This window comes from Nasonia vitripennis (genome assembly GCF_009193385.2).
Source record: "Nasonia vitripennis strain AsymCx chromosome 2 unlocalized genomic scaffold, Nvit_psr_1.1 chr2_random0007, whole genome shotgun sequence".
Classification (NCBI taxonomy): domain Eukaryota; kingdom Metazoa; phylum Arthropoda; class Insecta; order Hymenoptera; family Pteromalidae; genus Nasonia; species Nasonia vitripennis.
The window spans coordinates 1-212,515 of NW_022279614.1; the positions used below are offsets into that span (position 1 = coordinate 1).

General features: G+C 37.1%; 6 protein-coding genes across 12 annotated transcripts; 3 read left to right on the forward strand and 3 right to left on the reverse strand.

Moving 5' to 3' along the window:
• Positions 1-4,255: 4,255 nt before the first annotated feature.
• LOC116416480 lies at positions 4,256-10,238 on the reverse strand. 2 transcript variants are annotated; one of them, XM_031925206.2, is made up of 3 exons: positions 9,945-10,238; positions 7,094-7,180; positions 4,256-6,601 (listed from the first exon to the last, which is right to left on the reverse strand). In XM_031925206.2, exons 2-3 carry the CDS (start codon positions 7,148-7,150, stop codon positions 5,465-5,467), a joined length of 1,194 nt encoding a protein of 397 aa, XP_031781066.1. In that variant the 5' UTR covers positions 7,151-7,180; positions 9,945-10,238; the 3' UTR covers positions 4,256-5,464. The 2 variants fall into 2 exon arrangements, with proteins under 2 accessions (XP_031781066.1, XP_031781065.1); XM_031925205.2 differs by having other exon boundaries at positions 7,094-7,177; positions 9,945-10,229.
• An 11,509-nt stretch (positions 10,239-21,747) lies between these two features.
• On the reverse strand, positions 21,748-23,278 carry LOC100113718 (tail-anchored protein insertion receptor WRB). Of its 5 annotated transcripts, none has more exons than XM_031925196.2 (4): positions 22,799-23,278; positions 22,295-22,460; positions 22,149-22,216; positions 21,748-22,027 (listed from the first exon to the last, which is right to left on the reverse strand). In XM_031925196.2, exons 1-4 carry the CDS (start codon positions 22,901-22,903, stop codon positions 21,980-21,982), a joined length of 387 nt encoding a protein of 128 aa, XP_031781056.1. In that variant the 5' UTR covers positions 22,904-23,278; the 3' UTR covers positions 21,748-21,979. The 5 variants fall into 5 exon arrangements, with proteins under 5 accessions (XP_031781056.1, XP_016842909.1, XP_016842908.1 ...); XM_016987420.3 differs by having other exon boundaries at positions 21,748-21,999; positions 22,799-23,002; XM_016987419.1 differs by having other exon boundaries at positions 21,748-22,062; positions 22,799-22,918.
• A 22,416-nt stretch (positions 23,279-45,694) lies between these two features.
• Positions 45,695-46,609, forward strand: LOC103315709. The gene has a single exon (XM_008205927.1). It carries the CDS (start codon positions 45,695-45,697, stop codon positions 46,607-46,609), a length of 915 nt encoding a protein of 304 aa, XP_008204149.1.
• Positions 46,610-52,461: 5,852 nt separating this feature from the next.
• LOC107982089 lies at positions 52,462-54,082 on the forward strand. Its single transcript, XM_031925195.1, has 2 exons — positions 52,462-53,937; positions 54,015-54,082. Exons 1-2 carry the CDS (start codon positions 53,087-53,089, stop codon positions 54,055-54,057), a joined length of 894 nt encoding a protein of 297 aa, XP_031781055.1. The 5' UTR covers positions 52,462-53,086; the 3' UTR covers positions 54,058-54,082.
• Positions 54,083-70,269: 16,187 nt separating this feature from the next.
• Positions 70,270-189,920, reverse strand: LOC100114150 (coiled-coil domain-containing protein 6). Its single transcript, XM_031925194.2, has 6 exons — positions 188,980-189,920; positions 186,922-187,462; positions 112,505-112,640; positions 112,296-112,423; positions 70,879-70,973; positions 70,270-70,788 (listed from the first exon to the last, which is right to left on the reverse strand). The coding sequence occupies exons 1-6, from the start codon at positions 189,199-189,201 to the stop codon at positions 70,636-70,638; spliced, it is 1,275 nt and encodes a 424-aa protein (XP_031781054.1). The 5' UTR covers positions 189,202-189,920; the 3' UTR covers positions 70,270-70,635.
• Positions 189,921-192,640: 2,720 nt separating this feature from the next.
• Positions 192,641-198,013, forward strand: LOC103316813. Of its 2 annotated transcripts, XM_031925252.2 has the most exons (6): positions 192,641-192,904; positions 194,303-194,384; positions 195,031-195,940; positions 196,018-196,264; positions 196,338-196,554; positions 196,633-198,013. In XM_031925252.2, exons 2-4 carry the CDS (start codon positions 194,364-194,366, stop codon positions 196,230-196,232), a joined length of 1,146 nt encoding a protein of 381 aa, XP_031781112.1. In that variant the 5' UTR covers positions 192,641-192,904; positions 194,303-194,363; the 3' UTR covers positions 196,233-196,264; positions 196,338-196,554; positions 196,633-198,013. The 2 variants fall into 2 exon arrangements, with proteins under 2 accessions (XP_031781112.1, XP_031781113.1); XM_031925253.2 differs by lacking the exons at positions 192,641-192,904; positions 194,303-194,384 and having other exon boundaries at positions 195,908-195,940.
• Positions 198,014-212,515: the final 14,502 nt, after the last annotated feature.

The following is a 212,515-nucleotide window of genomic DNA, read 5'->3' on the forward strand; positions in this document are numbered from 1 at the left end:
TTTTTTTCATCACTGTTTTGTCTACGTTTTTTTTTCAACGGTGAAGCCACATGTAGCTTGCTGTGTTTCGGTTAATCGATAAAATTCATCCTCAGCGTGTGGTTCATTATCATCATCTCGACCTTCTGAATCAAATCTGGTTCTTTTAACAAAACTGTTACAGATTTTTTTGGGTTGATCAACTGTAATTTCTGCTCCAGAAGTAGATGCTACTTGATTGTCACAATACGGTATATGGTTATCTGCCACTACAACTTCAGTAGGTTTTAGGACGATCAATTTAGTTATTTTTTATGAATTTGTTCCTTATGATTCATAGATTCATTAATGTAGCCCTCAGCTACTGTAGACGATTTCCAACCGCCATGTCTTTTTAAGTCAGTAAGATTACCTCCTCCATCGACTAGCAAAGTTGCTGAAGTTCTTCGAACTATGACCAGTGTATAATTGAGGATTTGGTAATTTTAACCAATCAGCTATTTGCTTTGGCATTTGACCTATTGTATTGAGACCAATCGGCTGTCGTGTGCATTTTCCGTCTATATAATGTATGAAGAATCTTTTGTGTTTATCCATTTCAGTTGGTCTAAGATTCATGTAATTTTTACATATTTGAAGAATTCTCCACGAACTGCAAAAGAACGAGGGACATTATTCTTCGTTACTGGAATTTTTATTAATAATCTCGTCGAATCATCTTCAATGTCATCGGTTGTTATATTAGTTAATTCTCCTCTTCTCAAGGCACCGAGAATTCCAAAAATAAGAACAACCTACAACGAAATCAATTCTCGTAAATTGTTGAAAATGAAATACAATTTAAAATTTTTTATAAATAAATTACTTTTTTTCACTAAATATGCTTCGTCCGGAGCATCATTACAAAATCTACTAACGTTTTCCGCAGTGAAAGTCTTGGATTTTTTTTCGAATATTTAGCATTTTTTGTTGATGTAAGCTAAAAGTTGATGAGATTGGCTTATATCATCAATATGATCAAAAGTTTTTATGGTAGTCTTCAACATTGAATAACGGTTCCATAGTGTCGGAGGAGAAAGTGTCATTGTCAATTCTTTGAAATAAGCTAAAAATATCTCTTCAACGAACATTGTGGTTTTTTTTTGTTGAACGCCAAGACTTAAAATTGTTGTAACATATAGACGTTTTGATTTGTCCGGCAATAAATCTAAAGTTACTTCTTTAGCTGCTGCAGCGATTTCGGGTGGAATTTCATTTCCATAATCGGATATATCGTCTGTATCACAAGAACTGTTATCACTCATGTTTACTTTTCGGTTAGGTACCAATAGGTTATAAACAAGACGTCAAGCACTAATGATACAGAATTTCGAATCATACATATGTAAAACAAATGACAGCGACAGGATAGGTTTTCCCACGCACGCTTCAAATGTTCCCGCGTACGCTGTGAGAGAGCGTGCCTAAGTCGATGACTTTAGCGCCAAAACAAATGACTCTAAAGTCGAGCTCCGCGCACGCTGTTATGAAAAATATATATTTGTTGATGCTAATCCAAACAAATTGACCGAAAATAGTGAACAAAAACTTTGCCCTAACCGTGACTTGAACCCTGGTCCTCAACTTCACAATCTATTATCTTACTCACTGAGTCATTTTTACTTGTCTTAATAATGATAACTTGCAGATCATATATGACTCTTAGTAATATATCATTTACGTGTATAGACTATCTGCTGTTATTTGATAAAATAAAGAAAACAATTTTATTAGATAATAAAAAAAAATTTATTTATCAAGTACCCTGCTAATATTCAAAGATCAAAAACGATTTCAAAAAACCGTAATCGCTTTTGATAGTCGTTTGTGTACCGTAATTTTGGCTTTATTAGGTATTAGAATGTATTGTATCAGTTCAGCATACAAATATATTATAAATATATATTTTGTATTACAATAACGATTAAAATGGTATAAAAACGATTAATATATTATCATAAAATGTTTTAAAAATCCGTTATATATATCGGCCTCGCGATTCGTAATCAGTGGGTCAAAAAACATAAGAAAAGATATAGTGCTGGCCTGGAACTTGCTGTTTTACCTCTCTGGGAAGCCAAGATATGGGGGCAGATAGTGGTGGGGGGCCTTTTTGCACTAAATTTGCAATATTTTAAGTTCTAATAATGATTTTTTGACTTTTCAAGAAGGAGCCGTATCGCGTAAACAACTTGGAATTCAAATACCATCAATCGTTTCCATTTATAGCGATTTAAACAATTAAATTGTTTATAACTTTTAAAGGGACCATTTTCAAGCTTATCACCTTCGAAAATCGTAATCAGCGGGTCAAAATACATAAGAAAAAGTTCGGTGAATTAGAGGACCTCAATCGGCCACGGGGACCTCCTATGGCGCCTAGACTAAGCAGTAGTACTAAAAAAAATCAAATAAACGTCAAAGCGCCGTAGAAATAAGTAGTATGATTATTAATTTTTATGAAAACTTACGGTTTATCATACGAGAATCATATGAAAATCATATGCGAGAATTCGGTCGAAGTATCATATGATTCTCATATGAGTGCTTATATGATTCTTATATGATTATTTTCAGCTGGGAATAAAATTCGATTAAAACCGATTAAACTTTATAATTGGTCTTAATAGGACTTAATCGATTATATTAGTTTTAATGCGTTAATACTCGATTAGAAAACCAGATTAAAACCAATCACATGCTAAATTGGTTTAAATTGATTTCAATAGGACATTTTTAGCAGGAAATTTCCTCCCCCTATTGACAAATCTCAGGTGAGATCTCAGGTGAGATCTCACGTGAGATCTCACGTGAGATCTCATGACAAAATCTCATCTGACCTAGTGCGTCAATTAACTAAGTCCGTCACTCAAAAAAATTCTAAGTTCATCTCGGAAAAAATTAATTTAAAGACCATTTTTGTACGTGTTTCAGACGATTTTGAATCGTTCTAGATAGCTGCCAAATGTATGTTCCAAATTATTTTTTTTATAAAGATTTGCAAAATCCGACCAAGTCCTTAACCGAAAAAAGTTCTAAGTTCATGGGGGAAAAAATAACTTTTAGAACCATGTTTTTATGCGTTTCAGACGATTTTGAATCGTTCTAGATAGTTGCCAAATGTATGTTCAAAATATTTTTATTTTAGAAAGATTTGCAAAATCCGACCAAGTCCCTCAACCGAAAAAGTTCTAAGTTCATGGGGGAAAAAATAACTTTTAGAACCATGTTTTGTATGCATTTCAGACGATTTTGAATCGTTCTAGATAGCTGCCAAATGTATGTTCAAAATATTTTTTTTAGAAAGATTTGCAAAATCCGACCAAGTCCCTCAACCGAAAAAAGTTCTAAGTTCATGGGGGAAAAAATAACTTTTAGAACCATGTTTTTTATGCGTTTCAGACGATTTTGAATCGTTCTAGATAGCTGCCAAATGTATGTTCAAAATATTTTTTTTTAGAAAGATTTGCAAAATCCGACCAAGTCCCTCAACCCGAAAAAGTTCTAAGTTCATGGGGGAAAAAATAACTTTTAGAACCATGTTTTTTATGCGTTTCAGACGATTTTGAATCGTTCTAGATAGCTGCCAAATGTATGTTCAAAATATTTTTTTTTTTAGAAAGATTTGCAAAATCCGACCAGTCCCTCAACCGAAAAAAGTTCTAATTCATGGGGGAAAAAATAACTTTTAGAACCATGTTTTTTATGCGTTTCAGACGATTTTGAATCGTTCTAGATAGCTGCCAAATGTATGTTCAAAATATTTTTTTTTAGAAAGATTTGCAAAATCCGACCAAGTCCTCAACCGAAAAAAGTTCTAAGTTCATGGGGGAAAAAATAACTTTTAGAACCATGTTTTTTATGCGTTTCAGACGATTTTGAATCGTTCTAGATAGCTGCCAAATGTATGTTCAAAATATTTTTTTTTTAGAAAGATTTGCAAAATCCGACCAAGTCCCTCACCGAAAAAAGTTCTAAGTTCATGGGAGAAACAATTGCTTTTAGACCATGATTTTTATGCGTTTCAGATGATGTTGAATCGTTCTAGATAGCTGCCAAATGTAGAAAATATTAACGCAGCTGTTATAGTTTTATGAATGTAAATCTCGGTTGATTATTGCGTGAACAAAAGAAATTATAATTAATGATTTTTATTAGTCATACTTACTTTGAACGAATGTTGGTTGTGTCCCATACAACAATATAATAAATTTTGAAAACATAATTACTCTAAGAATTACTTTAATGAATCTTTATTATAACAATATGCATAGTAGTGTATCAAAATATTTAGAATATTACATATTTATTCAGTAATGTAATAAGTTTGGCATAGGACATAAGTACATCTTGTCTACATTCATATAAACTACTATTTTCTCGATGCTACTAGTGGGTATAGCTATATTTTCCTCGTGAATTCTTTCTATTACTTGACATGCTTTGTAGGCCCTTGTAAAACAGTTTTTAGTCTGTACATAATTGCATACTGTTAATTCAATACCATCAGAGATATCATCTATAAAGGCAACAATACGTATAAATTGCCCGTCCTTCAGCAATGCAAATGAGTTGTTTGAACGAGTTTTTGATATCAGATGTGATTCATACAGACAATGATTTTTAACCATTTTATAGAAGAATTCAGTAGAATGTGTAGATAAGTGTAATAAATGCAACAGTTTATCATCTGCTTTATATCGATTAAAATATAATATGTTACTATTAGATAAATGAACATTTTGGACATTTCTTAATAGAATATCATTACAATATTTTACAACATCATCGTCAGCTTGATGAATAACTTTTTCTTCTACTACGGAACAACTGTGGCAGACGTTTATGAACCTTGCAACTTGATGCGATACACCTTTAGCACACTTAATAGCTTTTAAGAGGTGCTGATTAGCCGATTCGAAGCTAAACGTGGAATTCGTCCACAGAGGTCCCCAATTCAATACACTTTTGCTTGCATGTAACAAAATATGTACATTATATGTCATGGCTTTCACATTGTATATTTCTTGGACTTCACCTACAAATTGATGTAACATTTCGTCAGCTTTATTTAATTCGTCAATATGAATATTATCTTTCAATAATATATATAAGGCTTCAACAAATAGTAACCAGTGCTGCATAGCTTTTCTGCTCAAGATAGATGGAAAAATAACAATACTATAGTACAAGACGAAATTTTCCCATTCCCGGGCCTTCCAATCTTTTCGACAACTTAATCTTCTACAATAACGAGAAGCTTGCTGAGGAATAGTTATCATGTTCATTTTGTTATCAAGAGCTTTAATAACATCGTCGCTCAAAACGTCCAAATGATAAGAAGTTAATTGCTTTGCAACACCTTCTAATGCCATATGCATATAATCGGGAGTAAATCCTTCAATGATGTCGAATTTCGGTAGGTTAATAAGAGGTGAAGGGTTCTTTACTCCGAAGACCGGGGGTTCCCCGGAACCGCTTCTAACATGAGAGACACAGTATCATTGTGATTTCGAAGTTCTATTGGTGCATTCATTAATGGATATTTCATAATTCCATGATATTCTCCGGGATGTAAGCACCAATTACATCCATATTTACCATTGTACTGAGTTAAGCCTTGAACGGGAGCTCGGGCAACAGCATCAACACAACATGTCTGTACATAAATTTTCAGAGTTCGTTGTTCATTTTTTATTTTAATAGGAACTCGACATTTATTAACAAGATCTACAAATTTATCTAAAAATACTGTCATGTTTGGTTTTTTATTAGTAAACAGTAATCCGCATACTACTAGTTTATTTGTTCTAATTTCTTTCGGTAGTTCGTTGATCATCAGATACAGTGGCCAAATAGAATACTGAGAGCACTTAAATTTCGGGGCTCCGTCAGTATTAAATACTGCAGTAACATAATTATCTTTCTCTTCATTTGGTAACGATTTAACGAACTCAGTATATTTTTTACCATCATAAACATCACTAATATGCCCTTGCTTATGCACTCTTTGATTCGTTACATAATAAAAATAATCCTCATGATTACTTATAAGATCCGAAATTTGTTGTGCCGGGTTTATTAAGGTAAAAAAGGTTGAATCGGTATTATTCTTAAGATTAATTGTAGAATTGCAGACATTACAAATACTACTAGATGGTATATCTCCAATTTTTCCTAAATATACTGAACATTCCTGACAAACAACGTGATATTCCACACCCTCTTTCGGATTGACAAGTTTATCAATAATATGTCGCGAATCTGGTAATATAGGAGTCTCAAACATACTATTAATGAGCTTGAATAAATTTATCAAGCCAGAGAAAGATAACTCATTAGAAATACTAAATTTCAAAATCATTAAAAAAATTTCTCCTCTACTTTTGTTCATTGTTGTTGAAATTTTTTCAAAAAAAGCTTTATGCTCAATAAACTCCTTCAAATTACCGATCTTGCCATATATATTATTCAATTCATTGTTCAGAATTATTTTAGATAGTTCGATTCTCCAATTCCATTCAGTTGTGCCGTACGTTGTATCTTCTACGTCTCCATCATAGATATTTTCTACATTAATATCCTAAAGAATATGACGTGTTAAAAATTTATTAGAACGATAAGTATATAGCAAACTGCATTTTACAAAATTCGTTTTCTACTTCGTACAAATTGCCCTACTGAAAAAAATCACGTGATAAACACGTGACTTATCACGTGATAAATGACGCGATATTAGTAATCAATTGATCATATGGTTAATCACGTGATTATATAATTGAGAATTATTCACGAGATCAGTCACTTGATTAATGATGCAGCCAATCACGCAATTAATCACGCAATTAATCACGCAATTAATCGCGCGACTATTCACGTGATTTACTTACAATAATTTTTGTATTATACAAAATTTTTAAAAACGAAAAATTTAGAAGTAGGATGCCTAATTTATGTATGATTAGTTGCGTGATTAATCGCGTGACTAAACTTTTTTGACAATTTTAATGATCTGAATTCAATTTGTAAATGTTTTTAAAAAACAGTTTGCTCTAGAACATAAACAAATACTAACCTCTATAACTGTAGACTGAGCATCAGTATTGATAAAAGTATCCTGCTCTATATCCATTAAATCATTTTCTTCTGTCTCTACCTGCTACTTTCAATACATAATTGATTAATTTTGTTAGTAATAAAAAAAATTAATAAGTATACATTATTGCAACTCTTCATAATTCAAGGTACTTATTATCGTGACTGAGTGAGTGAGCATTAAAAGTGTAAAGCATATTTATTGCCATTTTATTTTGTATGATAACCCTGCTAAAAATAGTCAATAGGGATCGATTAAATTTTTAATCGAATTTTAAGCTGAATCTTAATCACACTTTTTGTATTAGAACTCGATTAAAATCGATAGAATTGATAGGAGTCGATAAAATTTAATACGAAAAGCAACAATTAAAGTCGATAGTTAATACCAACGATTCGCGTTTATTAACTTTAATAGTCATTTTTCGTATAGAGTTTTATTGATTCCTATCGATTCTATCGATTTTAATAGAGTTCTAATACAAAATGTGATTAAGATTCAGCTTCAAATTCGATTAAAAATTTAATCGACCCCTATTGACTATTTTTAGCAGGGAAGGGAAAAATTGTAAACATGAATTTTGCGACGAATAATTTTTTTAGTAATTCACGTGAGTAGTTACGTGAGTACTCACATGGGTGCTCCTGTGATTACTCACGTGGATACTCACATGAGTACTCCAGTGATTACTCGCGTGAGTAGCCACATGATTATATACTTACGTAAATACTCACGTGAGTACTCAAGTGAGTATTCACGTGAGTAATTTATCGATACAATCACGTGATTTCTTACTACTTTTGTATAAGTTTTAACTTTAACTTTATTTCAGAATACATTTTAAAAATCATGTCTGTTCCCTTCCTGCTGGAAAAAGCCGATTGAAATCGATAGAAATCGATAAGATTCACCATTCAAGTCGATAAGATTTTTTATCGACTTGAATAGTGAATCTTAATGCCATTTTTTGCATTAGGGCTTGATAAAATGCGATATAAGTCGATATAGGCCGATATAGATCGATACAGGCCGATGAAAACTCTATGCGAAAAATTACAATTGAAATCAATAGACTCAAGATCATCTTGAATATTATCGATATCAATTGTAATTTTTTACAATATCTATATACAATACAATATTTACCTATATCGGCCTATATTGACTTATATCGCATTTTATCAAGCCCTAATGCAAAAATTATCATTAAGATTCACTTTTCAAGTCGATAAGACATCTTATCGACTTCTATTAACTTTTTCCAACAGGGCTATTATCAAAAAATTTGGATCCTCTTTTTTTTATTTGAAGTTCTTTATAAAATAATTAAAATCCCTAAAATTGACATAATGAGGACCTATTTAGGTGTTACTATCCGTATGATAACACCAAAACTCTGACTGTGAGCTTAAAATTTTTTATTTTACAAAATTAAAAAAATTTTTGTTTAAATAAAATTATGGATATTAAGCTAATTATCACCTGATTATCAGCTGCCGTTTTGGCACATTATCAGCTAATTATGAGCTCATAATCAGCTGAATATAAGATATGTACTATCTTATAGAGGTAGAGGCAGGCTAATTTGAGGTTAGGAGGTTAGGATGGCACACACATATTGATTTGCTTACAACTCGATAAACTACATTTAATCATAATGCCAGTTAATAAATTAATTCAATTTCATAAATAATCTAATTTGCTTTATTCAAAACAGCCCTACTTCTCAATCTTCACAAAGTTTTTGTGATCGCGTACACTGAACTTCATTCCACTTAACTAAAGCAATTAAGTCATCAAAATTTATTTCATGTTATTTGGTTAAACAAATTAATAGATATTATTTAAATTAGCATGATAATAGTGCAAAATATTATATCTTGTTTAACAAAACTTAAATTACAATGAAACCATTAGAATTCATTCATCGTGACTTGTCGAGCACACTAGATACAAATTTTAAATCTTGCTTGGTATAGATATAGATCAGATGCTATTAGAAAATTCTTATCTTTTAAAATTAAAAAGTACGACCCAATGGTTAAGATTCTTTTGAATTTTTCCAATAGCTTCTGAACTATAAAATAAAAAGTTATTGATCTGTACTCTTTTCGGAAATGCCAAAAGCTAAAAAATAAGTTAAAATAAAATTTATCATGTAATCATTTTCATTAGCTGATTTCAGATTTTGACCAAACACCGATGCCAAGCAAATTTTGAAATCTAATGTACTCGATAAATCACAATGAATGTCCTAGTAGGTTCATATTAGGTTTAGTTAAATGTTAAACAAGACATTTCGACTATAATGATGGTGATATGAATAATGTCTATTAATTTTATTAATCAGTTGTAAATACCACACAGTTTAATATGACGCACCGAACAAAGACAGATAGGTAGATGGACACTACACTTTATATTTAAATAAATATAAGTTTTTATAGAAATAAAAGCAAATATAACATACAAAATTATACTACAGTACATTGTCTGATTTTAAATAATAATTATCATCAAATTAATAAATTGTGTACATACATTATTCTGAAATGATCAAGTCTGTACACAAAAATTGAGAAACGTGCGTTCAATATTGTAATATTAGTATTCAACTGCAATAATATTATTAATAACAAACAATGAATTTTTCAATGTATAGTATAAATATAAATTAAATGTTTAATTTTGTAATTAGATAAATCCATAAATTTTGTCAATAAGTTTTAAAAAAAAATAAATAGGCCTTCTTAATATCATTATTTTTAAAAGTTGCAAAATTATGTATACTATTAAAACATTACTTTTAAGAATATATAATTTTGTTTACCACTTCAGTATCTGATGTATTCAGATCAAGATTATGGCGTTCAGCTGTACGCGGTATAATAGCTGGATCTCCATCAAATAAATATTGCTTATACCTCTTCATTATGCACTATTTATCACTATTTAAAATAATCTATTTATTTCAATTATTATCTAAGTAAATAATATGCATACATATAGATTACATGCGTGTTGACACCTTAGAGCATATACTACATGGAGGAAGGACGCTTACGGCGACAGTGTATTCGACTCACAGAGAGAGAAAGTTAAACTTTTCACTTTTGTATATATACATCAACATGTATAGATCTACAGTCCGTTCCGTTCCCTTGTTAGTTGTCTCGTTTCGCGTCTTCTCGTTGCTTAAAATAGAAAAGAGGTATCCCCTCTATTGTTTATAGTCTATGGTCTATATAATCTTTCTGCTTTGATCGACGATGTATATATATATATATATATATACATGTGTGCGTTATCACTTATCTTTTGTGATGTGCAAACTATACGAAGTAGTATTTTATATAAATTATTATATATTTTTACTGTTTTAAAAAAACTACGTAATAATAGTTTAGTGATGGCTAAAATAAAATACGCATGTATTATCACAAAAGATGATCCAAACAAAAGGTATTGTAAACCAGTTGATGTTATCTACAAATCTAAAAAGGAAAAAGAACATATATCTCCATCTAATGCACAAGATTTTGATGAGAGTCACGTCTATCAAGTTTATTGGAGGTCGTGTGGAAGCAACTGTAACATTGAAGATAAATGTTGCTCATTTTACAAAGCTCATATTATCAGTCTAGGAGGTTAGTATATTTTAAGATATGTGTCATTTGCAAAAAAATGGATACTTCTGAGTCAAATTATGGCTCCAAAAAAATCTTATTTTTTTGCAAATGACCCATATACATATTCCTTATTGCAACTACTTATATATTTAATTCTATTTTAATTTCTTATATATCTACTTATCTTCTTACAGAATCTGAAGATAAGACATTAGAAGCAGCTAATAAAAGGCAAAAAAGATTTCGATTAAAGAAAAAAATTGATACAAGCTGTGAATCAACTGAAAGTACGGTCGAGGAGGAAGTACAAATATCCGTAAGTCTTTATTATTGTTATTATTTTATAATCCTCTATTATATAAAAGGGCTTAACGTACCCATGGGCCGTGAAGCCTCTCGGTTTCCACATCTTTTCTCAATTACTTAACATTTAGTAGTCATCTTGATACATAAACATCGTCTACAGGAAAATTTTTTAATTCGTATCTCTTTTAAATCTTCTTTTTAAAACCTTGTGTTTAACAACAGCATTGACAAGGGTAACAATTTCAGACCCGTCTCACAGAACACGAAAGTGAACAGTGCCCCTCAATTAAAACACATAAAGTCAACATAGGCACAAGTTTTTATCACAAAAAGTTAAAATTTTTTAGTTACTTATACATACAGTTGACGTTATTTTGTCTATATCGCATCTAATTTGATTTTAATTAAAATTTTTTAGTTACTTATACATACAGTTGACGTTATTTTGTCTATATCGCATCTAATTTGAAGTAAAACCAATTTTTCACACTATTTATACATATTGTTACGCATGCTCAGATTTTATTGATAAACAAGAGCAAAATATTTAAATAAATATAACCGGCACAGCCTTCCGAACGTTTAGTCTGCTCTGATACTAAAATATATTTCTAATGAAAAACTATATTAAAACATTCTAGAAAATTTTAACATACAAAATTAGTAATATTTGTAATATTTGTAATGTTAGTAGTATTTTAACGTACAAAGTTGCTGGCACGTGCTGCTATCTGTGTACTATTATCACATTGTGATATTAACATACACAGAAAAAAAAAACTCGCCTAACCTTTTATATCTTTGTAGTTATTATTATAATATAATTTTTTTCAAATTTTCCTTAAAGCTATAAATATTTATACCTTACATAAATGGAGTGACGTTAGGAGCGGCTGACCCTGCTAGTTATATTATTACTTTTTATTATGTTTAAACACATGCGTATATTGGTGGTTCTCTGTAGGATAGATTATTGCTAATCGAGTTACATAGGTCCAAGCTTGTCAATTTTGAAGTTTTTGTATTCTTCTCATGTTTTTATTAATGGGTAATTGTAACGATAATGTTAAGTTGACACTGAACATACTGTACACAAAAATACCCTACAAAAATTTATTCTCCTACACGGAAAAATTATACATAGATATTTTCTACATAAGAATTCCCTACACACGTTTATGGTTATTTTTATTGCCTTGCAAAACTCTACAGAAGCGTATAACCTATTATTGTAACAATGGTATAACAATAGGTTATACGCTTGTGTAGAATTTTGCAGTGGAGTAAAAATAACCAAAAATGTGTGTAGGGAATTCTTATATAGAAAATATCTTTGTAGAATTATTCCGTGTACGAAAATAAGTTCATGTAGGGTATTTTTGTGTACAGTATGTTCGGCGTCGTTAAGTTCATGTTTGAAATTTGAACTATAAGATGTATGTATTTATGTTAATGTTATTTATGGCTATAATAACCAAAAAAAACAAGTACATATATTTATTATCTATGATCTAAAATACGTTTGGTGCTAATAGGAAAAGTCGATATTTTAAAAATTAATCACTGAAAATTGCTGTACGACATAGATAACCCAACCAATTTTTTTTTTTGATTTTCGGTTTTTATTATTCTTTACTGTCATGATTTTTTTCAAAACCTTGGACTATTTATTTTTGAAAATGTGATTCTATTTAAAATTAGCACCTTTTTTATCATAACAATTCAATGAAATGGTCAATCTTGAAAATCTTGCGGGAGAAAATAGAAAATTATAAGCTGTTGTAGAACCATTATTAACATATTTATTAAATAAATTATATATTTAAAAAAAATGAAAAAATATTTTTTTTTTTAAATCAAAAAATGGCCATTAAATCGGCTTTAATTGTCAAAATTAGAAAAAAAATTTCCCGAATTTTACTAATATAACTATATTTTTTAATAATAATTTCATATATATGTGTGTGTGTGTGTGTGTGTGTGTGGGCCTTTGCTGCGTGTTTTTATCGCTATCAAACTATTGTCGCTGTCAATTTCCTACATTTACACCCCCCCCCCCCCCACACACACCCCGTCACTCACGTGATTACTCACGCGTTTACTCACGCGATATCTCACTTTGCGATATACTAATATTACGATACGAGTGCGCAAAGTGGATCGTTCCCGCACAAGCAAAGTAGTGTGGTAGAGTAGTTTCACCCTCGTGGGGACAATATCGCCCGAGCGAAGCGAGTATCGTACGATATTTTATGAAATAACGTGAATAAACCGAGATTTATTGAGTGCATTTTTGCACGTGCGTGACCTAAATCGAGGTTTAGGCCACGGCGTGTCATAAACTATTATAACCAAAATGTCCATTTTTAAAAAAAAATATAAAAAACGCTTGCTTGTACAGGTAAAAAAAATGAAAAAGGCCTGCTGCTGAGGTTAGCGCCCAAGCGATTTTACGTGATATATTACATAAAATATTTATGCTATGAAAGGCAATATATAATATTGTAGTTATTTTGTATAAAATGATTGTTTAAATAAACTGTATATTATATTTATAGCAATCGAGTAAACTTGCTACAAGTAAAGGAAATATTATTAACTCCAGTAATGTTATCCAAAAGTACAAAAAGAGCATTTTATTACAAACAAGAAAGCAGCTTTGTCTCGATGATGCAAATGATGATGATAAATCTACCGATGAAGGTGTAATAAAAAAAAGGCGCATATCAGAAATGTGTGAAAACCTTAGTTTAGGGTAATCAAAATTTCTATTCAAAGGCTTATAATTATTTTAAAAACTTCTTAACGTCTGTAAATGTAAATAAACATGAGAATTTATACAATTGAATGTTAGCATGTTTAATAATGTTATTACTTTTAGACAGAAATTAATGGTTTTTAAATCGAATTTTAAATTAAAGAATTTCCTTAGTATAAATGTGTACCCTGCTAACAAAGTTAATAGAAGTTGATAGAAATCAATAAGATTTTTTATCGACTTGAGACTAACTTTTAATACCATTTTTCGCATTAGTACTTTATAAAAGGCGATAACATCGATATAAGTCGATAAAATTCTATATGAAAAAATTCAATAGAAATAGATGGAAGTTTAAGAAGATTGAGTCTATAGCTTTTAAGTGTGATTTTTCGTATAGAATTTTATCGACTTAAATCGATGTTATCACATTTTATCAAGTTCTAATGCAAAAAATGGTCTTAAAAGTTAGTCTCAAAGTCGAGAAAAAATCTTATTGATTTCTATCAACTTCTATTAACTTTTTTTAGCAGCGTACATACGTATATTTTTATATTTTTTTAATTATTTTTAATGCAAATGAAATAGTTTTAAAAATAATACAAATTATTTATTCTGGGTTGTAGTGCAATTGGTGATTCCACGAAATTACTAAACAATAAGGAGCCACGCATCGTTTTACAAAAGATACCATTAAATACAATGCCTACTCGAAACGATTCAATGTCATCTGGGTTTTCTACACTTCCATTAAAACTGTCGAGACAGAAGTCCCTTCAACTCGAACCTTTTTCTAAAATCAACTGCTCCTCACCTTCCTTACTTGCAATAAAACCTAAAGCGAAGTTACAGTCTTGCTTGTCACAAAATGTTACGCCAAAGTCACGATCGAATTCGAAAATAAAGTCACGGTCTAGGTTTAAGTCACGGTTTAGGTCTAAGTCACGGTCGAGGTCTAAGTCACGGTCTAGGTATAAGTCACGGTCGAGGTCTAAGACACGGTGTAGGACTAAGTCACGGTCTAGGTCACGGTCGAGGTCTAAGTCACGGTCGAGGTCTAAGACACGGTGTAGGACTAAGTCACGGTCTAGGTCTACGTTGCGATCTAGGTCTAAGTCACGGTCTAAATCTAACTCACAGTCATTGTCTAAGTCACTGTCAAGATTACAGTCACCGTCTAGAATGAAATCACGATCAAGATCACAGTCGCCGCCAGGAACGGAGTCGCTGTCAAGATTACGGGCACTTTCAAAGTCACAATCAAGATCACAGTCGCCGTCTGGATCGAAGTTACAATCTAACACTAAGTCACGCTCTAGGTCTAAGTCACGTTCTAGATCTAAGTCACGTTCAAGGTCAATTTCAAGTATCGTTGGTGGTGTGTCTTTCGACCTCTCAAGATTTTCGTCAAAATCAAGGTCTAAGTCACGTTCTAGGTCTAAGTCAAAGACAAGGTCAAAGTCAAAGTCACGTTCTAGGTCTAAGTCAAAGACAAGGTCAAAGTCAAAGTCAAGATCTGAGTCAAAGTCAACGTCTAAGTCACGTTCTAGATCTAAGTCAAAGTCAAGGTCAAAGTCACGTTCTATATCGAAGTCAAAGTCAAGGTCTAAGTCACGGTCTAGCTCAAAGTCACGGTCTAGGTCAAAGTCGAGGTCTAGGTCAAAGTCACGGTCTAGGTCTAATTCACGGTCAAGGTCAAAATCACGGTCTAGGACAAAATCACGGTCTAGCTCTAAGTCACGGTCCAGGTGTAATTCACGCTCTAGGTCTAAGTCACGATCTAGATCTAAGTCACGTTCAAGGTCAATTTCAAGTATCGTTGGTGGTGTGTCTTTCGACCTCTCAAGATTTTCGTCAAAATCAAGGTCTAAGTCACGTTCTAGGTCTAAGTCAAAGACAAGGTCAAAGTCAAAGTCACGTTCTAGGTCTAAGTCAAAGACAAGGTCAAAGTCAAAGTCAAGATCTGAGTCAAAGTCAACGTCTAAGTCACGTTCTAGATCTAAGTCAAAGTCAAGGTCAAAGTCACGTTCTATATCGAAGTCAAAGTCAAGGTCTAAGTCACGGTCTAGCTCAAAGTCGAGGTCTAGGTCAAAGTCACGGTCTAGGTCTAATTCACGGTCAAGGTCAAAATCACGGTCTAGCTCTAAGTCACGGTCTAGGACAAAATCACGGTCTAGCTCTAAGTCACGGTCCAGGTGTAATTCACGCTCTAGGTCTAAGTCACGATCTACGTCTAAGTCACGGTCTACGCCTAAGTCACGGTCTACGTCTAAGTCACGGTCTAGGTCAAAGTCACGGTCTAGGTCAAAATCACTGTGTACGTCAAAGTCACGGTCTCGTTCAAGCTCGCGGTCACGGGTAGGGTCACGAAATAATCCGCCATCCCGTTCTCCTTCTCTCTCTCCCCACCGTTCTAATGCTGGCGATGCCCTTGAGGATGGAAATCGATCTGGATCACAATCGCCTGTAAGACAGCAGCATGCACAAGTACAAGTGGAGGATGAAAATGATGATGGTAATAAAATTTTGTTGTTTATATGTGTATATACAAATACCGTGACAAAAAGTGGTTCTATTTCAAATTTAGTAAGCCAAAAATAAAAAATAAAATTTACAAATCTAAAATTTTTAAAATTTGGATTGATGCTTGCTCATTACATTCCAGTTTGCGGTTATTACTTAGTCTTTCAAAATCTAGAACATTATAAATATTTAGATTTATACCTAGATACACATAGTTTAAAATACTAATCCAAAACTACCGTAGATTTGGATGACGATGAAGTGGGCGAAGAAGATGCAAACTTTCCTGTGTTACAAAGATATAAGCCGAAACTATACAAACGATACAAGAAATATAATCTACTTACACCTGCAGGTACCAATTATTTTATAACACATGCATAAAAAAGACATTTTGCAGTATTTATTAAGTTTAGTTAAAATACAGTTTATCGAGCGACAGAAGAAAAGGAAGCAAAAGTGCTTTTTTTGTTCTGCCCTCACCGGAAGTACGCTATTATTTAATTAATTTGTTTTTTTCTTACAGCGACACCTGAACGATTTGATCGCTATGCCATAGTTGAAAATAATAAAGTAATAACTTTTCTTAAATCATGTGTATTTTACTTCAATATTATTCAGTAAATAATTATATTATTAATATGTAGGTGTACTTAGGACTAGGGTGCACCGCTGGAAAATATAGTTGGAAATTAAGCAAAAAAAAAGGCTTGTTGGTCTTTACCAGGGAGATGGCTAAATATTTGTGGAAAAATAAAGTTGAAAATATTTGCTTGGACATAACAAAAGTAAAAAATTCCATTCCTGGTCGAAGTCCTGTAAAATTGTGCTCACCAAGAAAATTGGAATTATATTTAAGTAAGCAAAATTAATTTTTCATTTTTTGCAACAATATAAAAAGTGTTATCTTTTTGTGAAATTTTCTGTGCGACAGAGTAAATATAAAAAGTTTCTTTCTGTTTACAGGCTTAGTTAAAGACTACATCAATACAGATGATCGTTACAAAAATTTGGAGGACGAAGTAAAGAGAGTAATGATAAGAGACAGTACACGAAGATTAAGTATTAACATAAGAGACAACAGGAGAAAAAGAATTCTTTTGAATGAACAACGTTAGATGAAAATAATACATTACACAATTATACGTTATGAAATAAAAGTTGTTTAATATTTCTGCATATGAAACTTTTTTCTTATTATGATTCTTTTTTTGTCTAGAACGATACAAGATCATCTGAAACGCGGGAAAAACATGGTTCTAAAAGTAATTTTTCCCCCCTGCACTTTGAATTTTTTCGGCTCAAGAAATTAGTCTGATTTTGCGATTCTTTATAAAAATAAAAATTGGGAACATACATTTGGCAGCTATCTAGAACGATTCAAAATCGTCTGAAACGCATAATAAACATGGTTCTAAAAGTAATTTTTCCCCCATGAACTTAGAATTTTTTCGGTTGAGGGACTTGGTCGGATTTTGCAAATCTTTCTAAAAAAAAATATTTTGAACATACATTTGGCAGCTATCTAGAACGATTCAAAATCGTCTGAAACGCATAAAAAACATGGTTCTAAAAGTTATTTTTTCCCCCATGAACTTAGAACTTTTTTCGGTTGAGGGACTTGGTCGGATTTTGCAAATCTTTCTAAAAAAAAAATATTTTGAACATACATTTGGCAGCTATCTAGAACGATTCAAAATCGTCTGAAACGCATAAAAAACATGGTTCTAAAAGTTATTTTTTCCCCCATGAACTTAGAACTTTTTTCGGTTAAGGACTTGGTCGGATTTTGCAAATCTTTCTAAAAAAAAAATATTTTGAACATACATTTGGCAGCTATCTAGAACGATTCAAAATCGTCTGAAACACGTACAAAAATGGTCTTTAAATTAATTTTTTCCGAGATGAACTTAGAATTTTTTTGAGTGACGGACTTAGTTAATTGACGCACTAGGTCAGATGAGATTTTGTCATGAGATCTCACGTGAGATCTCACGTGAGATCTCACCTGAGATCTCACCTGAGATTTGTCAATAGGGCCCTTATTACACAATATACTATTTCCTTCCTGTGTAGAAAGATTTAGACGTTATGGGGTATACTGATAGATTTGTTATTCTTGCCTGAGTGTAAAGAATTTTAGCTCTATTTTTCTTTTAATATATATGTAACCCTGTTAAAAAAAGGATCGAAACGAATCAAAGTTGATTGTAACTAATTACAACGGTTTGCTTCTTTCAATCCGTATCAAACCATATAACAGTAAATCAAAATACACAGTATACGATATTTATCAATATATGTATTCATAGAGCATTATTTCAATATAGTACACAATCTCTTTCAATATTAATTATATGAGCACGAATTGATACGGATTGGTATCAAGGGTCGCGACAGCGCCGCGCTGGCAAGAAAAAGTATGAAGTACGATATGTCGACGGCGCAACTCTATATACTTTGAAATTGGGTTTTCTTAACCTTAAAAAAAATCTCGAGAACATTTAAATCATTACTATTGCGTGTATGCGCAATCTGTTGGTATCTACTTGAATATATTAACCTAATTTTTCATGATTAAAAAGATACATCCAAAAATATTAAGTTATTAACTTAATATTGCAAGTTGAAAATTTGCTCGGTATATTTCTTTTCGTTCAGAGTTTCCACCCTCTCCCGATTTTTTCGTCTCCTCCGGTCACGTGACTTTCGATGAGTATTATATTCGGTTTTATACACCAGTGGTTAAAGTCGTTCATCTACTTTACCGACATTCGTCTTCTACTCGGCGACACACGCGATTATATGCATATAATAATGCTATACGATTATATGCGCGATGCCATCAATGTCTAAAGCAATAGTAGCATATTGTCTATCGAATAGATTAAGATTTCATGAAGTGCAATAGCAAGGAGGATATGCTTTGTAAAAGATGTGGAATCTCCCAAAAAAACTATTTTCAAAAGTGAAAACCTTGGCAAGAAAAAGACTAATAAACGTAGTGAAATCTCTAAATATTAAAATGTCAAGTAAATGTTTTTTGCTATACGCATTAAGATATAAAATTAAAGTTAAAATTAGTTTTCCCAAAAAATTATATCTTAATGCGTATTGCAAAAAACATTTACTTGACATTTTAATATTTAGATTTTTATTTCTTTAGACTTTTTATTACATGTTTTATTCATCATTAAAATATATTTATGCACATTAATCCCTGTTTGTAAATATCCAGACAACTAATTCATTTGAGTCTTATGATACGGATTTGTCATATTCAAAATGGATTCCACACCAAAGTTTCATATAGGTAATTGATATAGATTGCAATGTATTGAAACAGATTTCACACTATAATTTCATATAATTGATATAGATGCAGTATTGAAACAGATTTCACACTATATTTCATATAATTGTTATTGATTGTAATGTATTCAAACAGATTCATTCCCTAGTGGAAAAAAAATGTAATAAATTGTAATAAATTGTAATAAAACGTAGAACAATGTAAGAAAATGTAAGAAACTGTACTTTTTTGTTGGATTTCGGACCTTTTTTCTCATACGTTTTTGTACACTTTCTTACATTTTCAGATTTGTTAACTTTTTTTTACATTTTATTACATTTCATTACATTTTATTACATATGTTATTTTACCGCCTAATATAGTCAATATATTTTTTTAATTATTAATTTTAACAAAATGTAACAATGCATAAGAAATTGTATGAAAAAGTAAAAGGATGTAAGCAGAAGTAAGAAAATAAAAAAGTCGCTATTTTCTTATATAATATTACGCTTACAGACAATTTTTTACATTTTGTTATACTTTTTTACGTATGGTTACATTTGTCGTTTCAAAGATGAGACCCCCATGAAATCCTGGATCAATGGATTTGTAATAAATTGTAATAAAACGTAACAAAATGTAATAAAATGTAGCAAACTGTAATAAAACGTAAAAAATGTCCGAAATCCAACAAAAACGTACAAAATGGTATGATTTGTTACATTTTCTTATATTTTATATTACACTTTATTACATTTTTTATTTCCACTAGGGTTACTATATTTTTATTTACTGTTATGGTTTGAAACGTATTTAAACTAGCAAAACGCTCAAATCCATTACAATGCATTTGAATATGCTCCGATCCTTTTTTTAAACAAGGGATCACAATGAAATGTACCTGCTCATTTTTCCCGAGGTTCAATCCGTTCCAATCCTTTCTTTTAATGAGGGATACATGAAAGAAAGTATGAAAAACATAAGAAATTGTAATTTAGTGTTTTGGTTATTATTGGTATTTAAGGCGATGTGGGAGTTAAAAACGCTGTTTTTCTGATCAAGAAAGAAATCATCAATTGGACTCATATTTTTACAAAAAGTTTCAAAAACAAATGGTTGTTCATGTAATTTCAGCGTTAACCTTAAAACTAAGTAGTACTTTAATTTTACCCAAAAATTTTTTATTATTTTAATTTTCATCAATATAAACATCGAAGCTCCATTATATTTAGTTTAATAAATCATTTTACTGAAAGAAAAAGTTAGATCGACATTTCATTCAATAGAATGCAAAGCAAAAGCCCTGACATCTTAATAAATTTTTATTACATTTTTTTACATATAAATTTAAGCATAATCAACAAAGTATAATGAAATAAGATGCAAGAAAATATTAACAATACAGCATAATAAACTTGGAAAAACAGTAGTATCATTAAAACTTCAACCATTCTTATCAATAATATTATTAAAATACATGCAAAATTAAAATTACTTTACTTCCTGCCAGTATAAGATATTTTTTTAAATCTGCGACTTTACACTTATTTTATTATTAAAAACTTGTAACAGTTATTGGTGTGCAGGTATATACACAAACATATATATATATATATATATATATATACGCACACACACACATTTAGCAAAATTATTGGTATGAGTGTGTGCGTGTGTAGATTTATATCAATAATTTATTATACAAAGTACTTAATAATTTGTATTTTTATATAATCACACATTATTACCATAGAATTGTTTAAATGTTTTAAAAAGATATTACTAATACATTAACATTTTAGTACTAACAATAGCGCTACAAAATCTTTTATTAAACAAAATTGTATGGTAGCATATCAGTGTTTTGAAATAACCCTTAGCCATTATTAGTAAAAAGATAAACAATCTTTTATTACCATAAGAAAAACAGTAATTTTAATACCAATAAATTATTTTTTTGCAATGAAATTTTATTGAAACTAGAATAGAATCAGAAATGGATTAGCAAAACAATATTTTAATTAACTTTATCTATTTCTATACTTTATTTACAACAAATTAGTATATTTATAATATTATTTTATGTGCTAACCTATATTTTTTAACACTTTTCGAAGACAGATTTATCAGTTTTAATTGATTTATTATTTTAAATCACAAATGTCACATTAAATTATTAAGTAAATTGTAATATTCACCTCAACATTGTTTTATTACATTGTTATATAGAAACTTAACATAATGATCAAAGTATAATCATCCTATAATTCGATGATATAGTTAATTTCACCAGAACTATCCATGCAGGTAAAGATATACCTCCAGCAACTTGGGTTGGCCAACTGAGTATTGGTTCAAGGGGCCAAAGATAACCTGTAGGAAATATAAGAACAGGATCTTTCCTAAAAAAAAGAAGAAGGACTGATGCAAAAATACCCTGAAACGGTTTAAAAAAAATTTAAAGAAATATTCCCGGTTTTTAATCACAATTTGCTTTATATTCTTATATACATGCATACACACATTTATGATCCAAGCGCCATAAGTTAAAAATAGTTCTAGTTTGAATTTTGATGTTGAACGAGCATTTACTGCAACAAAATAAATATACATTTATATATATATATCTATACATATTTTTTAAATACTAACACTGCATATTAAAATACTTTGCTGTTTAGCTATAGCCTGTAATTTAATATACTTTCTTTGTAATTTTGCGTATTTTGAAAATTCATCAACTATGGATATACTATTCATTTCTTTCTTTGTATTAATTAAATCTTTCCTCAAAATTTGTTCTTCGTTTGATTCTAAGAAAAACCAACTTATTACCTATAAATCATTTACAATATAATTAACAAATCAACAATTAATATCACAATTATTTTAAAACATATATCATGTGCATACTATTTTAACTATACATGCAACAAAAATATCTAAAACGCAACTTGAAGTTGCCAAAATTAATAAAGACATTTTTTAAATAACATATGATTGATATTCGAATCGTTCACTTGTTCTGATAAATATAACATATAAAGTTTCTTTTCTATTAATATCTATTAATTCTATTAATCTATTAATAAAATTAATAAAATTATAATGAATGCATGGATGAGATGAAGATTTAAATACAAGAGCAAGGAAACGACAGAGAACGAACGCACGAAGTTGAAGACTAGATAGTAGATACAGAAGAACGAACGGAAACAGTTAACGACATATAGTGAAAACGGCTGCCAGGCTGCTGTCGGCTGTCGCATACCGCCCATACCGGCCTGAGAGAGTCGAAAAACCTTGTGCTTACGCCACTAGGGGTGCTACTAGAAACAGGCGGGCGAATTTATGCATCATTTCCACTACATTTCTAATTTGTAAACAGAAAAAGTGCAAGCATTTTAAAATCCAGCGAGACGCTAAGGGCTATCACACTTTAAAGGAATAAAGGCACAGCGAGCAATACGCTGGAACAGCAGCGTCTCTGTTCCTTTATATGTGCCTGAACCTTTCTACAATGCGTTCCGTTCTGTCTGTTCTGTTCTGTGCGAAGGGAGGCAAGCGAGAGCAATGTTAGCCTCTAAATGAAAGCTCTTAAACTTACCTACCCCACACGCCGCGAATTTTTATGGGGGAATATTCATTTAGTAAATACTCCAGCACATCGGAGGATGGCATGCGAAGGCGAGAACGCTATCTTGATTTAAAACACACCTACACCTCGAGCCACGAGTTCTATACAAAAAATATACTGTTTTAAATAGAAAGAACATCGAAGAGAGCCGGACGAGAGCAAGCCGTCGCTTAAAACAAAAGTTTCCGCACCCGCCTACTCCACTAGCCGCATATGTTGAAGGCAAAAATATATTACTTAACGAAATACGCCAGCATATCAAAGGGAGGCAAAACGACAACAATGATAGTATTTTAAAAATAACTGAAATAGGATACCCTACGCTTCGCGAGTTCTCTGCAAGAAAATATTTCTATTTGAAAAATATGCCGTATATCGAAGGGTGGCGAGTGAAATTGAAGGTGGCGTTTGAAACGAGCGCTCTTAAACTCACCTATACCATGCGCCGCAAAATACTCCATACGTCACCGTCACTATACGATCTAACATTTAAATATACTTTGGCAAAATTAAAAAAAAATTCCGCACGCGTCGCAATTTGTTTTCGAGTGGGATAATAGTGTAAATGAAAAATGTTATTTTCCTACCGTTACTCAAGTATATACTCGCGATAATACGTGAACGTGATAAATTTTCATGGATGTAACAATATTAAGAGCATTATTTACTCGTTTATTGGCAGCTCTTACGGGACGTATAAACCCTCACCCGCTAGTTTCATAAGGAGCGCAGTTTCACTATATCTGTAGTCTATACATCTAAGACTAATGTGTTACTCAAAGCTCCCAGAATTTCATAATTTATTCAAGCTATATCTCTGTACATCGAAGTAAGGAAACATTTGATGTGCCGAGGTGTAGTTTTTAGTATATTACGATACGTGTGACCTAAGTATAACCCGATTATTGCACGGCGTGTATTAACGCCCGAGCGCAGCAAGAGTAATAAAACACCGTGCACTAATGGGCTGATTAGTACACAAGTATCGTATACAATTTTATAGTACAGCTGCTTAAATCCGCTAAGTCACGCCTATCCGTAATCTAAGTAGTCCATTATTCTACCGTGAGATTAGCGCACGAGCGTAGCGAGTGCGATATAAACGGTGCAATAATGGACTACTTAGGTCACGGATAGGCGTGACTTAAACGCGGATTAAAGCTACACTGTGCTATTAAATAAATTATTAAACTTGGAGTGTATGGGGTAAGTGGGTTTAAGCGTTTTGGGTTTAGGTTCATTTCTCGCTTTGCTTACCTTCCTTCGATGTACCAACGTGTAGCTTAAATAAATTATTAAACTTGGAGAGCATAGGGTAATTGGGTTTAGATTTATTCCTTGCTTTTTCGCCTTCCTTTGATGTGCGAGGTGTAGTTTAAATAAATTATTACACTCGGAGAGCGTGGGGTAATTGGGTTGAAGCGTTTTGGATTTTGATTTATTCCTCGCTTCACTCGTCTTCCTTCGATGTGCCGACGTGTTTTTAAAATAAATTATTGTATTCGGGAAGCGTGGGGTAATTGGATTTACACATTTAGGTTTTAGATTCATTCCTCGCTTCACTCGTCTTCCTTCGATGTTCCGACGTGTTTTTAAAATAAATTATTGTATTCGGGGAGCGTGGGGTAATTGGGTTTACACATTTAGGTTTTAGATTCATTCCTCGCTTAGCTCGCCTTCCTTCGATGTGCTGTGTTTTTAAAAAATTTTTGTTTACTCGGGGAGCGTGGGGTAATTGGGTTTACACATTTAGGTTTTAGATTTATTCTTCGCTAAGCTCGCCTTCTTTCGATGTGCCGACGTGTTTTTAAAATAAATTTTTTCACTCGGCGAGCGTGGGGTACTTTGGTTTTAGTATTTTGGGTTTAGATTTATTCCTCGCTTTGCTTGCCTTCCCCCGATGTGCCAACGTAGTCTTTTGGTGAATGTTTTTTTAAAAAAAGGTCGTGTGGAGAACGTTAGTTGAACAATTTTGGCCTTACATTTTATCCTCGCCTCTCTCCGATGTGCCAATACTGAAAAAAAACACAGCCGTTTCTACTGTAAAACATGGTAGTTTTAGCGAGTGCGCCACAGTAGCGACTTTTCAGTAAAAACAACGAGTGTTCACTGGTAGTTTTGGCAGGTCTCGGCGAGCTGTCTCTATCTCGAGGATATTTAGGTTATGTATCACCTTTTAAAACACCAAAAATCTTAAGAAAATAATTTTTTTAATGAGTATTATGATAAAATATAAAGTAATGACCATTATGGGACTGATAAATAACAACATTCAAAATGTTCACGTAACTTATTTGCTAATAGTCACTCTGCATGCAATAAGAAAACTATTTTCTTAAGATTTTTTGTTGTTTAAAAGGTGATACATAACCTAAATATCCTCGAGATAGAGACAGCTCGCCGAGACCTGCCAAAACTATCAGTGGCCACTCGCTGTTTTTACTGAAAAGTCGCTACTGTGGTGACACTCGCTGCCGTGTTCTACGCAGAAACGGCTGTTTTTTCAGTGAATACAGTTTTAAAATAAAAAATTTATCAATATGAATCAATTAATATTTTTTTTGCCACAAAAACGGAATTATGATATCAGATTCGTGCTTAGCAACCCCAAAAACGGTATATAGTTGATTCTCTTCGTGCATTTTGCAAATCTGATATCAGATTCGTGATCAGCGTCCTTCGAAACCACAAGAATAACACTAGTGTTCGTTAAATCCTCAATTTTGCAATAATTTGCATAAACAATATTGTTTAAACAAATTAATTTTGCGAATCAGTTATTAGATTCGTGTTCAGCGACTCCAAAAACGGTATATATTTGACCTTTTTCGTGAATCATATGAAAAGAAGGTGAATTTTGCCATAATTTAGTTAAAAACAATTGTTTAAACAAATCATTTTGTAAAAATAGTAACAGATTTGTCATCAGAGACATTAACACCCCTAGAATAACACAAGTGTTTATTAAATCCTCAATTTTGCAATAATTTGCATAAACAGTATTGTTTAAATAAATAATTTTGCAAATCTGATATCAGATTCGTGTTCAGCGACCCTAAAAACCATAGGACTGATGTGCTCTGTCGTTTATTTCTGCGTACTTTCCCATTAATAAAAACACGACAAGAAACAAATTTTCAGAGCCATATAGTACAAAAACACATGCAGTGGTCAGCCATTTTGAATTTTTATTGTCAAATTTTGGTTTAGCGATGGCAAAAATAAGAAAAAACAAATTTTCAGAGCCATATAGTACAAAAACGCATGCCGTGGTCGGTCATTTTGGATCGGCTATTTTCAATTTTTATTTGTGTAGATTATAAATTTTAACAATCGATGCTTTTACTTATGCATTATCAATATTTATCCTGTTAAACCTGTAATTTACGTTTAATATTCGTTCCCTGGCGAGAAAAATCACGTGATTTATCACACGATCAATCACGTGATCAGTCACTTTAGTTCTCATATGATTTATCACGTGATTATTTGGCGTGATATCTCACATGAGAAATTTTATTTTTACTAAACAATTATGTAAAATAGATTTGTTAATAATCAAAATAAATTGACCGCAAAAAAATTAAAAAAAAACGTTTTCCTAACCGAAGATCGAACCCCGATCCTCAACTTCCCAATCTGTTATCTTACTGCCTGAGCTATTTGTGTAGTGTACTGTTTTTACCTAAAAATATGTTTGGAAATTCTAACGATTTTGGCAAACGAGTAGAATTAAGCATGTAACTATCAGCACGTTACCATCCGTCCTCGAATGGAGCGGCGGAAAATTCCGTAAAGTCGTTTAAAGCCGGATTGGAGAAGACATTATTAGATCCGCGTAATTGCGATGTAAGTTTAGATACTATTATTACTAGATACTTATTTTCTTATAAAATCACACCGTGCAGTACAACAGGCACAGCGCCTTGTAAGTTAATGTTTAATAGAAGTCTCAGAACTCAATTTGATGCTTTAAAGAATAGCCCAGTAGATAAATACTCGGAGAGGCAAATTAAAAACTTTCCTGCGAATAGAAAAATTGGTTTTAGCTTAGAAAAGCTTGTGTGGGTGAGAGACTATAGAAACCCTAATAAAGTAAGTTGGGTAAAGGCTGTGGATTTGAAGCAGCTAGGTAGCCGGAATCACATTTGTCGAACATTAGACGAAAGTTTAAAGTGGAAAAGGCACTGACCAAATTAGGAAAGCTATAGCAATGATTACGCAGAAATTGAAAAATTAAAGTTAGGACAGTCAAAAACATCGGGAAATTTGAAAATGTCATACGAGCCTATTATACAAAAAGATCGGGTTGTTCACATTACAGAAAGTATTATTTTGCCAAAGGAAGAGACTAAGGATAATGTAATTTTGAAGGGAAGAGAAAAATTTACTAGAGGAGAATTTGGGGAAAGCGAGGAAGTAGGGATTAGTTTGTCGAAAGAAAATGGTAACTCAAAAACCAGTGCGACGGTACGTTGTCCGTCGCAAGGCCGCCTCTTCCGAATACATAATGATTGCGTTCGCAATTATTAATGCGTGTGTGTGTTTTATTTTTGTGCGAGCGGACATCGGCAGAGGCATCGAGGAGAGAAAAGTAATTCGAGGGAACGGCAGAGCTACAAGGAGCAACGGCGACTTCCAGGAAAAGACAGCGAAGGAGAGTTTTCCGGGAACGCATGTCGCGTGCGCGATCTTGTATTTCTGCTGCGACAGAGAAAGCGTATGTTGTTCGTGAGTGTTAATAAGAGAGAGTAAAGAGAAGGGGCGAGCCCGCAGAAACAGCAAGTTTTTAGACTTGCAGCAATCTGCAAGGCTCGTTGGCCGACGTCGCGAGCCAATGGGGGAGCGCGCTGATTGGTCGCAAGCGGCGAGCGGGTCTGAGCGCGCGAGTCGCGGCGCACGGCCCGCCAGTGAGCCTCGGGCCGACCGCAAGGAAGGACGTGTGTGGAGAGAGAGAGAGAGAGAGAGAGAGAGAGAGAGAGAGAGAGAGAGAGAGAGAGAGAGAGAGAGAGAGAGAGAGAGTGAAAGTGCGAGGAGAGTTAGAGTAAGTGTTGGAGAGTCGGGGAGGCGCATTGTTGCGTGGAGAGCGAGATTTTTGACAATTTGTGTGAAGAATAAATAGAGAGAGTTAATAGAAGTGTTTTCATTTCAATTATCCTTGATTAACCCGACTCTAGAAGATCTAGCGGGACCTCCTCCGAGATCGTAATGAGATTCGGAAACGTTCTTATAAATTATAATGTCGCGGATTCGGGGCCGTGAAGCGAAAGACGAAAATTCGATTTGCGGATTTTGCCACGTCACACCAGAGACGTAGTCAAAGAGCCTTCGATTTCAAATGCGAGTCCGATTGAGAATGTAAGACAAAGCATGTCCGCAGATAAAATTAAAAAAAAATTTAGCTTGAATATTAATGAGCGTCCGAAGAGAATTGTCAAACCGCCCGATCGATTAAATTTATAATGTGCGTTCGCACTTGAGACGGAGAAGTGTAATATATAGGAGTATAGCTAGATAGCGCTCTAAACTATACGAGCTGAGGACAAGGTCTTGTTTTCTCAGACTCGTTTGTACTCTCAAGATGTTCAGACGTTATAAAGAAAGTTATATTAAAAACTCAAGATGGGTTAGTTTGGCGCGCTTGGAAGCGTCAGATGCAGTAGATGAGGTGATTGCAATTTGCAGTGTTTTTTGAGTAGAATCGAGTTAAAAGATGAGGAGGAGTAATACGAAGGAGAGAAAGGAAAAGGCGGGAAAACAACAGATAATAAAGTAAAGCTAAGGTGCGAAAAGGAACTAGCGCGCCACACGAGGCCTTACGGCCATGGTGGTTTGCCGCCTTGCATCGCGCTGCGATGCAAAGCGCGCAAAACGCTTCGCGTTTTGCTTGTAAGGCACGACCGCTAACGCTCGCGCTACGCGCTCGGCCGATCCACCGATCCACCGACGCTCGCGGTTTATTTTTAAATATATAGAAAGTACCCAACTAAAACAAACTTTTACGCGCGGAGAGCGAGAAAGTCAAAGCACTGCTGAGACATGGCAACGCTTCAGCCACGCTTCGAATTTTGTCACTATGAGTTTTTTCGGGTTACATATTTTCTACCTAGAAATCGGCAGTGGAGGGTTAGGCTTCGGCCGCGCAGTATAGTAAGTCCGTCTGTCCGTGCTCTGACACGAAATGCAGCGTTGCCATATCTTTATGCCCTCACGTGGCAAGTTGTGTGCAATGTACAAATCATACCTTTTCTACGTTTGCAGGAAGAGTGGGATTGCGCCAAGAAATAAGACCGCTTAACACTCATTGTGCTGTACTCTTAAAGAGTATTGTAACGACACAACCCCCTCCCTTTTAAAAACAAGCATAGTTGAAATACATGCTAAATTTCAGCATACATCCATGCATATATTTTTTTTTAAACGGAATTTTATTTTTAGGCTCAGAAACATCGAAAACATCAAAATCTTTAATGCGGAAATTCGCATCGTTATAAAGCTTTCTCTTTGAGAAAGTGCAAGAAAATATCAAAGTATCAAAAAGTATCAAGAGTATCGAAAAAAAGTATCAAAAAATGTAAAAAAGTATCAAGAGTATCGAAAAAAAGTATCAACAAAGTATTAACAAATGTCAAAAAGTATATCCTGAAATTTATCTAGTAGAAAAAGTTTTAAAGAAAAGTGTCAAATGTGTATATGTTAAGTGGTTAGGATTTAGTGATGAGCATAATAATTGGATAAATAAAAATGAGATTCTTTAACATAAGTGTATTAACATTTTTTTTTACATGGATAAAAACGATTAGGTTGTATTTATGTATTATTGTTCTGTACACGATGATAAAAAATATATCTTTGTAAAAGATAATTTGTGTATTATTCTTTCTTATTGAGTTGAAGATTTGAATTTAAAAGAAGATCCACCCTGATATGTAAAAAATAAACAGAGCTTATTTGCAAGTGCTGCAGAGTGTATTAAAAAACGCTTCATCTTTTAGAATTGCGGATGAAATTTTCTCTGGCATGAAGACTTGAAAGCTGTCTTCGAATTCAGCAACAATCTTCGTTCCGAACCTTGTCTTGACCTCTTTCAGTGCTGTCATCATATACTCATGATTTATTTCCAAGTCTGTCACTTTTTTTCTTGGCAAGAACTCTCGCTCAGCAATCTTGTTAAGTACAGATAAATCCATTCTGAAAAAAAAAAAATAAAAGTTCGTGTTAGAGAAAATGTTTCAATGACATGTATTAAGGGAGAACCAAGAAATAAAACTTACTTGTAGAGTTAGGTGAGTCTTGGTATCTTTGTGCAAGGTTGATTGTTCTCGTTCGCTTCGATTTCTCGAATGTGCTCTTCGCTCAGATCCGTCCGTTCATATACCCTATGTCCCACCGCAATTTCTGCCCCGTCCATTGCTTCTAGTAATATATCCCTTCTTTTTTCTTGTTCAGATCTTATCTAAAGATGGATCCCATTCGTGCACGAACTTGTCTGGAATATCATACTCAATCCTGATTAGTTCGCCTCCATTGCCATAGAGTGTTATCTCCTCTCGCAATGCACTGCTATTGCCTACTTCATTCTCCCTCTCACTTTCTCCCACTCTTTTCCTTCTGCAGCATTGTCATTAGCTGCGTTGTATCCCCCTCTAGGTGCATTGCAGCTTGCGCCATCTGTTCTTCCATAATATCTCCCTCTCATTTTTCTTCTACAGCATCCACCTCTACTTACATTGCATCTTGCACCATCTGTTTTTCCATAATTTTGTAATGTCCCCAGGGCAAAGTGTCTGTACTATGAGGCAGTAAGAATCTTTTATCATCGTGAGGACTTGACAAGAGCAATTTTTTCTTGTTTCTCAGTATGCACGATGTGTAATTTAGAACGAATATTACACTGCTCATGTTTTATAATAATAAGATCTTGAAGGCATCTTCGATAATCTTCAAACGTGATTGATTTTTTTACTACATTGGATTTTATACCTTTAGCTTTTTTCACTGTCTCGCCCCCATCAATCAGATTACTATACATTTTGCTTCTTAAACCTACAAATTCTGTCATAATCTTGCCACAGCATTCGTCTTTCTTCAATCCAGGAACTTTTTTATTAACACGTGGAATTCCAAACTGATTATTTTCATCATAGTCAGAAGTATCAAATATGTGTATATCATCTTTCATTATTTAATACATGTCTATATCTGCAACTTCATGTATTAAACTATCTGTACCTGTATAAAGAAGTTTACATTTTTCTCCAACGCTGTTTCATGCATGAGCAATGAAAATCATATACTAATGTTTTTGACAAATCGAGAATACAGAGGCCATTATATATTGGTTTCTTGATTGTTATACTCGTCCTCTTTAGCTGAATAGCGACCAAATTTTCATCGAAGATTGCGCAGCTATGAAAATTTGGTTGAGCTATACCTGCTTCTGCTCCATATCGATCAGCAAATTTATTTACTAAACGCACGTCAACGCGAGATTGCTTCCTCTCAATGCACTTTCCATAGACAGCATTGATTAATAATTTATAAAAAAGTTTTTCAAACTCATTTTTGGACTGTTTTCTCTTCTCTGTATTTAGATCAACATATGGTTTGAGCCAGCCCTTCCTGTACACCTAGACACCGCCCTCGAATGATTTATTTACCTTGACACCAAAAACCACGAAGTCCGCCGCCTAGACCTCGTCATCGGTCACCCTGTACATCTAGCACTTATAATCCGCGCCACTTGATATGATAGAAGTGTGTGGGAAAACAATATCCAACTACATTATTGGGACCTGATGTAACATACCGAATAGGGCGCCACCATTAAAACCACGGCTAACTCGCGACTCTCACAGTAGGCGCGACGCGCGAATTTCAAACGCACATTATAAAAACGTTGAAACTCGAAAACTCGGGAAGCCCTAGAAAACCGTAGAATGCGGGATTATCACTCATCGCTCGAAGTGCTATAGAACATAAACCGGGCGAGCCATAAAACGCCACAAAAACCAAGACCCGAGACGACGGTCAACGAGGGCCTGGGAATGCCCAGACGCCATCTGGCAGGATTAAGACGAGGCCTTTTTTCCCCGGTCTTGCCGCTTCCCATCACCACGGACGTCAGCATCCCTCTCCAGCACCCGGATCTACCAGGAGGAGGGAACGGAGGCTACGTGCGGCAGAGAAGAGCACCCCAGAGACAGATTGGTTCGAGCCGCGCTCCAGAGCGCTTCGCAGTTTTTCTGTACCTTTTGAGACTAAATAAACGCAAACTTAGTGCTTGTTCTAAGTTGTGCCCACAGTTGAAATCCAAGCTAGGCTATTTTCTTCTAACTAAAACCTGCTAAGAGCTGCTCCTGTCCCAACATCTCCCGGGAGCAACGCCGATTCAAAAGGCGCGCGCTCCACGCTACCACCTTTCACCAACCCAACACACCGGGCTATTACACTGACACACTTGCCCCGACCTCTCGCGGTGAGCAGCAGAGCTAGACGATCCCAGGTGAAAGCATTGCTTAGCATAGCAATTTAAGCTAAATTTGTCATATTTATTAATAATATAAGTGCAATGGACGTCAGAAAGTTCACACAATGTTAAAAAAATACTAATTATCACTGTTAACAATTCTTGTGCGGTGGGAAATTGTAGGAGCAGAGAAAACAAGAATTGAAATCTCAGTTTTCATCGTTTCTCTGTGTAAACAAGCAGAAGTAGTATTTGGCAATCCCGAAAAAAATCTGTCATTAATGCACAGAAAATTGCTTTAAACATTAGCAACAAGAAATTAATAATAAATGCCCTCGTAGAATATTGAGGCTAATATTCAACTCCACGCTCAACACTCACACCGACATGTACACCTTTTATATGGGTTTGGATATTAGAAACATCAAGTAAAATTTGTGTGTTCAAGATTATCAATGATGAAGTGTAAATGTGATGATCTTGATAGATATTCCTAACTCAGTATTCGAGCCAGTCGCAGGCAGTATTTATCAGTATAATGCCTTATATGCATTGTATTCATGCAAAATGTTTGATTTGTGGTGTAAATACTTATTTTATTATGTAGAAACAGGCTAGCGTAACAATTTTTACTTGACTGTCATTGCTAGCTGATCCACATCTAACCCCATAGCTCTGAGGGCAAAATTTATAGATGAGTGTTTATATGAAAATTTCAACTATAGCACTCAAGATAAAGACAAGAGGACATATCATTTTAACAACTTGAAACAAATCACCATGCAAAATTTCAGCCCTCTAAGTATGATAGTTTTTATTGAGAGCAAAATCAAATTCACAATGATTGTACGATTACTTTTTTCAATTTTTCTTTTTGCTCTCAATCGGGAACAGACATGATTTATAAAACCTTCTTTAAAATGAAGTTAAGAATAAATCTTACTGTCGGAATTTGATTGTCTACTCAAGCCTCAATCAGCTTACTGACTCACTACGGCGCACAGTGTCGGAAATTGGACAAAATTCGCTCAACTGCTGGTTTCGCAAGGTATCCCCCTAAAACCACTTGAAAAGGGTTCCCTGATACTCCTAAAAACAGGTGTCACTGCGATAATTTTGATATTTTCATTCCCGCATTTGTAGGCAACGATAGACCAATGACACCTCATTTCACCATTTTCTCGAATTTGTCATAATCGTGTAAAGTTGTATATATGTATATATAACTTCATATATACCCATATATATACCATTATACTATATATATATATATATATATATATATATATATATATATATATATATATATATATATATATATATATATATATATATATATATATATATATATATATATATATATATATATATATATATATATATATATATATATATATATATATATATATATATTATTTATACGAATAAATGGATGGTTCTCTGTGAAATCGAGAACTAAAAAATTAATATAGCCATAAGTTTGAGAATATGTTCTATAGATATCCAAATAGTCTTATGAATTTTTTCAGACTTTTTTCATCGATACTCTTCGAGTTATAGGGGGTCAAAAGCAGGTGCTAAGCATTTTCTGCGTTTTTTGCCTATTTTGAATGATTGATAACTGCTCAGGGAAGCATTTTTCACTATAGACATAGGAATACTTTTTTTTGTAAAATTTTCTCACCTTTTCAATAAAAATATCCTTAAAGTTATATATATATATATATATATATTTAGGCTACCTTATTTGCAATTTAAACCTTTAAATCCGAAATTCTGCTGGTTCGATCCCGTGGATCTAGACCAAAAAATTCATGGAGATGCCTTTTTAAAGTAAAAAAATATCTATTAAGTTTTAGAGTGGGTCTGACCTTCTACTAGAAGTTATACATCAAACAAACATAATATATTATGATGATTAACTATAATTATATATCTAAGTACTGTACATCGATTGTGTATCTTCTATCCATCTCCAACTTCACCTCTATCGATATTCCTATTTTCTATATTTCTTATGTCTATTTCTACCTCGTTCTACATTCAGCCCTTTAATCCAGTTTTAGTTATATCTCTATCTCTATTTTCAGCCCATGGTTTCTTTATTTTTCCACGCAATCTGCATTTTCTTTCTTTTATTATTTTTCGAGTATTCGTTTTCTCGATTTCTAATCTGAATCTTGTTTGTATCTTTAGTTCATTATTTTTTATCTTTTTTTTTCTTTTCTTAGGTATTACATTTTTTCTGCCTAACCTAAATATCTACTTTACTCGATTATCATAGATTTATAATTATCTGATAGACCTAGATTTAGTTTAAACGTATTTTGGTTAGAGTAAAAGATTTATAAGTTTATCAATTTGGCATATCCAATCACACGGCTGAATTTTATCATGATGTTTTGATAGTTATAAGCTGTAATATAGAATTGACTCCATTTAGTTATCGTTTCTTTCATAGTACGATTTAAGCCCCTTTACCACGACAAGGTAGAAGTCCTAAAAAGGGGATTTTTCTTTTTTTTTGGTTTTGTATTTTTATATTTTTTAATTTTTTATTGCATTTCATTCTTTTTTGTATTATGTTTGTCGTAATTTCATTTTCACTGTGATTCGTATATTTATATACGTTTAATTTGTTATTTCTTTTATAGTTTATCGCTATAATATTTAGTTATTCCATTTCCTCAGATGTGATTATAAATTTTGTAGCTTCAGAGGTTAATTGTTGTTCAATTTGTTTTGAACGTTTTCGACAACTGCTTATGACTGGGTCTGATGAAACCATAAAATAATGTATTATATCTTCATTCGTTTGAGACCTTTGGAACATCCTGCTATGTTCAGCACGAGCTTTCCGAAATATTTTGTTGGAAGCTTCCTGCGCTTCTTCAGAATAATATCCTATAGGTTTTGGAAATTCAATCATAATATCACATCCGTGTATAAGGATTTTATGTACAGATGGTGGCATTTTCTACCAGGGGTACATTTCTACACATCTTTTAGCCGTCTCTAAGCAGTAATCTTTGAATAATACTAAGTTAACTATTTTTTTACATGATATTATTTGCAGAATTACGTACAATCTAGAACTTTGAACTTTGATCAGTATTTTGGTAATATTTGTGTAGTTTTTGTTTGTAATATTATCGTTTTCTTTAGTAAATATGAAATTTATTGGACGACAATAAAACGTAGACGAAGGTTTTTCATTAATCCACAAAATTTCTTCATCAATAGTTTTGAGTTCAAGAGGTACAAAAGTTGTAATGAACACAGATGCATCTGTAAAATCTTGTGGATCATTAATTTCTGTATCACTGTCACTTGAATTCAAAATCATAGTATTATTTGTAAAAGACTGCCTTGTTGTTTGCTGTCCTGAGCTCCCATCCATACCCCACTTTCCTGAAAAAATAACATTTTGATTTAAAGCTTGTAATGCATCTATGTTTAATGTCATCAAAATTCTCTTTAAGGTATGATCAAGCAAAGATATTATATGAACTTTGGCTCCAGAATCAGAAAAATCTATGTGTTCGGGGTAACAAGCCTTCTTGGCATCGTTAATCGACGAATAAGTTGGGTATAACGTGCCTCCATGCATATCACTGGTATAATCTTGCAATTTTGTATACTTGCGTATTGATAAATCTAAATCTAGGTACATGGCTAAGGCTTTATTAATATATTGACTATCAAAGGGAGCTTCGTGTTTAATTTTAAGTGCTGTAACTAGCTCTTCTTTTGTATGTTCTTCAGCCAAGTCAATTGCTCATCTACGTTTTGTTTTTGAAGATCCTTCTTCATAAGACAAAAGTGGTCTTCCTACTTTTTTAAATTTATTTTCGATTCAGATAGATTAATATTACTAACTGATGTATCCAAATTTAAAGAATCGGCATCTTCGCATTCTAAAGTAAAAGTTTTCTCAAGAAATTCTTTATATTTTGACAGAAAGATATCTTTTTTACGGGTAACCATTGCCCATTTACGTTTATATTGAATCATAAAGTTTGTCTTTAAGAATTCAAGCAATTTTTTTTCCTCATTTTCTGAAATTTTATATTTTAATTTGAGATCTTTCAAAATAAATTCAGCAGAAGACTCTGAGGGATTTTTATTATCCCATATCAAATTACAAAAATATGAATATGTTAAATGGATCGACATTTCTTGTAATATTTAGCAATTTAAAACTTTTTTTTTAATATTCAGCTTTTAAAACGTTACATAAACATTTCCAACTTTGTTAATGGCTCAGTATTAGTATATTTAAAACAAATCAATAATAGTATATATTATCTGCAAATAACGATTATAATGAGACTTCTATTTTTAACAATTATTTACTGAAGCACTGTATATCGCCACTTTCAGAATTAATTGTCCTCTAAAATAGTAGTAAAAAATAATTATATAAAATCTTCGTTTATATTGTATAACGGTGATCTGGATGCAGTTGCTCAGTTTCCAGTTCCGCTATAATCAAGGTCCGTAGACCTCGTTACTCTCGAGAAAGAGAGTCGTCGGGATAGCACCTAGTGCTGAATAGGTTCCGGCCAGGCCAGTTATGCTGCGATCTCGTACGTATGCGAGGCGCAAGCCCGCGGAGGCGGCTGGGTCGGTGATGGAGCGAGGTACAAGTGTACGCGTAGGAACACGCAAAATAACGACTGTCGAGATTGTTGAGGGACTGTCACAGCGTTTATTGACAAACCATATACAGGGCCTGCATGCGAGCAAGCGAGGTCGCAGGTACGAGGGAGGATAAGGAGAGCCCTGGCGAGTGTAGCGTGAGAGAGAGAGCTGGCACTTACAGTTAGCCGATATCGCCCTGATGTTCGCTGTCAGCAGTCGGAACCCCGTCGGTGCAGTTCCGGATGCGGTAGCGAGACGCAATGTCGTATACGCACGCACACTCACACACTTCAACTTTCACTCTCTTAACAGCTATCTCCCGAAAGTACTGAGCGCCTCGCGAGGAGTCAGTTCAAAGGTCGGATCGTATCTGGCGGCACGCGTCTCAGTCGCGTGTCGCCGAATTTTCTCTCTCTCTCCCTCTCTCTCCGCCTCTCTCGCGTCGTCCAGCGGCTCTCCCCGCCTTGCCAGCGCTGGTACCTGTAACAGTGTGAATTTAGTACAAGTCTTTCTTCTCGCGGCATGCTGAGCTTATGACGTGCTAATATCGCCCGTCATAATTGCTTTACAAGTTTATTTTTAAATTCGTATTATTAACAGAGAAATAGAAATGTAAATTCATCTTTTTATAGAAAAGAAACTGTAGCTGTGAATAAGATGTATACTTCTATTACATCTTATTTATATTATTTTTAGTTATATTTATATTTTATTTCTATGATTTATATGAATTAACATGGTATTAATACACAATGACACTTAAATTTTCAGATAATGATTTTATTAATATTATTAAACTTCAAAACAACTTATTATGTTGAAGCTTGATACTTTTAGTTTTCTTACTACTAGTAACAGTTTTAGTCTGCTGCGATTTCAAATACGAATAATGTAGCTCTTATTATAATTTTTATAAAAATTATATTTAAAAATATAATACTTTAAGATACTTTAAGAACAACAGCATGTACCTATAATTGTAAAACCATATATGTTTCAAGTGCTATAACTTGTGTATTCACAAAGTTCGATATAATGGTAAAAATGGTTTGAACATTGGAAAATAGAGATATAATTATTATTATCATACAAGACATAAATCATCGCTCTTGTATGTAATTTATTCTATAAATAAGTACATTATCAGTCAATCGAAGTGCATATAGTTAATACTTTTATTTTTTTCTTATTTTTATTGCAATAGAAATAAAAAAAACCGCTGCCAATTCATTGGCACGTAGCTTCCTCCAACTTAATTTATAGTTCCAATAAAGAAAATATTGTTTAATACATAGTAGTATGTTAATGCTTTTTTAAATATTTTTAAATAAATTTTCCATATGCAAACTTAAAAAAATACGTAGCCTAATCATTAAATTTATGTTATATTCAAATATTATATTTGTTACAAACAAAAAAACAAATATTATTTATAACAAATATCTGTGAAATCAAGAGCCAAAAAAATTAATATAGCAATAAGTTTGAGAATATGTTCTATAGATATCCAAATGGTCTTATGAAAATCTCACGTGATTTTCACGTGGTAATACGGGATTTTTTCAGTAGACATTAATTAATTACGTGATTACTCACGTGATTATAAAGCAATGTATCTCGCGATTAATCATAGGATTAATCACGTGACTACTTACGCAATTAATTACAGAACTAATCATTTTTGCGTAACCATAATTAATTAATTTATATTTTTATTTTTTGCAAATAATGCATGTCCTCTGTTACTTCGGGAATTGTGTGAATTTGATTGTGGTATGATAAAAGAAGCAAATCTTATAGGAATGTGTATAAAAGTTAAATATTTATTTTCATAACTTTTTGATCATTATATTATGATATATTGATTGTTAACTGTTGATAGGAGTCTAGACCAATTCTGGAATTTATGTACATATTCTTATACTACTTTAACCTAGCTGTATAACTTATTTCGTAACGATAGTCTTGAAATATCCTACGTTATAAGTGTCAAATTTGCATATTAACTACTTATTAACCATCATATTATGTTTGTTTGATGTATAACTTCTAGTAGAAGGTCAGACCCACTCTAAAACTTAATAGATATTTTTTTACTTTAAAAAGGCATCTCCATGAATTTTTTGGTCTAGATCCACGGGATCGAACCAGCAGAATTTCGGATTTAAAGGTTTAAATTGCAAATAAGGTAGCCTAAACATATATATATATATATATATATATATATATATATATATATATATATATATATATGACTTTAAGGATATTTTTATTGAAAAGGTGAGAAAATTTTACAAAAAAAAGTATTCCTATGTCTATAGTGAAAAATGCTTCCCTGAGCAGTTATCAATCATTCAAAATAGGCAAAAAACGCAGAAAATGCTTAGCACCTGCTTTTGACCCCCTATAACTCGAAGAGTATCGATGAAAAAAGTCTGAAAAAATTCATAAGACTATTTGGATATCTATAGAACATATTCTCAAACTTATGGCTATATTAATTTTTTAGTTCTCGATTTCACAGAGAACCATCCATTTATTCGTATAAATAATATACAGGGTGTCCCATTTTAATTTACCACCCCCTAGAACTGGTTAATAATTTGCTCTGAGAAAAAAATGTTTCAAATAAAATTTGTTGGGTTCGAAGGGGGACATCTTTTGGCTATTTTAGCTGTGACCTTGAACATGACCTTCAAGGTCATTTGAAAGTCAAGACCAAATTTTCATATGAAATGTGCATATTTTTATGGCGGATTCGGATTCTACTAAAAAAGAGAAACACTTTTTGTCCGAATCATTTTTTGAAAAAATCCCAAATTTTTGTTGTAAACGGCTTTAAAAAAGTTGAAAAAATCACTAGATATCTCTTATTGCCCCACCCTTTAAAAGAAGTTAAAAATTTTACATTTTATCCGAGGAATTAGAAACGTACACAATTTTACAAATTTAAGTCCAAGTATGACCTTAGCCATGAACTTGTCCTTAACCAACAAGGTCATTCGAAGGTCAGTCAATTTATTTAACGGTAATCCTCGATTTTTATTCCGGCAATTGAAGCTTGGCTATGACCTTGACCTCGAACCTTAAATTCATTTTAAGAAAGAACCATCACTTTAATGGAAAATACTCTCTTTTTCAAAGAAATGAAATTACCAAAAAATTTATTAACAGAACCAAAGTTCATTAGAACGCTAATCTGATTCATTTTTTATCACATGGGGGAAGTTTGCAATCTTCGGGGTGTGTTTGACATTCTCTGGGGCAAGTTTGCAATCTTCGGGGTATGTTTGACATTCTCTGGGGCAAGTTTTACGTCATCTGCGGAAAATTTGACATCATCTGGGGCAAGTTTACGGTCACAACTGGGACAAGTTTGACATCATCTGGGGCAAGTTTGAGCAGTAAGGGGCATGTTTTCAACTGAGAATCAAAATCAAGCTTAGTTTTTTTAATGAAAATTGTACATATTTTAAATCATATTCAGATTCTCTGATAAAGTACGCATCTTTTTAAGAAATATTTTTCTCGTAAATGCTTTATTTCTCGCTAAAAGACATTTTTTTGCTTCGTTATCGTTCTATTGGTAAAGCTTGTAAATTCTTACAGCTCCTCAAAGCTTCTCATCATTAGGTTTTCATTGACTTTCTGAATTTCAGAGCAGAAAAATACTTATAATAAATTATTTCTAGTAAGATTAAATATTCCCTAAAAAATCTACCTACAACAGATAATGGCTGACTACACGCCAGTAGAGATAGTCAACATGATCAAGATTCTGGGAGAATGTCACGACAATTACAAGGCTGCAGCGAGGCTGTACGCTGAAAGGTATCCGGACGCTCGTCATCCTACTAGGAGGAATATTAAACTTCTAACGATAAGAGCTCAAGGAGGTAACTTAAGAAGGAAGAGGCGACGGACGGGCCCAAGAGAGCATATTGCACTTGGGGTTCGTGCTGTAATTGCCGAGGATCCTCATATTTCGACGCGACAAATTCAGCGAATGCATGGAGTACCCAGATCAACAGTTTCCCGTTTATTGCGTCATTTTAGATTTCATCCATATCACTTGCACCTTACACATGCCATTGAGCCTGGTGATCCTGCCAGGCGACTTAGATTCTGTCAATGGGCGGAAACACGAATGCGCATAGATCCATTTTTCTTTGATCGGACTCTCTTTACAGACGAGGCAAAGTTCGACAATATGGGAGGAGTTAATCTTCATAACGCGCATTATTATGCAGAAGAAAATCCACATTGGCAGCGAGATCACCGTACACAAAGACGGTGGTCAATTAATGTTTGGGCGGGCATATTTGGGGAATACGTTGTGGGTCCAATTTTTTATGACCGTAATTTAAACGGCGAGCTTTATTTAGATATTCTCGAGAACCAAATTCCACCTCTTCTAGAAAACATTCCGCTAGAAATAAGGCGAGACATGTGGTTCCAGCAAGATGGTGCTCCCGCTCATCGTAGACTACTTGTCAGGAGATTTCTGAACGCGACATACCCAAATAGTTGGATTGGAATTGGTAGTCCAATCTGTGAATTCCCTGCGCGATCGCCAGATTTGACCCCATTGGACTTCTTTCTGTGGGGGGCCGTGAAGCAGAGAGTTTACGCGGAAGCCCCGACGACGGCACAAAATATGATGGAGGGAATTGTTGCAGCATTCCAGGCGTTCACCCCACAAACATTAATAGAAGTCCAAAGAAGTTTTCGGCAGAGAATACAAATGTGCATTCAACAAAATGGGCAATTGATAGAGCACTTGAGGCGTTGAAATTTCCGTGACTAGCTGAACGAAGGGGTCTTGCCTCAAGTGGCTGGACGTGAAGGTCTTGCCTTAAGTGGTTGGACGTGAAGGTCTTGCCTTAAGTGGCTGGATAGGGTCTTGCCTTAAGTGGTTGGACGGGGTCTTGCCTTAAGTGGCTGGACGTGAAGGTCTTGCCTTAAGTGATCAAAAGGATACCTCTGTCTTTGTTTGAAGCTAATAACATTCATCTAAAACAGCTTATTTCTAGGACAAATTCTCTTTTCAGTTAAAGGGAGAGCTACCTATTGATGATCAAAAAATGGTTAAGACAAAAAGTGTTACTTTTTTGGTAGAACCCGAATCTGTGATAAATCTTATTCAAATGACCTTGAAGGTCATGTTCAAGGTCACAGCTGGAATAGCCAAAAGATGCCCCCCTTCTAACCCAACAAATTTTATTTGAAACATTTTTTTCTCAGAGCAAATTTTTAACTTCTTTTAAAGGGTGGGCAATAAGAGATATTAGTGATTTTTTCAACTTTTTTAAAGCCATTTACAACAAAAATTTGGGGATTTTTAAAAAAATGATTCAGACAAAAAGTGTTTCTCTTTTTTAGTAGAATCCGAATCCGCCATAAAAATATGCACATTTCATATGAAAATTTGGTCTTGACTTTCAAATGACCTTGAAGGTCATGTTCAAGGTCGCAGCTAAAATAGCCAAAAGATGCCCCCCTTCGAACCCAACAAATTTTATTTGAAACATTTTTTTCTCAGAGCAAATTATTAACCTGTTTTAGGTGGTGGTAAATTAAAATGGGACACCCTGTATATATATATATATATATATATATATATATATTTATTTATGTATATATATACACACAATGGTATATATATATAGTATAATGGTATATATATGGGTATATATATATATATATATATATATATATATATATACATATATACAACTTGTCCAAGTGTCCAGCCTTTTTCATTAGCCCAGATTGAAAGAGGTCATGGTCCTTCGAGCCGGATAGGATCCTGAAGATTCGGAGTACATCCCAAGGATATTGACTTTATTGAACGGTAAGCTGTGAGTGCGTGCCTTCCGTGAGTGCATCGTTCAGTCCGCGACATAAAGATTGGACTCCGGGCGATTAAACATGGCGGTGAAAGCTCCCGTGATCGGGTCTGCGAGGCCCATAGCGAAGTGCAGCCATTTGTTGGGCTTTTTGTCGGGCTCTGGGTTCAAGGGGGGTCCACGTGCAGCCCCTTATTACGTGGTGTAGTCGGCACATGTTGACGTCTCGAAAAGTCGCCGCGTGGTCGCGAGCCGAACGGATGTTACATTCCTCGAGTGCATCGCAGACAATCGCCACGTGGCGTGTGGTCGCATGCAGAGCAACCGCCATATCCGTCAAGGACGAATCGAAACGATGCCACGTGGTCGCGAGTCAGACGCGATATTCTTCAAATACGTTGTGAAGGGCCGCCTCGTGTTTGTACGCCGAGCGAGCGCCATCTTTCTCACACGCGTTCAGAGAGTCGCCACGTGCTCGCGCGTTGACCAAGCGCCATGCTTTTTTGAGCTCTTCTCTGCATCTTTATCACTGGAAGGACGCCATATCTGCTCCGGTGTGTCTCTGTCTTTTCGCGAGTAGAAATGCCGTGTCATGGTATGTGGCGTGGGTAACTGTAACGATCATTTCGATTTGGGCACTCGCTCTCTCTCTCGCGCGCCAGAGTCGGTCATGAAGAAGATCGAGGCGGTCATATCAACGCGGATGTGGGTTGATACCCAAAAGGCGTGACGCAGTACATCTCAGGCGCACCTATGCTCGCGCAGGCGATATGAGACAGGAACAAGGCGAAGTTCTAGTTCGTCCTCTCGCCACGTGGCTACCGGGGCTTGGCCACTGTGGTTCGAGATCGAGAACGCATGACCTTTCAGGCTCGAGTATCACTCGCCACGCGACATATGGTTGCCACTGGTGGTTTGACGCATGCGAATCGATGCATATTGCGTAGCCATCTCCTCGTTGCTCGCCGTTGATCGCACTATAGATCAGGGCTCGAGAGCTGATTGTGAATGATCCGGGTTCGACTGGACTCCACTCGCAATGAGTGTCTAGCTGACTTTGATTATGATTTGCAGAGACAATGGCTGAGCCATTTGCGACGCAACAAGCCCTGGTGTCTGTGATCAAGGCATTCATCAGCACGATAGCCTCCACCCCTACTGACATCTGGACGATGGGCTTGGTCCGGGTCTGAATGGAGGTGCTGCAGAACTACTGGACGGACTTCAAGACAAATCATCTTGGGTTGATCGCATCAGCAGTCCCTGACGCCGACTACGACCGAGCTCGGGTGTACGCAGACATAGAAGGAGCCTACATATCTGCACAGTCGAAACTCTACGATGTTCAGCGCCGGCTGGAGGGTCCCGTGCCGCCTGGCACCGGTCTGGATGACACAGGACGATCAGATGCGACGGGTGCAGAGACTCACCTGAGATTCGAGCGGCTACAACAGATCAACGTTCCTCCTTTCTCAGGCCGTCGAGAAGAGTGGGAGTCATTTAGAGACCTTTTCCGGGCGATAATCCACTGCGATCCGCGCCTCAGCGACGTAGCTAAATTATACTACCTTAAGACGCTCGTTCAGGGAGAAGCTAGAGCCGCTTTAGAGACCTTAAAATTGACCGATGATAATTATTCTGGCTTGGCGTCTCCTTCAATCCCGATATGAGCATCGGAGGCTGCTGGTGCAAGACCAACTGAATGCTTTACGAGTTGCTGACGCTACAGCGTCCCGTCGAGTCCTGGGACGACTGGTTCATTTCGATCACCACGTCATGCATGGACCCCGCTACTCGCCGGGATTGGGAAGATGAGCCTGGAGAAGCTCAACCCCAGCTCTTTTGATGTGACGGCACCGGTGGCAGACTCCAGCCACCTCGAGGAGCCGTGGCCACTTATGCCAAGTTGTCAGAGTTCATCCAACGGAGATGCAACACGATTAGCTGCATCGAGGCCGGTGTCCCAACTCCTCAGCCACGACGATCCGCCAGTGGCCAATCAAGCAGCCGAGGTCCACGTAGCCTAGCCACTCGGGCCACGGCCAGCCAGTGCGTTCAATGCCAAGGCGATCACTACATCGGGCACTGCGATCGTTTCTTGAACATGCCACCTGAGACGAGGAGAGACGTCGTGACCCGGGAGAGACTCTGCTTCAAGTGTCTTCGGCCTGGACACGCAGCGCGGTCGTGTCTGTCCAAATCGGTCTGCCAGCACTGTCAAGCTCTTCACCACTCGCTGCTACACAACAGTCAACGAAAACGAGCCGCCACCGATGAGAACGTCGTCCCGCCGAAACAGGCGAAACCGTCGACCACGAGTGCAGAGACTGCTGACTCCTCGAGCATCACCGCCACGTCGTCCTGACTAATCATCTTACCCACGGCCGTTCTCAGGATTGGTGATGGTCATTCTCGAACTCTCACTGTGAGAGCATTGCTCGATTCCTGTTCCGAAGCATCCATCATATCGATGAAGTTATCGAATCGATTATGCATCATACCCGAACGAAGTGAGGTCATCATCAGCGGAGTGAGGGGCCAGATTCTCGAACGCGTCTCCATGAAGGCTCAGCTCACCCTTCACCTGCCAGATCATCATGCTCCGCTCGCTTTCGAAGCGCTTTGCGTTCGGAACCTCGGCATCTCCACCCCGGCATCGCCTGTGGACGGTCAAGCTACGCTGCCCTGGCAAGGATTAAAGCTGGCTGACCCACAGTTCGGCACACCTGGGGACATTGAACTGCTCATGGGTGCCGATGTACTCCCGGATATCCTGAGAGCTGGGCTTTTCCGGCGGTCTGACCTCACAGCACAGCGCACAGCGGTTGGATGGACGATCTCCGGGCGTGCCCCAATGGTCCACGCTGCCACCCAGACTTCTGCCTGTTTAGTCTTGCGAAGTGAAATCGAAACCCCATGGCACCAACAATTGATGGGCGCATTACAACGCTTTTGGGAGGTGGAAGAGATGCCTCGCTCCATCCGTCAATCACCAGAAGATGAAGCCTGCGAGCGCATTTTTCTCGAACATCGGCGAGAGACCGATGGCAGATACGTCGTGAGATTACCCGTTCAGCCAGGCGCCTTGGCACTTCTGGAGGACGGACTGGCGGGGGCCCGAGTTGCTCTTCGATCTCTCCAGCGTCGCATGAGTCAGGATTCTGTGCTGGCAGCAGAGTACACCCGCTTCATGCAAGATTATTTGCGGCTCGGCCACATGAGAGCGGTCCCACCTGACATGCTGCAGTTGTCCGCTGCGACGATACACTACATCGCCCACCATCCCATCTGGCAGCGGGGGGATCTAATGCGCGAATTGAGAGTGGTTTTCAACGCATCGAGAAGACCCAAAAGGAAGACTCACGAACGTGGGTCCAACTTGTAGCCGATGGGCCGGTCACCGAATTAGGAATCGGCTAGAATCCGACCGATGACACTTTTCGACTCGCCCCCCCCCCCCCCGTTTCGAGGAGCATCAACGAACCAAGCGAAAGATTCTCGCTGCGATGGCTGCCATCTTCGATCCCTGTGGATGGCTCGCGCCAGCTGTGCTAGTGGCCAAGCATTTGATGCAGGATTTGTGGAGAGCTCGGCTCGACTGGGACGAAAAACTGCCAGCATCGTTCGCTAGGAGATGGGTAACCATTCGGCAGGGATGTCAGGCTCTCCCTGACGTCGTCATCCCGCGTTGGATCCACACCAGCCAGAGCCAGGACACTCAGCTCTATGCGTTCTCAGATGCGAGTCGCAGAGCCATGGCAGCAGTCGTTTACTTCAGAGTGCCGACTGGCAACGCATCAGCTGTTGTCAACATCCTGGCCTCCAAAACAAAGCTGGCCCCGCTCCGAAGTCTGAAACCGACATCGACGCCAACTCCGAGGATGACTATCCCGTGCCTCGAATTGCGGGTCGCCGTGATTGCAGCAAAGCTGCTGCGAATGCTCGCCGATGAGCTGAATATCCCCTTAGAGCGCTGTCATGCGTGGAGTGACTCTCAGATCGTCTTGGCATGGATCTGATCACCTGAATCCGTCGGAAACGATATCGTCGACAACTACGTCAGTCACATGCAGGAAGTGCTGCCGACCAACGCTTGGCACTATGTGCCAACCAGCTCCAATCCAGCGATCCCAGCTCTGGCACCGATGGAGCCGCGAGTATCTCAACGTGCTCCAACAGCGCTGTAAATGGACTCAGAGCCGCGCGAATCTTCGCGTGGGAGACCTAGTTGTGGTGTTGGACCCCACCCTCATCTGCTCCGATGGCAAATGGCCTTTGGGGCGCGTTGTTCACATCCACCCGGGATCGGATGGCCTCGTCAGGGCGGCGACTGTTAAGACTGCCAAAGGGGAGTACCTTCGGCCTCTCACCAAGCTCTCCAGACTCCCCATGTAGCAAACCGACGTTGCAGACCCCTCGGCATTGGAGCAGAGTGCCGAAACATTGGCGGGCGACATCGAAGATCTATCGTTCGAGGAACGAGGCGGGTGGGATGTCGGAATTTGATTGTCTACTCAAGCCTCAATCAGCTTCAGCCTCGAAAAGTTCGGCGCACCGCCGAGAGATGGCGCCTGGAGCGCGCTCTCGACTCGCTGCGGCGGGCAGCCGGTGCGAGGCGCGAGCGCTCGATGCAGAAGCCTTTCAGCCAGCGAAGCGAGCGGACGCCAGCGAGTTCACTACAGCCACACATTTCGACGCTAAGCACACACACACTTCACGACATTCTTACCACGCACATCATTTTTCATTATTTTCGTGTACAGCCATCCTTTTTTTGGAATAAACCACCGCTGCAAATCAGCCAAGTGTCCAGCCTTTTTCATTAGCCCAGATTGAAAGAGTTCACTTACACAAAAGTACAAGAGCTACGATTTTTACTGCAATATTTGTTAAGTAATATTGTTTTGAATATTCAGTTTCCTAATAATACGTTTAAACGATTGAGAGCTCACGTGATCAATATGGCGGCGCGAAGGATGAAAATATTTAGAGAGTTGAGTTGGTTTGGATCTCTATCTTCTACGCTCCCTAATAGGAGATAAGGTAGGGAAAGGCGAACGGACCATGTTCCGGATAGAATCGCGCGAAGTAGATCGAAGATACCGAGAGCGGTGAATTAAAGTAGCGGGCGTTCCTCCGCGGCTGAGTCGGCATTGCATGGATCGGCAGTGCGATCCATGGCTGTCAGGCTATCCAGTTGGGGGTGGTCTGACCACCCTCAGACTGTCACCGCCCTCACCAGGAGCTTGCTCCGCATTACTGAAGGTCACCTCTGCGCGGGAGACCGACGGCGTCGACCCGTGGCTGCAGGCCACGCTGACAAAGCCGTGGGAGGCGCCTTGGGTACGCACACGCGTACATTTAAAAGTAAATGCCATAATTAGTATAGTGCGAGTTCACGTGCTCGGTCATCTTCGGGCTCCTTCGGCGCTCGCCGGCGAGCGCACGTTTGGCGTTGCGATTTAGCGATAAGCGCGCGATCGAGCGAGAGAATGATCGACATGAGGCAGTCATCTCGTGCCCCTTGACCGAGATCCATTGTCGCGACTAATAAGCATTCGACGTTGTAACCTTCCGTTGATTCAATATAATCATTTTAAACCATTTACTCTATTTTACTCATTTGTTGCACAAAACCTCGCCTTTATACAGAACAGACCAGGTACAAAGAATAAAGACAATGCTGAGAGCTGATTGTGACTAGATTGTAATTATTTATGTACAAGATGTTTAGGTCTGTTCGACCCGGCGGCCTGGCCGTAACTGATTAACGAAAGTGACAAAACTTCTAAGCTCCCCTCGCGCTCGCCACGTCGTGGTGCTCCGCTAGGCGGCGCGTCGGGACGCATGTGGTGGTAGGAGGGGACCGCCACAAATATATATAGATGTATAAACGTATGTAAATTTTAATACATAAAATAACCTCATTGTTCTCTCCGAAATCATAATAGAAATAAGAGATAATGCTTCAAAATCAAAATAGATTATTGATGACTGAATTTATGCTCTCAAATGCCTTACGTTAGGTTAGGTCTTTATCCTTTGAGTCGCCATATTGGAGAGATGCCGTTTTAAAAACTACTTAAACATATGAATTTTTAATTAATCACATTAGGGTCTAGAGGTACTAAATCAGCAACAAATTGATACATAACGTATTCTTATGAATTTTTCTACTGTATATAAGTATTTATATGTATATAGTAAAACCTTGTCTGTTCCCTATTAAAACAATATATCCACTTGTCTTTATCTCAAGTGCTGTAGTTTAAATTTTCATATAAACACCGATCTATAAATTTTCCCCTTGGAGCCATGGAGTTCGATGTGGATCAGCTAGCAAAGACAGTCAAGTAAAAATTGTTACGCTAGCCTGTTTCTCCGGTTCTCCGATTTATTATAAATTAAAAACAAAAATTATTGTTTAAAACTTTTTCTATTAAGCATTTACTTTGTGGAATTTATTTTATTGTTGCAGGTTCTTCAATGTTTATAATGTTTGTAGCAGATGAATTTTTCTATCAGCCTCTTGACTAGTAATAGTATATTGTACAACTAGGGGGGGGGGGGGGAACGGGCTATTTCTAACGAGGGTGAGATTTGAGCACGAGTTGGAGTCGAGTGCGCCGTAGGCGCCCGAGACGAAGACGAGTGCTCAAATCTCACACGAGGTAGAAACTGTCCTCCCCCCTTGTTGCACACTCTACTTTATTTGATAAGTGCTTGTAAAGACCCGTTTTTATGCATGTAGAGTGAATGGGTAGTTTTTCATTTTGAGTCGTGTGAAACTTTCAAAATTCATTTACAATACGGTGAGATATTAAAAAAAAATGAAATAAACGAAGGGAAATTATAGGATAATGAGTGGTACATTGACAACAAAAATATGGAATAATTAATAAATAAAAAACCTTTATTTTAATTTATCTCGTTAAAAAAATAAAATAATAACATTTGTATGTTTAATTTGATGTACATACAATTAATCATAAGTATATGTTTTTTAATATTTAATATATAATATACTAAATTATAAACAAAATAATTCATTTTTATATCAATTATTATAAACAAGGATATAAAATAACTAAATTTTAAATTTGATTTGGTTTTGAATAGAATGTATAAGAATACTTGTTATGTTCAATATTTATCTATGTTTACAGTGCAATTTGTTATGTAGATCACTTTTTTTGGTGATGATGAAGAATGATCAGCTTTAAATCGTTTTAAAGGCGATAATGAACAGTTTCCTTCAATTTAGTTACTATTTTCATCGTCGTCAACCATTGGACTCGATTCTTTACTCTCTTCTTCAATCACTTTTTTAATTGTTGATTCAGTAATTTTAGTTGAGGTTACCAGACTCGAAATTCTTGTTTTGTTTAACAAGGAGTTTTCCACATATCCCTGGGCTACTTTGTCAGATTGCAATCCTCCCAAATGATTCAAGTCCATCATGGTACCACCTGCATTTGATAGCAGAGATGCTGAAGTGCGTCTAAGCGTATGTCCTATGTATGAATCAACATTCTCTAATTTTGACCAAGAAGCTATTTCTCTTGGAATTGCAGCAATTTTGTTTTTGCCTATAGGTTGTTTTGTACATTTTTGATTTTGGTAATTTAAGAAGTAGCAAGTCGTTTGGACCCGTTGAGGACATAGATTGGTATATTTCTTTACAATCTTGCTCATAAGAGAATCAATTGTGAATTGTCGTGGCTTGTTAGTCTTGGTTTCATGTATATTTACAACAAGTAATTCACTTTTCATCAGTATTTCGAAAAAAAGCACAAACTGTCAGTTCCGTAACGCTAGTAAACTACTACTTAGCAACACTGTATTTAAACGTATAGCGCGTTTTTCTCGAGTAAATGTAAGTATTTTCGAATATATGTGCAAAGAATTGTTTATAATAATAACGCTAGGCTATGCGAGCTGATAAACGCCTAAATGTCAGTTCCGTAACCGTCAGTTCCGTAACACATAATACAGTAAGTATCATTAATACATTAATAATATCTTAATCATTGCTTTTTTAGTATTTAAATGGCTCCAGTTACAAGGAAACGTCTAATAAGACATGTTGAAGAAAAAAACAAAGAAGTCCAAAGTAAAAAAACTCCGATTACAAGAAAAAAGAAGGTTTGAATTACTTTAAATTTTCATATAAGTTTTAAAATTTCAAGCGCGTGTATATTTCTTCAAAATTCTGTATTCTATATGTATATGCACATATGTGTGTGTGTGTGTGTCTATATATATATATATATATATATATATATATATATAGTCGTAATCTATCAACGTATCTACAGGTGGTAACTACAGCGATCCGGCAAGAGAGATTAGAACGTCGGCGATTGCAGCAATGAGCCAGACGACAAAACATAAAAAAAGATCCTATTGCGTATCAAGAATACTGTAGTAATGAGAGGGAGAGAAAGCGCAAGCACCTGGTAAAGAGCGTCGGTGAATTATCGGAGAGAGATCAAAGAGCAAGGAGGAAGAAGAACAGAGAGTATCAAAGAGCGTCACGACTCCGGAAACGTGTCGCCAAAAATTCGCCGATAAATGACGAAGAAAATTTGCTCTCATCAATGTCACAATTATCAATCGATGCTGAATCTGCTCCTAACGCTACTATTGATAATAGTTTGAAAAAGTTTCCAAGCGCAAGATCTAAAGCAGCTAAAAAGAGCTCCAAAACCGTCTGCTCCGTACAAAAAAAAAATCAAAAGCTGATACAATCAAACATTTTGTTAAAAAGGAAGGTCAAAACTCTTCAAAGAAGGAATGATCGTTTAAAAAAGCAGTCTGAAAAAATAAGCTTTTCGCCAAAGTCGAGTGTGAGAAGATTTCTTAATAGTAAACAAACTACTCGAGATGATATTCAACAAAAACTGGTAGGTGTAGGCTATGTTTTTTGTCCATGCGATGATTGTAATGATAAATATATTAATTCATAATTGTAGGTATTTAGTGAGGCACTGCGACTTCAACTTCAAGCATCTTATGCAACAACCAAGAAAGAAAGAGACAAAAGATTTCTACGTTTTACATTGGCTGGTAAAGTGTTAAAAAAATATAAGTGCCTTGCACAAACTAGGCGGATTATACCTCAAGTAAAGAAAAACACCACTGACGATCAAGGATCATTACAAAAAAATAGATATATAAAATATTTTAGTGATATGGTATTGCACATAAAAGAGTACTTCAAGGAAAATAGCACCATTGACCCCGGCAAGAGAAATTTCAAAAAAGTAAATGGAGAACAATGTCAAGTACAGTACTTGAATGCGAGCATGAAAGATTTGTATTCAAAATTTTCTGCAGAGAAGTCATTCATAGTAAGTTATTCAACTTTTTGTAAGTATCGTCCAGTAAACTGCATTGCTCCAAAAGTGAATGAGCGAGATACCTGTGCTTGTATCACCCATGTCAACTTTGAATTTATTCAAAAAGTTCTACATGCAAAGAAGATAATTCAAGAAAATTCAACCTATAAATTAGTAGAGAGTTTAGTGTGTAATAACAGAAGTACCGATTGCTTTTCAAGAACATGTGATAAATGCAAGAGTAAGGAAATTGTATTTTGTATCATATTGATCTGGCTCAAGAGTTAAATTACTCAAAATGGGTAAACAAAAAAGAGACTCGTGTGAGTGCCAAGACTAAGAAGAATATACTAGTCAACATAACTCGTACAGAAACTTTCACTAGTAGTATTAATGACATTATAAAGTTATTCAAAAGTGAATTAATTTTATTTTTGTCTCATGAACAACGAGTTTTCCATCAAGGAAATTATTTTAATCAATTGACTGAATCATTAAATAAAGAAGAATGTGTTGTACTAATGGATTTCAGTGAAAACTATATGTGCAAATATAGTACTGAAGTACACTCTGTGCACTTTGGTGCCAGCAGACAGCAAGTAACACTTCATACCGGAATGTTCTACAGTGAATCATTTTCAAATGGATTTGCTACGGCATCAGAAAGTTTAAGGCATGACGCTGTTGCTGTTTTGGCTCATGTGTTCGATATTTTGGATCACTTCTTGTCTGACTTGCCATTTATAAACACAGTTAACTTCAAGAGTGATGGTCCTACAAACCAATACAAAAACAAGACATTATTTTTTCTTATCACTCAAGTTTTACCCCAACGGTATGCACAGATAAGAAAAATAACCTACAACTATAGTGAGTCTGGTCATGGTAAAGGGCCTGCTGATGGCATTGGTGGAGCTTTAAAACGTCTAGCTGATGACCAAGTTAAATATGGAAGAGATGTTTCTAATTTTGATGCTTTTCTTTCTATAATTAAAGAGAAGTCAAAAAAGATTTATATTTCTTCGATAACTGAAGTAGACATTTCAAAAGTAGAAAATCAAGTGTCGAATGAAATCAAATGTTATAATGGTACCCGACAAATGTACCAATTTACTTGGAGAGTAGAAAATTCTACTAAAATTTATTTTAACAAACTCAGCTGCTTGATTTGCCTACCAGGTGAAAAATGTCGACATTTTTTCCTTGGAACTATGGAGTACATGGAAAATGCTGCGGTGCCAGTCAAAGAAAAACCCAAAGTTCAGGAGAAAAAAATAAAAAAAGATGCTATATACACCAAAGAAACAACTCTGAACGAATCTACTGTGGCAACGACTGCATCATTATCTATAAGTTCCAGAAGAAGTTCAAGGTAAATTGTACACAATTGTAATTTTTGAAAAATTATTCCTACAATAATAAAAATAATTAAGTAATTTTAATTTTCAGGGTGCCGGTAGCAAAATCAGATGATCAATATCATTTTTATTAAATCAAAATTAAAATAAAATAACATGTGCTATTAGTTAAATTAAAATTTAATGGAGTTTTAGTAGCGAATTACAAAAATGTCAGTTCCGTAACCTAGTCAAATATGGATTCTTAACATAACTTTTTATAAGTAATATGCTGTGGTTTAGCTTTAGGGACTTGTTTTGTATGTAATTACAAGTAGAATAACCGTCCGGCAGGTTAAAAATAGTCGATTTTAGCATAGAACATTTGTGTGCCCGTTTTGAGCCAGTTACGGCAGAATCACCCATATAAGTGTTTAGTGGATGCAAGAGTATAATAAAAGGTTCACCAATTTAAGATTTTAAATTTACATAATACTTAAAATCTTAAATTGGTGAACCTTTTATTATATTCTTGCGTCCACTAAACACTTATGTATGTATGGATATGTATAACATACTTATACAACTACCGCATAGAAACACAAAGTCTAAAATGATAAAACTTTAATCTTGCTTGCATTGAACGTAACACTATGCCTCATAATTATAAAAAATACAAATGTAAATCATTAACTAAATGATATATGATTACTGCATCACAGAATCGACTTCTCAAACAAATATCGATCAAGGTACTTTTACTAAATTTACTATATTATACATGGTGATGAAAGCAATATAAGTGACTTGCTGCTGTCAGCCACAGGCAGCGTAGCACAAGTTTTGTGGACGACAAAAAAATAAATATATAAACTATAATATACTATGAGTTCAAGCGTTTAGTTTCAAAAGTTTAGTTTAGGCATAGTGTAAAATATAGTATATTTAATATATATATATATAGTGAATTTGGCTGAAAAAAGTTGGTTTGAGCAATTATGATGTGTAATATAAGGTCACTTCTCATGAACATCAGGTCCTGCGCACGGTCGGAAAGTTATTTTTGGTGAATGAGGCTTCACTACTAGAAAGACTTTTTTCAATTGGGTACTTAGAATTTTTAAATACTGTGAATTTATTCAAAATTTAATTTTCTAAAAAATTGCCAGAGTACTTTTATGAAAAACCCTTTTTGTAAAAAATGGCTAAGAAAGATAGAGACTAGAAGCGAAAAGACCAACAAAATTGTATTTTAGAAGGGGGAGGATACGGAGAGGATTTGATCAAAGAAGACTGAGGTTAACAGGAAGGGAAACATAAGAATGGAGCAGTAAATGACAATAGAGAAGAGGAGAGCTAGATAACTACTGATGAGAGAAAAGAGGAGAAGAAGAGGTGAATGCAGAAGGAGCACTAGTAGTATCGGACAAAATTATTGTGCAAGCGGAAGGAACGCGATATACATAGGACTAATTGAGAGAGAAAACGGCGGAGGTAGGGAGGAGACCAGAGCTGGAGGGGTAAAGAGGTAGCAATAGACAGAGGGCGGAGCAATTAGGCTCAGAGGAATGAGGGAGAGAAGAAGAAAAAGAGATTTAAATTAGATTATAACTGATTTATTAACGCCCAGATCCAAGGGCCTAAATACATAAAAACTTGCGATATTTACATGCAAATTACAAAAATATGAGTTGCTAAACACACGCTTGAAGTACCAGGATTTTTTGCTGAGTATAAGTGCCGTACTAATATTCGGCAATTTTCAGAGTAAGATTTGCAAAAGAAGAATTTGCTTACATTGAGCGCTGTACTCGAGTTGCAATCTTGTCGCTATAATTATGAATTAAGTAAATATGTCGTCGCTCCCTACGAAGAGTAGCACTGTTCAAATTTCCCGTCATAAGTAGCACAATTCATTTGACGCACGCTAGACTAGTACAACTCAAAATTTTCCGCTAAAACTAGCACAACTCGCGCATTTGCCGCGAAAACTAGCACAACTTAAACTTTCAACAGCGATTTTCTATAAAAATTTCCCGATTTTTGCAAAACTGTCCCAAATGAACATTTTTAAATATTCACAATTTACAACTTTTTACCGAATTTAAAATTGTTTTCACAAATACAATAATTTTTTACAAGCATTTATTTAAATTGTTCCTTTTATTTTAGAAATTCTCGAAACTGTTTAAAACTCTGAGGTCTGTCTTTGTCCAAGGTTTTCATGAACTTAAATAACCCAATAATCCAATAAAAACGTAAAATACTCACATTTTAAGTAATAAGAGTCGCGAGTTGTGCTGGTCTTCGTGGGAAATACGTGAGTTGTGCTAGTTTTTGTTTGAAAATTTGAGCTGTGCTAGTCTTTGTACGGAGCGACGATGTAAACATAGCTAAGACTAGAGACGCGATTAAATTACATATTTCTGCTCTTGAGTTAGTAAGTAGTTAAGTGACCTGTCCTTGAAGATATTGGACGTAGGGCTGAGCCGTATTTTTCCGGCATCAAGTCTCAAATATGCGTCCTTTTGATTAAGAATGTACGGCGCACAGTGTACCAATATTTAATTTTTGTGGCCAGAATTCGTTCGGCAAGCCCAATTGCAAACATTGTTAATGAAAAAAATTGCAAAATGCTCGTGTAATTATTTTTGTTCGTGTAAAAACCTATATATAATAAGAGGTTACGCAACCTAAAGGAAAACACACTAATCTCTGAAATGTCAAAATCCTGATTTTTACTAAAATCGCTTAAACAGTAAAAAAAGATGGAAAGAGTATATTTTGGATTTTCGATCTGTAGGCTCTGAAAACATGAAATATCAATTCTAAATTCATATTTTATAAACCGTCAATACTAAATCGGTGTTTTAGAAGCATTAATAATATTGCAAAAATAATTGAAATTGACTCAATAGTAATACTTTATTTAGATTATTGTTTTTATGTATATTTTGCCTGCTCGGCTACACGTGTACACTATCACGAAATTGTCTGCGCAATCAATGTTGTTTTTTTTTGTAGGTTGGTAGCGGAGGTAAGATCCGCTACGCGGCTTGACTTGCGTCAATTCGCCGACCCGACTGCTGTTTAGTGGTGGCAGGGAAATACGCCCTGTGGTCCTTGAGTGGTTCTTTGGAGTAGTTTACTTTGTTGCTCCTTATCGCTGTGGCCTCTTGTAGTGTTTGTCGTTGTGTTCAGTGCAGGCCTTTTAACCTCTCACCTCCACCCGCGTAAAAGCGAGCTCATCGAGCACGCGAGAGAAGTGACAGGTGATCTTCTATAGGTGATTACATTCTAATGCCTGTTTTTATGTAGAATTCGCATAATGATTGTATGGACAGTGCGTCCATAGAGGCCAGGATAGAGCTGGCGTCAAAGGTAATAGTATTGTATTGAATTCTTAGGGTTTCTTTGAATTCGTCTCTAAGAATAATAAGTATTGATTACACTCCCATGTTAAGTGTTGCAGGTCGCAGTATTCGTGTCCACAGATGCACGTGGGGCTGTCAAGGAGGTTTATTTTAAATAGTTTTTCTGGAGTGCAGCGAGAGGCTGTGAGGATTCTGAGGTAAATACTAATCTGTTCTTTGTTGAGGTTATTAAGGATTTTTTTATGTTGTTTGGATGAGTGAATGCTAGTTTTTTGAGGTAATCCTTTCCTTTTTTTGTCAAGCTGCTCTGAGTGAAAGTTATGCCACTTAGCATCGAGTAGGTGGATTTGAGAGATAAACAATTGATACTAGTTGGTTTTAAATGTTAATGTATCGTTCAGTTCTATGGCATTTTTTGCCTCCCTATCTGCTGTGGTGTTGCCTGTACTATCTCTGTGGCCAGGTATCCAGACTAGACTAACTTTGTTTTTATTTTTTTGGATGAACTGGATGTTCAGTTTGCATTCCAAGATAAGGGCTGAGGTGGTGGCATTGCAGGTTGTATTTTTGATAAGGTGAATTGCGGTTTTCGAGTCGGAAAAGATAGTTGAGTCCTTAAGGTTTCTATTTTTAATGTATCGGAGTGCCATTAATATTGCGTAAGTCTCAGATTCTGTACTAGTGGAAGAGTTTTTGATTTTATATTTTAATTCATTGTTTTAATTTTCATGGTATACGGCCAGTCCTTGACTGCCAGCCCATGCCTGAGAGGATGGGCTGCATCAACAAAGATTCTATCGCACGCTGGAAAATTCCGCAGAACTAGCTGGTTCAAACTAATACCAACTTTGCTTGCCGAATCCTAGGCGATATTCTTAACGTCGATGTCTGTGTCTTGGCATTCAAGTGGAAATTCGTATGGGACAGGTAGTTCTGTTTGGAATATAACAGGTAATGTGTCTTTTATTTCTTTATAGTACTTTATTGTGGTTTTCATGATAAATTTGGATTTGTTTTTAGTGTTTTTTTCTACTGATTCTATTATTGATTTAATATAATTTATGAGGGTTTTTTTAATGCTTGCTGATTTCATAATGTATTTCTTTATTAGGATTTCCCTGCGGTGTTCGAGTGTGGTTTCTCCAGCTGCATTGAGAGCAAGGATGTTGGATGAGAATCTCGGGATGCCCAGGCATATTTTCAATCCTGTGTTGTGGACCGATTCGAGCTTTTTAAGGTGGCAGTTAGCTGTGTTTGAGAAGCATGAGCATCCCCATTCCAGGATGGACCTAGTGACGGCTTTGTATGTATTTAAATGTAAGGGAGGTTTAACTCCGAACTTTTTATTTGAGAAGGCTTTGAGAATGTTTAAGTTACTCATTGCTCTATTTTTAATGTCTTTGATGTGGGGTAACCATCTCAATTTAGAGTCGAAAATTACACTTAAGAATTTTACTTGGTCTGCAGGGAAAATGTCTGTTTTATCTATTTGTATTTTTATGTGTTTTAGGGATTCTCTTCTGTTGTTTATCAGAATAAACTGAGACTTGTTTGGGACAATCTTTAGGCCTCTTTGTTTAAGCCAATGCCTAAGCTGGTTAGCACCTTCCTCGATGGCCTCAGCTGCCCTTAGTGGATTGGAGTGTGTGAAGGTAATTGCACAGTCATCAGTAAACTGGAAGTTGCTACATTGCCCCATGTTGCAGACAATTTTTCTAACGTAGATATTGAAGAGAATAGGGCTTAGAACCGAGCCTTGTGGGAGTCCTTTTGTGGTGGATTTGTCTTCAATATATTTCTTGTTGAGGTAGAAGGATATGTTTCTAAAAGTTACTATTTTCTGGATGAAGGCAGTGGTTTTGCTACCAATCTTCAGTTCAATGAGGTCTTGTATAAGAGTGTTAGGGTCCACATTGTCAAAGGCTCCTTCGATATCAAGCATAAGGACAGCGAAGACTTGTTTTTTAGATAGGGAGAGGTAAGCCTTACTGGCTAGGAGGGTTGTACTATCTTGGGTAGATTTTTGTTTGCGAAAGCCAAATTTTGAGGGAGGAATTATATAATCATTTTTCACGTACCAGTCTAACCTTTTTTTACGATTTTTTCCAGAAGTTTTAGGAGGTTGGAGGCCAAGGCAATGGGTCTGTACCCTTTGTTGCCCGGTTTGGGGATAAGTATCGTAATATATTCGGACCATTGTGGGGGAAAAGCATTTTGTTCCAGTATAGAATTCAAGGTTTTTCTGATATTTTCTTTGACTGATTTCGGTAGTTTTTTTATAATTTCATTTGATATTAAATCTCTGCTCGGAGAGGATTTTTCTTTTAGGGAACCTATAGCCGCACAAAATTCACTTTGGGATATTGGTTGATCAAGGTGGTGATTGTAAATGTCAGGTGGGATAGGGATCGGGTTTGAGTGAGTACTGGAGCAGATCTTTTGGATGGTGTTTTTAATGTTTGGATCTTCGTTATCGAGATTATCTATGCTATTTGGCGTTGCTAGATCTTTTTAGACCTTTGATGGATTCCCAAATAGTTTTAGTTTTGGACGTCGGGCTCAATGATTGCAAGTATTTTTTTGTGTACTCTTGTTTGGTTTTTTTAGCTATGAGCTTAAATTGTTCATTTGTCTGTACGTATTTTGTGTACGTATTTGAGATGCGGTTTTTACGGTATTCCGCAGTGGCATTTTTTCTGTTTTCGACTGCCGAGTCCAGTTCCGAAGACCACCGTATAGATTTGGGGTTCTTTATTATTCGTTCACCTTTGGATATTTTCGCTCCCGCCTTCTTAATGCATACTATTATACAATTGGTAATTTTTTCGTAAGCCTCTGTGGGATTCGTGAGGTTGAGATCTTCGTTTCCGACTCTATATTCTACCTCAGATTGACATTTGGTCCAATTAACTTTATTGGTGTTTAATTTGGTTCTGTTAGTTGCAGGTTTGTCTATTAGGGATGCGATTTTGATGGCGACTGGAAGATGGTCACTACCTTTACCGCCCTCCAGTACCTGCCATTGGGTTTTGTGAATCAGGTTTATAGATATGATGGAAATGTCTGGGGATCCTGGTCTATTGCCTAGCTTGGGGATGAGCATAGACTGAGGGGGTTCGTTTAAAACTACTAGATTGGAATTAATTAATTTAATTAACTAACTGTTTTCCCACTTTTTCTGTTTTTCCGGTGCTCCACATATCGTGATGTGCGTTGAAATCTCCGCAGATTATAACATTTTTAAATTGATCAATGCAATTATTTACGTAGCTAGAATTTCGAAGCCGTTAAATTCTCGGTTCAGTGAAATAGTTTTGTAGCTGAGATTATCTCTTATCGCGGATAATAGTCCGCCCCCGTTCGTGTCGGTTATCCCGTCTTTCCTAATACAGTTAATCCTTTAAGTCGCATAATTTCCTGGTCTTTAAGCCACGTTTTCTTTAAACAGGCTACAGAGAAACCATTAAGGAGCATTTCCAGTTCGTAGTTCTTGCCCCTCAGGCTACGACAATTCCATTGCAGAATATCAAATTGTGTTTGTTGGGCCATTTTGATTCCTTTGAATACGGAGGGTTTTGCAAGGGCTGGTTACTTGGTGTTGGTGCTGTATAATTCCACAGAGGCTCACGCGTTTTGATACCAATCTGAGAGAGTATTGATGCCACAGGTGTGCGTCATTACGATATTTAAAGGACCTATTTTGATTAGTGGATTTATTCATGAACTTGTTTGGTTTCTTGTTGATAGGTCTATTTACACAGAGCACGCAGTCGTTTTTAAAATTAAATTCGAGGGATGTATAAAACTTATCTTTAATAAAACCATGATCGCGAGTAAAATAAATATTAGGACTATTGTTAAAACTAGAGTTAAGAAGGAAGATATTTAATCTTTCCTTTTTTCTTTGGTGATGGTTAAGGTAAAAATCGCTTTGCACAAATTGTTGTTCTGTTGGATGGACGCGTTCATAATCGCGCACATGCTCTCACATGAGGCCGAAGTTGAAGTGGACAGGGGAAACTTTCTGCTGTACTGTATCATGGCATACATTCGCTCGACAAGGCCAAGCTCCCGCAGTCGCTCCAGATTTTCACGAATGGTGAGTAAAAGCTTCCAGTGCACTGACCCTGCGGAGGAATATGTTCTTTATGTCAAAGGTAGCTGGCTACTGTGGTTATTTGAAAAATTTTCAATTTCGTTGAGCGCGTACTTTTTCTATTTTTGAAACTTCTCGAAAGCTCTCGATAAATCAGAATTAACGGTTCAAACCTGTTGCGTTTCACGTTCGAAGTCAATGAAAAGTCGACAACGTCGTTTCCGTATGGCTTAAAAAAAGCACGACTAAACTAGCTTCGCACCAGCCTCATTATTCAAACTTGTCGCGGGAGAGCATCAAGGGACAATGGACAATCTACGCTCTCGATACTCGAATTTCGCTCGAGTCAGCGGAGAGGAATACATGTATATACATACACAGTCACGCGGTGCCCGGATTTCGGTGTACCGCGAGAGGCCCAGGACAAGAGCAGCAACTTGTCTCTTAGTATATAGCATGGGGAAGTCTGAGCTCCGGAGACCGCACCTTCTTGCGGCTCAGCGACGACTTGGACGGACTTCTCCTGCTGCGTCTTCGAGTGGAAATATTTATTGCGTTGCAGCGGGATATGTCGCTGCCAGGGTTTTCTGCGAAATATTTAAGGGCCGAAGTTTTTTTGCTGATCTGCTTTGTTTTATATTTGGACTCTATAACATTGGTGTTTATATTGGGGTATGTTTGTATAGCGCTAGGTAAGGTTATTGTGTTTTGATTCGTTTGGCCACTTGCCTCTATCTCATCGTCCATTTGGACTATAGGAGAGTCCGGCCTTCTACGTTTCGGTGTGATTGGTAAACAGTTGTAGCTTGGGTTTACTAATTGAGTGTTATTAATTGCTTGAGAGTATGGTCTTGTTGATTTTGGATTTCCGTAGTGGTGTAGACACCCAGAGTTATATACATTTTTTGCATGTGATAAGGGTATATTTTTTGTAGCCATGGCATATTTAATCTCCGATTGTTCTATAAGTCTAGAGCACGTTTTGTCTAGGGCTGAGTGGTCGCCTTTGCAATTTATGCAACGTTTAGAGAGCATTCATTTTCCGCTTTTGCTGTTCGTATGTTCGGTTGAGCATTCGAGGCAAATGGGTTTCCTACCGCAGTTTGCAGCCGCGTGTCCAAATCGGTAACAGGTTTTACATTGTAAAACGTTGAAAATGTATGGGTAAACTTTTACTCAAACTCCGAAGAATTTGACTTTCTCCGGTAGACTTGGTGATTTAAAAAAAAGTTTTAATGGAGTTAGTAGGGATAAGCGTGTCGTTTTCTTTCTTAAAAATTCTTTCGATTTTCGCGTCTTTATACTTGTCCTCTATCGCTAGTTTTAGCTTTCCTACAGAATATACCGGGTCCAATTCGTGCACTTGGCCTATTTTCAGTACTTTAAAGTTAGGGATGTATGGGATCCAATGTTCGGGGAGATTCAAGTTTTTTTCAACTATTTGATTCGCTTCCTCAAGCGTAGGGAATACGATCTCTATTTTTCGTGGGCCTATTTTCCTCACGTTTTCGAAATTGGCTTGCGCTTTCAATAAGATTTCCCCTAGTCTGAGTGGGTCAATATTCCCGATATTAGTCTTCTCCTCGTCTCCAGATTCAATGTGCATGACGAAGGGTGCTTGGGAAGGGGAGTTCTATTGGTTGGATGTGAAATCAAGGATTCGGGAATCTTGGGTGTTAGGTGGATCCATGGTCACGATACTGCGATTCGGGTTTTATATTGGGAAAGAGTTTTTATAATGAACCTTTTGAGTTGCTCTATTCTGGCCTATATGATTAATCAGCTTATAGCTTATAAGGATTTAGCGACATGCAAGCAAAAAAAAAAAGAAAACAAGCATCAAAATTCAGTCCCAACAGAGCACATACCTTAACAATAAGTTTAATAACGTATTTTAATCCCTCTGTTACAGGTTGAATTGGCGTCAGTGAGAGGCTTTGGTGGCACGGCTGTTGGCACCTGTCGACAAGCGGTCTCGGCCTATTCGTCTGCTGTGGAGCTGTGTATTCGGGAGGTGTTGTCGCTGCGGCAGTCGGAGTCGGAATCTCATCAATGTTGTTCCCTGCTACAATATATCGTGCAGCCGAGGAGCAATCACATTGATTGTCGTCGCGCCGAGGAAAATAACCTCACCTGCCAGCCTCGTGGAGCAGCGGTGGCTCACCTGCGGGCTTGGCAGGCGACTATGTCCTTCACGGTAGCGCCGCCGCAGTCCGTCAGGGGTTGTCGGGTACCGCTGTACCGACGCAGCCAGCACGCACCTGCTCCTGTACCCACTAGGAGTCGCGTTGCGACACGAGTAAGCGGATTCGGGATGGGCAAAGTGCGCGGCACGAGGCAGACTGACGAGTGCGCATCACGGCCGCGCATCTGTGAGCGTACCGCGGTAGCTTGGTGGGGGCGATCGAGAGAGAGAGAGAGAGAGAGAGAGAGAGAGAGAGGGAGAGAGAGAGAGAGAGAGAGAGCGAGCGCGCGCGCGAAGAGAGGGCCCCGTGCGCGAAACCGAGTATCATCGCGGAGTCGGTGAGACTAGTGGGGGGAGCGCGCATACACCACTAGCGCGCACCACTAAACGAGCCATGCTACCGCACTGGCGCGGCCCACGACTGCACGATGACTTGAATATAATTTTAGCGCTAGATGCCGCGTCAGGACGATATGACATGTTCGCGCTGTCTCTTTCTCGCTCGTTAGACGCGGACGGAAGGGAGCGTTCGGGCGGTTGACGCCGGCGGTGTCGCGCCGCCGTTAATTAATATAGGGGGCGCGGATTCGGGTTTTCCGGGAACGCGCAGGACTATGAGAATGAATGAGACTTCCTTCTCGTACACAATATCCTCGACTGCTGAACCGACCGGACCTACTTGCTACCGCCAACCATATTCCAAGTGGATCGAGAGATTTAGATTTAGATTTTAGATTTATTAGATTTATTTGGCGTACAATATGTTGTACGATAAATTGTATACAGCAGGAATAGTAGTACAGCAAAAATGTGTATTGTGATAGTATGATAATGTGAAGATGGGTCAAGCGAGAGTGTGTGAGTGTGTGCGTTTGCGTGAATGTGTACAAGCGTGTGTGTGTGTGCGTTTGAGTGAATGTGTACAAGCGATTCAAGTGTTTGTGTTTTCAAGCTCAAGAAAGTGCTTTTTAGCTAGTCTCTTGAAACCTGAGACAGATGTAGTGTTACGAATGTGAGATGGTAGGTTGTTCCGTAGGTATGAGGCGCTGATATGAAACGAGTTCCTCAGCGTCTCCGTCGCGAATGTCGGAATATCCAGAGGTATCACCTCCCCCCTAACAGGCCGAAGTGTCACGCGGAAGTCAAAGTATGCCAGTACGTATGATGGTACGGCTGTGTTAAACATTTTTCTTAGGAAACAAACAGTGAAATACTTCCTGCGTCCGGCAGTGGTTAGCCACTGCAACTCCCGCCTGTATGGGGAGATGTGCTCATCTCTTCTTACACCATAGATGTACCGAATTCCTATATTCACGAGCCTCTGAAGTTTTAGGTCGAGTTCCTGCGTCAGGGCACAGTATACGAGGGAACAATATTCTATAAGAGGAAACAGGAGGGCCTGCAATAAGTGCTTGCGCAACCTGAGATTGGTGCTTTTCCTGAAAAAGTAAAGCCTGTACATTAGTGTGTGAGCACGCTTACACACTTGTGTAATATGCTCCCTCCACGTAAGCTTAGAGTCGAGCACCAATCCCAGATTACGCACGGAAGATTCAAAGCTGACCTGGGCACCCCCTATGTTAATGAAAGTGTTAGCTGTTGAGGGTAATGCGTTTATGTAGTAGGGAGAGCCCAGGACAATTGCTTTAGTTTTAGCAACATTAAGTTTTAGCTTATTCTGTGCAGCCCAACCAGTAATCCTCTCAGCATTGGCACTCATCTTGTTTGATAAAGAATCGAGCTCTTCGAGGTGGCATTGACTGTAAATTTGCAAGTCATCCGCGTAGATGAGATGGAAAACATCGGTATCAAGGCAGAAACCGATGTCATTGATGTACAATGCAAACAGCAGTGGACCCAGAACGGACCCCTGCGGGACGCCGATGTTGAGACGCCGAGGAGAAGCACGTTCGTTATTGTCACCAACGACGGCCTGCTCTCTACCAGAGAGGTAGGAGGCAAACCAGCGGATGACTTGCTTTGAGAAGCCGAGAGAGAGAGAGAGAGAGAGAGAGAGAGAGAGAGAGAGAGAGAGAGAGAGAGAGAGAGAGAGTGGAAGTCGCCGGATAGTAGAAGGAAGTTGGAGTCGAAGAAGAAGATTAAGTAAGTTGTTGCATATTCGGCACGATGGCCACTAATTATTGGTCGTGGATGTATTGGTTGGGGTACGCAACGCGGAACGAAATTACGTGTGTCGAGAACGAGAGAATACTCGTTTCGGGGCGTTGAGACGCGGTCGATCTAACTGGATCCCGCCATTTTAATAAATCTGTTGAGCCGCTGTCGATTGCTCAGCAATCCAGCAACGTACTCGGAGAATTGTCAATCTTCTGTTGATCGTTAAGCGATCCAGAAATCGTCGACTAATTGGGTAGCGCCGCTGTTGATCGCCAAGCGATCTAGCTTCGAACAAGGGCAACATCACAATTTTTATGTTAAATTGACTAAATAACATCGATCTTAAATGCTTCTTCTCTATTATTTTAACTTCGTTTAATACTGTAGACGCGTTTCATGCGAAACAACTATTGCTTGCATGTTTCACATCTACCAGGCGTCATAGACAGCTCATTTTTTTTTACTTAAAATGATTTGGCTTGTCGAGCGAATTTTGACCACAAAAAGTGATTTTTGGTACACTGTGCGGCGATACATTTCGATAGTGGCCTTAAGAATAGTAAAGAATGAAGGGCTTGCTCCGGTTGATCGTTATAATTCTTCTTTTAGGGTGGAAAGAGATCTTGCTGAGTAATACTGCTTGAGTACAGCGTTCCTCCTTGATTTAAAGATGTACCGTATCGCTGTATTGCATAGTCTTTGAAGTTTTGAGGCTAAATAGCCGTAAAGGTCTAAAAATAGACAGGCGTAGTCAAAGTGCGGTAGCACAAGGCAATTTACCAACTGCGCTTTTTAACTACTTGGTAAGAAGTATACCTTGTATCTAAGACAGTAAAAAACGTAGTGCGCCCTTAAGAAACCCGTAAGATGTGGCTGTTCTACGTAAGAGTTTTGGAGAATGTTAATCCATGATTTTTTACATTATTAACAAGAGGGATTACAGAGCCGTCATGCAAAATGGGAGCCATTAAACTCGGATAAATTCGTATGTGATTCTGATCGGTACCAATGAGCATCGTCTTTGTTTTGGCAATATTTAAAGATAAGCCGTTTTTCTTGGCCCAGCATCTTCATTTAGTTTAGCAACACTGAAATTTGAAGGTCATCGGCAAATAACATTCTGCAATGTTTTAATATTGAAATTATTGAGTTGATATAAATCAGGACGATTACTGGACCAAGAGACAATCTTTGGAGAACGTCAGATGTGTTAAAAATCTAGAGATGTTTCCGTCTAAGTCTGAAACCAAGATATTGTAGTTTTCTTAGTAGAGTCTTATAATCAATAGAGTCGAATGCGCGTTTTAAGTAGAATAGCAGTAATAAGGTTAGTAGTAAGCCGTTCTTAGGTCCATGCTAAGTGTCCTTCTCAATTTTTAAGAGCGCTTTTTCAGTAGTATGATTCCTTTTAAAATCAGATTGAAAAGATGAAATGAGAGAATTCATTAATTTGTCTTTGGTGAAAAATACAGGGAAAATTTGGATTTTCCACGTATTAGGCCAACCCTGCGTAAGAGGCTCCAACACTTAGACAGGTCAAGGCAATGTCTTGTTAGATACTCGTTTGAAGCTTTCTTGATATCGGCTATGACTTGTCGTCTTGCTAGGCGATACTCCTGGTACAAAAGTAAGTTTTTCATTCGCTTCGCACGCTCGTACAAACCGTCGGTTTCTACGAAGAGTAGTAGATTTCAGAACTCTCGTCGAAGACTAGTACGTTTCGTTGTTTGTCGCAAAGACTAGCACTTTTCACTTTTCGCCGCGAAAAGCAGCACGTTTCATGGCTCAAACTAATGCTCTTTGTAGTACGAGAAAAACTTATTTATGAACGCCAAAGTGGTAAATAGTAACATTCACATACTAGTCATCTAGTACAAAAATTATTAAACTATTATAAGTTTCATAAATATTTTAACCTTAAAGCCCCGAAACCGCTGAGTGTTTTCGTGAAAAGTGCTAGTCTTCGCGGCAAAGACGTGAAATGAGCTAGTCTTTGCGGCAAAGTTGTGAAAAGTGCTAGTCTTCGTGGCAAAAGCTTGACCTGTGCTACTTTTCGCGGCGAAAAATGAAAGGAACTACTTATCTAGAGGGATTTGAAACGTGGTAGTCTTCGTAGGGAGCGACGAAACGATCTCGATCTTTGCATTTTGCTCAGTTCAGGCGTAAACCAGGAGGCTGGGCGCTGCTGGTGCTTGCGCATGGTAAACGGTGCGCGTGATTTAAGTAAGTTGATTGCGATACGTTAAAAACTTTCAAGTTTTATTTTTTAAACAGCCATGTGATTGAGACTGCTTTAATTACTCTGGACTGAGAATAGGAGCGTCTGCGAAGGAAGTGGAATGAAAACTGCGGAAATCGCAGGAAGCAAGCTCTATGTTCTCTTTAGAGAGAGTATTGAATAAAAAATCGATTATTCTGAATTAATGACCGTTAATAAATATCAAGTAGTAGCCTCTGAGAACACTCGACGTTGATCATGAAGAATTCTGTATCGTTAATGGAGGCTATTTGAAAAGCCTCGAACAAAGGAAAGTTTGTATAATGTGCAGGGAAATTGAGCGGTTTGTTCTTCAGCGCGTATACAAACATTCCTTTTCGTTTGGCCCACGTATGTAACACTGTGTGACACTATTTCGAACACCAAACGCACTATAATCACACATTCAATTTTGATAATTTTGACATAAAAGATAAAGAGCCGAATCTAAACAAAAGATTGATTTTCGAAATAATACATATACACCTACAAACTAATAGCATTAATAAGAAGGAAGATAGCATTAATAATACACAAACCTAATACACTGATTAAAATGTAAACAAAACAAAAGCGATTGACGTCAGAATTGTGACGTCGGTATAGAAATTGTCAACAAACCGCTCGATTTCCCTGCAAATTATATAAGCGCGTGAAAATCGAAAAACGAACGAATTTGGAACTGAACAGCTGAGAGAGCAACACCTCTATCACCTCTCCCCCCGCCGTCCGATGGGGACGAGACATATCCCGCAATATCCGAATGTAAATACCGGCGATCGACCACAAATTCTGTAAGTGTATTCTTAATTACTCGCTATTGTTTTTAATACCGTGATTTCATGTACATAGTATTAATATGAAATAAGCAGTTTCCTGATGAGGGTGGCATTGTCCACCGAAACGTCGAAGGAAGAATAAAGAAGAACCCTGGTTTTCTTCTCTCCTTCCTTACGTACAAATTGCCTCGGGTATACCGATAGAGCCAAGATCATTCTATTTTGAATAACCACCGAGGGATCGAGTCAACGTAGAAGAATTACTACTCTCTCTTCAAATAATTGAAGCCTTTTATATTGAACGTGGTGGACGTCATATAAGGGTGTTAGACAGATTTCCGAGATTGTTAGGATATTGACATGCTTGTCAAAAAGAAAGATTTTAATTTAATTTGAATGCCCTTTAATTGAGTTTGCATTGATTTAAGCTATACGTAATAGACCATGCTTGCGTATGTAACACTCATTTTCATTTACGGGTTGACTTAAATCACTAGCGCTTATAGAGCGAGTCGCTGTTTGTCAGGACATAAGCTCGAGATCGCCGCTAGTAATTGTATTGATGACTTCCGACGTATCGTTCTTGCGTACAAAGACATTTGCTTCGCGAGTCCATACATATTTATATCATATTACACAAGCACCAGTTTAACCGCTAGACATAAGTTATAAACATGAAGCGACAACATTACGTAGAATTTGATGGGTAATTCGCCTTCATTCATATAGATATCGCAAAACTTCAACATACTATACGCGAGAGAGCGTGAGAGAGAGAGAGAGAGAGAGAGAGAGAGAGAGAGAGAGAGAGAGAGAGAGAGAGAGAGAGAGAGAGAGATACTCACGCAACACACATGGCATCTACACATATACACACAAAAGTACACACACATTAATAAACTTAACACAAGTAAACAGAAATAAATAAGGTAAGATAAAAAACCAGGTACAAAATACTGTGAATCTGTTCAGAAAAGCAATAGAGTTTATTATTATGTAAATAAACGAAAATTCCAGGGGCAAGTTAAACTCTCTTAAGCTATTTCGTTATCTTCCTGTACAATATAAATCACTAAATGCAGCAATACAGATGCTTTTCATTAATTTAAACACACACACACACACACACACACACACACACATATATATATATATATATATATATATATATATATATATAAAATTTACTTGTTTATTTGTATTACATCAATCAAACAAAGGTAATTTTTAAGGAATTCTCGAAAGTTCTGTTTTCCAGGATATTCATGAATAAAATATTACAACAGTTTTCTGTAGCTCTAAGCTGTAATACATTGATTTTAATCATTCTCAAAATTATTACATTGAAAAGAATCTCATGAAAGAATAATGAGACACATGGATAAACATTTATAACATTTGTATTAAAATCTTTAGACATTCTTCCAAGAAATAACACTGATAGATGGTCTAAAATATCATATTAAGCTATTATACCTAGCTCAAACTGAATTCCTTCCATGCTAGCATGCCCCCATCTATCATCTCTTTTAGAAATAAGTATTTTAAATATACAGTATTGCATATTAATCCATTTATATATTAAATACGAAATGTAACGCAAATCAAAGAATTGTGAGTCTGTAACAGTGTACGCGCTCGTGTGCGTGTATGTATGTTGTGCACATTTGAATTCTTCAAATTTATTTATTCCTGTTTACAAATTCTACCTCGATTTTCTACCTTTTAATAAATAAAATTAGTTTTTCACAAATTCGGAAAATATATGGAAAAATCGTGTACTTTAATAGGTAAGCAAAAATTGTGAGATACTGGAATGGATTTTTAATTTTAAATTCACTGAAAAAAGTATATTTTTAATAATCGTAGTTTACAAATATAAAATACGTTGTATATTTTGACAAAATAGATATTTGTAATCACTTTATGTTTTTGCAATGTCCATTGGACATGAGCCAGAAGGATTAGATTGTGTATTTCCTATCGGTGGACCACTAGGACTCACAATGGTTGGTGGAATTGCAGGCTTGATAAATCTATCCGAAGCTCGTCTACTTGATGGCGCTAAAATATGGCTCTAAAATTGTTTTTTAATAATTAATGCAAATGTTTCGTAATTAATTTAATGTTCAGTGACACATTAACAATAAAAATTTGATGGACTCACTCCTGATGGTGGTGAAGTACTCGCAAATGACAGTGTTGTAGGTTGTCCACAAGCATAACAACGATTAGCATTCAAGTTTTCTCGAGATGAAGAACCTTTAAATGTAAAAATATTTTTTAGAAATATTAACTTATTAAATAGAACGCTTACACACACACGTACACACGCACATATACACACACAGAGCAAAGATCCGCGCAGGGATATCCCGTATGTGATGCATCTCCTAGGTGGTGGATAGGGGAATGCTCATTGGCGCATTGAGGTCTCATCAACCGGCCAGAGGGTAGAGCAGAAATAAAATATGCTTCGCGGACCAAACAGGCTAGAAGAAGAAACCCCGAAAATAAATCAAACATGAATAGTGAGTTAATAACATTACTACTCCAAGCAGGTTAAGCCACAGAGGCCAGTCCCACCACCGATTCCAATCGGGTGAAAAACTCGATCGTCAGCGTTGACCCCACGGAGTTTCAGAGGGGGGAGGCGAACTCAGTTAGATGCCGCAGAGTTTAGTCACTTGACCCATGCTGCATGTAGAGACGCAGGTGATATGGAATTGGAGGTGGATGCAGCCAGCGACAAAAGAGCTGCTTGCGTATCGCACAAGAATGCGCGCTTGGACCATCTTGGCAACAAAATCGAGGAATTAATCGACTATGTCAAGAACAGGAACAATGTGCACAAACAGATTAAGGATCTTGCCCAAAGCATAAGGGCAAGCTATAGAAATCTCTGCACGGCAGATGATAACTTACAGCAAAGCTAACGCACGGGAACTCAGGGGAGGGAAACCCAGACAACCCCGAGTCTTAGATTTCGAAAGGCGGGTACAACAAAAGAAGCCCTAACTACTCCGCAGGGTAGGAATAAAGGGAATAAAGCAGAGGGTGATAAACCTAAAAAGGCAGCGTGACAGGAAGTCGTCATAAGAAAGTCAAAGAAAAAGGAGAAAAGGGCAAGCAAAGAGGATAAAAGTGTCCTTGGCGTTACAAAATAGATTAGGACCAGCAAAGACAGACCGAAGCAGGCAAGACCCCCGAAACCGGATGCTCTAATCATTAAGGGTGCAGAAGGTAAGAGCTATGCAGACATTTTGTTAAAAATAAAAGCGGCTCCTTCACCTAACAAACTGGGAGATAGCGTAAACAGTATGCAGAACAGTAGCAGAAGACCTTCTTACAGAGCTTAAACGCACGAGAAAGCAAAACCTCGGACTTTCAAATAGCGGTTAAAGCAGTACTAGTGAAAGGAGATACAATAAAAGCACTACAGCAAGAAGAGACCATTAAATTAAGAGATCTGGACATGTTTACCTCAAAAGAGTGACACTGGAGTAATTGATGGCAGCTATGTTGACGTTAGAGAATGGTTGGTACGCAGTAAACAACTACCAACTACGTAAGGACCATTTTTAAGAAGGTTAGAAATGACGAAGAGAAAAGAAGGGAAAGACAAGGCGAAACGGCCGAGTTAAATGTTGCTAGACGAAGGCCACTAAATCGTAAATACGAAACGCTTTTTGCGCTGATGCAGAGGAACAAAGGTCACAGAGTCAAGCTTTTACTCCTCTACCCGATGCAAAGAAACGTAGGAGCTTGGGTCGAGAAGCACTAAGCGCTCCTCGGACTAATGCAGAAGAACGTAGAAGCTTGGGTCGAGAAGCTCTAAGCGCTCCTCGGACCGTTGCAGAGGAACGTAGGTCACAGAGTTGAGCTCTCACTCTCCTGCCCGATGCAGAGGAATGTAAGAGCTAGGTTTTTGTACCTCTAAATGGTCCTTAGACTAATGCTGAGAAACGTAGGTAAACTGAGTTAAGCCCAGACTCCCTCACCCGATGCAAAGGAACATAGGCGTCATGGTTGAGTCTGTCCAGAGGATGACCGGACGATGCTGTACGGAGTAGATGACTGATGATGCCACAGGAAGCAGACGGTCGGAAGATGCAGAATGAAAAAGACGTTTTAGATCCTGAACCCCTGATCACCTTGGTTGATGGGGGATCTATGGAAATATCAAACATCAAAGGAGAAGCCAACTAGGCTAATTAACGGACCCCACAGAAGTATTGTTTAACGATCCACGAAATTAGGTAGCAGAACAAATCCTTACATACTACAAATAAAAGAAAAGTACCATAAATTCAACACATCTGAATCCGATGACATATCTATAAAATTCTTCTTGATCAGCTCACAAATCGTTATCCGAGGAAATGAGGACATTGATCACTTTGCAAAAAGCGCTACTGCTTACAAAGCTTTTATTAATCTATTACTTCCTTACAAAGATCTATACGAATCATTTAAAGAAAAAAAAACTAGCACTGCGCAAAGCATACAAGAATCAGGACAGACAAAAAGTCAATTCTATTTTTTATAACACGTGCATAAAAAAGATCATTTTCGGCGCCTATAAGGTGGATTGAAAATAGGGTTTTCCGAGCGTCACACAAAATGCAGAGCAATAGTCCCTGGTCATAATACTTGTATAAATTAATCCATTTTCGCTCCCTATAAGGTAGAACAAGCCTACAATAATTTGAGACTCGGAAATCAAGAAGAGCATTAATGGTGGTTTTCGCCCCTAGGGGAGATTTTCGCTCCTCTTGATTTTTTTTCATCTCCTTACTAAAGCTTTAAATCGTTAAAAACTTTTGAAACAATTTCCAAAATTTTCCAAAATTTTGAAAATGTTGATTTATATATATATATATATATATATATATATATATATATATATATATATATATATATGCATCTATACACGCACACCGTAGTGGACGACTCGAAAAACTCTATTCCTCATACACTTGTTATAAAAAGCACGGTGAACAACGAGAGATATTTCTTACAAAGCAAATAAATACCCAAGGTGCACTCATTGTTACGGTCAACAGAATGAGAGCAGGGCACTATAACCTTGCAGCCTCCCTCGCTCGTGTTGATATCACTAATTCCTCTGCTTGCAAATGTAATCAACAAAAGGAAGATCTTAATCATATCTTAAGGCAATGTACTTTATACAAACAACCTCGAAACATATTAATAGACAGTCTAATTAAGCCAAAACTATAACTCCCGCTCAACGTGAAAATATTAATAGCAGAACCTAATATCAAAGCCTGTCAGCGCATTGTATCCTTCCTACATTAATGTTACTGATGTATATAATGTAAAACGAGCTAATGTAAAATATGTACATGTAAATCTATAATGCAAAAATGTATACTCGCTATTGTAGTTATATAAGCCTCTTATGAGATTTTAATAAAGCTAAAATAAAAAATTAAAAAAAAAAACGAGGGAGAGATGTATATCGAACGTTATTTTTCGATACAGGAGGCGAAAAATGTGCTTAAGCGCACGCAGAGCGTGCGTAAAAGTCCATTTTATTACGCACACTATATCGAAATAGTATATTGTGTAACAAGGATGTAAAGTGGGCTTTTTTAGGCTGATTGTGGAGTTTGCAGTACGAGCCGCAGACGAGTACTGCAACCACACGAGACCAAAAAGCCCGCTTAGCCCTTAATGTGCACACCATATTTTTTGTAACGCATGTACTGAATTTCTCGTTTACACACACGCACATACATATATGTACATAATCATACACACACACACATATACGTATATTTGATCTGAACTATTAAGCATTTTCTTTCAAATATTTTAGCGGGCATTTAATTTTTTTTTTTGCCCGCAAATACGGCATATGTGGGCAAAAAAAATATTAAAAACGCACGCTAAAATATTTGAAAGAAAATGGTAAATAGTACTCGTCTGCGGCTCGGGCTAACTTGCATTGACTCGTATTGCAAACTCCACAATCAAAAAAGCCCACTTTACGCCCTTAGTACATAATATACTATTAAATACTGACTTATTTAATAATTAAGATCTACATAATATTAATTAGCTTTTACTTTACAAAACGTCATTTCCCGTTCAATTTATTCAAATTCCTCCAATTCTAATTAAAATTTTTTCAAATGTCAGATATTCCTACAGTTTTATTTTGTTTTATTTAGTGCACCAATACAATATTTTAATGTAAAGATGGGATATCGCACTTTCCGGATTTTTCAGGGAATTTTTCTGGACTTTTTGGTCTTCCTGAAATTTTAACGCTGATAATATACTTATGATTATAAACGAGGTTTCTTGGTTGTTAAACTTGATGTAATTTTAAAGGTAGCACCATATATCATTTACCATAAGTATAATGGGTTAACCTCAGGATCATCCTAACACCTTGACATCATCTACAAGAAGTAAAATTTTTTTTGGTACATTTGTTGTATACTTAGTGCGTGTTGAGAATATTCGCGTGTTTTCATACGTATGTAAATAGGGACACAGTCACCGCGTGTGTACACACTCTATGGTCTCACGCATCGAGCGTATTTGTGTGAGAGTGCTTCATAGCGTTACTTATAGCGATTTTCATCGCGTCAGTCCTGATCGAGTCGTGGTACCGATCAGAAGCCTAAATCAACTTATCCTCAGTCGTAGCATTGGTTGTCTTACATAATCTTGTATAGTCCAGGGAACGGGAGCAGTGTCGATAGATGTTATACAATTATTCGCGACTTATTCGTAAGAAAACTAAGTGTCCACAAAGAACATCTCCACTGTGTAATTAATTCCCAAGGTCCAATAGGTTATGGACCCAGAGTACGCAAAGTCGCATGTGCTCCCTTTCAAGCCCAACACCGAGCGACGTGAGTGGGAAATTTTTCCACAGCGATGTCTGCGGACCGATGCCGGTGGACTCTCTGGGAAGCGCTAGGTATTTTGTATCGTTCAAAGACGATTTTTCTGGCTATAGATACGTGTATTTTTTAAAACATAAGTCCGATGTGTACGATAGATTTAAAGAATTTGAACGTTTGATTTATAACAAATTTGGTCATTCCATGAAGGTCCTTCACACAGATAATGGCGGGGAATACTGCAACGCTCTCATGAAAAATCTTTTGGAGGAGAAAGGTATCAAGCTGGAGACTACAGCACCATACACACCCCAGCAAAATGGAAGAAGCAAAGGGGATAACCGAACGATCGTTGAGAGTGTCTCCACAATGCTCCTTCGCAGCCAAGCACCGCAGTATCTCTGGGCCGAGGCAGTCAGTACGGCAGTTTACGTATTAATCATGACAGTTACAAAAAGAAAACCAGACACCACACCATGGGAGTGTTGGACTAAGAGGAAACCAGATTATACACACTTAAAAATTTTTGGCTGTCTTGCTTTTGAACATGTACCCAAGGCTCTTAGAAAGAAATTTGCAAAGAAAGCAAATAAGGTTATATTCGTAGGATACGAGAAAGAGTCTAGAAATTATCGCCTTTATAATTATAACACAGGAAAAATGTCAGTTAGTAGAAATTTAACGTTCGACGAGAGTTGGTTTATTGAAGCCATAAAACCAGCTGAAATCGTCATTTTTCATGCGCCAATACCAGATAATGGGCCATCGGAAGAAAATTTTAAAGCTACTGACAATATAGGCGGGACTGAGGCTTCGGAATCAATTCACGAAGCAGCTAATGAACAGGAAAAATCACCTTCCAAGCAGCCTCAACAACAAGCCCGCACTCAACGACCAGCGAGTGGAAATACAAATAAAAAAATTGACTTGTGCAAAGTCCAGAAGCCGGATTGTATGCCAGAGCTCAGTTCGTGTCGCCAACTTAGAATTCGTGAGAACATCAAAAGATCAGCTAAGTACGAAGCTAATTTTATTAAAATTCATGAGCCTGATTCTTATCAGGGAGCAATGGCCGGTCCCAATGCTGCACACTGGAAAGTAGCAATTCATGAAGAATTATTGACTCACGACAAAAATAAGACGTGGACTCTGGTAGCAAGACCCAACATCTGTACAGTCATCGACTCGAAGTGGTTTTTCAGGGTGCAGGAGGCTAAGGCTGGAAAAGAAAATCGGCTCAAAGCTCGACTCTGTGCCAGAGGTTTCCGGCAGAAATACGGAATTAACTACCAAGAAACATTCGCACCTGTGGTAAGATATGATGCCCTACGCGTCATGCTTGCCATTGCAGCCCATCGCGACCTTGAAATTATTCAATTCGACGTCAAGACGGCATTTCTTCATGGTCAGCTGGAAGAGGATGTTATGGAAATTCCCGAAGGATTAAGTGATTTTTATAACATTAGTGATAAGAATTTAGTATGTAAGCTTAATAAATCGCTTTATGGCTTAAGCAAGCGTCAAGGTGTTGGCACACTACCTTTAAAGCATTTGTATCTGAATACGGTTTTGACTGTTGTAACGCGGAGAGTGCAATTTTTGTTGGACGTATAAGTGATGTTGTAGTGTACATAACATTATTTGTAGATGATGGTCTAATTTTAACAAAAGATTGTAATGTAATTGACAAAGTTGTAAAGATTTTAAAAAATAGGTTTGAAATTATGGTGTGTGAGTTAGATATTTTTGTTGGTATGAGAGTTGTGCGTGATAGAGTGAGAAAAACCATATTCCTTCATCAAACCGAGTATGCTTACAAAGTCCTAAAGCGTTTTGACATGTTGGACGCCAAAACCTCATGTACCCCAGTTGAAAAGGGTGTTGATCTCGTTTTCATGAAGGAACATGAGTCAAATCATGAAAAATTGCCATATAGGGAACTAATAGGTTCTTTAATGTTTCTTTTTACCGTGTCGCGTCCCGATATCGCGTATGACGTGAACCTTATGAGTAGATATTTAGACAATTTTAATAGAAATCATTGGGAAGCGGCGAAAAGAATTTTAAGATATGTAAAAGGCACTTTAAATTACGGAATTTTGTACAAAAGCAGTGGGAGCATGTTAAAATTAGAAGCTTATTGCGACTCGGACTACGCAGGCGACCAGGATGGAAGGAGGTCAACCTCTGGTTTCATTTTTAAATATTGTAATGGTCCAGTCTCGTGGTGTGCTCAGAGACAGCGTACCGTGTCCTTGAGTAGTACAGAAGCGGAGTATATATCCGCATCTAGCGAGACAAGAGAAGCCATGTGGCTGAGACAGTTGCAGTACGATGTTGGATCTCCATGTGCTGGCGCAACCACATTATATATTGATAACCAAAGTACCATCCAATTGATGAAAAATCCTGTATTTCACAGGCGCACAAAACATATAGAGGTCCATCATCATTATGTTCGACAAAAATACGAGGCGGGCGTTATAAAAGTAAAGTATATACCGAGTGAATTGCAACTCGCTGACATTTTCACGAAAGCGCTAACGCGAGAACATCATGAGCGAATGTATGAGGGCATAGGACTTTGTAGTATCTTTGTATGAAAATGCTTAAATAGCGGGAGTGTTGAGAATATTCACGTATTTTCATACGTATGTAAATAGGGACACAGTCACCGCGTGTGTACACACTCTATGGTCTCACGCATCGAGCGTATTTGTGTGAGTGTGTGAGAGTGCTTCATAGCGTTACTTACAGCGATTTTCATCGCTTCAGTCCTGATCGAGTCGTGGCACCGATCAGAAGCCCAAATCCACTTATCCTCAGTCGTAGCATTGGTTGTCTTACATAATTTTGTGTAGTCCAGGGAACGGGAGCAGTGTCGATAGATGTTATATAATTATTCGCGACTTATTCGTAATAAAACTAAGTGTCCACAAAGAACATCTCCACTGTGTAATTAATTTCAAAGGTTCAATAGTGCGTTGTATCATAGATCATGTCTCGCAATCCGGTAGGTGATTTTGACACCTGGATATCGTCTACAGGACGTTATTAATGCATTTACTTAAGAATTAATCTATGTAAAGATATTTATTAAATGAAAACACCAAGATGATTAAAAGTGAAAAGAATAAGTTTTAGTATATTAGAGCACACACAAAATAGATGTTGGCTAGTCAAGCCCTCGTTTCACACTGAGTTTTCACCACACACCTTCTTTCTTCGTGCGTTACGTCGAGTCTTAGAAACTAGGGAAGGGATCCTCTCTTAAAAAAATGATGGCCTTTGTTGTGAAGCATTTAATACATGATTCTGATTGGTTGCCAACGTGATCAGAACCGCGCTTTAAATTCATAACCCTCAAAACAGTCATAACTCATAACCCTGGTAGAAATGTTTGAGGTGTTTAAAATGAAATGTGGAAACCTTGATAACAGATAAAATATATGTAATATAACTAGCAAGAAATTTTAGTAAAAATTAATCATTACCAAGAGTGTGTAGTATTACACATGTGTATTGAAAAGTGGCACCCTAACCCTATTTGAAGTAGTAATAAAGTGTGTGAATATTATTTAGTTTTTTTTGAAATGTGAGTGAGAAGTTCAATTAAAAGAATAAAGAGTTTGAAGATATATTGTGTCTCTGTGCCCAAAGTCGCCCTCGGTGAGGTTTGAGAGGTGAATGAAAAGAAAAGTTTTCGTTCATATTTTCACATCCAGGCTCATGCGAATTTTTTAATTGAGCAGGTCAAATTTTACTTATAGCCAGTTACACAGAAACTACTATCTATAGCACATAGTATTTCTGGTTTCTATCATATTTTTACATGGAGAAAGTGATAAATGTTTTGGCTTTTTTGTCAAGGTATTAGGTAATTAGAATTTTGACTTTTAATAGTTGTGAGAGATTTTGAGACCGATACCTGTTTTTCCATTTTTGCATTTATTCTCATTCAAAAACTAATAGGTCTAGAGAGCTCCTATTTTGCATATAGTGATTGTGAAAATATATTTAAAGTTGAATCGACCTTAACTGAAAAACTTCTGATTTCGACTCCGACACTGATGTGAATGCAAACTCATGCTATACGACTAAATAATGTCGAACACAAAAGTATTTCAGTTAACGTTAATTCAACTTTAAATATCTTATCAGAATCACAAAAGAAATCTATATGCAAAATATGAGCTTTCTAGACCTGTTAGTTTTCGAATGAGAAAAAATGCAAAAATGGAGAAACAGGTATCGGTCTCAAAATCTCTCACAACTGTTAAAAGTCAAAATTCTAATTAATGCCTTGACAAAAAAGCTAAAATACTTATCACTTTCTTCATGTAAAAATACATTGGAAACCAGAAATACAATGTGCTAGAGATGGTCGTTTCTGTGTAACTGTCTACAAGGAAAATTTGATACGCTAAATTAAAAAATTCATATGGACCTCGGTGTGAAAATATAAATGAAAACAGTTAAATCATTATCATGAAGGTTACATGTTTTCTCGGTAACATAGTAAGTATCTGTGTAAAATTTCAGTTGTATAGCTTTTTTATAATGCAAATAAATGGCATTTTAATGATAGACAAACCCACTGACTCTTATACTAAACTTTTCTTCAAATTCACTATTCAAACCAATGATGACCACATTGGGCATTATTAATATATTTATTAAAAAATAGTTTTGAGGGATTTAGTAACATGTTACATGCTTATAAAATATTAGCAGACGTTAGTGTGCCGCCCAACACTTATGGTAGATTTTCTACCATAGTGTTATTAGACAGAGATAGAATCAAGAGCGCGCGAAGCGTTCATTCCTAGTACTATAAACATAAAGGTACTTAAGAGTTTGACATCATACATATACTATACATAAAACACAACCACACATATATCGACTATTTCTTATAATGAACTCATATACCTAGTTATATAAAGATGAAAGATATTATATTTGCATTGAAACTATTTCAACAATAATAAAACTTTGATACTGAACAGACTCCCCCATTGAGAGAGTTAACGAACAAAACTTATTTTATTTATCGTTATCTATAGTAGGTAAAATGGCAATTTTTTTGACAGGTCTCTTAAGTATACGGTTATGAGTTTTTAAAGTTACACTACGAACTACGCCATTATTTCCAGGATGAATTTGATGATTTCTGGCTTAAGGCTATTGCATACGAGGAAGATTGTCTTCTTGTATAATAACTAACATTCCTTCTTTTGGCTTAGAGGTATCTTTATTCCATTTTTGCCGAAAATTTAATTCATTTAAAAATTCAGAGCTCCATCTTTTCCAAAAATCTTGTCTAATTTTAGTAATTAATTCCCAAGAGCTTAATCTGTTTGATGATAACGGTAAAAAATCGGGTTCTGGTAAACTTATTTGTAACGGTTTAACTTTTCCAGGATCTGGATCGGGGAAAGGGGCAAGAAAAGAGTCTGTTTTTATATTTTTAATAATAACAAAATATATTTCTTAAGTAAAGAATAGCAATTTGGAATCAGTTGTTAAATCCTGGCTGAAACAGAAATCAATGTTGCGTCTTGTTAAAAATATTTCGCCTTTACAAATAGAATTGTTTAAACTAACGCGGTTGACAATTTACAAGAATATCTACGCGATTTCGTTACAAGAATGGTGTTTCGGTACGGTGGCGGTATGACGGATCGGTGGCGGATTTTGAGGTTATCCCTCGGATTTGTGGAGTCGTGTGCGCACAGAGATAAAGCGAGTCGTGAGATGTCGGCGTAAAGCTGGCTTACGCCGAAATCGTCGGTGTTGTAATTGTTACTCCCTTAACACTGTGGGTTCGCAGTGGCAGAGGGTGGTAGCAATGTGTTGGGATGTGGGTTAGGATTTTTACGGTGGCGCCGGGTATCGTCACGTGTGCTCACGTAGACGAGACACGATGTCGCTCGGGTGTTCCGGGTTGCCTCGTGTGCTCATGACGGCAATTCAGAGTTTCGGATTTTGGTTCGTCTACCAAATCGTCACGTGGGCTCACGAGACGATTTCGTCGGCGCAGGTCTATCTCTCGCTGTTCCTTGTAGTAACGTGTGCGCACGATACTACCTGGAGTGGAGTTCGAGTAGAACTGCTCATCGTGCCGCGATCGTACGGACTCGCCTTGCGAATGTTGCGCGCGCGCGCTCATTCCGCGTCGTGCGGATTCGCCTTTCGTTCGTTGCGCGCGCGCGCTCGCTGCGCCTGCCGTGTTTATTGCGGTCGCCTTTACACGTATTTACATGCGCGAGACTCGTGTCTCGTAACATATTAATGAATCGCCTATCAGAAAGTGTCCTGATGTCAATGCCTTAATATCGTTTACATCAGTGGATATCGGAGTTAAAGGTCATATATATATATATATATATCCACTATTTCTTATAATGACTTCATATACCTAGTTATATAAAGATGAAGGTTATTATATTTACATTCAAACTATTTCAACAATAATAGAACTTTGATACTGAACAAGTCTTATTGCCTCGAAGATAAAAAGCTTGGTTTAGAGGGCTGTCATGTACGTTGAAACTGTCTTTATTAATTATCTTCAATATTTTACTTTGTAATTTTTGTACCAGATCTCGGTTATTTTGATACACTTCGCCCCACGCTAAGATTCTATAGCTTATCATGGTATGAAAAAAAGCATAATATATCATTCGTAGTGTTACCGTCGACATGATGGTTGCTAACTTATAAAAATATATACTAAGTACTTGGTTTTTTTAATTATATATTGAATATGTTTATCCCATTTTAAATTATAGTAAAAAATAATTCCAAGATATTTACAGCTCTCCATTCTAGTCAACATCCTATCCTGGATTTTTACTTCTATGTGTGCCGGTACACTATTACAATAGCTTCCGAAAGTCATGTAAACTGTTTTATCTACATTCAATGATAATGTATTTATCGCCAGCCAGTTATCTATAACCAATAGGAATTTATTCATGTTACTTTGCGCCTCTAACCAAGTCTCTCCAGTGGCTATTATGGCAGTATCGTCAGCATAAGACAGAATAGAGTCCAGGAGGATCTCCTTCAAGTCATCATTAATATATATTATAAATAGTAGTTGCCCCAGGATAGTACCCTGAGGGACACCTGTGTTTATTAACAAATTATCACTTATACTTTCTCCAATTTTAACTGTCTGGTATCTATTATCAAGATAGCTTGAAAGAAGATCCAAAGCCTGACCCCTAATGCCTATACAGTAAAGTTTCTTAAGTAATAATTTATGATCGACCGTATCGAAAGCCTTGACCAGATCAAGGAAAGCAACAATTGTTGGTATATTCCTATCCAAATTATTATACAATACTTCCGTAATATCCTTATAAAGCATCCTTTGAGCCAATATTTTTTCTAAATCCAAATTGATGTTTAGATAAAATATTATTTTTATGGACAAATTCATACAGTCTATTGGATATAATTCTTTCAAAAATGTTCGCAATGTTAGATATGAGTGAAATTGGCCTGTAATTATTAATGTTATGCTTCTCACCTGCTTCATATACTGGTACGATTTCAGCCTTTTTAATACATCCGACCAAATCGCATTTTCAATACACATATTGAAAATATGTGTTAATGGTACCGAGATACAACTTCCAAGAATTTTTAAAGTCTTACTATTCATCTTATCAACACCACCGCTTTTTAGCTTCAGGTTGTTGATTATATTTATTACCTCAGTGATACTTGTAGGTTCAAGAAATATTAAATTTGGATTTGTATCTGGTTGTTGAAATTCGGCATTATTTGGTTTTATATCATCACACAATTTGCGGCCAATATCACAAAAAATTTGTTTATTATCTTTACTATTTCTACTTTATCCGTAATCATATTATCATTAACCTTTATATAACTTATGGTATTACTATATTTCTGTTTTCTCATTTTGTTGTTTATTATACTCCAAAGTTTTTTCGGATTGTTTACATTATTTTGAACTAGCTTTGCATCATATTCAATTTTAGTATCTTCGATAACCTTATCTAATGTTTTAGCATAGTTTTTGTAATTCAGTTTGAGTTGGTTATTAGTAATATCCATCTGTTATAAGTTATATGAAAGTTCTTTGGTTTTACATGATTTAATTATTCCATCAGTAATCCAATTCTACTTACCCTGCTGTTTATTTTTACTTTTTTTCGATTTAGCTTGTTCTACACACAGCTTAATCTTATCTATTAAATTATCCATAGCTATATTTGGATCTAGCATTGATAATATTTCAGAGCAGTTGATGGTAGCCGCGATATGTTTTACTTTGCAGTAGTTTAAAAATTCTATAGGTTTAATTTTTTCTGTTTCATTTTGTTGACAGCCATAAAAATAGGGTAGTGGTCTGTTATTGTAGATTTGAGTTTATAGGTAAATGTGTCAATGTTATTAGTTTTTATAAATATACTGTCAATGCAAGATCCTTTGTTTGTTGTTGGCTTTTGTAATCGCATTCTAAAAGATCTACATTAAAATCGCCAATTACAAGATGATTTTTGATATTTTTCTTTTTAATTAAGTATTTATTCAGATCCATTATAAATTGAGTTAAAGATATTCCGTGAGATCTGTATATGAGCGATATTTCAATATTACTATTATTATTTAACTTAATTCTAGTATTTACAATCCTTATCCGACAATATTCAACTACTTCGGTATTTTGTGCTAAATTATTATTAACAAAAACTATAACTCCTTCGTTTTTATCTATCCTACTATCGTTTTAATAGCAGTCATATTTCCCATTAGATCCTATCAGTTCATATTCGAACAAGCTAATCATATATACTACGATTAGCTTGTTCGAATGTTTCAGTACCTATTACAACGGATGGTTTGATACTTAGACTCTGAAATAAAATTTAAGCCTAATCGAAATTTGTATTTATACTTCTAACATTTAGGTGCATAATTAAATCATTTTTATTACTATTCCATTTGTTAAAATTATCAATACTATTACAAGTTCTTTCTTTCTGAATTGAATCTTAACTTATAGTGTCTAAATATTCGAAAGTAGCCATTTTATCTATTTAAATTTCTACCGCTTTTAAGTCTTGATCCTTTCTGATTTGATTGAATTTGCGTAGAGAACGGCGGTTATCTCGTTGCAGAATTCCGTCAACCTTGTTGTTGAGTTGTTCCAGCTTTGATTCGATCTTGATTTTTCTTGTTTATTTTGATTTCCGTTGGACCTTGATCCTGTTGAGGTTGTTGATAATTTACCATCCTTGTATGATAAATTTGGATCACAGATGGTGAGGTAGGTTTCGTTGGATAGTCGATTCTTTCAATGTATAAGTTTATTTTCTTCTTGAAAATGTTGCATAGGTTGTGATCACTAGCAACATGTTTAATGTCGAATGTGGTGTTATAGTTACTATTTGAATATTCACAATTTAAGCACTTTATTACATTGTTTGTGCAGGCACTGGTCTTATGACTATCTGCACAATTTAGACAAACTGTATTACTTTTGCATTTGTTTCCACTATGACCATATTTACCACAGTTGAAACATGGTCTTATACTTAAATAGTTGTAGACTTTGCAGCTTTGGTGTCCTACGAAGATTTTGCCGTTATTCTCCTTGATGAACTTGTATATATCAGAAGGAACCTGCATTAACACTGTCGTTGTATCACTACGTTTGCTTTTGTACATATGCAGGGCTAGGCCTTTGTTTGAAAAACTGCTGAATTTCCTCGAGTTTATATCACTCTCTATTTCAGCTGGACGCCAGTTCATGTAGTTGTCGAAACCAACTATTTTTATTTTAGGATTTATAAGTTCTTCTTTCCCAACATCACAAACTTCCTTTAAGTTTTCTTTTAAGACAGCTTAAGTTAGTTTAACACTATCACTATTTACACAATTAATGACTAGATCTTCTTTTTATTATAATACATATTTTTAGTTTGGATCTTTTTATGACGCGTTAAGCACTCTATAAACTTCTTTTTCATATCTATAGACTCATTTCCCATGTTATTTACTGTTTTTTTGACACTTTTTTACGGAGCGGTTTTGGCTGGTTTATCATCTCAGTATAAGATACCCTAGGTGGTACACTATCATACTATTTAGTTTCAAGTTTTTCCTTTAATAAATTGTTTTTTTTCCAGTTCTTCGACTAACTGGTTCAATAGTAGATTTTCAGCTTTCAGTATCTTATACTTCTCAGTAATATCACAATGTAGTAAATCTTGTGCTGAACTTGTTACTTCCGTTAAGAGTTTTTTCCTTGCTTCTTCGGATTTCTTAAACTTTATTTGCACAATTAACACTTTTGCTGACTCACTTATGCTGTCGCCGTCAATTTTTGAGGTTATGTCCTTGTAGCTACATTCTGAGCAGACCATTAGGTTGTTACTCACTTGTCAGTAACTTTTTTCTTTCTGCGCTAAGCAGCTCGGGTGATACGCTGCATTGTAGATAATACAAACGATTGTTGATGCTTTTGTTTGTTTATGACAATTGAAATAGTTGAGACACTTGTCGGGAGGCAACCACACACTTGCCATGTTGGAATCCATCTTAGAATCAGTATATTTGTGGTATAATTAGTGCGTTGTATCATATACCAAGTCTCGTCATTCGGTAGGTGATTTTGACACCTAGACATCATCTACTGAAATTGAATTTTTTTTTATATATTTAGTGCGTTTTATCATAGACCATGTCTCGCCATCCGGGAGGTGATTTTGATACCTGGACATCGTCTACTGGAAGTGAATTTTTTTTTTATAGTAGATGTATCTTTAGAGCATTGTATGGTAGACCATGTTTTGTCATTCACGATGCGATTTCGCAATATTTTTATGTAAAGATAAAATTTTGCAATTTTTAGGGACTTTGAACTAGGGACTTTGACTTTTGAAGGTAGAATTATATATCGTTTACCAGAACTATAATAATTAATCTCAGAATCATTTTGACACCTAGACTTAGTTTACTAAAGATGAAAATTTCTCTCTAGTACATTTATTATATAGTTAGTGCTTTGTATCATTGACTATTTCTCGCCATTCGGGAGAGTGCATTGTATCATAGATTCTGTTTCGCTATTCGCTATAAGAATAAGTGTCGAATGTATCAGTAAAAAATGTGTAACCTAAATTAGAAGTTAATTTTACCCAGTTTTCATCGGGTAAAATACACGAAGAGAATTTATTATTGTTCAACAACCTTAAAAACTAGATAAGTAAAAATTTTACCACTGATTTTCGTCTGAGGTATAAAATACACCACTTTAATTAGGACTAAATATATATTAAATAATGAAAAACAATTAATGATATTTTAAAAAAAGGAAATATATTAAAAATAAAATATATATACACACACACACACACATATATATATATATATATATATATATATATATATATATATATATATATACACACACACTTATATTTAATCAATAGCTAACACAACCATTAAATTAAAATAATTAATATTATAAATAGTATCATAACGTGCGCAATTGACCCTGTCGGCTGCCATGCTAACAAGAGCCCCACGAAATATGGCTCATATTTACTACATTAATATACTTTTTCATTTAATATTTTTTAACTTATGAATTTAAAATTATCTAATTATTATATATATATATATATATATATATATATATATATATATATATATATATATATATATATATATATATATATATATATATATATATATAATATATATATATATATATATATATATATATATATATATATATATATATATATATATATATATATATATATATATATATATATATATAGGTCTTCGCAAAGTTTCAAAAAAATTTTTGTTAGATTATTCAGATATACTTGAAACAGCTATGATTTGTTCATCTTGTAGAAAGTCGTACTCTTCTGTAAATTTTAATTTATCGAATAACTTTCTAAATGAGCCAAGTGAGGAAGAAAATGAAAAACCACAAAATAAGATAATTCGTCTATCGAGAGAAGCTCAACAAGAACAAATGTTAGATGGTCTGAAAAGTAAGTTATCTTCTTTACCTCCAAATGATCCATTGATAGTTTCTATTTTGACAATAGCACCTGAATGCTGGACATTACGCGATATTGAATCAGAGTTTAATGTCTCTCTAAGAATTGCAAAAAAGGCGAGAGATTTGAAAGATAAATTCGGTATCTTAGAGATTCCTGATCCGAAAAAGGGTAAAGTTTACCTGAAATTACAATTAAAGAGGTAAACAAATTTTATGAATCTGATATTAACAGTCGAGTTATGCCGAATAAGAAAGATGTAGTTAAAATTAACGAAAATGGTGAAGCTCAGTATGTTCCAAAAAGATTGCTACTATGTGATATTAAAGCATTGTATCGAACTTTTAAAGAAGAATGTCCACAATTTCCTATCAGCTTTAGTAAATTCGCCGAACTTCGTCCAAAATGGTGTGTTTTGGCTGGTGAAAGAGGCACGCATAGCGTGTGTGTATGTGTAATACACCAAAATTTCAAGGCAATGCTTGAAGCATTTAAATTGATGATTCTCACGAAGGGATCTGGTGATTCAATAAATGGTTATATCGATTGCTTTTCGTTCATCTTATGCAGAAATCAGAATCCTGCTTGTTTTTTAGGAAGTTGTCAAAAATGTGGTAATTTTTTAATATTTGAAGTACATGTATCTTCTGTATTATACGAAAATAAGATTGAACAATTAATTTTTAGTGTCTGGCAGTCAACAAATAAATGTACTTTAAAAAGATAATGTCTTTCGGTGGATGATTTTACGTCTGAATTGTCTTTGAGTTTAAAAAAACTTATATCACATCATTTCATCGCAAAAAATCAATCTAAATATATAAAAGATACAGAAGAACAATTTACAAGAGAATGAAGGGCTTCTGGAGATGGATTATTCTGAAAATTTTGCTTACGTGGTTCAGGATGCTGCTCAGCAATTTCATTTTAACAATGATCAGTATACAATAAATGTTGCAGTACTATATTACAGAGAAGATAATGAAACAAGGCATTGGAGTTTTATAACACTTTCTGAATGTACTACTCATAATACGGCCGCAATTTATATTTTACAAGAAAAGATTATTTCTGAAATAAAGAAAAGATTCCCAAAAATGAATAAGATTATATATGTCACAGATGGTGCAAAGCAGCACTATAAAAATAGATATCAAATGATGAACTTGGTTAATCATGAGTCAGATTTCCAAATAATGGCGGATTGGCATTTCCATGCTACTGGTCATGGAAAGGGTTCATGTGACGGAGGAGGAGCCCTGTTAAAAAGAGAAGCTACTCGTACCAGTTTGCAGGCCAAAGCTACGGAAGCGATTTTAAATTCAAAACAACTTTATGACTGGCCGAGACAAAAGTTCCAAACAATAACATTCTTTCACTATTCCAAAAAAGATTACGAAAAAACTTCAAGATCACTAAAGAAAAGATTCTCTGCTGCACCGTCTCTTACAAAAATTTCAGAAAAACATGCGTTTTTAGTTTCTCCCGACAAAAAAATTACTGTGTTTAGATACTCTAATGCATCAAGTCCATTATCAATAGTACAATATTAATAATTGAATTTAAAATATGTTCAACAAAATAATAAAAATATACAAAAATAAAAGTAATGATTAAAAAACATAAAAAAATAAAAAAAAAAAGAAAGTAATGCGGGCTTTGTAATAAAGACAGTCTCAACCCTGTAAAACGCAGAGCTTTCATAGGAATCAATAAAAAAATTGCACAGTATAAACCATATTATCAGTAATCAGTTACATTATTTAAGTGCACTGAAGTAAAAGTAAAAAAATAAAATTTAGCTTCGTGATCAAATTCAGTGGCTCAAAATTCATAAAAATACCCTTCGTCAATAATTTTCCTCTCGACGTAAATTTCTTAACCGCGTAAAACAGACATTTTGGGTGGTTTTTTGAGGTTAGGAACGAGCACTTGAGGTATCGGTAAAAAAGACGGCCGGTTTCGTGTTCAGCAGCACAAAATACATAAAAATACTCTCTGTCAATAATTTTCCTCCCGTCGCACTATGGGGGATTTCAAGAAAAGTATTGTCAAAATCAAATTGCGCCTCTCAGGAAAGTACTAGGGACCTAATTTTTTTTAAAATGAAGGTTGTACTTCTCAGATATAGGGAAAAATATCAGAATCTTGTTTTCTCACGATGTCGAGCCGGGGCACCTATGAAAAGTACGAAATTTTAGTTACTTTTTAATGCATTAATATGCCATCAAAATGCATTTTAAAATAATTGGGAATTTTTGAGACAATCATATACTATTTTTTTAATTAATGAATTATTTTTTTTACCTACATAACCTAAAAATTCATCTATTTCGACCTATTGTACTAAGAAAAGTGAATCCGGGACTTAAAATTATCATAAATCACGGACATCTAATTTGATTAGCTTGGAATATTATATTCTAATAATACGGTACTATATAAACAAGAAAACATGTTATTTTAAAGTATTCTAACCTACAAGAATTTTAAATCTGAGAAGTTTTATTCTGTAGCATGAACGATTTCAAAGTTAACACACATAAAATTGTTGATAGAATAAAATATTATTATTCTCACCACATATAACGTACATAAATTGTTATATATATATATATATATATATATATATATATATATACATATATAATTATGTAACATAGACTATTACATTACATGTTAACGCCATAGTATTTACACGTTATATAGTAACAATTAGCAATGAAATAATAACTATGTGATATGAGTACCACTTACCATTACTTTATATAGATAATATCAGATAATAGGAAATATTAGGATATAACAAAAAATACTAATAGTCAAAATTATATAAATTTTTCTGTCATTATTTGCAATTATTTGTTTTTTTTTTATATTTTCTAAAAGAATTTGTTTTTGTTTAATTTCTTAATTATTATTTATTATTATTAATTTATATTTAATTTTTATTTGGAAATGGACATAGTGATAAGTAATCTTGTTTGTTATTATTTTTAATTATTTGTCATTATTTTTTCAAATGTTATCGTAGTGTACAGAGTATATGGAGTTCATGCTCAATTTTCTAAAATGATTTTTCTCTTTGTAATATTTAATATTGTCATGTTTTGATCATTTAAATATTATGAATGTACATAAAAATATATTATATAATATTTATATTATTTTTATATGTATTCATAATAATTTCATATTTATCGAAAATTGACATTATTTAAATATTACAAATAGAAAAATCATTTTAAAAAATTGCGCATAAAATCTGTATACTCTATGCACTACTTTAGCAGAAGGCGTTGTTTCCCATAACTAATTAAAGAATATATATTTATGTAAATCCTAGTTTTGAAAAGCAAGCAAATGTTATTTTCCGCAAGGTGTTGTATTTTACAAAGTATTATTATTTACAAAGTGTAATTTTTAAAAAGCAAGTGTTATTTCAGTTACGAAATTGTTCAAACGGTAAGTTTTAAAATATTGAAAAATTAGAATCTGTCGCCAAAGATAATAAAATAAAATGATTCTGTGGCTCATAACCAAAATGCCGACTACATATTACAAAAAAAAATTAAATTTGCTAATATAAACTACAAAAAATTAATTAAAGTCGTTTTGCCGTAAATTCACAGAATTAGGCTAAGTTTTTGATAAAACTCATTATTGTGGAATTTTTTCGATAAATTTCTGTGGCATACGATAAATACTTACTTAAAATAATTAAATAAAATAAGACCACAGTTTTATCACAGAATAAATTCCGACAAATTAATGCACATCTTTCCAAAAATATATTGTTGTTTTTTTTAATTAAAATTAGGTGCAAAAATTATGAGAATAAATCGTGAGTGATATCATATAATTACTTTTACAAAAAAAAAGACAAAAACAAAGAAATGCCAAAATTTCTATTTAAAAAAAGATACGCAAATTTAAAAATTCGTCTTAAAAATGTTTCCTTGCAGAAGGCTAGAATCATTTTTTTTTCGGCATACCCCCTGTATATCTTAAATCTATTGAAGATCATACACGCTATTCACAAAATCATATATCGTTATAATTCATAAGATGGGCGGACGAAAAAAAATAAGCATAATAGAGGACGACCAAGAAAAGTCAGAAGAGGTTCCAATGGTGGAAGATATACCATAATATCAGATTACTCTATACCTACTAAATATAGACGAGCAAGAGAGGTATGTGGCTTCGCCCAAAATGATGTTGAAATTTTAGAAATAGCGTTAAGTCTTACTAAGAAATTCACCGTAGATGATACTGATTTATCCAATGGAACGCAAAATGAGAATAATCAACAGTGTGAATCAAATATATTGAAACATACAGCATATTCAGCTGCAGCATTTTATTTAGAGCTAAATTTGAATAAAAATTCTTACATAAGTTTATCTAAAGATTGTAAAATGAGAAATGCTCCCATTTATCCCTGCTATTCAGGAATTTCCAAAGCTTTGTCCGAATGTCTACCAAATGGTGACTATATTTCCGAGGTACAGATTGTGGTATCCATGCAGGAGATGTTAAATAAATCTAGTGAGCGACTTTGCAATGAAGTTGCTTTGGATTGGAGTGTCAACGACTTGATTGATTTAACGCTTTCTGTAACTGTAGGGTTCGATAGTTCTTCAGGCCATAAAAATGTACATCAAAAATGTAAGGATGCTGTAAATGAAAGCGAAGCTTCCGAGCAGTCCCTCTTCATTACAATCTTCATTATCATTAAAATAAGCTCTAATAAGTCTGATAGAGAATCATGGATCAATCCAATTCCTCAAAGTGTAAGGCTTTGTCGACCATTAAGGATTGCATTCGAAAAAGAAACAGATGATTCGACCATACGTGAATACAATCGATTAGAAAATGAAATAAAGAATCTCAGTTCTTATAAATTTAGTCTGTCTAGTAGAAAAAACATTTGCGTTTCTTATGAAGTTACACAAACTCTTTTTGATGGCAAATGTTTAAATGTAATAGTGGGAAATAGAGCAACCAGTAGATGTCCAATTTGTGAGATAACGTCTCATCAGTTTGGAGAATTTTTATAATATTTCTCAATTATAATAGTTCAGGTCCGGGATACCAGATAGTGGAGGTTTATTGCAATAAATAGATTTTTGTTCTTTACAACAAAAATAAATATATTCAAATAAATAAATAATAGAATATTGCGTATATCTTGCATATATTCTAAGTATCACAAAAATTAAATGGGTAAACCCGCTTTGATTTTTACAAAAAAAAAAAAAATAAACAGATAGGCGTTTAAGTTGCGTAATCTGATTTGAATCGTATTGTTACAAGAAGAGATTTTATGCAAATACGCTTAAATTTGCGTTATCTGATCTTATTCGAAATTTTACAAGTTTAAATTATGTAACGAAATTTTTCTAAGTTATTTTGACAAGAATTAGAATTTTCCTAAGTCTAGGACTGATACGCTTTATTATGCAATATCGTGCCTGACTCGAAATTTTTATAAGTGTAGAAATATTTGAAAATATTCTAAGTTTTTTACCTGCTCAAGGCATAAGTTGCTCAAGAGCAGGGACTAGGCGCTTTAGTTGCCCTGGCGCTTAAGTTGCGCTTCAGCTAGTGAGCTCATAGTGGCCGTGCGGGTCCTTTTATGAGCCTCGGAGCGAGCGGAATCGTGCCGCCGAAAATACTTTCACATTCACACTTTCACACAGACATTCACACCTATGTACAAAACCCATTCATACAAATAATTTATAATATGCGCGTGCTGCGCTGCCGCCGCCGTTTTTCCTTCTCTTGCGCCGCTTCTATATACATATATATATGTTGTGTTGCGCGCTCTCCCTCTTCTTTCGGTTTTGCTGCTACCGCCGCTCGCTGGCTCGTGGCGCTGCTCAAGTTGCGCTGTCAGCTATAGCGCTGGCTTATCCTAGTTGAAAATAGGGGAGCACGATACTCGCGTAAAATCTAAAAATGTATTCAATAAATTTTAGTTTTTATTCTGTATAGTTTTTTGCGGAGCTTGTACGGAGCGTTACAGGATGTCAAATTGCCGGGCAATTTCCTATGTATTTAGCATACTATGCCGAAGATGCTAATGAGTCTTGGCATAAGTTTTATCACAGAAATATGACAGAACACACCAGACAGACAAGTAGATTATCACGAATTACGGATGTATTTAACAGAGCAGTGCATATGAGTGCCCCAAAACTATCTTTGATGTTCATAGGCAATCGAATAAAATTAACTAAGAAGCACATATTCTTTCAAAATGCACAGGTATTGAAGTATATAAAAGAAACGTAAGTTTATTTACGAATTTAATTTTGTCATGAGCTCAAAATTATGATTTCACCCTCAATCTATTTTCTAGGCATATTATGAACGAAGAAGAGTGGGAAGAAGAAAATCAGAACACAAGTGATAATGAAAGTAATATGACTTATGATAATTCTGATGAAGAATCTATAATGTAATTATTATGAAATAATAGAAGGTTATCATATTAAATGAAAATGGAATACTTATATCACAGGGTTATTATTTCGTTGCTAATTGTTACTATATAACGTGTAAATACTATAGCGTTAACATGTAATGTAATAGTCTATGTTACATAATTATATATAACGTACATAAATTGTTATATATATATATATATATATATATATATATATATATATAACAATTTATGTACGTTATATGTGGTGAGAATAATAATATTTTATTCTATCAACAATTTTATGTGTGTTAACATTGAAATCTTTCATGCTACTGAATGAAACTTCTCAGATTTAAAATTCTTGTAGGTTAGAATACTTTAAAATAACATGTTTTCTTGTTTATATAGTACCGTATTATTAGAATATAATATTCGAAGCTAATCAAATTAGATGTCCGTGATTTATGATAATTTTAAGTCCCGGATTCACTTTTCTTACTACAATAGGTCGAAATAGATGAATTTTTAGGTTATGTAGGTAAAAAAAATCATTCATTAATCAAAAAAATAGTATATGATAGTCTCAAAAATTCCCAATTATTTTAAAATGCATTTTTATGGCATATTAATGCATTAACAAGTAGCTAAAATATCGTTTTCTTAAAATTTCGTACTTTTCATAGGTGCCCCGGCTCGACATCGTCAGAAAACAATATTCTGATATTTTTCCCTATATCTGAGAAATACAACCTTCATTAAAAAAAAATTAGGTACCTAGTACTTTCCTGAGAGGCGCAATTTGATTTTGACAATACTTTTCCTGAAATCGCCCATAGTGCGTCGATCACAGGATAAACCTCTCAACTGCGTGAAAAAGCAATTTTGGGGGGTGTTTTTTGAGGTTAGGGACGAGCGCTGATATATATATATATATATATATATATATATATATATATATATATCAAAGGTGAATCAATGTTTAAATATAACGAGCGAGCGTTAGCGAGTGGGATTTTAGCTAGTAAGTATTAAATAAAATGATAATGAAATTAATTTATCTTTATGTAAGGATATAAAATATGATTTTATATAAAACTACATAATTTTTTATACTTATATTGATCCTTAATGGAAAAAAATTTTGCACACAAGTTTATATCCAAAGATATCAGACTAAAACAGAAGATAACCGAACAAAACAGAAATTTTCAGCAGGAGAATGTCGGAATTGAGACAAAGACAGCAGTTATTTCCAGGTATAATAGTGTTTTTTTCGTTTTTTTTTTCAGTTTACTGCAGACGGTACTAGATTTTAACAGTTTTCAACAGTTACGTTAATTTGATTCTATTCTGTTATTAAAGGCGCGTTTTTACAAAGTTAAGATAAATCAGTAGAAATCCGAAGATAACTGTTTTGATTGGGTAAAAACTAGTAAATGTAGAAGACAACAATTATAAAATGGAGGAAACTGTTTTAAACTATGAAAAAACCGTTGTCTTCACTTATCAATAGTTATTGTCTGTGGGTTGGGGAAAAAGTAATTTCGGTTTTTTAAAATATTTTTCAAGGTATATTTTTTAATATAAATTTTGAACACTAATCAATATATATGTGATGTTCTGAACGATGAACTTTTGACACTTTTCTGGCAAAACTATATTTCCGTCACTGTAGAACTTCTGAGGTTTCTGGAGGAAAAACTTAACTAAGTGATTTTCACAAGCTTCTTTTTAATCCAGATTTACACCATTAAGAAAGTTTTGCAGAGACCGGAACAAATGATAGTTCAATGGGGCAAGGTCCGGGCTATTCGGTGGATGCATCAAAACTTCCCAGCCAAACTTACTCAATTTTTGACGAGTCATTAAAGATATGTGTGGTCTAGCGTTGTTGTGATGGAAGACAACCCCTTTCTTATTGATCAATTCTGGCCGTTTTTTTCAATCGCCTGCTGCAATCGCATTAGTTGTTGACAGTAGACAGTCAAATTAATGGTTTGTGGAGGTTAGAGCAGCTCATGATAAACAATACCCTATCAATCCTACCAAAAACTCAGCATTACCTTCCTTCGCATAAATACGGGCTTCGCAACTGTTTGTGAAGCTTCTCCGAGCTTCAACCACGATCTCTTTCACACATTATTGTCGTACGTGATCCATTTTTCATCGACCGTACTTATTTGTTTCAAAAATGGCTCAATTTTGTTTCGTTTCAGCAGGGATTCACAAATGGAAATTTGGTCCATTAAATTTTTTAACGATTAATTATGTGGAACCCAAAAACCGAGCTTCTTGTTGTATCCAGTCTTATGTAAATGGTTTAAAACTATTTTATGGTCGATGTTTAGTTCCATAGCGATGTCGCGGAATGAGATATGTCGGTCTATTTCGATTTTTTAAGAATTTCATCGACTTTTTCAACGGTTGACCAGGGCGAGGTTCATCTTTAAGATTGAAGTTCCCGGAACGAAATCGAGCAAACCAATTCTGACACTGGCGTTTACTCAGGCACTCATCACCATAAACACTGCACAATTTTAGTTTTCCCTTTTCGGAAATAGAAAAGCAAAATGTGACGAAAGTAGCCTTCTAGAATCTCTATTGTCAAAGCGCAATAATTTTTAAATCAGTAAACGGATGATGCTTCTTTGTACTGTAGAATATTCTATAGACTTTAAACTTCTAAACATGCTATAGTGTGGCTTCATTAAATAAGCATTACTATAGATGTACAACTTAAACACCATCGCCACTATCTACTTGTGGTGCGCCGTCATCATCTACATATACAACCGCAATTTCAATACATGTAGCAAAATCTGATTTATTTTTAGTACAAACATCACGAGTTCATATTTTCTTCTATTTCCACGTTTTACATCATTTTGTAAGCCTCAGCACAAGGATTATTATTAGATATTAATTTTTTAAAAATAGTTTTACAACTTAAATCAATTTTGATAGTATTACACTAATTTATCCTATGTTTATTTGCTATTTCACACACACACACACACACACACACGCACGCACACACGCGCGCGCACACACACACCTTTATTATATAGTTATTTTGGCTGTACTCCCCCTCAGCCCCCCTACACAGAAATAACACGAATTTAGTATGATTAACTTACTCAAAATGTACTGTTAGTTAATTTTCAGTAAAATCTTCTGTAAAACTATTTTTGTATTTATTCCATATATCATTACCTTGAATATTTTCTGAAAGTAAAAACCATGCAAAAAACTGTCTTAACTGAATTGGTAAAATAACAGTGCTTGATTCTTCGAAAATATCCATAATTTTAGAATCAAGTTCGAATAAACTACATTTAATTTACCAATTGCAATATTTTTCTTTACATTTTTTCTTTTTTGCCATATTTTTTGTTGTCTAATTGAATATATAATGTTTTAGAATATTTACGTAATTTAAATATTTTGCAAAATCATCGATTATATTTAATTCAAAGCATGCTGTTAATGGTGTTTTCCAACTGTTTAATTTTACTCATTTCAAATAATAAATCTTATAATTTTTGTATTTTTTATGTACAGACATATTTTCAACTCTATGACTTCTAATACAAATCAGACATTTTTTAATTGCCAAACTTCTACCATTTGATTAAGATATCTACTCATGAATGCAATAAGAAATCGTTTATTGCATCCATGCTTGGAATTCTTAAGACACGGACTTGCTCCATCGTGAGGTCCATGAAGCATATGTTTAATAATTAATTTCTCAAGTTTTTCATTATTTGAAATTATTTCAGCGGATATAAATTTATTAATTTGTTCTGAAGTTATTAATTTGTTGTCAGGATGTAATGTTATTAAAATATGTGTATGTGGTAAACCTCTTTTTAGGCTCGACCGCGACACGGAAGTGCCTTATAGTTTTATCATCGAAAAATGTGTGAGACGCGATATCACGCAATTTTTGACCGATCGGTCGGAAATTTTGGGAGGAGTCTCATCTCGCACAAACCTAAAATAGTATATTGTGTACCAAAGGCGTAAAGTGGGCTTTTTTAGGCCGAGTGTGGATTTTGCAGTACGAGCCGCAGACGAGTATTATGTAAAGGGTTTTAATGAAAAAAATAAGAAATTTCGACAATGTTAATTTATATTTAGTTATAAATTATATATTGTTCAAGAACATAACAGCTTGCACATTTTTTATTAAATAATAAATAATGCAAATTGATCAAAATCAACTTTTTTTTAAATTACAAAAAAAAATTTTGCGGGCAATAAAGACTTTTTAGCGGGCAATAAAGGCCATTATTGCCCACTGTTTGAATATGCGGGCAATAAAGGTTTTTATTGCCCGTTAAAATAACTTTTTTGCCCGCCGGTCAAAAAAGAGTCACTTTAGTCCCTATTAATAGGTACGAAAAACGCGAAAATCGTTCGCGTGTTACATAAACTAATTTTTTTGTATCCCGATCATTTACATTTTTTTGAAATGCGGGCACAATTTGTTCAATTTTTGCGTGTTTTTTTGAATAAAAATTTTGGTGTTACACTTTTATCAATCGGGTTTATCAAGTATGTTCATAGTAGTGTAGAATACCGCCAGTAAATTAACAATGACGTTAGGAAAACAATGAAATTATAAATCGTATTAAAGAATAATTTGATAAATTTATTCCAAATACGTAATTGCCATTTAACTATTTGATTTCATATATTTTTTTACCATAGTTTGTCCTTATATAAATAATTATTTCAATGAATTATATAATCATCAAATAGAAAATTAATAGTAAATTAAGACCAGTTTACACTTGCCTACCTTTTACCTTTTGAAGAAGGTTTTATTTTAAAGATTTCACGAATTTTTAAGGGTAATCAGTAATTATAATAAAAACTACCCTCTCGATAGATATATTACATTATACCTCACTAACTTAAAAGAGAATCATGAAACTGTTGTTAAAATAGTGAGTATTAGTGTCTCCACAGCAATAGCTACAACCAGTATCCACACATAATTCATAAACTACGGAGTGATAAGTGACCCCCGAAACCCTTGAGTAACGAGTTTCGAATAATTATGCTACGAATTCTCCTGAAACTCTTGAAGACGACGTTCATACTGTCTAGACTGAGCACCAGGTACCTTGGAGGCCGTTGCCGTCGCGATATTCGTGTTCAGCGACCCCAAAAACCCCCGAGTAACGAGTTTCGACTAATTATGCTACGAATTCCACTGAAACTCTTGAAGACGACGTTGATACTGTCCACCCTGGGCACCAAGTGCCTCGGAGGCTGTTTATTAACCCCCAAAACCCCTGAAAATTTCGTCCGTTTTTCACGAAAAGCCTCCCTTTACGAGATATCGTCCAAAAATGCATTTTTATATGAGGGCCCTGAATCTTTTATACATGTAAATGAACCTAAATTTGTATATTTTTGTAAGGGCATTTAAGCCCGTTAATATAATGAATAAATAAATAAATAAAATTAATTTCAATTCTTTCCATTATGGATTGCACGTTACGGTTATGAATAAATCTAGTCTTCCACATTTTCTCAGTATAGCCATTGCATCCTGATAATGTTGTTACATATAACTAGGACTGACGATGTATGTTGATGGTAGTATATAGAAATTTCCAATTTTTTTTCTCCAAAATTATTAGAAATATTTGAACCACTATTGACGACTGCATCTAATAAACCTTGATAATATTCTATACCTAATTGTTTTTGGTTATTTCTTAAATTGTGATTATTTTCTATCATTGCATAACTGTGTATGTAAAATTGTTACAACAATGACCTGCATACAACAAAGGACAAACATTTTTTTCATTTGGTCTATAGACAAGTGTATATGAATAATATTGCAAAAGTGTCAGATTTAATTTAACACGTGCATGATGATTTTTAAAGTAATTAGTAATTCATCCCAAATCACCTAGCGAAAACATTATTGGAAAAACCATTGGATTGACGAATCGCGATAATTTATTCAAATATGTATTTTGTGGATGATTTTCTGGTAATTCTTTAGGGTATATACAAAGATCGTAATTTTCTGACAAACCTGAATCTGAATCAATAATTGCACCACAGTCAGCGGTCACTGGTTTGTTATACACTGTAACGGAGTGTAAATCTAATCAACGATTAATGCGCTGAACGACTGGATTGCGCTTTCTTGTTGCGGCGGAGAACTCCTCGACGCCCGCGAATCACCTACGTTGCATGTCGCTATCCAAGCTGCTTCTTGTTGCTGGGTCTACACACCGGTGGTGCGTACACGGCTGCTCAGCTGCGTCAAATAATTATAAATAACGCCCGCGGAGGCGGCGGTATTCGCAGGAAGGAACAGGGATCGGAATCAAAGAGCGAGGACAATCAATAACACAGAAATGACGTAAAATAATAAGACTAAGTTATATTGATAAGTCGCGAATGAACGTGCTTCTACAAAACAGAAAATAATAGTATACGAGTCGCTAACAACTTTGCGACTCGCCGCAACGCCGAAACATTCGTATTCGTGAACGCGTATATCGCGTGAAGGTCGCGCACGCCGGATCACCCTCGCGTGGGTGATATACACTCTCTCTCGCACAACCTCATCCACTGCGTCACACAAACCTTTTCTCTTTCCTTGGCGACGCTCCTTATCTCGAACAAAAGCCACGATCACCCGCTGGACCGCTTGGCAGGAGTATCAGGAGACCCGGATTCCGCGTCACACTCACACACACTATATCCGCTGAGCAGAGCACGTCAGGTTGTCGAACTCGTCGAGCAACGTCGCGTGTTTATCCTTTCGGAGCCGAGAGCTATCTGAGCGCGTACCTAAAGGATTAGCCCGCGCGCTCGCTCTCTCTAACTCTCTCTCTCTCTCTCTCTCTCTCTCTCTCTCTCTCTCTCTCTCTCTCTCTCTCTCTCACGTAAGTACAACAGTTCTATTCCGCTTGGCTTATTTTTCATAGCACTCTTACTGCCGCACGCTGCCCTCGGGCCTATTGTTTTGTAGATCGTTGCATGCGCTTTTCTACAACCTTTAACATGAGATAATAATCACTAGAGGCTGCAACTTTTTCTGCTTTAACATCTTTCGCTGTAACCTAACCTGCAAACTCGCACGGCTTTTCTCCTCGCTGCATGGCGTCTCTTTTTTCTCAAAGTGATCCACGTGGAGCCACCTGTTGGATGGACGGAACACTACCAGCAACGTCTCCATCATCAATCGCCGGTCCGTCAAGTCTCACCTCTCTCAATTAGCACTCCATCTGGCTTCGAGAGTATCAAGTCTTTAGCTCAGTCGATAGCTTACCACCTGCTACTATCTTGCAACATTCTCTACGTTATCGACTGCCAGTAAGTTGTCGACAGAGACACAATATCATCGAAAATGAGTGGAATTGGTAGGAAGAACGCCGAGTCGCTCGTCATGTGTGCGCACTGCAATAAAACAGCTAGAGGAAAAAAGAAGACCTGAGAAATGTGTAACCAGCAATTTCGCACCACATGTGTCGCCTTTAGGTCCATAATGGTGAGGGATGCTGCCACACTCGCCTGTGCTGCTTGTGCGAAGGAGTACGTTACCGGCACGCCCAAACCACGCAGACGAGGGCAAAATCAGCGGCAGCAGCAGCGGTAAATACATCTGCCAAGGGCAGGTCTGCAATGGGTGTGCCCAAAAAGAACAAATCGGCACCCGCATCTCTTGCAGGCTCCAGGACTCAATCGCCTGCGAGAACACAGGCGACGTCCATCAATACGTCCCTTAAGGGCATTTTCGCGGTGCTGGATGACATCCGTAAGATCCAGAATGAGGCCCTTCAGGTGCAAAACACCGTGTCTGAAAGGGTCTCTCGAATTGAGAAAAGACTTGGCCCTCTCGAAAGCCGCCTCAAAGCCCTTGACGACATGCCTGCGCATAAGATTCGACTAAACAATGTTCCATCTCTGAGCTGCAGGCACAATATCAAGAGCTGTCGTCAAGGAGCCCCGCAAAGCAGCAGAACATCAGCATTGCTCCTGCCTCCGAGGAGATCAACAACCTCCGCAGCGAGCTGTCTGAGGTTAAGAGAAGGCAGGATCGTTCAGCGAATAATGTAGTGGTGATCTCTGGCCTGTCCTATACCCAGGAGACATCACTGCAACTCCTGGCTTTTACCGTCCAGGCTGCACTGGATCCCACGGTCCTAAAGCGGGATGTGGCATCCGCCAGGACCATGGGGAGACTTGACGCAATCAACACCAACGCGCAAGGTGACAGCAGATTCCCACCTCTAGCTGTCACTCTCTCTTCCAGTGCGCTGGCCCGCTCCATCATCGTGGCCAAAGCCAGGAAACGCAAGCTTTATACTAGTGAACTGGATGCTGCCCTACTAGAGGAAATGAGAGCTCTATGTCAAGACCACCAGGCTTGTCGAGCTGCTTCCTCCAGACATCCACAAGCTGCGCGTCAAGGCCAGGCTGGAGGCAAAGAAGAGAAGGGGATGCCGCGTGAGAGACGGGAGGATCTACATCCGCTCTGGTAAGGACAGCGAACGGGCCACCATCATCTCTACCGATGCTGAATTTGAGGCTTTTTAAGTCCGTACGCCGCCAACAGCCAACACGGACATGACACATTAAGACACACTCCTATCATCCTACCAAAACCACCATTTAAATCGTCTAACTCATCCATATCTGCCTCTAAAGTTGCCTTGACTTTGAATTCAATGGTCAAGGTCATTGGTCATGCCGATAACAGTACAACTGGTTAGCTGAACTCGAATGCATTCAAGGAGAAAATGTTACCCACAAAAGTTTTCACTTTTCTCCCCGGCTGACGAATGGTCATCTTGACCCTGTCGTTAAACAGGATCTTCAAGGGCATTTCAAGGTCAAGTTGATTTTTTGAAATGGAAACCCCTACTTTTAGCCCCATAAATGAAAAGAGAGTGACATGCGTTCAATATTTCCAGAAATTTTCAATATTTCCAGAAATTTTCAATATTTTCTAAAATTTTCGTAATTTTTTCAGTTTTCAAAAATTTTCAAAGTCAATCCATTATTTTGTATTAGTGTAAATTTTTGAGAGTGAACTACTCTTAACAGTTATGTAGATAGCAAATTAGTGCAGAAAAGCTTAATCGTGTTTTTTACTTCTTGTAAATCGATAATTCTTATTGAAAAAAATCTGTTTCCCTGTTTACTGGTCTGTAACAAATTATTTTGATTTTGATCATGGCTGATTATGGTCCCAACGAAATCGTTGATATGATCATAATTTTGGGAGAAAGTCGAAATAATTATGTAGCAGCTGCCAGACTTTATGCTGAACGCTATCCCAATAGGAGACACCCAAGTAATGTTACTATTCAAACCTTAACTCAGAGAGCTCCAAATGGAGCTTTTGTTCGTCAACGCCGTCATCATGAATACGACGAAAACGATCCTCGTGTTATTATCATTCTAGCGATTATTCATCTTGATCCTCACATTAGTACTCGACAAATAGAAAGAGAAATAGGTATACCTCAATCAACAGCATCTCGAATATTGAGAGCGAGAAGATATCATCCTTATCACATAACATTAACACAACAGTTAACTCCAAATGATATGATTTTGCGAGTACGTTTTTGTCGATGGGCAATACGAATGATTCAACAAGATCAAGACTTTTAGGCACGTTCTTTTTTCAAATGAATCAACATTCAGAAACACTGGAGAATTGAATAGACATAATTGCCATTATTGGTCAGATGAAAATCCTCATTGGTTCAGGCCCATAGACAATCAACACCGCTGGAGTGTTATGGTCTGGTGTGGAATCATCAATGGCTATTTGATTGGTCCTTATTTCTTTGAAGAGAACGTGAATGGGGTAAACTTTTTGAGATTACTTCGAGACATTTTACCTGAATTACTAGAAAATGTAGACCTAGCCACAAGGCTAAGAATGTGGATCCAATTAGATGGAGCACCACCACATTATGCACGCATTGTTCGTGATTATTTAAACACCGGCTACAATGGCAGGTGGATTGGGCGAGGTGGCCCAGTTTCCTGGCCCCCTCGTTCACCTGATTTAACCCCTCCCGATTTTTACTTATGGGGATATCTTAAGAATGTTGTTTATGCTCAACGGCCAACAACGCGAGATAATATGATCGAACGCATTCGTACAGCTTGTGCAGCAATCCCTCGAGATGTTCTACTTAAAACCATAAGACAATTCAGAGCTCGACTTGATCTTTGCATCCAACAAAACGGCGGTAATTTCGAACAATTAATCAATGGTTAACTCCAGTTAACATTCCATAAAAATACCAAAAAAATAACAAAAAGGGAAAAAAAAAAAACAAATAAAAAAAATACAACAAAAAATAAAACAAAAAATGGGATGCTAAATCCTTTTGACAACCTCCTCGATGGTGCATCCTGGGTTCGGCTGATGTCAAAGGTAATTTCCGCACAAAAGATGATTTGTTTCCAAAATCACATGTTCGAACGTAAAATTTCCCGCTCTTTCCATTTCTGGTGCCAAAAGTAGGGGTTTCTATTTGAAAAAATCGACTTGACCTTCAAATGACCTTGAAGGTCATGCTCAATGACATTGTCAAGGTCATCATCAGATATCCAGGGAAAAATCCTAAAACTTTTACTCGAAACTTTTTTCGCTGGCATGCTTTGCCAACGAGATAATTGAGATTAAAGATTAAAATGACTCACCCTGTATATATATTTGTGAAAAAAAATTGACGGCAGCGTTCGTATACTCCTATTCTAAAAAAGAGAGGAATTATCATTCTATTCGTTCTTTGATTGGTCGTCGATTGGCCAATAAGATTACGAGATAGATGGCGGAACGCGCGTGATAGTTTGTTTCTAACCTATAAAAATGTTTAATATAAAGCAGAGCGCTCGGAGCTGATATAACATTGACTATGTTTTGGAGTATTGATATTATCTAATTTCAAAGTACTTGGAGTTGCATGACTATCAATGATAGCATTACAATAATTGGAAAAAAGCATATTCGTGATCAAATATATTTACCAAAAAATCACACAGAAACTAAAATGTAGGGTTGGCGAGTGAATCGAGCAGGGTGGCGAAGCCCCACTAGTTTATTGTAACGGGGTTTCCTAATGCGTCAGACGCGATAGCCGACGTGTCACCAAGAGTGCAACCCACACTCTTTCTCCGCGGTCAATTTAGAGAATCTCGTCGAGCTCACCTCGCTTTTTGCGTTCGGACCCTCACGGACACGGATCGGATCCGTCCCACTAGCGGGCTTCTCGTGGTTCTGGAGATGAGCTCCTCTCTCGCGCGCTGAAAGCGAAAGTCTGCCGATTCTATTATTCGACGCGCTCGAGTTCCCTCTCGACCTCTCTCTCCTCGGTCTTCCGTCGGTACAGCCATCTGACGGCGTCGTCTGCCGGTCCAACCTAACTTCTCGCGACAAACGAGCGCGCGAGAATATAATATCTCGCCACTTGTTGCAATATATATGTGGGTGTGTTCGTGCACGCGCGCGCGCGTGTGTGCGGACGTAAGTGTGTTTATAAAATCTCATAATCCGTGAAACCACAGACCTCAAGCTGATGATAATTGTCAAATTATGCATTGTTTGTTATAATTAGTAATTATTTTTCCATTTTTTTAAAATTAAAACATATATTTTAAATTTATCATAAGCCATGTCCATATATTTATATATCTTCATGTGTTATAATCATACATATTTTTTATTACCGTTTCAGACATTTCAATTATTTTTTACACATCATCTCCAATTGTATATATATAAATAACGATTAAACAAAATTATGTAAAAGTAAACTGAACCACTAAAATAAATGACTTGATAATAAAAAACAAAATAATAAAAAATAAATATTTGATAATGGTATATATTGAAAATAAATTTTTTCATATAATCTCATTATAGACTGCATCAAAATGATGAAACATTATATTGACATCTTTTATAGTAACAAATAGTACATAAAAAACCAACAATAATTTTAAATTATAAATAATTAATAAATAGTGATGAAACTGGAATTAAATTATCAAAATGCGCGATCCTCATTTGGCCACAGATAAATTGTTGTATGGAATTAAACAATATATAGAGTTATCCAAAATTAATCAAAGAAGGTTTAAACAAGTGGGGGGGAACAATTGGATCACTTGTGCGATAATCAAATCGTGCGACACCAAAGCATTTTTGTATAACTTATGGAAATTGGATATGAAATACAATAACGTAGATAAGACTATACCAACAATTGTAACTTTTCTCGACTTCGCTGAAGCGTTTGATACAGTCGACTATAAATTATTACTAGATAAACTGTATTGTATTGATATTGGAGGGCAGAATCGATGAATGAGTTTCTTACTATGATATACAAATGGTTGGCGGTAAATGGTTTAGAGATAACTTATTACTTATCTTTAAACGTGGATAAAACAGTTTGTATGAAATTTGGAATCTATTGCGACAGTGTACCGAAGCATATAGACGTACAAATTTAGAATAGAGAAATAGCTAGAGCTGAGAAGTACAAATGCTTGGGAATTGTCTTCGACTTCAATCTAAAATGGGATAAGCACATCCAATACATCAGAAATACTACGAATGATCTAATATGCATTTTTTTTTTCCATATAGTTTGAATGTGTTAATTTTGTTAAATTTTAAGAAAATAAGATAATGTTGAAATGTTTTAAAAATGTAATTATCTTAGTCTTTAATTACTAGTTTTAAGTCTTAGTATTAAGTTCTCTACGTTCTTTTTTTTGTAATACCAAGCTTGTAGACAGTAAGTTTACCTCTACAAGGTTTACAAGTATGCGTATTTCTTTAATGCATACTATGTAAGCTATTTTCTTGGTTTAATGAATAAATAAAAAAAAAAATACTTACTAATAAATATTATTTTCGACTATTTTTTTCTTTCGAAACATACTCTACAACAAAATATAATAACTAACATACGTTAACCGCGAGCGGAGCAAGCGTTTTTTGCTAGAGCTAATATAAAACAAAATATTAAATCCTGAACACATCACTTACTTAACTCATGACCATATGAAATTCATTATGCAAACGGCGCATTTACCGATGATTCGAACATAGATGCTCTCAATGCCTAACCTTAAGGGACACCACCGATGTTTTTTATCGGAATGCCCCTTGAAATTAGCCATTGGGAGACGATAAAAATAATCGTGACCCTACCATGGTTCTCAGAAAACATTAGACGCGTTCAATGCGGAAGATTGCTCCTCGTTATATAACCGAGAATGCTATCTCGTTTCTCGCAATATGCGAGACAAAGCGCACTCACAGATCATTGCTGCAGCAGCTAGCGTAAGTGCATCGGAAAGCATAATGCGTGTAATTACGCTCGATTTTAGCAAAATCTGACTTTAGAAAAGAGTCACAACTTCGTAACAAAGCCTAGGGGCTAAACGAAACTTTAGAGTGTTTTTCTACGATATTTGAGCTAGCTTTCAGGCCTAGTTAGGTTAAGATTGATACATGTAGAAACGGGCTATAGATGTGCCAACTTAGCGATTTTTGAAAAATAGGCTACCTTTCAAGTCCTACAACTCTACATCTAATTTACAGCTTTCAACTATCGAGATGTAATCTTGAAGATCTGTCCAAAACGAACATTTTGAGAGGCAGTAGATCTAAATCGTCTAAAAACTGACAAAATTGCGACTGATTTACTGATGACTAGAAAAGCATTGATTTTGATATTTATTGCTGTTCGAGCCAATTCCGCGGTTAGAATATATATGTCACAAAAGTATTTCTTACCTTAATTTAACATTACCTATAGGTTTACGAAAAATATATATTTTTTTTCTAATATAATGCATAGCCCAGGGACTTTTTTAAACTTGCCACTTTTTAGCGATTTCTGAAAGTTCATATAATTCTACAGGGGCACAGTTGACACCTAGAGGGCCGAAAATTTAGGAACAGCCTGCTTTTCCAATGTACTTTCATAGAAAAAATCGTCAGTAACATTGACAAACCCGCTGCGCAGCGTTTCTTAAAACTTGGCTGGACACACACACACACACACCGCGAGGATGCCGATACCTCGTATGTGGCGCGTCTCCTGGGTGGCGGATAGGGGAATGCTCATCAGCGCGTTGACATCTCCTCAACCGGCCGAAGGGTAGAGCAGAAATAAAATATGCTTCGCGGACCAAACAGGCTAGGACAAGAAACTCCGATAATAAACCAAACATAAATAGTGAGTTTAAAACAACACTACCCCAAGCGGGTAAGGCGACAAAGCCAAGTTTCGCCGCCGGTTCCGATCGAATGAAAGCCCTGGTGTCCGTCGCTGGCTCCATGGTATTTGAGGGGGGGGGGGGGGGGGGCTGTCAAACTCATTCAGATGTCGCAGAGGCTAGTCACCTAACCCCTGCTGTACAAAAAGACGCATGCGGTATAGAATTAGAGGTAGACGAAGGCAGCAAAATCAATGAATTAATCGACTATGTCAAGAACAGAAACAATGTGCACAAACAGATTAAGGTTCTTACCCGAAGCATAAGGGCAAGCTATAGGAATCTTTGCCTAAAATACAGCAATGTCAGCGTACGGAAACCCGGGGAAAGAAAACCCAGACAACCACGAGTCTTAGAACTCGGAAGGCAGATATAACAAGAGAAGTCCTAACTACTCCGCAGGGTAGGAATAGAGGGAATAAAGCAGAAAACGATCAACCTAAAAAGGCAACGTGGCAGAAAGTTGTCACAAGAAAGTCAAAGAAAAAGGAGAAAAAGGCAAGTAAGGAGGATAAAAGTGTCCCTGGCGTGACCAACCAGAATAGGACCAGCAAGTACGGACCGAAGAGGGCAAGACCCTCTAGACCAGATGCTCTAATCATCAAGGCTGCAGAAGGAACAAGCTATGCAGATATTTTAAGGACGGCGAAACGCAGATTGCAGTGATATAGGTACCAGCTCAGATAGCGGCTAAGATCACTAAGCTACAGAAGATCAGAATAGGATGGGTCAACTATAGGATCCGAATGCTTAGCAGTAAAAATGAGCCGCTTAGGTGTTATAAATAGGTTTTGGCCACATTGCCAATAAGTGCACAGAAACGCGAGACCGTGGCAACTGCTGCTATAGATGCGGTAACATAGGTCACAAGGCGAATAGCTGTCGCAATGAACCGCAATGCATACTGTGTAAGGAAAAAGGCGACAGTTGGGCCCATTCTACCAAGCAGCGGTTAAAACGAACAAAAAACCGAAATGAGAATAGTCCAGCTAACTCTCAACTATTGTGAAACTGCGCAAGATTTTTTTTTGACAATTTGTACGGGGATTCGAGGTCGATGTCGCTTTTGTTAGTGAGCAGTACATGGATTTGAACAAGTCATCCTGGGAATCCAACGCCGCATGTAAAACAGCAATCTGAGCATGCATAGATTTTGCCTTTCAAGGCAGAATAATGACCAAGAAAAATGACTAATATAAGTGAGAGCAAAGATTAATGGCATACATCTATACAGTTGCTATGCCCCGTCTAGCGCTTCAATAGAGTAGTTTCAGCAGTTATTAGATCGGCTGGTACAAGACGCTAGGAATAAAAAACCAGCTATAATATAGCCGGAGATTTTTGCGCATGGGCGACTGAGTGGGGTAGTTACAAAACCAATAGAAGGGGACGGGTGCTACTGAAGGCATTCGCGCTACTGGACTTGGTGTTGCTAAACCAAAGTGACACGCCCACGTTTAGAAGTGGAGATGCAAAGTCCTTTATAAACTTACCTATCTGTCAATAATAGCCTCATAAGGCGGACAGAGAAATGGATCGTAAGTGATCAATACACGAATAGTGATGACCATGTTCTAATAATGGAGCTAAAGATTCCAGAGAAGATATCATGTGCAAAAGCCAGTAGTACAAGAATCGAATGAAAAATGAAAGACTATAACAAGGAGTTATTTTTGACGGTGTTTGAAAATATTCAATTGACGGGATCAGCAGACGACAAGGCTACACAAACGACAAGCCAGCTCACCAAAACCTACGATGCGGTAATGCCAAGAAAAGTGTTTGGCTAAAGATGGCTGCCAGCACATTGGAGGAATGATAAAATCAAACAAGCGCGTAGCACTTGTCATCGAGCAAGAAGGTTGGAACAACGGACAAGGAATAAATTCTATACCGAACCGGTAGAGGAGAGGATGCGGTGACGAGCTGCGAAGAAAAAAAGTAGGAAGCTAAACGCAACCTAAAGAGGTGCGTGAAAGAAAATAAACAAAGATGCCTAAGGGAGCTGCAAAATGAGGTCAATGAGGACCCTTGCGGACGACCTTATAAAATCGTCATGAAGAAGATCAAAAGAAGTTACATTCCTCGACTAGAGAAGAAATAGATGTAGAGGATATACCTATAGTTACGAAGGAGGAGCTACTCTCAGCTTGTCGGAGGTTCAGAAACAACAAGGCTCTAGGCCTTGATGGCACACCCAATATCGCATTGAAACATGCCATCCAGGCCTACCCATCAGAGGTTGTAGACTTGTACAACACTTGTCTGAAAGAAGGGACGTTTCCACTAAACTGGAAACAGCAGAGACTTGTGGGGCACAATGAACTATAAGGTTACAGGGGGAGCTCCCCAAGAATCAGCACTTGGCTAATAGTTATAGAACACCATGTACGATGGCATACTCAGGCAATAATCGTAGGATTCGCAGACGACATAGCCTTAGTAGTAGTAGCAAAAGAGAAGGATAAAGTAGCTGAAATTGCTAGTGAAGCCAGCCTTAAAATACAGAAGTGGTTAAATAATGCGAATCTAGAGCTTGCAGGCCATAAAACTGAGGTTATTCTTATATTCGGTACAAAGAAGATGGAGACAATTACCTTGACAATCGGCGGTCATTAAATTACTTCTAAAACGACTATTGAATATTCAGGAATTAGCAGGAGAGAAAGCCGCAAAAACTACTGCAGTACTGGCACGGCTGGTGCCAAATGTAGGTGACACTACTGGCAAGCTTTAGTGCACCTATCATCTTGTACGGAGCCCCGATATAAGCTGACGCTATGCTGATTAAGGCATTTAGAAGAAAATAATCCTCAGTGCACAGGAGAAATGCACTTAAGGTCGCGTCTGCCTACCGTACGGTATCGGACGAGGCAGTCTGCGTTATAGCAGGGCTCCTCCCAATAGACCTATTAGTGGAGGAAAGGGAAATGATCTACGAAGAAAAAGGACGTAACAGTGGTAAAACGCAGATAAAAATTCAGCTGTTAGGAAAGAGATGATGATGGAGTGTCAAAAGAGATGGGAATCTAGCAGCAAAGAGCGGTGGACGCATCGCCTTATACCAAGTATAGAAAACTGGACTAAACGAAGACATGGTGAAGTGAACTTCTACGTAACGCAGTTCTTGAGTGGACATCGGTGCTATCAGGCGTAAATGCACCGATTCAATTTGGAAGATTGCCCGGATTGCCCGATGTGTTCAAATGCAATCAAGGACGCCAAGCATGTATTCAGTAAATGCCCGCGCTATCAACCAGAGCGAGAGAAACTTGAGTGCTATCTACAGACAAGAGTAATTTTTGAGTCTATCATGGTATCTATGATGACTTCAGTCGACGGATGGAGCACAATAAACAATTTTGCTGCGGACATCTTTCAAAAGGTCTGAAAAGACGAAGAAGGAAGAAGAAGAAGACGTAAGATAATGCAAGAAACAGACGACCGGACGAAACGTTAAGATGTAGACGGCAGACGACAAAGAAATAAATGACGATAGACTGTCCAAGTGAAGCAAATGGAAGAGATGACGACCACATCAACAGACGAGGGCGGTGGCCCGAAAGTTTCCTCGCGAAGTAATACTCAACGGTGTTACCGAGGGGAGGATATACAGGAGAAAGAGCTAGGTCCTATTTACTTAGGGTCGGTAAGGAGGACGGAGAGGATTCTGCTGCCGTTGGAAGTTAAAAGCTAACTGTAGCGAAGGTTTTAGTGGAAGAGAGTCCCACACAGGTGGTACCAGCTAAGTGCCATATCATCCATAATGGATTTACCTTTAACCTCTCTCTCTCTCTCTCTATAAGGAAAAAACACATACACACAATGTATGTGCATATCATAAATACACACATACATTGTAACTACACTTTATAGTTTTCCCACTTTAACTTACCAGGACTGAGTGGTCTAGAGCAACTTGGTGATGGATTATAGGGAACAGGACTTGTAACTGTACGACCTCTAATATTAACTCCAGACATTACTGTTTCGTTATAATGACGTTCTTCCTCCATTTCCAAACTAAAAAATTTCATTTATATTCAAATTGTTATTATATGCAACTATAAAGAAAACAGATATACTAAAATTCTTTAAACTTACCTAGATTCTGATTCTGATAAATGTCTACAAAGAGCTTCCCGTCTCTCAACTTCAAGTTGCAATTTTCTCTGAAGCCTAAGATTTTCTTCACGAATATGCTTTTCTTCATTTACATATCTTTGCATCTTTTCAGTATCTATAAAAAAACATTGATATTAAGAAAATTAATAAATAAAACAAATGTTACATTTTGTATAAATGTATCCTAATCTCTCTTAAAAACATTAGGGCCTGTGTTGTGAAGTATTTATTATCTGATTCTGATTCGTTGCTGGTTGGTTACCTAGGTTACAAGATCAAAACCGTGCTTTGAATTCATAACCTTTACAAATAATATATGTAATCTTACTGCCAAAAAAATTTGGTATACTAGTCATTGCCAAGACTATAGGATTAAAACATGTGTATGTTATTTAGATTTTTTGAAATTGTCAGTAAAAAATGAAATGTCATAGGTAAGGTTAGCTGAGAAGTGAATTTGAAAAAAAGTTTTCACTAGCATTTCAAGCATATCGATGACTGAGTTGAATAACAACGTATCTAATAAGAACATCGTATCCCGGCGGCGGCTTCAAAAAAGTCATATCCCAGACGTGACTTTTGCTTCCTCCTAGTCCAGGAAGCTTTGTGATAGTAAAATTTTGAGATTTGTCAAAACTTGTAGAATACACAACTAGGAGCGAGAATGATGATTGAGCACGAGTGGGAGTCGAGGGCGCAGCAGGCTCCAACATCACCTGAGTCTGAAAAAGCCACTCCCCTCTTGTTGCACACCGTACTTGTGATAAGTGCACGAATAGGCCACTTATCATGCATATACAAGGAATAAGTAATTCGAGGATTTTTCAAAGTGACACAATAGTATATTGAAAATTTCAAATATTTTGAAAATTTTGAAATTACTGACACACATCCATCGGATAGGCTAGAGTGAGGAAAAAATTACTCCCTTGGGAGGAAAAGACTTTTTCCTCCCAAGGAAGTAACTTTTCCAGAAATATTTACTCCCTTGGGAGGAAAAAGTTTTTTCCACCCAAGGGAGTAGTTTTTTCCCGCTGCTAAGAAAAACTCAATTTTCCATTCATTTTACATGCATGGAAAGCGGCATTTTTCGTGCACGTATCATAAAAAATACTTTTCGGTTCGAAGTGTTTGTAGAAAATGTCTGTATGGATGTGTGCGTGCGTGCGTGCGTGTGAGTTATGTATACCGTAATATTTCTGGAACTACTCCGTCAATATCAATAAAATTTGACATGCATATTTATTTTTGGATTCTGAATTTGGGAAGAACAGTTATTTTTTATTTTCATAACTATTTTTTTATGGACATTTTTAAAATTTTATTTTCATAACTATTTTGCGTTTTTTTCAATCATATCATGGTTGCAAACAATTCAGCTATAATGCATTTGAAAGAGAATAAAATTACCTACTTTCCCTCGTTGATCTTCGGTATTGACCGCTTTGTTCGGCAGATAAAATGTAAAACGTGATTTTTTTTTAATTCATATCTCTGAAACTATGTCGATGGGTCACGTGTCAAACTATATCCCATTAAAATTTAGTGATTTGACGACTTATTTTTTCAGTAATAAATCCAAAACTGGAAAAAATGAGTTTTTTTTATGCCTCGATTACAAAAGTTCTTATTGCACTTGAGATTTTGGGAAAAAGTAGATATTTTGTGTTTTGGCTAAGTTCATTGCAGTTTTCAAACCCCCTATGGTTCTTAAGATATTAAGGTTTCAATTTTTTTTTTAATTTTTATTCCTTATATCTCTAAAACACTGTAGTCAAATGCTTCAAATTTTCATTTGGTGATTTACCATAAAAAAAGCTACCTGCTGCTAAAATTTTAAACGACTTCGTCGAGCGGTTCTCAAGTAAACAGCTAAAATGTAAAAACCATTTTTTTTCAAAACTTTTGCTTCCTCTTAGAGGGGTGTCGTTGCACGTCGTTAAAGTCCCTTTCTTGCGAATTTTTTCCCACTTACCCGCTCATGTAGATAAACTTCTTCTATACCTCTCGTTTTGGTAACTACCATAGTGTTTGATAAAAAAATTGCTCCTTCAGCAAAATAATTAAAATTAATCGTATCAATTGGTAAAATTTTTAATTCTTTTTTTTTTAGTTCATTATTATAAAAAATAGATCAGATCCAATATTATAAAAAATAACATTTTTTAACACACCCCAGCATAAAGTTAGTATTTTATCCCCGGCGAGTTGGGAATAAAGAGCTACATGTATGTATATAGAAACGGCGAATTATTCCTCTAGAATCTACGACGAATTTAATATCGACTACTATATCTATAGCTATGGGGAGCACTGAGCTTATTCCTCGCTGTTATAATATATGCGACAGCAGAGTATACGATTGCTCTTGTGCGTTTCGACTTGGATTCTAGCGTTTTTGCGTGTGTGGATTATTTATTTGGAAATAATAATAAAAGCATTAACATACTGTACATTCAAACAATATTTTATTTATTGGAACTACGAATTTATTTGGAGGAAGCTACGTGCCAATGAATTGGCAGCGTTTATTTCCATTATATTTGTAGTGGCAGCACTGCGCGATTTTTGAATATGACTTTACAATGCGCGTAAAAAATTCTAAAAATTAAAATAACTTATTTTTTATTGCCTTTGCTTATATTATGAAAACTTATACCATTAACCAAATAGGATTCAACTTAATAGACGAATTGAATCATTATTTTGATGTATATACATGAACCCCAAGCACATGAAGATCAGTCCCCGTCCTAAGTTTCAGACTTCACGGAAAAAGTTTTTCAGCGATTTTTTGCTTCCATGTCAAGCGTGGAATCTGTTTTACGGATGCACGCCACGACGTTTTCGGACACATGCCCCACTCTCCAAAGTCACGACGCGTGGACTAATCAGCGCGCGTGTTTACTGTTTCTGTCTTTGTCTCTGTTCTCCCCACTCTTCCTAGTCTACCGCCTGAACCAAAAAACGGATTCCAGCACAGCTTAGTAGTTTAGCTTCTCTAAACTATTTGCCAACTAAGAGTTACAAGCCGATAACTAGTTACCAAAAAATAGCCTTTATTACGCTCCGCGTAATTTATTACTAATTTTGATCTATGATTCTACGATACTGTTCAGAATATATAATTTAATGTTCTATTGGAATATATTGTAATATTTATTAATGCAAGTGGTGTTTATTAATTGTGGGCTTTTAGTGTACTAAGTAACTATGAATTTGTTGTGCAGTTCAAGTTGTATAACTTCTATTTATTAACGATAGATGTCTTCAGATATTTCAACTTTGGGTTAAGAGAATTTTTTTTAGCTATCAAATGTATGAGTGAAACATTTAAGTGCAATGTAAGTAGATGATGATGACAATAATAAATGTTAGTAAGGTTGTTTTTTCTTACGTATACTACTTATGTTTTTGACATATAATTTTAATTTCAATAGCATATGTTGTATTTAATATTTAATTTAGTTGCTTAGATTAGTTTATTATTATGTAAAAAGGGATGATTAACAATACATAATAACTGCAAAAACAGAATTCATTAGCATGCTTCCAGTTAATTGTTCTTTTTATATTAGTGTTTGTAATAATATGGTTATCATTGAATTTCATAACCCTTTATAAATGCAAACCATACTGCATGTCAAAATTATATTGTTTGAGCATGGTATGGCAAATAAGATTGATTGCATGTCTAAATTAAGTTCTATTATTGAGGTTATGAACGCACTATAACATAAGTATTAAATTACAAAACGTATTCTTTTCAGTATCTCCTAACTATAAATATTGAAAGATAAATTTTTAAAATTCATATTCCTTTTTAACAAACATACAAGTAAACGCTGCCTTGTAATCGCAATCTGTATTAGCAACATTGTCAAGAATAACAAATAAGTTTGCAAAACTTAACTTAAATGGTTGCATATGTGCGATAATTATGATTTCAATGGTACTATCTAACCCAAAAAAGGAGTAATATATTTAGACTCTCATATTGCATGGAGTTCTAACAAAAATAATTAACAAACATGATTTATAAACTACATCAATCAAATGTTGCACTTCCAATTATCTAACAAACTTGTATGCATGATATAATCACTGTTGCATGACATTTTTTGAATTACGTTGCATGTATAGAAACAAAACAATATTTATAATAGAAAATTAAAAAAAAAAAATTTAATGAATTGCCTCTAAGACTCGAAGGGTTTGAACTGGGTTAATATTTGTAAAAAAAAGTAAAATAATTATATAGCAAAAAAACTGATCTGTCAGTGCAGCTCGACGAAAAATTTTTCTGAATTAAATGGATGATATGTCTTTCTTACTAATGAAAATGAAATATGTCAAATACCATTTTGCCATATAAGTTAACTACTTTCACCTCTTTAGGCGTTTTACTGGACCTATGGAAGGTATTCGCAACATAATATTGTTTTAATGATGTTATGTATAATTCAACGAACTTGGTAACCAAACTTCGGAAAACATCAATCATTTGTTAAATATATAAACTATATGATGTGACGTGGCCAATCTGGGGTGAGAATTCGCGTCTCAACCCTGTCCCGAAGCCTCGACACTATTATTTCTTGAGTAGATCTCGGAGGAAGTTCGGGTTACAGCGGTGTGTAAGGGTCGGAAAATCAGAACACTTTGATTTCTAGTTACGACTCTTTTATTATTTAACTCGGCTAATACACTACGGCCGTCGGCTTAGCGGCCGACTCGACTTGCCGCTCGCACACACACACTCACGCGCACTCTCACACTCTCTCGAGGCTTGCTGCCTCCGCACACCTCTCCGTCGTCGCGGCTCGGTCGCGCTCGTGTCGCGCACGCTCCCGCGCTCACTCACACACACTCTCTCTCTCTTTCTCTCCCTCACACGATTTGCTCTCGCGGCCTGCTTGTCGGTACGCCGATAAGGCAGAGCTCCGCTGCGTCCGCGGAGCCACTCCGACCGCACGGCGACTTTCCCTTCCCTCGGCTCAACGCTCGCGCGCGATTCCTCGAATCGAGCAAACGCGGTTCTTTGTCGTTGGCAAACCGGCCGCGTTTCCCGATCTCTTGCGAACTACGTCTTCTCAACAATGCTGTTCACTCTCTCTCTCTCTCTCTCTCTCTCTCTCTCTCTCTCTCTCTCTCTCTCTTCTCACTCACACTTGAATTCAATTTTTACATCTATATTTTAGATTTAAGAAATTGAAAACCTTTCGCGAGAAAATTATTTTCCACTAACGGGTATTAGCAGCATATTGTATATGAGTCAAATTACCTAGCAAAATCTCTACTAGAAACGATGCAAGAGATGCAGCGTTGAATTCCTATAGCGCCATCTCTGTGAGTGGTTAGGTACTGAGTGGCAGTCAAGCGATCAGCTGACGCTTACCAGAGCACGTGTATTTCAAGACTTTTGCAAAAACGAAGGGTTTATGCTTACGGGTAATGGGCTAAAATAGTATCTAGTGACTATAGCAATTGCGCTCTTGTCTTACATTTCGAAACTGTCTATTTTTTCTAATATTAATACTATTTAATTTGGAAATATGAATTTGCCAACTTAACACCAGCGCCACCGGCGCGTTTCGGAAACTTTTGCTCCGACGCCCCCTTAAATAGGATAAAATTCGTCGAAATTGCCTGAAAAGCCAAAATTTTCAATATTTTGTCGAGTTTTCTCATTTTAGACGATTTAAAATATTCCCTATCAAAAGATATGAGCAATTTAAAATAGAATAAAAATCGTCTAAAATAAGAAAATCCGACAAAATACTAAAAACTCTTGTTTTGGAGGCATTTTCGACGAATTTTACCCTATTTCAAATTCTGAACTGCACTACTTTTCGCTACAAGAATATAAACTGCACTACTTTTTGCCACTAAAATCTGAACTGCAACACTCTTTGCTACAAATATCTGAACTGTGCTACTCTTTGCCGCAGAAATCTGAACTGCACTACTCATTGCCGGAAAATCTGAACAGCACTACTTTTCGTAGAAAATCTGAACCGTACTACTCTTTGTAGGGACCGACAATATGATCTTTTATCCGGAGCTATCTGTTGTGAATATAAAATGACGGATGCTGTATGTGTTTATGCACATTACAAGATGTAATTTGCAGGTTTAGTCCAGAAAAGTTCCCTTCATGTTATGATAAAAAGGCGATTTAAAAAAAAAAATGTAATACCTCCAAAACTAAGTTGGCAAACGTTTTGAAAAAATGTATGACAATGAGAAACGATAATATCTATTTGCTGTAAAAATTATAAGCCATTTTAGCGACTAGTTTTTGAGCTAAGAATCGAAAACCAAAAAAATGGGTTTTTCATGTCGTACGATTACGGGAGTAAAAAGACTTTGATTAAGTTAAAATTTTGAAAAAAAGATAGATCATTTGCTTACCTCAGCTAAGTTCTTTTTGCAGCTTATGGAACCGATTCGTTTAAAAGGTATTAAGATTTAAATTCTTTGTCTCTCACCCTGAGAAAAAATCATATTTGGTCTATTTTGTAAAAACGCCCTAAAACTTGTAAAAACAAACAAATTAAATCTATTTTACGGTAGAAATGTTCTTTGAACGTAAATCATTTAGGTTACAGAAAAAAAGTCAAATGTATCAAATTTCAATTAGTTTTTAGCAGTGAAAGAACTTAAAAAATGTCCGTCCGTCAGTCCGGATTTTTTTTGCATTTATTCCACAAAACATGATGTATTTTATAAACAAAAACTATTTATTAGTATAGATAGGTACATATGATAATAATATACATTCATACCAAAAAACATTTTCAAGATTTGGTCCAGGTAGATTGGAAGCTGTGAAAACATAAAAAAAAATTATATTTGGTTTATTTTGTAAAAAAACTCTAGAAAACTCTTAAAAAAAAAAACAAATTAAATCTATTTTACGGTAGAAATGTTCTTCAAATGTAAATCATTTAGGTTACTGAAATTTTAGTACAGAATATAAATGTTATGATTGCTATAATCTCACAATTTACATTATTTTATGAATGTAATAAAAAAATTTTGATTAATATTATTTTTTTGTTAGATTTTGTTAATATAATTAATACTGTCATCAAATAATTACAAAGAGTTTAAAAAATTTTTTAATATCCAAAATTTATTTCTATTTTATTCTATAATTTAAAGCCGGTCCTGTGTACTAGTAGCTATAACTACTTTTATAGAATGTTGGCTGTATTGAATATATTCATTTATACTTGACGGTAATTAATTCTTATGAAACATTTCCGAAGTTGTGCTTTTGATTGGTTAGAATTTATCAATCTGGCACTCTTATTGGAGCATTTAAAAAATGTTCCAGAAGACTTAACTACCATCGAGTGTACATCTAATATTTAACAGTATATTTAATAATGACACGTCAAATAATTAAGGGGATGTCGGCGCAAAAGCTTCGCAAATCCATCACGGAGTATTTTGTATTTCCAAGATTTTAGAAAAACAAAAAGTCTGATCGAAATTTTCTTTCGATAGACCGATCCATTAAACTCAACACTACGGCGCTACAGACTTGGTTTTTCATTAGCAAACTTTATTTAAAAAGTTTTATGTAATAAAAAAACAGTGTTTTTTGGGACGACATCATCACAATTAATTTGTAAATCGCGAGCGAAGCAAGCGTTTTTTGCTTGTATTTAATTATGCGACTAGGTTATATAAATGTGAATTACTAAACTCGTATATAATAATATAAATATATTCTAAAGCTAAATGTATATTTTTATCTTTTAATATTTTACTACAAGTGTCTGGCTGTAGCAGTTATATTACCTCCGACACTAATGGAATGCTGTATGCAATACCGCCCCCAGTATGGAAATTTGTAGTAAGGTGGACACTTGTACGCCTCCTCTAAATTGATATCTTCTGGTGTGGTAATCTTATTTAGCAGTTTCGCCTTGTACCCCCTCGTACATAAATTTTATTTGCTAGTTTTGTAAAAATTTTTTCAGCAAAACATTCCCATCATACCAATCCAGACCATGATGATGCAGCGTCAGCCAATTATTCTCTATTAAAATAATATCTTTCTTTAAGAATCTTATATAACAAGTAGGCGCGATAATCTAATGTGCTGTAGCATCAAAATCAAATACTGCTAAACCCACTTCTTTTGGTACAACTCGACCCTTGTTATCCTTGAAAAACTGAAAATCGATAACTAGATCCATTTCTCCGTTTGTCTTCATAGCTCAAGAAAGACGTATCGATTGATACGAGACCTGTATTGGTAGGCGGTTTTTTTCGATTTTTCAAGGAGCACTATCTAACTTCAACCGCTGTAATCCACTAAAACTTGTGACGAGTCAATCTCCAACAGATTGTCGTATTCAGCATAAATTATACAATTTACAACAGTATCTAATGCGTCATCAAATCTCACATCAATTCTCACACTGTCTCTTCTGATTAAATTCCAATGGGTGCCATTGTTGGCCGATAAATCGGGTATCAAATCGATTGCAAAAAGACAGTAGCTATTTGGGTATGCATCGCGTGTTATCAAATTACCAGCATTTGAAAAATGGACACTCGAACCCGAGAAGAGTGTGCGATACAAAACCGAATTTTGTTAAATAAAATTTTAGATTTTACGCGAGTATATCGCTCTCCTCCACTCTGCATTTAATCGCTTTGTGTCAGATGAGCTCACAGCAGCAGCATAACACCAGCAGCGCTACGAGCCAGCCAGCGGCAGCAACAGGCAGCAGCGAGAAAGCGGGAAGAGTGCGCAACACATGCGTATATCTGTATATAGAGAGCGGCGAGCACAGCAGCGCGAGAGAAGGAGTAGCGACGCAGCGGCGGCGCGGCACGCGCAGTAGAATATGCTTGTGTGAATAATTTTTGTATATAGGTGTGAATGTACATGTGCAAGTATGAATATGATGGTTTTTTCGTCGGCGCGATACCCGCTCTCTCCGCTGCCTTTATAAGGATTTGTACGGGCTATCTGAGCTCACTAGCCGAAGCGCAATTTAAGCGCCTAGTCCCTGCTCTTGAGCAACTTATGCCTTGAGCAGACTTATATTATTTTCGAACATTTCTCAAACTTGTAAAATTTTCATATTTTCAAAAGACTTATACATTTCACGTGTTAACGTAAACGCCTTCTCCCACTCCTGTTCGTCCGGCACCATCATTTTATTCAGTACTTGTTCAGCTTTGCGTTAAAGATTACCCCTACCCTTGTTCACCACATCATCCATGATCTTTGCACGAGCAGCTTCCCTGCCGACAGACTTAGCGCCACGTCTCCCAATAGGTAAAGCACCGCGAAATAAGCCTTTCAAATAACTCCCAATACCCGCGTCAGTTTATTCCAGGCAATGCTATCAGACCGACGTAAACTATTGATTAAATTTTGCGCATTTCCACGAAGGCTTAGCGGCACACTATTGATAATATGTAGATCAGATATTACATCGCCATCACTAATTCCAGTAATCGAGTGTGGTGACTGTGATGGTGCTGTTGTGACGTCCTGCGACGTATTGCATTTAAGCAATATCAGCGGAGTCGTTACAAAGCCGAAAACTAACGACTCAGATTAATAAGTAGATCAGCGAGGTTAATGAGTATCCCCCGTATACGCTGAGCTACCAGTTGTAATTATACACTCGATCTGGACTCTTGTACGACGCTTCTATCCGTCGACAAGAGTTTTCCGGACTTAAGTCGCGATTCCGATACCTATAAAACTTTATCTTGAATAAATCGTGAAAGTCAATTAACTGCAAGTGTTTTTTCATTTGAATGAATCCATCCTGTATAAGCCTGACCACAGCACAGCAGCAGAGTTTCCAGCCCAAGCAGTTAAACCCAAGTAAGTAAAATTCAATAAATAATTATAGATCGGAATTGTAACTTAACATTGGTTCCGATACGAATCAAATTATAGAGACTTAAAAGAAAAGTTACATATAAAAAAAGGGAAAAATTATAACAAATTAATCAAATTACTGTTGAATTTGTAAATTGAAACAAATATAAATTACATATATAAATATCCATACCACAAAAGTAAGTCAAAGTGTTTAAAAAAACCGCTGCCAAGTCATTGGCACTTAGCTTCCTCCTATTCTGCTAATGGATGATAATTACATGGGACAATCACCTCATCCTTTATTGATTTAAATATTCGCATTCTTCTTCTTAGAAAAATGTTCAATTACGTAATAGTATATTACTTATTGCTTTGCTCGACCGGGAGCGATCTACTTTATGCACTCGTATCGTACACTTTTCTATAAAATTTTGCAAACTTCGTGCACACCAATTTTTGTGCAATGTGCTATTAAAAAAAATATAGTTGGTGAAATGAAAAATAACTTCTTTTCCCCACTTCAGAATTCAAAAATGGATAAACATGCCAAATTTTGTAGACATTCATATTCTCTATTCGAAAATATTGCGGTATACACACACACACACACACACACACACACATCCATACGGACATTTTTTAAAAACACGTTATTTGAACTGTACAAACCTCAGAATGTATTTCTAACCTATTTTAGAGAGACTCGAAAATTTTACTATTACAAAGCTTCCTCTAGGAGGAAGCAAAAGTAGGTGCTAGAATTTTGTGCAAAAACCGATCCTAAAGACGCTGAAAAGCGACTTATCCTTTGATCGCTTAAATATCGATTACTCTTTTCCATAAATCAATATCCTAACGAAAACCATATAACTCGGGAAATTCAGTTAGTCAACTATAAAATTATATCTGAATAATCAGATAGAAAAAAAATATAAAATTTGCAAATAAAACTGTAGTTAGATTGGAAAATAAATCACTAAAACAGAAATATAAAATCGCGAGTTAAAAGAAAGATTGGGTGAGTGACCTGCTTGCGCTCATCTGCGATCGCGCTCACCTTACGTTGCAGTGTCAGCAAGGCGATTGAACGAAGCGCTTCAAATTGGTAGCGCTTGTGTCTAAGCGCTACCAATCAAGAATATTTAAAACATATGTAATGAAATTAATTTTGCGCATGTCCAATCTGCTGTGTGTAATTAGTGGTTCATTAATCGATATAAAAGCGCGTTATTTTATTATATTACGCGTTATATTTACAACAGCGCGGGCCTCAGCTAAAAACTGTCCCCAAACAAGTAATAAACAGCAGTTTTAATGATTCAAATAGTAAATATCAAAATTTTAATAACTCTATAACTTTAGAAAATATAGCAACTATAACAATCAAAATACTAATTTTCAAAATACAAATAATAGCCAAATAAAGTGTGATTATTGCGAAATGCGTGGGCATCCTGTGTATAAGTGTAGAAAATTGAAAAATTTAGAAAATATTTCTAGAAGAGAGGAAAACTGCACATATTGTAATAAAAGCGGTCATAACATAAAAAGTTGTATCGAAGTAAAATCATTGGAAATACGCGCGAGTAAATTTTGCAGTCTCTGCAAAAATACAAATCATATGACAGAAGAATGTTTCCGATTACAAAACCAGCAGAGCGTGGAGTCGGGAAACGAATAAAGCCTTCTCGGACCAAGTGGCCAAGAAGTTACAACACAAATCCACTCAACAATATAGAAAACACGGTTAAAACAAATGTCATAATAGCGTCTCAAAATTAGAACAGGGCAAATTATGAAGATCACGATCAGCAGGAGGTTCGATCGCTCGAGGAAAAAGAAATCAAACTAGAAATATATCATTTAAAATTGGATGATTTATTGGAATATGTTGAAATAGTAAATCCCTATTCGAAAAATTTATGTAATTTACTTGTCGATAGTGGAGCACAAATAAATATAATAAAACAAAATCAAATTCCTATAGGAATACAACTGCTAGATAAAAAAATATTGTTATCCGGCATCTCAAATAATGCTATAAAAACATTAGGTATAGTAGAACTACCGATAAATGGAAAATATTTTGATTTTCACGTAGCACCTAATGATTTTGTGATTCCATATGATGGAATGCTGGGAATTAAATTTTTAAGAGGAAGTAAACTACGTTTAGATGAAGGGTACTTTGAAACGGTCACGACTTATCTCGGTCCTGTAGTAATTAAATTTATGTAAGAATACAAAATCTATTGATTTTACTATCCGAAAAGTCGCGAACATTTACTAATCTGCGTCGTGATTCTTTTTTACTTAAATGGTTCTTTTTTACACGGCGCAGTTTGCCTTGCTGCGCTCGGGTGCTAACTGCGCCGTGTAAAACTGAACCATTTAAGTCAAGAGTATCGTATAAAATTTTATAGCACAGACTGCTAAAATCCGCAAGTCTCGCCTATTCGTGACTTAACAGCGGATTTTAGCCACACTGTTTTATAAAATATTTAAGGTGGCTCTCTGGTCAAAATATATTTTTTTTTTATTTATCTGTTAAATGTACTAAAACTTTAGAGGCATATTCCTAGTTGTTTTGCTAAGTTCCAAATAAATTTGCAAGTATTTTTATGGATTTTATTCAGAGATATGCACGATTTTTCATTTATTTTTAATAAAAATCAGTTATATTGTAAATGGTCCATGCGCAAGCCATCATAATGTCCACCTTTCAAATTTATTGTGAGCGTACTAAAAATAGAATTAGCAAATCTGCTTTTCCACTTTTTTGATTATCCGTTACCAATTTTTTTAACACATTAAGATTTTTATTTGCCTAAAAACAATTTAAATAACCTTATATATTAATGTATTAACAAACATAATAAATTGGAAAGGTGGATATTATGATGGCTTGCGCATGGACCATTTTATAGGTTGAATAATTAAATTGTGAGAAAACAAGCTTTTAATAAAAAAAGTATTTATTCTATAAACTTACTGATAACTCTTCTATATAAGTATATATTCAATTTTACGAAAATTATTTTTTTTCCAATCAGAATGAGGTACTTTCTTTGTTATTAAAAGTTGTATACATTACAATGTATAACCTCAAAACAGGCGCTGTTATCGGTCTATTGCCAAAAATTCGGATATTATTTAAAAAATGTTAGCTATGACAAAGCTAAAACTTTTAGGTTTAGGAATTTTTTAGCATCATGTCAATAGTTTATGTAGTTTAAAAAATACTTAAACTATACTTTCAAGCAATAAAAAAATGTTCGGTTTTTGGTCGAAATTTGACCGGAGAGCCTCCTTAAAAATTATATTTATGGAAAAAAGTTGTAATTGTAACTGTCCATAGATCACTATTATGGTTGACATCTGCAGATGATAACGAAAGAGTTCAGAGATGAAGATTAAAACTAGCAGATCATGATTATGAAATTGTGTATAAAGCTGGAAAACAAAATACAAAAAAATGCAGTTTTATCGAGGAATCCTATAGCAAAATTGGATATATGCGTAGTAACAAGAGCCCAGATAATCGGTCCAAGCGCGAAGCAGTGTCACATACTGGCAGCAGAGATGCAAGAGTTTCTCAGCCGAGGAGTAGAAATGCCGCGCGTACTGGTCCAATACATAAGCAAGTCGCTGCACGGAGAAAAAAAACGTTGAATTTACTGTAGCGACTTAAGTAAACCTACAGAGGGCGCCCCTTCAGTCAATGCTACTGCAGATTTCAGTAAAATCTACCGAACTGTCAGTGTCGGGTGACATGACCATCGGTTAAGTTAAAACTACTCGTCGCGCTTTAGTATAGATTATTGTTTAGAATAAAGAAGCAGCTGTGTTTGGGAATTGCCACAATCCTAGACAATTTTATATTTCAATGAATACCCAAAGTTTCAAAGTTCATATGATATTCATGCAGTATACTTCATTTTACTTAACCGTACCAAGTCATCAATTTTTATTCAATTATGTCATACTATCTGATTAAAAAAATTAATAGACACTGTGCATATTAGCATGATAATAGTGCAAAATGCCTTGTTCAACAAAACTGAACTAAAAATGAACCCATCGGAACATTCATTGTGGCTTCGAGTACATTAGATAAGAATTTCATATTTTTCTTGGCATCGGTTTTTTGGTCCAAAATCTCAAATCAGTCAATTAAAGTAATAACAAAGATTGCTTGAACTTTTTAATCACCTCTTCGCATTTCCAAAAAGAGTACATATCAATACTTTTTGATTTACAGTTTAAAAGCTATTCAAAAAATTCAAAAGAATTTTAAGCTTTGGGCCAGGGTTTTCAATTTTAAAAGATAAGAATTTTCTAATAACTTATGTACTGCCGTCCTAGAGGCGGCATGCCGTTTCACCAGGTCGTCAACTACATTTCCCAATTTGGAGGTGACCCCGACGAACTTAACCAATTTTGCAATTCGTTTAGAAAGGTCCTATATTCCTTCAGCAGGGCATACGAGGACTATCTGCTCATGTACATTGCCAATAAACTAAAAGGGAAAGCCGCCGACGGTTACCGTGCGCGCACTACAAGCTACTGGTCAGTCGAACAGCTGCTGAACGATTTAACTCTGCAATACGGTAACGTCGGCATTGCGGGCGAGTTACAGGCACAACTTAAAGTCTTGAAACAGAAACCGGGCGAGGCCGTCAGAGACTGCGGTTTACGCACGCAGAAACTGCATAACAGGCTGCTAACTATAATCGAATCAGTCTCAGACCTATCCTCGTTCGACAGAAAAGCAAGAAGGCGTTATGCCGACGACAACGCTCTGCAACAATTCACATTCGGTTCCGTAGCGTCCCTCGACAATCAGGTTCGAAGCGAGCGCCCACGCACTCTCAACGAAGCGATAAAAATAGCGCTAGAATTCGAGGGCAAGCAGAGCGCGCGACGAATAATGTACGGTGAAATTGAAGTTTCGTTTCCAGCAACGCTCGTTCTGCCCACCCTGGTGCAAGTACACAGGGTTGTAGCGGAAAAAGCGGCACCGCCGGACAATCAAGCGGCTGATCCGAATGCTAATAAACAACAAAAAGTTTACTGCCATTATTGTAACGTGAATAACCACGCTCTTAAAGATTGTATCGTCTTAATCAAGCACGTGATACAAAACGTCCTAACAGAAGTAACGACAATGACAATAGCAATAATTCTGGTAATAATGCTAGCTATAACAGCGCGAATAATGGTAACAATAACGGGTCCGGAGGACAACGCAATTATCGCAAAAATAATAATCAAATTGACAATAATAACAATAACAATAACAATAGTAGTAATAACAATACTAACAATAATTGCTGCAACAATAACAACAATAATAGCAGCAACTCAAACGATAACCGCGGCGCGGACAATAACGCAAACCGCGCAGCAAACAACGATAAATCGCGAAATTTAAACTAGAAGGGCGCTCGTCGCGTTCCTGAAGCGCCAGGAGTCGACACGTACAACGAGATAGCGAACAGAAAACTGAGTCAGCAAACATAAGATTCCTTACTGCTGGCCGGCAACCTCTAATCGTAAATATTGATTGCCCAAAATTAATAAACAAAAAAGGGAAATTTTATGCAGAATCCGGAGCAGACATTTCCCTTGTAAAAATCAGGCAGTTAATACCCGAGCATCCTATAGACACGCACAAAATATTAAAAGTGCAAGGAGTAACCTCCGGCACTGCGCACACGCTCGGGCAAGCAGTGTTACAACTGCAAGGGCTAGAATGCGACGTCCAAGTCGTACCGAATGAAAAACGCGAGAATAATCGGCTGGGACACGATCGACAAGCATCAAGGATGCCTGAACGTTGCGCGATTCGAACGCCAAGAATCGCGCATAGCGACCCTTAGCAACGAGATCAACGACGTCGCGGATGTTATTGTTTATAGTCAGTCTGATCGTGACAGCTGATGAGCTGAATCGTGTTGATTACAACAAAGAGAGTTCAAGTTTGAGTTACGTTTTTATAAATAACGTGTTATTATTTACGTTAACCCGTACCCGGTCATAACAATATATATCAGTATGACATAAATTCATAAGGAGGGACTTTAACGACTTGCAACGAAACCCCTATAAGAGTAAGAAAAATGGTTTTTACATTTTAGCTCTTTACTTGAAAACCGCTCGACGAAATATTTTAAAATTTTAGCAGCAGACCTTTTTATATGGCGAATCACCAAATAAAATTTTGAACGTGACCCATCGACATAATTTTTTTTGCGAGGTTGTGATGTTTAGTTTCAGATATGAATTTTTAAAAAATCACCTTTTTCATTTTATCTGCCAAACAAAGCAGTCGATCTCGAGGACTAAACGAGGAAAAGTAGGTGATTTTATTCTCTTTCAAATGCATTTTAGCTGATAAATATCTAGATTCCTCCCCATATTGTACAAACAATCAGAAAAATCAAACGGAGGGTAACCCTGAAACCATTGATATTGACAGAGTAGTTGTAGAAATATTACGGTATACACACACACCCACGCGCACGCACTCACGCATTCACACACACACACACGCATGCACGCACGCACTCACACACACAGACACATCCATACGGACATTTTCTAAAAACACTTGATTTGAAGTTCTAACACACCAAAAAGTATTTTCTAGAAGTTTTGACGGAACTCAAAATTTTACTATTACAAAGTTTCCTCTAGGACGAAGCAAAAGAAAAATACAAAGAAGTTAGCGCGTTAAATGAAAAAATGCGCACAGACGACAAGGCCAGTCTCGAGCGAGTAGAACAAATTTTACAGTTAGCCGATCTAGAGGGTTGCAACGCGGAAGAGGTCAAGTACATTCGCGAAATAATCGACGAATACTCGGGAGTGTTCGGTCTCGAGGTAGAACCTCTACCGGCAACGCACCTCTTACAACACAAAATCAAACTAAAATCAAACAGACCAGTAAAATGCCATTGCTTCAGATTTCTGCCTGCACTCAAAGAACACATGATTCGCAAATTGCAAAAGCTTCGCGAACAAAATATTGTCGTAGCGTCGAATTCGGATTACTCGTGAATGCCATGGATTGTCCCGAAAAAACCAGACGCAAACTGGTAACCGACTTCCGGGCGTCAAATGAGATAACGGAAGCGAGTTGCCACCTCTTACCGTTCACAAACGATACTCTCGAACATCTCGCGTCCGCCAACTACATGACGGTAATGGACCTGCTACCACCAGGTAGAGTTGCACTCCGTATCCGCGCACTTAATCGCGTTTTACGCGCCGGACAGAAAGCATGGCAACCAATTATTGCAATTCAATAGAATGGCTACGGCACTTAAAGCCACCACAACGTTTACACGGGCAATGTCCTTAGCGATGGCCGGTCTCCAGGGCGACGAAATCGAAATCTACCTTGACGATCTGATGGTCTTCAGCGAGACCCTTGACGTGCACAGGGTGCGACTTCGCCGGGTATTAAAAAGACTGCTCGATGATAATGTGACCGTAGAACCAAAGAAATGCCAATTCCTAAAAAAGGAAGCGCATGTACTCGGGCATATCGTAGGCGGCGGGTTTATTAAAACAGATCCCAGGAAAATAAGGGCGATGGCAGAATACGCGGTCTCAACAAATGCTAAGAAGCTCAAACAAGCGTTAGATCTCTTTAGTTATTATAGGAGATTCATAGAGAATTTTTCAAAAGTCGCGTACACGTTGTTTAAACTCCTGAAGAAAGGCGCGAAATTTATATGGGTATCAGAGAAGCAAGTCGCATTCGACAAATTAAAAGCATTAATGTGTAAAGAACCACTCTTAAAAGCACCAGACATGGAACAGCCTTTTATTGTGACTACCGACGCCAGCGATTTCGCTCTCGGAGCCATTCTACGTCAGCGAAAGCTGGGAAGAGACCAGCCGTGTGCCTACAACTCGGCCGAAATCGAGAGAATATTAAGATCTAAAAACGAATACGGTACGGTTGACTGCGCGTATCTATTCGCGCAGAAATTTAAGGTTAATGTGTGTATTCATTACGATGTATCGAGCAAGCGTCGCGTCAAGCAAGCAGACGAATTAGTGCACTTGAATTTGACAGGCCTACATTTCACGCCCTACCTCCGTGTAAGTATCTCGCCACCAACGGCCAAAAACACGCACCAACGCTGCGATCCTTCGTCTTCGAGTGATGAAAGCCAAGCAGGCGCGGAATTCCCAATACTCGGAATAAGCGGACTTCTCGGAAAAAATATATACATTCTATAATTTTTCTCTTTTGAGAGTATTTTTTTATATTCAATACATTCAGCTGATTAGGAAGCGCATTATAAATATTAATTGCTTTAATATAGCTATTTTTATTGCTAATTCTCTTATTAGTCTTAGGTCCTATAATACTTCTATTTCTAGTAATACTATCTGATGCTAGGTATTTCTCTTTTAGATCATAATAATGCAGATTCAGAGATTAGTCTTAGGTCCAATAATACTTCTATTTCTAGTAATACTATCTGATGCTAGGTATTTCTCTTTTAGATCATAATAATGCAGATTCAGAGATTTAAGAGCGAAAAGTTGTACTATATTTAAAGGATTGTCATGTGATGGAAAATTATTTTTATTTATGATTTTTATAATTTTATTTTGTAGCTTTTGAACTTGGTCTCGACTATTTCTATATGCTCCGCCCCAAGCAACGATACCATAGGTAATGATATTATGGAAAAAGCATAATAGATCATTCTGAGAGAATTCCTAGATATTTAAAATTTTCTACCCTAATTATATTTTTGTCAAAAATTTAGATGTTTACTTGAGCTAATACACTTCGGATACTGCTCCCAAAAGTCATACAAACGTCATCTTGGGCTTCTATCCAATTTTTACCAGTGGCTATAATAGCAGTATCATCTGCATACGAAATTATAGCCTCGGGGGGAGGGGGGTTGGATCTCCTTCAAGACATCATTCATGTACAGGATAAAAAGTAGCGGTCCTAAGATCGTTCCTTATGGAACGCCTGTGTTAACCGCAGAGCTATTGCTTTGAATACCGTCTATAGCTGGAAAGGAGATCCAACGCTTCGCCCCTAATTCCAATGCAATAAAGTTTTGCCATTAGTATGCTATGGTCAACAGTATCGAAAGCTTTCGCCAGGTCAAGGAAAGTTATAATTGTGGGCTTACGCTTATCAACATGCATTGGTTATGTACTTTAGAGCAACTTTCGTACCAATCTTCCTCATGAAACCAAATTGTTGCTTCAAGATTATATTGCTCTGTTCTACAAAATCATGAATTCTATTATATACAATACGCTCAAAAATCTTTGCAACATTGGATATGAGAGAGATAGGTCGATAATTCGTGATTTTATGTTTCTCTCCTGATTTATAGACTGGCACTACTTCGGCCCTTTTTAAAGAATCTGGGCATATCGATTTCTTAATACACTTATTGGAAATATGGGTTAAAGGACCTGCAATGTGTTTACATAGCAGTTTCAATGTCTTTGCATTTATCTTGTCAACTCCTCCATTTTTCAATTTCAGTGTATTGATTATACTCATCATTTCTGCTGTACTAGTTGGCTTTGAAAAAATAGAAATAGGATTCATGGCAGGCAGCGTAAGTTCAGTATTTAATAGTTTTACGATATAAGCACTTAGATTTCTACCTATATCACATAAAAAGTATTCATATTTTGCGCTATCTGGAATTTATCAGTAATTTTTTGATTATTTATTTTTATGTAATTTATGGCATCATTGCATTTTTTAACTTTCCCGATTTTCATATGTATTATTTACAAAAGTTTTTTGGGTTATTGGAATTGTTTTGAATAAGATTTGATTCATATTTTATTTTAGCGTCGGTAATTACCTTATCTAAAATTTTTGCATAAGTTTTATATTGCGTTTTTAGTTTATCGCTCTGCACATCTAGTTGCCATAAATTATATAAAAATTCTTTAGTTTTACACGACCTCACTATTGCATCAGTTATCCAGTTTTTTCTACTAGTGTGTTTTTTAGCCTTTTTTTGTTTTTGACAATTCTACGCATAGCTTTATCTCATTCAACAATTTTTCTACAGCTAAATTTGGATTATTTATCGACATAATTTCATCCCAGTTTCAAGAAATTGTATAATTTGTTAATTTTTTGTAATTTAAGAAAATATATGGTTTTTTAGTTACTTCCTTTAGCTTATTTACAGCAATAATGATCGTGTAATGGTTTGTTATATCATGAATATATCCCTTGTCAAGAAAATTGCATAAAAAATCTTGACTATAGTGATCACAGTCTAGCAGGTCAATATTAAAATCATCCATCACTAAGTGATTTTTTACATTTCTCTTTTTAGCTAAGTACGTATTAAGGTCTAGTATAAACTCAGTCTTTGGTATCCCATGCGATCTGTACAAAGCCCATATTTCAAGACTACTTCAACAACTTCGGTATGGTGGACTAGATTGTTATTGACAAATACAATGACTCCATCATTCCTATTTATCCTACCGTCGTTATAGTTAATTATATAATCATAATCTGAGCCAATTAGTTGGTATAAATTATAATTAAATTTGCATTTATACTTTGAATATTTACATGCAGGATAATATCTACATTGTTGTTTATAACTTTATTAAAATTTTCAATATTACTGCATGTCCTTTCTTTTTGCATTGATTTATTTCGAAACCTATCTAAATAATCAAAAGTATCCATGTTACCTATTTCTTAATCTTGTTTTTATCGCTTTTGTTGACTGGTGTTGTTGCAGAGGAGTGCAGCTTTGGTTGGTTCAATAGTACTTGTTGATCACGTCTTGTACGTGGTCTTGAGTTATTTTAAGGTTCTTTTTTCGATTTATTGCGCGAAGTGTTATTTTCAAGTTGCTGAATTTCCTTATCCGCGGCATTATTGACATCTACAGGTACTTCAAGCCTGTTTGCTGATTCTATGTTGCGATAGATTGTTTCAGTTGCCGGTAAGGTGGGTTTAATGGGATAATCGACGAGGTCGATATATCTATCAATTTTTTTTTCTTTTCAAGATGCTGCACTGACTGGAGTCATAGGTGAAATGTTTTGTGTCTAGCTTTAATTTATATCTCCTATTACTATAGTGACAGTTTATGCACTTTGCACTGTCCTGATCACAATCACTTGTTTTGTGGGTTTCAGAGCATGTTAAACACAAGGTATTATTTCTGCATTTTTTAGCATTGTGTCCGAATCTACCGCACTTGAAACAAACTTGTTTACTAAATCATAGACTTTACAATGTTGATACCTAACAAAAATGTTGTTGCTATTTTTTCTTATGTGCTTGTAGATCTCAGCTAGCACTTCTACCAGAATAGTGATCAAGTTGTTGTGCTTGTTCTTGTACATATGCAGGACTTCTCCGTTTTTTTCAAAGTTACTGAAATTTCTTTCATTAATGTTCTTCTCGATTTCCTTGGTTTGCATGTTCATATAATTGTCGATACCCACTATTTTGAACTTCGGATTATTCAATTTATTCTGTGTTATGTTACATTCGTCCACTAGTTTTTCTTATAGTACTGTCTCCGTTAATTCAGCACTGTTATCATTCAGGCAGCTTATAATAACTTCATCATTTATGTTAACGTATGTTTTTTGTTTGAATGTTTTTTACGGCTGTGAGACATTTAATTACCGATTTCATGACATCAATATTGCTGTTATTGCTTTTCTTGACATATATTTTAGGAACTTTTTTCTGAGTTGCTCTTGAGTACTTAATGGTATCTGAGTACGTGCGGAACTTAACATCAGTCCCACTCTTGATTTTTGCAATTTGTCTTTAAGAAGGTCATTTTTCTTAGCTAGTTCGCTCACTAACCTTTTCAACAGCATGTTTTCAGTTCTTTAAAATTCAATATCACTTTCTTCAATAGATTCAGCCTCTTGTAAATCTTGAGTTTTAGACATAATCTTGACATAATAATAGACATCACACACTAAGATACACTTTTATCATCCCACCAAAACCACCATCTAAATCATCTAACTCAGCCATATCTGCCTCTAAAGTGTCTCTGTCTGAGGGTCTGAGAGTCTGTCATTTCAATGTGAATTCCCTTACGCGTCACATTGAGATGGTCAGGCTCTTGTCCACTCGTTCCCCTTTCACGTAATAGCTGTAACTGAGACCTGGCTAAGCGACAAGATGGCATCCATTCCTTCACTGGATTATTACATTATGTACAGACGGGACAGAAAGAGGAACGATGGAGGTGTGGCCTTCTACATTCATCATTCATTGACAGGCAGCGTTATCTCGTCATCTCACGGCGACTGGTCGGGTAAGCCGGAGTATCTTTTCTGTGAGATCTCAGCTAAGGAAGTATTGCCCTCCTCACTCACCCTTTATCCAGGGATCTAACTTCATTAAGCAATTAACAACGCATATGCACAACTACTCCACGAAGGTCATCATGGGTGACTTTAATGCCGACCAACTTTCCTCATCTGAGGACGCCAATTTCATCAGGGCCTTCATCGATAACAACTCTCTAACCTCTGTGCCATATCGTGCAACCCATCATAGACAAGACTCTGACACCTGGCTTGACCTATGCTTAATCGATGAGCAGGATCACCTGCTCTCACACTGGAAGACGGACACTCCTTTCATCAACGGACATGACCTTATCCCAGCCACACTCGACGTACAGATTCCACGCCATGTACCTGCTACATACTCTTACAGAAACTACAAAGGAATCTGTGCTGAGAAGTTAAGGGACTTCCTTAGCGCATGTGACTGGTCATCCTTTACCACGCCATCACTTGACGAATGCATTACCATTCTTAACGCTAACCTAACGAACGCCATAAACTATCTCGCCTTATTAAAGATCGTGACACCAGGACGTAAATGTCACCCGTAGTTCACTGCGGCTCTTCGTGACCTTTTGACTGAAAGGAACAGACCCTACAGGCGCTTTCGCAGAAGTCGATTACCTTGGGATCTATACTTTTATAGAATCGCAAGGGACGACGCGACGGTCACAAACAGCTTGAGGAGGTTAGGCTGAATTACTACTATTCACACATGTCTACCTTGACCGACGTTGCAAAGATCTGGAGAGAGCTTGAAAATCTTGGTGTTACTACCTCTAAATTTCCTTCACCTGTTCAAAATGCGCAACTTACCATTCACTCTATATGCATGAAAACAGGTAATTACAGGCATTTGACAAAAAAGTTCAGTGTGTAACAAGGGGGGGGGGGGGGGATTGCTACCTCGGGTGAGATTTGAGGACTCGCCTCCGTCTCAACAAACACATCAGTTCCATCTCTAATGATCCTCAAGCTCCAACTGTCGAGGAGTATCTGCGAACCCTGGAGAGTCTGGACCTCCCTGAACACTTCAGGGCTATCACAGAGTCGGATGTGTCGGCTGCTGTATCACACTTTAACACCCAGTAGTCCAAAAGCCGGCTACCTAAAAACGGTCGTGATAAGGTTTAAGCCTGTTCTTCTTTGATATCGATCCGATATGTATCGAAGAGTCGATAGCCCGCTCGGCAGAAGTCATAGTTGGGTATGCATGCGTGGGCGTGCAATCAAATAGGCAAATTTTACGAACCACGGTCGTGATCTAGTACAAGCTTGAAAATGTAAATAAACATTCCTTGAAACAAGAGAAACTCGGAAAAAAATTGGCAGAAGTGTAGGTTGGGGCCAAAATGGCGGCAGAAGTGCCCTAAGTTGCAAAATATTTATGCAAAGTGACGTCATAAGGTTTAATTCTGCCATTTTGGCTATGAATTCCTTACATCATTATTAAGCTGTAAAAAAATGGCAGAAGTCTAGGTTGGGGACAAGTATCGAAAAAATTAACTTAAAGTTGTTGAATTTCGCGAATAAGCCGACTGGTATCGTCTGCATTTCTTCTTATTTTTTATCGATTTCTAGTCCACCTCAATTTAATGCACTATGCAATTTTATAAAAGCATAGTTTGTAATTATATGAATTTGAAAAAATTATTGAAAAACCGTAGGCGAAAAACAAAATGGCCGCGGACGCGCTGAATAATTTTGCAAAAGTGCGCATACGACGTCGTGGTGTAATATAAACATCTGGTGCTATTGTATTTATCATTTGTATTGATAATAGCATAACAACAACAACAACAATAATGATTGTTATTATTATTATTATTATTAATCAATTATAATAACAATAATATTGGTAATAATGTATAATCGTTGTGGTAGCTGTATCTACTGCACGTATAGTTTGTCTAACATAAATATGCGTATATAAATTTCACAATTATGCAAATAAATAAAATATAAAATAATTTCAACTATTTAAAAAATATATTAATTACGAAACATGCTTCTACGCATGAGTACAGGACCGTGCATAAGTAATATTAGATTATAAAATATTAAATTAAATGGCATCTTATCCATTCGTTTGTTTGTTTACTTACTTAAATTTGGACGTTGCAATTTGTACATAGGTATAAAAAGTAAGTATTTATAAACATTAAATATTATTTGATTGTTTATTATGTGAGTTTGTCTTCCAAGCAACATAATTGTATATTTATTTATCTATTTATTATATAAAATATTATATTAAAAAATGCGCTCGTGCGAAAATCACCTATTTCGTGCACTAGCATCGTAATATACTATTGGTTTACTCAGTTATTTTTTCTTGATTATATTCTAATTCTTCGTCACTTTCGTAATGAATATTTTCGTTTTCCTCTGTAAAATAAATATGTTTATTGAGATGAATACACTTCGTTTTATAGTTTAATATAATTTTATTAAAATTTTTTTTAACCTTCAGAATTTTCTTTGTCCAATATTAATCTCTAACAGTATTCGGTAACTGGTCTCCTTTAAACCATGAGAATTCATATTTTGTTTCGGTTAGGATCCATCCATAATTTTCTGCGTCAAGTTCGGTAGACACTTTAACAGAGGCATTTCTCCAAATATTAGATATATAACGAGCCCTTAAAAGTTGCTCTCTTAATTCTGTTTTGCATGGTGGTAAATTAGATGCGTCAAAATTTTTTAATTTATTCTTCTGAAATGGCTCGTTGACATTTTTTATCATATAATTCTGGGAAAACACCTGAAAACGAGCATTGTTTACTGTTTCTGTTTTTACACCATATAGTTTGCAAATAAAAGCTTCTAAAACTAAAAAATGTTTTCTTCCTCACATACATCATTACTCAATTCTTCAAATGCTACCATTTTGATTTAAAATTTTAAAAGGATTTTTTCCCTCTTTTATAAATTGCTGGATTACAATCGCATCCAGTTAAGCGTGAAATCCTGGTAACGCTGTGCACAATATTTTTCCTAATGATGTGTATAATTCATTAATATACATAATTTGTTGTTTTTCTGAAGTTCCATATTCAAACCAAATTTTTTATTTATATTTCACGTGATGCATATTGGCCAACATAATTATTAAAATGTCGGTATCAGAACAGTTTATTACAATATTCGCGTTTTTATCAGTGTTGCACGCATGATAAACAATTTTTTTATCAGCTTCTTCATGTGCAGGACAAGAGAATCTTGAGTTGACAGTTTTAATAACATTATGTTCTTCATCAAGTACATATTTATAACAGTATTTAAAATTTAACATAATTATTTTAGTTCCAATATAAATAGCCATTTCATTATTTTCCCAATAAGAAATAAAAAATTCAACCAAAGCTTCGTTGAACCGACTATTCTGTAATTCTTTATAGAAGTCACTCGGCCTTATTTGCTCAGGCCCTGATATAACGTAATCTCTCATAGATCGCTCATAATATTTAATAGATGGTGAAAAATATTGATAAAAAATAATATGAATTTCAGAAGCGTTGTTATTAGTTATCATTTGTAATATTTTCTTTGATATATTTTTGAATGTTTGAGGAATATCTCTCATGCAATGCAATAAAAAAAACATCTAATATTCGAATATCGACAAGGTGGTGGAGTATTTTCGGCTTTAAAACACTTCATCAATGCTGATTTTTTTGTTTCACATATAGTGCCGTCCAAATGGCACAATGCCATAGGCAATGGAGTTAATGGAAAAGACTTTTTCTACATTAGTATTTTCATTTAATGAAATGCCAAGCATACGTCAAAATAAATCTCTTTGCAACCTTACTTCTTGCACTTTATTATTAATTTTTAGTTTCTTTACTGCATTGCAGGAAGCAAAGTTTAATATTTTATTTTTTTTATAGGCTCCTCAAATCTCTTATTAGAAGTGGAACATTCTTCAATAAATGTTTCACGCAACCGATTACCATTTTTCTCCACATCTAAGAGAAAGTTAGCTACTTCCTTTGATGCACTTTGGCTTGTACTAATGTTATATAATAAGTCATCATCTAATTTATCGTGGTCAAAAGGATTAATATTTTTTTCGATTTCTTCAATAAATTTATTAAGTTGCAATGAGTCCTTGCTTAATTGATGTTTTTCTAAATCAGAAGTCACATTCTGTACTTTTTTAAATCTACTTTCTTCATAAACGTGTGATATAATAGTACTTCTTAAACTATGGCTTTTTTCCCATCTTTGGCGCGCTGATATTGAATTAGTAAAATTGACTATTCCCGTCAATTTATTTGCTGCATCAGCATTAATTGTTTGTTCTAGTATTAAATCTACCGGAATTCTTGAAAATGGCTTATCAGTTCTTTTTATACCAAAGAATCCCTTTTTGAATTCAGCTGCAAGTTCTGGATGAGTCTCATCAACTTTTAATAAGTTATCATGATATTTTAGTAACCAACGAGAATAATTTACTTGGTTAAAAATGAAAAATATATTACACAGTTTCGGTAACATGAACTTGAAAAGCTGAAAATTTCCGATTCGAATGCTTCGAATAAACATTAGATAATAATTGATTAAATCGATATACATCATGTAAAATTGTGCCGTTTTTCCATATTTACCGTGTAATGTGTCATTTTTATATACCAAATATTTTGAAGTTATTTGTATCAATTCTGCATCGTCAAAGAAGTTACCTGTAATTTTTTGGGTTTGACAAATTTTGATCATCTCTACTAATCTGTTTTCAATATATATATCATATATTTTAAGAAATTTTCTAACATATAGTACTTGTAAACCTACAGCAACAAGAGGGTGTAAGCGTTTGCACCTATTAAAGTGTTCCCACTAATAAAAACATTGATTGAACCTGAAGCTAGGAGTCCAGACTGAATCATTATATGTGTCAAACCACAGTCTTCTATAAATTTACCGATTGCTTTACAATAAGCCATCATAATATGAAATGATCCCATATGAATAAAAATATTATAAAAGTTAGGTCTTTTTGTCGATTAAATTTGAAAAGCAACCTTTGCAATAGCTAAATCGTATGATACCTGCATATAATCTTGCTGACATTCTTCGGCTGCTTTTTGAGTTAGCCTCATAATTTCGTATACTACGGATACATTTGTAGGAGAAACATTTATAGATGTAAGATAAGATATCTTTTGTTTAACACGGTTATCTTCAACTATCTTACTATTATAACCAACCCACATTGGTGTTTTTATTTTAAAAAAATGCGATATTACCCAAATAAGATCTAGTAATTTAAAAAAATCAAAATTAATTACAGTAATATTTCTTAATTCACTGTTTAGAGGCAACAAACATTCATTGATTTTTGGTTTTTTGAGATAAGTCTGTAATTCGGGAACAATTGCATCAAAAGTTCTTCGTCTTCTCTTTAACGATGGAGTTAAATCGGTATCGTTATCATTGCTGTGGGAATTTAGAGGACCTTCATTTACATCATTTTGATATAAAATCCCCAGTGTCATGTAAGGTATCTTTCCCGGTGCATGTTTCTACATATCTGTCAAAGTTATCAAATGCTACACCTGTACAGTAATTTGGTAATAATAATGTGTCTTCTGGACAAATAGTTATTTTAGAACTAGAAGCATATGTTTCTTCTGTCTCTATTTCTTCTAAAACATTGTAACTGCAACAGTGCCCATATTTCTTTAAAAGATTTATTACTTTTCTATTACTTGTAATACTTTTTAATGCCATTCCGAGAGTAATATGCTTGGGTGGTTTTATACGACCTCTACTTACACTATAAATAAGGTCTTGAGCCACAGAGTTTACTTTTCTAGTATTTTCAGAATTATCATTATTTGGATTCATACCAAACATTACAATTTTTAAAAAATCATATAAACTCTCAGAAATAGTATATTCTCCTACAATAAGATCATTTGATTTTATATTATTCGGCAATCTAACTGTTTTAATATCTAAAATTCCGTTTCTTATAATAACAGCTGCTTTCTGCAGTAGTTCTTGCTCTCCCATTGCATACAATGATTCTTTAGTTACCAAATTTCCGCATTTAGGACAAATAACTCATCTGAGTTCATTGTGATTACGTGAATTTCGTTTATGAATGTTTTCTATAATTTATCTAACAGATGTTTATTTTTAAAAGTGACATCAAAACTTTCGAAAGTTTCTAGAAAATAATTATGTAATATATCAGTATACATTTCTGTTAGATATGTTAATAAATAACATTTTTTTGTATCTATTATTTGTTCTTGCACAAAACAACAAACTTGTGTATAAGAAATTTCATGGAAATCTCTCACTGTATGCCATTTGGTATTCTTTTTTGTTGGTCCTTGTTCTTTTTTTAAAATTTATTCTGCATGTATTATGGTAAAAAATTAGTTTATCACCAGCTTTTGATTTTATTTCATTGATTTTATCGTTATTCTTTACGACTTCTAATTTTTCCAAAGAATTAATAAAACTTTGTGCATTGCAACTGTGCAGTGGCGCTAATCGTTATATACACGCATACACACACACACACACACACACACAGAGGGTATACATGTTAACATTCCAAATAGCATTGCAATTACGTTAAATCGTTTTGAGATAATACTTGTATAAATTAATATCAAAAAGTAATTACCCTTGCTAGTTGTAGATTCAGTAGAAAAATGTAATGCGGTTGCGTTGCTGGGGCCTTTGTTCAATTTTTTTTTGTATTTTTCAATTAATGTTGCTTTTATTGCTAAAAAATTTTTAGAACAATTTGGATGATAACCGTGTACACTGGATAATGTATCAGGAAACGTAACATCACAATATTTTAATTGTAACGCTTTACGGATCTGTAATACTTTTAGTTTGTCTTTTGTGAATAAAATAATACGTTTTTCTTTATCGTTACACCCAAAAACGCAGAATAGTTCCTGAGACATTGTTAAAAATACGTTTATTCTAACGTATACACAAGAATACACAATTTAATATTTAATTTTTTATTCAAAACTTTCACTAGTTATACTGCATATATCTCTACTATACTCTACTATACTCTACTCTACTATAAAACTGCATACTCACTCGAAGTCTGCAAAGCTTATGACAGCTTTGGTGACCATCCTCGCTTGCAGTTCGAGTATGTTTATACGTGCCTCATCTTACTTATAAACAACGCGCCTTCTAAGAACTGAATATTTTAACATTTTATTTACCTAACAGGAAATGTAAAAAATATAATTATTATATTTGTAATAATTTAATGTTATTTTTCATGTATGCTTTCTTATGTATTTATTTTTTAATATATAAGATAAGGGCGGTCGATTTTTACATAAATCATTCATAAAATTTTTAAATAGTTTTATACATAAGTTTATATTTACTAAATAATGTTAATATTATTTTAGAAGTTATAATTTTGTCGCGTCTTTTCGTTCATAAATGAATATGTTCTACTTTAATTAAAATTATTATTGTAATTGAACTATTAAAATTAATTTTGTGGGAATTTAAAATTTAATCTTTACCTTTGAGTGTATACAATCATATCGTAAACTTTTAAATCAATATAAGCTTAAATGAATTACACAAATTGTGTGCAAAATATAGTTTTACACAACTTTGTATTAAATGTGGAATGCGTTTACGATAGTGTTAAGCATAAATAAAGACAGTAAAATTTCCGAAAATTTGTATTTGCTTACTTGAAATTAATATTGAAAATCGTTGAATAATTGTAACAAGTTTACATCTACTATAAACTATTACGTGATTTTGATAATCAACATTTATTGATCCAAAACAGAAAAATAATTTTATAATTCCATTGCATAAAAACATCTCTGCAGTGCAGTGCAAAAGACTCCCTGTCTTATCGCGATTGTGTCCGGGTTTTGTCTTTCATCGACGTATATGTGTATACATACCATGGAGCCTGACTGAGACCTCTTGAACCTCTAGCTGCTCAGTTGCAGTGCTGCATGCAATGAAGAACAGTATCTCTACATACTCATCTTAATAATTTAACGTATTATAGTAATAATTGGACTTACGTTTGCAAAATACAATTTTAAAAGATAAGACCGTCACATTTATTTGTCTATTTTAAATTTTTTCCTTGTCATACTTTTCTAAATAAATATATAGATAAGAAATTTTTGTATGTATATTGTTAAAAAGGTAGAAGTAATTTAAATGTATAGTTTTTTTTTTAAATTTTAAATAATTTTGATCCATCATTTTTCTGAAACTGTATATAATATTAACTTTATGACGGTAGCTCGGCCGTCATTATTATTTTAAGTTGTTTGTTGTTTATGCTACTATTCCGTCGGCTGTGCAAAAGGCACTAGCTTCTACCGACTATAATCTATCCGCGTACGGACGTAAAGACGTATGAACACGCGGCGGTGATAGTAGTACTCAGGACGTAGATTCAAAAGGAGGAAAAGTCAATGAACACTCGCGGATTATTGTAAAACTTAGACTAACTGTTTATTGGTGCTTGGCTTACACAAGCGCGCCAGACGGGCGCATGCCAGCTACCAGCATGTAGTCGAGGTGAGAGAGAGAGGAGGCTTAAAGTCGCCCGAGTAAGCGAGAGTTGATAAGAACTAGTACTTACAGATGTGCGTGGCCGGCATGGCCGTTCTAACCCACGCGAAGACGGTCTCGGACGGATTGTCCTCGGTTCGGTTGACTTCGCAACCCTCGCACACAATAATCGCAATCGCAGAGTGTCTATTCGCGAAACGGAGCGGAGTGAAGACAGACTCGGAATGGCTCGCTAGCGCGAGCACAGATTTACCTATGTCCTCTGACACACTGTTGTCAACTCTTGACAGCAGTGTACGAGCAGGTGGCAACATTGTACGTTGCTGAATTTAAATCTCTGTCGATGCTTATTCTCTCTCTGTCTCTCTTACTCTCTCACATGCTGCGCCTTTAGTAGCTGTAACAACAGAAGTATTATACAGAATGTTGATTCTGTCCCGGAGAGACGTTGTAACGTGCTCAACGTGCGTTAATTGTACTAGCAACCGTTACAACACCCCCCCCCCCCCCCAAGATGCTGGGTAGCCGGTCAGGTGTACCAGCTCTTATCCACTACGTCTATCCGGGCGATCCAGGACAATTCTATTTTTATTTAATCAAAAAGAAATAAAGATGATAAAAAAAGAAAAGAATATGGAATCAAACAATCAAGTTAGAGGTTTTAGTATATCAAGTTAGAGGGGTTACCTCCTTTGTCTCTCTGGGTTCCTATAGCTTGTTACAACGTCATTCACGGCCGTTACCGAATTTTTACACGGACTAATTTCGGCAGACTTATGCCTAACGTCGAACGCAAAACGAAAAGGAACGGAGAGATTAACTTCTGGAACAAATAACCCGTTTTACATTTGTCAAAGCAAGTTTCTTATTATTCAGTCGGTGGATGACTAACTCGATCGAATACATATGGACGGTTTTTGTCACTTTTCAACCGGACGTACATGCATCATCCTAAACGGTCTAACATAAATTTCATATCATGAAAAGAATTGCGACAATATCTGCCATTTGTTGTGTCCGACGGTTAGATTAACTCACGAGAAGCTTCGAACGGTTTTATAAAACGATGAGAATAATAAATGCCTTTCGTATCTCGACAACCATGTGCATTTGATGTACGAAACTGGTCGTAACCCTCCTCATAGTTCGCGGACGTATTGATAATAATTACGGACGCTAGCGGTTCGAGTGGAGTCCCTTAAAATTTACTTTCGTGTCCCACTGTCGAGAACACTGCTTAGAAGCATTTTCCTCGGTACAATGTACTGATGCCTATCTGGTATCACCAGCGAGTTTAAGTACAGCGATTTTAATTTTTGGGTTACTCTAACCTGCCGTATTATTCCAGGTCGTTTGCAGACTACTAACCTGAGTACCATTAGTTCGCACGCATCATGCTACGGTCGCTCGAATACTATTGCTATTCTAAAAATAGTCCTACAACTAATTTTTCAAACGTCTCGCGCTCGAGAGCTATATGATCGCTACAGTGGAATAAACGCATTTTCCTTGATCTTCTCTCTTCAGTTGTGGAGTGGTTGGCACGGCCGGCTATCCACTTCCTAAAAGCGGATGGGTGGCTTGCCTAGATGTTGGACTGAGTTTTAACAGATGTGAATCTTCCTCGGACGTAAATTCTGCCATCTCGGATCGGATTATCTGTACAGTATAACCAATTTCGTTATCAGAGGATCTTTCCTCCTCCAGCTGTTCCAATTCCGTGAACAAGCGATAACAATCTAAGCGCAATAACATGCGACTATCATCCGCTGGATGAAATTGGTTGCAAATAACTTTTTGTCTAATAACTTTAGACTCGCACGAAAATCGTGCTAGCAGAAAGAACATTTTCTGCTGCGACATCATTCGTCTCCGCTGTTGCTCTAGAGTCGAGCGTATCAGCTGATGTCTGGGTTTTGGCTTTGAATTCAAAGTATTCTTTACAGCCTCGGTGCTGTGGTGTTTATGCTTGTTGCTTCGTGGGTGAATTAGGTCTACAGGTCCTGAATTCAGAGCTCGAAGACTCACAAACGGACATCGATGAATAAAACTCCCCGTGCTGCAGACACCTTGGGCAGTTCGTCCGCTTATATCCCGCCAGCTTGCATTTATGGCATTTGAGGATATGCGGCTCCGGACAAACGCGAGCGCGATGCCCTACGCCATCACTGTTCCAACAGCTCCCTTTGAAAGGTTGAGAAGTCGGTGCTTTCCGAATCCCTAGATTCGCACGTTCATTCTCCACACGCGCATTACGAAACGATCGATTTGGCGTGTATTTTTCTCGTTCACACGTCTGTGAGCAAGATTTTCGACTGGTGTCATCGCTACCGGTATCAGAGACACTTGATGCGGGTCTCACCTTGTGATCCAGCTTACTTCCGGGTGAAGGATTTCTGCGAAGAGTTGCAGAAGTGCAGCCGTTGTGATCTTGTTGACTAGCATGCTGTTTGTCTCGATCGAGACTAACTTTCGGTCGACGTTTATTGTCATACTTGTTGCTAGAACTAGCCTGCTGCTGGTGAACATTGTGACTAATTTTCTTCCGTTTGGCCGAACGGGAAGTTGCACTCGTGCTGTTAATCTTAGCAACGACGCGCGATTCGTTGTCACAATTATTCCGACGACGCTTTTTAGCACGCTTGGACCTCGTGCAGTTACTCTTGTCGTCCCGGGACTTACAGATTAAACACCCGCCCGAATTTATGAGTGACTTCACTAAATCCGTGAGTAACTCAATCTTCTGTGTGAGCACCGCAAGCGTTGCACTGCTCTCACATGGCGTACCAGAACACGATATTTTTCCGGCTGCTTGGCAACTACATTGTAGCGTGGATTGCCCTTGCAATAGCCTGTGTTCTGAAAGTGATGAATCGTCTGCCAAGTTAGACTGATTCATTTCAGAAGTTGACTTCTTTGAACCGTCGGACGCTGTCACTGATTCTTGATCGTCCATAATTGAGCCATAGTTCAAGTTAAACAAGCTCTCTATGGAAGTACACTTCTTCGTAAGGTCGGACGTATTCACAGATTGTTGTTCGTCCCAATGACAGTTGAGCCTGTTGTGCGAGTTTGCCACTGTTGTATTTTCACAAAATGAATTATGATGGTTGGGGGTGCAAGGATTATCCAACTCTTCCTTCGACCCTTGTGTAGAAAAATTCAGTAATGGTTTCGTTGGTACTCTAGCATGACTTGCTGATGACTTCCTCTGCTTCCCAACCTTAGCTTCCACGGGTTCCTCCAAGCGTGGTAATTCTTGTGCACGACTAAGACTCGGTATACAGGAATCGGATGTGTTTCTTGTATTAATTCTCTGTCGATCGCTGATTCTCTGAATCATCGGAGCGATACCGTTCAAGTACGTCGTACGACGTGCTTGACGAAATTTCCCTTCGTCGTAAGAATGGTCCACCATAGTTACAGCTCTGAAGTCCATTGGCCTATAATCGCCTGCGAGGTAATAAACTGCTCGCTGGACTTTCTCCTCTCTGGAACCTGTTGTTTTTAAATTAAGGTAGTCGAGAGATTTTGACAGTGTCGTCTCGTCCTGAGTTGAGATTAACTCCCTCAGAGCATCCGACCGAGTTCTGTAGGCTGTCAGATGTGTTTTACTATCGGACGATGCAAATAAGTCGGAGGATCCCCCCTCGCCTAAAACACATCTATCCGGTGAAACGGACGTCGAATCTTCAGACATCATCTCCGTTGATGGTACGCTGTCTGTATCAGTCCAGTCTTCTTCCCTATCTCGTTATAATGTTACACCTGTTTGTGACGACCTACTAGATTTTAAACTCATTTTCCGTAATTACTTAGTTAATACGCGAAGGTGAAGAATATAATAATGTAGAAAGAATAGAGTTTCCAATTACCAGTTTTTCAGTGAGCTGTCAATTTGACTGAATTTGGCGAACCAGAAAAAAACTACTCTTTCGGTTATTTTATTTCGATTCAATTTTTATCAATTTAAATCATCTGAATCACGAAAAAAAAATTTTTCTCTGCGTTTGTGTAAGATAATTTAGATAAAATTTCACTGCCTGGCTAAATAAACAAAAATACTCTAAGGTACGTGTCCTCAAATTATTTAATTATTGAGTAATCAGCTGTGCTGATCAGATATGACAATGTGATCTTGTTAAAAAAAAACAACAAAGATTATTTTGAAATTATCATTGCAATTATGATTTAGACTTACTAACACGACCGAATTCCGAAAAAGTACTTTCCAAATTAAAATCTGTTTATTTAAGTCTTATATCCGAACGGATGTGTACACAAAAAATTTGGCAACAACGCAAAAACTAAATTTTCAATGATTCGATGAATAGTAGTCTGTTGATAGCAAGAAACTTCAGATTTTGCTGACTATTGTTTACCGCTAGATCGCATTAGATAGAGCTATATCGGACTATTCTGTTATTGTATACGGCTGTCTATCAAATTCGCCGCTTCACACGATTGTGTTGATAATATTTACAATTGGAATACTCTAATCTATTCACTTCGTTACAATAATAACACCTAATTTACTAAGTATTTAAGATCCGTGTTTACCGCAACCGCGGATGTTAACGAGCAACTCAATAAAATTATCACAACAGTACTTGAATCTCGAATTTATATACAAGATTTATTCAGACGCAAAAATGTTCGATCGCTTGTATTTCGCCAAAGAAATTATTTTCGCTGCCGACTAGCTATTTATGTCCTACAGAAAATCGTCCAAAAATTGCATATCATCACGAATATTCGTAAAAGCAAAAGAAAACTAGTAAGCAGCTTAGGAGACGTACTAAGCTTAGTTGAGACTACAACTACGCTTACTTAGCTATGCGTGATTTATTATAGTACTAGCTATACGTTCGATCGAACGTTTAATTAGACGGCTAAAACGAAAATAACACTCACAGCACGACCGAAAATTTTCGGTCCGAAAATTTCATTACTGTATAAGTGTGAATTTTCGTGGCATTAGACATAAAATTTATGTGTAACAATCATCTCGAAAATACAAGCTTTAACGATCAAATCTTTGAGCGTATGTAATCGCAAAAATCATGCGCAGATAATTTTAAGTTGCTAAACACTAAATTTAAACATTTACGATCTCAAATTACGGACGGTCGTGTGCGATCCTTAATTAACCGTATACGCTCAAAAAAAAAGCACAGTTCAATTCTGATGAAAACGGACATATACATCAAGTTTTCTGCGGTCCGTCTCATTCGCACACATACCACTATGATTCACGAGTCTTATATAGTTGCTTGCCGCGCGCGGATGTAAACAATACCGCGCGATCGGCCGTCTTCGCTCTATACATAAGTATACCGCCCGGCCGTTTGGCTTTTCGCTGCTCTGCGTGATAAACTCACGTGAGTATTTGAATTTTCGCCGCACGGATTTATTTTACAATTCGTAATTTGTATAATTCGCGTACTTTTTACTTCAATTGCCACTGTAGTTGGGCGCCATTTATGACGGTAGCTCGGCCGTCATTATTATTTTAAGTTGTTTGTTGTTTATGCTACTATTCACCGTTTCCGTCGGCTGTGCAGAAGGCACTAGATTCGACCGACTATAATCTATCCCCGCACGGACGTAAAGACGTATGAACACGCGGCGGTGATAGTAGTACTCAGGACGTGGATTCAAAAGGAGGAAAAGTCAATGAACACTCGCGGATTATTGTAAAACTTAGACTAACTGTTTATTGGTGCTTGGCTTACACAAGCGCGCCAGACGGGCGCATGCCAGCTACCAGCATGTAGTCGAGGTGAGAGAGAGAGGAGGCTTAAAGTCGCCCGAGTAAGCGAGAATTGATAAGAACTAGTACTTACAGATGTACGTGGCCGGCATGGCCGTTCTAACCCACGCGAAGATGGTCTCGGACGGATTGTCCTCGGTTCGGTTGACTTCGCAACCCTCGCACACAATAATCGCAATCGCAGAGTGTCTATTCGCGAAACGGAGCGGAGTGAAGACAGACTCGGAATGGCTCGCTAGCGCGAGCACAGATTTACCTATGTCCTCTGACACACTGTTGTCAACTCTTGACAGCAGTGTGCGAGCAGATGGCAACATTGTACGTTGCTGAATTTAAATCTCTGTCGATGCTTATTCTCTCTCTGTCTCTCTTACTCTCTCACATGCTGCGCCTTTAGTAGCTGTAACAACAGAAGTATTATACAGAATGTTGATTCTGTCCCGTGCGTTAATTGCACTGGCAACCGTTACAACTTTACCTAATTATAATGCCAGTACACTAATCTATGTTTAAAACTTTTTTAATTTTATACTTACTTTTCTATGTGTTTAGGTGCACAACAATAGAAGAGGTGACTTTGTTTATGTCTGCGGCAAATATTCTGAAGACGAAAAATTTTAATCAGATAGACAAAAAAAGCAATGGTAATGTTTCGTCTAATCGCGGGGAAATCGAGCCTCAGTAAGAAGGCCAAAATACAAGGTAGATATTTTTTCATTTCACTGTTACGTATTCATTCCGTATTTTACAAAAAATATGTAAAATTTCACTTTTTGTATGTTACACAAAATTTTTATTATTATTATATATATATATATATATATATATATATATATATATATATATATATACTTACACTATATTTGTGCAAAAAAATTACACTATATTTGTGCAAAAAAATTACACAATATTTGTGCAAACAAAATTACACAATATTTAGTAAACTTCAAAACTACAGAGCGGATTTTTAATTTATGTAAAATTTTCAACAGTACACTTGACGTACAAAACATTGAGAAAAATAATTTAAAAATTTGCAAGCGTAATACAGCCTTTACGTAAGTTAGGTTAGTCTGCCGTACTCATTGCATAGGCGTAACTTTTGGCAGCCTAACACAACTCGTGAAAAGTTCGTATTACAAATTTTCAAATAGTTCTTTTAAGACACTTTGTACGTTGATTAAAATCTTTAAAAATAATATTTTGATTTGTAAATTATGAATGTCTAATATAAAAACGCAAATGTGCAGATAAATAATTATCGAAAAAATCAAAAGAATAAACGTCAAATTTTGAAAATTGAAAACGAAAAGAATTATATGATTATGTACTTGTATAACGCCTTTACAGTTATATACATAGTTTATATTAGCAAATAACAATAATTTTTTTTTTATTTTAGTTAAAATGCTGCTATTAATGGTCATCGAGAGTCTCTTGTATATCACTTGCGTGAATGCACTTACTAGGTACGATTGCGGACGGACATCACCGAATGTGACAACCTTCTCAATGCGTGGGGTCGCTCCTTGCAAAATTAGCGAAGATGAGCCAAATGTCACTAATATTAATATACAACTGCTGCAAAGTGTATAACACGATCCAGTATACATTCAACAATGCAGAGTCCTAGTTAAACGCACCATCCGCCGCTGTGGTTGGCTGTCCCACAGCGCAGACGTTTTTGAGGGAACAGCAACTTTCTATCTTGCAATAATACGTGACACGTGTAAAGACCTGCATCGTCATAGGTAGTTTGAATATGAAAAAAACATTGTAAGAAACCCAATTGTTAATACTACAAATTTTCGGTCCGTCATTATAAGCGGAGACAAAAATAAAGATGGCACTTGTGAAGGCTCAACATTTAAAATGAATGATTCGGTTTACAAAAAGGTAGTTGTTACCGATTAGTTAGAAATCAATTTTGCTGATCGCATAATTTCTGCCAATAGAATTAAAAAAGAAATTATCTTACCTTCTGGAACCCGTTGTCAATTGCCAGATACAAAATGCATAGACGCTGATCAAAATAGGATATATTGGGAATATCGTCCGACACCTGTGTGTGATTAGGAACAATTTGTAATTTTATTTGAAGGAAAAGGCGTTAGGGTAGGCGACAACACAAGTTATAATCCAGATGTATATTTTGCTAACTCAACTAAATAGGTACAGTTTAGCTTTACTAAGAGTGGTGAAATATCCTTATGCGGGTATACAATTTACCGTACTGAATATCCCAAATTATATATCACCGAGTATGCATCAGGTCAGGGTCCACCTGCACGTAAAGATATTGCCGTAGAAGACATTGAAATAGCAGCATATTTTAACACAAAAATATCTTACTTAGCCCGGCATGTCAAAATGCAGTTTAAGTCATAGTATAAAGACATCATGATGCATCGATGTCGCCTAGAGAGAGGAATCATCCAGAAATTTCTTATGAACATTCAAAATAAACCTGATCTTGTCTCAATGACTATTATGAAAAAGCCTGGCTATATGGCAGTTGTACTGGGCGAATGGGCTCATATGATACCTTGTGAACCATCGGTATGTGTCGTACGCCAAGTCGATGAGTGTTATCAGGAACTGCCGGTTACTTGCCGAAATGAAAGCATCTTTCTAAAACCATATTCGCTTATTATGACTAGAACTGTCGCCTGTCGACTGCAATAACATTCTGCCTGCAGGTTTTAACATTGATGGTACTTGGTATCAATTTACTCCTAGAATCAGCATAGCACATGAACCGCAAGAACTTAAGCCCATGACTACCCCAACGTGGACGTACCATGACATACATGGTCTTATGGAGAGTGGTATTTATCGTCCAATTGATCTGGAGAAGTTTAGAGACCACGTTCTCTTCCCAGCCGAGAGACCAGCTTTGCTAGAGGAAATGGCAAGAAGGGTGTCCGACCATCCAGGATCTTCATCATCGCGCTTTGAAAGATTAATCGATCGTTCCACCATAGAAACCATCGCAGAGTCTAAGATTACAAAAATATGGGATGGTTTCACACAATTTGGAACCTATGCCGCAGGTATAATGGGTATTATAACTATTATACAACTTATAAAATTAGTGGTTGACACGTTGATATACTCTTCAATCAGTATATGGATGAAGTATTCATATATTAGGAGCCATCTGGGCCTCTCTTACTCAAATGCTTCTTACCTTAACCAATGAAACCTCAGCCAAATCATCAAAACAGACTTCTGCAGAGGTTCCTCAAGTCGAAGTGCAACCATCTTCCTCATCTAACGACAGAGAAGATCAATTAGCTGCCAGTTTAGAAGAGCAGCTTGAAAACTACTTATCAAGAATACGTGCCTAGTAGATCCAGCCATTTATATTCACTTACATTCACATACCTATGGATTAATTATGTTTATTATTATTTTCTTCATTTAATATTTTTTTGTCCTGTAATATTGTTTAACATTATAACTTATAATACACTTTTTTCTGATTAAACACACAAATACTTTACACACACACATACACACACACACCCATATATATATATATATATATATATATATATATAATACTTACAATTTCTATAACTATATTTACTACTTTTTATAAATCATTTCAATAAATAAACAAACAAACGAATGAGTAAGATGCCATTTAATTTAATATTTTATAATCTTTGTAGAGGGCTTCTAGCCCGTTTCATTACTTAATAAATAAATAAATAAATAAATCTAATATTAGTTATGCACAGTCCATTTCAACCAGCCAGGACTTAAATTAAAGCTCATTTATTATACTTTTAATTTTAAACTTTGTATTGAGTCCCTATTTGATTGCACGCCCACGCATGCATACCCAACTAGGACTTCTGCCGAGCGGGCTATCGACTCTTCGATACATATCGAATAGATATCAAAGGAGAACAGGCTTAAACCTTATCACGGCCGTTTTTAGATGGCCGGTTCTTGGACTACAGGCCGAAGGAAGCGATGGCATCCCACAGGTTGTAATCTCTAAAGCACTGTCAATACTTGCTTCTCTACTATGTCAAATATTCAACCTGTCTTTGAGCGAGGCACGCTTTCCCTCCGCCTAGAAGTCGTCGCTCGTAAGAGCACTAAACAAAGTCAACTCTCCAACAGCTTTGACTGACTACCGTCCGATCTCTCTACTCTGTTCCAGGGCGCTGGAGTGGCTAGTGCACAAGCAAATCTCTGAGTATTTTGAAATAAGATTTTACCTTGACAATTTCTGATGATGTCAGGCTTGGGATAGACAGGAAGAAAGTCATTCTGCTACTTCTTTTTGATTTTAGAAAGGCGTTTGATACTGTGTGTCACGTCAGGCTACTCGGAAAGCTATCCTCTTTCGGCTTTTCTAAGCAGGTTATCCGCTGGCTTGCATCTTACCTCTCGGGAAGACAACAGGCCGTCATTGGTGACAACAACAAACTCTTCACCTTTCTACCATTAAACACCTGTGTCCCACAGGGGTCAGTTTTAGGCCCCCTGTTGTTCGCGTTGTACATCCATGATATTGGCTTCTGCCTAGATTCAGATGTGTCCTATCTAATCTACGCGGATGACCTGCAGATTTACAGCCAATGCCACCTCGAGGAACTCGATTCCTGTTCTGTCAGAATGAGTGCCAACGCCGAGAGGATAATGGGCTGGGCTGCACTAAATAGACTTAAACTTAATGCCCTTAAGACTAAGGCAATCGACCTGGGTTCCCTCTACTATACATATAAATGCACTACCTTCTACTGCCAGACCTTTATAAATATAGGGGGAGCCCAGGTCGACTATGAATCATCTGTGCGCAATCTGGGGTTGGTGCTAGACTCCAAACTTACGTGGAAAGAGCACGTTTACATAATTATGTAAACGTGCTCACTCTTTAATGTACTTGCTCTATTTCTTTCGGAAGAGCACTAACCTCAGATTGCGCTAACACCTAGTGCAAGCACTCCTGTTTCTTATCATCGAGTATTGTGCACTGGGTTACTGCGACCTGACACAAGAACTTGACTTGAAACTACAGAGGCTTATTAACACGGGGATCCCTTATATCTCCGGTGTATGGAGGGACAAGCACATTTTCCCTTACAGGCGTGAGTTGCAATGGCTTACCACCGCCGGGCGTAGGAAATACTTCATGGCCTGTTTGCTAAGAAAAATCTTCAACACTTCAGTGCCTACCTACATATTAGCCTATTTAGATTTTCACGTTGCGCTCAGACCTGTGAGGGGTGAGGTGACACCCCCCTGGATACCCCGTCCTTCAAGACGGAGATGCTGAAGAATTCATTTTTCATCAGTGCTTCCTACCTCTGGAACAGCCTTCCATGTTACCTTCGCGATACACTATCTATATCACACTTTAAACAAGCAACTAAAACATATTTCTTTGAACTGGAAAACACGCAATCATGACGTTAACATACACACTCTTTCATCTCATTTCACTTCATTCCATTTCACACTATCACACTTACACAACTTTAATTTTAATCTGCTTTCTCTTAAGTCGATATGTACAACATAATGTACAACAATAAAGAACATATAAATCTAAAAAATCTCTCTCTTACTTTTTCATCTTAGAAGTAGCTACCTTCATGACATGCATGTTCTCCTAATACAATCTCGCCGTTTTCACTTAATTTTCGGTAAATTAGTTGTTGACGCGTGTGTAAAAGTTATTTTTTGATGAAAGTAGATCTTTCTGGAATACCCACTTTGCACGCTAAATTAATGGCGAACTACTGATATGTGAATAAGTTGAAACGTATGTGGATGATGTTTAACACTTAAATTTATTCTAACAAATTCTATACTATGTACAAAGTGTCGCGGAGACCGAGAGGTCTTGTGTGTTCAGAGGTTACAATATTTCTGTTCTGGATCTGTCGGGTAGATGCTGCTGAGGACTAGCGATGCTGTAGTTGGAATAGGTAAAAGAGGGGAGGGTGGCGGAGAAACGTGCCTTTTTCGTCAGCGAGAGAATTAGACCAGGTATGGAGTTTTTTGAGAGTATGAACCGTAGAGGGGTTCAAGTAGGCGGAGTAGTTCGGAGTGGTTATTGGGTACAAAATCCCCGTACTGCTATGGATAATGGCGCTGATCTTTTTATTAGGGTCGGAAAAACCCCAGCGACGGAGATATTTTATGATACCTAGAAATGACGGTTGGGAAAACCCAAATGGCGGTTAAACTTTATGCTACCTAGCCCGGTATACTATAAAGTGCGTCATAATGAGCGTCTGCGTGAGATTAAATCGTAGCGTTTTACATGTAGGGACACAACATTAGTAGTATATTGTGCAACTAGGGGGGGAGGGGGAGGCTATTTTTAACGAGGGTGAGATTTGAGCACGTTAAAGTCAAGGGCGCCGCAGACGAAGACGAGTCCTCAAATCTCACCCGAGGTAGAAATTTTCCTCCCCCCCCCCCCTTGTTACACACTGAACTTTTTTTATCAAGTCCCTATAATGACCTGTTTTCATGCATATAGAGTGAATGATAAGTTGCGCATTTTGAGTCGTAAGCCACTCTCTCTTAAAAATTTTCAAAAATTTGATTCATTTACAGTGTTTTTGAGTAGTGGGAGAGAATAGCCATTCTTCTGCATGCTCGAAATGAACAGCTTGCCATTCACTTTAGATGCATGGGAATGGGTCTTTTTCAAGCACGTGTTAAGAAAAATATATTATCTGTTGTTGATTCTTTGTACTTTGTATGAGAGAGAGAGAGAGAGAGAGAGAGAGAGAGAGAGAGAGAGAGAGAGAGAGAGAGAGAGAGAAATGCATATGCTGACAGTACTTCTCCAGAATTCATACATTTTGCCTAAAAAAGTGCATCTGAGTATCGCGGGCAAAAAATACCGTTCTCACGTAAACCTGAGATGAACTTGGTCATCTGCGTATTCTAGAGACCAAGTTTCTATATATTTAAAGCTTTTTTCATACATCTGAGATGAACTAAGCCGAAATATAAGATATGAAGACGATAACTGGCAACTTCTGTCTCACGGTTTTGACAAAAAGTGTTAATGCAGAGCTTTTTAAAACTAGAAAATGGTGGAAAAAGTATGTGGCGGGAGGCAAAAATCAGCACAGCTTCTTCACTCCTTGGCCAGCTCTCTCAGAGTAATCAAGTATTAATTTTTGTCGTTAAACATGCGAATTTTAAGTGTAGCCGAGATAAATATGCGCGCAGCTTACCAGTATCGTATTGCTTCGCCACCACTGCGAGACCATATGCTACCGCAATACCTCGAACATGCGGTGTTCATCGAGAAAATTGCCGCTACCATGACGAGTAGCCCTATTAACGTGGCACCGCTCATTTTATATAGCGAAGATACTTTGCCGCAGCTACTGTACCCGAATTTTGAACTGGGGATCGACGACGCCGACGACGGCGACTAAATTAACCAGACATGTCAGGACCGAGAAGAAGAGGAGGAGGCCGCAGGGGTTTTTTGCCAGACAGGCCGAGGCTCAGGCCGAAGATGAGGCGGAAGAGGAAGACGCTGTGAGAATTCAACTATTACGCGATGCCGAAGAATATAATGAGAAGGAAATGAAGGAAAAACACAGAATTACTGAGAAAGAAGAGGATCAAATGGACGACTCTGGCTTAGAGTCAATTGACAGCGATGCTAAGAGCATACAAAATATTTCTGCCAGTGATAGTAGTAGTAGTAGTGATAATGATAGTGAAAGGGACAACAATGACTATCCGTAAGATGCGGCAAAAGACCGCGAAAAAGACTTTCCGGTATTCAAGATCATTTGTATCGGGTAAAGCAAAAAATATAACGCCTGAAACGAAAAGAGGCCATTTTAAAACTTAAAAATAAAATAAGTCGTGTGCGCAATCGTCGAGTGCAAAGCTATATAGGTCAAAATAAGCTACAAGAAATATGCAAAAAATGTATCTATGTGTTTTTACCTAAAACGCTTCTATTTTGTGTTACTAGGAATGAAGGCGCTCCTGATCATACCCCTGTCTAATAACACTGGTAGAAAATCCACCACAAGTGTTGAGCGGCACACTAACTTCTGCTAATATTTTATAAGCATGTAACATGTTACCATATCCCTCAAAACTATATTTAAATAAACATATTTATATTACCCAATGTCGTCGTCATCAAGGATTGAGTAGTAAATTTGAAGGAAAGTCCAGTATAAAAGTCAGTGGATTTGTCTATTATTACAATGCCATCTATTTTCATTATGAAAAAGCTATACAACTGAAATTTTACACAGATACTTGCTATACTACCTAGAAACATGTAACCTACATCATTATGATTCAACTGTTTTCATTCATATTTTCACATCGAGACCCATATGGATTTTTTAATTTAGCGTATCAAATTTTGCTTATAGACAGTTACACAGAAAATATCATCTCTAGCACATTGTATTTCTGGTTCCCAGTGTCTTTTTACATGGAAAAAGTGATAAGTATTTTAGCTTTTTTGTCAAAGCATTAATTAGAATTTTGACTTTTAATAGTTGTAAGAGATTTTGAGACCGATACCTGTTTTTCCATTTTTGCATTTATTCTCATTCGAAAACTAACAGGTCTACAGAGCTCATATTTTGCATATAAATTTCTTTTGTGATTGTGGAAAGATATAAGTTGAATCGACCTTAACTAAAAAACTTCTGATTCTGACTTTGTGATGATGATGTGAATGCGAACTCATGATATACGACTAAATAATTATCATGGATGTTGTAGACGAACGCAATAGTATTTTAGTTTACGTTGATTCAACTTATATCTTTCTACAATCACAAAAGAAATTTATATGCAAAATATGAGCTCTCTAGATCTGTTAGTTTTCGAATGAGAATAGATGCAAAAATGGAAAAACAGGTATCGGTCTCAAAATCTCTCACAACTATTAAAAGTCAAAATTCTAATTAATATCTTGACAAAAAAGCCAAAATATTCATCACTTTTTCCATGTAAAAATACGCTGGAAACCAGAAATACAATGTACTAGAGATAGTAGTTTCTGCGTAACTGGCTATAAGTAAAATTTGACCTGCCCGATTGGAAAATTCACATAAGGCTTGATGTGAAAATATGAACGAAAACAGTTAAATCAGAACCATCTAGGTTACATATTTCTAGGTAACATAGGAAGTGGCAGTGTCATATTTTAGTTGTCTAGTAGCCTTTTTACAATTCAAAGGGCATTGTATAATGATAGACTTAAACTTACTGACTCGGATACTGAACTTTTCTTTAAATTCACCTCTCAAACCTCACCGAGGGCTACTTTGGGCACAAAGACACAGTATATCTTCAAACTTTTTAATTTTTAAACTGTACTTCTCACTGACATTAAAAAAAAAACTAAATAACATTCACACACTTTATTACTACTTCAAATAGGGTTAGAGTGCCACTTTACAATACACATGTTTTAATACTACACACTCTTGGTTTACTAAGGTTTCTTGCTGGTTATATTACATATATTATCAAGGTTCTCACATTTCATTTTAAACACCTCAAACATTTCTACCAGGGTTATGAATTTAAAGCGCGGTTCTGATCTCGTTGCCTAGGCAACCAACCAGCAACCAATCAGAATCACGTATTAAATGCTTCACAACAAAGGCCATCATTTTTTAAAGAGAGGATAGCCATTTTACTTGTCAGAAAGAGTTGAGACGAGAGATCGTAAATATATTATATCTCTTACAAAAATTAACTTAATTATCCACTGACTTTGAAAAATTATGATCGAGTGTATGATTTATATTATAATTTTTTGCAAGAGGCATAATATATTTACGATTCCTCGACTTCGGTAGGAATATTTGTAACAATAAAATTAAGTTCTATGATTTTTTTGGCGATGATCCAAGTGACGCAATTTATTTCTATAAGCAAACATGTATTTAAATAATTTATCACTAAGCTTTTAATTTATAGTCAATGATGGACATTAAGGAACAGTTTTCTCCTACGGTGACTTTCTTTATTTTGATGTTTTCTACCTCTGTGAGTTTTTTAGGAATGATTCAAGCAATTCATAAGCTTTGCCAATATATATATATATATATATATATATATATATTCTCCACATGCCCTTTTTTTAAAAAAACATTCACCAAGAGACTACGTTGGCACATCGGAGGAAGGCAAGCAAAGCGAGGAATAAATCTAAACCCAAAATACTTAAACCAAAGTACCCCACGCTCGCCAAATAAAAAAATTAATTTTAAAAACACGTCGGCACATCGAAGAAAGGCGAGCGAAGCGAGGAATAAATCTAAAACCTAAATGTATAAAACCAATTACCCCACGCTCCCCGAGTACAATAATTTATTTTAAAAACACGTCGGTACATCAAAGTAAGGCAAACTGACCGAGGTATAAATCCAAAACCAAAATGCGTAATCCAAACTACCCAACGTTTCCTAATTAAAATAATTTATTTAAACTACACCTTGGCACATCGAAGGAAGGCGAGCGAAGCGAGGAACAAATCTAAACCTAAAACGCTTAAACCCATTTACCCCACGCTCCCCAAATAAAATAATTCTTTTTTAAAAACACGTCGGCACATCGAAGGAAAGTGAGCAAAGCGAGGAATAGATTAGAACCCAGAATACTTGAACCCAAGTACCCCACGCTCCCCGAGTGTAATAATATATTTAAGCTAAACCTTGGCACATCGAAGGAAAGTGAGCCAAGCGAGGAATAAATCTAAAACCTGAAAGCGTAAACCCACTTACTCCATACTCTTTAAGTTTATTAATTTATTTAAGTTACTCCTCGGCACATCGAAGGAAGTCGAGCAAAGCGAGAAATAAATCTAAACCCAAAGTGCATAAACCCAATTACCCCACGCCCCTCGAGTGTAATAATTTATTTTGAAAACACGTCGGTACATCAAAGAAAGGCGAGCTGAGCGAGGAATACATCCAAAACCAAAATGCGTAAACCAAACTACCTCACTTTTCCCGATCTAAAACTAGAGCCCTTAAACCTACCTACCCCGGGTCCCGTAATTGTTTATGTAAGAATAGTAATTTAATAAAAGCTCTTAAAATTACCTACCCCATGCGCCGCGAATTTTTATGGGAGAATACTCATTTAGTAAATACTCCAGCATATCGGAGGATGGCATGCGAAGACAAGAACGTTATCTTGATTTAAAACCCACTTACACCTCGAGCTACGAGTTATATACAAAAAATAAACTGTTTTAAATAGAAAAAACATTGAAGAGAGGCGGGCGAGAGCAAGCCGTCGCTTAAAACAAAAGTTTTCGCACCTGCCTACTCCACTCGCCGCAAATGTTCAAGGCAAAAATATATTACTTAATGAAATACGCTGGCATATCAAAGGGTGGCAAACGACAACAGTAGTAAGAAGGGCTGTTGGAGTGGTGGAATAAATAATAACACTGTGAGGTTAATTAATAATATATTGTAATAATAGTTAGGCTTGAGAGCCCTGTAGTCGGCACGTCCGATCACATAGGAGTCTTACAGGCAAAAGAGAGTGTAGAGTACAGTACAGCATAGTCTGGCTCTACACACGAAGTATGGTATAGTACGTAATAGGCGCTTAGAGTATAGCGTGAGGCATGCGCGGTGCGGTCGCTCTCGCGTGATCTCGTCTGACTGCACGAAATCGTCGTCAACCAATAGATGGCGCGACGTGTACTGTTTTGGTACTTATGATCAAGATTATAATACTTACTATATTACAACAAGGGCCATATAGCGAGACAGGCGTTATTGATTTTCTCCCTCCCCTCGGCTTCGGGGCCTAGGCCGTTATAGCGTACACCCCCCTCTATCTCGTTATCTCTCTCTCGGCCTAGGGGGCTGTTATGGCGTAGGTCATTATTGATTTTTCGGGGGCTGATAAGGAGTACCTGTTGCTGAGTGGACTTTGGATAATGCAACAGATATGTCCTTATTTGAGACTGACATGGTGTAGAAGCGCTACATTTGCTTTCCACTTTCATGTGTGTATATGAATCTGTTGTACATACTCAGCGTCTCGTTTCTTTTATTCAAATGTTAGTTGTTCTATACGTATGGATGTTTTTGTTTCGATGGTTTCTATTAACGCTAATTTTCCAGAGAATACGTCCATCTTGCTTATTGGCTGATGGCCGTAGAAGGAGGTTTAATAAATGTTGCGGTATAAATGAAGGAAAGGTGTTATGGTAAATAATAATAATAAAATGTATTTTTTTATAAATTTATTAAAAGTTTATTCAGGAAAAAAACATAGTATACGCGAGAGGTTAAATTTTTAGGCAACTTTAAAATAATTTTGCACATTTTTTGCGATAAACGGTAAACCGTTTTTATTTATTAAAAAAAAAAAAAAAACAACTTACATATAATGGCTGTATGTGATACATTGTAGATCATAATATTGATAATTATTCTTTGTCTTCTTTCGGTGGATAGACAAAACGTCTATCCGCCAAATTTTTCACCTCAACGGGTGTGAAGATTCTCTCCATATCTTCACGCGTGATCAGGCCGTCGAAAACGTGGTCGCTGAACGGCACCGTCCACAGCCTACTGGTCACGGTTGTCTCCCAGCCATCGCTCTCGTAGCGCGCTGATTTGCGTCGCCATGCCACATGCATAACGTTTTCCTGCGCCGCTTTCCGTAACTACGAGCCAGAATATCTTGCACAGCTGTAACATAAAACAAATATTTTTTTTATTAAATTATGTATAAAGAAAAAATATTTTAAAAAGTTATGCGTACTATGCGGTACAGCATACTTGTAGCATACAGAGGTCGTGCAACTATCTGTACGCCTCTATTCTCGTCACACGTGGTAGGTTTTTTTTATCAATACATCCGTCTGTTACGATGCGGATGCTATTGATAAATCTTGATGACGAAAGCGTCATCAAGGGTGGAGTGCAGATAGCAGCATTTTCATCTAATATTTTTCGCGCTAAGGCGATCATAAACATGTGACCTTTTCGTAAGCACGAGTCCGTTACTGCGGTGTTAATACACGCTACACTCCTGTTGATTGTCCGCTGGAGCGTTTGCACAAGTTCTAGTTTCTTGAAGGGCTCCAAGAATTCTAAACTGGACGTGTAAAACGCTTGTGTGCGATGGACACGGTCGGTGCGATATGTTTGATCTGCGCCCGAAGATAGTCGCTCGTGATGGCGGCGCATTTTCTTGTGTACACGCAGACTATCAGTGTGCTGATTATGCATCAAACCTTCATCTATGCGCAGAATATCTTGAAATATCTGCAATTTCTGGGGCTGCTCCTGCTGTTGTTGCTTCGGCTGCTGCTGCTGCTGTTTCTCCTGCTGTTGCGCCTGCTGCTGCTGCTGTTTCTCCTGCTGTTGCGCCTGCTGCTGCTCTGCTTCACAATCAGTCGGTGGAATCAGGGCGAGTATTTCGGCAGTCATGAGGCCAAACATTTCTTCGTCATACGCTGCGAGATTGACGTCGGTACTATCACAGTTTACTTCGTTGATGACGGTACTGACAGGTATCGCGGGCACGGTTTCACGACACTCGTTAGCAGGTGACGATATATCCATGGACTCACCCTCGGCTGGCACTTCGAATAATTCTTGGAACAAATTATCGCCAATTTGCTCAGACCATACATTAGACACGGCACTAGTGGGCTCATTGCCGAACGCTGAACTGTCGCTGTCGGTCACTTCACTCTCGTCGTTACTCGGAGAATTTTTCACTTCTTCGCACTGATCGCCTATCGCTTCGGTCAACACCCGTATCATATCCGGGTCGAAATACGCAGCACATATTTCACGCTCTGGCACATCACTAGTCGTAATAGTCGCAGCAGGCTCTGTTGCAGTTCTGGACTGCAATTCGTGCAGAATGGTGTCCAACTCTTCAGGGTCGCACTGGGCGTCCGTCATAGCGCACACCTGATCGATTAAACTGTTGTCGAAAGATGCCATTTCTACTTTTTTTTTCTAAGCTTTGAACGTGGAACTATGTGTCGAACTATACGGTTCGGAGAAAAGTTTTTGACTGAATTTCGTCCTTTAAGACACCGTAGCAGAATAACTTTTTATCTCCGAGAAGCTGTGTTCTTTGGAAAAAAACGGTGGGTCTAAATAATATCGTCGTTATCCTGGCGAAGGGACATCTGTATATTTTTGTATACTCAAGGTGTGCGGCTGTTGAGGTGGTAATATGCTGTTTAAGCCCACGCTAGGAGTTCGTGTTTTCCGAAACATCTTTCACGGAATGTATACAAATGTCTTAACGAATGATTATCTATAGGGACCGGCATATGTACGTTACAACCGCATATCGATGGCGGACGACGTCCGTCGTGTATGAGTATACAAGGGTGTAGTGGCGCAATGGCGCTAGCATTGCAGCTGAATGAGTTCTGTATACGCGTGGCGATTTCGGCGGGGGTGTTACAGAAATCCGTTTTTATTTTAATCATTTTCACTATTAGACAAAAGGCGAAGCACAACGAGAAGTGTGTGTCACTTTTCATGAGTGTTGTGCACGGAAAAGACCTCTTTCATTTACCGTTCATAATGGAAAACTCTACTGAAAATAAGTTTCGCGGTATTATTATACGTATAGTGGATTTGTTGCGATTAAGCGCAAATCATACTGCTATCTGGAGAGTGTGCGACTTTGAGTGGCGTCGTCGCTTGAGATGCATGAGTTGCGTACATCTGAAAAGAATGTTTCGTTGGATTCTTAGCTGCTGTACTATTCGTGAAATTGCTCGCCTGTATCGCTTGATATTCCGTGGAAATAATTTGGCTGTAAGCACAGCGGCCGAATTAATTTTACTACGTGATCTACATCAGATGGTTCCTTTGCAGTGTTTAATGACTGAATACGACGAATATGTTGGTAAGTACTTAACTTTGTAATATTATTTTTTTAAATCAACACATTTCTTATAAAATATGTTTTACAGCGCGCGAAAATCTTCTAAGGGAAACGAGCGATGACAACGATCATGGCGATGAAGAAGATAGGCAAATTTATACCGTTTTGTCCTCGAGTGATGACAGCGACGGCGACACTATACGTCGATGGGTACCATTGCGATCTGCAAAACGTAGATTGTCTTACGTTTTGGACGATTTTTTTCGTCTCCAGATGTCGAAGCTTCTAATCGGGCTTTTATCGGACGATCATATCCGAGAATTGATTTGGTACGTGTGATTCATCGTAATTATGCTGTGCCGAACGAGGCTGTGCGGTGTGCTATCGATGCACGATCAGTATCTGAAAGCAGTGACGAAGATGATGAACCTGCCAATAGCACAACTACAGCAGCAGCAGCGGCAGTCTCTAGAAACAATGCTCAGCGCGCAGCAATACAAAACTTTTACTCGTGGCCCGTCCCAGAGGCCGAGCGTTCTTATCATCAGATCGTCGATCGCGCCCGAATGACGTATCATCGGTACGACGAAAGAGATGCTTTTGACAATAGGATAAATGAGCGTAAGTTTAATCTTTATTTCTGATATTTTATAGTTTGAGTAAATTTTTAATTTACATTTTTTTTCATTTTTTTTTTTTAAGAAAAGTTATAAGAAGAGTCGAAAATGGCACCGATTCCATAGAGCGGTTCAACGCGTCAAATTTAGATGTTTATATTGATCGTATATACAAAGTGCGTAGAGCCCAAGAGTTGCGATGGTTGTATACCCAGGCCGAAGACGAAAATTCTCCTCTGTATACGGCGCAGGACATCGTAGATTTACTGGGCTGTGTTTATGAAAGTTTTAATGGACCGCCAGAAGAATTAATTCAAAAGAAAACATTTATTACTTCGCGTATGTGTATTTGTACAAATAAATAAAAATAATGGCTATATAAAATTATAGACTTGTTTTTTTTTGTAAAACTATTATTGCAGCAGCCTGTACTGCCTCGATATCGCCGGAGTTTCAAATGCAGAACCGTGTCGACGATTTCGACTCATCCGAAAGTGTCATAAATACTGCTGTAAACACGCCAACACAGATAGGCGGGGGATCAGAGATACGTCGTCGGTCTCGTCGTCAAAGTAGCGATAATGACAGCTCTACCACCCGAAGCAGCACCGGCACCCGTAGTAGCAGCAGCAGCAGCAGCCGGAATAGTAGTGGTGAGCGTATACATAGCGACAGTAGTGTGCATCGTGAGGAAAGTGCGCATAGCGGTGACGAGCAACGTGTACACAGCGATAATGATAGCGTCGAGGGTAGCGTTAGAGAAAACGATAATAATATGGGAATTCAAGGTCCAGGTGTTCGATTTGCCATCATAGAAGAGCGTAATCACTATGTACGTAGATTTCGTGTAAATGGTGTGCGAATAGTCATGCGTGTGTTAGAGACTATGCCTGAAAATTTTGATCCTATTTTGTGGCTTGAGTTAGTAATGCGCGATATTCACGCGTATTTAGTATCAATGGCGGGTAGTGATTTGATAGGCGTTACGATAAATAGGCAAAATTTCGCGCACGGTTCAGCTGGTATTTCCCTACGGCCAGTCGCAAATTTTTTCGTGGATGATTTATGGATGCTTGTCAGCGGAGTAACGCAGAGCAATGAAAATTTCGAAATAGACGATAATTTTTCTATTGAAGCTACGTACGTGGAGGTGCCGCTTGGGGCTGGACGAAAGAAAAGTTTTGGTATAAATATGCTGGGTCAACGGTCTTTAATTTCCAAACTCTTCTAATCATTCGAAACTCTGATAATTTGTGCTTGCCGCGAGCATTAGTTGGTGAGGTTTTTGTTAACTTAAAAGAAGACGCGACTGACACGACGAAAAAAGCATGGACTGCAATACGTGACAGTCGTCGCGCCTTACAAAAGGAGCGCGCGTTAGAGTTAACTGCTGCAGCTGCCGTTACAATACCGCCGGCTGGGTGTGGGTTTCGCGAAATTCAAAAATTTCAATACTATTATGCGCGAAAGAATATAGCGATAGTCGTGTACGATAGTCAAACTTTTGGTTCAGGGGAGGCTCCTTTTTTCGACGGTCGCCTTATGTTATACAATCTGCTATCACCGAAAGTCGTTAATATTTGTCACGATGCAGCCGTGCATCATTTTGATACAATTTTGAATTTAACGGGTGCTGCTAAAAGTAAATTTTTTTGCGACCGTTGTAATAAAAAGTATCAGTACGTTGATCGACACGCGTGTAACTCGATATGCCCGCGTTGTTTTGTTACACCTAGTTGTAGCAAAGACGACATTCATCTGATTAAGTGCAACGACTGCTTTAGAAGTTTTTTCGGAAACACTTGTTTTCAGAATCATAAAACGGTGGGGTCGTATAAAAAGCGAAATAAGAAAATTTGCGATTTGTTGAAAATATGTCAAACATGTCAGAAACGCGTACACATACATCGTGGAAAGCATGAATGTGGTATTTTATTTTGTAAAATTTGTCGGTCACGGCACTCTACAAACGATGCGTGTTACATGCAGATTGTGCGCGCTCCAAAGCAGCTAAAAGAATCTAAAAAGTACCTTTACGTGTTTTACGATTTTGAAACACAAGATACGCTGTATAAAATGTGAGCGGATACGCGTTTGCATACTCCAAATCTATGCGTTGTTCAACATTTGTGTACGGACTGTCTGGCACGCGCCGATGATATGAAAATACGCTGCGACACCTGCGGTATACGCGAACACATCTTTCGAGAAAACGCCATAAAGTATTTCATTGAATTATACGTTCGTGAAAAATCGGTGTTTGAGCGTATTATATGCATCGCGCACAATGCTAGTGGTTTCGATGCCCAGTTTATTTTGAAGTATTTAGTCAAAGAGTGTGAAAATGCCAATCCTCGTGTCGTGCTCAATGGAAAAAATATCGTTTTGCTACAATGTGGCTGTACCAAATTTATTGACAGTCTAAATTATTTTCACATGCGCTTAAGTTTATTGCCCGAAACTTTTGGTCTGCCACCGTGCGCGAAAAAGGGCTATTTCCCGCATTTGTTTAATATCCCCGAGAACGAAAATTACGTCGGCCCTCTACCCGATGAAAGATTTTACGTGCCAGATTTTATGTCTGTCAAAGAGCGACAAGCGTTCTACGCGTGGTATAACAACGAAACTCGGCGTGATTATGTTTTCGATTTTCAAAAAGAAATAGTAGAATACTGCCGTATGGATGTGGAGATTTTGCGACGCGCCTGTGTTGCTTTTCGAGAGATATTTCTGAATGTGGGTAAAATCTGTCAATTCGTTGAAGCAACCACTATAGCAAGTGCTTGCTCGCTTGTGTACAGAAAAAATTTCTTATGCGATAAGACTATAGGTATTATACCTGCTAGCGGTTATCGCCGAGGTGACAAACATTCTCAAAAATCTATAGAGTGGTTGGTTCAGTGCGAACGCGAGTGTGGTCGAGAAATCATTCACGCGGGGCGCGCTCGAGAGTTTCGATTACCCAAGGGTTTTCTAGTGGACGGATTTTTACCACCTTTAAATAGAGAGCATAAAGGCACAGTATACGAGTACGAGGGTTGTTACACGCACGGCTACCCGAAATGTTTTGATAAAGCGCGTGAGAAATCGCTGGCTTATGGTCGCACCTTTAACGCCGCATACGAAAACACAATGTCTAAATTGCAAAAAATGCGCGATTGCGGCTACGATGTTCGTAGTGTATGGGAATGCGAGTTTGACGAGGTGAAATTGAGAAACCAAGAGATCGCCTCCTACGTGAAAAATCATCCTCTAATGAGTCGAATAACTTTAAATCCGCGAGATGCATTTTTTGGAGGGCGAACAGAAAACATCATACCTTTTTACAAAGTCAAAGACGGCGAGAAATTCAAATATACAGACATTTGTTCGCTGTACCCGTACATCTGTAAGCGTGGAAAATTCCCAATCAGTCATCCGCGTATTTTCGTAGGTGAAGAGTGTCGCGAATTGATTGGCGATGATTACAACAATCTTGACGGTGTCGAGGGCTTGGTCAAGTGCAGAGTTTTACTGCCGCGAAATTTGTATATGCCGCTGCTGCCTGTTAAAATGCACGGTCGCCTCCTCTTTGCGCTATGTCGCTCTTGTTGCGCCTAGGCGCGCACCGAAGATTGTCATCACGAGCAAATAGCGGATCGTGAGTTTACCGGTACTTGGGTGGCGGACGAGCTGCGCAAAGCCGTTGAGCTCGGTTATCGCATAAGCGAGATATACATCATTTGGCAGTACGACACGACGCGCTTCGATGGTACGAAAGGTGGGCTCTTTGCGCAGTATGTAAATCTATTTTTGAAGATAAAATAAGAAGCCTCCGACTGGCCCAGCTGGTGTATCAACGAAAATGCGAAAGCGCGGTATTTAGCCGAGTACGAGCGCGATGAGAGTATCGTTCTAGATCGTGAAAAAATTAAGAAAAATCCTGGATTACGGGCTGTTGCCAAACTTTGTTTAAATAGCTTATGGGGTAAATTCGGCCAGCGCACAAATATGAAACAAACCACTGTTGTCAAATCACGCGAAAATTTGTTGAAGCTTTTATTTACTACCGATAAGGAGGTTTTCGACATCTTACCTATCAATGATGATAACCTTTTGGTTATAAAAAATAACTAATCCATTGTAAAATATCTCTACATCTCAATAAATATGATTGAAAATAAAAGAAAAACCTTACCTTGATCTATTCTTATCTATACTGTAAAAGTAAAAAAATAATTATATTTACCATTACCCATCACTCCAAAAATCAGCTTATTACCGCGGCGGCCGATCATCAGCTAATCACACCGCGTGTAGTAGGCTAGAGAGCAGCGGTCGCGTCCTTTCAGCTTATCTTGCGCCCACCCGCCCGGGAAAACAGCTGATAACGAGGCACGCGATGAGCAGACTGTGACGTGCCTCGACCGCGCTGCCGCCGCCGCCACGGGGATCGTCGACAATAAAACAGGTGGACGGTTGTTTATTTTTGTCAGTAACAAAGATGGATATTCTTTGGAAGCATCCGTTCACATGCATCATATCAGGCCCAACGATGTGTGGAAAAACCGTATTCGTAAAACGGTTTCTCGCTAATCTGCCTGAAATGTGCAACGTGCGCTTTGATCGCGTATTATTTTACTATGGCGAATGGCAAGATACGTATAGGAACGAATTCAAAATACCCGGTAATTTGAATATAGAGTTTCGGGAAGGATTGCCACAGCCAAGCGACTATTCCAACGATAACGATAAGAAAAAATTGCTAATTTTAGATGACTTGATGCGTGAATCTTCTAACAGTGTAGTACTCGATTTATTTGTACGTGGCTGTCATCACAAAAACATATCCACTATATATCTATGTCAAAATCTTTTTTACAAAGGTGCAAATCAGCGTGATTTGTCTCTCAATTCGAATTACATCGTTCTGTTCAAGAATCCTCGCGACCGTGCGCAAATCCAGTACCTAGCGCGACAAGTTTATCCCGAAGACTCGAAATTTTTGCAAGAGGCCTACATGGATGCATGTAGTCGCCCCCATAGCTATCTACTCTTGGATCTAAAATAGGATACGCGGACGACTTTCGATTTCGAACATGTGTTTTTCCTGACGATCAGCTGCAATGCGCGTACGTGCCTCGTCGTGGCAAATCGACTCGACGATAGACGCAGACTGCGATACACAACATTATTTAATGTGCCGATTGTAACGAGACTAAAGCAGTCTCTCTGTGACGATGGCCGTACGAACATCCTGCAACAGCAGCACCGATCCACGTATTGTTTGTGGTAAACATTTTTCAAAAAAACACGTTGCACTTTTGAACGCCCTCTGTCACGCCAACGCAATACAGCGCGATGCCTTGATACGGACCGCTGATAAACAGCTCATCAAGTGTATCTGCGAGTACGCGCTCAACGTCTTACACGGAATAGTCGAGATCAAGGAGTGCGAAAAACATCGTCTAAAAGAGCACAAACGCGTCTTGAGAAAATTGATCGAACCACCAACCGCCGCTCGGGGTAAGGTAGCCGCCGCCGCCGCCACCGCTGGTACTTGGAAACGTTGAAAACGCACTATAATTCAGAGCGGTGGTTTTTTCTTACCACTGCTTCTCGAACCGCTCATCAGCACGATTTTTTCAAAAATTTTACACTAACATGGAGCACGCCAGAAAAATGATTGTTGTACCGGAGACGATGGCCGAGCGTTTACAAAATACCGCCCAGCTTACGACTGTTCAGCAGCAGCAGCAGCACGCGATACCAGCACCACCAACAACCGAGGGCAGTGTACAAACGCCTGGGGATAACTTATCACGACTAGACGCGGAAATGCATGAGATTCTTAATTCAAAAAAAATTATCAGTGAAGAAGAAAAGTGTAAAAACTACTTGCAAGCACTGCGACGATTTCTGTTCTTCAAGGAAAGCGAACAACTCGAAGAGCCTCGCGATGAGAATCTCGCGACACAGCTGTCGGAAGAAACTATTATCGAAAATGTGCCAAAAGTTCATCAGAAAAAAGCACGCTTGCTGCTTAAACACTGGCAGGCTAACGATTCCGATCGGCTCAAATGGAACAACACGGGTAGCGTTATCATAGACGGTAGTCTCGTGCCTCAATCGAATATAGCAGACTTACTGAGCGATATATTGATAAAGCCAAAAAAAGATACCCAGTACGATCCGCCCGTTGGACAATTTCAATTTGCAAAGTTTATCGCCAGCTCCGAAACGCCGAATGAATTCGTCGGGAATACGCACGTTTCAAAAATGATTAGACAAATATCGGCTCGAATAAAGGTGGTGAAGCGCAAAAGTACGGATAGCGTAGCCACGTCACCGCCGCCGAGTAAAGTCAGATACGAGCCGCGGCCGCCAAGACGATCGGCTCGTGAAAAAAGATGGTTAAATCTGCCGGTATGAAGTTTGAGAAACAGTATTATGATCCCGGACACGAGACCGGTTACGCCGGTGCTCGAAATCTCCTCCGTGTCAATACTCGAGGCAAATCTTTAATCGACAAAGAAAAGAATCGCATCTACGAGTGGCTGAGCAACCAGGACACGTACACATCCGATACGCAAAAAATTTTCAAGATTGCACTATAACGTCACCAACATTGACGACGTTTGGGAGGCAGATTTGTGTCAATTAACCGCACTCAAAGAAGCGAATGACGGATTCTGTTACATACTCGTCGTCATAGATGTTCTCAGTAATTTTGTATGGGCCGAACCCTTGCGCGATAAATCAGCTCAGACAGTCGCTACAGCCATTGAAAAATTCTCAAACGAGCCGGTAATCGTGTGCCTCAGTGTTTACAATCGGACAAGGGAAAAGAGTTTACAGGTAGCGCTGTTCAAAAAATTCTCAAAAAATACGACATTTCTTTTCGCACCGCCCGAAATCCGGATATTAAAGCGGCCGTAGTTGAACGCGTGAATCATACGCTGAAAGAGCGTATGTGGAGGTACTTTACCCACCGCAACACCAAGCGTTACATTGACATGTTACAGAAAATTGTCGACGCATACAACAACATGATTCACACGTCTACAAATATGAGGCCTGCTGCGGTTAATCTCTACAATGCGTACAAAGCCCGCAGCAACGTAGAACAGCAGCGCCACGCTCGTGAAAAGAAGCACCCGATACAACCTAAATTCCGTGTCAACTACTACGTGCGCAACAGTCGATCCAAGGGCATCTTTTCGAAAGGGTTCGAAAAATCTTTAGCGAAGAAATTTTCAAAATCAAACGCGTAACTCAGCGGCAAGGTATCTACACATACGAATTGGAGGATCTCAATGGTGAAATCATTGACGGATTTTTTTACAACGAGGAATTGGTGCGCGTACGCGCTGCTCGTATGCTAACTGATCAAGAATTTAAGATAGAGCGTGTAATTAAAACCAAGGGTTGCGGAAATAAAAACAATTGTTTGTCAAGTGGCTGGGATATCCCGATAAATTTAACTCTTGGATAAAAACGAGCGATATCAAAGGTGTTTAAACTATGGATAACGCGGACGACTTTTATCTCGTGTTACCGAGTAACAGCAGCTTGGTCTATTTTCCCGATAACGCGACAACTTGTTTCAGCACGCATCTGTGCCGCGAAATAAGACTGACAGGAGATTGGCACGTGGGCCTAGCCGAAATCCACGTGCCGCGCACCGTTATGCACATTCAAGAACCCGAGGCGTACTACACTTTTAAACTTGGCAGTGAGACCAGCAAAGACGGCGATCAGTACTACAATTTTCCTCATGGAATATAAGAAACTGTGGACCAGCTGGCCGAAGAATTGAACAGAACTCGTCGCGAGTCACAAAAGTACGAGATATTCGCGAGCATCAAATACTCGCACCGACTGAATTTCAGAAAGGCTACTACACCTTGTGACGTACTTGTAAATGTAAATATCCTCATTACACAACCTTTAATGTAAAGATTTGACGCGTATTTGGATTCGAAGATGTCGTGCACAGACAAACGGGCACTTTTGTAACATCGAATTTGGGTGTAAGCAATAACGTGGGTAGCAGACCTGCCTCTTTGGCACGCGCTGTGCCCGATCAGCTTTACGTCTATACAGACATATGCACACCGTACACGGTCGGCGATATGCAAGCAGCACTTTTGCGCATAGTCGCTTTTGAAAACTCAAAGTACAAATTCGGCACGTACATGGTTAAACAGTTTGCACCGATCCATTGCATTCCACTGCTGCAGCACTCTTTCCAAAATATCGTTATCGATATAAGAGATCAGCATGGTGAAAAAATACCATTCGAGTACGGGACACTGACGGTGACGCTTCACTTTAAGCGTAATCTGTAGGCATAAAATGAGTCATTATATTCATTACTACAACGACCAAGTCGGTGGCGGCGCCGGTGTAAAATCTGTATACACCGGAGCGACTTACCAACGAGGTTCAGGTATTGGAAGCTTTCTGGGCTCGATTTTTCGTCGAATAGCACCTTATCTCGCGCGCAGTGCCAAAGCGGTCGGCAAAGAAGCTGTTCGCGCGGGCATGAATGTAATCGACGACGTCGCCAATAACGGTGCTAATTTCAAAGAAGCCCTCAGCGGTCGACTGAAAGAGTCGGGTAAAAATTTGAAAAGAAAAGCAGAAAACAAGCTTGATCAAATGATGATGAGCGGCAACGGCTTATAGGTCCTGTTGCCAAGCGCAAACGGCAGTCGAAGAAGAGCCGTGCACCGGTACGCAACGTGCGTCGCAAAGCAAAATCAAAAAAGTGAGTAAGCAAAAAACCAAGCAAGAAATTAGAGCGCAAAAAGAAGAGAAAGAGGCGGATCAGAAGTGTGACAGATATTTTCGGTCCTGAAAATTAATAACAATGGCGTATCTACACGCGTGCAGCGGTAAGGGAATGAAGAGCGAGCTAGATCTCTTTACTCTTCCTCTCACTCAAACATCCATCGAAAGTAGCGCTTATCTCTACTACAAACCCATTTCGTCGCTCAGCGACGATGGTGACTCACCCTTGGAATTTTTAATTCCAAGTTCAACCGATCACTACATCGATCTCGCGCACACCATGATGCACTTGACCGTTCAAATACTACCAGCTAGTGATACACCCAGCGAAAATCTCAAAGTTGGCCCTGTGAATAACCTTATACACTCAATGTTTGATCAGATTGACATATTTTTCAATCAAAAGTTAGTTTCACCGCCAAACAATGCGTATCCGTATAGAGCCTACATAGAAACGCTGCTAAATTATGCGGCACCTGCTATGCGCTCTCATCTCACGTCTGCTTTGTGGAGCATCGACACCGCCGATGCAATGGATGCCGCGCCAAATTTAGATCGTAAGGCCGATGGTGCGAATCAAGGTCTCATTAACAGACTGTTCTTTACAGCTGGTGGCAAGGCCGTCGACATAATCGGACATTTGCATTGTGACGTTTTTAATCAACCGAAATTCCGGATCAACGGTGTAGACGTGAGAGTAAGATTGGTCCGTAGCAAAGACGCCTTTTGTCTCATGGACTGGTCCGACAACGGAAAATTGTCGGTGCACATCAAGGAGGCCACACTGATCGCGCATCGTGCCAAGATAAGCTCGGGTATTTTACTAGCGCACGCGAACACTCTTGCTAAAACAACAGCCAAATACCCCTTAACAAGGGCCGAAGTCAAGTCGTTTACGCTGCACAGCGGTATACTCGGCGACACCCTGGACAACGTTATACTAGGACAGCTACCCAAAAGGATCATCCTGGGCTTTGTTAAAAATAAAGCCTTCAACGGCAATAGAAAGCTTAACCCTTTCAATTGTCAACACTTTAACATAAACTTTATTTCGCTCTACGTGGACGGCGTTCAAGTCCCCAGTAGGCCGTTGCAGCCGCGCTTTACCGGTGACCATAAGCTATACGTAGACGCTTATCATACGCTTTTTTCCGGCACAGGTATACATTACCTAAACGAGGGTCTCGATATCGATCGTTACGGTTATCCCAACGAATTTTGCCTTTTTGCTTTCGATCTGACACCGGATTTGTCAGCGCATTTTACCAGCCATTGGAATCTCGTTCGCTCGGGGTCTCTACGCGTTGAGGTGCGTTTCGCCGAAGCTCTAACGGAAACACTAAACTGCATTGTTTACGCAGTTTGACAACGTGCTCGAAATCGTCTCGAATAGACAAATTATAACGGACTTTAATTCCTAAAGTGGCTGCGTGGTGGGAGAGAAAAAAAAAGGTATAAGAGTTCTGACGCTGTATATCGTCGACTCAGTTGATCGACGTCGGCAGCAGCAGCACCCGATACATTCACCATGGATTACGATTACGTGATAGAACTTCAGGGCTTCAGGGACAAAGAAGACAAGTTTTTGCCCAAAGAAGTGGCTGTAGTTTCTCTGCAAGGACACGTCATTTCTCATTGGGTGGTTTTGCCACCGCACGAATTTACCGAGTTACCCTGCTCCTTGAGGATCGTCAACGACTATGCAGCGGCGCGACATTTTGGCATACACTGGTTCGAGGGCGATATAACACTACGAAAATTACACTATCACCTGTATAACCTTGCTAGAAGGGCTAAAAGAATATACGCCAAGGGCCTTGAGAAAGCACGATATGTCCAATCTATAACGACGTGCAACGTCGAGAATCTCGATGATTACACGACAGCTGGATTCGGTGAACTGCAGAGACGCTTTAAATGCCCGCAGTTCTGCAGCTACCATGGCTGTCAGGCAGGCACCTATAAAAGATCGTACTGTGCACTCTTGAGAGCACATATACTACAAAAGTGGATCCATTCACAAGTGCCCAGTGAAATATTGGAAAAAATACAAGAGACTGGCACCGATGTGTTTTATCAAGCTATTCAAAAGCCTATGTGGTCTCGAAGAGGTAACACTGTGCAATTTCGAGGAAGGGACGTGGTGGACAAAATCGACAGCGACGAAGACACCTGCGGCAGCGACGACGACGAATACGCGAGTAACGACACCGATTCATCTACAATAAAAAATGAATACGGCCGAGATTATGAGAGCCCTAGAAGGCTTAAAAGCCCGGACAATCGGGGTTTACGCTGCAGATCGGATACCGCAGGTGCTGATGACGCCAGCAGCAATAGTGTGTAACACCGATGATCACACTAAACCAGGAACACACTGGGTAGCTATTTACATTGACAAAAATAGATTGGGCACGTATTTCGACAGTAATGGCCTGCCACCGGTATCAAGACATCATATAGAACGCCTACGTAAGAACTGTAAATATTTTCGCTGGAATACAAAAACTCTTCAAAGCATCGACTCGATTTGCTGCGGACAATACACTATTTTGTTTTTATATCACAAGTGTTGCGGTACGAGATTCGGGACATTTTACCGCTTATTCTCACAAGACACTGGGCAAAACGATACCCTTGTCGTCAAATTTTATAAAAAAATTCGCAATAAACTTAAATATAAAAAATGTAAGCGAGCGTCTACATTTGCCGATGAGCGTTCTCTAGGCTCAGGACCATGTAATCAAGCGTGTACCTCTAGATTAAGATGTGTTTGATGTATTTGTAATCTTGAATAAAGAAAAATATTGAACGTAATATAAATGTGTTCTCATTCTACCTACGCACATGTATTCCTTTATTAAGCAGTAACGAATTTTGCTTTTCTAAACAGACGGATGTCGTCCGTCGTATTTTTCTCTGATGAAAAGATTTATTTTTTATTTTTAACGGCCAGTTTGTAACGTCCTTACGCCGTATTTTCAACAACCGTATAACTGTTGGACTACGAAAGGGTAGTGGGAAAAATTGTATTAAAGAGACGACGGCGGTCGCGAGATTTCATAGTAGCATCGAGCTTTCTGACTGTGCACTTGTACGCTATAACAACTTTTTTTTTTTACAAGTGAGATAGTACCGTGAATTTTTTTGTGCTTCACCATGGCGAACTGTCAAACACCCGGCAAACGTAGTCCGACTGCTGAATTTCCAAATCTACTGCTGTCGACGACCTACGCGCTCAACAAATCCAACTCAAAGAGAGTCTGCATCGGCCTGGAGTACAGTGATGGGTACTATCACCAAGTTATTAAACTCATAAGTAACGGACCTATGTACAAAAACATAACTCTTGACGAAAACAGCTGGACTCTTTTAAAAGATCAGTTTGACGCTATAACAGCTTATTTGAACAATTCTTATTCGTTAAGATCTATCTTACAAATCACGACTTAAACTTTTCAACCGCGTACGGCATCAAGTCAATTACAATCGACGAAAGGCCTAAAAACACACAGCCAAGCGAAGAAGACGAAGAAGGAGAAATCGCTCAGCCGGTTTGTAAAAAATGTAAACATCCAACCAACCGGGTATAGTAATGCAACACCCAACATTTGAAGGACTCCGTCTACATAGTTCACTAGTCGATCAACGTTTGGATGCTTTGAAAACTCTAGTCGGTAAGGTAAACCGTACCTACGACTACGTTCTCGAATATTTGAAGACTGCTCTGGAAGCCGAAGAACCACAAAACATTAAGAACATTTTGACAGATTTCAAGGAATTTAAACAGTTTTATTCGAGACATAACATCACTATAGAAGGCTTTGTACTGGATAAAATGGTCGACGATAACAACGACAATTTTAAAGAGCAATATTTGAGAATTGTATTATCCGAAATCCTCGTGCCAGGTTTACCATTCATCGCAAAAGATGTACTAAATTATGTAAAATTTGCCTAAAAATTTAACCTCTTGCGTACACCATGTATATAGTTTCCTGAATAAACTTTTAATACATTAAAAAAACATTTTATTATTATTCACCATCACATCTTTCCTTATTTATACCGCAACAATTATTAAAGATCCTAATTCGGCAATCAGCCAATGCGCAAGATGGGTGTATGCGCAGGAAAATTAGCGTTAGCGCGCTCGAATGACAGTGGTAAAAAAAGACTGTTATAGAGAGTGTTATAAAAAACGACACACTAAACTAGAAACATTTCGTAGAACCAACAGAACAGATAATTTAAACGAGAGAATCGGCTTTGACAATAAATGTTTACCTATCTGGAGATCGTAACGTTTTTCCTTCTCTTTCCAACTATTATTTTACAGCTATAAATAGGGCTCGATAAGCGTCGCGTCTCACTTGGAGACGACTAGGCAACCACGATGGGTCAGGAGCACAGCGCAAAAAAGAACGGCTATAAGCCACTCATCGACGATAAGAAAAACCAAAAGAAGGAAGAAAAAAACGCCTTCAAATCAATTACAGAAAAATACTCTACAAATACCGGATCTATACCCGAAAAAAAAGCGTTATAAAAAATTATAATTTATATTTCATAGAAACCATCGGCCCTTTTCAGGGCCACAAAAACATCCATACGTACAGAACAAATGCATACACATGAAAGTGGAGAGCGCAAATATAGCGCTTCTACACCATGTCAGCCTCAAATAAGGACATATCTGTTACATTATTTAATGCCCACTTAGCAACAGGTACACCTTATCTGCCCCTCGAAAAATCAAAAATGACCTACGCCATAACAGCCCCCCAGGCCGAGAGAGAGATAACGAGATAGAGGGGGGTGTACGCTATAACGGCCTAGGCCCCGAAGCCGAGGGGAGGGGGAAAATCAATAACGCCTGTCTCGCTATATGGCCCTTCTTACTACTGACAACAATGATAGTATTTTAAAAATAACTGAAATAGGATACCTTACGCTTCGCGAGTTCTCTGCAAGAAAATATTTCTATTTGAAAAATATGCCGTATATCAAAGGGTTGCGGGTGCACTGAGAGAAATACTATAATAAAAATTATAATAACCCTAGCAAAAATTACTATATTACATAGGAATGGACGGACATACTCGCATTATAGCGTATTTCACTACAGTTTCAATAATTATTATTAGACATTTATTCATTTTTTCTACGATTTACAATCAAACAATATTATTATATGTATGAAAAATTGATATATAATATAGTAAAAATCATACTTAGCAGTAGTTAAACAAAATTTTTTTCAAAATATACTGAAATAAAATATAAATTTTATTAATATATTGACATATTTTACTATGTAACATAGTAAAAATTGGTCATTTCGTCAATAGCTGTGCGTTTTACTATGTTATATAGTAAAAAGTATTCAGGTTTCGAACAATATTTACCGATGTTTCCGCTCGGCGGTCGCGGCGCTTTAGCGAGTGTAATGAGATGAGGTTAGGTACCCGAGCCGAATTGCGTGCACAAACGACAACGCTCGTCGCCGGTGTGAAACGTGGCCTCTGCGTTTATTGGCATATCATTATAAACTGTAAGTACATTTTTACTGTTCAATAGTTTAGTTCAATAATTAGTTCAATAATTTAGATCAATGTGCGGCTGATCAACCTTTCACATGAAATATTATTTGTCAATTCTAAGCATATGTTTGTTACTAAAAATTTAACAGACTGTTTTTATGATGAACATCTACAAGCATTCAAAATTTACGACTTAAATCATTTTGAATGGGATATAGTAGAAGAAGAAGATTTTTACGAACGACATATTGATAATCTTGTATTATTTTTTTATTAATCAATATAAATATTTTTTTATTAATCAATTTTCAACAAATTTATTTATCCCTACCTTTAAAATGTCCTACAGATTTTAAATCATTATAATTCTACTCCGTAAATCTCATGTAGATGGCGTACCGAAATTCATCGCTCGCAAGCGGTAAGAATTTCGTTGATAACTATATAAGAGAAAATTCTTTCTATAGTGAGTACAAGCGATTAGCGTTGCGTGCGTAGTTAGGTTAGATAGGTTTGCGTATACATTAATAAACTGGCGTTAAAAAATAAGTTGCGGTAAGCGTGAATTGAACATGTATGTAATGTGATAAAATCATATCTGTAGAAAGGTCAAGAAGAAGTAATTACAAGAGTAAACTGAAAGCGTTGAACTTCTTTTTTCTTCAATTTATCGAAAACAACGATCAATAAAATTAATAAATATTGTTATGTTTTTAAATAAAAAATTATTATGTCACATAGTAAAAATTAGTATATACAAATTTTACTATGTAACATAGTAAAAATTAGTATATACAAATTTTACTATGTAACATAGTAAAAATTAGTATATACAAATTTTACTATGTAACATAGTAAACATTCTGTTACAATGCCGCTACCCTAAGCGGGTCTTGGGCGTTGTCGTCCAGATCGGACGGGTGGGTGCCTATCACCACTACACAGCGCGTCCTTAGGTTGCGGATAGAGGAACAGCCCCTGAGAAAGAGGTTAGCTGCGAATAAATTGAATAAGCAGCCGCGGACAGCCGATAGGAACAGGCGTGGGTGTGATGAGCCCACACTGTCGAACGCATTCATCTAGAAACACTACGCAAGCACCACAACAACAAAAACACTTCACATTATCTCTTATCTCTCAATCTATCTCTTTCATCACACATTACAAAAATGGGCCAAAATCCTGCTGCCGAGGAGGATGCGGGAGCGATGACAACTGCCCCGAAAGGGGATGTGTAGAATGATTCGTCACCTGGTCTTACGCGGTAACGATGCCAGCGAAGGCGCGCTGCCTTGCAGGGGGGCGTTAGGATGCGAGAATGAAACCGTAGTGTGTCTGACGACGAATTGACACTGTCCTCGTCAAAGTCGGAAAGCTTTCATACTTAGTTCTAGAGAGGTATGGGGGTTATCACCTCTAGAACGGTGGACTCACCTGCGATCGGAACAGGATCCGAAGCGCGCGGGTTTAACATAACATCATGGCTCAAAAAAATCAAAAAAATCAAATCCGAACCAAAAGGGACTTAAGGGTCGGAACTTGGAATGTTCGCAGTCTATACAGAGCAGGTGCGTTTAAAGAACTCGTAAAGGAAGCTGATAGGTACAATCTAGATTTGGTAGCAATACAGGAATCGCGGTGGCCAGATGGCGGAGTACTAGCATTGGGTAACTTCACGTACCTGTATGGGGCCGGGAGTGGGGGATCTCTAGGCACCGGATTTCTCGTAAGCAAAAGCATCATACATTCGGTTAAAAGTTTCAAATCCGTCAATGATAGGCTCTCGTACATCATTATCGAAGGTGAATGGTATAGATATGTATTTATTAATGTACACTGTCCTACGGAGGACAAAGAAGAAGAAGCTAAGGATCTCTATTACGAAACTTTAGAGCAGGTAATCGACCAGTTCGCGTCTTACGACACAAGAATAGTATTAGGCGATTTCAATGCTAAAATAGGTAGGGAGGAAATGTTTAGGCCTACTATAGGTAAGGAAAGCCTGCACGAAGCCAGCAATGATAACGGTATTAGGGTCATAAATTTCGCGGCGGCAAAAGATCTTATAATCAAAACTACGTGTTTTAAGCATAAGAACATACACAAGGCAACGTGGACATCGCCGGACGGGGCCACACAGAACCAAATTGATCATTTCCTCATTGAAAAAAGACGTCATACTAATGTTCTTGACGTAAGGGCTTACAGAGGGGCAGATAGCGACTCGGACCACTTCCTAGTAGTAGCCAAATTAAGAGCTAGACTAGTAGCGAATCAAAATAGTAAGCGAGCAAACAAGGTAGAAAGCTTCGATATTGAGAAACTACGAGATAGAACAGAGCGAATTAGGTACCAGATAGAAATTAATAACAGGTTTCAGGCACTTGAAGCAAACACATCGCCGGAGGGGAATGACGAACCGAATAGCTTATGGGGGGACATCGAAAAAACGATAAAAGAGGCCGCGAACAAAGTACTGGGTAAAAAGAAAAAGCCAAAGAGCAAACCATGGTTTGACGAAGAGTGCGAACTCTGGTTTGAAAGGCGCAAAAAGGCTAAATTAGATAGCTTACAAAATAGAAGCGATAGGACCGTAGAAGAGTATTCTAACGTAAGGAAATGGACGAGCGCGATCTACAGAAATAAGAAGCGGGAGTATCAAAAGAATCTTATTAGGAGAATAGAAACTAACAGTAAGGAAAATAACCCCCGCGAAATGTGCAGAGGGATTAACGCCATCAGAAAGGGTTTTAGGAGTAGAGCGCAATTGATGAAGGACGAAAACGGGGACCTCGTAACAAATGACAACGAATTACTGTCGCTGTGGAAAAATTATTTCGATAAATTATTAAACGTGCACGAAAATAGCGAAGAATTAGGAGACGAAATTCACACTGCTGAACCCCACGTGGAGGAACCGAGCTACCAAGAAGTAGAGGCCGCGATTAAAAAACTAAAAAACAACAAAGCCGCGGGAAATGACTCTATACCAGCTGAGTTACTCAAATATGGGGGCGTCGAGCTCACTTTCAAAATCTATAAACTAGTATGTGCCATCTGGAAAAATGAAACAATACCCGAAAATTGGAAGGAATCTATCATTATACCGATTTTTAAAAAGGGGGATAAGACAGACTGCAATAACTATAGGGGTATTTCACTTTTAGCAACGTGCTACAAAGTTCTGTCAAACGTAATACAAGCTAGACTCACTCCATTCGCGGAAGATATAGTAGGAGATTATCAGTGCGGATTTCGGCGCAACAGATCGACGAGCGATCAAATGTTTACCATAAGACAGTTGTTAGAGAAAAAGTGGGAATTTTGCGAAACCATACACCAACTATTTATAGATTTAAAAAAAGCGTACGACTCTATTAAGCGAAGCAAAATGTATCAAATTCTAGTACTTCTCGGTGTACCGAAAAAACTCGTGAGATTAATTCAAATATGTCTGAACGGAAGCACGGGAAAGGTCCGAGTAGGCGGTAATGTATCAGAACCCTTCATGATACGCGATGGTTTAAAACAAGGGGATGGACTCTCTACGGTGCTGTTCAACTTAACGTTAGAATATGCCGTTAGAAAAATGCAGGTTAGCCAGATGGGCGCAACGCTTAATGGAACAACGCAGATACTAGGCTACGCAGATGATTTGGATATACTGGGGGATTGTAGGGAAACGGTAGCAAGAAACGCGGAAATCCTCATAAAAGCGGTGGAGTATACAGGGTTAGAAGTGAGTGAATCAAAAACAAAGTACATGATTGTGGATAAGCTAGGGATCTGCAGAGGGGAGGAAGATCTCAGAGTTGGGAATTTTACTTTTGAAAAGGTTAGCGAATTCAGGTATCTGGGTACGACCATAAATGATAGAAACGAGATTAATGTCGAAATAAATAAGAGACTCCATTCGGGTAATGCTTGCTTCTACGCCGTGAGTAATTTACTTAAGTCGAGGCTGTTGTCTAAAAACGTTAAAATAAGAATATACAGGACAATAATACTGCCGGTGGTTCTGTACGGGTGCGAAACGTGGGCCCTCACTAAGCAGGCGGACAACCGTTTTAGGGTATTTGAAAATAAAGTCTTGCGAAAAATATACGGGCCGCAGAAAGATGAGGAAACCGAGGAATGGAGGAGACTACACAATGATGAGCTACACAATCTGTACGCGTCACCAAATATTAACAGAATAATAAAATCGCGCAGATTGGGATGGGCAGGGCACGTAGCGAGAATGGGAGACGACCGTACGGCAGCGCGTGTCATGAAGGGCAGGCCGATGGTAACGCGACCTCTAGGTAGACCTAGACGTAGATGGGAGGACAACGTAAAAGCGGATCTAGTAGAAATAGGACGGGTGGGTGTCGATCGGAGAGGTGCATCTTGGGTGGGGTTGACACAAGATAGGGCAGCGTGGAAGGCTTGCGTAGATGAGGCGATGAACTTTCGAGTTCCAAATGCCATGTAAAAAAAAAAAAAACAAAACATAGTAAAAATTAGTATATACAAATTTTACTATGTAACATAGTAAAATTTATTATAATTCGAGTATGTCTCTGGATTACTATGTAACATAGTAATTTTTGCTAGATTTTTTACAATTTTTATTATAGTATTTCTCTCAGTGTGAAATTAGAGATGGCGTTTGAAACGAGCGCTCTTAAACTCACCTATACCACGCGTCACTATATGATCTAACATTTAAATATACTTTGCGAAAATTTAAAAAAAATTCCGCACGCGTTGCAATTTCCAGTAGAATAATAGTGTAAATGAAAAATGTTTTTTTCCCTCCGTTACTCAAGTATATACTCGCGATAATACGTGAACGTGATGAATTTTCATAGATGTAACAATATTAAGAGCATTATTTACTCATTTATTGGCAGCGCTTACGGGCCGTATGAACCCTCACCCGCTAGTTTCATGAGGAGAGCAGTTTCAGTATATCTGTAGTCTATACATCTAATATTAATGTGCTACTCAACGCTCCCAGAATTTAATAATTTATTCAAGCTATACCTCTGTACATCGAAGTAAGGAAACATTTGATGTGCCAAAGTGTAATTTATAGTATATTACGATACGTGTGACCTAAGTAGCCGATTATTGCACGGCGTGTATTAACGCCCGAGCGCAGCAAGTGTGATAAAACGCATTGCACTAATGGGCTGCTTAGTTCGCAAGTATCGTATACAATTTTATAGCACAGCTGATTAAATCCGCCAAGTCACGCCTATCCGTAATCTAAGCAGTCCATTATTGTACCGTGAGGTTAGCGCACGAGCTTAGCGAGTGCGATATAAACGGTGCAATAACTGACTACTTAGGTCACGGATAGGCGTGACTTAAACCCGGATTTAAGCAGCTGTGCTATAAAATTGTATACGATACTTGCGAACTAAGCAGCCCATTATTCAACTTGGAGAGCATAGGGAAATTGGGTTTAGATTTATTCCTTGCTTTTTTCACCTTTCTTCGAAGTGCGAGGTATAGTTTAAATAAATGATTACACTCGGAGAGCGTGGAGTAATTGGGTTGAAGCGTTTTGGGTTTTGATTTATTCGTCGCTTTGCTTATCTTCTTCCGATGTGCTGACGTATTTTTAAAATAAATTTTTTCACTCAGCGAGCGTGGGGTACTTTTGTTTAAGTATTTTGGGTTTGGATTTATTCCTTGCTTTGCTTGCCTTCCTCCGATGTGTCAACGTAGTCTTTTGGTGAATGTTTTTTTAAAAACGTGTGGAGAACGTTAGTTGAACAATTTTTGCCTTACATTTTATCCTCGTCTTTCACCGATGTGCCAATACAATTTTAAAATAAAAAATCTATCAATATGAATCAATTAAAATTATTTTTCTACAAAAACGGAATTCCGATATCAGATTCATGCTTAGCAACCCCAAAAACGGTATATATTTGATCCTCTTCGTGCATTTTGCAAATCTGATATTAGATTCGTGATCAGCGACCTTCGAACCCCCCAGAATAACACTAGTGTTCATTAAATCCTCAATTTTGCTATAATTTGAATAAATAAATAATTTTGCAAATCTGATATCAGATTCGTGTTCAGCGACCCTAAAAACCATTGGACTGATGTGCTCTGTCATTTATTTCTGCGTACATTCCCATTAATAAAAATACGACAAGAAACAAATTTTCAGAGCCATATAGTACAAAAACGCATGCCGTAGTCGGTCATTTTGAATCGGCTATTTTCAATTTTTGTTCTTAAATTGTTATTCGTATAGGTTATAAATTTTAACAATTGATGCTTTTACTTATGCATTATCAATATTTATCCTGTTAAACCTGCAATTCACGTTTGATATTCGTTTCGATCAAGGTGGAATCAAGATTGATATCAAAGTTGATATCAAGGTTGAAATCAAGGTTCAATCAAGGTAGTATCAACCTTGATATCAAGGTTTCTGTTTTTCATAAGAGATATTTTAATATAACCACCAACATTTCATTGGACTCATATTCCTTACATAACAGAAAAACTGTGCCGGATTTCCTGTAGGATATCCTACATGATTTTTGCATTTTCGCAAAGTCCTGCAGAAGGATCTTCTAGAAATTTTTTAAAGATTCCTGTAAGATTTTTAAAAGTTCAAAAAGTATGATGAAATATGACAACGTAGATGAAAAAAATAAGTAGTACTTTACTATATCTTGCTGTGAAATCAGGTACAGGGAAGTAAGTTTTAGTACGTACATACTTGTATGTTCCCATACATTCCTGTTAAAATTTGGACATTTCTTGCCATGTTATGCGTGATCATATGTAAACATACTGAAATGTTCGAAAACTTACAGTAACATACCAACTTCTGCGCGATCGTGTAAGAACGTACTTGTTTATACAAAAATCTAAAGCTTTATACATTTTAATATTACAGGGAAAATTCGTCAATGTACTTAAACATAACGAAATATATGTACACATACCAAAATGAACATTAACATACCAGAGTACGTGTAAACGTACTTAAAAATACAGAAATAGATACAAAATATGTACACTCAATCTTCTATAATTTTTTTTTATGTACATTCTTGTATGTTATTGAAGGATTCGATACACTAACGAACGTTTTTGTACAATGAGGCACGTTTATGTACGTTGAGTCCAAATTTAAACACTAACATCCGCAATTATACGGAAATCTTCTATATAAAAAAGTCATAAACGGATGTTGTGAAGCGAAGATAGACGTGTGATTGGCTCATGTAGTGCGCATGCATCTAAGTCAGGAAATCTAAACGTCTTCGGTGTTTGGGCACACAATGCGTGCTGTTCAAAATCTAGTGTCCTAAATGGTTCAGCAGCATACAGAAATTCAATTGAAAACTATAATTTTTAGTACCATCTGACAACAGGGTCTGAAATTTAATTTTTTTTGGTAGGAGATCTCTTATGCTTATTAATAACCTCTTAAAGTTTTTACCCTGAATCTTGTTTTTCAATTTACAATTTACAAATAAGCCACCTCAAATACTCTACAATTATAATTTTAAATTATATTATTTCTATATAAAAACTTCTATTTTATAATGTAATTTAAATAATATGTGCATATCCATATAAGCAATATAATGTTTTTCCTTAAAATCTGATTATACTTAGTTAAATATTGACTTCATAAATTTCATTTCATGCATTATTTATTATCAAGGTAAGGGTGTTCTTTTTGGCACAATATAACCTAGACAAGAAAGCAAACAAATTTTGATTTATCTGTAACAAGACTTGTACTGTAAATATTTGAGTAACCTATCCTTTTTTTATTATCCAACTTTAACATTATTACTTGCTGTTAAAAAATTCGTATATATTTGGAAAGGTTAGTAAATATTTTTGTTTTAGATTAGTTGTTTTAAATACTTAATGGAATCAATAGAAAATAATATTATTGGTTTGTAATTTTGTACCTTTTATATAATGAGTATAAGAAAATGAAAATTCTAGATTGTTGTTTATAATGAATATATTAAAAGAAAACGTACGTTCTTGTTGAGACATTAGTAGAGTATGCCTTAAACGTGCCACTTCGCTTCTTAAATTTTGAATATGAGTACTGAGATTTGTAGCTGTATCTCCATTATTAATATCTCTTGGAGAAGTAGGGTCTGACACAGGCTGATCTAATTTAATTTGGAGAGATCTTTTTTCTGCTTCCAGTTTATCCATCCTCTTCCACAACTTATTGACCAAAGCCTCTTGTTCTTGTTCAAGTGTATTTTCCAATTCAACTTTTTCTCTACGTAGCTGTTCTAAATTACTTTGCTTTGCTAGAGTTTCAGCTTCCAACTTTTCAATTTTTCTCATAAGTTTATTAACGAGGCACTCCTGCTCTTGTTCTAATGTTTGTTCCAAACGACATTTTTCTTGTCTTAACTGATTCAACTTTTTAGATAAATCATTTGTTAAGCATTCTTCTTCCTGTTCATAATGATGCGCCAACGTTTCTTTTTCTTTTTTTAGTGCTTGAATTTTTTTTAACAAAGTGTTACTAATAAATTCTTCTTCTTGTTCTGCTTTTGCTTGCTGAAATAATAAAATTACAAATCTTCAAAATTTTAAAACATTTCAAATATTGATTTAATGTTAAAAGTGCTCCACACATTGATCAATGTGCTATTGCAAACTACAAACATGGAAGTATTTTAGATAAGGTAGTAGTACCCAAAAGTGATTGACCGTTCAGAATTTGATAAAATTTGGTATGCTGTTAGATATTGATAAGATAAACATTCAGTTAAAATATAATGAAGATTTGGAGCATGTGACAAAAGTTACAAACATTTTAATTTATGAAAATCTACACTTTTTGAGTAATTGCTTGATTTCACAAAACTGACCGTTCAGAATTCACCCAAACTTTGCAGATTAGTAGATAAACATGTAACGAATAAGTTGATACCTCAAAAATCTAAACTTGGAAAGTGTTAGCGTAGTAATAAACAAATAAAAGTTAAAAAATGTACACTTAACCTCAAAAAAAATGAGTCAAATCAGCTTCTGTCTGAAACTTTTTATTGATGATTACGGTAAATAAAATTGTTTGATTCGAATGTTTAATCATTATTTAATGTAACTTAATTTATGCAACCTTTATTATTATGTGTATCTCGCAAATAAACAAAATATAAAAAGTGGACTTGTTTTGACTACCACGGTATAGGTAGTATTACCTTAAATTAGATTTTGTACAGCGCTCTTTGCGCGCCCTAACCTCGGAGATATTTAGACTTTAGAGATTTGTTTAACAAAACACGGCTTTATAATATAATTTAAATAAATCAAAATAATTGAAAACAAAAGTTTAAATAAAAGTTCACATAAGAGAACTCTTTTTATAGTATTAATCAATTTCAAAGTTTATTAAGAAATCAAAAGGAAATTATGCGATAGTTGTCATCTGCTTGGCATTAAATTAGTGGAAAATCAGCTGATTGTAGGTTATCCAAAGAAAATAATTTGTCAGGACTAATTATAAAATAATGTACATCAAAACAAAGTTTTCCCATGTGTCATGAAATCATTAATTAAAACGTGTATTTATATAACTATTTTAACAACTGCAATCTGACAATTAAAATAAGAAAGAAATTTATTGGCTTTTAAATTCAGTAGAGCATTTATTTTTGTTCCGTGTTAAGAAGTCCTAATCCCATCATTATCTAACTGAATATAATTTATTTTTGAATAGCTTACAAGTTTTGATCACAAAGTTAATATAAATAAGAGGCTAAACCATGCACACTGAACTTAACGTAATACAATTAACTTAGAAAAAATTAGAAATAATTTATAGGTATGCGATCCTAAAATTGAATTTGATCAATCATTATATCTAAACTGAAGAATACAGTTCTCTAAAATAATTTTAAGCCTATAAATTTGAATCTAAAAAAATAGACTTCATGAAAGTTGCATTCAAACTTTGCAGAAATAAAGAATTTCTTGATATAAAAAGTAACAATATACATTTTTTGTACAAACTAAAAGTAAATAGGGATTTAGGAAAACACAAAATTCATGCAGAAATAGAGAAAACTCACTATGATGACAGAAGCCTGACGAAGGCTACGATTTTCTTCCTGTAGAGCCTTGACCCTCAGCTTGTAAGTCTCAAGTTCGACCTTGAGCACACGATTGTGTTGTTGAAGAGACTCGATCCTCTTTTGAAGCTGTTCGCGAGTAACTGGCGACGGCGGCATCATTATTGGACCACCGTCAATCGAGCTCGAATCGCTCTCAGATGCACTGTCTCGGTCGGCCATTTTTTCGGCTATCCAAAATCTTAAAGCTATTGGAACTGCGTTTTTAGGTTAAAATCACAGAAACTCGCTGGTTAGTTAAAGTTGAAGGTTTCTTGCTCTCGTAAAGTACTTATCTGCTTTGTTACTTGAATTTGCCGAGTTGCAATCAAATATCAGTTTTGTACAGCTAAAACCACCAGCATTGGAACTTGTATTATACGCATGTACGTATGTACTTATGTGTTATAATAATTCTATCTTGATTTGTCTTCCTTCAGTGCAATTGAATAGCGCTGTAACGTAGCTATAACATTTTCGGGGCTACCAAGAGCTCTGTCCATACGTGTATACACAGCGCAGTGCGTGTTATTTGTAAATGTAGTAAATAAGCTTTGAATTTTAACGAATTTATGTCCTTTACAGAAGAATGTGAATTCGTATTGTAAAAAATTAACGCTGCAGTATAGGCATGCGCTAGTGCTACTCTAATCCAACTTAGGCCCAAGACTAAGAGCCGAAACAATCTGCCTGATAACTGAAAGCTTCTTTTTTTTCTTCCTTAACTAGTCATCGGTTCCAAGCCATGTACTCAATAAACTTGACAACTGAAGTCCGAGACTGCGATTACTAAGGCAAGCCATAAGCTATAAGGTGCATTGAATTTATGCTACGGAGGTTAGGCCCGTTCAGGCTTTACAACCAAAAAAGAACAGGGAACCGTAATAGCTTCTACATGGGCTTGTATATCTATAAGGCTTGGAAATTTAAAAAGGGGATATGGAAAAACATATTAACAGCGAGGAACAACAAGGAACAGTTTACGCTGCGTTAATCTTATCAACGAATATTGGCAATTCAACGATACCGCAGCGCCAAAAAGCCAATGTTAATTTCCATAAGGTGGCGAGTTTCCAAAGCTGAGACCAACCCGATTTTAGTGTGCATTATATCTATATATATATTGAAATCGGGCGTTGATCAGCTTCAAAAACTCGCCACTTTATGGAAATTAATAAGCTTTATGGCGTTGCGGTATAGTTGAATTGCCAATGGACTCATATAGAAGAACGGTTCTGTCAGAGTTGGCGACCAGAAGTGTAGAAAACGCACTCAGTGGTTAACTTCAGACCGCACCGATTTAAACAACAGAATTAAGCTATAGTCTATTGCGCGAGAGTTAGGCTATTATGTGAATTTTATAAATGTTATTAATTTAAAACAACTTCGAAGAAATATACTAAAGGTTAAAAAATTTTTGATGATTATCATTAGCATTTTATCTCATATAAACGCATATTTATAACTATCAGCTTAAATAAAAATATTAAGCTGATATCACCTGATAATCAACTGACGTTTTGACACGATTATCAGCTTATTAGCTGATTATCAGCTAATAATCAGCTGATTGTCATCTGCTTTTTTTCAGTAGGGTAGAAAAGGACGAACAGACAGGGTACAGAGAAAAATAATAAAACTGAGTGCTGATTGAGACTAGATTATATTAAACTATGTACAAGTTGACTATGTCTGTTCGCACCGGCGGCCAGGCCGTGACTGACTGTCGAAAGTGACTGAGCTTACAAGCTCCCCTCGCGCTCGCCACGTCATGGTGCTCCGTTAGGCGGCGCGTTGGGCCGCATGTGGTGGTAGGAGGGGACCTCCACAGAGGCGCGTTCAAAAGTCTCTGCGCTGCGGAGAGGGGGAATCCGTGTCGAAAGAGCGCAGCATCGAGCTGAACTTTTGGCAGGGATTGTCGGTGGTGAATCTCCTTAGAGTAAGTTCGAGAAAACAAATATGTTTTCTTAACACGTGCACGAAAAAGACCCGTTTCCATGCATCGTACCTAAAGCATACTCTTACAGAAACTACAAGGGAATCTGTGCCGAGAAGCTAAGGAACTTCCTTGGCACATGTGACTGGTCATCTCTCGCTACGTCATCACTCGACGAATGCATCATCCTTCTTAACGCTAATTTAACGAACGCCATAAATCATCTCGCCCCATTACGGACTGTTACTCCAAGGCGTAAACGTCACCCGTGGTTTACCACGGCTCTTCGTGACCTCTTGACTGAACGGGACAGACTTTACAGAAGGTTTCGCAGAACTCGTCTACCTTGTGATCGATATTTTTATAGAGTAGCAAGGGACGACGCTCACAGACAGGTTGAGGAGGCCAGGCTGAATTATTATTATTCGCGCCTGTCAACCCTAACTGATGTCGCTGAGATCTGGAGAGAGCTTGAGAACCTTGGAATCACCACCTCTAAAGCACCATCACCTTCTCGCTTCTCTACAGATGACCTCAACAAACACTTTAGTTCCATCTCCAATGATCCACTGGCTCCTGCAGTTGAGATTTTTCTGCGTATCCTCGAGAGTCTAGACTTCCCTGAGCATTTCAACTTCAAGGTTATTACAGAATCGGACGTTTTGGCTGTGTTGCACTTCCACACCCAGGCCAAAGGCAACGATGGCATCCCACAGGTTGTAATTTCAAAGGCATTGTCTATACTCGCTCCTTTACTATGTCGGATTTTCAACCTGTCCTTGAGCGAGTCACGCTTCCCCTCTGCCTGGAAGATGTCGCCGGTGCGAGCACTGAACAAGGTCAGTTCACCAACAGCCCTGACTGACTACCGTCCAATTTCTCTCCTCTGTTTTTTATCAAAGGCACTGGAGTGGCTGGTGCACAGGCAAGTCTCGGAATATCTTGAATCAAGACTACTCAATGACAACCTACAAACGGGCTTCCACACCGGTCACAGCACACAGTCTGGCTTAATTAAGCTGACTGATGATGTCAGGCTTGGCATAAACAAAAAGAAAGTCACGCTTCTGTTTCTATTTGATTTCAGCAAGGCGTTTGATACGGTGTGTCACGTCAGGCTCCTGAGAAAGCTATCCTCTTTCGGCTTCTCCAAGCAGGTCATCCGCCGGCTTGCATCTTACCTTACGGGAAGAAAGCAGGCCGTTATTGGTGACAACGACGAGCTCTCCACCTTCCGGCCCCTGAACACCGGTGTCCCGCAGGGATCGGTTCTAGGTCCCCTGCTATTCGCGTTGTACATCAATGACATTGGTTTTTGCCTAGATTCAGATGTGTCCTATCTAATCTACGCGGATGACCTGCAGATTTACAGCCAATGCCACCTCGAGGAGCTCGATTCTTGTTCTGACAAGATGAGAGCTAATGCCGAAAGGATAATGGGCTGAGCTGCACAAAATCACCTTAAACTTAATGTCCTGAAAACTAAGGCAATCGTCCTGGGCTCCCCATACTATATTAATGCTTTACCAACTGTTGCTAACACCTACATCAACATAGGGGGAGCCCGGGTCGACTATGAATCATCCGTGCGCAATCTGGGGTTGATGCTTGACTCCAAACTAACGTGGAAAGAGCACGTTACACAACTATGCAAACGTGCTCACTCATTAATGTATAGGCTTTACTTTTTCAGGAAAAGTACCAATCTCAGGTTGCGTAAACATCTCGTGCAAGCACTCCTATTTCCAATCATCGACTACTGCTCATTGGTATACTGTGACCTGACCCAAGAACTTGACACAAAACTCCAGTCCAGGACCGAGAAAATGCGAGAGAAAAGAGCAGTGGACAACGAGGCGAGGAAGAAGACGGATGCGAGGAAGAAGACGAGACAACCACCGCCAGGACAGCCAAAAGCAGCCAGAGGACCGCGTCGGTCGCACGACCGTTGTAAGTCTATCTTACCCAGGCTGAGTCCTAATCTTTGTTCGAGCGTGCCGCGAAAAGTGTGAGTGTGTGAGCGAGAGTGAGAGAAAAGTGATTATCGTTGCATTAGTGTGTGAATCGCATGGGCAAGGAAACGCGGGAATCGTGAGCGGCAGAGAAGCGCGGCCGAACTGTCGACCGCGAACAGAAAGCCGCACGTGGCTAAATTCGAGGAATTGCGCGCGCGTTGGCCTAAGGAGGGAAAGTGGTGCAGCGGTCGGAGAGGCGTCACGGGCTCGGCGGAGGCCTGCTTCGTCGGCGGGCCGAAGATCAGGCTACGAGAGTGAAGGAATGAGAGAGAGTGTGTTTGCGAGAGCGTGCGTGCGCCACCGGGCATCCCCGTCGGAGAGAAGCGAGCGGAGGCAGCAAGCCTCGCGAGTGTGTGAGCGTGAACGTGTATGCGTGCGTGCGGCGAGTACGAGTGGGCGACGAAGCTGATCTACCGGAGAAGTTTTACAAGAGAGAGCAATAAACGAAATTGTAAACGAATTAAGGAGTTGTGATTTATACCGTCATACACCACGGAAATCCTGAACCGTGGAATTCTCGCGGAACTCCCTCCAAGTTTAAACTTAACAAATTATAGTTTCAAGGTTTCGAGACGGGGCTGGAAATCGAGTTTTTCACCCCAGATTAGCCACGTCATATTATTTAAGAAATTTGTAGTGCTAATTATTTAAAAAACTAAATATATTGTTTGCTTACTTTTTTGTCTATATGATGTTCTTCATATATCCCCACTTTTATTCTTGTATCTTTTCAAATATCAATAGTAATATAAATTAGGTACTGGTACTATAAATCCTTCTTCATCTATATTTGAGTATACATATGTCATTAGTTAGTACTGCTATAACTGTCGTATTATTAGGGCATGCAACTTTTGTCAAAAAATGATAGCTACCGAGGTTATGAGGTAAACCTTTTATATCTTCACAAATCGTTACTTCATTTTTCGATTCAATATCTACTATAAATTCGTGAATTTTTATTGTCCTGTTATCTTTTAATAAAGCAAAAGAATTATCAGAGCGAAGATTGGGTCTTAAACATGATGCATATAGACATCCATCTTTCACCATTCTATAATATACTCTACTATCTTCTGATACACCAAATTGAATAGCTTTTTCTTGACGTATTTTTAGTTCTTTTCCAAAATATGTTATATTCATTAATTTATAACTTTTTTTCACTGGTATTTTTTTGTAGTAACACAATAGTTTCGAACAATTTCACATGCAGTTGGATAAACTTTCTTTTCGAGCACAAAAGTACTTGAATTAATGTTAAGAAGTCGCAAAATTTGCAAAATCACTCATTTTGCGCAATGAATTACCTGTAACAATTGATGATTTCCAGATTCAAATGCAAAGGCGGAATGAGACCAAAGCGGAACCCAATTGTAAACACTTTTTACTAAATGCAACAATTGATGCATATTGTAAGTCATAGCAGTCTTTCCAAAATATTTTTGCGTTTTGAATGTGCAACATTTCATCTGCTCTGTCCAAGTCAGCTTCATTTATATCTGTTTGTAAGCAAATGTATAAACTTTCTACAAACAAAGTCCAGTAGTCAAGCATTTCACTACTGATTTTAGAAGCTAGAATTGGGACGCTATAATATATTATTCAAAAACAACACTAAGTAAAAAATTTGCTTATGATTTTTTTCTCCAAAACTATCAACTTTACCAAGAAAACACAAGAGGCATTTTTTGTTACAAATGGCATATAGAATCTGCCAGTATTTTTTTCATTATGATACCTCTTCAATTAAAGAATTTCAAAATGGACGCGAAATCACCAATGAAGCTAATTCACACATTTCAGAGATTTACAACTAAACTGTTCATTTGAGATGAAAAATGATGTGAACATTTATGATTGCAAATAAAATATAGAATCTATCTATATTATTTAAATTATTTTTCAGTATAAATCATTTAAAAAAATTTAATACTTACCTATACTAAATTTTACTGTTTGTCGAGTTTTTCATTTATCGTAATCTCACATCAAACAATTATTTTATTGAAAAATTGTAGGTATTTAAATGTAACAGCTCCGTGTTTTGAATTTTTTCAGAAGGATCATTTTGTAAAAATGGAGAAAGCGCAACGTAGTATGAAAAACAAAATTATAACATTGGATAGAAAAAAATTAAATTTTGATTTTGAAAAGAAAGAAGAATCAGTATCTCCTTCTCTTGTATCAAGAACCCGCAAACGCATACGTTCAACAGCGATACCAGCTTTCACACAGAATCAGACTGACACTAATAATTTGCCAGAGTCTCCTTCTCATGCATCAAGAAAGCGTAAGAGGTCAACTTCAACATCTCAAGGGACACCTGTTTTGACACATATAGAGACAGATACTTGTACTTTGCCAGTGTCTCCTGTACTTGTATCAGGAAGACGGAATAGGACAAGTTCAACAATGACACCTGCTTTCAAACAGAACAAGATTGATACTGGTAATTTGCCATTATCTGCTATTCAAGCATTAAGAACCAGTAAACGCATAAGCTCAACAGCGAAACCAGCTTTCACACTGAACGAGACTGATGCTGATAATTTGCTAGTGTCTCCTTCACTTGTATCAAGAACCCGTAAACGATTAAGTTCAACAGTGACACCAGCTTTCACACTAAACGAGACTGATACTAATAATTTGCCAGAGTCTTCTTCTCAAGCATCACAAAAGCGTAAGAGATCAACTTCAACACCTCAAGCGACAACCATTTTAACACATATGGAGATACCTGTTTCAACTTCAAAAAAGGCTGCAGATAGTGGTAAAATTCTATCCTCTTCTACACGTCAAAATCATCCAAAAACATATTCAGTGTCTTCTGCTGCTACAAGAGATCATTTGCCATTCTCTCCTGATGTCACACCGACAAAGCTAGCACAGAAATCTGTTGCTTCTACACCACCTACATCGCGAAATTCGCACTCAAATCCAATGAAACCACGTCGGATATTGGCATTCGGTGAGTTGTTACGTAATATAAATGTATTATGTTACTTAACTAATAAGTGTAATGATATACCATTTTTTTTTCATCAGAGGACAATGCAGTTGCAGGCCCATCTGGCGTTAATAGGGCAAAGAAATCTAAAGAAGAGAAAACACTAACAGTTAGTACTAAGGGCAAATTTACAAAGCAGGTGGAAAAGAAACGCAAGTACAAAAAAAAATTAAAGAATGTTTTTACGATTCTGATGACTATTCTAACTCCGGGATGGAGAAAAAAAATAAACTCACAAAATGGGAGGATATAAAAATTGACGATAATACTGGGAAAATAGTGAAGGTACAAATTAATAAACTTATATAATCATGAAAAATATACTTTTATCAAATAATTTTCAATTTATTATTTCCAGACTAATATGTTTCATATCCATTACGGGGTTTCTGTACCGTACAAAAACTGGAAGAGAGCTATAAATGCTACAACTTCATACAAATTTTTACGTGAATTAGTAGTACCTCACATTTGGAATTTGCGTGAATTCGTACAAAGGGCTGTACAGATAGATAGGACCAACAGTCAAGAAGAAAGGGTGGAGTTAACTCCAAGAAAACGAGAAGCCTTAAAACGTATGAATTATATATATTACGATCTACGCTTTGCAAAAATTATATAAAATTATTGTACATTTTTTTTTCCATTTACAGGAGGCTACGTCCAGTATTTACTTGAAAGAAATTTTATACCGTACGATGTTTCAACGGAACGTGATGCTAAATCAAGAAAAGAACGAATAAATAAATTTGGAAGAGAATTGGGAGTCATAATTTGTCAAGAAAGATCGAAACTGTTGAACAGGCACGATGAAGAAGCTGAGGATTCATCACATTCACCACGGGAATCAGATGATACTGATTCTTAAACCTTATGTTTACACTTTTGAATATTAAGTGTTTACTATATTATGCATTCAAGATGTTCATTTATTTTTAGATATTTTTAAAGTTTATTTTGCGAATAACGCATAACTGCGTAGCTCTTAATACGTTTCATTTATTTTTAAAACATGTTTGTGATACGTTAGAATTATCACTTTTCCAAAGATATGGATTACAATGATCCTTTATTTTTCGTACATTGTTTAAGATACATTTAAAGTTTATTCTGCGAATAATGTTTAACTGCGTAGCTATTAATACGTTTCATTTATTTTTTAAACATTCCCTGCTAAAGAAAGGTGATAAAAGTTGATAGAAATCAATCAAAATTCCTATCGATTTTGAGTCCAACTTTTAATACCATTTTGTGCATTAAAACTGTATAAAACGCGATAAAAAAAATTATGTCATTTTCGTGCAAGAGTAAGCATCCCGAAAATTACGTCATTTCTATATACGTATTAAAATAAAGCAAAAAAAGACGTCATTTCTATATGTGTATTAAAAATATAGCAAAAATGACGTCATTTCCATACATATATATATTTTTAAAAAGCAAATAATGACGTCATTTTTTGTTCCAATTCCTGACATGACAAATGACGTCATTAAATGACGTCATTCAATGACGTCATTAAATTACGTCATTGTTTTCAATAGGGTATATGATCTAATTTTCCCACTCCCGTGCTTTCCAATAGTTTCTGTCTGAAAATGGTCTAGACAAGCGACTTACAACATGTGGAATCTTGATACTTTTGATTAAATCATCAATAAGATGCAGATCGCATTTATCAAGCAGATAATTAGTAATTTGCTTCGCAACAAATTACAAAACCGTTGATAATATCAAAATGTGGTAAATTAATCAGAGGTGATCATCATCATGATTACACATTGAAATATCCTGAAAAAATTAATTAAATATAGAATTTATGTAATTGAATGTATATTATCATAAGTAATTCAAGAAACAATTAAGTACTTTAAACTATTTATTTGAACTAAATTATAAGTAGATTAAACGTTTTAAACTCGAGTAATTACTCTGTGCCATGTTTTATTCTAAGAATACACAATTTTAAATGCGCTTTATGCAACTTTTATATTAAAGATTAGAATAAAATAGATAAATTTGGACTCGATATGATAAAATATTCATGAATTTGATTTTAGCAAAATTTTAAAAAGCCAATTATATTTACATTATCTGGGTGCAGATTTGGTTCATTTTCGGTAGTTCTACTTTCGTGTATACCAACATCATTATCCGCAGGATATATTCTAGGATTTGCGTTATTATCAATAAGAGGATTTATTTCTTCAGCAATATCGTTAAATGTGTCCTGAAAAAATATAATGATAAAGATTTTTTTATTGTGACTTAGTATTATCAAGTTTCAAAATATTCTGAAATTTTCAAAATATTTTTAACAAGAACGAGTTACTAGATATATTTGGAAGTAATAATTGTTATGAATTCATCATTAATAGCATTCTATCTTTCTATCTTTTCAAGTAATAAAATTTTAATTTTGAGAAAAGTTAATAATTACAGAAATCTTTTAAACTTAAGTATGTTTCAATGACTAATTTTTATTTTAATTGATATATTTTTAGTACTCCACTTCCATTAAAAAATAAACAAAAATTCTTACTGCAACAATTTATGACTGTATTTTTAGAGTAAACAATAATTTTTACTCTACTATTTATTTTTCTCTAACAGAGTAAGGCATGCTACGATAGTAGCCGGTTCATCGGCGTGCGGATCACGACAGTGATATCTAAAGATTCCTAATAGAAAAAGACAAAGTAAGCGAGCTAAGCAGGACGACAGCAACTCATAAAGCAAAACAGCAAAAAGCCAGAAAATAAACATACTGCTATTTGACTGGCCAAACTCAAACAACTCTGTTTAACAAAAGTGAGTTAGTGGTAAAACAGTCATGATAAATACCGAAAAACTGCACAACGCTAAAAGTGGTTCAAGAAAAGTACAGTATCATCTAGCAGTAAGGTATTGTTTAGGCAAGGGATCAGCCTGGACATATATTTTAGCAAGTGTGAAAGAGGCTTGAATGTTGGTCAACGATCCTGATGAACGCATCGTAAGCGCGACTGTCCTAAGTGAAAAGTATGCGCAACAGTACTAACATAAGGGTGCAAGTAGCCTTCAATCTTTCGCCAACGCGCTTTACAGCACCCCTTATTTTTTTTTATATTTGGGCCTAGACAGAGCAAGCTTTGCGAACGTTACCATCCTGAACCGGATCTCTACATGGATAAAAAAGAACAGTAGCGTTTACTGCAGCTACTTAAGTAAAGCCGTTGAGTAGATGCTACTACAGACTTTTGTAAAATCTACGTAACTGCGCGCGACAGCGAAAAGGGGCGGCCGCGGCACACCTAACCTAAAGATGTATACTAGTATGGTGTAGCGTGAGAAACGAGAGACAGAGAGAGAAAGGAAGAGAAATATATGGATACAATATAGAGTGTTTCGTCCGAGAAGTCGGATCTGCGCCGATCACCCTTCCTTTGTGCCCATAACTTCTGTTTGAGTTGCTTTCGCGGCACTGTCAAGCATATTCTTCTTCTTATTATTATATGGCCTTATTTTTTTTTTGTTTCACAAACCAACTATGACTAAGGCAATGTCGAGCATAGTAATAATATCTATTATGCAATTTTTGATTTACAAATTTTATTTAGTACTGGAGTTAACTGCCGAACTGTTCATTCAGTTGAAACTACGCGAGCGATTTAGATTTACTTGATAGTTTGTTACTGAACGACCCAGGTTAAATTTACTTAGATTTTGAGTAAGCGCAACGTTTTTTTCTCCGTATACCGGCACTATTATTAGACAATGCTTCAGTAAGACTCATTAATTAATGGGGATTAATTAATGGGAATTAACGAAAAACCGGCTAGGCTAATTAGTCTAGCCGGTTTTTCGTTTAAAGTTTTATATTTCCGTACAACTCTATCCACTAAGATGATTAAAGGTTCAGGATGTAACTAGTTTTATTATTTTTACGTCGTCCGGTAGTCTATTTTGTGTAGCAAGGTCCGGTCATCTTCTGTACAGCCTCGAACCTGATACTTATCTATTTGCTCCGTCTTTTTCTTCTTTTCTAACATTCTTAAGGATGGCTGCTATGTAATTGCTTACTACACGCGACCTATCCTCCGACGCCCGTGTAGTTGTTATGAGTTTTATGAGTGACTCATCTGTCACTCTTGCCGTAAAGAAAACGTTCTAGTTCTTTCCGCTCCCATTGATACCTTAAGTAGTCGCAGAAGACATGCTCGGCATCTTTATTTGTTTCTAAACATACTAAACAGTTTGGACAACCATCTTTCTTAAAACTGTGCAGGTAATACTTAGAGGCACCCATGTCCGCTCAAAAACTGCATGAGGTAGTAATTAACTACCCTATGTCCAGTCGTGTTCATCGCTCTATTCGCTTATTGTTGGAGTTCCATCTTATTTATACCATCTCTGTGGCGGTCCCCTCCTACCACCACACGCAGCTCGACGCGCCGCCTAGCGGAGCACCACGACGTGGCGAGCGCTTTGGCAGTCACTTTCATCAATCATTCACGGCCTGACCGCCGATGCGAACAGACCTAGTCAACTTGTACATAGTTTAATATAATCTAGTTTCAATCAGCACACAGTTTTATCATTACTCTCTGCACCCTGTTTATTCGTCCTTTCCTACTTTATGTCCTATCAGGGAGCGTAGAAGATCCAACCATCAATCTCTAAATCTCACTTAGAGTCTGTTTCTTCGCGGATTCCCAGATTTCCCTCTAAGTGTAGTAACTGTGCTGTTGCTTGTACTTGGTTATAGGGCCTGTTGATTACCACATGCACGCGAGGCAGCTCGTTCAAATATCTAGTTTTGTAAGGTGATAAATATTGTTGTAAGAGAAATAAGTGTAGATTTTGAAAATAAAACAGGTATAGAATCGGTGAAGAAAATAGGCGTAGAAATTGGTAACTTTTGTGGGGTCATGATCTGGTTAAGAAATTTGAGGTAAGATTGTGAGGTTAGATTGAAGCGCGGCGCAGAGTGCTTTTTTGTGCGTAGAGCAATGGTCGGCGGCAGTGCGTATACGAGATCGTCGCAGATGAAGAAGACGGAAACTGGCGAGGACAACAAGAGCAAAGGAGGAGGCCGTACTGGAACCCAGACAACATTCGACCAGAAGCTGACAAAGAAGGTAAACTTCGCGGAAGAGGAAAAGGGCAAAACCAAGAAGGACAAGACTGAAAAACGGCGCCAGTTAGAGAAGCGAGAGGATGAGATGCGTGCGTTCAAAAATAAAATTAGAGATGAGGTAAGAAAGATTAAGCAGGAAAAGGTAGATATGCAAAAAGCTAAGATAGCGATGAGCGCGGCTTTGGTAGAAATAGGAGAGCGTTTGGAAATGTTAGAAAATCAAATAAAGGAATTGGAAACGAAGGACCGCGAATGGCAGGAAATGCAGACCACTAGGTCGGCCACTAGCTTGGAGAGCACGATAACAGAGGGAGGCAGGGATTCCGTATGGAGTTTCAGAAGCGGATGGAGTGGTAAAAGCAGCGCGTCGTACCAGAGATAGAGAGAGAGAGAGAGATTAGATTAGATTAGATTTATTTGACGTACAGTATGTTGTACGATAAAATGTATACAGCAGCAATAGTAGTACAGTAAAAATGTGTATTGTGAAAGTATGATAGTGTGAAGATGGGTCAAGCGAGAGTGTGTGAGTGTGTGCGTTTGCGTGAGTGTGTACAGGCGTGTGTGTGTGCGCATGAGTGAATGTGTACAAGCGAAATCAAGTGTTTGTGTTTTCAAGCTCAAGAAAGTGCTCCTTAGCTAGTCTCTTGAAACCTGAGACAGATGTAGTGTTACGAATGTGAGATGGCAGGTTGTTCCATAGGTATGAGGCGCTGATATGAAACGAGTTCCTCAGCGTCTCCGTCGCGAATGTCGGAATATCCAGAGGTATCACCTCCCCCCTAACAGGCCGAAGTGTGACGCGGAAGTCAAAGAATGCCAGTACGTATGATGGTACGGCTGTGTTAAACATTTTTCTTAGGAAACAAACAGTGAAATACTTCCTGCGTCCGGCAGTGGTTAGCCACTGCAACTCCCGCCTGTATGGGGAAATGTGCTCATCTCTTCTTACACCATAGATGTACCGAATTCCTGTATTCACGAGCCTCTGAAGTTTTAGGTCGAGTTCCTGCGTCAGGTCACAGTATACGAGGGAACAGTAGTCTATAAGAGGAAACAGGAGGGCCTGCACTAAGTGCTTGCGCAACCTGAGATTGGTGCTTTTCCTGAAAAAGTAAAGCCTGTACATTAGTGTGTGAGCACGCTTACACACTTGTGTAATATGCTCCCTCCACGTGAGCTTAGAGTCGAGCACCAATCCCAGATTACGCACGGAAGATTCAAAGCTGACCTGGGCACCCCCTATGTTAATGAAAGTGTTAGCTGTTGAGGGTAATGCGTTTATGTAGTAGGGAGAGCCCATGTCATTGATGTACAATGCGAACAGCAGTGGACCCAGAACGGACCCCTGCGGAACGCCGATGTTAAGACGCCGAGGAGAAGAACGTTCGTTATTGTCACCAACGACGGCCTGCTCTCTACCAGAGAGATAGGAGGCAAACCAGCGGATGACTTGCTTTGAGAAGCCGAAGGTGGATAGCTTTCTCAGGAGCCTGACGTGACACACAGTGTCAAACGCCTTGCTAAAGTCAACGAGAAGGAGTAGTGTTACTTTCTTTTTGTTTATCCCAGCTCTGGCATCATCAGTTAGCTTAATTAGGCCTGACTGAGTGCTGTGACCAGTGCGGAAGCCTGTTTGAAGATTATCTAGTAATAGCCTTGATTCAAGGTATTCTGAGACTTGCCTATGCACTAGCCACTCCAGAGCCTTGGAGAGAAAGCAGAGAAGTGAAATCGGACGGTAATCAGTCAGGGCTGTTGGTGAGCTGACTTTGTTGAGTGCGCGCACAAGTGACATTTTCCAGGCAGATGGGAAGCAGGGTTCGCTAAGGGACAGGTTGAAAATATGACTTAGTAAGGGAGCAAGAACCGGCAAAGCTTTTGAGATGACAACCTGTGGGATGCCGTCGCTCCCCCTGGCCTGAGTGTCAAAGTGCGATACCGCAGCCAACACGTCCGATTCCGTTATAGGTTTGAATTCGAAATGTTCCGGGAGGTCAAGACTTTCCAGGGTAGCAAGATAATCCTCAACAGCAGGAGCCAGCGGATCATTTGAGATCGCGCTGAAATGCGTGTTGAGTTCATCTGTGGTGTATCTAGATGGTAAGGGGGCCTTGGTGGCAGAAATTCCAAGTTTCTCCAGCTCTTTCCAGATCTCAGCAATATCAGTCAAGGTGGACAGGCGTGAATAGTAATAATTCAGCCTGGCCTCCTCGACTTGTTTGTGAGCATAGTCTCTAGCTAGTCTGTAAACGCGTCGATCTGATTCGAGCCTGGAGTCCCTGAAACGCCTGTAAAGTCTATTGCTCTCGGATACAAGGCCACGAAGAGCCGCAGTGTACCACGGGTGACGTTGTCGTCCTGGAGTCACAGTCCGCAATGGAGCGAGGTGGTTGATGGCGTTAGTGAGGTTAGCGTTGAGTAAAGATATGCAGTCGTCAAGTGATGAGGTGGTGAGAGATGACCAGTCACAGTCGCTAAGAAAGTCTCTCAGCTTCTCAGCGCTGATTCCTTTAAAGTTTCTGTATGAGTAAGTATTTGGTACGTAGCGTGGAATCTGTACGTCGAGAGTGGCCGTGATAAGGTCGTGTCCGTTGATGAAAGGTGCGTCTGTCTTCCAGTATGACTGCAGGCGATCCTGCTCGTCGATTAGGCACAGATCAAGCCAGGTGTCAGAACCCTGTTTATGGTGTGTGGCACCATAGGGAACGGACGAAAGGGAGTTCTCATCAATGAAGGCCCTGATGAAATTGGCATCTTCAGATGAGGATAGTTGGTCAGAGTTAAAGTCCCCCATTATAACCTTCGTGGAGTAGTTGTGCATGTGAGTTGTTAGTTCGTTAATAAAGTTAGAGCCTTGGAAAAAAGGAGCATGGGGTGGACGATACACAACCCCCACGAAGATGGGAGAAACTCCCTTGGCCGATATCTCACAAAAGAGGTATTCAGGCTTGCCTGGCTTGCCGGACCATTCACCGTCGGATGTTGAAATAACACTAACCGTCAGAGATTTGTGTATATAGAGGGCCACACCTCCACCGTTTCTGTTTCTGTCTCGTCTGTAGAGCAGGTAATCATCCAGCGAGGGGATGGATGTCACCTTCTCGCTTAGCCAGGTCTCAGTAACAGCTATTATGTGGAATAAAGAGCGAGTGGATAAAAAGAGCCTGATCATCTCAATGTGACCCGTGAGAGAGTTCGCATTAAAATGACAGACCCTTAGACCTTCAGACAGAGATACCTCAGAACCCGATGAAGAGACGGCGGATGAGCTTGATGGCGGACGTGGTGGGATGAAATGTAAGTGTGGCAGCTTCATTGTGGAGCGATGTTTACGGCGAGCGGGATCCGAGCTAAAAAATTATCCAGCTCGGCGTCGGTGGTAATGACGGTGGCACGCTCGTTGTCATCGTTGCAGCGGACGAACAGTCTCCCGTCCCTGACGAACGTTCGGCAGCCCTGCCTCTTCTTGGCTTCCAACCTAGCCCGTGAACGCAGCTTGTGGACGTCGGTGGGGAGTAGCTCATTGATGTTTATGAGCCCTTGGTGGTCAGGGCTCAGAGCTTTGGCCTCCTCCATCACGGTTGCGTCCAGCTCGTTGGTGTGGAGCTTGCGTTTACGAGCTTTGGCAACGACTATAGCTCGTGCTAGTGCACTCGACGAGAGGGTGACGGCCAGTGGTGGCAATCTGCCGTCACTCCTGGCGGTGTTCCGGGGTGCATCGAGCCTACCCATGACCCTGACGGATGCGATATCTCTCCGCAGGACCGTAGGGTCAAGTGCGTTTATGACTGCAAACGCGAGAAGATGCAGCGAGGTCTCACGGGTGTAGTGCAAGCCCGTGATAACAACAACACTATTTGAGGTCTGCTCCTGCCGTCGTTTGACCTCAGCCAGCTCACTGCGGAGGCTGCTAATTTCCGCAGTGCTGCTGCTGTTGTTGCTGTTGTTGTTGTTGACCTGCTGCAATGCAGAGCTCCTCGATGAGAGATCTTGGACTTGCGCCTGCAACTCGGTGATGGTGGACTCAGCATTAAGTATGCGAGTCTTGAGTGCAGGCAGCTCATCGAGGGCCTTTAGGCGCTTCTCCAGCGGGCTAAGACGTTGCTCAATTCTCGAGATCCTCTCCGACACGATGTTTTGTATCTGGATGGCTTCCGCATGAGCATTGCGGATGTCATCAAGAGCTTCACGAATGTCCTTCAATGTAGCTTCGATGGTTGGTGGTGGGCGAGTTGGTGAAGTACTTCGTGAAGTGCTGGCTGATGGTGGTGCCGATCTCGTCTTCTTCATCCCCGGTTGTTTTGGGGTGGTCTTAGCCGCTGTTGTCGCAGTCATCCCCGCCGCCGATGTTGACCTGGGCCCCACTTTGGCACCCTTGGCGTCCGCACAGGGAGGACAGGCTATAAACTGCCCATCGTTTACCACGACTGTCTTGATGTTGATGGTGTTCAGACATTTGACGTGGTAATGGAGCTTGCAAAAAGCACACCTTTTCGGCTCCTTGTGCTGAATAGGCTGCTTACAGCTGCCGCATTGCCGAAAAGGCACTTCCCCGCTCTTTTCGCCGTTTTCACTCATTTTCGTCGATAACTTACTGGCAGTCGGTAAAGCAGAAATTCGTGATGTGATGTTGAGTTATCGACGGAGTGGTAGAGTCGTTGTTAAAACTCTTACGGCTAGATGGAGCGTTAGTGTAAAGAGCGAGAAAGCACCGACCTCAAACAATGTGCAGACGCCTTAGAAGTTCTCCCTCGATGCGGTAGATGTCTCCTCGATGTTGATTAGGAGCGGAGAGAGACGCCGTGCGAGCGGGAAACCAAGCCAAGCCGAGCCGAGTAGATTTTGAGGTTAGAAGCCGTGCAGAAAGTTTGTGCAGAAAAGATGTTGAAAATAAATTGCAACCTTCAGCGATTTATATGTCGTCGTAAAGGTTGCAAAAAAGAGCGTGCAACAATCTACAACAAAAGAGGGCCCGAAGGCAAGAAGCAGCAGAAAAGCAGTGCGAAAGTAGGAGCAAAATGAAAAGCTGTCAAAGCGACTCACCAGAGAGAGAGAGAGAGAGAGAGAGAGAGAGAGAGAGAGAGAGTATTTACAATGCAAACATAGGTAATGGAGTTTTTACATGATACGCTAAAGGTTAACGCAGGGGTCGAATTTGCGAGAAAAAGCGGACAATTTATTGTTGCTAAGGTGAAGGGGGAAGATAAAGAAAAGATTATGAAAAATAAGAGTATGCGAAATTCTCAGCTACTGATTTCCGTTCAAATGCTATTTATTAATGCGTTATATTTTTATTTGAAACTTGGCACTGTGATAGATGTTTATAAAAGGAAGGACAACTAACTCTTGGTTTTTCATAATTCATTGTACTTCTTTAGTTGCATGCCATTTTCTGCCGAGCACTCATACAGTCGGTAAAAGTTGGGTTTCGGATCCCATTAATCAGCCATTCGTGAATTATACAAAAGAATAGCCTTCCAAGTAATATCTGCCACTACATTGGTTTTTTTTTGCTACTAGTACCACTGCAATGTACTTTAAGTACTTCTAACCTTAGAACTCTATCAATTATAGAACTGTATCATATAGTAGAATTCTGTCCTTTTGGTTGTAAGACAATCCTTCTTATATACAAAGATACCTCCTGTTTATGTGGTGACTCATTTATCTTACTCCAGTTGGCAAAGTTGAACGCATTTTTGACATGTCAATAGCACAGTTTTTTGTATCCTATTTTTCATCTTTTCCCTTTCATCGCTGATCAGACAGTGTCTTGCCTAAACTGTCCAGCATGCATAGTGGTCTCTATGATGCGGCTTTTTCAGGTAGTGTATCTTCTTTTTTTTAGCAGCACAAGGCGTTTTTTTACTCGCCCGTAGGGATCATTTCTTCTTTGAGACATAAATTATATAAGTCCAGGAAGACTTCATCCGGGCCTGGAGCCTTGTTGTTTCCCACCATTTTGCATGCAGTCAATAGTTTCTCTGTGGTAATTGGGGAAATAGCTTCATTGATTGTCCTTGCCTCGATTTTGTATGTTTAATCAAACTCGATCTCGTCCTGCAATTCATTAGGCTTCTCGGGCTTCTACTATTTTCTTGCCTTTACCAATCTTCTACTACTTCTTTCTTACTAGCTGCTCCTGCTTCCTAGTATAGTAAGACACTCGCTACAGGCAGTCTTGACTTCTTTATCCCACTAGTATCATGGCAGTCGTTTCTAATTTGGTACTCTTCTGGCATGGCGGCATCGCAGGCTCGTTTATTTATATACTTATCACTTGCTCATCTTTTCAGTTCGAGATAAACAACTGCATGTATTCTAATGCTAGCAAAAATACTTCCTTGTCATACACGGCTTTCCAGCTAATTCTATGTTGCTTTGAACTCGCGTTTACTTTTCACTTTGACTTACTTAGCTCTATTATTATCGCCTTGTGATCACTATTTGTATAGATATTTGCATGTATTCACTGATGGTCTACTTGTCAACTAAGCCCATTTAATATCTGCTAACATAAAACATCAGAAGAAGTACGACATTGGAAGACATTGAAAGATATGAGAAATGGCCTACGGGGAATATTGATTAAGAAGAAAGTCAGATGGTTAAAATGAAGCAAAATAACACATCGCGAATAAAGAAGAGGAAGTTACCAGTATCAATAACCAAAGCGAGTGACAGAAGAGAGCAACAACCAAGTAGCAGAGAACCTGTAGGACGAAAATTTGCGAGCTAAGCTGACAAAATAAGGGAATAAAAATTTAGAATAGATGGATACAATGCGAAAAGAAGCGAGTAAAGTGTAAAAGGTATTAGGGCAATAAAGATCATGATGGAAACTAAAAGAAGCAAGGAAAAGGAATAGCCAAGAATAGATTCTGAGATAAATAAGAGAAAATGTAAAACTTTTAGCGTAGAAAAATAGGAAAGCACGTTGATTATAATGGGAATAAGTGGAGCAAGAAAAAAGCTTAACTACAAAAATAATAATATATATTCAAGAAAATATATACAGACAGCACCATAAGAAATAAAGGGCATTGGTGATAAGAGATTGTATGCTAGATCAGGGAAATCTCATATAAATAGGGACGGGAAAGAGGAGTAACCAGAAACTTAAGCGATGAGGTAGTGAATAAGGAGGATAGAACATTGCTAAATTTATGTAAGGAGATGGGCATGGTATTGGAAAATGAAAGCGTAGAAAGAGATTAGAAAGAGAAACAAATAGTTGCAGGGTGTGGAAACCATGGAGTGCTCGATCTGGTTGTAGAATGTGAAAACTTAAGAGGAAGAATGATTAAGAAGTTAACTATTAGGCAAAAGATAGAATTAGATCATCTGAAAAGAAGGGGCCGAAAAAAGAGTCAAATATTTTAATCACTAAATTTTACTTCAAAACAACAGGTATTTTCACTGATTTTTGCAAGTTAGGAGATCAATTTTCCATGTTAATGAACAGCGTCAAAGACAATGGTCAATAAACTATTTATGTGAAAGTTTTGTTTAAAACATCGGGACATAGTTCTAAAATCACCTGTTTATTAATTCGGATGCTTGGATCTGACGATCATATTTCATTTTTGAATCCATAATAAGTGATGAATTTGTGTTGGCTATAGACGAAATAAACGCACAGCTAGAAACACCTCCTGTAAAAATCTGTACAGTCTACTAGATTGTCGGTAGTTCGGTAAGTGATTTCTAGATTATTGTATTTAATAGCTTGAAAAAGTGGAATCTTCTTTTTATTCTCTCCGTGTAGATGTAGTAAAAGCTAAAAAGCTAAACTTTGCAGAAGTATCCAATAATTCATATAAGTGTACGATTTACACGGAAGGGCTAAAAAAAAGTAAAAAAAAAAAAATGGTTTGAAGTCAGTACACTCATATAATGCTCACAGTAAGACTATCGAATGCGCGATTCGTACTAAACAACTGCAAAATTGTAAGAATGTCACCTGCTCCGATGCTTGGGGGTTTTTCAGGTATTGCAAAATTTCTTAGGCTTGGCGTATGTATGAAAAAATTTATAATAACTCTTATAAGGATTCAATTCGTTCTGCTGGGCTGGAAAAGCGCACAGAACTCGTTGTCCCCCTTGATAGCACAAAATGTTTTAATAACGGTTCGCGTTTTTTCAAATAATTAATGCCCATGCGGAAAGCACGGTTCAGCGCACTAGCTGAGCGCTTAAAGTGGAGGCTAGTCGTCTACTTGAGAAAGAAATCTCACGTGATTTTTTCGTGATTTTTAAATCAAATAAATCAAATACTGCTAGCAACAAATTTTGTTGCTAGCAATGTTTAATTGATATTTTTTAGCAATGTCTCTCGATCGGTCCGAGGGGGCATGTTTATGGTACATTTTAAGCCCGGATAGAGTAAAGAAGACGGCCCGGATCTTTCAAAAAGCCGTGACAAGTGACTAAAAACACTTATTTATATAGTAAAATGTCATGAATTTTGGAGAATGATTTTACAAGGTATATACATGTTTTTTCTCGATAAAAATGGTGTATATTTTATATATTTTCAATAGAATTTTTTTTTCAAATTACATCAAATCAAAAATTTTTTGGTAAGAAGAATATCTTTTTGTTTTTTTGCAGGATTTAACCCAGGCTTGACCCCTTAATTTGTGTATTTAGATGATGAATTCGTTTTGAATTTATTGATATGCCTGAATTAAAAAAAAATACTTTTTTTTTAATTCTGTTGAGATCACAACTATAAATTTATTATGTAAAGCAAACGATTTTACAAACTTTTTTTACAGTAATTAATCTGTTGTCAATATAACAAAGGTTATACTTAGAAATTTTGTCTAGTACAATGAGTGTGCAAGGCACTTCTTTAAATTTGCCGGAGGTACATAGCATTTTAAAATATGCCTGCGTTCGTTTTGATGATGATGCATCAAATTTATACATCAAGGATATTCAGTGCATCATTGAAAAGACTCCAGGCCCAGCAGGAAAAGTTACATTTAGAAAGTTTTTACCAAAACATGAGGATGATTTTGATAAAAAGAAATGTTATCACGTGAAATAGCAGTGTGAAAAGCCGTGTACGATAAAATCAAGTCATAGATGTGATCCATTTTTAAAGGCTAATATTCTGTATCTAGGTGGTAAGTGTACTTATAAATATACTTATTTACTTCTATTAAATGTTAATTCATTCATTTTTTGTGCTTGTGTATTTTTAAAGCGCAACGATTAAGTTTGTCTCTACCATTATTTAATTTCTTACTGCAATTTTTCTATAAACTAGAGTTTGAACAGCGCACATTGCATGCTCTAATCTCTGAAACGTTTAGACTTCCTGACTTAGACACATGCACACTACATGAGCCAACCATATAGCAATTAAGTAGAAAATTCAAACGTTAGAGCCAACCCATCGGGTCTACTTTAAAGACAAAATTCGACCATATAACGTCTATCTGTGCAGATGTATGAATTCCTAACCTCAAAAAGTGTATATTGTGAAATTATGATACGATAAAAAGAACACACGGAGCGCGTCTAAACTCGCTACCGACTATAAAAGTTTATAAAAACCAATCATTGGAATTAGCAATCGAATTTAATAGTTGTTTTTCGCATTAAATTTCATTACTTCTATTGATTTTATCGATTTTAATCGAGTTCTAATATAAAAAGTGGGATTAAGATATAGCTTCAAATTCGATTGAAAATTTAATATCGAATATTTTTAGCAGGGCCACAATACTTCTTGTAGAAAATTTAATGTCCTCTCTAACATCAAAAATTTTCTAATGTATTTTGGCCTCTTGAATCCAAATCACAAGTACCCTAGTGGAAATAATTTGCTGTGCCACATCATGCCAAAACTGTGCGAAATCGTGGTATACTGTGCCGAAACTGTGCCACACTGTGATACATATATACCAATTCGAACATTTGGTAATAGCTTGGCACAGTATGGCACAGTGTGGCACGGTACGGCTCAGTGTGGCACAGTATGTCCCTTACAAAAATATCGTGCAGGATTAATCAAAAATTAAAAAAATCAACCTGAGGTGCGATCGAATCTGATTCTCCGGCGTGCCAGTCAAACGCCTAACTATCTGTGCTAATTTCTTATATGTTCATTTAGATATATTTTTTTCTTATAACGAACACCAAATATAAAATTATAATTCAATAAAATATTCTTAAGACTCATAAACTATGAACTGTTGATATTTATGTAAGGTTAATATATATAATATTTAAGACTTATACGAGAGCTTATATCAGCTACCTATCATAAACATGAAAGAGCTTCAGTATGGAACACTGAGCCACACTATGCGAAACTGTGCCACATCGTGCCACATCGAGCCATATAATGCCAAACTGTACCAAAACCTTAAAAAATTGCGAAAACTATATTTTTATTTTGAAAAATTAGAATTGTGCCATAATGTGCCACACTGTGCCACCCTGTGACAAACTGTGCTAAGCTATTACCAAAATGATCGAATTGGTATATATGTAGCACAGTGTGGCACAGCTTGGCACAGTCTGGCACAGTGCGGCACAATTTCCATTTCCACTAGGGTAGTTATCAATAATTTATTATTGAATAATCGATAAGATCGTAATTTTAACTCGGGAAAAACGTTTCCTCAAAGCTTTTTAGCTGCGCCCTCAGCATGGCTTCCCCCTCTCTGCAGCGTAGATACTTTTGAACGCGCCTTTACAGGCCGCACGCACACATCGGTAGACTTGCCGCGTCGGTAAGCGAGAGACTCAGCGGGCTCGCGGGCCCAGGATAGGGATCGCGTGTTAATCGTCCAAACTTTAAGTTCTTATATCTAAGCTTCTAGACGTCGGATTGATCTGAAATTTTAAAGTTTCATCATTCATTTTAAATTGAAAAGTTTCATCAATTTCCTACGAAAATGATTTTGGTGGTGAACCTCCTTAAGTCGCGAGTATCGTATAAAATTTTGTAGCACAGACTGATAAAATCCACAAGTCGCACCTTTTAGTGACTAAAGTAGTCCTTATTTGCACATCAAGGTTAGCGCCCGAGCTTAACGAGTACACTCACACGGTGCAAAAAAAACTACTGTAGTCACAGATAGGCGTAACTTAAAAGCAGATTTTAGCCACACTGTACTATAAAATATTATAACAAAAAAAACTTTGTGTCGCAAAGAGTTGAACTTGGGATTTTAAAGTTATGAATTAAGTGTCTTGATCGTTTAGCTATCGTAATCTTTCATATCTTTAGCTTTAAACTGTCATAAAAATTACATATCTAAATGCTGTTTCTTCAATTTGTGTACAAACCACATATCAATACTAACAAGTATCATTTCATTATTGTGTGACGTGGCAAAAATCCGTGAAAACGAATTTTTACTTTCGTTTCTCGGCCTCTTATCTACGTGATT

Coding starts and splice junctions, on each gene's coding strand:
- LOC116416480 (XM_031925205.2), bottom strand. CDS start 10,046: ATGAAGAGGTATAAGCAATATTTATTTGATGGAGATCCAGCTATTATA. Junction 7,178..9,944: donor ATACATCAGATACTGAAGTG/GTAAACAAAATT, acceptor TATTGAAAGTAG/CAGGTAGAGACAGAAGAAAA. Junction 6,602..7,093: donor CTCAGTCTACAGTTATAGAG/GTTAGTATTTGT, acceptor CATATTCTTTAG/GATATTAATGTAGAAAATAT.
- LOC100113718 (XM_016987419.1), bottom strand. CDS start 22,903: ATGGGCGGTATGCGACAGCCGACAGCAGCCTGGCAGCCGTTTTCACTA. Junction 22,217..22,294: donor GGCTATAGCTAAACAGCAAA/GTATTTTAATAT, acceptor ATTTTGTTGCAG/TAAATGCTCGTTCAACATCA. Junction 22,063..22,148: donor ATGGCGCTTGGATCATAAAT/GTGTGTATGCAT, acceptor AAACCGTTTCAG/GGTATTTTTGCATCAGTCCT.
- LOC103315709 (XM_008205927.1), top strand. CDS start 45,695: ATGAAGTTATCGAATCGATTATGCATCATACCCGAACGAAGTGAGGTC.
- LOC107982089 (XM_031925195.1), top strand. CDS start 53,087: ATGGATTTCAGTGAAAACTATATGTGCAAATATAGTACTGAAGTACAC. Junction 53,938..54,014: donor AGTTCCAGAAGAAGTTCAAG/GTAAATTGTACA, acceptor TTTAATTTTCAG/GGTGCCGGTAGCAAAATCAG.
- LOC100114150 (XM_031925194.2), bottom strand. CDS start 189,201: ATGGCCGACCGAGACAGTGCATCTGAGAGCGATTCGAGCTCGATTGAC. Junction 112,641..186,921: donor ACTAATGTCTCAACAAGAAC/GTACGTTTTCTT, acceptor GTTTTTTTATAG/ATACTGAAAAGATGCAAAGA. Junction 70,974..112,295: donor CTCTAGACCACTCAGTCCTG/GTAAGTTAAAGT, acceptor TTACATTTAAAG/GTTCTTCATCTCGAGAAAAC.
- LOC103316813 (XM_031925252.2), top strand. CDS start 194,364: ATGCAACAATTGATGCATATT. Junction 194,385..195,030: donor TGCAACAATTGATGCATATT/GTAAGTCATAGC, acceptor GAATTTTTTCAG/AAGGATCATTTTGTAAAAAT. Junction 195,941..196,017: donor ACGTCGGATATTGGCATTCG/GTGAGTTGTTAC, acceptor TTTTTTCATCAG/AGGACAATGCAGTTGCAGGC.